At 32.1% G+C, this 276,857-nt stretch overlaps 41 protein-coding genes, 5 long non-coding RNA genes, 2 other non-coding genes and 3 pseudogenes across 65 annotated transcripts; 25 read left to right on the top strand and 26 right to left on the bottom strand.

Moving 5' to 3' along the window:
* Window positions 1-12,987: 12,987 nt before the first annotated feature.
* Window positions 12,988-14,224, bottom strand: LOC149094415 (uncharacterized). The gene has a single exon (XM_089266408.1). The coding sequence runs from the start codon at window positions 14,077-14,079 to the stop codon at window positions 13,396-13,398; it is 684 nt and encodes a 227-aa protein (XP_089122534.1). The 5' UTR covers window positions 14,080-14,224; the 3' UTR covers window positions 12,988-13,395.
* A 697-nt stretch (window positions 14,225-14,921) lies between these two features.
* Window positions 14,922-17,435, top strand: DCTN4-p62 (dynactin subunit 4). The gene is made up of 6 exons (XM_015936250.3): window positions 14,922-15,124; window positions 15,315-15,385; window positions 15,614-15,792; window positions 15,909-16,446; window positions 16,526-16,786; window positions 17,056-17,435. The coding sequence occupies exons 1-6, from the start codon at window positions 14,987-14,989 to the stop codon at window positions 17,279-17,281; spliced, it is 1,413 nt and encodes a 470-aa protein (XP_015791736.2). The 5' UTR covers window positions 14,922-14,986; the 3' UTR covers window positions 17,282-17,435.
* A 100-nt stretch (window positions 17,436-17,535) lies between these two features.
* LOC107367563 (uncharacterized) lies at window positions 17,536-25,838 on the bottom strand. 6 transcript variants are annotated; one of them, XM_089266407.1, is made up of 11 exons: window positions 25,345-25,737; window positions 22,671-22,748; window positions 22,420-22,589; window positions 21,240-22,316; window positions 21,040-21,172; window positions 20,498-20,868; window positions 19,720-20,102; window positions 18,947-19,630; window positions 18,494-18,881; window positions 18,163-18,417; window positions 17,536-17,855 (listed from the first exon to the last, which is right to left on the bottom strand). In XM_089266407.1, exons 1-11 carry the CDS (start codon window positions 25,354-25,356, stop codon window positions 17,651-17,653), a joined length of 3,756 nt encoding a protein of 1,251 aa, XP_089122533.1. In that variant the 5' UTR covers window positions 25,357-25,737; the 3' UTR covers window positions 17,536-17,650. The 6 variants fall into 6 exon arrangements, with proteins under 6 accessions (XP_089122533.1, XP_089122532.1, XP_025016412.2 ...); XM_089266406.1 differs by lacking the exon at window positions 25,345-25,737 and adding an exon at window positions 23,101-23,311; XM_025160644.2 differs by lacking the exon at window positions 25,345-25,737 and adding an exon at window positions 23,096-23,298.
* Window positions 25,839-37,802: 11,964 nt separating this feature from the next.
* LOC107367577 (uncharacterized) lies at window positions 37,803-44,246 on the top strand. The gene is made up of 2 exons (XM_015935312.3): window positions 37,803-37,899; window positions 43,041-44,246. Exons 1-2 carry the CDS (start codon window positions 37,874-37,876, stop codon window positions 44,143-44,145), a joined length of 1,131 nt encoding a protein of 376 aa, XP_015790798.2. The 5' UTR covers window positions 37,803-37,873; the 3' UTR covers window positions 44,146-44,246.
* Window positions 44,247-44,513: 267 nt separating this feature from the next.
* Window positions 44,514-46,762, bottom strand: LOC107367588 (uncharacterized). Its single transcript, XM_015935321.2, has 4 exons — window positions 46,248-46,762; window positions 45,127-45,303; window positions 44,939-45,043; window positions 44,514-44,835 (listed from the first exon to the last, which is right to left on the bottom strand). The coding sequence occupies exons 1-4, from the start codon at window positions 46,362-46,364 to the stop codon at window positions 44,761-44,763; spliced, it is 474 nt and encodes a 157-aa protein (XP_015790807.1). The 5' UTR covers window positions 46,365-46,762; the 3' UTR covers window positions 44,514-44,760.
* Window positions 46,763-50,846: 4,084 nt separating this feature from the next.
* Window positions 50,847-50,965, bottom strand: LOC112539842 (5S ribosomal RNA). The gene has a single exon (XR_003083816.1). It is a non-coding gene; the product is annotated as a 5S ribosomal RNA (ribosomal RNA).
* A 2,571-nt stretch (window positions 50,966-53,536) lies between these two features.
* On the bottom strand, window positions 53,537-54,260 carry LOC149094414 (uncharacterized). Its single transcript, XR_016199620.1, has 2 exons — window positions 54,120-54,260; window positions 53,537-54,021 (listed from the first exon to the last, which is right to left on the bottom strand). It is a non-coding gene; the product is annotated as an uncharacterized LOC149094414 (long non-coding RNA).
* A 116-nt stretch (window positions 54,261-54,376) lies between these two features.
* On the bottom strand, window positions 54,377-55,718 carry LOC107363574 (uncharacterized). 2 transcript variants are annotated; one of them, XR_016199616.1, is made up of 5 exons: window positions 55,588-55,718; window positions 55,432-55,521; window positions 55,069-55,242; window positions 54,750-54,843; window positions 54,377-54,578 (listed from the first exon to the last, which is right to left on the bottom strand). It is a non-coding gene; the product is annotated as an uncharacterized LOC107363574 (long non-coding RNA). The 2 variants fall into 2 exon arrangements; XR_016199617.1 differs by having other exon boundaries at window positions 55,069-55,231.
* Window positions 55,411-60,266, top strand: LOC107363485 (uncharacterized). 3 transcript variants are annotated; one of them, XM_025162324.2, is made up of 5 exons: window positions 55,411-55,552; window positions 55,766-55,818; window positions 55,912-56,292; window positions 56,633-59,600; window positions 59,913-60,266. In XM_025162324.2, exons 4-5 carry the CDS (start codon window positions 58,810-58,812, stop codon window positions 60,079-60,081), a joined length of 960 nt encoding a protein of 319 aa, XP_025018092.1. In that variant the 5' UTR covers window positions 55,411-55,552; window positions 55,766-55,818; window positions 55,912-56,292; window positions 56,633-58,809; the 3' UTR covers window positions 60,082-60,266. The 3 variants fall into 3 exon arrangements, with proteins under 3 accessions (XP_025018092.1, XP_089124916.1, XP_025018090.1); XM_089268790.1 differs by lacking the exons at window positions 55,411-55,552; window positions 55,766-55,818 and having other exon boundaries at window positions 56,153-56,292; window positions 58,553-58,610; window positions 58,682-59,600; XM_025162322.2 differs by lacking the exons at window positions 55,411-55,552; window positions 55,766-55,818; window positions 55,912-56,292 and having other exon boundaries at window positions 58,471-58,610; window positions 58,682-59,600.
* Window positions 60,267-60,690: 424 nt separating this feature from the next.
* Window positions 60,691-61,662, bottom strand: Grx5 (Glutaredoxin 5). Its single transcript, XM_015930767.3, has 2 exons — window positions 61,398-61,662; window positions 60,691-61,322 (listed from the first exon to the last, which is right to left on the bottom strand). The coding sequence occupies exons 1-2, from the start codon at window positions 61,590-61,592 to the stop codon at window positions 61,089-61,091; spliced, it is 429 nt and encodes a 142-aa protein (XP_015786253.1). The 5' UTR covers window positions 61,593-61,662; the 3' UTR covers window positions 60,691-61,088.
* A 181-nt stretch (window positions 61,663-61,843) lies between these two features.
* LOC107363538 (uncharacterized) lies at window positions 61,844-62,572 on the top strand. The gene is made up of 2 exons (XM_015930778.3): window positions 61,844-62,022; window positions 62,103-62,572. The coding sequence occupies exons 1-2, from the start codon at window positions 61,915-61,917 to the stop codon at window positions 62,355-62,357; spliced, it is 363 nt and encodes a 120-aa protein (XP_015786264.1). The 5' UTR covers window positions 61,844-61,914; the 3' UTR covers window positions 62,358-62,572.
* A 132-nt stretch (window positions 62,573-62,704) lies between these two features.
* LOC107363548 (uncharacterized) lies at window positions 62,705-63,313 on the bottom strand. Its single transcript, XR_001568919.3, has 2 exons — window positions 63,253-63,313; window positions 62,705-63,120 (listed from the first exon to the last, which is right to left on the bottom strand). It is a non-coding gene; the product is annotated as an uncharacterized LOC107363548 (long non-coding RNA).
* Window positions 63,314-64,275: 962 nt separating this feature from the next.
* Window positions 64,276-67,149, bottom strand: LOC107363555 (uncharacterized). Of its 4 annotated transcripts, XR_003083510.2 has the most exons (7): window positions 67,007-67,149; window positions 66,697-66,917; window positions 66,252-66,333; window positions 65,295-65,534; window positions 65,163-65,208; window positions 64,954-65,019; window positions 64,276-64,819 (listed from the first exon to the last, which is right to left on the bottom strand). It is a non-coding gene; the product is annotated as an uncharacterized LOC107363555 (long non-coding RNA). The 4 variants fall into 4 exon arrangements; XR_016199614.1 differs by lacking the exon at window positions 65,163-65,208; XR_016199613.1 differs by lacking the exons at window positions 65,163-65,208; window positions 66,252-66,333 and adding an exon at window positions 65,749-65,924.
* On the top strand, window positions 66,848-99,239 carry LOC107363459 (uncharacterized). 3 transcript variants are annotated; one of them, XM_015930691.3, is made up of 13 exons: window positions 66,872-67,535; window positions 67,656-67,812; window positions 76,397-76,558; window positions 76,633-77,094; window positions 78,512-78,604; window positions 78,725-79,633; window positions 81,670-81,827; window positions 95,339-95,428; window positions 95,758-95,816; window positions 95,879-96,045; window positions 97,420-97,531; window positions 97,767-97,989; window positions 98,410-99,239. In XM_015930691.3, exons 3-13 carry the CDS (start codon window positions 76,477-76,479, stop codon window positions 98,488-98,490), a joined length of 2,436 nt encoding a protein of 811 aa, XP_015786177.2. In that variant the 5' UTR covers window positions 66,872-67,535; window positions 67,656-67,812; window positions 76,397-76,476; the 3' UTR covers window positions 98,491-99,239. The 3 variants fall into 3 exon arrangements, with proteins under 3 accessions (XP_015786175.2, XP_015786177.2, XP_015786195.2); XM_015930689.3 differs by having other exon boundaries at window positions 66,848-67,812; XM_015930709.3 differs by lacking the exons at window positions 66,872-67,535; window positions 67,656-67,812; window positions 76,397-76,558; window positions 76,633-77,094 and adding an exon at window positions 78,260-78,436.
* LOC149094413 (uncharacterized) lies at window positions 94,334-95,223 on the top strand. Its single transcript, XR_016199618.1, has 2 exons — window positions 94,334-94,660; window positions 94,750-95,223. It is a non-coding gene; the product is annotated as an uncharacterized LOC149094413 (long non-coding RNA).
* A 6,524-nt stretch (window positions 99,240-105,763) lies between the features above and the next one.
* sona (sol narae metalloprotease) lies at window positions 105,764-113,066 on the top strand. The gene is made up of 8 exons (XM_015935409.3): window positions 105,764-106,278; window positions 107,411-107,500; window positions 107,745-108,236; window positions 109,749-110,083; window positions 110,153-110,317; window positions 110,655-110,781; window positions 110,940-111,044; window positions 112,084-113,066. The coding sequence occupies exons 1-8, from the start codon at window positions 105,820-105,822 to the stop codon at window positions 112,465-112,467; spliced, it is 2,157 nt and encodes a 718-aa protein (XP_015790895.2). The 5' UTR covers window positions 105,764-105,819; the 3' UTR covers window positions 112,468-113,066.
* Window positions 113,067-123,187: 10,121 nt separating this feature from the next.
* On the top strand, window positions 123,188-124,992 carry LOC107363402 (TAR DNA-binding protein 43). The gene is made up of 2 exons (XM_015930656.3): window positions 123,188-123,567; window positions 123,653-124,992. Exons 1-2 carry the CDS (start codon window positions 123,327-123,329, stop codon window positions 124,399-124,401), a joined length of 990 nt encoding a protein of 329 aa, XP_015786142.1. The 5' UTR covers window positions 123,188-123,326; the 3' UTR covers window positions 124,402-124,992.
* A 3,481-nt stretch (window positions 124,993-128,473) lies between these two features.
* ZnT49B (solute carrier family 30 member 9) lies at window positions 128,474-130,989 on the top strand. The gene is made up of 6 exons (XM_015934068.3): window positions 128,474-128,896; window positions 128,997-129,694; window positions 129,762-129,873; window positions 129,958-130,361; window positions 130,603-130,716; window positions 130,793-130,989. Exons 1-6 carry the CDS (start codon window positions 128,569-128,571, stop codon window positions 130,835-130,837), a joined length of 1,701 nt encoding a protein of 566 aa, XP_015789554.2. The 5' UTR covers window positions 128,474-128,568; the 3' UTR covers window positions 130,838-130,989.
* A 693-nt stretch (window positions 130,990-131,682) lies between these two features.
* Ubc6 (ubiquitin conjugating enzyme 6) lies at window positions 131,683-134,299 on the bottom strand. Its single transcript, XM_015936675.3, has 4 exons — window positions 134,160-134,299; window positions 133,587-133,667; window positions 133,271-133,386; window positions 131,683-132,660 (listed from the first exon to the last, which is right to left on the bottom strand). Exons 1-4 carry the CDS (start codon window positions 134,201-134,203, stop codon window positions 132,380-132,382), a joined length of 522 nt encoding a protein of 173 aa, XP_015792161.1. The 5' UTR covers window positions 134,204-134,299; the 3' UTR covers window positions 131,683-132,379.
* A 1,354-nt stretch (window positions 134,300-135,653) lies between these two features.
* LOC107369390 (small ribosomal subunit protein eS1) lies at window positions 135,654-136,716 on the bottom strand. Its single transcript, XM_015937343.3, has 2 exons — window positions 136,322-136,716; window positions 135,654-136,227 (listed from the first exon to the last, which is right to left on the bottom strand). The coding sequence occupies exons 1-2, from the start codon at window positions 136,641-136,643 to the stop codon at window positions 135,713-135,715; spliced, it is 837 nt and encodes a 278-aa protein (XP_015792829.2). The 5' UTR covers window positions 136,644-136,716; the 3' UTR covers window positions 135,654-135,712.
* A 546-nt stretch (window positions 136,717-137,262) lies between these two features.
* LOC107369532 (small ribosomal subunit protein eS1) lies at window positions 137,263-138,320 on the top strand. The gene is made up of 2 exons (XM_015937498.3): window positions 137,263-137,659; window positions 137,753-138,320. Exons 1-2 carry the CDS (start codon window positions 137,338-137,340, stop codon window positions 138,265-138,267), a joined length of 837 nt encoding a protein of 278 aa, XP_015792984.2. The 5' UTR covers window positions 137,263-137,337; the 3' UTR covers window positions 138,268-138,320.
* Window positions 138,321-140,324: 2,004 nt separating this feature from the next.
* On the top strand, window positions 140,325-143,413 carry LOC107360152 (alkylglycerol monooxygenase-like). Its single transcript, XM_015926778.3, has 5 exons — window positions 140,325-140,810; window positions 141,202-141,350; window positions 142,047-142,150; window positions 142,217-142,379; window positions 142,455-143,413. The coding sequence occupies exons 1-5, from the start codon at window positions 140,572-140,574 to the stop codon at window positions 143,138-143,140; spliced, it is 1,341 nt and encodes a 446-aa protein (XP_015782264.2). The 5' UTR covers window positions 140,325-140,571; the 3' UTR covers window positions 143,141-143,413.
* Window positions 143,414-144,547: 1,134 nt separating this feature from the next.
* On the top strand, window positions 144,548-146,734 carry LOC107365635 (hatching enzyme 1.2). Its single transcript, XM_015933179.3, has 5 exons — window positions 144,548-144,938; window positions 145,154-145,250; window positions 145,330-145,450; window positions 145,520-146,372; window positions 146,442-146,734. The coding sequence occupies exons 1-5, from the start codon at window positions 144,744-144,746 to the stop codon at window positions 146,484-146,486; spliced, it is 1,311 nt and encodes a 436-aa protein (XP_015788665.1). The 5' UTR covers window positions 144,548-144,743; the 3' UTR covers window positions 146,487-146,734.
* Window positions 146,735-146,914: 180 nt separating this feature from the next.
* On the bottom strand, window positions 146,915-150,478 carry LOC107365628 (putative lipid scramblase CLPTM1). The gene is made up of 8 exons (XM_015933167.3): window positions 150,305-150,478; window positions 149,959-150,174; window positions 148,954-149,112; window positions 148,467-148,891; window positions 148,125-148,363; window positions 147,759-148,045; window positions 147,554-147,689; window positions 146,915-147,477 (listed from the first exon to the last, which is right to left on the bottom strand). Exons 1-8 carry the CDS (start codon window positions 150,341-150,343, stop codon window positions 147,125-147,127), a joined length of 1,854 nt encoding a protein of 617 aa, XP_015788653.1. The 5' UTR covers window positions 150,344-150,478; the 3' UTR covers window positions 146,915-147,124.
* Window positions 150,479-150,558: 80 nt separating this feature from the next.
* Window positions 150,559-152,273, top strand: LOC107365645 (uncharacterized). Of its 2 annotated transcripts, XM_015933191.3 has the most exons (3): window positions 150,559-150,788; window positions 150,867-150,910; window positions 151,016-152,273. In XM_015933191.3, the coding sequence occupies exons 1-3, from the start codon at window positions 150,653-150,655 to the stop codon at window positions 151,802-151,804; spliced, it is 969 nt and encodes a 322-aa protein (XP_015788677.2). In that variant the 5' UTR covers window positions 150,559-150,652; the 3' UTR covers window positions 151,805-152,273. The 2 variants fall into 2 exon arrangements, with proteins under 2 accessions (XP_015788677.2, XP_089122211.1); XM_089266085.1 differs by lacking the exon at window positions 150,867-150,910.
* A 489-nt stretch (window positions 152,274-152,762) lies between these two features.
* On the top strand, window positions 152,763-165,452 carry LOC107365654 (uncharacterized). The gene is made up of 6 exons (XM_015933202.3): window positions 152,763-152,986; window positions 153,115-153,199; window positions 153,727-153,790; window positions 153,951-154,083; window positions 154,395-154,513; window positions 164,715-165,452. Exons 1-6 carry the CDS (start codon window positions 152,800-152,802, stop codon window positions 164,865-164,867), a joined length of 741 nt encoding a protein of 246 aa, XP_015788688.1. The 5' UTR covers window positions 152,763-152,799; the 3' UTR covers window positions 164,868-165,452.
* Window positions 165,453-166,317: 865 nt separating this feature from the next.
* LOC107370192 (torsin-1A) lies at window positions 166,318-167,976 on the bottom strand. Its single transcript, XM_015938182.3, has 4 exons — window positions 167,392-167,976; window positions 167,129-167,298; window positions 166,757-167,039; window positions 166,318-166,687 (listed from the first exon to the last, which is right to left on the bottom strand). Exons 1-4 carry the CDS (start codon window positions 167,872-167,874, stop codon window positions 166,589-166,591), a joined length of 1,035 nt encoding a protein of 344 aa, XP_015793668.2. The 5' UTR covers window positions 167,875-167,976; the 3' UTR covers window positions 166,318-166,588.
* A 696-nt stretch (window positions 167,977-168,672) lies between these two features.
* Window positions 168,673-168,791, top strand: LOC112539845 (5S ribosomal RNA). Its single transcript, XR_003083819.2, has one exon. It is a non-coding gene; the product is annotated as a 5S ribosomal RNA (ribosomal RNA).
* A 2,626-nt stretch (window positions 168,792-171,417) lies between these two features.
* Window positions 171,418-172,669, bottom strand: LOC107360081 (uncharacterized). Its single transcript, XM_015926705.3, has 3 exons — window positions 172,245-172,669; window positions 171,987-172,047; window positions 171,418-171,873 (listed from the first exon to the last, which is right to left on the bottom strand). Exons 1-3 carry the CDS (start codon window positions 172,350-172,352, stop codon window positions 171,686-171,688), a joined length of 357 nt encoding a protein of 118 aa, XP_015782191.1. The 5' UTR covers window positions 172,353-172,669; the 3' UTR covers window positions 171,418-171,685.
* Window positions 172,670-174,256: 1,587 nt separating this feature from the next.
* Window positions 174,257-178,162, bottom strand: LOC107370612 (uncharacterized). Of its 2 annotated transcripts, XM_015938588.3 has the most exons (3): window positions 177,535-178,158; window positions 175,195-175,338; window positions 174,257-175,104 (listed from the first exon to the last, which is right to left on the bottom strand). In XM_015938588.3, the coding sequence occupies exons 1-3, from the start codon at window positions 177,720-177,722 to the stop codon at window positions 174,366-174,368; spliced, it is 1,071 nt and encodes a 356-aa protein (XP_015794074.1). In that variant the 5' UTR covers window positions 177,723-178,158; the 3' UTR covers window positions 174,257-174,365. The 2 variants fall into 2 exon arrangements, with proteins under 2 accessions (XP_015794074.1, XP_015794080.1); XM_015938594.3 differs by lacking the exon at window positions 175,195-175,338 and having other exon boundaries at window positions 177,535-178,162.
* A 10,686-nt stretch (window positions 178,163-188,848) lies between these two features.
* Window positions 188,849-190,526, bottom strand: LOC107359946 (ornithine decarboxylase 2-like). Its single transcript, XM_015926553.3, has 2 exons — window positions 190,079-190,526; window positions 188,849-190,022 (listed from the first exon to the last, which is right to left on the bottom strand). The coding sequence occupies exons 1-2, from the start codon at window positions 190,385-190,387 to the stop codon at window positions 188,967-188,969; spliced, it is 1,365 nt and encodes a 454-aa protein (XP_015782039.2). The 5' UTR covers window positions 190,388-190,526; the 3' UTR covers window positions 188,849-188,966.
* Window positions 190,527-192,509: 1,983 nt separating this feature from the next.
* Usp14 (ubiquitin specific protease 14) lies at window positions 192,510-194,788 on the top strand. Its single transcript, XM_015929787.3, has 7 exons — window positions 192,510-192,635; window positions 192,807-192,985; window positions 193,076-193,284; window positions 193,350-193,696; window positions 193,760-194,332; window positions 194,433-194,507; window positions 194,609-194,788. The coding sequence occupies exons 1-7, from the start codon at window positions 192,620-192,622 to the stop codon at window positions 194,689-194,691; spliced, it is 1,482 nt and encodes a 493-aa protein (XP_015785273.2). The 5' UTR covers window positions 192,510-192,619; the 3' UTR covers window positions 194,692-194,788.
* Window positions 194,789-194,843: 55 nt separating this feature from the next.
* Window positions 194,844-195,677, bottom strand: LOC107362718 (receptor expression-enhancing protein 5 pseudogene; annotated as a pseudogene).
* A 562-nt stretch (window positions 195,678-196,239) lies between these two features.
* LOC107362708 (4-hydroxyphenylpyruvate dioxygenase pseudogene) lies at window positions 196,240-197,406 on the bottom strand (annotated as a pseudogene).
* Window positions 197,407-198,446: 1,040 nt separating this feature from the next.
* Window positions 198,447-200,802, top strand: LOC107362693 (prostatic acid phosphatase). The gene is made up of 3 exons (XM_015929816.3): window positions 198,447-198,579; window positions 198,725-200,309; window positions 200,472-200,802. Exons 2-3 carry the CDS (start codon window positions 199,055-199,057, stop codon window positions 200,483-200,485), a joined length of 1,269 nt encoding a protein of 422 aa, XP_015785302.2. The 5' UTR covers window positions 198,447-198,579; window positions 198,725-199,054; the 3' UTR covers window positions 200,486-200,802.
* A 160-nt stretch (window positions 200,803-200,962) lies between these two features.
* On the top strand, window positions 200,963-204,412 carry vtd (RAD21 cohesin complex component verthandi). Its single transcript, XM_015929775.3, has 4 exons — window positions 200,963-202,376; window positions 202,463-203,002; window positions 203,115-203,267; window positions 203,337-204,412. Exons 1-4 carry the CDS (start codon window positions 201,096-201,098, stop codon window positions 203,478-203,480), a joined length of 2,118 nt encoding a protein of 705 aa, XP_015785261.1. The 5' UTR covers window positions 200,963-201,095; the 3' UTR covers window positions 203,481-204,412.
* A 1,034-nt stretch (window positions 204,413-205,446) lies between these two features.
* On the top strand, window positions 205,447-208,035 carry LOC107362684 (equilibrative nucleoside transporter 3). The gene is made up of 6 exons (XM_015929798.3): window positions 205,447-205,744; window positions 205,824-205,905; window positions 206,005-206,147; window positions 206,220-206,314; window positions 206,515-206,798; window positions 206,892-208,035. Exons 1-6 carry the CDS (start codon window positions 205,584-205,586, stop codon window positions 207,507-207,509), a joined length of 1,383 nt encoding a protein of 460 aa, XP_015785284.1. The 5' UTR covers window positions 205,447-205,583; the 3' UTR covers window positions 207,510-208,035.
* A 1,256-nt stretch (window positions 208,036-209,291) lies between these two features.
* Window positions 209,292-209,720, top strand: LOC149094412 (uncharacterized; annotated as a pseudogene).
* Window positions 209,721-210,238: 518 nt separating this feature from the next.
* Window positions 210,239-213,422, bottom strand: LOC107369366 (MPN domain-containing protein). The gene is made up of 4 exons (XM_015937336.3): window positions 213,293-213,422; window positions 212,584-213,025; window positions 211,209-212,507; window positions 210,239-210,826 (listed from the first exon to the last, which is right to left on the bottom strand). Exons 3-4 carry the CDS (start codon window positions 212,415-212,417, stop codon window positions 210,605-210,607), a joined length of 1,431 nt encoding a protein of 476 aa, XP_015792822.1. The 5' UTR covers window positions 212,418-212,507; window positions 212,584-213,025; window positions 213,293-213,422; the 3' UTR covers window positions 210,239-210,604.
* A 164-nt stretch (window positions 213,423-213,586) lies between these two features.
* Window positions 213,587-214,324, bottom strand: LOC107362428 (uncharacterized). The gene is made up of 3 exons (XM_089266278.1): window positions 214,303-214,324; window positions 213,958-214,137; window positions 213,587-213,881 (listed from the first exon to the last, which is right to left on the bottom strand). Exons 1-3 carry the CDS (start codon window positions 214,322-214,324, stop codon window positions 213,730-213,732), a joined length of 354 nt encoding a protein of 117 aa, XP_089122404.1. The 3' UTR covers window positions 213,587-213,729.
* Window positions 214,325-214,623: 299 nt separating this feature from the next.
* Shc (SHC-adaptor protein) lies at window positions 214,624-216,856 on the top strand. 2 transcript variants are annotated; one of them, XR_016199562.1, is made up of 3 exons: window positions 214,624-216,094; window positions 216,182-216,391; window positions 216,488-216,856. XR_016199562.1 is itself a non-coding variant. In XM_015929408.3 (2 exons), the coding sequence occupies exons 1-2, from the start codon at window positions 214,709-214,711 to the stop codon at window positions 216,317-216,319; spliced, it is 1,524 nt and encodes a 507-aa protein (XP_015784894.2). In that variant the 5' UTR covers window positions 214,624-214,708; the 3' UTR covers window positions 216,320-216,431. The 2 variants fall into 2 exon arrangements, 1 of the variants encoding a protein (XP_015784894.2); XM_015929408.3 differs by lacking the exon at window positions 216,488-216,856 and having other exon boundaries at window positions 216,182-216,431.
* An 867-nt stretch (window positions 216,857-217,723) lies between these two features.
* On the bottom strand, window positions 217,724-219,324 carry LOC107362403 (vesicle trafficking 1). Its single transcript, XM_015929466.2, has 4 exons — window positions 219,017-219,324; window positions 218,789-218,916; window positions 218,187-218,650; window positions 217,724-218,110 (listed from the first exon to the last, which is right to left on the bottom strand). The coding sequence occupies exons 1-4, from the start codon at window positions 219,224-219,226 to the stop codon at window positions 217,962-217,964; spliced, it is 951 nt and encodes a 316-aa protein (XP_015784952.2). The 5' UTR covers window positions 219,227-219,324; the 3' UTR covers window positions 217,724-217,961.
* Window positions 219,325-219,814: 490 nt separating this feature from the next.
* On the bottom strand, window positions 219,815-221,214 carry LOC107362412 (proteasome subunit alpha type-7-like). Its single transcript, XM_015929478.3, has 4 exons — window positions 221,075-221,214; window positions 220,807-220,933; window positions 220,404-220,631; window positions 219,815-220,169 (listed from the first exon to the last, which is right to left on the bottom strand). The coding sequence occupies exons 1-4, from the start codon at window positions 221,177-221,179 to the stop codon at window positions 219,880-219,882; spliced, it is 750 nt and encodes a 249-aa protein (XP_015784964.1). The 5' UTR covers window positions 221,180-221,214; the 3' UTR covers window positions 219,815-219,879.
* A 77-nt stretch (window positions 221,215-221,291) lies between these two features.
* On the top strand, window positions 221,292-222,685 carry LOC107362419 (transcription initiation factor TFIID subunit 10). Its single transcript, XM_015929491.3, has 3 exons — window positions 221,292-221,439; window positions 221,849-222,283; window positions 222,356-222,685. The coding sequence occupies exons 2-3, from the start codon at window positions 221,870-221,872 to the stop codon at window positions 222,611-222,613; spliced, it is 672 nt and encodes a 223-aa protein (XP_015784977.2). The 5' UTR covers window positions 221,292-221,439; window positions 221,849-221,869; the 3' UTR covers window positions 222,614-222,685.
* Window positions 222,686-222,752: 67 nt separating this feature from the next.
* Window positions 222,753-225,220, bottom strand: LOC107362354 (uncharacterized). Its single transcript, XM_015929397.3, has 4 exons — window positions 224,388-225,220; window positions 224,071-224,316; window positions 223,324-223,973; window positions 222,753-223,223 (listed from the first exon to the last, which is right to left on the bottom strand). Exons 1-4 carry the CDS (start codon window positions 225,206-225,208, stop codon window positions 223,057-223,059), a joined length of 1,884 nt encoding a protein of 627 aa, XP_015784883.2. The 5' UTR covers window positions 225,209-225,220; the 3' UTR covers window positions 222,753-223,056.
* A 1,264-nt stretch (window positions 225,221-226,484) lies between these two features.
* On the top strand, window positions 226,485-228,183 carry LOC107362389 (NAD(P)H oxidoreductase RTN4IP1, mitochondrial). The gene is made up of 3 exons (XM_015929442.3): window positions 226,485-226,975; window positions 227,247-227,371; window positions 227,467-228,183. The coding sequence occupies exons 1-3, from the start codon at window positions 226,502-226,504 to the stop codon at window positions 228,041-228,043; spliced, it is 1,176 nt and encodes a 391-aa protein (XP_015784928.2). The 5' UTR covers window positions 226,485-226,501; the 3' UTR covers window positions 228,044-228,183.
* Window positions 228,184-229,200: 1,017 nt separating this feature from the next.
* On the bottom strand, window positions 229,201-231,719 carry LOC107362395 (protein FAM76A). Its single transcript, XM_025161795.2, has 5 exons — window positions 231,286-231,719; window positions 230,934-231,053; window positions 230,506-230,810; window positions 230,126-230,426; window positions 229,201-230,050 (listed from the first exon to the last, which is right to left on the bottom strand). Exons 1-5 carry the CDS (start codon window positions 231,376-231,378, stop codon window positions 229,847-229,849), a joined length of 1,023 nt encoding a protein of 340 aa, XP_025017563.1. The 5' UTR covers window positions 231,379-231,719; the 3' UTR covers window positions 229,201-229,846.
* Window positions 231,720-231,853: 134 nt separating this feature from the next.
* Window positions 231,854-233,806, top strand: LOC107362380 (uncharacterized). The gene is made up of 2 exons (XM_015929432.3): window positions 231,854-232,050; window positions 232,126-233,806. Exons 1-2 carry the CDS (start codon window positions 231,947-231,949, stop codon window positions 233,483-233,485), a joined length of 1,464 nt encoding a protein of 487 aa, XP_015784918.3. The 5' UTR covers window positions 231,854-231,946; the 3' UTR covers window positions 233,486-233,806.
* Window positions 233,807-234,364: 558 nt separating this feature from the next.
* LOC149094411 (uncharacterized) lies at window positions 234,365-235,162 on the top strand. The gene is made up of 3 exons (XM_089268751.1): window positions 234,365-234,451; window positions 234,577-234,783; window positions 234,852-235,162. Exons 1-3 carry the CDS (start codon window positions 234,441-234,443, stop codon window positions 235,099-235,101), a joined length of 468 nt encoding a protein of 155 aa, XP_089124877.1. The 5' UTR covers window positions 234,365-234,440; the 3' UTR covers window positions 235,102-235,162.
* A 102-nt stretch (window positions 235,163-235,264) lies between these two features.
* Window positions 235,265-237,298, bottom strand: CSN3 (COP9 signalosome subunit 3). Its single transcript, XM_015937245.3, has 7 exons — window positions 237,115-237,298; window positions 236,890-237,019; window positions 236,668-236,780; window positions 236,004-236,569; window positions 235,784-235,942; window positions 235,600-235,713; window positions 235,265-235,517 (listed from the first exon to the last, which is right to left on the bottom strand). Exons 1-7 carry the CDS (start codon window positions 237,167-237,169, stop codon window positions 235,416-235,418), a joined length of 1,239 nt encoding a protein of 412 aa, XP_015792731.1. The 5' UTR covers window positions 237,170-237,298; the 3' UTR covers window positions 235,265-235,415.
* A 1,368-nt stretch (window positions 237,299-238,666) lies between these two features.
* LOC107361825 (uncharacterized) lies at window positions 238,667-274,124 on the bottom strand. Of its 2 annotated transcripts, XM_089268716.1 has the most exons (7): window positions 273,830-274,123; window positions 273,354-273,489; window positions 269,519-269,652; window positions 265,835-266,353; window positions 241,217-241,366; window positions 240,128-240,263; window positions 238,667-239,361 (listed from the first exon to the last, which is right to left on the bottom strand). In XM_089268716.1, exons 1-7 carry the CDS (start codon window positions 273,854-273,856, stop codon window positions 239,291-239,293), a joined length of 1,173 nt encoding a protein of 390 aa, XP_089124842.1. In that variant the 5' UTR covers window positions 273,857-274,123; the 3' UTR covers window positions 238,667-239,290. The 2 variants fall into 2 exon arrangements, with proteins under 2 accessions (XP_089124842.1, XP_089124845.1); XM_089268719.1 differs by lacking the exon at window positions 241,217-241,366 and having other exon boundaries at window positions 273,830-274,124.
* Between the last annotated feature and the right edge of the window lie 2,733 nt (window positions 274,125-276,857).

Below are 276,857 nucleotides of genomic sequence, written 5' to 3'. Positions count from 1 at the left end.
CCAAAGTCGTTTAAAACTTCTATTAGTCTATAATTCAACTCGGATAAAATTGAATTGTTTAAGGAGCTCTAGGTTTGTTTTATCAAATCAATAAGTGTATTGAAACGTAAAATATAAAAAGTCAAAATGACCAAAATGTAAGCACCTGTACACATTGAATTGATTACAAACACGAAGAAGGTAAAGATTTCGATAATAATGAAAATTAAATGAAATATGTAGTGCAACAAAGTTCGAGGAATAATGAACTTAGAACCATTTAAATACATAAGAGGAAATCGTGAATATATGATGAAAAGTAATGCGATGATTTGCAAACTGATTATAGCAAAAAAGATCCCAATCAAGATGGTGTCACACCATTTCCGAAACTGTGCACAGCGACGATTGTTCATATTTAATGTTTCAGGATTGAAACCTCTTTTCTCTAACAGGTGGAGTATTCGAAATACTTTCAATCGGCCGGTTTCTTCTAACCGTAAAGTGTAATCACGAAGACAATAGGCGAACACTGTCACAAGAATGATGAACAGCATCAGGGCATTTTTCTTGGCCCCTTTGGTTCCACCAAAAGGGTTTGCCAAATATAAATCGCAATTATAGTTGTCAATCAAGATGAATAAAATGAAACGAGAGATTATGATAACAACATTAAAACGAAAGAACCAATTATAAATATGAAATTTAATGCTTATCGGTTTATCCAAGGTTTGCTGTAGTCCCCCTCGACAACTCGACCAACGTCCAAAAATTTTATCAAACTTATGAATTGCTTTAATTGTTTCAATTTCAGAATTGTTTTGTAAATTTAGCAGTCGCAATAGATTTGCCCACACATTCACAATAAAAAGTTTTTTAAGGTTGCCTGCCACCATTCTGTCTATGCTAGCTTTCAGCCGTCTTTTGAAAGCGGTTAACATTTCGCCTTTCAATGCGTTATGAATTGATTTTGCCAATTTTATTATTATGAACGTTTGAGACGACTCTATGTGCAAATTTTATGACGATTTTCATCTTGTTTTGTTTATGGATTCATAAAATTTGAAATAAAATAAATTTTACATTGCACATTGTTATTTGAAGCATTCAAAATTAATAATATAATAATAATTTGTCAATAATTTATTATAATACTTGCTTCAAAAGTCTTCTTAATCGTTCAAACTATTGACTTTATCGATTTATACATTATCTATGAGTTGAATAATACACATCACCTTTTCAATTACTAAAGACATTGCCTGTGATATATTTCTTAAAAAATAAAGAAATAAGAAATTAAGAAAATTACGGCTATTCTGTAACTAAACTTTAACTTGCAACCAAAACTATGAACAAAAGACAATTCTATTAATTCTAGGTATTTGGAAGTGAATAAACGAAATGTCAGACGAAATGCGCCAAGAATCAAACAATTTACAGAAGAACGCCTTTGAAGCTCCGTATCGACGAAAGCTCATTCTCAATGCTTTGGTATTGTACAGGGCTATTCAGCTATTTTTACCGATGTTAAGAGGCTATATCTTGGCCTGTGATTGACCTTGAGGGGTCAGATTTTTTATAATTAAATTTCGCCGATACTTATCTGTTATATTTCAAGGTCAAGGTCATTCAAGGTAATTTGACGTAAATCGCTCCTAATGCTATTAGAGGTCAAATGAGGGTGCATAATAATTTTCAAGGTCAAATAATTGTATTGGTCAAGTTTGCTTGCTCTTTTATAAGCGCAACCTTATTTATTGGCATTTTTATTCATAAACAAGTCTGAAGTCATTATGCTGTGGATATTGCAGAGCTTCGTTGGAGTTACCCAGTCATTACCGCGTGGAGGTGAAGTTGCAATTTAATGACCTTTGGGCAGTTTTGATGACTCGGGTGCCCATGCCTACCGGTAAAATCCCTCTAACTGTAATCTTTGTGCAGCTTCAGTTGCTTTCCTTCCAAAGCAACACACGCTGCACATCTAACAGCAACTGATATAGCCTCTTAACATCGGTAAAAATAGCTGAATAGCCCTGTTAATTTCTTTCTTTAACATGCAAAGTATTCATTAACTATATTCAAAGTTAACTCATGAAAAAGTACAAAAAAAGCAACATAGCCTTCTTCTTGTCACTTTGGAGCCAATGAAACGAATTGCTTAATATAATACAATATGAGCCGCGATATGGTTTTCAATAAATATGAATACAGCAAAAAAGGCATTGAGATTGGGATCTAAGATGATTTAAGATGAAACGTTACATGGTTTTTGATGATTAATTTAAAAAATTGAGTCAGTTAATGGATTTGCCTTTTATAAAAGGTTGATATATGTGGTATATTATATCATTTGAAATTATCATTTGAATCAACAACAGAGAATTGTGCCAATTCAATGAGACCAGTAATCCATATGAATGAAAGGGCATTGACGGATAAAAGTATGATGAAACTTGCATTTACCAATAGTAACTGCAATGAAAAGCCCATAATAATAATTTTAAAATTTTAACATTGAGGCGCACATTGAACTTACCAAAGGCAATTGAAAAAAGTGACTCTTTAGCATATCATCAATAATTATTGATTTTTTGAATTGACTCGTATTGATTATTTAAGTTAGTACATTGCTTTATTTGGGCTGGGCACCATTTCTCAACTTAATATAATTAATTGAAAACTGTTCAAATCGAACAGTTTTTTGGTACACTATGCATCACTTACTTTCAATTTAGATTCAGCCGTTGTCTTCGTCGTCAGTTTGAAAAAGTACCGAATGTAGTTGCGAATGCTATGTTGCTGGAGCGAAAAATTTTGTCCAATTTATTGAAGATGAGCAGAGGATCGCGTCAAAGTCGGACTTACCTCATAATCAAACAACGATCAACCAATAAATACTAATATAAATATGTGTACAAAGATATCAACTATAGACATGGTCATAGTTGCAGCGTCCGGGTCAAGGTCGTGCAGAAAGCCAAAGAAACAAATAAAATTAGCAATGGTAGAGCAAGCTATGATAACATATTGAAACAAACACTTTGAATTGTCGTTCCATTGACCAAAGTCGTTTAAAACTTCCAGTAGTCTACAGGGTGTAAATCTCAAATACGCGGTTTCGAATCGCTAATAACTTTTTTGTCCTTTGTCCGATTTCGAAGTTTTTTTCGATTATATGTAGTCAAATAGTTGAAATTTTGTTCATAATAGTTCGTGCATTTATATGATTACCTTTAGGGCGAGAAATTTTGCTCCAAAGTCAAAAAAGTTCGAAAATTGTCGAATTAGAAATTTTTTATGCTAGGATTCAAGATATAAATTAATTTTAATCAATATTTCGTGAAATATCCATCATTTGTGATAAGATGAGAAAGTCTCTTGGGTAAAGAATCAATTATTGGTTTACAAAAATCTCTATTCAGTTTTTTGGTGTTCCAATTTTCAAATACATAATTTTTCATTCCAATTCTTGATTGAGGTTCATAGGAACAGTTCAACATATCAAATTTAAGAGAACCCCATACATTTTCAATAGCATTTAAATCAGGTGAATAAGGAGGCAATCTGAGTAGTTTTACGTTGATTCCGTAAATGAAGTTACAACAATTGAACCACTCAGAAGACAATAATGATGTGTCAGAAGGACAATTATCATCGACCCAATAGCATTCATCAGTTCCAAAAGTATTTTTGATAAACTCAACACCATAAGTACTGAGAATTTTAACAAATGTCTGACTATTCAGTCTTGAATCTAATTCAACTAGAGGTCCTAAACCATCATAAGAAATTGCTCCCCAAACTGAAACTACTTGTCGATGACAATGATCATTTTGTTTACAATAGATTGGGTCGTATCTCTTACCACGGGGTCTCTTAACAAATCTGATTCCTTGCTTCTCAGAACTGAAACAACACTCATCACTAAAAATACATTTTCTCCAATCAATATCTTCATACAAATTAGCAAAAGTCAATCTTCTCTGTCCATCAATTTCTTTTAATTTTGGCTTGCTACAAGCATGGTAAGACTTTAACCCTTCTGATCTTAAAAAACGATTCACAGTTTCTGGGGTACAATCAAGGTCCAATTCCTTCAGAATCTTCGTACCATGTTTGAATGGATCCTCGATACTTTTCAATAAAATTGATTCCTTATCCTTTTCAGTCAAAACAGTTTTACCTTTACAGTTGGAGTAATTAGTTTCAATGTTACCACTTACCTCAAACCTTAGTCTCCATCGTCTGACTGTGTCGTATCGTAGACCTAATTCAATGGCAATATCGTTATCATTGTATCCCTGGCCAACATAAGAGATGATAGCTGTTCTTAGCTCATGATTGATTGCTCGAGGCATCCTGAGATCACTGAATTAATTACAGAAAACTGAGTAAAGAAACCACAAGAAACAAAACAAACTCAACTACATCAACAAAAATGTGCTTTTGATTTGCCTTTGATTTGTCTTAAATCTTATTTTAAATCATCTCACTTTTGACTTAATCTTTGCAAAAATTCATTGTTGATAAATTTATCTAACCTGCTCAAATGATACAAAAATGTTTGCAAACTCAATTTCTGAAGCTGTATAATGAAAGACTGAGATGATGCTGAAATTGATTATATCCATAAAGATGATCATCAAGACTATATGGCACCATTTTTGAAACTGTTTACACCGATGATCGTTCACATTCAGTGCACTACTACTGAAACCTCGTTCCTCTAACGTAAAAAGAGTTCTGATTATCTTCATTTGACCAGTTTCTTCTAACGGCAAAGTGTAATCACGAACACCATAGATGAATATCACCAGAAAAATGAGGAACTTACCACCCTTGCTTCTCCTAAAAGGACTCGCCAAATATAAGTATAAAGCAGATAGAAGATATGGAAAAATAATATTGTAACATATGCTTATATTACAATTTTTATGATTTAAAATATAAAAGTGAGTGGCAAATAAAACTGTGCAGGTTTAGGGATATTTTTTGTAGGTTTCATGATAGTTCCGAGGGTGGTGAACAATATGCTCTAGGTTTGATTTGATCCTCAGAGGGTCAGAAAGAAATGCCATGGCTTTGAATGTAATTTCCCATAGAAAAAAGTTTCAAATTTTTTTTCACAAAATATCGCAGGTTGAGAGCATCCTACTTACCATCATTGAATTCAGCTTGAAAAGTTCTATTTAAAAAATTGGGTCTGATATGGTCCTCATGAGGTCCCAAGGGAGTTGATGAATAACTCCCCAGGGGATTCGATTTTCGACCTGATTTTAACGAGGTATACTCTACTCGTCATAAGCTTTCGATTGATGTTTGGTTCGAAATCATATGAATCATGGGCCGAAAATCCAACATTTTGGCTATCCTCCTTTAGGAATCAACAAAAAGCATTTGTGTCAATTTTATGAGAAAAGCAGTTCAAATGAATGAACGTGCATTGACGTATAAAAGCATGATGAAACTTGCATTTTCCAATAGTAACTGTAAATAAAAGATCATTATAATAATTTTAAATATTTGGTATCGGTGCGCATAGATGTAATAGATGCAGTTCAAGAAAGAGACTTTCAGCATATTTACTTTCGATTTTTACATTAATTTGTATTTATGGTTTAAGTTAGTAAATTGCTTTATTCGAGCATTATAAGTGTATCAGAAGATCTCCATAAGTACTTACAATGATGCAAGTAGATCGATGAAATATACCGAAATCTCCCATGTGGGCTCCAACATATTGACTGTCAAGTCTGTCCACTATTTCCATCGACTAATCAATATAATTTTAGAAAAGATTATACCTTCATTTTTAAACCAAACTGTCTTTGTACACTTTTCCATCACTTACTTTCAATTTAACTTCAGATGTTGTCTTTGTCGTCAGTTTGCAAATGTATGTGCGAATCTTAATAGACTAGTGTTCAAGAAAATGATTCAAGATGAGAAAATGATTGAATTGAAAGATTAACTGTACACTAATATGTGTACAAAGATACCAACAATAGAGATACTCATAGTTGTAGCGTCCGGTTCGAGGTCGTAAAGAAAACCAACTAAACAGCAAAAGTTAGCAAGAGCAGAGGAAGCTATAATACAGTATTGAAACAAATACTTTGAATCATAGTTCCATTGACCAAAGTCGTTGAGAAGCTCAATTAGTCGATAATTCATCTCAGATAAAATTGGATTGTTTAAGGAGCTTTTCAAACTGCGTTTTTTTATCGAATCAGTAAATGTATTGAAACGTACAGTGTAAAAAATAAGAAAGATTAAAATGTAAGCAACTGTACACAGCACATTGATTATGAGCACGGAAAGGGTAAAGAATTCGGTAAGCATTGAAACAATGTGAAATATTATGTGAGTTAAAGTTGGAAGTACAATTAACCGAGAAGTTCGTAAATATATAATGATGAATAACGCGATGCTACTAAAACTGAGCATATTTATAAAGATGACAATCAATATTATAAAACACCATTTTTGAAACTGTTTACAACGATGATTGGTCATCCCCAATACTGTAGTATTGAAACCTCTTTTCTCTAACATGTAAAGTACGGGGTGATTGATAATGTACTCCGGACGTTTGAACGATAATCAATTCGAAATTACTGGGTCAATATTTTTGTTTTTGGTATCATTAGAAAGCTGAAAGTTTAACTTAAAAGTTATGTATATATTTATAGTGAAAAATTCCAGGCTGAATTATCAATCTCATAAAATGCACAAAATTGGCGTAATTTAAGCTGTAATTTTGAGGCATTTTTTGGTCAATTTTCAATGGGATAGAAAAGGGGTGAAAATTCAAGAATAGGGAAGAATTTTAACTAGATAATTGATTGGAATGAAAAGTTCCCAATATTTTTGAAAACCATTCAAGATTCGTTTGACACTGAAAAGCCAGAAAAACTGAAATCTAGAACCTGTAGAAAATTCGAAAAACCAAAACAGAAAAAAATGCAGTTTTTGTTCGTTTTTGAGAGTAAAAGTTATGTGAAAGTTCTTTTTTTATTTTAAAATGTTCTCTGGTCAAAGACGATTCTATTGATATATCACAAGTCTGTTTACTCTACTTAGTTCGAAAAATATTTGGGCGCAAAAATCCGGAGTCAATTATCAATCACCTTGTATTTTTATTATTTTCAGTCGACCAGTTTCTTCCAAACGTAAAGTGTAATCACGAACCCCATAAAGAAACATTGTTAGAAAAACGGCAAACAATTTCACGGCATTCTTCTTGTCTCCTTTGATTCCACTGCAGGGATTTGCCAAATATAAGTCGCAATAATAGTTGTCGACAAAAATGAATATGGTGAAACGAGAGATTAATAAAACAACATGAAAACGGACGAACCAATTATAAATATGAAATTTGAAGTTTATTGGTTTATCCAAGGTTTGCTGTAGTCCACCTCGACGACTCAACCAGAGTCCAAACACTTTATCAAACGTTTTTATTGCTTTGGCTGTTTCAAAACTGTTTTGTAGGTCAATCAACTTTGATACATTTTTCTTTATATGAACAAAAAAGAAGCGTTTAATAGTAGTAGCTGCCGCCATTGTGTAAACAGTAGCTTTCATCTTTCACTTAAAATTTCGTTGCAAGATTGATAAATTATTGTTTCAAGATTTGATTCGTCTCACTGTTTAAATATCAATTGAGAAAATGATTATCATTATGATTAATTATAAACTATCAGCTTTATTCGATATTGTTTTTCAATAGTTGCTTTGCCTGAAAATTATTTGCAAATGATGAAGAATCATTGATTTTCATTTTTTTAAACTCGATCTTTTCACTTTACAGATAATCAATAAGTATCCTTAATTCAATGCAAGGAAATCAAGGACTAAAAAATTAAATGTATTAAGCAATTGATTCTATCCATCGAATGCATCGCACATTGATGCAGATGGTTAATTTGAATCTTAAATCTTGTTATCGCTTCTCTGCAAAAGGTTCGTCTTCACTGTCTTGAACTTTTCGCTTTACTTTTGCCCCAGTAATAGGCCCAGAGAAGACCAAACAATATGTCGTACGTATTTATGGCTCTAAGTGTCTCGTGCTTAGAGTAATTCGGTGGAGCCAGCATTCTCAATAGATTGGCCTTTACATTCACACTGAAAAAGCGTTTGATATCGTTGCTTTGCATGTTGAACGCTGTTAACATTTAATCTGTAAACTTAGAAATGAATTGATCTTGCCACCCTGTTTCAATATTATTAGCATTTGAGACGTATGGCCTCTATGATTAAATGATTATGATGATTGTTATGGTTTTTCATTTATGCAGTTATCAATTTTATTCTATTATAAATTATCACTTGAATTATTGAAAATCATCTGTCGACAATCGAAATTCATTTCTAAGTTCTCTTAATCGTCCAAAATATTAACTTTGATCGATTTGGTATTGCCTTGCACGATAGGCTCACAGAAAAAGACAATTAAAGTACAGGGCCTTTCAGCTAATTTTCCTGTTGTAAAGCGACTACTTCTCTGCACTCTCTCATATTCTGAAAATTTTCAGCTTGGTTGATGTTTGCTACAAGTTAGTATCTTACACCGTTGACAAGATAATTGAATTTTTCTTAAAATTTCTTAAAACCAATTGATCAACATAACAATGTGTAAACACTCATATATTTGGGCCGGCATAAGTTATAAACACGTCACTAGTATCAATCAAGCTGAAAACTTTCGCGCTCTCAGAATATGACCTCTAAATACCTCTAAATAAATAGAGGTCAATAACGAAATGACCTTAAATGGACTCGCCCTTGAAATATGACAATTAAGTATCGGATAAATTTCCATAAACAAAATATCTAGCCTCAAGGTCACTCCAGTGCAGAGAAGTAGCCGTTTTACAACAGGGAAATTAGCTGAAAGGCCCTGTACTTTTATTGTCAGTCGAAATCAAGTGCTCAAGTTTATTAATTAGGCTTTCTGACAAGATCTCAGACCACTTCAATTTCAATCAACCACAAAATTTTGCCATTTGTTGCATAAATTCATTAAGAGAATTAAGAATTCGAAATGAAAATAAATGTATTGGTAAAGTGGTCGGAGGCAGGTTTATTTCCATTATTTTATGCATTCAAAGTAAATATAATGGTAAATTAGATTGAAAAGGCAAATGAAATAGGCAAGCAACTGAATGTTGACGATTTTTGTTTCAATTTATAAGCATTTAAGCTAATACATGAGTGATAACTGCAAATCTTGATCAACCGTTGAGAGGCGTAAAGAAATTATGAGCATGACTTTTATTCTCAAATTCAATTAACTTGTATTTGTACCCAAAGCTGGTAGCGAAAACCAATTCTTCCTGTCAAAGTTCTGAAACATTCACAACATTCAAATTCTCTAACATATGAGTTCATGTTGTTATTAAACTTTAATCAGTCAATATTTCAATTCGCTATAAATTGATTTTGCCAAATTTTTTCGATATTGGCATTTGAGATATCTCTACTATAATTGAATATCATGATGATGTTTTCGTTATGTATCGTTTATGGATGCATAAACTTTATTCTAAAAAGACTTATCATCTGAAATATTCAAAATTATTTGCCAGCGAAATACAATGTATATTACAATTGAATGCATTGAGTTTGCAGTTACTTTTAATTTACATTACATTTATACCGTCAAACTGAATGCATTCAACTGTGTTATATATTCATTTTTTTGCAAATTATGATACTCTTCTTGATGCAAAATCAATGTGATCCAAGTTGGACATCCAACAGAGTTCGTTGTGCGATCGTTAGGAAACTATCAAATGTTGCTTCTTGATAAATTTTTACATTTTTACTGATTTTCTAATAAGTAATCAAGTAATCTTTATAAAATACTGAAATTAGTTGTAAAAATTCATTAAGAGAATTTTAAACTCTGAAAGAAAAGAAATAAATTGGGAAAGTCTTTGTAGGCTGATTTCTTTCCATTAATATATCTTTTCATCCATTTACAATAACTGGTCATAATAACTCCATAAGCAAATGGAGTAACTAGAGATAACTAGAAAATCAGAAATTAAATGCTGACAATCTATTGTCTTTCAATTCATAAGCAGTAAAATCAAATAGAGAAATTTTGGTAAAATGATGAAGATTATTCTGAAACTTAATCAACTTTACCTGAACCTGAAACTAACAGCAGACAATTCCTGTTGTCGTAATTAGAAGTGAATAATGATTTTTGACAAATGAAATGAACTGAGCAATTAAACAATACGAAAAGTGACCAAATTAAACGAGATTCTTGATTAGATTCCCAAGAAACTCAATCAGAATAATTACTTTATTGTAACTTTGATTTACTTGTTTATGTTCTGACAATCAACCGACTTCAACATTTTCTCGTTGTAATTATTATCTCAGGAAATGGTGAATTGCTATTGGAAGCAACAAAATGATTTCAAGTTGAAACAGGAAACAGTCATTGATATTGTTCATTGGTTCATTTATGATGTTGTTACAAGTTATGACCAGAAAAAGACCAAAAGAACAGGGAAAAAGACAAAAAACTAAACACTCAGAAAAGGAAAATAACATTAGAATTTTTTTCATTGCGAACCTCGATTATATTGTTTTGTTTTCTATCATTGTTGTTATTGTTATTGTTAGTCGAGATCAATATTATGGTGAAAATGGTAAGAGAAGAAGAAAAAAACTGAAAGAGCAAACATTTTCATCAATCATGATAATCATGGAAATGATGGGAAAGAATAAAGAGAAAGAAAAAAATCAGTTTGGAATGAAAATGAGGAGAAAATACATGATATAATAAGAAGAAGCATGGATTGAGTTGAAGTTGAATGAGCATTAAGTTATTAACCATTTTGATAACAGCAATCATTTGTTTCACCTTAACATGTTGACATAAACACTGGTTGATATAAAAGGTTAGTTATTCAGCTCATGTCGATTCATGATCATCATGTTGTCGAGTGTAAACAATTCTCCAAGCACATCAAGTTAAAACGTTGAACTTGTTTACGTCTCTTTATCGTTAGAAAGTAAACTTTTCTCATAAACATTTCTTTTCAAGTTCAACACTGAATGCAAATTTTTACTTCTTTTCATTGGGTATTCATCTTTTATTCAGAGTTTGTCCATTTGATAAACTAAGTGGTACTTTTCTTGAGTCCATTTCAAATTGCATTATCTTGATTTACAAATTGAATTGCTATTTCAACTGAATATTTACGTTCAATTTGTTTGTAAAACTAGTACAATATATCTTCAATGTCAACAGCTTAATTCTCGTTGGAATTGACAGAGTAAAGAGATTTTCATTTCTTTTTGTATTCTTTCAACTCAACGAATTGTGAGCTTCAAAATGTAACAAATTTGATGAAATTGGGACACTTTGTTCTTACTAATGAACAATTATTGTTCGCCTTGAGCAAAAATGAATAAAAAGATTGAAGTTCTGGAAGAATAAATGATAACTTTCTAATGACTGTTAGCAATGAATGTGAAGATGAAAAAATTTCAAGGCAAAAGTTTTCAGTTTCTAAATGATTCGATAAATCCATCTTCAGTTTCAATGGCATGGACAATTTAAAAGGAAATTATCCAACAAATTGAACCGTTTTTTTTCTTGTTTATCTTTCAATTGAAATTGATATTTCAAGTACTGGTAGCTGCACAGTCAAAGTATGAAGTTTTAATCATCAATTGGATTCGATATCGCTTGCATGTTTACCATGATCCTCAGGCTCTCAGAGTAGAATGGAACATCTCATGGGATATTGACCGAAACTCTAATAACTCTTGTAGCTCTATTGTAAAGTTATCTTACGATTCTATTCACATTTAGAAATAGCCTCGTGAAAAATAGTCACCGACTGGAAAATCAAAGTTCCATGAAAGTCATTCATCAGATCCGGCAACCATTAAATTTCAGGGAATCGATGGTCTTTTGGATGATTAAGAATCTAAGTCTTGTTTGGAATGACCATGACTCTTGAAATGACTCTTTTTTTACTGCATAAAGAGACCATTCTCAAGAGATTCACTGCTCGTGTATTTGACCATAAAATTCGTGGAAAATTATTCTATCAATCACATTTGTTGGGTGAAAACAATGTCTGACTTCTTTAACCGTTATAAAGATGTGAGTTTGGTACAAAATATCTTATACTTGAGTATTGCATTTAAAGGCTGATAAAAGTTTCGATTGCAATTTCATGTAGCATTTTTATTTGCTCATCATTATGAACAGGAAAAGGCAGTAAACTTGTGTTCAAATGATAAAATGAATATCATGTTTGACGTCAAATTGTTCATTCAAAAGGATTAACAATAAACACAAAAAAGTAACCATTCCGAATGGATGGTCAAACCGGAAATAATGAACCAGAATCACAAGTTAATCTAAAGGTTCAATAAAACAATTGTCAAGTGATTAACAAAAATTCATTGAATGCCTAAGTTGAACAAGTTTACGTAAAGACCCAACAAGTATGGTTGAGTTGATCCTAAACAGTGAAAGCAAATAGCACCAGAAAAGAGTCATTAAGAGACTCATGTTACAGCCTTCAAAGCTTGTTTATTCAATTGAACCTGAATCAATTCATCAATTCAAAGCAATACTTATTTACATATTCATTTGAAACACTCAAGTCTTATGTTTTATGTTCTTTACGGTAAATACAGATTAATTAAGAGACTTAATTAATCATTTCTTGTCTCAAATCAACCGATTAAAACATTTTCTTTGCCTTTCAATCCTATTGCTTAGTTGAATCATTATTTGACTTTCCTTTTCTCTTGTAAATTGATTGATACAGTTAATTGGTGCAATTAGTGAATTAGAAGCCAAAAAAAGGCTGTTTTAATTACAATTAATTCTCGAATTGATTGAGTCTTAAGAGTTTACAAAATGGGTTTTGCTTGGTAAACTTAATGTTTCACTTAATCGCTTTTATTCAGAGTATTTTCCATTTTCACATTTGATTACAATTTTGAACAAAAAAAGGGTTTGATTAAGTTTAAAAGCAATTTTATTCAGGTAAATTAATGTTTAATAACATTTCAATATCATTCAATTTGAATGAATTGGCAAAAAAATATATTGAAGTGCAAAAAGAATCAATATAATTTGGTTTCAACTAATGTATAATTGTTAATAAGTTTAGCATTAAAAAAACAACATTCCATAGCAGTTTTGTTAAAGCAGGTCAATAAGGCTACTTGATAAGGTTTCACCTTGATCATCAATCGATTTGAACTTTAAATTTGATTGTGTGTTAATAGTGTTGATAGTTTTTTTGTTTTTCATATTAAATTGATGGTTATTTTTGTGCGTCTTTTGATAATTTGCTATTTTTTTGTTTCAATTTTTTGTCATTTTTCTTTTTTTGGTCTTTTGGGTTAAATATTAAATTATCAAAGACAAGCTGCACCACATTCAAAGAAAGTTTCACGAAATTGAACGGTCGAGTTTAACACTTCCATCCATAAAATGTTGATCTGATTAAAGATGTTGGTTGGAAAAGGTGGAATTGAACATGAATCGATAACTAGATAATTTATTCGATGTCCCTTGAATGCTTTCATACTTTCCATCAGCTGTTCCCTTGAATAAATGTGTTTACAGAAGACGACAGTTTCAATGATATCTGGGTGAGGTTCACTGTTAATGTTTGCATTTATTTCATCACCAGAAAGTTGACCACCTTCTGTATCATTGGTACTTGTATCGTTGGTTAAACCCAAAGATGTAACTTCATTGAATTCACTATCACCACCTTTTTCAATCTCAACACAGTCACATGGTTGTATTAGATGTGGTAAAGGACATCGAACACTAAAGGTAGATGGAGGAGAAGATGAAGGAGAAGAAGCACTAGAGAGTAAAGATGGTTGTGATGATGATAATGACGATGGTGAAGATGATGGTGATGATGAGGTTGATGGTGAGGGTGATGATGAGGGTGATGATAATGGAGATGATTTATTGATGGTTGAGGCAGCAGCTAAAACAATTAAATCAAACCAAATACAGATAAATACAAGTTGAACAATAATCACCATCAGTAGACTGGTTATTGTTGGTGAAGCACAAGACATGTTTAACTTGTGTGTTGTTATGGACGGATAAGGTTTCCTATTTGGTTGTTGCCAAAATATGGACTCAACTCCTCCTCGCCTCTTTTTCCCTTCTCACAGTCTCACTCATTAAAATACTTAGCTTTCCGACTTCTCACCCTCTTTCTCCCTTATTCCCCTCTTTACCAGCTTACCTGATGAGCCAAAAAGACGATACAAGTGATATAATAAATACTGGTGGAATCACTGGCAAAGACACTGGCAAAGACACTGGTAAAACACTGGTAAAAACACTGGTAAAGACTTTGGTTAAGTCAAGAGTAAAATTTACTCTATCGTCGGTAATCCAATGGAAAAATACTTTAACTCAAGTTAATTATGGATGAGAAAGGTTAACCCACTCGAGGCTTTGTTTCCATTAACCCATCTAATCAATCAAATTGAGAGAAAAGTTGAGCACTTTTAAAACTGTTGGTGTTGCTTTGGTCCATGTTGAAGTTGAAGAGGAAAGGTTTGGGTTGAAAAAAAGGTTTTTTTTTTCTTGTTTGTTGGTTAAAAAGATGATACATTATGAATAAATAAGGCTAATGGTTTCAACAAAAACTAGAGTCACATGATCTATCATGTGATGAAACTATTTACCTGTAACCAAGTTAAATAAAAAAATACACCTTATTTACTTGAAGAAAAAATGAACTTCTTTTACCAACAAGAATAATTAGGCTTTTAGAGAAACGTTTACTTAAACTTTTACCATTACTACCTTCAAATTTACCGCCACTCTTTATTTTCTTGACATAACTCCACCTTTTGTTTGGGTTATGCACTCGGTTAAACACTTGGTTTTCATTTGAACCTGGTTATTTAGTCTGTGTTAATCTTATTGTGATTAATTTTCTCACCTAATTGCTGGCTCGTTAAATCCAATATGGATGTAATTAATGAAATTTTTGCCACCAACAAAGTTTTGTATCAATGTGCTTGTGGTCATTGTAAACCTTTAACACATATTTATTTTTGTCGTTACTGTCTTAAAATGAGATGTAAGGATTGTGTTTATCATGAGGTTTGTTTATATTTTTTTTTCTCATCACACTTGATTAATCTAACTATGACTGTAAATTTATTATTTACCTATTTTTGATTGTTTCTCCATGGTGCCAGGTTATTCTATTTTTCTGTGAAGTTATTGTTTCCTAGTGATATTAATCTATTTACTCGGATAAACTAATTGTTTCATTTCCTCTTTTTTTCAGGTTGACTCCCAGTATTGTCAACACTGTTTAGAATATATTCCAACGATTGATGCCAAATTAAAGAAAAATAAGTAAGCGAATTATTGATGATTTACATGATTGATTTCATTTAATATCATTTCTATGTCTTACGTAGTTTACTCCCTTTCCTTTTTACCTTATTGTATTCATTTGTTATTCTCTCATTATTCCAAAAATATCTTGTTTGAGGGTCTTTTTTGCTCTTGAAACATTTTACATAATAATGTTGTTTATATTTAATTTTTCAATCATTTCCGTCATTATAATTAACCCATTAGATGTGCATCATGCTTTCAATGTCCCAATTGTATGCATACACTGACTCCGAGAACCTTTTTAGCATCGGTTCCAAGTGAAACCGATCCAAATGGGATGACCACCAGGAAAGCACAATTTTTGCTGTGTTCATACTGTAAATGGAGCTCTAAAGATGTTGGTATTCCTGATCAATTTATAGGTTTGTGTTCAACTTTTAATCTAAAACTGATGTTAAATTATGATTAGCAACCGTGTCTTACGAATAATATTTGTTTTGATTTGCTCTCTTTTTGTGTTTGTTCATCCATATACCAGGTTCTGGGGGATGGCCTGAAATTGAGGCTCCAAATAGAAAGCGTGTTGAGGGCCTTGTTGACCACTACCGGGTGATTGCTCAACGGGAAAGAATGGAGAAGGAGAAGAAACGAATTAACCCAAGACCAGGTCATGCTATCCATTTACTTGATAAATACGGAATTTCAGCCTCTCTTTCAGCTAAATTGACCGAAAGTTTACGAACCAAAGCTTATTCTGGTCGAATTAGTTCCAATTATCTTTCGGCTTCCAAGTCATTGACTGATATTAAATTGGAACCATCTTTAGCATCTGATGATGTGGAACCACTTGACGTCGATACATTTTATAATAAAGATCTCAATGAATCAGAAATCAGTAGTATTGAACAGAGATTAATGCAAGTTGAAATGCAACCAAATACAGTCTCTCAATTTTATCCAATAAGTAAAATGCTCTATGTCAAGAGATCTCTTCGGTGCAAAGAATGTGATCACAATATAATCAAGCCAGAGTACAACTCATCATCAATTAAATTCAAAATTCAACTTTCTGCTTTGTGAGTAGGAAAAACATTGACTTTTCTCAAATTTTCTGGTTCGTAAAAATAACTATTGCTCTTTATAACTTTCTTACAGTTACGATATCCCAGAAGTGAAAATTGCGTCAACACCAAAGCTGATACCACATAAAGAATCAATGGTAGAATTGACTTTCAAAAATCCTTATCAATATGGAATGCATGTATGCCTGCAGCCCCTGAAAGATGAAGAAATGGACGAAAGCATTACTGGTAAAATAATCCTTCCAAAGGCGGAATTCATCTTAGAGTGTAAAGATGATACGCTTGAACCTGAATTGGACTCTACACAGAAAAATCGTTATAATGATGATCCCCAGTAAGTGCACACAATTACTCTCAGCCATATCGGAACCATTTTTTTCATTTGAAAAGCTAATTTTCGGCAATTTCCTCTTCAAAGAAGATTAAAATTTGCCAAAAACACTTTTCCTTTCAGTTAAACTCCGAAAAGAAACTTGACTGCAGTTAATCTTCCGGATTTTCAAAAAGCTTCTAAATCCTAAATCATTTGCTGAAAATTTGTTTTAAAATGTGTGCAATACTTAAAGTTTCTTTTTTCCCTTTATTCTCATTTTTTTACTTCAGGCTAATTACTTTCCGTCGTGGCAATAAAATTGGTCTCCGTTTAACTGTTATTCCTGAAATCGATTCTGGTAGATGCCGGGTTTGTTTCAGACTCAGGCATGATTTTGTTAACAGTGTTGTGCAAAATAAGTCAACCGGAGGCTCAGAACCTCAAGTTTCATGGATTTCTCACAAGATTTATGTTGATTTAGGACCTGTTATTGAATCTAAGGAAAGTATAGCTTAATCAAAATTCAAATTAACACATTAAATTGTAAATTATAGTCATTTATAGTCAATTTACATTTTCACACAAAGAAAGATTGTTATAAAATATATTTTGTATCTATGGTTCACCTGCCCCAGCAATTAAATTATAATAAAATCAAATTACACTCAAAGTGACTGGTACTGTATGTTTTACTACCTTAATTGTAATATTAATGATTTACGGAATTTCTCTTGTGCTTTTTACAATTTTTATCAAAAAAAGTAAACATCTTACCATGAAGAATTGATTTTTTTAATTAATTATCAATTGCATTGCAACAAGCTAATTTACAAAATGGAAATGATTTGATTCAATTTAATTTTACGTTTTATTATTTTGATGATTCTACCGCGAAGTTATCTCTCCTGTTTGAGGGATTCGTACTGGATGAACACGGCAAGAGCATCCAGCAGGAAATTTGAATAAAGCAACAACAGGACTTTTACCCGGATCATGGGGATCAACAGCAATTAACCGATGAAGACTGAATCTTTGTTGGCAAGTTGATTCATAATAAGGAGCCACAAAAGAGCAAGGTTGATTTGGACGCCTGAGGATGAAAAAAAGAAATTTTCAATTACAAACTGAATTAAGAGATTCAACATCTTGATTGATATTATCTGTTTAACAATATAACACACTTGGTTCAATGATACGATAATTATGGTTGTTTCAATGAGCTAAGCAATTGACTGACTCTTACATAAAAACATATAATTTGTGTTGACAATACAAATTTAGTGTAAGTATAAGCATGAATTTAATACAAATTTAGTATTAGGAATAATTTATTCTATTGATTCAAGTGATAATTAATGAATTATTGAAAAATTTAGTAAATTTTGATGAATACTTACTTGCAACTTTCTGTTCGTACTTGTTGAGGGAAAATATCAGTGTTTACAATAATCATCCATTCTTTTGTTATTTCATCTTTAGCCCAACCTGGCTTCATCATATGAGATTCAGTTTCACAGGCAAATTGTCCTTTAGAAGCTAGTGAGTCACCAACATGGCTTTTGAATAAATCAGGATCACCAACAGTTTGTAATTCTTCATACATTAATTTAATTCTGGAATAACTTCGATTGACGACTTCTTTAATACCATCCCTGTGTATTAGAAAGATTTCAAAATAAGTTAATTGTTGTATTAGAAAAGATAATTAAACTTGCAAAGTTTACTTACATTGGGTAATCGTTTGTTAAAATACAATAGTTAGCGCCTAAAAGGGTACAGTCAGGCATTGATCCATCTGCTTTAGGTCTATCTGGTCGTTCAACACTAATTGCTGGTCCAAGAGGAGGATTATAAATTGCTGCGCTAGTGTTTGGTGTTTTTCCTGTAGGTTGTTTACCAATAGGAGCTTGAGGACTAGTAGGTCTTCTAGTAGAATCTGGAAGAGCGGGAAGTCGAGGACGTGGTCGAGGCTCAGGCTCATCACGTGGTTGTTGTGGTCGACTAGGGACAGGAAGTTGAGGTCTTGTCGTTACTGGAAATTGTGGTTGTGGTTGCTGTGGCTGTGGCTGTGGCTGTTGTGGTTGAGGTTGTGGTTGTGGTTGGACTTGTGGAGCATCTGTTTAATGAAAATGAATAATTAGTTAACAATTTATTATGAATTTAGAGTTTTCGACTTCTTACCTGGTCTAGTAGTTATTTGAGTATCTGGTAAACTTGGAATTCGAGGTGATGATGGACGACGAGTTGGTTGGAAATCAGGTACAGTTATCTCTTGTTCATTTTGTTCATCTTCATAATCAGTAGATTGATCGATTGGTGCAACTGGTTGTGGTCGGTCAGTAGTTATTCTTACAGGTACTACGGGTACTAGGGATGGCCTTGGTGTTGTTGTGGGTAATGATGGCCGAGATGGGGGGTTGGTGAACCCTGTTTGTTGAGGACGAGGACTATTGGTAGCAATTTCTTGAGGTCTACGACTTGGTTCAGCTGGAGCTTGCGTATCTTCATAATCTTCATCGAATGTCTGTGGTGTAATTGAACTAACTGTAGTTGTTGGTGCCAATGTTGTTGCAAAAGTTGGTCGGGGTCTGAATGTTGGAGGGAACGGCCTAAATGTTTGACTTGGTGCAGGGCGAGTTGGTGTTTTAATTGGTGGCCTAGATGTTGTGACAAATTCGGTTGTAGGCTGTTGTGGTCTAAATGTGACTGGGCCCTGGGTTGGTTGTGGACGGAATGGTCTTGATGTTTGAGTTTGTTGTACTGGTCTTTCAGTTTCCTCTTCTGGTTCAGTTTCATCATCTTGAGTAAATGAAATTGATGGTTGAGTTGTCGTCTGAATTGGACGTGGTCTGAATGGAATTGGTTCTAGATTGAATGATTAAAAGACAATAGATGATTTAAAGATTAATAAATGATTCTTATACAATTTGCCTAATTACGTTTAAACTCTTTACCTCTGAACGAAGTTTGACTGCCTGGCTGTGGTCTAGCTGGTATTTTAACTCCATCGGGTTGTCTTGGGGCCTTTGTTGTGGTTGTTGGCGTAAATGATGGCCTTGGTCTTGGTATTCTTTGTCCAAAAGATTGAGGTTCATCAGTTTGTTCGGGTTGTTCGGGCTGTTCTGGTTGTTCATCTTCTTCAGATGGAGTTGTTGTACTTGGTCTGAATGTTGGTTGGAAGAATGGTCTTGCTGGAGTTGATGGTCTTGACGGGATGCTAGGTCGAGTAGGAATGTTCACTGGTCGAGCTGTTGTTACTTGTTCTTGATCAATTTGTTCGTCTTCCTGATCTTCCTCTATCTGTGGTGCTCGTGTTGAAACAGGTTGAGGTGATGGCCTAATAGGAGTAATTAGTAAGTTAAATTATTAAATTCGTATTAATCTCAATCTATTGATTGATATAGCTAAAGAAAAATGTAGAAGCTATTGTTGACAATATTGATTGACAGTACTTTCAATATAAATCATGACTTCGCAGTTCATATAACAATATCCTGTCAATGAGAAGATATTCACTTCAAGGATTAATTTCTTAACCGTGCTTAACGTTTATTAGTGATCTAATCGGCCTGATCAATCAACAAGATTCAATACAATATTCATGATAATAGGCTATAGTAATCAAGACTACAAAACTTTCCTCAAATGAATAGCACAAAGTAATAGTTGATTGACTTCAATGAATAAGCCGGTAATCTAATTTCAAATGTTAACTACAAACTGATCTCATACCTTTGAGCTGGAGAAGGTCTTGGGGCGAAAGTTGATTGTGGTCTTCTTGGTGGTAAAGTAGGTCTTACTGGGACAGGTGGAAGTGTTAAAGGAGTCTCTTGATCAACTTCTTCTTCCGGTGCTTCGGTGTCAAAGACATCTTCAATTGGTCTTGAGGATGTAGGACGAGGTCTAATTGTTTGTGAATCACGGAATGGAGCGGGAGTAGTAGGAGCTGGTCGTGGTTGGAAGGATACAGATGGTTGTTGCGGCCTTCTTCCTCCTTTAGTAGGTGGCCTTTCAGTTGGTTGCCTAAATGTTGGTCCTGGACTTGGTTTGGCTTCTGGCAACTGAGGTCTTGGTTGAAATGTTGGTCGGGCTGTATCAATTACCTGAGGACGAGGTGCAAAAGTTACAGTTGGTCGAGGTTCAAAAGTATTTACTGGTCGAGGAGCAAAAGTTACTGCTGGACGTGGGGCAAAGGTAACTGTGGGTCTTGGTGCAAAGGTTACTGCAGGACGAGGTGCGAATGTGACTGCAGGACGAGGGGCAAAAGTATTTACCGGTCGAGGAGCAAAAGTCACTGCAGGGCGAGGTCGGAAAGTTTGAACAGATAAAGGAGCAACTGTTGTTGTGACTTCGGGGGCTGGTCGCACAGTTGGACGGAATGTAGGTTGAGGCACATTGTTTCTTCCGCTAAAAAAGAAAGTCATAGATAAGCTAGTGATATCATTTATATTCAAAGTTAATCTAAAAGACTTACCCATCAACAAATGTCGGTCTTCCCTTAACTGGTGGTGGTAAAGTTGGTCTAGGCTGTTGGGGTAAAGGTCTTGATGGTCTAGGATTTGGGGCTGATGGACGGATTGTTGGTCTAATGGTTGAAATTTGTTCATTCAACTCTGGCTCTTCAGAATCAACTTCTGGTTCAATATCGGTTTGAGCTGGACTTGGTCGGGCTGAGGGTGGGCGAGCTTCAAAACCGGGCACAGGTCTAAAAGAAGGTCTTGATGAAGATGGAGGAGAAGGAAGTGCTGGTGAGATAGGTTGAGGTCTTACTGAACTTGGAGTTTGATTAAAAGTAGGAAGAGGGGCGAAGGTTGGTCTTGCACTTGTCCCTGGTTGAGGGAATCGTGCTGATGGAGTAGGACGAGGTCTTGGACCTCCTTTTACCCCACCAGGAGATATTGGACCAGGTCGAGGACCAAGCTCTTGACTTTGAGTTGGTCTCAACGTAGGTCGTTGGCGATTATCTGATGGCCGATTGAATGTTTGAGAAGGAGGTTGAGAAGGATTAAATCCATTCTGATTAATTGGTCTTAAAGTTGGCACTGGCTGTTGTTGCTGAGGGCGTTGAGTTTGGAACTGGGACTGTGGTTGTTGGGGTTGGAACTGGGGTTGGGGCTGCTGTGGCTGGGGTTGGAATTGAGATTGTGGTTGTTGTGGTTGGAACTGGGATTGGGGTTGGGGCTGGAATTGGGGTTGTGGTTGGAATTGAGGACGAAGGTTACCTCCAGGTCTACTAGGTGTAGGGCTTGGTCGAGTTCGAGGAGGTGATGGAGGAGGGGAAGAAGGGGGACGAGAAGGTGGTGATGGAGGGAATGATGGTATTGATACTGGCTTTTCCGATTGTTCAAAAGGAGGATTTACAGTTGTATCATCGGGTCTTGGGAATACCACTGGTCTTTGTTGTGGCCCTAAGGGTTGACGAGATGGTTGTCTCGGTGAAGGCAATACTGGTTCACGAAAACGGGAATCTTCTACCTGACCTGGACCTTGTTGGTCAATTGATTGAGAAAAAGTTGGTCGAGGTCCTGGCAATTGTGGTCTATTAGTTGGTCTGTAAAAGTTTGTCGAGAAAAATTAATGTTTGATAAAATTTGCTTAACGAAATGAGGCAATCAGAACTATTATAAATCAAGATCTGTCTGAATGATACTAACCTTTGTAATTGACGAAACTCTTCATCAGTTTCAGGCCTTTGAACATCGTAGTCTAAGCTATTAGAAGCAGGCAGAAGAGGCCTAACAGTCGGATCAATGGCTTCTCTTATGTATTTACCCCACCATTCATTCCACCATTCTGGTGCTCTTACATTTACTCTGGCACGACGCTATTAAATCAATAATTCAAATTAAGTATAATGATTTCCGAGAAACTTAGTCGTAATTGAAAATAAATTGAATAAACTTACCTTGACTATAACATGTTTTGAATCACAGTTTATAAGATTTAACACCAAAAGGAAAGTCAACAATCTCGCTATGAGTTCCTAAATTGAAACAAATAAAAAAAATAAATCGAAATTAATGCATCTCAATTGATTAAATTGATAAACCATTCAACAATTAATTAAAAATATTCAAAAATGTTGATGAAAAAACCGTTGAAAGTGTTATGCTAATCAGCTGTTGAAAACCGTTGCACAAAGTTTATAAATTTTGATTGGTTGTATGAAAACGAAGAGTCATATTAATTCAATTTTGAACTTTAAAATTGCTTAAACACGGTTTATGAATTAAATTTATCAATTCACAGCATTACAATTAACATATAATAATCAAATGAATTTGGTAAAGGTCAACTTTGATAATTTAAAATGATAAAACAAAATAATACAATACAATAAAAGGTATAATGAAGATGGATAACATTACTCATGTAAATGACCATACAAATTAACATCTTTCACTTTTATTGCAATCAAATTTCACCAACTTGACAAGTGAATAACAATTACAATTAACACGATAATTGTAAAAAAAACAAAACAAAACAATGATACATTCATAAACACATAGAAAAGAGTTGAACCAGAAAACCTAAACTGGTAACAAGTCTTGATCTCGAGTCTTGATCTCAAGTCTTGATCTTATAACAGGTGACAATCCTTTAAAATGTTATAACAATATTCCCATCCATCACTTGTCATCTTAATTAACTTGTTAAGCTCATTATTAGCAAATTAACTGTCCAATAAGTTTACAATTTGCCATTAATTATGATTTAATTTGTTGATAGTCAAATGAAGGTAATATTAAATTATTAACTAATTTATCAAACATTTCAAAGCTAATTCCAAGTCTCTTCTTGTGTTGATTGGAAATGATTGATAACCCAACCAAATTGCCTGGAAATAGATTTACTTTAAATGTGAAATCTCTCGCCTTTAGCTGATTCCTGACAATAAGATGATGATGATGATGATGAAAAGATGAAAATGAGACAAAGAATGATGAAGAAGAGGAAAAAGATTGATCAATATTATTGTGTGTGTTATTTGAAAGGTAACAAGCTTTTTCCTTCCTAACCCATTCACCCTTATTTAAAGTGTTATCTTGATTATTATTAAATTGTTATCCTCGTCTATTCACCCAACATCTTTACCATCAAACCTCATCACCATCTTAATCAACATGTTGATGATAAATTGTGGCTAAAAAGCATCATCTTTTTTATATTTAAAAATAAGGTGAAGAAGGAAAGAAAAGGTGAACAAAATTAGATTGTTTAATGTTACTTGTGTATGCTTTCACTTGTGGCAACAATTGACTCAATTATTATTATTTAATTTTGATTGAATGAACGTTAATGATGATGATCATGAACATGATTACATCAATTTATAAATATAAAAAAAGGCTGTCTGACAACGACAATTGTTAATATCATTATAATAACAACATCAACAAACAGCGTTTCTTTGTCCATCTCAAGTCAACAATTCATTGATAATTAAACAATTAACAATCTTCCGGTTATTCAACATTTTACCATTAACACACCGTAACAATTAATAGATTCAAAGCTAAATTGTAAGAAACAAAATGTTTGATATTCAAAGAAAATTTCAATTTTTCATCGATTTTTCACCATTTTGTTCAAAGATTCATCCCAAGTGTTAATGACCAACCTGACCATTTTAGCAGTAAAATGTTTGACCATTTAAACACCTTTTTAGATAAAAATAATTGACTCAATTTACTTTTAATTGTCGAGAAATGACAAAAATTTTAAATGCTATTCTTGAGACATGTTTGGCTCAGGCCTAACTCTTTGTATCAACCTTTTGATTAACCTTTCCATTCCTTGATTAAAATTAGCTAATTGTTGTTATTACCGTTATTATACAATTTAATGATGAAGCATGATCAGATGTTTGAATATAAATATTCATAAAAAGTAAAGTTGCTCTTTAATTCACTTTTTTTTACATCTTGATATTTAACTTCAACTAACAGCAACCATCAAGAGTAACAATGAAACTAACTTTTTGATTGTAACACGCAATCATCATTATGCTTTTGTAATCATCAACATCTTTTCATCATCTTTTTAACCAATTTAATATCCACAGTTAATTGCTCTTCCCTTTTCATTGCGACTCACTGTTAACTACTCATCAGTTTAACTGATTTAATTTTAATATTACATTCAACTTCATCAATTTTCATCCTTTTATGTTTCTTTCCTCATTGTTGTTGATAGTATTTTTGTCCCTTCATTTTGTATCATTTATGGTTAACTTTAATCAACTCTAATTTATGCTTCAATTTTCAATCAGAAAAATAATTCCCTGACCAAAGTTGAAAAATCAATTTGAAAACCTTTCTCAAGTTTAACCAATTTATTGAAATCTTTTATTTAAAATCACTTTTCAATCAACTCTTCTCATCTCAACGCCACCTAACGTTGAAAAAAGTAAAATGACGAAAACTTTTGATAAACTTTTCGATTCTCAATCAACTTTTTTCATCAATTTTGTTTCTATTGCATTTTGATTTTGATTTGGATATTTTGGTTAAACTTTTTTCGATTAAATTTTGTTTCTACTGAGATTGAATTTGTGATATTAAATGTTTACTTACAAAGAAATTCATTATCCATTCGATGTAAACAGAATGATGATCAGAAAAAAATGGTAATCCTTTTACAAGAAATGAAAATTAAGTCCAATTCAGTGAGTTTCACCAGATTCACAGAAACACCAGATTGGCACGTTAGATTGTCAAAGTTGATCACACTGATTGATCAAGTTGCTATTGTTGAGCGCAAACTTTCATTTGCTTTGATTTAGTTTCGTTGACGATGAACACAATTCGAGTGAGAAAAAAAAGCAACTCTGATTAAACAGAGTTTCTGGGCACTTTGAAAGGTCCACTCGTTGGTAGAGTTGATTGTTGCAGTGATGAGGATGAGGATGGTAGTGAATGAATGATGAGATGAGGAAGCAAAGTGTTAAGAAAGTAACATAAAAGTGAAAAGAAGATGAAAAATGCGCGTGTTTTTAAGACTTTTTTTGAGGTCGAATGAAAGTGACAGGGAAAAAATGTTAACACAAGAAAGGAAAAGTGAAAGAGAAGAGAAGAAGAAAGATAGAGAGAGAAGCGAAAGAGGTAAAGATGAAGATGAGACTAATGATGATGGTGAGATGAGAAAAGGTGGGCTTGGATTAAGCAGAAAAAAGGTTGTTTCTTAACAATATTGGTCAAACAAGATTGTTACAACTCTTTACTTTCAAAATGAATTGCAATTTGATTCACGATTTTTGTTTGCCCATTATCATTATTAACATAAACACTGACCATTCCTTATCAATTAACCCTCTCTATTGATCAAGTGTATCAATAACCAAAGTAAAGTAAAAACACAAAAATAGATTCAATTGAGATTCAATCAAATTCAATGCTAATTTTGTCCAATGATTATCATTCCGATTCCAATTTATATCGAGATTTAAATTCAGATTACGATTTAGACTACGATTTACAATCAACTATGAATTTGATAATTTGATTGTTTCAATTGTTTGACCGTTAATATCGCTAAACCCATCAATTGATTTTATTTGCATTTCTTTTTGTGGTTACTTTGAATCAATTTCTGTTGTTTCAAATTCGCATTTATAACTTTTCTCAATTTTTTAGAGTTTACTTTAAATTGTTGGTTTCACCTTATTCATTATTCAATTATCTAAATGTGTATTGAATTTGCATGATTGTTCATCTTTAAACTGTTAACCAGATTTAATCAAACTCTGAAAATACAAAGTGAGTGAAAGGTGAACAGCAATTTTGCCTAAATTGCTATTTATTCCTACAATTGATGATAATGTTTAACAGAATAATTTTTTACTCTTATTTATAACTAAATTGCAAATGAATCAACCTTGATTAACCTGACAATAATCGCAATCAAAGGTTAATTGCGAGTAATAAAAGTGTCTCTAAAGTGTGGATTAACAATTGCTTGGACAATCCAAGGATAATGAAGACAAATTAAAGTACAATTTGATTCTTTATGGGTTCCTTTAATTGTAATGAAACGCAAGAAAATGAAATGTTATCAATAACAGATTCTTGCTGTTAATTTCAATTCTCATTGACAGTCAAATGTTTCCTAATGATCATCATTTAATCAATTAATTGTCAATTGAAAACCTTGAGTTTGATTAGGAAAAAGGGAAAAGGCAAAAATTACACAAAAAAAGAGTTCAATTTTGATGTTATTAACAAGGCTTTGGATTATGTTGAATGGATACAAACTAATGTGAAAAACAAAGAAGTGTAATAATTGTAATTAAATGTAATGAGAAAATTGTTCTCTTGTTGATTAAATTTAATTACACTTGAGATTTTTCCCTTTTCACTGAATTAACTTGCGCTTTAACGATTATCGTTTTCACCTTCATCACAATCATCTCGGAACATCTTAACATTATCATTACAATAATCGGACAAAATTCATTAGTTGATTAACATTTTCACTTTCTCTTGGAACTTTTTCATCAATTTTCTTCTAGTCAACAATTAGCTAATTAAGAGGTTGCTTCCGTTACAATTAAAATGACAAAACAATTAAATATTTCCAATCAAACATTTATAAATTGTTAACAAGATTTCAGTGAAAAATGTTTTTCTTTAAATTTCTTGTTCGTTTGGGTTGAGGAGTTTAATGATTTCTGGTTCATTTTTCTGGTTAATTTCATTGTAAATTAACATTATGTTTATATGTTGTGTTAATCAGTTTAACCAGTTAATGTAAATGTAATTCAACTCATCACTTACCTTAAGGCAAGTTTGTGTATTCACTTGATTTACATTTGCAATATTTGATTTTGATTATTTTCCTATTAAATTGTTATTAATTTTTGCTGCTTGTCCAACCAGAAACAATTATTCATTTCCGTATCTTGTAACAACAATTAATATGTAACTGAGATTTGGTTAGAGAGACAATCTAACAAGAATAATAGTAATTAATTAACATCTAATTGAGTTCACATTGAACGAGTAATTGTTGGTTAAGATAATAATTAACTTGAACAACAATGAATATTCAATTTGATCTTGTTTGATTGTTTGACCATCTAACACTGAAGATTCAACTCTTCTTTTGATTCATTCGATTCATGATAACTTCAACTCTCATCAATCCTTATTAAAGAAACCTTTGATCAGATAAAGGTTGACAAATGAACTTTTAAAGACTACTGTCATCAATCAATTTAACAAGTTTATCATCACATTGTAAATGATCAATGAATTGTTGATTGTTGACAAAAGTTGGTTAAACTCGTTAGTTTCTTTAATGATTACAAGATTAAATTGATAAACTTTGGTATAGAAAGGTGAAGAGAAGCTTATTAATAGCTTTTTAATATTGACAGTAAATTCACAAAATGCTGAATAAGATGGATGATGAAAGGTTGATTACTTTAAGAAAGAGATTTAAAGGTTTCTAATGTAAAGCAATGATCAAACTGAGTTAATCACATTCTATCTGGCTTATACTCTGATCCGGAAATTTCAGATTTAAATAGCAATCAGTACAATTGGTTAAACATTGGAAAGGAAATCTTGTCTAAATCTCTTGTTATTAGCGTCAATCAGTGTTGATCAACTTGGAATACTAAAGTCACTTTGGGTTCATCTTTGAGTTCGTTTGGGTTTGTCTTTTCTCTGGTTTTTACCAAATTTCCACGCATTTTTGGCTCTTCAGGTTTGTGAAAACATGTCATTCCATGTAATCTGCTTATCAGTTTAATCAGAAACCATGAATCTAATTTATTCATCTTTACAAGTTAATCAACGTGAGAATGACTTGTTTTCACTTTTTAATTGTATTAATGTAAAGCTTTCTCAGACTCGAGGCCAGGTTGCTCTGGTTAACACTTGTTGGACTCTTGAAGGTTAATTTACTAGCGATTGGTACAGATGCTACTGGATTTTTGGTTGACCTGTTGATCTAAATAGTTGATTATCAATTAATGAAGCTTTTTATAAAGAGTATCATCAGTTGTAATTAGCTTATTACATTGTTTGGTTAATATGATTATTTGATTAATATAATTTAACATCATTTACTTTACAACCAATTTAATGTTATCATCAAAGTAAAATTAAGTTGTAGACACACGAACAAATGTATTGATGTACAAACTGGAAGCTCATTTGTCAATTATGCCAATTTTTTGAATACATAATTGAATCTAAATTTCATTATATGTCGGACTCTGATACCAGTAGCAATTGAAAGGATAAAAACGCAATCCTTCAACTGTCAATAACATCAAGTATCATGTAAAACAAATTGTATAAAGCTAATCATTAGTTTCATCAATGGATCCAAAGTAAACAATCAGTGATAATTACATGACAAAGTTTGGCTTTCAAAATAAACGACAATCAAAAGCTTGCAATTGTCCAAATTGAAAAGCTTTACAATCGCATTGAAACATTAAAGCTTTTGCTTCTTTTCATCAGAAATCTTAGGTTTCGAAAAAATCGAAAGTCGAAGAAAAATGTTCAAAAAGTTGACAAACTGAGAAATGCAATGTTATTGCAATATCTTTGAACATTTCTTTTGGTTTTTCGCAAAATAATCAATTCTGGTTGGTTTTTGGGTTAAATTTTGTTCACAGTTAAACTGTTATACTTTAAGACGATTGTTTCGATTGATTGAAGATCATTAAAGATGAATTAAATTGTAAAACTTTTGTACTGATCGTTTAAAATTGTATTTAAAGCTTGATTGAATGGATTAATGTCAACTTGTAATCTTTGGTGTTAATCATCTCGTTTTAAATGATTCCATGTCTACAATTGTTCTCATTTCGTTTGAGATTTAATTGTCTCAATTTGAGGACGATTGAATTAATTATAAAACATTGAGAATACATTGCATATCTTTGGTAAAACAAAATGTTTGTTCTCTTGATGAAATCATGATCAATCAAAATTAAAAGTTCAATTGGATGAGTTTAAAATTTAAATTGAATGTAATTAAAGTGAAATCTAAAAAGTGATGAATTAACCGCTAATCATTAAGGGAAAGATCAAGCAATAAATCACTACAAACGCAAGGAGTGCACTAAATGGAAAACAAATAAACACAGAAATTAATGTTGATTTAATGGATTAGTCAATGATTTGATAACAAATTGGTGTTTCCAGCGATTGATTAGCTCAATTAACTTGTCTTGAGTTGTATGAAAATGAGCCTCAATTGAATCCATATTAATTGAATGTGATTGAGTTGAAATGAAGATTTAAGTTGTATCGATTCAAAATCATGATATTACAAGCTGTGCTCGAGTCAACTTTAAATTGAATTTCATCTTATAAGGAAATATAAGAGCTTCAAAATTTCAATCATTACACTAATTCAGCCCTTAATTTTGTAAAGGTTTGGATGAAGAGTGAAGGATTTCATCTGGAGTCGACTTTACAATATTTCTCAATTTCATCGAAAACGAACACAATTAGTAAATCAAAATTAGTCAATCTTAGAGTAAAGTCAATTTAATGAGATAATACGATATGTGACTAGACCAAACCTCTAAATTCTGTTCTAAACTGGAATTATTCTTTGCAAAGAGGAAGACTTGAGCAAAATCGTAGAAGAAACTTTGAAGTGCTCAAGGTTCAGTAACTCTTTCTGGACATTTTTTCTTGGAAATGCTTACAGACACAGACGTGAAAATTGATCTTCAAAACTCATCGCAAATGATATACAAATAAATGTATTTTAAAACAAATATGTGACTGTATTTCACTTTTTATTTTGCTCACTCAAGTTTCAACTTTTAGTTGAAATAAACTCAAAGATGAGGAGTTCAAAAGCTTGTCGTACGAAGACTCAATGATTCAGTTCCACAGGCATCTGATTTCTGCTTAAAAAGGTTTACAAAAAATGAATTCCTTTCAGCTTTCTTTTATTTCTAGTATTTTCTGAAGAAATACATGTCAAAGTAAACTTTAAAACTGTAAGCCTTATAAAGCAAACACGATTTGACTCAAGAAAAAAACGACTTTCATTCTTGGACTTCGCAATGGATTTTCTGAGCTCCAATTTTTACATATTTTTAGTGAGCATTCAAAATTATTCGGTTGATTCTGTGGATAATTAAGAGTAAAATATTACAGCAAAGTGAAAGAGTGATAATTGAATCAATGGAAGAGTCGAGTCGTCACAAAATTTAGAAGCAATAATAAACACTGTTCGACTGGTACAAGCATTTGAATAAAATCTATGGCTATGTGACCTGAAATAGACTCGAATATTGTACACTTTGAACTTGGAATTTGGAAAATCTAGATTCTTAGAAACAAACTGAAGATTTTCACAATTCTAATGCTCTAGCTATCATAATGATAAACATGTCTGAATGTTAAACTGGATTGAATGTACAACATTGATCGAGATTGGTGAAATTGGTTCAAAATTTTCAAACAATGATCGACTGTTGAATGATTATCCTGATAATTTAAATAATAATTTGGTACGGAAACAAATTAACCTTCTTATTGCCATCCCTGGTCTTGATTTTTGAAAGATTTGGTAAAACAAATAATTGCAAAATGTTGATATTGGCAGTCAAAACAGTCAATTTCAATAACCTTTTTAGTTCATCTAAATTGGTTATTATTTAGTGGTAAGACAATTGGCTACACTTGACTTATCATTAAACATTTCAACATGAAAAATCATTTCATCTTCATTATCATCATCATTCCTCAACAACCGATGAAACTTTTCAGGGCAAAATATTAATAAAATTGGATCAAAATTGTCGATTATAATGAAATAGGAAGAAAACAATTGGTTAAAATGCCATTCTGTTTGTTTGTTTTGTTCATCATTTTTGTACTTCTTCCAGTTTAAGTTACCTTCAATGATAAACTCTTCAGCTTGTAATCATGGTTAAAGAATTGATTTACTTCTTTTCTTCTTCTACTGTTACTTGAAATTTTAAATAATGATGATAATTATAACATGATAATCTCTTGCAAGAAAAGGTAATAATAATAATAATCAAAAGTAACTTCCGTGGTCAAATTGTGTATTGAAATGGTTAACCTAAAGCCTTGAGTCTTCACTCAACCAGAATGTTACTCTTAATTTTAACCATTTGCTCTTCATCTTCATCTCAATCATGAGCAAACATGATATGTTAATTAATGAATATCATTTGGTTAAGTTGATCAATTTGATTAAACCATAAAAAGAAAGGAACCACAAAAAAAGTGTTTAAAGATTTAATTATACAAAACCACAAGATTGAAAGAAAAGGCATTTTTGTCATTTTGGGTTCACTTTTTGAGTCGAGTTACCAGTTTTTATGGCATCAAGTGAATCTACAATAATTATAAGTAAATTTCAATTTCATCAAGAGCACATGCAGAGAAGATCAGATGGGAAAACAGGTGATGAGGATGAATCAAGTAAACTGCAATTGAACTGATTAGCTGAAGTTGAGCCCCGAAAATTGAGTAAAGTAACAAATTTGTTACTTAAACATTTGCCACTTGATATCGTGGTTTGAATCAACATCAATCCAAATGGTTAATCAATTGATTTACTTTCCCACTGTGAGTGTCACTTAGGAGACAATTTTGTACGCTCATTTGTTTCTTTAATGAAGACTCAATTGATGGAAATTCAGAGTTGCTGTGAAACAAATTGAAAAATAAAGGTAAACTCATTTCAATTTATCAAGTAAACAGCACTTCAATTGAGATACTTTTCAAGGCTTTTGCCCAACTTGCTTCTTCATTTTTAAAGGTTTTGTCTTTAGTCAATTTTTTGCTTTTGGGTTTCACTGGTTTCTGGTTCAAATCTTTGGTTTGCATTTCAATTATTAAACAAAACTCGGGTTAAACTTGACTACAGTTTAATCAATCATCATTTGTGTTGAGGAAAAATTGAAGTCAATGAAATGAATTCTAAGTTTACTTCAATCTTTCAATTTCCTTCTGACATTTCCATTTCAATTCCTTGAACATGATAGATTTTAAACCATTTTTGGATATGAACTTCAACATCAACAATCACTTGACCCAACAACAAAAGGCAGACAATTATTGGACTTCATCTCGAGATGACAATATTAGCCATTTGTCAATGATTTGTATTTTTATGGATGAAACAATTTAGTCAAAGATGTTAATTTGTTTTAAGGTAAAAAGATGCATTTGTTTGCCTTTTTCTGATGAAAACATGAACATGATTTCATCTTCAATGTATTCATAAAAGGTTTGAAAATGAAAAATTGTCATCTAATTGACAGTTAGTAAATTTTAAAAAAAGGAAGCTTCAAACATTTAAATCCATTTATACTATTAATATGCGGTTTAAGAAGCAAAAAGTGCGTCTTTTGCGTCTTGGCTAAAGATGGTGCGTTTAGGAAAATGATTAACATGATCCGAGTTGATCATCAAAAACAATCAACAATCTTTTTCCCTTTCAATTTGAATTCATCATTCTTCGCTGTTGGTTTATTTGCGTGATTTATGCGTTAAAATTGAGAGGCTTAACTAAACCAACAACATTTGACCTGAACCATTCAAGAAAAGAGCAAAACTATCATCGAATCATCATTTTTCTTCTTCTTTTCAGGTTTTTCTAGCTTTCATTTCAATCCTAAAATGGTGTAAGGTGAAAGAGCCGAGAGATGAGAGATAATGAAAGTTGATTTGATTCACTTGAATAAAATCAAATTGACTTTTGTTATTGACTGAAAAATGATTGAGAAAAACAATGAATTGAAATAACATGAAACATTTAACCTTGCAATAATGATAACAATCATCGGCATCACTTTATAATTCGACCTCCAGGTCAATTCAGCTGTAGTAACTTTAAGCAAGCCAGGTAAAGCAAAGAAAAAGGTTAATTTTAAATTTCCATTGGTTTACTTCAACCATCCAAATGAACCAGTCATGAAGTGTTTGCATGTTTTAAACCTTGAATATTTCAATTTTAATATTGAAACTGTTGATGATCCAAAAATCATTATTAACCGACAATATTGTTTCAAAATTAAGTGATGAACCATTTCATGGTAACAGATAATCTCACGATTTCCTCAGCTTTACCCTTATCAAGACAATATACAGCTATTGTTTGCTTAAACTGTGTAATTAACTCTTTCAGTCCAAGGATAAATATCCAAGTTTATGCAAAATGCTGATAATTTTGTCGATCAGTTGCAAATCATCAGATCACTTGCGATTCACCTTGCAATCTAAAGATCAACAAATTTTCAAATTGTTTCAAATGCGATAAGAAGTCAGAGTCACTCAGAGGCTCAATTTTTCCATCACATTCTAGTTCATTGGAATTCATCAAAAATCGAAATCGAATATGAAAATTTCTGTTTATCTCTCAAAAACATGAAAATGAAAAAATTGTTGAATGACTTTAAATTTGAGAGTTGATTAGATCGAGCTTTGGATTGAATGTTTAGTTTGACTTGAAGACTCGATTTCAGTTTCGATTTGCTCATTCCATGTTAGTTCATAGAATCGAGCATTAAAATTGAATATAAAAATTTCTGTTGTTCTTTGAAAAAACAATGAAAATTGAAATAACTGTAAAGAACCAGATTTAACATGAAATATTGAAATGAGCAGAAAAGTACAAAATTGAATGAAACAAATGCATTATTGAACATTAACTGTTTTAAAGTGCGTAAAGTTGATCCAACTGTTGGTTGAGATTAATTGTTTAATGAAAATTCTTTGGTAAATTAAATTTTTCATGGGAAATCTTTTGTTTGATTCACTGATGTACACTGCGAAACAGTTTAATAGCAATTGAATAGCGCGAGATATACGGAAGTTACCTTTTAGCTTAACAGGTATTAGATGAGGGTAAACAACAAGTAGATGTCAATTTGTTTTGAGCCGACATAATAAGTAGATGATAATGGTAACAGAATATATAAATATAATGATAATTTGGTTAAGATAATCAATAATGGAAGCTGATGAAGAAAACAAAATGGCCAAAAGTAAAGTAGCAATACAATAATGATAACAATAATGACAATAATCACTATTATGGTCAGCGAAATTGGTTGATAATTTTCAATTTTTGTGTTTAAATTGAAATCACTTTCAACGTTTCTCCTTTCATTTCATCCAATTTATGATTACAATCATTATCATTCGCATATTAGAAGTCCAAAAATGATGTAAAAAAACGTAAATTAACTGTTAACTTCTTTTCTCTACTTTTCGCTATTCATTAACCTTATCATCACAATGTATGTTAACCTAATGTCACGAAGTTGATATTTACCTGATTATCATGGTAAATGATAGTCAAAGAGTGACCATTGGCCCTCATTCCTGATTAACATGGTTTACATCTTGATTTGGGTTCACAATTGAAGTCACACAAAAGCAATATCAATAACGCGCACTTGTCATTCAATGTGTTTTCATTTTTCAAGCTTTTTTCTGGTTTTCTGGTTTTGCTTTCATTTCATTGATTTTAACGGGTTGAGAGAAAAACCAATTTTCCTTTTTTTTGTATCATCTTCATGACTTATCACTGTTAATGTTAACAATCAATTCTAGTTGAATCACGATAATTGTTTACATTCGTTAATCTGGTTTCTCCTTCAGGCAATCTACCCTTGAAAGGTCACATTAGCTGATTGTTTTTACCGTTGTTGCTGGTTTTGTATTTAAAATTGTCTTTATCATTGTTTTAACATGAATCTGGTTATTATGAATTTTAATAATTAACTCAATCTCATCAGTCAAAATGTGCAATTATTTTAATTCATAATTTTTCAGGATTAACCTTTGATTAATTATCTATTGGATTGTGTTTTTCCTTGATAAATTGTTGACAAGTTGTTCATCGTTTTACAGTTTGCCAATTTGAATATTTTAAAATGGGTTTTCTGGTTGTGAGATGAGAAAATGAAATTTTAATGAATAAAAAGTACGATTTCATGTTTCATTTCAATTTAGTTACATTTTCTTGCTAATAAATTAGACTCTATTTGGTGTTGCAATTAGCTTAATTAGACAATAAATTATTGATAGTTTCGGGTTGTATTGTTATTCAGATTGTTATTCATTCTCAACTCTGAATTGTTAAGTTAAACACTTTTATTTTTTTCTTTTGCTGTTTTTGTTCAGTTGTTTCAACTCTTCTTTTCAATCTCTCGATCAAGATAATTTTGTTGCTGCTATTATCATGCAAGATATTTACCACTTCTAGCATCTTAATTGTTATGTTAATTTATTTAAGCTTAATTTTAACATATTTCTGTTAAAATATTGAGTCAGTTTTTTGAGGTCAAACAATATAAACCTGTTGTTAAATACAATTGATTGCTGTTTATTGTTAATAATTTGAAGATGTTTAAGGATAGCTTGGAAGATGATTAAAACCAGTGAATAAACATTTACTAATGCAAGTAACTAACCAAAATGATTTAACAAAAAAGGTTAATTCAATTCTAATTGTTTTCCATTGAAATTGAAATTTAGTGTAAAATGGACAGTAAAGAGCAACAACCCAAAAATATGGTTCACTTTAAGGGATAAATGAAAGCTGATTAATCAGCCGATATTGCCATTGAATGGCCGATTTTGTCATTTGTATTATGTTGAGACAGAAACGGTATTTTTACAGCAAGAGCATTTATCAGATGCGTTCATTGGTAAGCAATGGGCTTTAGACACTTTTTGGCACTCCAAACTTAGTGCTCGAAGGTGGCAGCTATGAATGTCATATTTGTCATTTTTAGCTCAATTGTAACAGAACAGAATCACACGCAATTATGGATTATCAGTTCGTGAGGTCCCTTCTGAGAAATCAGGGGAATCACAATTATAGTCCAATATTCAACTGATTATTGAAATGTGTTTTCTCTCTTCAAATCAAGTTACAACTGGATTTAGTGATTCAGTTTACTTGGGAGGCCTCTTCAAATGAAATAGCTTATATTCCGAGGCACATGTGAATCGAAAGAAAAGAACAAAAGATTATCAAGATTGAACATGCACATGAACAGTTTAATCACTCTTGCATCTCTTCAAAATTATCGACAATTTTATGTGATTGTATCGAAGTGATGATCAATCAATTGGGCTTTTCTGGTGCTAATCAAGTAAGATTTAAAAATACAAAAAATTAGTAATTCAAAGCTAATGATTGATTGTGATACTTGAAAGTAAATTGAAATGATGAAAAATGGCAACAAATGGCAATTCAATCAAATTTACATGGAAAAAGCTTTTAATTGAAGTCTCGTTTCATAATCAATAGTCAATTAGTCGATTCAGTTTACATTTGTTCATGAAGGCTGGAAAATTTCATTCAATTTGTTTACTCTTTGGGTAAAACAGGTAAAGATAAGAGTCGGCAACACATTGAGATTGAAGATTTTATTTTGAAATTCTGTTGTTATTCCAAATGTTCATATCTAGCATTGAGTTACTAAAAAGAGGTGTTTTTTCATCAATCTCGTGTTGTAAGATATTATGCAAACCCGTGAGTTGAGGTTATTGAAGAGATCCTAGAAACAAGCTATAAATTGATACAATTGATATAACAGTCTCCAGCAAAAGAAAAGGTTTTTCCTAGATAACAGATTGTTTTGTTTTTCAAGGTGATTTTGAGTGCCTAGAACCAGAAATTGAGTTGAAGAGAACTGCCTGATAACCAGAGAGTAAAGTAAGAAGAAGAGACTGCGATTTGTTTCAGATGCAATAGCACTGAATCTGAGCCTAATCTCTCTCTTTTTTCAATCAAAATTTGATAATAATTTAAGTTACAAAGAGCCTCTTATTGCTAGCAATACAAGTGCCATTACGCAGCAAACAAATCTATTTTTCATTAATCGCAGTCTCTTCTTCTTTACTCTTTGCTGATAACCTGAGCTGATTGTTATCAAGTTAAAGTTAATTTAGTTATCACGTTAAAGCTAACTTGGTTATCATGTTAAGGGCAAAACGCTGAGTGAGACCAAAAATGAGGTATAAAAAGAAGCCTAAAACACTGGATGTCATTAGTGACTTCGAGTTTACAAGTTATTAAATAAACTGTCCAGCTTTTTAGCAATTTATTAACTCTTTACTTTACTACAAAATGTCTCACGATGCACAATATGTAAGGTAAGATAACCCAAGTAATGCTTTCATTATTTGTAATTTGAAAATAGAGCGGTTAAATCAAAGAGTAAGAAGAGTGTTCACTTCAATGGGAGCATTTTTATCACAAAAAGTTAAAAAAGTCACCACACGATGCCTCTGGTAATGGTCAACCACGTTGATTTGTTTACAATTAATTGTAAACAAATCAACGTTGTTGACCGCTACAGTGTAAAAGTTGAAAAAAGTGATTTATAATTAAATTTTCTTTAAGAAATTAGTAATTTTTGTTAATTAGATTAATTTTTTTGGTTTTTTTGCACTCCCAACATCTCTGTTGATCAAAAAAAGTAAGTTTTTTTTGTTAATTTATACATTAATTTAAATTAATTTTTTGGACATGTCGCTACATTATCATATTATATTGTAACTCATCATTTTTATGAATTTTTATGAACTTTTAAGCTATTTATAATATGTTTAATGTTTAATTAACAAGAATGAAACTTTTTTGATTTGAACTTTTTTTATATTTCTGACGAAATATAAAAAAGTTCATTGTTGATCAAAAAAGTTTCATTCGTGTTAATTAAACATTAAACATATAATAAATAACTTAAAAGTTCATAAAAATTCATAAAAATAATGAGTTATAATATAATATAATAATAAATTAAGAATCTTATTTAATAAGGTATTGCATTTATTGTGAAGAATAAATTTTTCGGAGATTTTGTTATGATTTACAATTTTTACATAAATCTAAACATGGACTCTAATCGATTTTTATCTCAATTTTCAGTGTCTTCTAGGTGCTTGGTTCCGGACTGCCAGTCAGGTAGGAATATCTTTGTATCTCTTTTTAAATTTCCTTTGAATGATGAAGAAAGATGTAAGAAATGGTTAGATGCGGTGAATATGAGACTTCGAATTCGAGCAAATAATTCTGAAATAAAGAAATTAGAGATTTGTAGTGAGCATTTTCATTCAGATTTTCTTTCATCAACTCGAAGAGGTTATAAATTAGTCGTTACTGCCATACCTACACTAAACTTAGAAAGTTGTTTTGATCAAAATCGACAGTCAGAAGTGGAAAATGGAAACGATAATTTAGTGCTCGCTGAAGAAGCGTGTATTACAAATGAAGAAGATAACAACAATTTTATGCTCGCTGAAGAAGCGTGTATTACAAATGACGAAGATGACAATTTTATGCTCGCTGAAGAAGCGTGTATTACAAATGAAGAAGATAACAACAATTTTATGCGCGCTGAAGAAGCGTGTATTATAAATGAAGAAGTGAATAATGAAGTATATCTAGTAAATGAGACAGGTGATTGTGAACGAATGAGCCTTGAGGCTGCAAAAGCAAAACATGAAGATGGAGTATTCATAGAATTAGATACTGAAACAGCAAAAGCTATTCATGGAATGATTGATCAGATAAAGAAAGAGCATGTGATACAAGTTGATAAGCTGAAATTGCAGATCGAAGAATTGGAAACTAAATATGAATATGAAAATAGAAAACTCAAGAATGATATTACAAAATTAGAAACAAATTTGAAAAAAATTAGATCTGATCCACCTTCGAGACTGATTCTTCAACATTATAAGAAGCTCAAAACTTATTTAAATGATGATGCATTTACATTAGTTGATTGTGCTCTAAGAAATGCGGATAAATCTATGAATGGGAGAAGACATACCCCAGAAAGTAAGAAACTAGCTAATTTCATCCATAGTAAATCTCCAGTAGCTTATAAAATAATCAGATCCATGTTTTCAATGCCTCATCGAATCACTTTAGCTAGGTTTAATAAAGATTTATTTTCTACAACTGGTATAACAAGCGAAATGAAATTTATGCTTAAAAAATGGGCAGATAAAATTGATTTGAAAGATAGATATTGTATATTGAGTTTTGATGAAACAGACATACAACCTGAATACACATATATTGCTAACAGAGATATAGTAGACGGTTTTGTAGACATGGGGGTTCATGGAAGAAAACCAGAAAAGGCCAAAAAAGTTCTAGTTTTCGGTTTGCGTGGGATTTCAGGACAGTGGAAAGAAATCGTTTCATACTATCTGACTCAAGGTAAATTGGATGCTGAAGCCCTTTTACCAATAGTTAAAGAGCATGTTGATGCTTGTTATGAAGTTGGACTTCCTGTTTTGGCTATTGTATGCGATGGCGCTGGACCAAATCGTGGACTTTTGAACCATTTAGGCTGTGACAAATTGAATCCAACTTTTGAAATGCATGGAGAAAAAATTCAGTTCCTTTTTGATGTTCCTCATTGTATAAAACTTATCAGAAATAATCTTATTAACAACAAATTAAAATGGGTTATGGATGAAGAAAATAATGGAATGATAGACTGGGAATACATATCATCGCATCTCAAACGTATGCTTGCGTCAAAAAATATATTGAAAGAGTGTCCAAGGATAACAAAAGACCATTTGATAGGAAATGAATACCTGAAAATGAGAGTAAAGTTAGCAACACAAGTTTTCAGTGCGTCTGTTAGTGCGTCAATGTTGTATGCTATAGTGAACCAGAAATTGCCTCCAGAAGCTTTGCCAACTGCGAAATTCGTCAAAGAGTTAGATAAATTGTTTGATATGCTGAATTCATCCACGAATGGTATGCAAGATAAAAAACCTTGGAAGATAGGTATAACTAGAGAAAATTCAATAATTGAAGAGCTCCGTAAATGGAAAAACTCATTGACTTTGTCGAAATTCATTAACAAGAATGGAAACATAAACAATAAGGTTGCTTGTCTTGATATGTTACAGCAGACTATAGAAGGGGTGATAAGATTGAGTGAGAGATGTTTTGAATTAGGAGTAAATGTGATTCATACTAGAAGGCTTAATCAAGATATATTGGAAAATTTCTTCGGACAGATGAAAGGAAACTGTAAAAGACTTACGACGCGAAACTTCAGAGCCAAGTTCAGAAATAGGTTATTAGCTAAATCAGATATTCAAATTATGAATTGTGAATTAGATGAGCAAGATGATTCAATAGTAGATTCGCTCAGTGAAATGACAGAAACTGAATCAGACTCAAACTGGATTGCAAGGGCAGGAGAGTATATAGCAAACTTTAATCCTTTTAACGATGCTAGTCCGAATGCGAACTTAGCAGAGTATATAGCAAACTTCAATCCTTATTATGATGATAGTCAGAATGAGTCGTTAGAAGAATTTATCAGAATTAATGAAAGTTTAGACATTGGTGAAGATCAAGCGGCGTTAGACTCACAAGATAATCAAGATGGACTTGGGCTAATTTCATATGTAGCAGGCTATCTATTAAGAAAGATATCTAACACTAGCGTGTCAGATTGTGATGAATGTCGATCATTGTTGCGGTCTGAATCACTTGAAGAATATCATAGATTCACATCTTTTAAGGAGTATGCACAGGAAACGGGAGCATGTTTGAACTATCCATGTTATCAATTTGTTTCTTACGTTGAAGAATGTTGTAAGATTTTAGATGAAAAGGTCCCTTCAGTAATCACTATCGTTGGTGTGAAATTCACTCTTAGCCAAATATTGAATCTTGTAAAGTTTGATTTTATCCCTGATTGTCATAACTATCTTATCAAGACAGAATGTATAAAGCGTTTGTCATCTATGTTTCTCGGAAAGTATTTGAAGCACATGAGATTGAAAGAGGCAGAAAACTTATCATTGAATGAAATTCTCAAGCGTAAAAGAAGCCGAAAAGCTTAAAACTGGTGAAAGTTGAGGTTTATCATTGAAGATTTATCATTTATTCAGGAGGTGTCAGGGGTGGTGGAGGGTGACACCTATAAAAATAAGCGTTATTATCAAAGATCTTAATTCATTAATCATTTCTTTTCTCGAAATATACGATTTATTAATGATTTTTTTTTCGTTTCAGTGGATCAAAATGGAGTTCAGCCATCTCGACGACGAGGTTCGGATGATGAGTAAGTATAATTTCATATTTTGGAATACATGTAGATAAGATAGCATCATACTTAGCATCATTGGAGTATATTGAGTCTAATCACAAGTTTTTTTATTTTTCAGGGTTCAAATTGTTGGCGAGCACCTCAGAAGGTGCCATATTAGGGAAAGCAATGAAGCTTTCCCTCATTTCAATGCCGGTGTACGGCCACCAGCACCAGCTAGGCCACCTCCAAGGCCGGCTCAACCAGCCCAAGCTCCCCAAAGGGCACCAGGGCCACAAGCTGGTTTCAGGCCTCAGTTTATGCCTGAGGCCCAGATAAGGATGGCGAGGCCTCAGCCTCGATTTGCTGGTGACCATCCTCATCGGCGCCATCACCCTTATGGGATTGCCAACAGGCATAGAATAATGTAAGTATATCTGAGGTATCAATTGTTGATTATCTTCCAGATTTAAATCAGTTATTTCACTCAGTCTAATGATTTTCTTGTTTTTCAACAGGGATCCAGGTTACACTCCACCTCCAAGTGGATTTAACCGCCGGCAAAGGCGGTATTTGGAGAGACTGGTCGAAAGACCAGTCATCAATAATATAATGTAAGTATTATATCGATGTAAACATGGTTGAATATGATTAAAATATGATTGTTTTGATATATCTAATCAATATCTTTTTTTCACAGGAATGTTCAGAACCAACATGTTGGTGTGCTCCAATTCGGAGCACCCGAGCAGCCAAATGTTGATGCTGCTCGGGATCGAGGATTTGGCCTCCGAGGTCATTTTGGTGGGGTTAGACCCCAAAATCATCGTTATTATTGATTTTTTTCTTTTTCTTATTTATTTCTTTTTGTTTCTTTTTTTGGTTTTTTGTTTCTTTTTGTTTTCTGTTTCTTTTTTTGTTTGAAAATGTTAATTAAATTTTGTTATTCAATTTAATTGCAGTTATTTCATTAATATTAGTCTTTAGTTTATTTTGTGCTAATTGATTTTTTCTTTCAGCGCCATCTTGTGGTGACTTTTTTAACAATTTACTGATAAAATTGGTTAACATTAAGTGTACTCTCTTGTTATACTCTTTGGGTTAAATTAACTCTTTGATGTCAGCTGGATGTCAATGGCTATTTTCACTAATAGCTTCTTATTTTCTTAGCACCTTTTATTTCATTCTTAATGTTTATTTTTTTTCGTGATTTATCATCAGATATGAAAAACAATTGGTTGAATGGAAAAACTTCAAACCAGGATCAGACGACGATAAACCCATTCGAGTTGCTCTTTTTGGACTTGGTAGAATTGGATTGATTCATTTGGGTAAGATCTTTTCCAACCCAAGAGTTAAATTGGTTTACTGTGTTGAGCCAAGCGCTGAAAGATGTGCCTATGTTCAATCTAAATGGAACTTGACTGATGTCAAATTCATCGTATCTGAAAGCGGTGAAGTTGTATTCAAAGATCCAAATGTTGAAGCTGTTATCATTGGAACTCCAACTCCAACTCATTTTAATTTGCTGATCAGTGCCCTTCAAGCTGGTAAACATGTTCTCTGTGAAAAACCACTGGCCTCCGACTATCAAGGTATGGAAAAGTGTTATCGTCTAGCCAAGGAAAAGGGAGTTGTTCTGTTGACAGCTTTTAACCGTCGCTTTGATCCAAGTTTTGCCGATATCCGAGACCGAGTCGCCAATGGAGAGATCGGACCCATTCACGTTATCAAAAGCTGTGCAAGAGACTCGCCACGACCAACCATTGAATATCTAGCCAGTTCTGGAGGAATTTATCACGATTGTGCTGTTCATGATATCGACATGTTACTTTGGGTTACAGGCGAATTCCCTACTCGAGTAAGTGCTCATGGTGTTGCATTCCACGATGATATCAGAGCAATAAATGACCATGACTCAGTTGGAATTATGTTGACTTTTCCTTCTGGCGCTGTTGGTATGATTGATCTTGATCGAAACTCACCTTATGGTTATGACCAGCGAGTTGAAGTATTTGGCCCTAAAGGTATGCTTTCTGCATCTAATTTACGACCCAAGGGTGTCGTTTCTGAGTCTTCTTCGGGTACTTCCCAAACACCCATTTACTACTCGTTTGTTTCTCGATATGCTGAGTCTTATGCTACTGAATGGGAACATTTCATTGACTGTGTCAAAGGAAAGACAGAATGTACCATCAGAGAGTATCAATCTTTGGCTAGCTTCATAGTCGCTGACGCCGCTGAAAAATCAGCTCGAACCGGTCAACAGATTAACTTAACATGGGACGAGAAAAAGTTCCTGGTACGAGGAATAAAAGGTAACTAAGAAATCACAAAATTCCTCTTATGTTTGTAACCATTTCAACTTCTATTAATAACTCTTGTTGGATTTAAATTAAAATGCTATTAGCCCTTGTTAACCTTAAACCTTTGTGTTCATTTAGTTCGAGATCAACTTAAAAATTATAGCCTTTAGTATAGCAAAGAAATTAATCGATCGGCCCAATTTTAAAGCATGTTGCGGTAAAGAATTTATTTCGGGTATGATTGAATTGAATAAGATGGAAATGCCCAATGGAAATCTTGACCTTTACCACTAGCTGGTGATTTTCATCTCTAACAATTTTTTTAATTGTTGAGATAAGATAATTGCAATTTCTTTCACGCAACAAATTAACTGATTGAATCCAATAATTGAAATATGTATAATTGTCCTTTAATTTTATTTCGAGCATAAAAGCGTTTTTACAAAGAAACAGGTTAAATTTATTAAGATGAGTTTCGGTGAAAGTCGTTGATTGTAGCCAAGAAAAAAAGCTCAAATATGCAAGAAAGTTCAATGATGATTGACAGACATGATTTTTTTAAAGTTGATTGTTGTCTTAATCAAGTTGGAGTATAATGTCAGATCTTTTAATTTACGTAAAGCTGTTTACCGCCTTTAGTGAAGTTTGCAAGTTGCGTAGGAAAAGTAACCATGAAGAGCATGAAGAAGAGCAATAATGAACGCAAGTACCTGTAAGTAAAAGTAAAAATTGAATTAAAATGCAATTTAAAAGATAAAATTAAATTGTCCTTGAATAACAAAAGTTGAATTTTGAGGCTACAAAAACACTTACCGAAGCAGTTTTGTATGTTGCATAGTATGAATCAATTGCGATTGAGATTGACCAAAGGCCGGCCAAAAGGAAGAGTATCGTTGCAGTAAAATGGAAAACAAAGTCCTGAAATTAAAATCAAAATCAAGAATGAAATTTTTATCGTAAGTCTAATTAAATTTTACAGCATAATTGTAACCAATACTTACAAAGGTCATTTTAGGCATCAGTGAAGCAGTACTTAATGAAAATAGGCAAGTTAACAGCATTAGGAAAATGGCATACAAGTGGCACCAATTGATCAGGTAAAGAAATAAGAAATCATTGTAACTAATTAAATTACGATGTCTCACAGACATCAAAATGAACGAGATCAATGTTAAGACCTGAAATGGAAAGAGAAAAATTTTAGATTAGTTCAATATTCACTGATTTAATTCATCCTTTTTGGTTAATTCATCTTTCAATCTCCATCATGATTGACCGAATGTCAGTTAATTGTTTTGATACAAGAAATTATCTAATTTACTTTCCATCCGATCCAAAGTTGTACAATATTAAGATTAAATCAAATGCTTGCTGTATTTAGCGGTGAATTTGGTGGGAATGAGTCAGCTGATTGCAAAACAATAATTATCAGACATTTAGTGATATGATGCTCAATTGATTTGATTGTTTCAATCCGGTTAGAAGAATCGACATTGTAATCTCTCTCTAAATAACATAACCTTAATTAGTGTTCTTGGTGGTGAACTAATTCAGACAACTTGACAGTTTCTGTTGAAAGTCTAAACATTGAAAATTAGAGTAAAAAACTGAGCTTGGTTGAATGAATTAATAAATGGAAGTATAAATAACAATCATGAAGTTTAAATGTTCATTAGCTGGCTTAGATCAACAGTAACTTCAGAGTAGACGGAGAATTGGCAAAAACTCAAATTATTTTGTAGTCTATTATTTTTGTACAGCAACCAAAGCAATTTTAAAGGAAAACAAAATTTTTGGTACAAATGTCAAGCAGATGAATGGCCAACAACCGATGTAATTTTTGTGTTGAATAAAAATTGATCATAACTAAGCAAGTCAGATAACTGGTTGCTGAATTGAGCTAGAGAGTTTCACATATTGATTCAACAAGGGTGTGGTAGCCAAGGCAATATACATCTCAAAAGCAAATCATAAACTTGATGGTTTTAGGAGGAAGAGAACACAATAAATGAACACAGTGAGACAGATGAAAATGAGAGATGAACAACAGATGAAGTTTTGAATTGATAAATGTTGGTAATTGGTTTGGTTAATGTAATTTAAATTAGAACCCAAAACTTACAAAAATAAGAGACTTAAGAAGACCAAATTTTGTTTTTAGGTAACCAGTGTTGATAACCAAAATAGAGGCTGTTGTTGTAGTTGTTGTAGTTTGGGTGATTCGAACATTAGAAGACATTTTTTGATTCTTTTAATTTGTATGACTATTTTAGAGTCAGATACTTAATTAAAACACAATTGTAGCTATTGATTTAGTCAATGATGATTGATTAATACAACACAAAATATCTATTTACTTTAAATTGAATCACTAGAAGAGAGAAAATGCAAAGCAAATCATGAAACTGGTAAGTCGATAAACCGGTAAAAAAAGGAAACTGAGTCAACAGGTTATTGGTATGAAGGGCACAAAAGAAGTAAACTTGGGTAAAAACAACCCAAAAATTGAATTACTGACGTTTTCTCTGTTAATTATGGACGGTTATAACAATTATAAAGATTTTAATGATGAAAATTAAACAAAATCCTTTTCTGGTTTCAAGCTGTAATCAACATTTGGTAAACAGAAAATCATTTCATATGTGATTTTGCGCGAACACTAAAACTCTAATGTTGACATATATGGCTAAGTATATCTCTCTTTTTTCTGTCTGTTTATCTTCCATTTTCATCAATCTATTTCTCTTTCTTTGGGTTTTTATAATCTCTTTCTACCTCTCTTTCTAACTTTCCTACGCTTTCAGTTTTTATCGCAATTTTAACTGAAAAGTAAAGAAATGAAGATTCATAGTTGAACCTTTTCTACCTACTGAGAGATTTGGCCATTATCAGTTCGTAACATTAAAAGATTTATATTGTTGATATATTTTTTTAAAGCTAATCACACAATGTTTTGTCGAACCTTGTGTTTGTTTTAAATTGAACTACATTTCATGATCAACAATGATTCATCTTGAGTATTTACACCATCTGTTACTTGCCATACCTTTTGTTTACATGTCTACCTGTTTAAGTAATTCAACTTTTACCAAATCTTAAGCTATTATAAGATTTCATCTTTTATTGTGAGTTTATGTTTATTTGATTATAAAAACAAATCTTTCCTTGGCCAAGACTGTTGAGTGTTTCACAGCTTTTCAGGATTCATTAAGTCTATTTGAGGTTGACTGTTTAAACCATGACAGCGTTAAGTTAATTGATTAACCAGCCATTTGAAACATTTACCGATGTAAGTCATTAGACGGAGACGAGTGAACAAATAAACTTCGAGTGTGAGTTGAGTAGAGTTTGGTTTTTTAACAAAACTGTTTAGTCTATTGTAGTCTACCCAACAACTGGGAATACCTTTGTCAAAGTTGCTAAATACTTGAGTTTTGTCAGACTAAAAATATCAAGGTAAATCAACCAGAAAACTGGTTATCACATGTCATATGAGCATTCCGATGAATAGTGTCCACTTTTGGAGCGGGATTCTCATATATGCTTTAGTCGCTTGTCAAGTTCATGATACGGAAAATGGTAACATTTTTAGCTCATAAAATCCACTTAAATCATTGGTCAGCAAAGTGAAAATTCTGATTCATAGCGACAACTCAGGAGATTTTAGCCTGTTACAATCGTACCAACAATTACTGGTTAATGGTGCATTTCAATTTCACTTTCCTTTTTTACAGTTTCATAATTTTGCACATCTCGATGTATCAGTTAACCAAATCAATCGGTTTCCCTGTCGATCAATAACATGACCTTGACAATCGACTAAATGGTCGCTGAGACATGAGCTTTTAGGTGGACATTATTCACTGGAATGCCCAGTAGTTGGTAAATTATAATTGGAAATTTATAATTATCAACAAAATGAATACAGACAAACATGTAATGGGGTGCGAGATTCACACTGTGAAAGATAACTTCCTTAAAATTAAAATTAGAGTTGAATTAGAATAAATAGTTTCTGTTTGTTGCCATTCCAATTGATGATGGGACAGCCATGAATACTTTAATGACGATAAGAAACACCTACACGGATTCACTATTTCTCTTAATTAATTAATGTGACCAACCGAAGTGTACGATTCGAAGCCAATCCCAATCATGAAATTAAACCATAAGCCTTGAGTGGTAACATCCTTTATCATGATGATGGTTGGCTAAAACAAGAGACAAAAGAGGAGAGTTAATAATTGCAATTATGTTCAAAAGGTTTACCAAAACTAATGATAATAATATAATGATAATTATCATTAGTTTCAAAATTAATATTTGGATTAAAACTAACCTCTCATTAATCAAAACATAATCCGATTTTAAAACGGCAAGTCACAAATGAATCGCTAAATGTAACTACATGTATTGACATGCAACTTCAAACTGTAGTAGAGCAAATTAAATCATATCAAAAGGATAAATGCTAATTTTTTTGTTGAATTTTGGCCATTTGACTAACAAGTAAAATGATTTGCGACCATCGTTGATCAAAATCGGTTTCCAGTCGGTGCATTGTCATCGATAGTTTTGCTACTATTGAAATACAACTCCATCAAATTGTTGTAAACTAGCTCAAATTGTGTTGTTTTTGCAGATTATAGCCAATCCTAAGTTGTATGACAAGACTTGCTTTATGAATCCAATCTATTAGTGTTCATTAAAATAAGGTTACTTCATTGTGCGATCAGACGGTCACTTGATTAATCCTTAACAATTGTTTGCCGCAATGAAGTTACACAATGCTTCTATAAAATGGAAGCCGATTTAACTTAATTAAATGATGATTTTGAATTCCGGAAGTATAATAGGTAATAGCTCAACTTTGCCAATAGATTAAGATGAAATCACATCATTTAGTTGTTTTGTGTTTAATGATGATTGCGCCAGCGAAAGTTGACTCTGATTTGGACGATTTCCTATCACAGTTAATTAGGATATCATGACTTTTTTTCACCGATTCAAGGTTCAGGCCTTTCATAATTTGATTCATTCCATGTTTGAATATTGATGTTGTTTGATTTAAATGTTTGTTTATGGTTTGCAGAAGGATAATATTTGACTTTCTTCATTATTAAAGTGTTAGAGATGAAATAATAAGATGGCAAACCAGAAATCAACAGGTTATCCGTTAAAAATCGATGCCATGGTCCATTGAATATTGGGGAATCTTATACCAATCTTTTCATTTTACTGTGATTGTTTAAACCGTCTCTAAAGCCAACAATTGAAAATTATAAATAGGGAAGCAAGATAAATACTGTTAGTGAAAGTTGGTTGATCAATGAAGATGGATAAGAACGGGAATGGTAAAGGATAGAGTATAAAGTAACGGGATAAAAAAACGAAAAGCAAAAGAAATAAAAAGTTAAAAAAAATAAAAGTGTTAATGCAAAAAAGTCAATTGTTATTTTAACATAACCTGTTGGAGTCCAGTAAACAAGCATTTAGACAAGTCTGGTTCGAAGAGAATACAAATTGTTTCTCAATCATTATTACCATTTGATAGTCTTTTTCCATCAATTTCATCGTTAATCTGATAACTCAAGACAGTTGATAATATGATAACAATATTTCAATCACAAATGAATATTTAACAAAACAATTTACAATTGTAATCAGCTTTTGAAACGATGAAAAGACTAGACTCCGAAGTCAGTCGATTGAGCCGCTGAGTCAGTTGATGAAGATTCGACTGAGCGCCAGTTGATTGAGGTATCGACTGAGTCGACTTAGTCGACTCTAATTTGAGACGACTAAGTCGACTCAGTTCACTCAAAATTTGAGTTCAAGCGCCAAACACGTCATTTTTTCAACAATTTTTTTTAAATAAGTTTATACATAGCAACTTCGAACATGTAACGTAGATCTGCGTTGATTTTGATATTAAATAAAAAAGCTAATATATTAACTAAAAAGATCATTTTAAGGCAGAAGATGTACTTTCTTGTTTGTTTCTAGATCGTCTCTTAAAAACCCCCTCTTACCCCCTCAAAAATTGGGCTTTGAGTCGAAATGAGTCAACCGCCAGTCGTTTGAGTGAAAGTCGACTGATTCGACTCGAGTCGACCGCCAGTCGATAAAACCCCCAGTCAGTCAGTCGTTGAAAAAACGACTGACTTCGGAGTCTAGAAAAGACTACATTTATTTAGATATTATCCAGATAGACTAGTGGCACCTCCTCTCTGATTTTTATGTAACTCTCAAGGGTGAAATTATCAATTGAAAATGTAACCGAAGGGTAACCAATGATAATCAATTTACTAGATCGTTGTTACTCCACCAAATTGTTGACCACTGTATCAAGTCAAAACATCAAATTTTTGATGTAAATATTGTGGCTAGACTAAAAGTATACCCAGTAAAACTTTTACGCAAACTGAAAGCCATGGTTGAACAACATGACCGAAAACTGTCAAAGCTTAATCAGAATCCAGGTTACCAAGAAATGAATTTGCATAAAAACTTTTGAATTTTGAGTTAAGAATTGGGTCTTTGTAGGTTTGTAGGGAAATGCAAACAGAGTCCATTAAAAAATGCTATTCTCTACATTGTTGTTTGTATTAACATGAAAAACGATGCTCATCAATTTGCAAGATTAAAGATTTTTGAGCGTCTATCCATAGACATTCAATTTGGATTAATTTCGGTATTTTGATATCAAAATGAAACAAAAAGTCTACAACACCGGGGGTTCCCAAGTGGTCTCCCTCCCAAGTACTAACCCGGCCCGAAACTGCTTAACTTCGGAGATCGGACGGGATCCGGTGCTTTCAGTCTGGTATGGTCGTAGACACAAGAAATGTTCAATACTGAAATATTAACATAAAGTCTTAATATAAATATAAATATTAAGATTTTATGTTAATATTTTTCTCTTTAGGCTCAGATTCTAAATTCTTTAGCCAGAAAAGGTGCATAGAAAATTTTCAATCAAATGCCTCGAATGAACGAATTTCTAGTTTTTGCGATTAAATTCTTTGTTTAACTTTTGTTTCACTTGATTTACAATTGAATAGTTTAACAAAATTTATGACTTTAGGTATGCTAACTAAAACCGTTATATTTAGGCAAACTGTTCATTCTTGATTTGTTCCCATGCAAGTTTTATTGGTTTTAAGGTGGATAATCATCATGGCAACCTTGATGATTCAAGGATCCGATTTGATATGCTATTGTGCATTATTGATAATTTTTTTATACCTTAATTAAACTGGTAAGTACCATGTTAATTAAAAATTCCCAATATTTAAAAACAAATAGATTTCAAACACAAGTATTACAAACACATAATCTTAGCCTTCGTAATATTGATTTTAACCTTTTGTTTATCCCATTGTTCATTGAATTTCCTGCCTTTTATTAGTGGTAAACAAAATATTTTGGTTCCTATTTAAGATTTTTGATTTTGACAACAGTTTCAATATCAAAGGTATTCCTCACACAAGTGAATGAACAACTGACTGTTGATGATTTACCTGATGAAAATCTAGAGTTTTTTGCATGAATTTAAATGAAAATTAGTATTCCATTGACTATGATTGCTCTTTGAAATCATAAATTGTGAAGTTGATATGCACGATTATAGCTTAGATTTCCCAATTAATGCAGAAATTTTGGAAAAAAGTGCAATTTAAAAGTAAAGATCAGTAAATTGTATGATAATGGTACGACTTTAATTTTAATTCACGCTTCTTTATATCAATACAACAGATAAATTAACATAATACTAATTATCTTAAATGTTTGTTGCTCTATAAATGAACTCTCAATACTAAATTATAAGATTGTTTTTCCTCATTTCCCTCTCTCTTGTTTCAAGAATGAAATATTATCATCGTATATTATTCATCATGATTCTCAGTTTGCTCAATCTAATGTGTATTATTTCTTGGTTTTTTAGGATTATTGTGGTTTATTCAATGGCCAACTTGAATGAGCATTGCGCTGGAGAAGATGGTTTCATCCATTCAATTGGCTATTTGGTATCAATTATTCAACATTAAAAATAATTTTCACTGGAAAAAGTACAAATGGAGAATAAAGAAGAGCTTCCATGTTCATGGTGGAAACGATAATTGGTGCAATAGCAAAGTTCCCGATGATAATGATGGAAATGAAGAGCAACTGTAGCAATATACTTTTATTATTTTCCGCTTTTTATCAAGATAAAAGGTAAAAGTGAAGGTGAAAAAAATACTGATGAGTATAAGCGGAAAGTATTCAATAATTTCTTAAATTGAATTGAGTCACGTTTGAGATTCTTTTTTACGTTTTGTTGAGATGAAATTTTCATCTCATCTAATATTCAAAGTTAATCAGTTGATGGAAGATAAAGTGCTAGACGGTAACTTGCAGCAAATTGCCTCATTTTTTGCTTTCACTTTTCGCAGTCCATCAATTGAAATGTTATCATGGTTTCAACTCATGTTTACTGTTTTCTTTCTTTTCTTCCAGTTTCTTGATTAACTACTCATGGACAGAACCATTAACATCATCATCATCAATTTTCCATCAATAATCGACTTCTTAGGTTGAAAGAAATGGATGCAAAGTGGACTCGATCATTCTGGTTCATACAAATGAACATCTCGATGAGTCTCTGGCGTTAAAGTCCAATGTCAATGGTAGCAATATACATTTATGTTCATAAACATTCACTATTAAATAGTGATAAACTTCCTGATCAAATTTGACAAACTTATCATTAGTCAATAGTTTTCCTGTTTCCGTTTTTTGCTGTTAGGATGGTGATGATAAATATCCAGGAACCATGATAAAAGTGGTTGTTGCTTATTAATGCAAACCTTTTGTTCTAGAAAATTGAACTTTTCTTCTTCTTTTCTAGCTTTCACCAATCATGCTGGTATTCACATTTCTTACCATGATGATGAATATGGTAAATATTATCATAAAATGTTTCAACTGCAATCTTGTTCATCATCTACAACAGTTTGAAAGCGCAGTCTTTAATTATATGGAAATCTCATTTTCTTGAAAATCTTTTATTACTCCATCAACCGATACAAAATTAGACCCATCTTAATCTTGAGTTAATAATTGCGATTAAATTTAAACTACTGTCATGGGTACTAATTATCATTTCAAGATGGAGATGTTATTTTTCAAATTATCGTTAAAGTTTGAACAAAATGTTGAAATCAAATTGACTATTGGAATCAGACAATAATGGGTAATCAAACATGACATCTTATAAACAATACTAATTGAAATTTTCAATTGTTGAGGTGTGATTAGATTATTCCAAAATCAATTGGACAGCATATGGTTTACAAGATGAATATGAAGTGTGAACCAATCAATTTTTAAAGAAATGAAAAAACATTGTTCAACTTTGCCATCAAATCTTGCTTTAGACTTAATTGTATGGTATTAATGATGTAGCCTTTGATATTGAAAACAACACGGTTAATAAAAAAAAATATAATAATAATAAGCATGATAAAATGGTAAAGAAAAGGGAAAACAAAATATCAATCAGTTTAAATGAATTGAGTACAGGCAAAGCTCAGACAAAAGGCTCAGGGAAACGAGTAAATTAGTGATTAAGACGGACACAAGAGTCGTAATCATAATTAATGTCGTGACCATTCCGTCTTAAGGCAATCAAAATGGATAAGATGATTATGTTTATGATGGTGATGGTGATAGAGAGAAGAACGTTGTTGTTGGTCAGTAGAATGATATGTATTAGAGGAACAATCATGATGTTGATGATGATCGGTTTAATGTAAGATCATCTTTTCATTGACCCAACACTTTCCTAATTCAACATCAAAATGGATTAATCACTTTCAATTGTTGAGCTTGATTTGTGATGCTTTAGAAAGCTGGAAAGGGTAAAAATTCAGAGTTAATTTAACGTGTTACTCCGACGTAGCATTTTAATTAGATGGTAAAGTTTCCAGTTTCCACGAGTCACGCTTACTTCGTTCAACTTTCTTCTTAACCTCCGTCCAATTGCTGTTTGTACATTTCCCGTTGAATATGGTTATTAATTGGTTTGCACGAAATTGTTCAACTTGTAATCCATATTGGTATTTGCTTGGATAATCAAAGGTAAAATCTTCAAGTTTAACTTTTCTGCAGGAAAATGAAGAAGAAATCAGATGGAAAATGATTAAGTACCATATTGTTACATTTGGCTTGATAGCGATTCTAATCTCGACTTTTAACTCTACTTACCTGATTGTGTAGTTAATCTTGTCCTGGTATTTGGATATAGTTTGGTTTAAATTGTAACTAGTTGAGTCCAATGACAATCAAATGTAACCATCGTGATAAATGGCGACCTTTCTTTGAATCTTTCATGTACTCCTATTTGACCATCCAAATGTGGGTTACCGATGATATTTTATGATAAGTTGCTTGGATTCAACTGATTAAGCTTGAAAGAAGAAGATGAAAATGGAAAAAACAATCAATCGTTTTTGGAGTAATCATGATTATCTTTGTATCAATTCTTGGTAAATGAATGTTTTCACTCAACAATCATTGTACAGAAACAATTGTAATCTATGAACTCTTCTAGGTCAGGTTAACTGAAACCTTGACTTACCTTTTTAATTTGAGACGATGATAAATTAATATCAGTATATTTAAATGCATCAGATCCTCCGGTGATAATAATCAATCTTAATTTTACTATTAATCTGGCGAGAAGAGAGTAATTATTAATAAAACAAAATAAATCATGTGCATCTCATTGAGCTGTATACAATACACAAACAGCTGAAGTGAATTAACTTGTACAAAAAAGCTTTACCAATCATCATTTTGTTTTTGTCTTCATGATTGATTATTATAAAATTTCAAGATTTCATGGTTTCCTCAGATTATTAAGTCCATTAAGGGTTAAAGGATAAATTAATACTTACAATTATCCATCAGATTAAAGGACATTTGCATGGCCAAGACAAGATTAATCCTTTGAGATTTTATGTTGCTATTGAGTTTGTTATGCTTAGCTACCATTTTGCTTTGGGTGGTTTCGCCAGACGGATGTGAATATTGACAAGTCCATCATTAATTGTGACCAACCTGTTAATTAACTTGTGAAGTCAACACCAATAGACAAGCTTGTTTACTCAACAATTTGTTAATTAACATGCTTTTGATTTTCACTGATTCTCACACAAAACAAGTTGACCGACAAAATCTATGCTTGTTATAGTCTAATGAGATTTAAAGCAGTTCAAAGAGACTCTAAAAGCTTCTGACTTTTTTCACACTGTACTTACAATTGGCGACACATCTTTTGCTTCTCACTTGTTCAACAGTAATCATTATCCAGTGTCCTCAGCTTCATTTATTAGATGAAATCAAATGACCTGGAATCAAAATTTAACCATGATGATTAATGTAAGTATTAACAACAAGATTAACAAAATTCTCACCTCTCAACGTGTGTGTGTGTGACCATCCATTTCTTCACCTTGTATTGCGTCTTATTAATCAGCTGTAACTCTTTCTTTTTTCTCTTAACCACTTCTCATCATCATCTAAAACACGATGAATATCATTTAATATTTAACCTCTTATTTGTGCTCGTAATTGTCCACCATTATGTTTTAGCTTTTGTATCTTTCCTTATCGCTTCATGGTTGACATATCCACTCATTAACAAGGTAAGCCATTCTGTTCATCGTTAATCTTGTTGATCCTCGCCTTTTTTTCATTTCTTCCGATACTGATTATCTTTTTCATTTCAATTTTCTCAGGTCAAATAATGGGCTGTGATATCTCCGTTGAAAAGACCATTTGGATGATGTCTGTATGCCAAAGATTAAAGTAGGACTTGCTCTTTACACGGAATCCTATCAACATTATTGGACACCATTGGACATGAATTTATAGCCATATTTGTTAACTTTCAATTTCATTATTACAAGCATACATATTTGGTTAACCGTGTTGTGTTTATGTAATGATGTTCACGAAATGGATGGTTCCGTGCTCAATACGTGTTTAATTAACCTACTTGTAGTGAAGATGAATCTTTCTCCACTTGAAGCTAATTTCTTTTACAATCAAAACTCCTTCAATGGTCATCATGAAAGATCAATCAAGACGATCACTGTAAAGTACAAACTAATCATCAGGTAACAAAAATCAACGAAATAGAGAGAGAAAGAAATAAAACAAATCAAGAAACAAGGTTTACAATTGATCATTTTTGTTTGCTTTAGCTTTATTGTATGTGTTTTGAAGGTTTAACAACATCATTAACATTCTCATCCTAATTAACTTACAAATTTCATGTTACAATGCTAATTAGTCTGATCAATGATTATCAATCATTCTCACAACTATAATCAGATTGATTATCAGATTGTTGTTAGCTCATATTTTCAATACTAAACTAAATGGTAAACTATTAGCTGTGCTAATATCAATTTAAATCAACTTCACTCTGATTAATTATCCTCGTTTTGCTAACAGATAACACTTCAAAGGACGTTTCAATTGTTAATTATCCTATTGTATTGTAATCATTATCACTCTGGTTACACTTTGTCATCTCTTGACCACCTTGACTATGATTAAGAAGCTGTAAAAGCTGATTTTAATCAGGATTCATCAAATCTGCTTCAATACATTTTTCAATTTACAAGTTCTCATGTCAAAGACATTCATTTTCAAGCCTTGATCTAAATTGAGAAATTTCTCATCATTTATGATCAAGTCTAATCAAATCAAAGCATCTGGTTGCTCAGTGTCAACTTTCATTGACTCTAACAAAATGTCAATGTCGTTTTTTCAATTGTTTCAAATATCTATTGTACGGTTACGAATCAACTCATGGAGCAGATAATCATCAATAGCCATCGTTTTCACAAATATTGCTTTATATCCATTTTGCATCAGTTTCATGAAATAATATCAAATGGATTGACAATTTGGTTGCAATATACTTGGATTACATGGAATAGCTCATCAAGGCTGGTGTCATTAAATTATCTTGTTAATTGTAACCACAACATGAAACTACTCGATCATCTTTACAATACACTTTGCAATCAATTTTCTGAGACAGACATTGGCTCAATGTAGACTAAAAATTTTGACCAACCGATTTAGCAAATTCAATGATCAATTGCAATTATACTTGACTGTTGATGGCTGATTTTCCGATGGACATCATTTTAACAATCAGTTGATCAAACATAGTGTTATGCTAAAGAAGTATCACAAGGAACTCTGTCTCTGCCTGTAAATTGAATTGATGATACACGTAACTGTAGTCAACTGCTTGGACTGTAATTTTTGAGGTTATAACATGATTTGAATAGATGGCAAAACAATCTGCAAGGAGATAAATCAAGGTGTTAAAGTTGACCATTTTCATCTAATAACAATGGCCAACTATTGAGATTGTTTGATCATTATGTTAAAATTAATGAGTCCACAAGCCAAACTTTAGACTAATTCAATAATCAAGATTAATACATTCGGGTGAGTGGCCATTAGATTAAGTAGAAGAAACAAATTGAATAATTGAGATTGAAAACATTAAGGATTTTATTCTCATTAAAGCAAAAGGAAAAAATTAGATGAAAAAAAGTTACAAAGATATCCAGCAATCATTACATGGATGAAGGTTACATGAAAAAGAGCAAAGAGTTGACCAAAATTTCATTCAACTTCATCCATGAAAACCTTTATTTCATTGACATTTCAATTGAGTGGAACAATTATTTCACTAATGACAATTAATAACAAATAATGGTTGACTTAATGTAAAACAATATTTTTTTTCTGGTAAAATGTGTTGGTTTTATTGGTGGTAAAGTCACCCATATTAACATTAATTAAATTGTTGATAAACACAACATTTTCCCCCATTTTGGATTGATAAAAAAGACATGACCAGATTAACCAATGGATATAACGAGTGTTATACAATCAAGTTGATTGATAGTCAGGTTATAAGCTTGCTTTTATTTCTAGAAACTCAAATCGACTGTAAGAGCAATGGCGGAAAATAGAAACTCGGAGCAATCTCTTTTCAGATTTATTTACCTCTCAGTCTTTTTACTCACTCTTTTTCCAGTTATCTTCTCGATTCTTCGATATTTTTGAACATTTTTCTAGCCACTAGTCTTGAGTAAAGTCTAGTGTTCATCTCGAAAAGCCAGATGAAAGCCTAACATTCACAATTGATCAACAAGTTGAAAAATTTACAAATATCGCCAGTTGAGATAAAGTCAACTTTGTAATGTGATCTTAACAGATACTCATCGATATCCAAGCTTAACCGATATTTTTAAAACAGTCACAAGACAATGTCTCTCTATTAAGTTTTTAATTTAAACCCAATTTTAACCGGTTAACCAAAATATCATCTATATCATCTTCGAGGTTAACCAAGGGACCAGTTGCCGATTGAAACCATCTCTCACCTGTCGATATTACATTTGTAAGAGCAAAACTTACCATTTATTGCCTGTTTTAGTTATTTTGGTATTTTATAAGATTTGGTTTCTCCAGTTGAAATTATTTTTTTAGTCTTTTATCCTGTTTCGATACCTTCTTGGACCAAAATCAACGATATTTAGGATTCTATTTTTGTTGTCAACTCAGATATTTTATTTAAACTGACAAAAATTGAATTAACAATGAATGCTGATCAACCAGAAGACGATCAGGAAAACCAATGTGATAACTTTGGAGGTAAACTCAAAGGAGGTGATGATTTGAATACAGACCAACTGATCAAATTTGTTCATGGTGAAGATAAAGTAAAGGTTAACAAGTTACTCTTGTTACCTTGGGATGATGTCTTGTTTCCATATATTTTGGACCATTTGACTTGGAAAGACTTGTATCTTTTGCGATCAGTTTCGCGGTCAATGATGGATCTGGTTCATTGTTATTTGTCCTCATTATTGGTTGTTGATTTAGCTAAGATTGGTAAACGTTTTACTCTTCAAGCATTTGGTGTTCTGTCTGCGAACTGTTACAACTTGAGGATTCTCAATTTATATAAATGTAAATGGATTTCAAATGATTTACTACAAAATATCATTGAACAAAATCCACACTTGACTCATTTGAATATTTCTTGCTGTTTATCTGTAAACAATAATTGCCTTCAAAGACTTGCAATCAACTGCAAAGGCCTTAAATCTATTCAATTAAAGGAGTGTTGTTGGACGAATGCCATAGCTGTTGCCCATCTAGCGTTGAATTGCCCATTATTGGAAGAGGTTGACCTAACGAGTTGTTGGGAGATTACAGACGATTCAGCAATTGCTTTGGTAATCAGATGTCCAAATCTGAGAAGATTATCTCTATCAAACATCTACGGAATCACCGACAGTGTTCTGATGAATGTTGCTGCTCAATCTAAAAATCTTGAATATCTCAACATTTCTGGTTGCTGGCATATAACAGATTATGGTGTTAGGTGAGCGATTTAATTATATTTTATAAATGAATAATTTCGTAAAAATATCAATACATTTAACAATCCTGATTTCTCATAATATTTTATACAATATTTTGGATTTGTAAGCATTATTTACAAGTCTAGTCTTAACTATGAGCTTGAATTTTAAAAAATGTTTATAGTTACTGTTTTTTTCCCAGAGTTAGATTAACTGAGCTCTGAGACTAATCACTGTAAAGTTCAGAAGTAATGTGAAATGAAGCTTGTCTACATCTCTTAAAAGTCGAAATCATTCATGTTTATGACTTTTTTCTTCTATCTTTATCACAGATTGATCGGTGAAAATTGTAAAAAGCTAGAGCGATTGGAAGTTTTTGGTTGCAGCGAGGTTACGGAAAGAAGCTTGGCATTTTTGAGGCTCAGAGGAGTTAAAATCGATATACAACCGCCTCAAAGACCTCGATTGACTTTGTTCTTGAGACACGCGATGGGCCATTAGGCTTCCGGCGATGAGCGAGATTGTACTTCAAAAAAGCTTTCAAATGACTGATGATAACAATTATTATAAACTTGACTTAGAAAGATTTATTTATAAGTTTCATCTCTTTAATGATCATTGTGGACCAAACATCGCTTTTAACATTTTCTATGTGATATTTATATTAAAAATGATTATTAATTCCATTTGCATCGCAATTCTTATTCCATCACAGTTAAAGCTTGTAATTTACTGTAATACATTCGTGCCAATCACTCATTATTCAGTAAAATTTTCTATAAATGGAAATACAAAATAATGAAAAATGAAACCTGATTGATTTTATGTCAAAACACAATCGAAAGGATGAAATCAGACTAACCAATTTTAAATTACCTACCATACTGATCATTTGTAAGAGTGTTTAAGGCAAAGCGCAGTTTCACATAATTCTAGTTCAATAACTTCAATTTATTGAACCCAAAAAATAATCGACGAATCGTCATTACAGATGGGTAAAGATCCATTATAACAGACGTTGAAAAACTTGAAATACTAATGAATTCAGTCATTATTGCTCCACCAAAATAGTTTTAACTTATCCTAGCAATGAGTAAAATTTTCAAAAGATAATATTTTAATTCTATTTTATTGAAAATATTCATAAAATTCATTTTCATTCTCCTTAAACTCTTCTTGTGAAAAATATTTTACAGCTATTTTCAACAAACAAATTGATTTTCAATTTAAATCTTTTCTTGGTCTAACCCATTGCAGTAACCAATTTCGTCATTGGTTGCGAATTAAACGAGCTTAGACCTTAAACAGCTTGAAGAGTTCAACATTTAAAAATGATTGAATGTTTTGTGGTTTACTGAATTAATATAGTAGTATAATACATATGCTATTTCCAAGTTTGAACTGTTATAAAAAATCATCAGCGACTCTTTATGAAATATTTTTATTTTGATTATTTCCTATATTTGGTCGGTCTGAGCTATTCTAATTAAATATAATTCAACTAAAACCTACTGGCTCTCCGTTTCACTCAGAGCTGATTTTATACCAATCTGTTTGAGCATCTCGATTAATTCACCAGTCTTGTGCATTTGAAGAATAATATCACATCCACCAACAAATTGTCCATTGATGTAAATTTGAGGTATGGTGGGCCAATTGGTATAATCTTTTACCGCTTGTCTTAAATCTTCATCACTTAGAACATCATATGCATCATAGTCGACTCCATGCATACGCAAAACCTATAGAAACAAAACATGAAAGGTTAATGATAAAATTTCGAAGTAGTTTAAATTAGATGAACATTTGAAACTAACCTGAGTAACAGCGTTGCTGAAACCACATCTAGGAGCATTAGGGACTCCTTTCATAAAAACAACAACCTTATTAGATGAAACCATTTTGTCAAGCTTATCTTTCCATTCTGGACTAGTAGAAAATAAAGCAGCGAATTGGGTTCGAGCAACAGGAACACGACCAATTGTCCTAACAAGAGATGAGAGTAAAGACATGATGAACCTTTACGAGACAAACAGAAATTGGAAAACTATTGAATGAAAACACAAAATCCAAACGTGAACTCAACTCCAATATTTAACCTTAACAACCAAAGTTACTCTTTGTTAACAACATCCAGGCAAAGGCGCTCAATTCAAATTTTTTTGACTCAAAATAAGCAACATTTGAATTGAGCGCCTTATATATTTTGGAAGTTTTGAAGGTAACATTGGAGCTGCGGTCGTGTTTTGCTTATTATTTTGTTTTTATTAATCAATTGTGTTACACTTACTGTTATTTTTTTCTCGTATTTAATTAAATTTTAAACCCTTGATCATGTCCCTACTGCCGTATCTTCTTAAGGCAGCTGGTCGTGTTCCTGCGACTCGCATGAGTAGGGTTCTATACGCTCAAAGATGTGGTTTCAGTAAGCCTACTTCTCAGGTTAGTATCATTTTTATTATCACTTTAAATAGCATTTCAGAAGAGTTCACATTTTTAATTTGTTTGTTTTTTATTTCTAGGATTCTTCTATGCCTGGAGCTAGCAGTTCTACCTATGATTTCAATAGAACTACAGGATTCGACCGGATGACTTACCCAGCGATAGAAAACTTACGCAAATTCAAAGATTCTCCAGAAATTGAGAAAAGACGATTCTTCTGGGTTGTACGAAGTGTTGCTTTGTATGCAGGACTGTTTGGAATCTTTTCGATAATTTATTGGGGCATTCTTTATCCCCGTTTAATTTTCCAAATTTATGATCCATATCCTGGCTAAAAGACTTGAAACATCAGTGAAATCCTAGTTTGATTATTAGAATGTCTAAGCTATTAATATTGTTATTCAACATTATATTATCAACTATTGTCGATTCAAGCAATTAGTAATCTTTGAAATTGACACTAGCCTACACAGTAAGTGTTACAAATGATTACAGTGTTTGAAAAGCATTTGCATATAAGTTCTTAATAATAAAACATGTATGCAGAAAACTGTTTCCAAACTTGATGTTAAACCGCGTTCTAACAAATTGATTCACATTCAAATGTCATTTTGATCATAAAAGCTGCGGCCAGAGCCAGTCAAGGATTACAATATATAAAAATTAAAACAGATGTATCGAATAATCATCAAGTTCAATTTTAATTCTATAATTAAGCAACATTCTCAATACTCTCGCCAATGAAATTAAATGACAATTATTAACCAACTAAACTGATTGGCAAAAGACAAATTGAGGTGAAAAGTGGGGAGGAAGATAAGAATTGAAGAAAATGATTCATATTCAATCAAATTTTTTGTTTTTGAGGTTAGAAATTTTCTCAATCTCTGATCGATAATCTTCCAGAATTTCGGAAGGCCTAATGAACCACATGTTATAAAGCAGTAAACCAACAACTGGGATAGCAGGCCAGAGCCATTTTTCACTAATGATTGGCAGTAAACGTTTCTTTCCTCGGACTTGTTGACGAGAAACCACTGTAGCTAAGTTGAGTCCACGGCGAACCATTTCTCTATTTAACAATGACATTGTGATAACCTAGACCAAAACACAAAGTGTAAGGATGCAAAAAGACAATATGAATAGTAAATCAATCAAAAATGAGAAAAAGGTATTGAAATTAGGGTTCAACACGAAACCTGGTTTATTAATCAAAACAAATTAACTTACTTTTGCACAGGTTTTTTCCTTGTTAACACACAATTAATTTAATTTCAACTTGAGTTGAACCGATTTTTCTGAAAACAGTGAATTTAAGGGACCGTTAACACATAACAAACTGTAAGAGTAGAGCCAAATGTTTGCTTTTCCCTTAACATTCATTGCAATAGAATTATATTTTCTTTATTATTAATCACTTTAATAGCGAAATTATCAATCACCAAATTATTACAAACAATTAGAATATTTATAGATGTAATTCATTGAAATACCTAACAAGATAAAGCATCTAAATAGATGCTAAATAAACTGAAACTGAAACTTTTGTTGAAATATTGAAATCAAATCAGTTGATTAAGTAAAGCTAAATTAAAACTAAGAAATGATAGCAAAGATAATTATCACGAGAAAATGCAAATTGCTTATTTAAATAGTGGGTGGGTTGTGAATAAAGGGTTAGAAAACTTGAAGACAATTAAGAGCTTCTCAATAATTTGTTTGTTTGGGTTATTGGATCAAGTGAAAGTGCTAGACAAATTAAACTGGTTGTGAGATATTAAGAGTTAATTAAACTTTTAAAACGGCTGTAATTATAATTGAAGCCATGTGTTTCAATATTCATGTCTTTGTGTTTGGTTTGACGATGAGAAATGATGTTAGATTAATAATAAGATTTCAAAAATTGAGATGATTAGAAATACTTCACACGATCGTTTAATAAAACTTATCAAAGCCCTGGTCGTTTACTTAGGTGGTAATATAATTAATACAGTATGTAGGATTAATTTGAGACCCTAAAGTGGTAAATTGAGCTTTCATTAATTTAAGATTTGGTTTCTAAATCATCATAAAGAAAGATTATGTGTTTAGATATAAGCAATTAAATTCACTAATAATAATATTGAATGTGAATCAACTCACTCAATAAAAATTTAAATTAATAGTCATTAATCATTATTATTTCAGTCAGATTCTTAGATTTGCATCTGACTAAGCATAGATGGAGAAATTATTATCATTGAAATATGTGGATTGCAGTGAACATCATAAGCAGCTGTTATTTAATCAACAATTTACATGAGTTAATATAAACAATTGGTATTTGAAAGTTCTGATAAAGAGATATGTGGAAGCAAAAATATCTCTACTATTGATTGATGATGATACAACTTTAAACTATGTTGAAGTTGAAATAATGGATGAGATGCTTAAGTGATGATGGCTCATTTTTTAGATTCATCTTCATCATGTCTTTACATTTATTTAGTTACCACAAAAGATAAAAAAATACGGCAATATGATCTAAAGATCTATCTTTTTATCTTAAGAAATGCAAATGAATGATGATTTAGAAAACGAAAAGTCAGATTGAAATGGACAAAAGTCAACGTAGGTAATCAGTTGTCATCACATTAACAACCAAATTTGAGGTTAATTTGCAGATAATAAAGTCATTAGTATGGAGGATAAATCTATAAGCACTTGTTTGTTTCCCAAGGGCTTCAAGTGGATAGTTTGTATGTGGTGACCATTGGCGTTTCCGTTTGCTCAAAGTATAATCAGCATCTCAATTTTCCTGAAGAAAAAAAGAAAAAGTCCAAAGAAAGAATAGAAAATTAGAGAAAATATCATGAGAAGAAATCATGTCAGTGTTGAGATAATGTAAGGTCACTATCCCAGGATGATAGAAGCAGAATAAATTTCATTTACCTTTTGAAATCCTAACCCTGTGCATGGTTCATTGTCAAAGTCCTCTTGTCAATCGAATCAAATTTTCTGGAAAGAAAGAAAGAGATTGAGAGATAGAAAATTAATAAAAAATTCAAGATTGATTCAGATTGATAAACAATAGGAAAGGATGTTCACTTGATTCGTTTTCTTGGCTAATTGATACCAAGATCAGTCAAAACGTTATTTACCTGTGAGCAGTTGGGTTGTTGATTTAACATGTTTTAAACATGAGAACTGTCAGCAAACAATAAAAGGTGAACACAGTAATGCAAGAGACAGGACAGAGAGAGAGAGAGAAACAAAACAAAAAACAAACTCACCGGCTTAACATAATTTACACTGCTATTAAGGTAATCTTAATTCACCCGTTGACAAGAGTGAGAGAGAAATAAAGAAGGTAATCACTGAGAAAAAGTTAATTCATTCAAAGAAATGAAATGTGATATCAAAAAGAGACAACAGCAACCAAACAACGACAAAAGAGTAAACATGATTAGGCGGGAGCGAAAATCTCATTGAGCGGAAAATTTAAATTCATTCCTTGGTTTCCAATTTCGAGTCTGAAATATGGTAATAATAAGAAGAAAACAAAATTTAAAGTAAAAAAGGTAAAAGATATTGACGAGAAAAAAAGAAAAGTCTAAAACATTAACTCCTTGTCTTCATTTTTGTTTGAAGAGGAGAGTTTAAAAAATCATCCTCATCATCACCTTCCTCTTCTTAGCTGTCTTCACCTATCATTATAACCATTGTTCATTCAATCTTCCTGTTTACCTTCTGTCTTCTTCTTCTTTGTTTTCATCTTCTCGTTCCTTTGGCTCCTGTCATCACCATTTTTCATCTCTCATTTTAAATGTATCTTCTTCGTCTTCTTCAACAATTTTAATCCTGTTCTTTTATTCCATTGTCATTTTATTTCTCCTTCCTGAGTCTCCTATTTAAAGGTCAATCTGTAAGAAAATCAATATCTAAGATTTACTTCTCATCTTCACCAACATCCTTTCCATCCTCCTCCTTCATTATCATTATCATCCCTAAAACAAAGTCCCTCCCAAGTAACCTCCCTGTCATCAATTCCTTCACCTTTCTCTCCATATTACATTACTATGGACAAACCTTTACATTTCAATCTTAATCGTCATCTTAAGCCTACCTGACTCATCTACTAATCACCTTTATAACCAGAAATCCAATTAATAAAACAAACAGTAATGTTTTACAAATTACAGCTCCACTAATCAGTCAATTGGTAATAGTAAACAAAAACGTTTGATTACATCAAACATTGTCAACTGTTTTCCAGAAGCTATTCAAAAATGAACCCATATGATCGGATAAATGAACATCAAACCACCAAACCTAGAAATACAATTAATAGATGATCAATAATGAATAAATGATGATTGCCATAGTCAATAACAAAGTTATAATGCGGTTGAATATAAAAAAATTTAACTGTGCCATTAGTAAATCAAATTGGGTCCAAGTCAATTGAAATTGAGATGATATAGAGAAAAGGGAGGAGAAGAGAAAGAGAGAGAAAAAAAAGACGATCAAGAAGATGATGATGATGATGATAAGATTGATGATGAAGGGAAAGAAGAAAATGAAGATAGAAGGATGAAAGCAATTCAATTCGTTGTTGACGAATGAATGATAACATTATGTCTACTCCCAGAAAGCAGCTAATATTTCCTCTGATTGGCCAATAGGCGTGTTTACCTGTACATTGTGAACCCTCCGCTCCATGAAATTGTCTAAGATTGAGACGCAAACTCCTCTAATCTGATGATAATAATAATCTCCACCTCTCCAAGTTACAGGATAATCTCCTCCTTCTTCCTTGGGTGAAGAAAAAAACATTCACAAAAACAATGTAATGTTATTATTTATCCTTGTGAGTATGTTAAACTGGCTACCAAAAAAAAGGTTGAAAGCAGAGACTAGAAGAAAGCAAGAAATAACAGAAAAAACGATATAAACAACGAAAATTAATTATTATCAACAGCATTTCTATTAATGTGGAACTTACCTCGTCACAATCATCACTTCAGTTGTTTCCTTATACATTAGTGGATTCACAATAATTAATCAATTTTATATTAATTCAATAAAAAAGGACCAGTTTAACAACACAAACGTACATTTAACCGTTTTTTTTGTAATCGCTTCTGGTTAGGCTTTTGTTTTCTTGCAGCTCTCCTTTGCTGCCATCTTTATTTTACAATTAGCTTTTTTCCTTTCCCGTCCTCTTTTTTTCCCCCTTTCAAAGTGTTGTTGTCATTTTGTTATTTTCATTTCTGGTTATTCAATTGTTTATTATGGTTCAACTTGTCAACTTGTTTTTGTGTCTAATTGTGATTACAGTGAAAATTAATCCTCAACTAAAGTGTTAACTTGAATGCAATAATCATCGTCTAAACCATCATCATCAACATAACCATCAAACCTGATCGCCATTACAATCATCTCAATCATTACACTTTTACATTTGTTTTCCTTCTCGACACATTTTCAACTATTTCAACCTTGTTTTTAATAGTGAGGTTAATCAACAAATGGTATTTGCATTAATTTACCTTGTGATTTAGCATTTTCTTTCTCCTTTTCCTTTTTTCTTTACTGGTTTCTAATCAATCAATCATTCGTTTATTACCATCATCATCTTAACATCATTTAAGGATATTTGCTACCAACAAGTGTAATAATTTGTTCAACTCTTGAAACTCAATCAACATTTTTTACACTCATCATCAAATTATGGACAGCAATTGACCCACCAGGAATTAGAAAGTCCTTTTTTTCATTTGGTTTGCAATCACACTTTATACTTGTAATGTAAGTATCAAATCAAAGTAGCCATTTTTGTCCAAATTACAAAAGTAAATACAAGAAGTAAAATTCATGTGAAAACAAACATTGATTTTTCCTGTTTTAACCTTTGATATTCACATTGAATTGATTTGATTTGACTTGTTAACCAAACTAATGTGGTCAAATAATCAGATTGATTTGATAAATAGAAGCATGTAATGCAGTAAAAGAGTCATCAAAACACACACACCAACAAACATCAGTTAAATTGATTACAATCAGCATTTTACGCGTAATACAAAAGTCACTGTCCATCACAATAACAGTTAGCTAATAAATCTTGCCTTGCATCCTAAGATTACCGATAAATGTAAAAGATATTTACCAGATAATTCCCAGTATAATGTAGTCTTAAATTGATTTCCAGTTGGATAGTAGAGAAGACAGAAAATGTAATAAATTGTTCGCTTATTATTCGCATGTTTCATTGTCCATTCAAGTGTCAAACCCAAACAAACACATTGACATAACCCTGAAAAAAAGGTAACCATAATGCCACCCTCAAAAAAAAACACACCACAACATGACAAGAGAGAAGTGAATGAAAATTGCTTGTTTTATTGAACACTAACAAAGTCATAATGAAATGGCCATCATCTTAAGAAAGTAAAAACATTTTTCACCAAAATATATCCACTTTCAATTACCCTCTGCTCAAACCCACTCTCACCTTATCACCCTCAATCTCCTCTCCTCCTCTAAGTATATCAGTTAGTATATAATGTATGGCCAAAAAACTGTTACAACAATAAACTAGCATTTCCTAAGTCAATCAATCTTTATCATTTTGCTACTTCAAAAGTAAAAAATGTAGATATTAAAAAAAAAGTAGACCAAAAAAGTTGATTTGAATACATTTCACACTCTCAGCCTTTTTCCTCTCCCTCTTCATCATCTGTGTTAGCCAGGCAATCCATGATAATGGATCCTCTTGGAGGTTGACCTCTAAACATAACTTTAAGTTGTTAAGGGTTCCTATTATTATCATTATAACACAAAGAGCAATCCGCATTGAAGCTTTATCGTCATCTTTTCCCTTCGCTGTTTTTTTGTGTGTGTGGTTCAAACAACAAAAAAAGGTTCACTTTGAAGTACGTGAAAAAAAACGTGTGTTAACATTTACTTGGTACATTAGTCTAGCTTCTCACGGCTTTTCACCGCAATCATCTTTATCCTCCTTCAATGATTTTCTTGGTGTATCAAAGTGACAATCATTTAAAAGTTGATTCATTATTTGAAGGAAAACATTTTAATTAGTCTTTAAAACTGTGTAATTGCAACTGTCACAACTAATCTGTCCTTTTGTCCTCAATTTTACGATTTACAATTGCAACCATAAACTTGTTTGTTTTTGGCTTCTTGTCACATTTTTGGCTATTTTTTTATTTATTTGATAAAGTGTTCTCGTGGCGTTTACAAGGCAATACATTGAATGAGATGATAAAAGGAGGCTGAGAGGAAGATGAGTTTATTGAAGATGGATGAGGAAGGTGGTGTGTTTTGTTTAACAGGAGGAGGGTAAATGTGTCCATCAGTGTTTTGATATATAACACAATATGAAAAAGCATTTCAATTGAAAACTGGTAACTGATGGCTTGTTATACTTTGAGGCGTTTTTACACACTTTTTAATCCATTACAATGCATTGAAATACTTTTATCGTCGTTGTGTGGCTCTTTTTGTGACTGTCTGAATAGCCTTTTTAAGGACAGGATTAAGTTTAGAGTACCATTTCTGGTCCATTGAGAGACAAAAAGCCGTTTTTTTGGTTCGCCTTCATTTTGTCAGTTGTTCACACTTACAGATTGTACAAATTCAACAATTTATTATCAACAAATTGTTCTAATTATTTTATCAAATGTTGTACTTATGTGATTGATGGACTAACAGTAAGTTTGAAAGATTTGATGTCTATGATGACTCGAGATTTTAGTGACTTTCTGGTTCATTCGATGTCGGAAATTGGTGTTTCAGGTTGAGTTTATTTACTAAAATATTTTAAAACTCACGAACATTGTCAGACAATTTTGCTCAAAGAGTCTCAATGACTTTTCTGTTTTTTCATCAGATTTTCGGTTGTTCACACTTCTTGCTGAAGATCAATTTCATGAATATTTTTTCAGATTGCAATCTAATTTACAAAATTGACAAAAATTCGAATCGTGATTTGAATCGCGATTCACTTTTCGCTGTCAATCCTTTCAACACAAAAAGCTGATAGAACTTTGAATTTCCATTTTTATCAGGTTGAATGATTGAATGCAGATTCAATTTCTTCATCATTTTTGCACTTTGAAAGTAAATATTTAGACATTTTTAGACTGTTTCAGGTGATTTTTGATTATTTTTCAAATCTCGTCTTTTCTCGCTGATAATATCATTGTGTTTAAAGCTCATCAAATGGGACGGAAATAATGTCATGTTGAAGAGATAATTTTAGTTTTTAATAAGATTTACTAAGAATGATTGGAATGTTTTGACGAGTAAAATGATTATGAGCAGAAGCTTCAGTTAATCTTGATAATAATCTTAATCATCTTTTTAACTTCATCATCATTACCATTATCATCATCATCTTCATCGTCGTCGTCGTCGTCGTCGTCTTCGTTGTTGTGTTTTTTCTTCAAACTTATCTATTTAAATATCAAGCTAAAATTGTTGTTGGCAAGATTAGTTTTGATTTTTTTAGATTCAACTCATATTCAGTTATTATTGTTGTTTCTGTCAACAGATGACAAGAGGAAGAAACTGTAATCATCTGAAAGATTATGGTAAACAGATTTGATTGTTTCCCCTGATTGTGCAGTTGTTAAATAGCCTGAGCTTGTTACATGTTCAATTGTATAATATTGAGCCATTTGTTTCAGTCTTTTCATGTCAAAGTTGAAGTTTCCCTTCAAAAGTAACCTTTCAAATCTCACAACTTTCAATGTTAATCCAATGAGTTTCAATTTAACCCAAACCAATGCAAACTCAATCACAACAATCCTGACAATTAGCATAATCATGATTTATAAACCAATTTATTGATGAAACTAGCAATATTACACTTTCAATGTTAACCAACTGTTGAAGCGGCATTTCAATTGATTAACAAGCTTTTCACATTTGTTTACATCAACAATTAACTCGATTGTTTCCAATGTTTTCATTATTAATTAACTTACTTCAATGATTTGTTTAGCTGAAAGCAAAAATAAGCAAACTTATGTTGAGTAAATAACATTAACTTGTTTGCCTGTTTATTATTGAACTAAATGATTTAACCATTATTAATGTTTAAATGTCTTGTTTGATTTTCAATGTAAATTGATTAGCTACTATTGATTTGAAATGATCGTTTTTTTGGCCTTTTTTTCTTGTTAGTTTTCTCGATTGTTTCCTCTCTGTTAACAGCAATTTTCAACAACAGTTGTATTTGTAAATGCTTATTGTGTTGAAGATGATTTACCTTTAATATTTTGACGATGCAGTTAAGTGGCCTCATCTTAACCCCACATCTTGACTCTTAACACGGTCAAGTGATTTGCGTTTTTGTCATTGTTTAACTTGTCTTTGTATTAAAATCTTGAACAAGAAAGGCAAAGAGGCGAAAAAAAGGCAAAACAAAATGTCTATTTTTTGTGGGAAAAAAGGTAAAAATTTGGTTTTACCTTTTCACTTAAATGACCATTTACTCTGTTTGTTCATTAGTTTGACCAAAGTCAAACATTGAGGCTTATTTACAGCCATTAGGTTAAGTAGGCAAAATAACCTGAAAAAAATAAGCAAAGAGTTCAATGGATTACAATAATCAAAAAGCAAAAATCAATAACCAGAAAAAAAATGTTACAACTTCATCTCTTCATCAGTTTTTCATCTTTTTTTTGATATAATTTGTTCATCATTTTCTTGGCATTAATACACATTTTTACCAAGCAAACTAAGACAGATGAAGAAAGAGCAATGTTGATGAAAAGAGGCAAAAAACGGAAGCATTAGAGAGCCTTTTTATCCCTCACAGAGTGTTATTTACTCCCTGATGTGAGACCTGAAAAGGCATCAAGACCAAAGTACAAAGCGAGTCTCAGTAAACATGGAAAGTAATGTTGAACCATTGATATAAACAATAAGCGAAGAGTAAAGCTTTTCGTTGAATGTTTGATGCTCTTTTGTCGATCCTCTTGATGCTCTTGTTGATGCCCAATATGAAGGCACACGAAGACATAAGACATTGACAAAGAAGCTCGAGAAAGCTCGTAAGAAGTTGAAAAAAAAGGAAAAGCTAAAAGACCAACAATAATATTTGAAAATACAATGTAAAAAGTGAATAAAAAGTACGATGTAATGGTAAAGATGAGCCTATAAAAACTCACCTCGAGCAACGTTTGAATGCATTTTTTGTTGTCATCTTCATTTCAAAGGCAACTTTTGGCGATATGTAACAATTGAAAGTGAACCTTGAGAACCCAAACCATTGGCTTCATCCTATTATTAACAAATGATTATTGATAATAATAATGAACAATAATAAGAACGGAAAAGTTGAACATGTTGACTAAAGGGAGAAATAAATTGATATTAGTTTTTATCATTAGTATTCATAGATTTTCCTCTTTTTGCTTTGTATTATTCCTTCACCTGATTATTTACCTGGACTACTTGGTTAACATGTTGTGGGAGTTTTGCTACTTTTATAATGGCTTGAGAGGAGGAAACATATGAGTTGATCAGCAATCAAAAGAAGAAGGAAAAAGAAGAAAAATTTCAAATTCTCTTTTCATTTTCATCTTTTCATCCTTTTTGTCTTCCTTTCACAGCATTTTATAGGTTAACCTTAATGTGTCTTTTTCACCATCTTTTCATCTTCACCATCTTCTTCATCATCTTAAACTTGATCTTCTTCTTTCCTGTATTATTCCTATACCATGTTGACGATCAACTTTATCATTCCTTTTGCTGTTACCTTTAGCGTCTTAATTGATATTAAATGATTAAATTTTCATCATTCCATGTTTATCATTCATTAAGTGGGTTCATTGAGAGCATGAAAAGTGTTGAAGAAAAGTTTGAAATGCTTTTTCTTTCCTCTTCTCTCGCGATAACGTTTTAAAAGGTTATTGTTGTCGCTGTTGTTTTTGTCAAGATGAATAGATGTTAACCATGATAATATTATGATGCTGATGATGATGATAAAAAGATTATTAAAAGATTGATGTGAATGACAAAAAAAGAGACGATTTCTTTTGATTTTGTCTTCTTTTCTTTCTTCTGTTGATGGTCAAAAATCTGTTGACACTATCAACTGATATTATCAATGGATGTCACCTTTAAGTAAAAATGTTATTCTTCATGATATACTCACTATATTTATGCTTATTTAGATGCTTTTGTTTCTTACAGAATATTAGTCTCTATTAACATTGTTGAGAAAATGTTCATTCAAATGTCCACCTTGTTGTTGTTATTTTTGCTCAATTGTCACAATGGTCAACAAAGGTTAACTCAGCGAGTTAACCTTTAAAATGAACCTTTTTCTTGTCCAGTGCAGCAGTAGCAGCAGCAAAAAAAGAGGACCAACAATAAGAAGAAAAAAAAGCATGAAAAAGGCAAGATAAGGTGATAACCATCAGCAAGTGAAGCAAAGACATTTCTCGATTCATGTTATTCAATTGTTGGTGATGCTGATCAACAAAAAGGGTTTTACTTGCACATTTTCAAGTCAAATCTTTGGGTGAAACCTTTACCGTTTACTTGGTACAAAAGGTTCCTTTTGCTTCCTCTTTTCATCTTACCTTTAATAGTCTTCTAACCCTTGAAAACTAAATGGTAATATAAACTAATTGGTAGGCTCATTTTGACCCTTCATCCTCCTCCTCCTCCTCCTCCTCCTTTCCTCTTTTATCAAAAATATATATTCCCTTATCCCTTGGACAAATGATGATAATGATGGCGATAAGGGAAACCATTGAAATAAACCTTTACATTGTGTTGACCCTTTACCTAAATTTTGATCATTTCCAAGATAAATATCTTTCTCTTGGCAGCCCATCGTTATCAACATTATTAACATTATTATTGCAGCTCTTATCACTCCCTGTTTATTCAATCAATAATATCAATATTTATCCATATTTATTCATTTCTTCCCTCACAATGTTTATCAACCTTTTTACCCTTAACTACTGTTTAACCTCACTTTAACCCAACTTTGTTGACCCATTTGATGACAGCCTTTTTCATCGGACTCGCCAATCCTCTTTTAATTAGCAATTGTTGCCAAAAATTTTACTCTTGCTTTTTTTCCAGTTTTCAATTGAGAATCACTTTTCAAGTTATTGATTTCATCTTGTTGTAATCCAATCAGCCTGTAGTTTGATTAATTGATCTTGTTGATTAGCATTGTATAAATGGTGATTCAGTTAATCAGTTTGATAATTTTTCTCATTTCCAGTTTTCTTTCTCTCTCTTTCACTTTTTCAACTTTTAACAAAAAGCTAAATTACGTTTGAATGCTGATTAATGATATAATATGAATATCTGTTACTTTCCATTGCATTGTTATATAAAACCATTGATGAGTAATTCATTGATGAGAATTGATAATTTGATGGTTTCCGGTGTCATTTGTTGATAACCTGTAGATAATGTTAAAGATCACATTTCATTTCATCTTAGCTTGATTCATCTTCCCAACCATCCTCATCAGCATCTTCATTTACATCATTTTTTGATGAATGTAAGAAACAATTTTTTCTTCCATCTTAACTTACACAATCACAATGAGCAATTGTTTTCAAACGGGCAAAAAACTGAAATCATTAAAAATATCATGAACTATAAAAATTATTGTCAACTTTGATCATGAAATTTCAATAACTTTCCTCCAATCATTCATTGTACTTGACTTACAGTTTGTGTTAAACTTTACCCTCAACGTTCAACTTTTGCCCAGAATTACATTTCAAAAGGTGTTTCTTGTTCAACTGCAGTTTCCATCTTTAATTATTATAATCAATATAATAACAATCAATCATCTTTTCAACATCATAATCAGCAATCTCTTCCGAAAGGTTAACCTTGAAAGCCCAGTAAAAACACCAAAATGACTTGACATTGTTCTTGGAAACAAAATGAGTGAAAACAAACTGAAACCCAAAAATGGTTGAAAACGCATTTACCTTACATTATTCAACAATTTTAACTCACTACAAGAATCTTTAATTTTCACACTTTTTTTATTAGTCTGTTGCTAATCAAACCGTTAAACTAAAGGTTAACCAACAATTGGAGCTTAATTGTTTCTCAAACACACGAGCATTTTAAATACGGAAGCAAATGATTATGTTTAACTTTGATTAGTTTAATTGCCATTGACCTGAAACTTGATAAATAATAACAAAGGTTAACCTTTCAATTTCATTGATTTTCAAAGAGTCTTTCTGTTTGAATTGAAATTTTAAATTGACCAAATTATCATCATCAACATTACCATCAATTTTGATCCTCATCTTCATCATTACACTATAAATCAAAAGTTAATATTATTAGCTTAATTTACTTCCTTAATGTGTTCAAATTTACTCTCATGGGAAACAAGTAAATACAAATAGAAGCCAAAAAGTAAAAAGATTTCTTGATTATATATAAATATTTTCATATTCAACATAAGCTTTTTGTTTGCATTCACTGTTCATGTAATCATTGTTATAACATTATTATCATCGATTATTACTCTTTTTTATTATTGATGATGACGAGGACGATGGTAATGATGATGATGATGATCAGAATGATGATCCAATTTCAATTCTTTCACATGATTAACTTGATTTACTCTCTTGAGATACTCGCTTTACTTTTTCCTCCTCCTATTCAACATCTCTGAGTATATTTTGTTTTTAAAACATTACACAAAACTGGTTCACTTGATTTACTGTTATTTTATGGCCATCTACCAGATTAAAGCTTATTATTAATCCAAAGTGTTGATAATAGTGTTGATTGATTGAGGGGCTGGAATTGATTGTTTGAGCTGCACTATTAATCGCTTTTAAATGCAATAAATCAAAGTGTTTCCACAAGTCAACATCTAACTCTGAAAATTAGTGAGTTTTTTTGTCTCTATTTTAAATTGAAATTTATCACTTTTAATGTCACCAGAAGTTTATCCAGCAATTGATTCAGTTTTTTATTTCACTTCTTGTTTGCCTTCTTTATGTTTATTTTCACCTTTTAACTGTAATCATTATGATAATGCAATTAATTGTGATTGTTGCATTTCATTTGAAAACATTTACAACGGGAAGTCAAGTCAATGAGAGGTTAAAGGTTGAAAAGGATCAAATGAAAATGAAAACCAGAAAAATCATGTTTATCTGGTTCTTTTCATGCGTTTACTCATTTTCATTCATCAATAACATTCAACTTCATTCACTTGTAGTTTTTTATCATTATATTTGTAATCATAACTGCCTTACGTTGGTTGAGTGTTTTGGTTAATTGTTTTAAACTAACCTTTGATTCCTTGCATTCCTTAATTTTTGTGTTTTGTTTCTCATTTTTCCAGATTTGTATTGATAGAGAGCTAAAATTATTAGCATTATTATTATATAACTTGTGCTGAGTAAAACCTTGAATTAACATTCAATGGCAAGCACAACAACAACTTCACAAGGAGCAGCAAATTTCAACTGTTATTGGGGAATGATTGGTTCAGAAGATAATTCAGGTAAATCTCTAGCATTTTTGCTCGTTAATTTTGATTCACCTAATTCAATATTTGTATCACTTTAAACTCTAAAGGATTTAACACAAGTGTAAACAGTAACAGTGTAAATCAAAGTTTAACAAACTGTCAACAAGCAGCCAGTCTTGACTATAGTCACAGTGCATACTCAACGGGATCAACAGGTTATCCTGCCTCTTATTATGCAGTCAGCTCGGGATCGGCTTATGGTTCGGCTGCTGCTGCCACTGCTTCAGCAGCAGCAGCTTCAGCAACCCTTTATCAACAGTTGGCTGCTACATCGGCCTCAACCATGGCACAGTTAATCAATTGGGATCAAACAGCAGACGAAGAAAACAAATCAAAGTTAACCGCATCCTCATCCAGTTCATCTTCATCGAAGAAAAGTTGCCACTATTCATTCAGTGAATCCAATTCTCATTATGTTCACCATCCTCATCATCCCTTTGATACAACCTCATCTAAATCAACATTTGACCTTCTCTCTGCTCATCACACCTCATCATCATCTAAAAAGGGTAAGTTGATTACAAGTTTAATCCCAATAATCCAACCAATCAACTTTGAAACCATTCAACAGCAAATGTGTTCATCAAACTTGAAGGTGATTGAATGATTTAATTTTTACTTTATCATCCTCATCATCATCACTACTGTTAATTTACAGCTCAAGTGGTTTGCATGAAAAAAGGCAAGAGAAGAGAAAAATATTTTTTTCTCTTCATCTTCCTCTCCTCCTTTTACACTCTTTTTCATCATCTTAATCAAATCAAGTGAACTGATAAGTTATTGGCTTGATTAATAGCTTATGGTTAAAAAAAAGATGAAAGCTTATTGGTAAATAAGATTGTTTGAAATTTGATATGAAAACAACTTGAAAATGAACATGAATAACATGAAGGAAACAGCATAATTCAAAAAGTAAAACAAAGAGCAAAGTGAAAACTGTTGAAACCTATTAAGAAATTAATATCAACAATTTACAATAAACGCTTTAAGTGCATTTAATTAACCCAAAAAGCCATTCACCAATTGCTCAACAAGTTTCATTACAAGTTATTAATCAACTTTCATGCAATTACAGGTGAATATTGAAAAACACGTCTGTGAAACATTAATCATTCAGTCACCAAGAAGGTTTTCATGAACAATCAACATTTGCTTTTAAATGTATTAATGATGATTTCTCGATGTAAAGAGTAATGAATGAATGAAGACAGTAAAGGCAAAAATCATTTAGTTGCTTTAAATGCTGTTAATTTGGTATTTTGGTCAAATGCAAAAAGGTCACTTGTTTAGGTCAGAATGGACAAAATGCATTTTTAGCTTTTCTTTCTGAGTCTCTTTGCCAATCTATTAGCATTTGGTTTCCGGTCAACCATTGAAAATATTCATTTATCCTGTTCATTTGTTAAATGTTGAAGAAGATGAAGAGCTTTTCGCCATCCCAATGACCACAGAAACAAAAAAATCTCCTTGGAAACATTCATTTTCTTGAAAAAAAATTCTTTTCCCTTCAGTCAAAGGTCATTTTCTTGGGCCTTATTTTTCCTTGCAAAGAAACAACCTCTCTTTTTGCATCAATCACTTGTTTCAAACTCTCTCCTCCTCCTCTTCATCATCATCATCTTTGCATCTTTGAACTTGAAAAAAGAAGAGAAATGTTTTACTAAATAAAAAGTATCCATACATTACCAGTGGTTAGTGTTTTGTGTAGTCAACTTTTACCATCTTTCGTTTGTGCCTTTTTGCTCTTTACTTGAAATTCATTTTAATTGTAAATTCCGATTAAAATGGATTGGTGTTCGTTACAAATAGATCGAGGTCCAATGAGAAATCGTCATTACCAACCTGGTTATCGTAAGTGATGAACAGAGTTGACCCTTTAATAAACCAACTGTCAAACAACCTCAACTAACCTTTCAACTTATGCAGGTTCAATAGCTTCAATGGCAAATAACAGTACAACAGCACAAGCACCCAATTTCAACTACTATTGGGGAATGTGTGGATCAGACGATAATTCAGGTAAGAAATTCTTTATCCAGACAATTCCATTCAAACACCAAAAACCCCATTCAAAGTCTAATCCAATAACCTAAAATGAATTTACATTTCCTTTAACCTGATATCATTTGTTTCACACAGGCTTTGTAAGTGGATCATCAAATACTTCAGTTAATCCAATGGCTAATTGTGCTCAGGGGAGTCTTGATTATCCTTATAATCCTTACAATCAAACCAACCCTTGGTATCCCTACTATACCAACCAGGGTTATGGTACAACGGCTTCACCTCTGTACCAGTTGGCTGCTCATATACCAACGGCAACTTCATCGACCCCAATGGGTTCACTTTTAACGGCATCTTCTTGGGATGGAATCGATCAAGATGAAAGCAAATCCCTGATAACTTCAAGTAAACATCAAACTTCATCAAGCAATGGTACCAATAGTAATGATAGTAATAATAATACCAATACCAATAACAATAATAGCACTTCTAATAATGCTAATAACAATAGTTCTAGTAATGTTAATAATGCCAATAGTAATAATAGTGATAATTGTAATAATAATAATGCTACTTCCAATAATAGTTCAGGAAGCAAAAGTAGTAACCTTAATGCATCAACAAGCATTTCCAATCAGAGTAATGAGTCAAACAATACAAATGTTAATACAAGCAATGCAAGCGCCGCAAACAGTGTTAATGGCAATGTAAACAACAGTTCAACATCAACAACAATCAACACCAACAACAGTGGAAACAGTTTTAGTGCAAATTCAAACAGTACTAACAGCAACTCCACTAACAATACAAGTAACAGTAACTCTAGTAATAATACTAATTGTGTTAATAGCAATTCAAATAGTAACAGTTCCAATGCAACCAATTCAACTTCAATTGGTAATAGCAGTAAAAAACATTGCGCTTACTATTTAAATGAAAATCCAACTCATCATTATTCAAATGTTCACCATCCTTTGGATACAAATCAAACAATTACACCCAAACTTGAACTCATCACAAATCATCCCAATCCATCAAAAAAAGGTAAATACATTTCGAACCTTTTTTTCAGGATAAAATTTCAATTGCAATCATTGAATCTGCTTTGTCAATTTGTCTCAACCTCAGTTAAAGATTTCTGTAAAAGTTGAAAGTTTAAGTTGAAAGTTTATCCAAAAGTGAACATTTATCCACATTTGCTCGGATAAAGGGAATCCGGATTTCCGTTGTCAATTGTTAGTGGAATCAATGGATTAAGAAGGTTAAACTAAGTTGAAAAGCTATGCTTTAATCTACTTTAAGCTACTTTACTTGATAATCATGTCAAGTCAATAGGTTTGATGAAAATGTTAACAGATTAACAGTTGACAAAAGGCAACAAATTTACGAATAGATTAACTCACTAACAGAAGAAAACTGTTTTTATAAGAAGATGATTATGATGATCAGCGTCACCATCAGGATCATCATCATGATGAGGATAAGTGAGGGAAAGTGAATGTAATAACTGAATATAGACAGAAGTAAAAAAAAGAAGAGAGAAAAATCTTTCGAGTCTTTTCTTCTTCTTCTTCTTCTTCCTCCTGAGTTTGTCTATTCATTGAAACCATTGTCTACCTTTTGCTCCTCTGTCTTTTCATCCCTATGAAACCTGAGATTTTCAATGTCGAGCATCTCTTTGACAGGATGAGACAAGAAGGATGACTAGAGAAAGAAGAGGAGAAAGAGAGTCAGGATGAGAGGAACGTTAAGGAGCAAAAACCACTTTTGCTCTCAACTTGATTATAACAATATTTGCTTTATAATGGTTTGTCATTTTATTTATTTTTTTCTCCTTCTTTCTCCATCCATTTTGATTCTTCTCTCTCTCTCTCACTCTCATTCACTATCATCCTTCCTTATCTCATCTTATCATCATCTCACTCATTTCTATCTCTTCATCTTATTGTGATTCTTTGTGTGCTCTTTTGCTTATTGTTAATACATTGACAGAAGAAGAAGATGAAAGATGTTTGGGTTGGTAAAAAAAAGTAAAGTAAAATTGCATTAAACTTGTAACTTTGTATTGTTTTTTTTTTCATAGTTTATAGTTTTTTGCCTTCAATTTTATCAATATTTGCTTTTGATCCAGTTCAATTTTATAACCCATTTACCTTGATAGCAAAATTTTGAAATTTCCTTCGATTTTGAGTTTCTGGTTGTCGCTATTTTAAGTATTAGAGCATCGATACAAAGCTTGAAGTTTTTTCAGATCAGTTTTTGAATCTTTCTATCTTTCTTTCTTTTGAATCTTACATGTATCTAGTTTTTTGTACTTTTTTTGGAATGAGAAATTGCTTTTTCCAAGTATTTTTGATTGGAGTTGAGGTTATGATGAAGTTGCTAGCATTTGCTTTTTATCGTAAAATGTTATGAGATTTGGAAAGGTTTGCAGCTTTGATCCATTTATTTAGATACTTTTGTAGTTGGTTTACTGAAAACTCAGCCTATCGCTACAAATTACTGGGATGAACCAATCAGCAAGAGTGAAGGTAAATGAAATAAACTATTCCAGATGATTATTCACACTTGAGTTGCTCTTGTATTATCTTGGTTATTCAAAACATAGGACATTTTATCTTGTTCTTGTTTCTTTGTTTCATACTGAAACATCAGGATTTGTTTATAGGTGAAAACAGGAGAATCGAAATTCAGAGTAAAAACAAAGTTACTTTTCATGTGCAAACCAAGAATAGAATTACTAAATCGAGTGAAAACTCAGAATGCAGGTCAAGTTCAAGCTAAAAAAGTAAAGTAAAAATGAAAAAAACATTTGAATATTTGCTATCAAAATACAATAATTTACTGGATAATCTGTTTGGCATTCATTTTTCTCTATTCATTGATTCCAATATCGTTCTTGTAATGAGATAATTTACCAATAAACTAACGGATTGTTTCAAATTGACATTTGCTTCTCAAATATCTCTAAAATCATTTAATACAACATGAAGTCTAATAAAGATTCAGTTTAGACAAAAAAGAATTGAAATTTCACAACATTCTGAATTCCACTCTAACTGTCCACTTTACTTGAACAGGCACAACCAAGGCTGGAAGAGGTCGAGGTCGCCGTCAACCAACCCAATCACCCGATCTTGAAAATCACTTGGAAAGGGTTTTCATTTGGGATTTAGATGAAACTTTAATCATTTTCACAAGCCTTTTAAACGGTACTTTTGCATCTAAAACTGGAAAGGTAAGTGAACATTTATCTTTATTGTTCAAGTGAAATTCAAATGCACAATTAATATCTTTAATCTCTCATCAACAACAAAAATCTGTAAAGTTACACAAAAAGTTGCCTGTGTGTTCACCCAGCATTTCCCATGTTTTCAGCTTTTCGGCCCATTTCTTTGGATAACTTTACTTTTCTCATCATTACTTGACATCCTTTCCGCATCTTTTTTAGTGTGTTATAATGAACCTGAGAAGATGATGAAGATGTAATTTTATTTTAACTTTATTTTCTTGGGTTCAAGCCCAACTCACAAATTGCAAATGAAAAGATTTCATTGAATAACAATCAACTCATCAACAGCAACTTGATGAACATGAATTTATTGTGAGAAATATTTTTATGTCAACATTACATTCCTAAGTGATAACATTAAACTAACCTTTAATTTTCAATTTTGCCAATTAATTATTCAAAATTGTGTTTCTAATTAACAATCAATCCAATCGTAATCGGATAAATGAATCAAATTTAAAGATTCAACTTTTGTTCACATTTTACTTTTCATCCAATGACCTGCAAAGCTTCAGCTATTATCAACATTGAGATGATCAAAACTCATGATCATGATAATTTACAATTTTCTTGGAATCAATCATAATAATGTTAACAATAATAATGATAATTATGTTTTTGTTGATAATAATAAAATGTTTACTTTCCCAAACTCAAAGGTCAACTGATTGTTAACAGGAAAAAGGATTGAATTACAATTTAGCAAATTTTTTCATTCACTTTCAACTCAATTGATGAACACTTTTCAAACACATTTTTAACTTTTTAAATCAATCTCAAAGTTTAATTTCGTTCAATATCAGAGTAAAGGAAACTTCATTTCAACAATTATTCACGGTTTGGACCATTTGACTCTTCGTCTTGCACTGACCATTAGCTTACCATTAATGACATTGACAGATATTTCATATGCGCTCTTTGATTGATGATCATTTTGTGTGTTTGCGTCCTTTGCGTTCAACCTTTTCAACTGATGTTTCCTTCAAGCTCTACATTTGAAAACTCACAAGTTATTGCGATTTTAGTCTGTCAATTAATAGTTAATTATCATCTGTTTCAATCACTTTTTTACCACATTAATACAGAATTTTTTTCTTCTATGAAACAGTTTTTTATCATCATCATGATTGAACAAAACAAATGATTGACATGAGTTGAAATGTTTAAGGTTATCTTAGAGTTGAACTTTTTTTGGGCAAAAATATTGATGATGATGAGGATGATTTTGAAGGATGACAAAAAGATGGCTGAGATAGAGAAGGTAAAAGGATGAAAGATAGGATAAAAGGTTAGAGGAGCTTTTTGGTGGTGATTTTTTTGCATGATAACAACCATTGTGACAATAAAATAATAAATATTGTGGTAAATAGCGACTGGGAATTGTTAGTGACACTTGACTGATTCATGATTTAACTTGTTTGCTTTGCCTTTCATTTCATTATTTTGGGTTGTTGTTAAAAAGCAACCAATTTAATGACATTGAATCAAATCAAATTTGAACACTTATTATTGTTTCCATTTGTATGTCAATACCAATTGGCTTCATACATATTCCTATGAGACTTTATTATTGAGGTTACCTTTTCCTATTGTGCTAATCAAATCATTGACAAATGTAAAAACCATTTACATTTTATTTGCCTTTATTGTTGTTTATTAACAATATTGGCAACAATTAGATTTTAAGATAAAGCCAATCATGAGCTTGTTGTCAAATGTAAATTCAATTTGACCAACAATCATTTCAATTTCAATGAAAACACATTTTAAAATCATCTTTTCAACACTCAAATGATTACATTTCATTTAATCATTTGTCTTGACTTTTACAGATGTTTTTATTGCTCTTTCAGTTTTCACCAAGCATGAGCATTCAGTCTTTGTTTGCATTCGTCTATTTCATGGTTACTCTGAGTCGATTCAGTATTTAATTGCAAGATTTATCGTTAAAACGATCAACTGTTCATCGACTGGTTTAGTTAATTTGAATTTCAATTAATACGCCAACCACTGCATTGATTTACAAACGTTAGATGGCGACTCGGATTGCGTGTAAATGACAATTCGTTTTAGTTTCAAATTGAAAATTTCAAATTGTGATTGTGATTTTTTTATTGATTTAGTTTTATTTAATTTCAGTTTTCGCTATTTATGATTAATTTTATTGCTGCCATTTTGATGTTTAACATTCCCTAGTCTGTCAGTATTCATCAGTTTCTTAAACGTCTCAATATGTTTCTTTTTAGTCTATCAACATTAATCTTACACTGGTCTATATTTCTTGCCAACTTATAAGTTTACACAGCTTTTTTGCTTGATGTCTCGATCAACTGGGCCAACATTATGGAGCAATTAACAATAATTTTGTAACTTTTATCATCTCAATCACAGTAATTTAATTGTGATTAAAATTCCATGACAAGTTTTCTTGCCTGATAAAAATCTATTCACTTTACAAGCTATGTTACAAGCTTACTCTTTTTCCCCCTATCTCTTGTTGATTGGTGAACTATTAACTTCCTTTCCTTAACTTTATTTTTCTTACACGTTACTCAGCTAACTTGATTACTTCCGTTTGTATTTCGGTAATAATTAGTATTATGATTATTAGGTCAGCGCTCAAGCGTTGAAAAGTAAGTTAAGCAATGATCTTTGCGTTTAATTTTTTGTTGTTAAACAGCTTACGCTGATATCTTTTTTTAATGTGTAATTACACCAAGAAGTAAATATTAAAACAACGACGCCATCAAAGATCAACTGCTACTTTCAGTGTTTACCTAACTATGCCCATAAAATAGCTGAATATTTAACATTCTTTAAATTTTTACGCTCAATAGTTACCTTACTGTGTGTGTTTCGCCTGCTGGAGCTGCCATTGGGATAGAACAGGAAACAAGCCAAAGACAAAGGTCTTCTTGCATCAAATTAAAGCAAACAAGCAATGGAAAGGTCAACAATCAAAGAAGCCGTAACACAAGATAAACTGCGCCAATTAACACAATCAGCTTCGATTCACACTCGCAACCGTATCCTCAGCCACTTACAGACCAACTTGTTCACAATCGAAGCATTGTCTTTTTTTACATTATTATTACCAATTTATTGCACTGTGGCCAAGAAATTAATATTAATAATGAAAAAAACGATTGACGAACTTTCCAATAGATTTGCATTCGATTGCAAAGTTATATCAGATTTGATCAGGTTAAGAGTTTTTCAATAGTTACTCAGCCAATAATCAATTGACCTCGATTCTTATTAATCAAATAGCAATTTTTCAATTCACTTTCATTTCTCTCCATCTCGATTTGATGAATTATAATATTAATCATCAAGAAAAGTAAAACTTGCAGCATAAATTATAATAACAACAATCAAGAGTAATTTAAAGTTTCTTTTTTGTACTCAACTAAGAAAGCGAAAGTTGATTGTAAATTAAAACTTGTTATATTAATAATATCTGAAGGAAAGTAAAAAAATTGTAGGAGTAATTGAGAATCAATTGTTCAATTGATGACGATAATCATGATTATTGCCGATGGGAATCATCATGATTCGTCTTCACATTTGTGGTTTACATTTTCATGCTTTATAACTGAATTATTTGAATTACCTTAAGGAAATGGTTCAATTCAGTTTCTCTTTTCTTCAACTTTGAGATTGATGATTAAATATGATTGGCAAGTTACATTCATCATTAAACTAATCACAATTTAAATGTTGACTTTAAGTCAATCCAATTGTATGGCCAAAAAAGCTATTGAAAATAGTGACTTTACTCTTGAAAAATCAAATTATCCTTGTTAACCTTATTTCATCTACAATTAATAGTCACAATTAGATTGGACAATTTACATTGGATCAACCTTTTAACCAGTTAACACTTGATCAACAATATTACCTTGAATTGCTGACAATAACATTTAACTATTATTAACTATCCTTGATTATCATTGTTTTAAAATCATTACTCACAGTTAAATCGCTAATCAAAATTCATAAAAATGATTAATTCAAGGTTTGAAAGCCATTAAATTGTCCATCAATTGTTTACAATTGAAAACACTTTTCTCATAAATTAACCAAAATCTTTCCAATCTTTTTCAACCAACAATATCAACTTGGATCAACCACAATTTGATTGTTTTACCATCAAAAGGTTATTCAAATTTCAACATTAATTGTGAATATCTTTAGCTTTTTAATTGTTTCAATCAACCCTGTAATTTGGATTCTTTTTCAATCTCAACTCTTTCAGTTTGCCAACAATCAAATAATTTGAATGAACAATTCTTCCGTCAGTTTGAAGTTGCAAAATGATAAACATTATGATTAAATTAACACCATAAAAGGTTTAATAATTGAACTAATTATAGTTACTCATTGATTAATTTGGTGAAAGTAAATTGTTACTTTTCAAGTTACCATACAAAAGGCGAAAAGTGAATGGCAAGAAAAATTGAAAAAATGATTTGTTCACTGAAAAAAGACCTTTTTTTAAACCATTAAAACACCGTTATTTATCAATCAAGTTAATTGCATGAGATAAAGGTGAAAACCTCAGAATAGAATTGTAATTGTCATGTTATCATTGAACAAGAAAACTTTGATTCTCACAAGCAATTGATAAGCTTCAATTTTCAAATTTAAATACAACATTTCCCAACATTTAATCATTTAACAATTTCCTCTACTTTACCTTACAATTAACCAAGGTAATTTAATTTCTTTACCTTCACACAGCAATTGTCATTAAAATGCGTAAAAATGTCTATTCACTTGAAATGGCCAAATAATATTCAATTTTATCGTCGATTCAAAGTCAATAATGAAAATGGGTTTCATTTGAAAAGCTTCATCAATTGTTCAACTTTAAGTAATTAACTTATTAATTATTGATTGGGTTAACATTGAAATTAATCAAAAGTAGACTCTGAACCTTTGACCTTAACTTTGTCGATGAAAATGATTCCAAATTGTTGGCTAATTGTATTGAACAGTGAACCTGGCTAATTGCTTGTAACCAAGTTTCATCCATTGAACCATCAATTTATGTTTTCAATTTGATTTGTAATTTGATTCATTTGATTAGTTAAATTGTAAATGGCAATCGAAGCATAAGTTGATGGAAAAGTGAAAGTTGATTAAAGATTGAAGTTGAACATTGACTTTGTGAACTAAACATTTAGATCCATTGTTAACCAAAATTATTGTTAAACATTGTTATGAAAGGAAATGAAATATTGATATCAACCTTGCTATGTATTATCACAGGGAGGTAAAAATATCTTGATCACTCCAAGTGATTGTTGATTGTTGAGTGTAACCTCGATTCCCTGCTTACCCTTTAATAATGATCAACGAATCGACTATTTTTGGGTTCCGTTTATTAAAGCTTGCTTTCAATTGGTGAACAATTTCCGATTCATTCAAACATGTTTGCTCTTGAATGTATTTTGCTTTTGATTTCATGGTGAGGATGAAATGAAATTTGCTACTTTTAATGAGAAAAAAGCAAAACAAATCATCTTCTAATCACAAGTTTCCCTTTAATCAGTTAATCATTTGACGATTTAAAGGTTAATAAATGTTAAAATCGTATTCAACTGTTACTATCAAAATAAACAATCAAATAAATTAAGGAAAAAAAGTTCCTCAATCTTTAGCAATTAGTTGATTCAAGTTATCTAAATATTGATTGTGTGAAAATTGATATCATTTTCATTTTGACATTTACACTCATCATCAATTAAACCCTTTTAATGGTTTAATGGTAAACAATTCAAAGGGTTTAATCATTGTCAATTGTCCATTGCGATCTCAAGGTTTATTGTGGGCATAAATTTTGATAACTTGAATCGGTTAAATGTGATTAAATAGCAAATGATAAATAACATTTGACCAAGTCAAGTGATTTTCAAGTTATTTTTACAATTTGTAATGTTAACCCAACTTGTCTATGTAATTAAATAATGTCATAAATTGTTGACTATTTAAAAGACTATATTTATAAACCAAAAGCTATTAGTTAATTGAAGTTGAACAAAAATTGTTTAATTCGTTTTTATTACACACTGAAGATGATTAAGATGATTGTGATTGAATCACATTAAGGCTTCAACTGGACTCTTTACTATCTCTATGTGTGTTCAACTTTTTAATTGGGTTTTGGGTTAAGTTGATGGTTGCCTGAAGCGCTTTTGATTCCCCTTTTTTTATCTCAATATTAATGGATTAGATTTGAGATAAAAACTGTCAACAAAAAATTGAAATGAGATGAATATGATATTAACATGGGAAAAGGTAAGGTTGGGTGAGAAAAAGGATTGAACCAGAGGAGAAAGCTTTTTGGTTAATTGGGTTTGTTGGTTGAAAGTTATTGAATCTGGTTAATCACGCCATCAATGGTAATTAAATGAAACGAGTTAACCTTTTACAATCAACCTTTTCGCCATCAACTGATTATCACTTTTAATTGTAAAACCTTTTCAAATTTTTCTCACAGATTTAAAACTCAATTAGTTTCCAATCAACTTGTGAATCCATTTTTTGTCTCCCTGTTTACATTGATCTTTAACGTTAAACTAGTTTTTTTTAATTGCTCAAGAATCATCAGTTACTAAGCAGCTTTTGATCATTCATTTCAGGTTAATCAAGTAAATCATATTTACCTTGATTATTTTATTGTCTTGTAATCAGATTATTATTGATGATAAATTATTTCACGTTTTTTACTTCATCATAAAGTTAGTGTTAATTTGCTTGCATTTAAAAAAATGTCGTTTTAACCATTTTTCATTTCATTTTTCTTCTTCTTCTTCCTAAATTTAGTTCTGAATCAACTTTTTTCTGTCCAATTGTTGAATGTTTCATTTAAAAGTTCATGTTTCAAAGACTTCGATCGATAAGTTGAAGTCGATTAATCATGTTTGAAATTCACGAAAACAGTGAAAAAAATTAACAAAAGTTCAATGATGATTAATTGATTATGAATTATGTTGTTAAGCTGACATTTTCAATTAACTCTCAATGAATATTGATTTTGCATGGAAATATCCAAATTTGATTAAATGATAACCTTGATTAGTTGACGAATCAAAGCAAATCTTGATTAATGGATTAATTGTGAAATCAATAAATTGCCTTGAAATGAGATCAACAACATTTGCGAGTAAAAGTGTCAATCGATTGAAGAAATGTTGATTTAAATAAAGTTTCACTCAATTTTCAGCCAACACTAATGTCACTTTTCAATTGTTCATTTATTATTAGCGTTTTTTCAGGCTCTCATTGTTGATTCACAGATTATTTGAAAGATGATTAAGCTTCAGATGATAATGATGATTGAATAGTGACGCGGAAGTTAAATATAAGATGTTAAAATTGATGCGGAAATTTGCTTTTTTTCTTATTCCTTTCATTAGTCAGTCACAAACAAAGATGATCATGTTGTTAACTTATCCTGCTTCATGATAATCCACCTGATCATCATTGATGACATTTTTTTCGCCATTTTTTATCCTTTCTTTACTTTCACTTAAAGCTTTTAGCTTAACCTTTTTTTGCCTCTCATTATTTCAAAGTTAACTGATTGTATTGAAATTTTGCTTGAATTTGTGACTTCGGTCACAATCAAATTTATCAAAACAGATTGTAATCAGTGGATCAAATGAATTACAATTAACAACCTTAAGGGTAAACTTTCAACTTGTAATTCATCATAAACTGTTCAATGCAACTTAAGTGCTCATCATGATTGACATTTATCATAATTTAAACCAATAATTACATATTAATTCAAAGGTAGATTGTGATTAAACTGTTTAAGCGAAAAGATTTTCTGGTTCATTTTTTTCTTCTTCTCTCTTTTTTTCTGGTTTCACCAGTTTTACTGTCCATTGATTGTTGGTAATCTAGTTGTTAATGATTACCATTTGTACCTTGACCTTCATTTTAATCTTAATTTTGATTTGAAACCATGTTGGATGGACTTTAAATTGTAATCATTTCCGGAACCAAAATGATTTTTTTCAATGAGATTCTCTTTAAGAATAGTTCATTTCAATTTACAATTGAGGTCATCAGATTAAGATGAAAGGGAAAAGATGAAGCAAAAAGAAAAGGTAAAACAACTTGAAAAGGAAAGTAAAAAGGTAATGATGAAGATTACACTCAATTTTTTAAACATTTTGTGTTTCCCTTGCAATTTGATTGACTTTTCATGTTTGCTTTTAACAATAAAGTGTAACATCTTAAAATTGAATTAACTGAAGAGCAAAAAGCTCAGTAAAAATGAACAATTGAACAAGTAACAAAATTAACTGGTTCAATTGATCATCTTAATCAATTGAATGGAAGCTTATTTTTTCGCCTTTTCAAACATCAATCTTTCACTGATTAACATGATGATCATCACACCAAAATAGACACTTTTCAATTGTATTTTTACAGCAACAATCTACTTTAATCTTTCCTTATTACCATCATCGGCGTCATCAACTTTTGTCTAAATTGTTCAAATGATTGGGTAAAATAATTAATTGGTCATCCAGTGAATGGTCAACAATGTTTCACTTTTTTCTTCTTCAATTGAAGTTAATAAAAATCTCATCAATTGAACCAATTGTAACCTTTATTCATTATCATTTTAATAGTGAATTAATGATAATAATTTGAACAACTTTTCATTCTCAATGTTCCACTTTGATAACAATACAAGGACAGTTAATTGTAATCACACTGTTGCTCTTTAAATCAACTGCAATTCCTTTACCAGTAAAATAACCTTTTTGTTGGCGTTTTGCTTGAAAAAAAGAGCGTGTTATAGCTCGAAAAAACGGAAATGACCTTCTTTCGGGTTCTACTCTTACCTTTGATTGCAACCAGACTCAAGATCATTGCTTTTCCGTTTTAAATCTTTTTTTCTTATGACACTAAATGGTTATTGGGTAAAGATGATTACGATTAAATTGAACGTAAAGTGAATTTAGTCAATTGAAATTAATAGCTTGTTCAACAAGAGCTGAACAATACAAGACGCTTTCATGTTTAATACCGAGGTAAAAGGTAAATCAGTCTGACAATGGGAAAAACAATTACAATTTTCAATTGTAGACTTACAACAATTTGAATCGGTCAACCTTCAAAGCATCGTTAATTTAAACATTAATGCTCTACAATACAACAACATTTAATTCACAGTTTAATCGTTATTATCGTACAAATCAGTTTACATGTAACTTGACGCATTTTTGTTTCATTTTCAACGTTTTTTTTTATATTCATATTCATCGCCATTATCATCTTCTGTCAACCATTTTACTTTCTTTCCTTTCATGCTTTTGTGTATTAACCCGAAATTCAGGTCATTGGGTCAAGGACGGATGACCACTGATTTCCATTTCAATTTCGTTTAACAAAACGTTTTGTTTTAAATTTTTTTTCTTTCGCTTTACGCCAATATCGCTGCCTGATTCTTACCTTTATATTGAATATTTTTATATTTTTTATCATTACTTTGATTACATCGCATCTCTTTGTCTTTAATATCACAATTTAGAGATTTACCTTTTTTCCCATTCTTTGTTTTATTATCATTTCAATTTTTCATTGTTTCCATTATTTTTTAATTTAAACGCTGTTTGCCTTTTTTTCATATTTCGCTCGCTTTTTAACCGTTGCTGTGGCTATTGGCGTTGCTAGCTATTGTTGGTTTTTGTTAGCTTTTTTTGTGCTTTGTTTTTACTCTGTTTTGTATCTTTAAGGTCATTTTGTATTAAATTCATTCATCTAATTACAGTTAGATGCGCTAACAATTAACTCATCATCATAATGTGACCTCTAAATTGTATTTAAACTGTGTACTAAACTTGCAATTGGCAATCATTTTGTCTTTTAAAATTAACGGTCACCAGTTTACAGTTGCCTTTCAATGAGTTGAGACTCTGTTTGACTTTTTCTTTCTCTTTTTTTTACTTTCGTTTTTATCGCAATTAACTAATTGGTCTTTTTTTATGTTTATCAATTGATTGGGATCGTCTTTCTAACTTTTAATCCATGATAAGCTATAAACAGGAGGAGTGGATGTTTGGCGTCTTAACAACAAGGCAAGGTAAAGTCGATTAAAAATTAGGAGAATCGTTGAATCTTTTACTTTAGGCTGTATTTAACCTGATAATTGTCTGATTTGACATTTGTCTGAATTACTGCCATTCCACAAGAATTATGCGATTTCTCATAATTTACAATCGAGTGCCTTGCTTTGCCTAACAAGTGACAGCTTGAGAAATGGTCATTGTATAATGCAGTTAACAAGTTGGATTAACCAGACGATTTACCAAGCCATTTCGGTTCAACCGGTTTTTAAATTTAAAGACAATAAGTTTCAATTAGCCGAGAATCTCTCAAACAACTTTACCAGAAAATGAATTGCAACAGGAAAAAAGTGGTTAATTTACGTGTTGTTTGGAAATGGTCATTTTAGGATTCATTAGCTTCTTTCCAGAAAACATTTGATTTTGGAAATTATTTACAAGCCCAAAGATGATGTAAATTTTTGGCAATTGTCTTTAAACTGGAAAACTGATTGAATCTAAATAGATTGACTGTGATTGAGCTTCAGGATTTAGATGTTAATTTGGTCCAGAAAGGTTCAAAAATTGGTTTCATTGTTATCAAGCGAAGGCAGACTTTGAGCAATTGATCGTAAATTGAACCACAATTAGCATTCTTTCTGATGGTTGGAATCAAGAATATTAATTTCAATTCTAATGCTAGTCATTTTGATGGAATAATGGACTAAAGATTTTCTTGAAGCACTCCATGACAAACTTGAATCTATTTTCTGATTCACTTTGTCAAACCTATTTTTGTATATTGATTTTAGCCTGAAAACTGATATTTTTGTTTCTTGTTTATACAATTTGCATTATCATCTAGATTCCTGATGATGAAGATGAAAGAGTGTAATAAAAATAACATGTGAGGTGAATTAATAATCAAGATAAACTATTTTAAATTGTAATGTTTTTTTCCTTCTTTTGTTTCAATTCAATTTTTGCTTTTTATCTCCAACAATCATGTTTTTATATCATCCTCATCATTATTATTCAAATGAATTGAATTGCACCCATGCTCTTATTTAATCAACTAAATCTTTCCTCCAAAATATCAGCAACAATTGAACACATTTCACGAAAAATGTAGCAAATCTTTAGTTGAAATCAAATCAGATCAATTGAAATCAAGTAAATCTCGTAATTTACGGGTTACCTTTTTATGGTTACCTCTTAATTGATACCAATTTGTCAAAAGTAAATTACAATTGTCAAGGAAATGGTTAAATTTAATTATGATAAGGAATACCTAAATTGCCTTCTCTTACCAACAGGTTTGCCTCAATGTAATTAAACTCCACCTAGATAATTAATAAGCTTAAATTTGGCGATTTAGTATCCAAATGTTTAAGATCTACAATCAAGACTTTCTAATTGTTGCCAATTCATTTGCATTTCATTCATTTTTGCCAGCAAAATCCTTGAGATTTATATGGATATTTTTGCTAGAAGGTTAATCCATTGTATTTACATTAATTTTTATGGGTTTTATTAGGATTGATTACCTTGTCTTTTTGTAAACAATTGACGAGATTCATTGTAAATCATTAAATTTGTTGATCTATTAATAGCGATAGAGATTAACCATTTCTCTGGCTTTCTGTTGTTGCTTTTGTTGTTGTTGTTGCATCTCGAATGTTGATTGTCTAATGTGAAGATTATTAAGAAATCAGTAAATCATCTTTCTTCTTGCTTACCTGTTTCAAATGACTTTTAATAATATTAATAATAATTATTAAATATGCTGATGAAAAATGATAAATGATGATGAAAATAATAGAAAATTGTAAATAATAATTTATGCGATGATGAATGGAAACAAAGGAAATTTTTTAATGGATTGAACAAGATAAAGTAGAGAGGTTCAAGTGGGTTTAATCATGATGATCATGATGATCATGATTAAAGGGTAATGATGTTAATAATGATGATGATATCACTGAATTGTTTATGAGTTGGTTGATTATGAAGAAAAAAAATCAAGAAACACACAAAATGTACACAAAAAATCACATTAGCTTAACCCATTGAAAGTATGGAGCCATTTTTGAAAATTTTAATGTAGTGAAAGTGAAAAGATAATTCAAATGATTTCACTTTCTTTATCAACACCATTTATTAATACATTTCAACAATTAACTGAGATTATCAGATATTTGGATAGTTGATTAAAATTTAGCATTAACTTGATTAACTGAATATTGGGAAATTGTAAGTAAAGTTGATTAAAATTGGTTAAACTGAAAAGCGCGGTCAAAATGGACAAGAAGGGGAAAGGAGGGGAAAAAATTAAAAATGTCTCGACTTTATTTTAACGGTTTCTTCAAAAGCTATTGTTTTGTGGTTAAGAGACTAAATCAATGGAAAAGATTTAGATAATCTGTGATTAAGACCAACTGATTTTTAATCTTTTAATCAACTGTAATCGTAATTACTTAGTTCTATGTGAAGTCGATCGTTTTTACCTGCAAATTATATCAATTTTGATGGCTTGGTTAGCTTTTCAACTTGATTTGAAAATGCAACACGTTTATTGCGTCTTGTGCTCATTGGTTGCTGATTGTTGCTTCATTGATGCAATTAATTTTAATTGTAGGTCACCCTTGTTTCACAAGGTTACACCGGAAATAACTGACAACCTTACTGAATAAGCAACAATTTCCGGTAAGTAATAGTTTCACTTTCTTCTTTATCTCTACTTTTGCTGTTTACCAACATGAGCAAAAGTAAAAGTAAAAGTTAATTGCTTTCAGCAATCAGCAGGTTGGTTTTGATTTGCTTCTTGGATGGTGGATTGTTGAAATGATAATTCAGATAAATCAATAAACCCTCAGGTTGTCATCAACATCAACATCGTCTTCATCTTTTTTTCTTCATCCTCATCTTCATCCTTCGTCTTCTTCATCTTCAACTTATCATCATTTCCTTATCTTTTTTTAAATGCAATTCCACTTTCACTTCAATTGACCTCAAAATGGCCGTCAACTAAACTTGCTATTACCTTAACCATTAATTCTTATTCAATGTTGAACGAAGAGAATTGACTTTAACATTATTATTTACCCCTTTTTTTCAGGTCAATTTTTATTGGTACTCATTAATAATTGTTGTTATTATTATTAGAAAACGAAGAAGAATTGAAATAATGTCATTAATGAACTGATTACCGGAAATTTGATACTCCATTATAATGTTAAAAAGATTATTAAATTTAATTTAATTGTGCATTGTTTTTCACTTTTCAAACTATTTGTTTACCTGTATACAGTTGACAATTTTCACTCATTTTTCTTTTCCTTCTTTTTTTGTGGTAACAATTTATTTTAATTGTTATCTCAATAGGATGGCGAGGCTTTAACACAATTGGGATTATTGATTGACGCAATGATGTTGAACATGGCAGATCTACATTTCTTTGCAAATGATTTACTGGTAATTGCGTTGTTTTTTTACCGACAACTGATAATCAATCTTTACTCAATTATAACTCGACTTCTCTTCCTCTATTATTGTCGTTCGTAATTAAATTAAATCATCAATTGTTTCAAATCAAGTCAGCCAGTTTTAAAGTTAATTTAATTTATTTACCATCTTTTTTTCATCCATTCCATGCTTAGTTTATCATCAGCTATTATTGTTCAGTTAATTTAATTTTAGCGTTTAGCGAAATTTAGCAAAGTTTTTTTCAAAGAATTGATTAAAGAAAGAAAAAGTGTTTAATTGATTGTTCCTCATTGTTTTAATTTATTTTTTTCTTTCAGCATTGCGATCAAATCCATATTGATGATGTATCATCTGATGATAATGGACAAGATTTAAGGTGAGTTGCAATTACCTCTGCTTGTAATATGTCGACTAATCAAGTGTTTTTTTATATTCCAGTTCATACGATTTTAGTAAAGATGGTTTTAACGAAGCAACTCGAAGTAACAATATGGGTTGTCTACCTTCAGCTGGAACAAGAAGTGGAATAGATTGGATGAGAAAGTTAGCTTTCAGATATCGAAGGATTAAAGAGATTTACGATCAGTATCGTAACAATGTTTCAAGTAAGCATCAATCTCTGGACGCAAGCACAAGACTATCAGCATGATTGTTGAAATTACTCATTTCCAAGGATAAAGATGATACAAATCATGATTTACTAGGGAAAATTTGCAGCACACTGGCGAGAAATGCTTAGTTTGTTAATATTAATAGTGAATTAATTCACTGTCTACCAATTTTAGATTATAAATAATGTCTAATGAATCAATTATTACCTAGACATTGTTTAAATTTGCTTTTGCAAATGTTTATTTCTAGTTAAGGTTACGATTACCTTGAGCTAACCTTAAATTAATTTGTTGAGCTGTTATGTTATACGCTTTGAACGTTTTTATTGCCACTCTAACGGTTTGAAAGTGTGTATTACAGCAAGTTTTGTTCATCATATCTTATTGTGATCACTTTCCTTTTAATTATAGCCTTAATATCATGTAACTATTTATTAAAGTGACAAGACCTATTAGTTGATTGTAAAGATTAATCCAGATTACTGACAGGCTTGAGCCAAGATTAAAAAATGTGTTGAAAAGTTAAGTTAAAACTAAATTAAGACGCTCAAAGATAAACTAAATTTAATTTGCTTGAGGGTGTAATATGTGAGTGTGTGTGTGTTTGCAAGCTACAATATAACAGAAAGAATAGATGATAATTTAATCAAGAGAAAAAATCAACGATGAAAGTGATTAGTGAAAAGGAAAGTTGTTCAGATATTATCTGGAATCCATTAAACAAATGATGGCAACTATGTCAGGTTAAACGTTACCTAAAATGCAAATACACTGATGTAGTGATGAACAAAATATATAATAACTGTTGAAATAATAGTTTTTAAAGAAATTAGATGAAAACAAGAAAAAATAGAGGAAAAATTGATCTAAATCACAGCAGGAATCAACATGGAATTAAATCAGATGTAAATAGACCAAACCTAAATTGCTAGTTGAAAATAATAAGGAGAGTCATTAATGCATTTCAATGAAAAGTGTATAATGAAGATGATTACTATTGAAATTGTTCACCAACGGAGAGGAGAGAGAACCTTTAAATTTTGGTCAATTTTGTTCACCTAAGGGACTATCAATTATAATGATCCAGAATAATGATTAAAGGCCTAAGGCATTGTTGTTATTGCCGTTATTTGTTTGTCGTTAATACTAATCAAATTACAGTTTGAGGTTCATTGCAATTTGATGCCAATATCAGTCATGATCATCGTTTTTGTATCTTCCTTTTCCTACTCCTTCTCATCACTCCCTTATGAATTAATAGTAACAAGCAAATGGAAAGTAACCTTAATAATGATATTTGTCTAATTTTCCTTTTCTTTTCATCTTCTCTCCCCACCGATCATCTCGATCATCTTCAATCATCTTTAGGTCTCTTAGGGAACAAAGCAAATGAATGGATGCATATTCGCAGTGAAATTGAAAATTTAACCGACAATTGGTTGACTTTTGCTATTAAATGTTTAACAATAATCAATGAAAGGTAAGGTTGACTTTCTGGGTCCAATTTAAAAGTTAAAATTGATCAACCCAAATGATTTTAATGCAAATTCATCATCTATTCAAGCATTGGCTACATGATTACATGTGCTGAGAAGTAAATATTTTGCGTTAATTTCATTCAGTTGAGTTAATTGTGACTCCGTTTGTTTATGTTTGCATTTCTAATTGTTGACTTTTCCCTCTTTTTTTGTTTCTCTCTCTCTCCACTCAATCAGACCTAATTGTGTTAACGTTCTTGTAACCGATTCAAACCTGGTTCCTGCTTTGGTAAAATTACTGTTACATGGATTAGGACCATTCTTTCCGATTGATAATATTTACTCAGCAGCTAAAGTTGGTAAAGATCCGTGTTTCAATAAAATAAAAGATCGTTTTGGTTCTAAATGTACTTATGTTGTTATCGGTGATGGTCAATTTGAAGAATCAGCAGCAAAATCAGTAAGTAATTAACCTGAATACTCATTAACCCTTTCAAAATGAGCTTAAGTTTTTGAAAGCGAAAAAAAAGAGAGCTTAACAAATTCATCATCCTACGAAGTTAACTAAATATATTGATACTGTATTTCTTGAATTTGTTATTTTAAAAAGGCTGTTGTCTCATTTTATGTATTTAATGTTTTTAATCAGAACGCACAGAAATCGCAAACCAAAATCAGGAAGAACATTATGATTATCTCTCTTTCTGTACAAATTAAATTAATACATTAAACAGTTATTTGGTTGAACAATTTATTCAACTTTTCTTGAAATCTCACAATTAAGAATACATATATTTATATATTTGGTTACGTTAAATAATGATTAATATTAATATTAACTTTCACCTCTTCTTCATTCTTCTCTTCAAACAATTACCAGCTTGGAATGCCTTTTTGGAAAGTTGATAATCATGCTGCTTTGATTAATTTACACCATGCTTTGGAGCAGGATATCCTTTAACCAGCGGATAAATATTGGTATCAATGTAAATCAATGGAAAGGAAGGCAGCCAAAAGGACAAAAGGAAAAAAAACGTTAATCAAACGATAATTCATTGAGCAAGAAAAAAAACTGTTTTATCAAATCATGAGATGAAAAGCTTACACCAAATTTTCAAGCAACAACCTTTCCTTTACCCAGCTAAGGTTACCAAGAACAGGAAAACCAGAAAATCATTCAACAATTTAAAGACACACACAATACATTATACATACAATCTACACTTCAAACCAATTTTACCTTTCACCCAACCAAATCATCTTATTTATATTTGTAATGAACACTCGACAATTGTTAATTACTAAGAAAATGCTTATTAATTACCAATTGTAAGGTTAACCTTTTCAGGCTCGCAAGCTTTTCCCTTTTATCATCATTGTCAATTATTCCCCTTTCCTTTCATCTTTCTTCGCTTTCTATTGAAACAAAAAATTAATGTTTACCATGAACTCAGAATGCGTTTTTTTAATAGATCAATCGAAAGCAAATCCTTTTAAAAATTCTGAATTCATCATGAAAAAACAAGAGAGACAACAAAATGAAGTATTGACAATATTATAATTAATTATATATATATAACTGGTTGTATTAACAAAACTTAAACAGTATCGTTTTTTTATTATCACTCTTATTATAATTATGATTATTAAAAAGCAATTCTCGGTGTCATTAAAATTTTATTTAAATGGTTATATCAATCATTATATTATCCTGGCGTTTACAACAACCAAATTGATCAGCAATATTAAGAAGTCAGATTAAGATTGAGAAGAGATTATTATCAATTCTTTATTTATTAATACAGATTACTATTAAAATTGTTTCGTTAATCGTTTTGTATCGATAACATGATTAATAGAAAAGCAGAAAATGAGAAAATCTGAAAAGACTGAATAACTGGCTTGAAAGATTGAACAATAATGGCCGGAATAAGAAGAAAAGTGAACTTAATAACAATTTTACAATTTAGAGTAATCAAAATAATTGAAATACATATTAAATGAATATCAATCATTTTTAATGTTGAATCTGTTTTAATTGTTGGGTTTGGTTGAGCAGTTTGAAGTGCAGCAAACAGATGAAAGTATCAAATAATGGTTGGAAATGTTCAATGTTAATTGATTGTTAACAAGCCAGTTGATTGTTTGCCCAAGTTGAATCAATTAAAAGACTGTTAATTGAATCAAAATTGTTGACCCAAACCAATTAAACTTGTGGTAAAAGTCATTGACTAACTCTTTGTGGTCAACAGTGTAAGGTTAATGTACAATAAGGAATCATGAATAAATCATTTTCTGATTGCCATTTAAATTAGATGACAACAACTATGAGATTTGATTAAGAAGATAATCACGATTGATGGTAATCATGATAATTCAGGCGAGAGTTGTCATCATTTTTAGATATTCAAAGAGTAACCCTGAAAAGAAAAAGGAAAAGGTGAAAGTTTTCAACTTGAATGGTTCATTCAATTTTCAATTTAACCCAAAATCTAATATTAATCAAATGGAATCACTTTCACTTTTCCAATTAATCTGTCAATGTTAATTCATTAATTGGTGTTGAAAAATGATTCCAATAATAGCTGTTAACCAACAAGTTGTTAAATTGAATGTTACTGATTGTAAAGCTGATAATGTACATGAAAAGGTTTATTATTGATCTGTGAAACTCAGTTGGAAACAATCAACTTCAATTGTAACTGATTAATATTAATAGGTAAACATTTTTCATTAAATTTTTGCTCATTTCCAATGGTTTTTGCCAGATTTAAATCAGAGTTGAATTAACTCTTTCAATGTTTCATATTGGATTCAATTTTGTTCAACCTGTTCACTTTACTCAGCTATCAAACCCAAAGGGTTGAACCAGGTAAAGATGAACTTGATAATCTTTATCATCATAAGATTCGTTGGCCTTAACGTGATTAAAGACTTCAACATTTGCTTCTTCTTTATGCATTAAAACCATCTTTTTCAACCGTCAACTCATTTTTGATTAAAATCAATCTTGGAAACTCTGGAAATCACTTTTACCCTTTTGGCTCTTGCTTTGCTCTAGCAATTATTACACTGATTTTATGATGAGATTAAACCTCTTTTAATCATAATTCAATCTCATTTTTAATTAACTTTTACGCTCATTAAATTGGACTTTAATTAAATTGGCTTTCATTGTGATCATTGCCCAACAAAACCTTGTATTGACATTTTCTGGTTACTAGCCATTTGAAAAGCAAATTAACCAGTTTTTTTTGGGTTTCACTTTTTTTTGCTTCTTCTAAATATCAAAATGTCTAACCAATTGTCAAGGTTAGTAATTACATAATCAACGTTAAATTGTTGTATCATGGCGATGGTGTGACTCCAATCACACCGAGATGACAATTAGCTTTACCATTGTTTAATGGTCAATACAGGTTTGCCATTAATTATCAATCATCATTGATTTGTTTTAAACATTTGAAGGATATTCATTTCACAGTTGATTGTGAAAAATGTTGAAGACATTGGAAGTTTAAAGGCTTTTCAAACACTTTCACAGACAAGTTTGACCATTTTTGGACTCTATATTTGTACCTTTGAAATTTATCTGATTCACCTTTTTGTAATACTTCTATGATTACATTAATTGTTAACAGAATACAGACAAAAGAAAAAACAATATCTTAATTTTACAACTTGATCTACAATAAATGCACACTTTAATCAGTAACAAACCTAAATTTTTTATTTTGAATGGCCATTATTTAACTCGCTCATTTCTTAACAAGTTAATAAGTGATGTATAAATATAAGTGTTATATGTGTATATATAAATATATATCTGTTGGTTTAATCAGTTTTTAAGTGTATCACTACAATCAGTTGAACATGAAAAGCTGTCCAGATAATAACTTCTTCTTTGTAATCATTGGCCTAAATTAACTTTTTTAATTCACTTTAAATTACTGTTACAAGGCACTTCTCTTGTAACTCTTTTTATGAGCCAAAGTATGCAATTGTTCTTCAAGTGTGTGGCGTTAATCAATAAACAACAGCCAATCGAATTGTGCTTCAAAATAATCACCAACAATATGAATAATGTGATTACTGTAATGGTGATAATTTACACAATTAATTGTAATAAAACGGAATGGAAAATATAATATGGCGAGAGAAAAAAAAGAGAAGAGAAAACACAAAATCTCAAGTTGACTCCTACAAGGTTCAAGACAAAGACACTTAAACACAAGAAATTAATAGAATCATTATTAAAGTAAACAACGTTGATGATGGAAATTATGATAATTACAATTTAAATAATAATATTAACATGGATTTAGAAATAAATTTCAATTGTTGTCTGAGCTTAAGCGAAGACTATGGTATGAAAAATGTGGGGAAATTACCCACTCTAGAGCCAAAACTACTGGGCCAATCTCAACCAAATTTAATATCTAACATCCGTATGGCATAAGGCATTGCAGACGAAAATTTGGTTGAGATTGGCCCACTTTTACGAAATTAGTTAGTTTTGATAAAAACAGATGGCACTTTTCAAAAATTAATAGGACAAACTATGGGCAAAAACTTTCGGGACTTTGTAGGTTTGTAGGGACATAAAAGCTGAGTCCGTTAGAGTTATTACAAAATTTATCGATCTACAGTTTTCGATAAAATCTAACAAGGGAAGTGAGGCAAGTGGTACGGTTAGAAACGGATAAAAATGTATAATTCTTTTGATCATGATGAAAAAAGTTGGTTACCATACAAAGTTGAGAACGCAATTGACCTTTTCTATCTCGAAATCCGATCATTACTTTTCAAAGCGCATAAATCCATAGTGAATATAATCATAACTTTTGACTTTTTAACAAATTAAAAGTTTACCTCTGTGGTAAGTTACACAATTTCAACTTATCACTATGGCTTTATGCGCTTTAAAAGTAATGATCGGATTTCAAGGTAGAAAAGGACAATTGCGTTCTCAACTTTGTATGGTAACCAATTCGACTGCTTTCTGTGACCATGAGAGTTAGAGAACTGAAACTTTACATTAATCGATATAAATTGAAGTAACACGTTTTAGATTCAACGACAGTTCTCTTGTGGCTATTGCCCGTAAAAAATTATTACTTATTACTAAAATCTTTAGTCATATGTCAAGCTCAGACTTCACTGTTATCAACAGTAGTCTAGTTTAAAATGTGGTCAATGTTACGCTGAAATTCTTAACCCAATCTGTTGCCATCAGTTACCAAGGTAAAGAAAACAGCTGATATTATCTGGTTAATCTGGTTTTCTGGTTACTTTTAGTTACCGAATTGATTGTTGCCTTAAGGTCAAGGTATAGTCAACGAAATCAAATCTATTAAACATTTAAAATCTAATTTTAATTGGTATTATAATCTAATTGCACTTTGAATAGCTTTTCAATTTTTAATTGTAATCTTTATTTTTTACCCAATTGTTTGGCAATCCGGTAAATCCACGGTTACTCTAACCGGATCTCAATCTTTGCTATAATTAATAGCTTTTGGTTAATAATTAGTAATTAGTAACAACTTCCTTTCTCGACAATCAAATTGAATTGATTATTGTCAACTGTAGCACTAAGATAATCAAGATAATCATAATAACATTACTTTTTAAAGGTAAGATTGAGATTGTCAAATTAACACAATATTTCCTGTTGTTCAGTTAATTGTTAATTTATTGTTCACTCATTGTCACGCCATTATAGCCCTTTGCTCAATGCAGAAACACTGAACAATCAGTAAACCAACGTTAATCAAGCTTACCAATAATGTTAATAATAACAAGCGTTACTCAGCTAATTACTATTTACTAAAATTAATAAACAATTAGATTTACCTTTACATTTAAATAAACTTTCACTTTTTTTGTTCAAATTGTCTTTAGGCTTAAACAATAATACAATTGTTGCTACTTTAGTTATTGTTGTTAATCAGTTTTAACCTTTTAATTATGAAATAAATATCAATTATATATTATTATTATAATAAAATTATACAATGGGTGAAGTTAAATGGTTATGTATTAGTTAATATAATTAGATCAACTCTTTTGTCTGTTATTGAGATATAAATTGTTTCTATCAAATGTAAAATTAAATTGTCTTTTAATTACCTTCTTTCAATTGTTTTAAATTTAATTAATTTCTTGATACAATTACCGATGAGTTGAGATGAACAATGAATGTTGATAAACACTTCAATCTTAATATCGAGCTACAACTTGATTCGCAATTTCGCATTTCTGTGGACATTTCATTTCTAATTTGGGTTTTATTCAACCAGAATTTGGGTTAAACTGAGTCTGTTTTTTCTGGTCATTTGTTGCATTTATTTTAACCTAAAAGCTGGTTTAAGATCTTTGTTTAACTTCAATTGATTGTCAGCGATTTTTACGATTACTTTTTTTACGTCAATTGATTAATTGTTTCAATCAGTTGCTTTGTTGTTGCTTAATTTGTTTAATTTAAACAATTGTTTAAAGTTAAACTGTAGACTTGTAAGTCATTGATATTGATCAGAAAAGGAAAGGTTGGATAATTAAAACCACAGGTTAAATTGATTGAGTTGACTGGCTTTTATTAAGTTTCATTTTCAATTGAATTCGGAATGATTTTTAAGGACTGTAATTATTAGAGTTGTAAGGTAAAGCAAGAAGGAAAGGAAGAAAAGGTAAATGTAAAATCACTTTCGAAGTTACGGTTTGTTCAAATTTTCAAGTGAATCGTAAAAACAAGTTAAGCAATAACTTTACACGTCGAAACAATCGACTTTGAGTACTTTGAGACAATAATGACTAACAGATGGCGTTGTAGCCAGAAATGATTTGGTTTAGTGATTTTGTTTTGTGATTGCCATTAAAGGCAATACTGGTTAGCTTTCTCGATCACCTTATTCAGGCTTCATTATCTTCATCAGCTCAGAGAATCGACTCAGCTAGCTGCACTTTCAAGATGAAAAAGTGAGCTGACGGGTTCTCGTTTACCCCTTACCTGAAAATCAAATTACAATCGAGTAAATTGTCAGTCTGATGTTTCAGGCGCAAAATTTGTAAACACTAATTTCAAATTAAATTTTGGGGAAAAATTGTTGATTAACGCTATTTTGTTGGATCGCTTCTTACTCATGGCGTAGTTTTTGGTACTTTTAATCAAGACAATCAAAATTTAGCATTAGACGCATTGTTACTAGTTTTTTAATTGAATTCCAAGGTACATCAATTGTCCGAGTTTGTCTAAAATGTGTAAATTCAGGGAAAATTAAAAATCTTAAAGCTTCTTATCTGATAGATTCGCCCAAATAGATTGAAAAAACGCCTTTTAATGAAGAAGAGAAGAAATGAGCTGATTTTTGCTGTAATTTCAATTGATATGAGATTGGGGAAACCATCAAATGGACAATTTTAGTTGCTCGACTAAAAGAAATTTTTCTGGGTTTCAATTTTTTCTCTTTTTCCGCTGCAACCTCACCTGTATAATGCTCCTTGCCTCTTCTCATTAAAGAGTGATTCTCAAAGATTAACGTATTCGCGAATTTAATCCGCGATAGATTGAAATCTATCTTGAGGTTAGGCCGCACGTCATGTTAGTCCAATGAGATTGAAATCTCAGAACGAGTTTTGAACACGAGATACTTTAAGCCAACGGCTTATCCATCTTACACACTGATCGAAGCCTTAATCTAATTATTGTGTGACTCATATTGTAACACTGGTTAGCTTTTTAATTAACCTCAAAGAGTAAAAAGAAAGAGACTTCTCTCATTTTTCGCATTTTCGTCACAATGGTCAAGTCTAGACCTCTAATGGCAGACATCTAACCAAGAGTTACCCAGATGAAACACCTCGGTACTTACAATCCAGATTTGTATCATTTCAATTCATGTGTTGAACTTTCACATTACTGGTTAGCTTTCACCTCGATATTCATCTAAACTCATCAGTCAATGGATTAAATTCTGTATGAATTATATAAAAATAACCATTAAAATCATTATTAAATATAATAAACAATTATTTCAACTTAAAAACTTAATAAAAATTGGTTAAAAAAGTGTGAGAGAAGAAAGAGAAAAAGAAAGAGGAGAAAATGGTAAAAGAAAGAGACTAACAGCAGCGCCCTCAACTGGAGGTTTACCATTAAATTTGGCTCCCTTTCTGGGTATCGTGAGCTCTCTCTTCTGACTTTACTCTTTAATTCATCTTATTCAGACTTCAGTGTAGGTTTGCAAAGATTAAAGCATGCTTTAATCTTTGATTGTAGGTAATGTAATAAATGGTTAAATATTTTTTTTTCCTTTGTTGTACCATAGGATTAGCCCAATGCTTGGGTTCACCTGAAAACAACGATAATCGATGGATTCACAATTCAATGGATGTAAGTGACCTTCGAAGGATATTTCAAGTTGAATCACCTCAACAAGTGCCCGAGTATGATCTCGTCCATGTTCGAGTTATCTCCAAGAGAGAAGCTCCATCACCATCATTGTCACCTAAACTATCGACATTCTCATCAAATTCATCATTACCCTCTTCATCAAAACCATCAACCACAACAAAAACTTCAAAATACAGTGAAGACTCCAAAAGGATACATCTACAGGTATTTGGTAAAGATTATGATTTACACCTGCATCCAAATAGTGATTTTAGTGAAAGGATAAAAGACATGAAAGTTTTCATCGCTGAAACCAATCCTAATGGGAAGTTAAGTTATCATGAAGAACCAATTCAGGTAAATTTAATGTTCATTGATAATCACTCGTTTTTTATAAGCATTTTATTAAACATTTAAATGTTGAACAATTGTAAATCATTGATACGTTGAAACCATCAACAAAAGTCGAGTGAAACAAAATTCAGTTTACTGGGTTTTTAGATGTTAACCTCTTTAATTACCTTTTAAATAAGTTAACAAAGTGCTATCTTTATGAATTCAAGATTTACTGTGAATCAATGTTTTATCTTCATGGTTGAAAAAATATTTAGATGATGATGATTTTGTATGTGATAGAGAGAGAGTATCTTTTGTTCAGGTCACATGGTTATGGTAAGATTGATTGAGAAAGAATAGTTGAAGGAGAGAAGAAGAAGAGAAAAAAAAACTTTCAAAGTAACGTCATGTTGATGTAACGTTATGTCAAGATGGATGAAAAACAAGTAGTAAAGTGGTGCTGAGCATCTTTTTTTTTGTATCGAAAGGGATACAACTTGCAGAAAAAAAAGATGAGAAAAGTTAACGTTAATATGAGATGTTAATGAGGGATGATAAATAGTAAGAGAGGAAGAAAGTGTACGAAGTGCCGATTGAAATCGTTTCCGCCGTCTCCTTTCTCCCTCCATCTTTTTACCTCTCTATTTACCTCTCTTCTCACCATCACTATCATTATCATCATATTGAAAGTTGCTACCAAGCAAGTTTGAATGACAAAAAATATCGGATAAATCGGGTAGCTGAACCATTCCTTAAGTAGATTAACCAGAAAAAGTTGATTCAAAGACGTTATTGGTCTCAATATATTCAACATCGACTCTTGGTTCTAATCGTGGAGTGTCTCTCTCTCTTTCTCTCTCTCTTTTCCCCTTTTTCCCTCTTCTCTTCATATCTTTCGGCTCTTTCTTTTCTTCTCTTGTTTCGTCTCTTTACCTGTTCGATTCCGGTTTCTACTTTTATTGCTCTTCATGCAAACAAACGAACCTCGTTTTCATTTATTAAAAAAATCTATTTACAGACTTTTCTGTTCTTTTCTTAAACATTTGCATAAACATTTCATTATTTTCCAATTTTTTTCTCCTTCCTTTTCATTTTTCTTTATACCTACGATTAACCTGGACATTGATTTATATTTCGATGCTTCGATTATCAGGAACAACCTGAACTTGGAAAACCTTACCATGATCATTTGAATATGGCTGCTGTACTAGTGAGTCATGACCCGGAAGGAAGACTTCAAATGGTACAGTTTTTACTCTCTTTTCTGTCTAAAAATATTTTCTCCATCTCTCCCACTTTATCCAGCCTCTTTCACCTCCTCCTGTCTACTTTATGTCTCTTACTAACACGCACTTTTTTAATCATTTATTTTACTGATTGACTTCAATTGACACTTTTTCACTATTCCCCAACACTGGCTTATAATTGGAACCAAATTGAAACAATAAACGGACAAATGATCGACTTTAAACTGATGGTTTACACAGGATGGGACTTTGGGCAACAGTTTGGTGATTAAACCCTTGAATGCCCACAAGAATGCCCATGTCGTGTATAAAAAGGAATTTAATTATATTGATTCGGATTACCTTGAATTGGAACCGGGTTTAAATTTATACAGTTTAAATGCTTCTCAAGCTCGGTCATCTTACTCTTTGCCATACAATTCAGCGTCTTCCATGAATACCTCCAACCAACATCATGCTAATCAACCTAATGCAACCAATTATGGCGATGAAAATAATAATAATAATAATAATAATAATAATAAGCATCATCGATCGAAACGCCAAGCTCCTGATACAGTGTGGCCTGAGGTACTTCTAGTGGTTGATTATGATTCATACATATTACATGGAGCTAATAGTCGAGATGTTAAACGTTACTTCATCAGCTTCTGGAACGGAGTTGATCTACGATATAAATTATTGTCTCATCCAACAATTCGTGTTAGCCTGGCTGGTATGATTGTTGCTAAGGTAATGTAAATTGTCGTTGATTATTGTCTTACAAAAAGTTAACCCAAAAATGAGGCCAAAACACAGTCAAAAAAGTCAACCAGGATTGTTATTGGATCAGGCTTCGACCCATTAATCATGTCCAATTTACTTCCTATCTTTGATTCTCTCTCTTTTTTTTGGGTTAATTTGCTTTCCAATTAAACCCATTTTTTAACGTAACTTTCGATGATAATTTAAATGTAGATGCTTTGATTTTCTTCTCACCATTTAGCCCATCAAATGGACCTTAAATAGTCATCAGAACACTATGATTTCAAAAAGGGTCATTTGTTTTCTAATCAATTAATTAGCCAGGTTCAGGGGAAAGAGTTGAACACTGAACATTGCCTGGATATTTAAGGCAAAATTAATCTTGCAAGACATTAATTTGTGTGACACTTTTATGCTTGTTTTAACTATTCATTGTTCCACTAACTTGATAATTCAACTCTTGTCAATACTTTAAACCTTATTACCATCAACATGATGATTATCAACTAATGACACTATTTAAAGGCGATTTTACTGTTAACTCTCGATTAACTCTGATGATGGAGAGTAAGGACAATCATTTTGATACTTTCAAATGCATAATGAAAGACGGTTATAAGGTTAGCCAATGAGGATATAATAGTGTCAATGATAATGATGATGATGATGGTGTTGCTGATGATTATGTCTATTATGGAGGTTTTAAAGGTCCGTTAATTATTACATGTTGATCAAACAATGAAAAATGGCAACCAATTGAATCGTTGTTTAGTTTACTTTGACATTTAATAGCTCCATTCCCACCTCATTTCTTGAACATGAGTTTTTCGTCACCCAATTTTTACCAGGAAGATTGAAAATTAAATTTATTGTCATCTATAAGAATAAAAATAACATGAATATCAACACAAAAAAAGAGGTAATTCAAAGTGTTGGCAGGGAAAAGCAAAAGTTGCGTTAAAAAAAAGGGAAAATCAATTAACAAAGCAACCGATCATTTTTTAAAATTAGAACCAATTGGGAGACAATCAAAATTTTTGCTTTAATTAGCGAAAAAAAAGAGCAATACTTCAATGATCATATTTAATTACAATTTAACTGCAATTAAATTGTAATCTGCATTTTTTTATTTCTTTCTAATCTTAGTCAGTTGAAAGATAATCCATTTGCAATTGAATATGTTTCACCCCAAAAATGCGTTTATATTGGATGAATAATCATTGAAATTGCAGTTAAATATTGGATTATTTTCAATCAGCTATCATCTCGTTTAATTAAAAACCAATCAAAATGATAATTGAATGTCAATAATTGCTTAAATCACTAGATGGTTAAACAGCTGGAAATGTTGCAAATTTACAGCTTGAAAAATATAAAACTGTTGGTCTGACAAAATTTAAATCTAATCCAATGAATGAGATTTTGGTTTAATTGGTTTGATTTTCAATCTTTTATCCTTTAATGATTTAATCTAATTTTACTTTATTCATTTGAACACAGGATCGCGATGCAACTCCATACTTGGAACGTAATCGTCTTCGTCCTCCTAATGCTGATGCTGTTGATGCCGCTGGTGCCTTAACTGATATGGGTAAATACCTTTACCGTGAGGATAGATTGCCGACTTATGATTTAGCTGTGGTGATAACTAAACTTGATATGTGTCGCCGACGTTACGAAGGAGGTCGATGTAATCGTGGTACAGCTGGTTTTGCCTATGTTGGTGGAGCTTGTGTTGTCAATAAACGACTAGAAAAGGTTAACTCAGTTGCAATTATTGAAGACAGCGGAGGATTTTCTGGTATCATTGTTGCTGCCCATGAAGTTGGTCATTTGTAAGTTACAATTTCTACTTTCATTTTTTTCAAATTTTAATTTCTTTTTCATTTTGTTTTTCTCTCAAGACTGGGATGTGTCCATGATGGATCTCCACCACCAAGTTATTTGGGTGGACCTGGAGCTACACGATGTCCATGGGAAGATGGCTTCATTATGAGTGATCTTAGGCACACTGAACGTGGATTCCGTTGGTCGTCTTGCAGTGTTGAACAGTTTAAACATTTCCTTAAGTAAGGATATAATCTTTCAATAATGTCAATACTTGGCTAAATTAGATTACATCTGTTTCTGACGAATTGATTGAATGATAATTATTTATAATTAATATATGGTATTATTATTGAGATGAATGGTGAAATTACAGTAATACGAGTAGTTGGGAAAGAAAGGAAAACAGGGGATGAAAATTGTTGGTAGGAATGAAAGAGAGAGTACACTTTATGTGTTAAAAGAGTTCAATAGATTTGTTGTTGCGTTTCATATTATATTATAAATACGTGATGAAAACAAACTACTAAACGTTATTGTGTTATTTACTGTTGTCCAATTGTTTATTCCCTTAAATAGCGGTGAAACAGCGACCTGTTTGTACAATTATCCGCACGAAAACCAGCTCCTTCCAAGAGTCCTGCCTGGCACCATGCTCACGCTTGATGAACAATGCAAACGAGATAGAGGAACCAATGCTTGCTTTGTAAGTATAATAATAATAATGATAATATTTAACAACATTTACGAGTTGAAAACAAAGTTAGCCTTTTAGTTATTCATCATTCAACGATTATTGATGATTATGATTATACTAATGATGTTGACCTTTTTTGATCTCTTTTTTTCCTTACAAACTTACAGAAAGATGCTCGTGTTTGTGCTCAACTTTTCTGCTTCGATTCAGCCTCTGGTTACTGTGTATCTTATCGGCCAGCTGCAGAAGGATCTCCGTGTGGTGATGGACAGGTACGAGTCAATAAGATCAGGAAATCAAAAAATAAAATGAAGAATCAGAGAAAAGTGAACAAAGTGGAAAATCTTTTGATGGATCATTTTTGCCTTTTGGATTAGGGAAAGAAATGTTTTTTTTTCGGTGAAAGTGACCAAGTTTCGTTATGTATTTAGTAAGGTCATTGTTCGGTAGAGATCTTTCTCATCAACTTGATCATTCTTTTGTATTGACAATCGCTGTTCATGATTGTAAGATGAAAGAGCAAGTTAAGAGAGAGAGAGAAGGAGATGCTTATTGAGCTGATCACTTGGAATGAAAATAACGGGAATAATACGTGTAGGAAGGAGCGGAAAATTGCTCGAATCATGTCAAACTGTAGATGAATTATAATCATATTTGATGGTGAAAAAAAGAAGAGAAACAGCAACTAAGTTAAAAATGATTCTTTTTATTTTCTTCCTCCTTTCTCTTTCATTGATCGTCGTCAGCTTTTTACTCTTTCTTTCAATCATCATTGCAGTTTTTCCCTTCTAACCTTACTCTCATCTGTACACACACCACACATAAAATAATAGTAAGGATAGCACGGTTCTTGCAGTAGATCGAAAAAATGTTTCTCTTTCTATTTTAAAAGTTATTCACCAAAACATTGACACCGATCCAAGGAATTGAGTTTCTTTCCCTTCTTCTCAAACACATCTCTTTTTGCCTTCTCTTCAATCATCATTTTCATATCTTTCGGTATCTTCTTCTATTCTCTCGCCATCTTCACCTTTTTCAGATACATCAACTTGTTCCCTTCTTTTTGCTACTCACTTCTCTTCATCTCTTCATCTTATTTTTGATTCTTTTACCTTCCTTTTCGCATTGTTCTTACCTTTTTCACTTTCCCTTTTCTTTTGCCATCTTTTTTTACTTTTTTCCTGAAAACTGGACACTTTGAATCAACTTTTGTCTCTATTCTCATTTTTACTTTTTCTTCTTCTTCTTCTCTTTCCCTACCTTTTACAATCCATTTCTAATTCTTGATTATTTTTCTCATTCTATTCTTAGGTTTGTCGAAATGGTAAATGTCAAGCTGAATTGGAAAATATTATTCCCGATTATACCCATGTAACTCAGACAATCAGTCGATCACCAAACTCTCGATCAAATGAAAATGTTAACAATGACAACTCGGTTCCAGCAAGCATTTCCCGTAGAAGCTCAGCTGCTCGTCCAAAATCGCGGTCTTCTTCCGTTAGACCAAATTTAAAATCGTCTCCCGGTGATAGCCTTTCATCGGTATCATCTGATTGCCAGGATAATGTTGAAAAAATAGGTGGCTCTATGAGCTGTGCACAGTTTCTTGAAAAATATAGTTATCGTTATTGTAATCATAACTACGTTAAACGCCATTGCTGTGCATCTCATGCACTTCTCTGCAGCTCAGAGTGATTATGGGTTCAAGAGAAGCATTTAGACAATCAGATAATTATTGGATAAACTGGCCAAATTTGTCCTTGTTAATTGTGCTGCCTTTAAAAATCTCTCTATCTTTCAATCCCTTCTTCCCTTTCCTTGCTCTTTTACTATCTGCCTCCAATTTTGTTGATATTTTTTTCCCAAAAACAAATTTCAATTCAATCTCTGTCCATGTTTATGATGTCCAAAAAACACCAATCAACAAAACAATCAATCTGTAAATAACTACTTTTTGGCACGATCGACTTTTTATATACATATACATAACATTATTTATGAAATTGAAAGAAAACAAGAACAAAACAAAAATTCAAACTTAGTCATCAATTTTTCATTCACTTTCAAATCGTAATGTATCTTCTTCTTCCTCTTCTTCCTCTTCTTCTTCTTCTTCCTAATCTATTTATTTTTCTTCCTCTCTCACTGTTAGATTATTTCAAATGAATTTTTCCTCTTTTTTAATCAATCACAATCTTTCCTCAATTTATATTCAAAGTTTTTGTTTAATATTTGTATTATTATTATTACCTTTTTTTCAATTGAATTTTACCAAATTTTCTTACAAAATTTTACCTTTTTCTTGTAGTTAAGCTTTTTTTTTCTTGTCATGAAATGAAATGAAATGCCAGTTTTACATCAACCCAAATAGATGAGGGTTAGAATGAAGATGATGGTGATGATGATGGGATTGAAGGAGGCAGAACGGATGGTTTGGATGATCATTTTTACTATGATGATGAACCTGATGTATTTGTAACGATCCAATGATTGGTGTTACGGTGGAAAAGACAAATGAAGATGAAAATGAGTATTTACTTTTCTTCTTCTTCTTCCATTTAAAAGGCCGGAGGATCCGTTTTGAATTATTCTGATGCATGATTAGCCAACGATGACCTTGCCTGATTGTGATTGAGTGTAAAGCGAACAATACTGAATTAGTTGATTTGGTTGTGTTTTTGCTAGAAAACTGGATTTACTCTGATGACATCCATTTTCATCATCATTTTCATCATCGTCGCCATCATCTTTGTCTTTCTTCATCGCCACCGTATTAGAAATGTTGATCATTCACTTGCAATGGATTAACATTCAACCACAATTACAATAATACAATTAATCTTTTCACACAATTGAGAACCATCAAGAGTATACTTTTACCTCTTTTCAAGTTACAACAAAAATTGTTCAACATTCATTTCTTATTGTCTTTCAATTGTTTCATTTTCATTCCCAATTTAATTAGATAATTACTAACAATTGTTAATGATATTTAAATCTAATTGTCCTTTTTTTTGTCAAGCAAAATTGTCCTTTTAGATCAAAAACAACAACAAAATTGAAACTTGTAATGTTTTTACAAATAAGTCAACCTTTCTTGCATGTAAACATCCTTGTCCATACAGATTGATCCATTGAACAGTTAATACAATTTAGTGATTACAATCAATTCAAAACCTTTTATTTTATTATCTTGATTGCAAACATGATTACCTTTCATACCTTGAAGTAGATATAAAAGTGAATATTTTAATGTCAATACGGTATAAAAATGTATTGATTAACCTGCAATTTTTTATGGACCACACCAAACGTTCATTCAATGAGATGCCTTTTTTCAGATCACAACAATATCAAACATAATCATCAGTTTTGCTTCGTGCTGATTTTTTTTTTCTTCAACTGTTGTTAAAGTTAGCACTTGAACAAAAAGCAGCAACCTTCCTTCAACTGCTACTGTTATACCAAACTACACTAATGCTCATACATTTGCTTACCTTTTTTGGTGTCTTTTTTTCAAACTGTTGCTGCTTTTTGTTGTTGATTGTCTTAAAAAGATTCCTTTACTTGATTATGATAAAGATGAGAATAATGTTGTTGTTGTTGTTGTTGTTGATGATGATGATGGATGAAATTGTTCATTTCAATCTTGCTGTAGGTTTGGTTCTTTTCAGGTAAATTTGGTCTAAAGATATTGCTGCTTTGTTCAACTTTGGTTTGCTGTCCTTTTTTTGCTGCTGCTTTACACATTAAGGGTAACATATTGAAGTGTATATAAATACAATAATAATGATACACAATCATTTTGTTAACTTGTTGTATAATAGCAATGAGATAATGATGATCAAATGTGAACAATTGAATGACATTGTCTTTGTTTACCTCTTTTCCTTCATTATTGATTTTATTACCTTTCTTTTTCATCCAAAAATTCAGAACAATTTATTATCCTTGAGATAATCAACTAATTGATTGGTTGAAAAGTAAGGTTGATATTATTTCAACGACGCCAACTTGATTGCGCTCATTGCCATTTTACTCTCACTTAATACCATTGACTTGTTATTGGTTAGGCCTTATTATTATTCACAATTAGCTCATCATTTGTATTTGCACCTTTTTGCTCAGATTGCGCCTTGCTTTTGTTGATATGGGTTAATATACTTTACATGAACGGTCCATCGATGAAAATTTTGATGCGTGATATTTGACTTTAATTTTTACATTTATGCACAATCAGTTGCTGCTTATTGTTGTCCGATGTCAGTGAATAATATTACATTATATAAATGATTTACTAATCAAGTTTGGGTGCATGAATGAGCATTACTTTTGGTTCTGTTGAATTGTTAATGTGACAAAAAATGATTGGTAAACATTGAAAGGTTAACCTGATGATTTAATTTCCTCTCCTTAACATCTGATGCTATTTTCACTCTAATTTTTATCGATATTATTTATAAGGCATTTCAAGGGCAAGTAACAAGTCATCAATAAGTGTTTAGGAGTAACAATTAGGTGTAAATTGGGAAAAAGTTGGCCTTTCGCAATACGATAATTACTTTAAATTTGGTTTGTTTAATCAGCATTTATTTTTGTCAAAAATTCTCATTTACGTAGGTTATTGAATAATCAAATTGTGATTGATTCAGTGCGGGATGATCACAATTAAAAAGCGCGCTTCAAATACTATCCATACGAACCTTACCAAATGATTTAAGATCAAATTAATTGAAAAAACAATAGGCTGCTTCGATCATGGCTGATCATTCTTTTGACTGATTACGATTGTTAAATTGTCACAAACGTCGGTTTAAATTTACCCAAATCTCTTTGCATATTTGGATTTATTGTTGACAAAATCGAAGTGGCCTGTTGTACAACATCAGAAAATTACATTGAAATAAGTAGATTGGTCATGATAATTTCATATTGGTCATAGATACATTAATTGGTGCATTCATTCAATTTTTGTAGCGAATGCAGCAAGTTTTGTCCTGCACTTGTAACTAAACGAAAAGGGTTCTGTGAAAATTTTTCGATCAAACGATGGCATGATTTGATTACTGGGACGAAAAATAGGTTTAGCATTCATGGAATTCAAGTTCCAGAGAAAAGCGTATTCAGATACTTGATGCGACTATTTTCGGCCACTTTATCTACCACTTTTTCAATTTCCTTTTTTCATAAGATTTTCCACCACCCAAATTCAACAAATTGTTCATTGCTTTCGGATATGATCAATATGATGGTGTTGGATAGGAAATGCATCAAATCTGTGGGCAATATCGGGAAAATCGGTAAATAAAGGGCTGGATGCGTTGAAAAAACCAGTCCCCTTGATGGACTTTTAGAGACATGAAAGCTGAGCCAATTTGTGTAAACAAGCAGTATGTGAGAAAAATTCATTTAGAGTTAAGAGTTGGACTTTGTTAGTTTGTAGGGGTATAAGAACTGAGTCCATTAGTGCTTTGAAAAAAATTTTATGATCGAAAATCGAGGTCAGAGTTGAAACTTTCATGCTTTTTTGTATAGTTATTGAACCAGGTTTTTCCATAAAATTCAATTTCCTGGTGTAACTTTTAATGACCAATCAAAAAATACATTTATTTTGGCAATTAAAATTTTTGTTATCACAGATCACTTCGATTTTAGGTTAAACCTGACGCTGCGAGCCATTGTAAGAGTTAAAGAGATGAAACTTATTTTTCGTTGGTAAAATTGGTGAACATCAACCTCCGAACAATTTTCAATTGATCAACAGTTCTTTTGATTTTGCCCATTGGTCTTAAAATTTTGAGCCTCATCGCTTAGCGAACCTTCATAATCTCTCATCAATTATTATATTTTCCTATGAGCTTTATTTTAATATGACTAAATGTCAGAGAAAGTTATCAAAGTGTTCAATCTTTGATGAACACCAACTATTAACAGGGCATACAGTGCCATCTATTGGCTATTTTACCTAACTTTCAGTTTGACACGAAGTGACTGTAAATGTTGAACAATAGATGGCATACTGTTAGCCTCTTTTTCATCTGTCCAGATTAAATTGATCTACGCTTTGTGACGGTCAACATCAAAATTTTCCTCTCCCATAGAAATCAACCAAAAAGCCTAGAAATCAAGCTTTTTAAGTGAAAATCTTTATAATTAAGTGAAACAACTCATATATCTTAGTGAAAAAGCGTCATAATTCAAGTGAAAACGAGTAAAATTCACCAATCTGGACTCATCAGTCTCGGAACAAATCAACAAAATGAACCAAGAAAACAGGACCAAGTTAACCAAACTTATGGTAAGTCAATTAAACGAAACATAACAACTAAAACACAACGTAATAAAAATTACAAACCATAAAACACAAACCTCTTAACACACCTTTTCTCTTTCCTTAACCAAGGCAAAGAAGAACGATATAACACATGATGAATTCACAACAATCAAGACAATCCTAACAGAATATGGCGAAGTTTCAGACAACAACTCTCACAATCTCATAGACATACTACAAGACACAAGATTTCTCAAAATAACAACTCAAATCATCAACAATCAAACATGGTGCGAAGGTCTTAATGTCGATGAAATCAGGATCCTGACATCTTACCACAAACAATGTCAAATCATGGTAGCCAACAACACAATACAGGTCTCTGAACCAAGTCAGATAAACACCTCATCGCTCAGCAACAACAGTATCAAAAAGACAGTGAACCAATACATGACTATGGATGAGACTAGACCCAAAACCTGGTTCAAAATCGATCCGGTCATTACTTGCTTCACTGTGATCATCAAAATTAGAGGTTTGAAAAATAAGGGAAATCTCACAGTTGCCGCTCAAATCCAGAGTGAAATAGAGAGTCTTTTAATGCAACATGATAAGCCATCCATTAAAGTTAGGAAAATTGTGCCAAGTTTTGAGTGTTGTAAAGTACAATGCGAAACCTCTCAACTTCGTAAAAATTTGATGGAACTTATCAAAACAGAGAAACCAGAATGGTATTGTGAGACAATGATGATCAGACCCCCTCAGATCAAACTTATTAGTGTCAGACATTATGATCCAACCAAAGATACTGATAACAAATTTATTAGATTTCTAGAAAAGAAAAACCAATGGCCAGTTGACAAAGAAGATAACAAAGTTATTGCATATAGTCAAACAATATGCGGTCACGATCTAATTGTCCAAATTTCCTCTGCGATAAGAGAGAAAATTGAACAAAACAATGGCTGGGTCAACTTAGGATACAGTGATATCAGGGCCATAGATTACTTTAATATAAAGTTGTGCAGAAAATGCGCTGGTTTTGGTCATACAATCAAAGATTGTAAACATATGACCAGGTGCGGCTACTGTACAAAAAGACACTCAGGAACTTGTCAATTCCAATCAAATCAAAATGATTGGACTTGCCCAAACTGTAGAAAGAAAGGTCATAACGCTTTCCAGATTATTTGTCCAGTCTTTACTCAAAGGCTTAGAATGGAAATTGAAAGAGTTAATTTCCCATATGAACAGATAATGTATTAGAAAATACAAACGCTGCTCTAAGCTTTAAACCGAAATAAATCCTCTTCTCTCAGCTTAACAAAATTTCAATTCTCCCAAATTGTTCGCAACTTTCTCGTAAAACCCGCTCGTAAAATCAACCGTCTAAATACCATTCTTCGAAGCTCTCTAAACTATTCCGCTAATTGACTTTCTCTACTTAAAACCCCTTTCAAAAACAATAAAATCTAATCCTCCACTCTAAAATGTACTTTCAAAATATTGCTAATAAAGATCCGCCAGAACTGATTCGTCGTTATCCTCTTAAGATTTTCTTTTGCACCTGAAGTCAATAAAAACACTAAATAAAGCCAATTCAACGTAAAACAACAAACAAACAAAAACAAATACTTAACACAATCTCCTTTCTCACGACAATAAAACTAACTAATAGGATTTTAACACAGGAACCCTCTTCTTCTCCTCACACCTAATCCATAACCAGCTGAAAAATCCCTTCTTCATAGCCTGAAGCCAACTCCGTTAACTTGCTAAACAGAATATATAACACCTCGTTCCTAAAGATAACAACTCATTACTCTATTCACATCCCATTTATTAACATCTCCTCCTGTCCTACAAATCCATCTCACCGTCCTGTGTTAAAATTCACAACTCTTAACGAACACCATCTCAAATAAAACCATAAAACAACAAAACACACTCAAATTATGTCTAATTTAGTATCTCTCAAAAGAGAGTTTCAAGCTCAACGAAACAACTGGGTATGTGTCAGTGGTCACTCAAAACAGGTTGATCTCATCGTCACTCCTCCTGAATCACCAGAATATAGTGATCCCGACAACATCAAGATTCAATTCGAAAGATCGCTAGAATCCTTGCCAAACGTTGAAGATAAAATTGCTTATGTCATCTACAAGCAAAGATCGATAGGAATTGGTCTCTTCGGTACTGGACGACAAGCTGAAATTGCCAATCATCTAAACTGTGACCTCAAAAACTGGAAAATCGACAAACCAATCTTTCAACAAGCAAGAATCTACTTCTTTACAAATGTGTCAGCAACAGGATACTCCCTCGAATTTCTTTCTAACAATATGATTCGTGCCAACAACTGGGTAGCAGACTTAGTCACCAAAGTTCACTCAGTGGAGACTTACTCCAACCATCAAATAAGAGTCACCGTCAACATAAGCAAGCAAAACCGAAACAAGCTTCTAAACAACGAAGGTAGAGTCCAAATCCTAGACAAGAGCTGTCAAGCATATGACGACATTGGTCTGCGAAATTGCTACAGGTGCCAATCCTTGGATCATCAAACATCTCACTGCAACAACTCACCCAAGTGCTTCATCTGCTGCCTACAACACCAAGGTATCTGCAAACAAGTCAACATCGTTCAAACTCTCAAGTGTGCTACCTGTCCTGAGGAACACTCGATTGGTCATCACACCTACAGTGTACAATGTCCCTCTCTGGTGAATCGAGTCAGGAAACTATCACAATGCTTCAACATCAAGTACAGATGGATAATGATCCCGAAGACACACAAACTCTTTTAAGTATCTGTCTCCTCAACACAAACAAGATTCTCCATAACACCAAATACATCATCGAAACCATGTTAAAAGAAGATTTCGTTGTGTTTGGGTTGCTGGAAGCAAACAGATCCGCATCTCTAGCGTACGCTAGAAACAGAAAAGTAATCATCAACGATCAAACAGTCCTCATCATTGGTAAGAAACTCCAAATAATTGCAACAGATACTCAACACTCCAACCTTTCAATCGTTCTACTTGAAAGTGATGACCGTCAAATTATTGTTATGTGTTGTTACATAAACCCAACGAACAAAGCTCTTGTGAAGGAGCAACTCGACAACTTACATCATAAAATCAACGCTTATAAACATCTTCCACTAGTAATCATCATGGACTCCAATTGCCACTCACTTCTATGGTCACTGCAAAAGGCAAAATATCCGAAAGACAAACAAATGGAAAATATCATTCAAGAGTGTAATCTAAAGATCGAAAACGAAGCGCCGACAAATGAGAACTTTACTTTTCGAAGGGGTAAGGACTACATCTCCTGGATTGACCTTGTCTTGACCAAAAATTTAACCTACTCAGAGATAGAATACCATGATATAATAGGGGATCACAGACTCATTGAACTCAGAACAGAAATGGGACAGATAACATACATCAAACCAGAAATAGCCCGCCTCAGAAAAATACATAACTTTAACTTAGAGATAGACACAACCGTAAATGAACCCAGAGAACTTGACGATCAATTCAGATTAATAATAAACTATCCTCTTAATAGTAAGAAAAGCTTTTCATTACAAACGAGAACAATTAGAACCAGTGAAAAGATAAACAGAATTAATACTAAAATTAATAAATTACGTAGAAACAGTACAGACAACGAATTAGAAATCAGACAATTAAAAGACAAATTAAATGAGTTACACATCAAACACACAAACAACTTCTACAAATTCCTATGGAAAGCAAAAAACAAACCCGCCATATATTGGCATGTCCTTAACAGACTTATTAGAAATAAATACACGAATGAGATTGACAAGGTAATCACAGGAGATGATCCTATCCTCGAAGAACTGAAAAACTTCTCCTCATCAAAACCATACTTTGGTCCGTGTGGAGCTACTGGCCCCTGTCCACTAAATAAGGATGAAATATGTGTCATCAACAACCAACGATTCAAGAAAACTAGTGGATATGCGGATGAGTTTTTAAAATCTGATTGGAACCTGTTTTGGTCAAAAAACAAAACTGATATAATCAAGCTCATCACAACATGCTTCAACATCGGTTATGTACCACAAACCATTAAGATCTATGGTGCCAGTTTTATTCCAAAACCAAACAAACAACTCAGAACAATAAGAATCCCTAACTTTGTAGTGAAGATCTTCGACCGTATACTCAGTAAAAGACTTCACGAGGTAACTCACCGCATTCTACTACATAACACTCAATATGCATACCAACATAACAACAACAATGAAGATATGCACACGAGACTAGCTGAGAAGTTTAGAGAACAACGAATACTACTTCAACTTGACGTTTCGAAAGCTTTTGATAATGTGCTCCTCGATCACCTATGGACTATCTTAAACAATCACTTAGGACCTGGAACAACTGGTATGGTTAAACAAATGGTACACAATAGGTGGTTACGAACGAAATACAATAATAAAGTGTATTTCAGGAGAGATGAAAAAGGCGTCCCTCAAGGTTCTTCCCTTGGTCCCATCGTCTTTATTCTTGCACTGGATCGCGCAATTAGGATCATAAGTAGCTACAAATCGATCTATCACGTGTTCTCCTTCGCAGATGACATCAACATTCTCTGTGACCTCGAGAACGTCGATGAAATCTTGGAAATGACAAAATACACTCTTAGTTTACTAAATCTCCAACTCAACACAACCAAAACAAAAATATGTGTTGGTCTTGACAACTCCCAAGGAAAAAACACAGTGACCGGGAAACTCATCGACAAAAGTCTCAGTGAAGCGAGGATTAAAACTCTAATCGGAAACTCAACTGAACAACTAATGAGATACAACAAAGTAATATCAAAACTACCAGTATTTTATCGAAGAATCATCTTAAATGCGTTCACTAGCCAAATGTGCTACAAAATATCATCACGATGTCTTCACAAAAACGTGAACTACAAAGACCTGATCATGCGAATTGACAAATGTGTAAACTGGAAGCTCAAATATCTATGCGACCTCAGAATCTTTAGTTCAACATTAATTCCAACACTTGTATTTGGCCTAAAAAATCCAATAACAACCTGGTTATCCAATATCATTCAGTCAATTCTGAAAACTTCTGAATCCCTAGATGACTGGCCAGTACTAAACATAGTACAACCTCTTCCAACATTCCCCAAGAGGATGATCTCAACTGAGGACTTCTTCAAAAGAAAGATCACAACTACAATTGGAATGACAATAAAGGTGTATATATGGAAAAGCTCGATCTCAATTCATTACAATAATGAAGAAATGAGATACAAGACCAGTGATGAAATGCCGGCAAACGAAAAAATCCTCTTGGCCTACCTCATATCAACGCAAACTAACAATGGCTTGGTGACCTTCCTAATACACAATCGTTTCATCAAGCACCCACAATCCAACACAGTAAAAGATATCAGCTCCATTTTAAATAACTACAAAGGCAAATGGCTGTGGATGGAAACATCTGAAACATACATCAAACGTAGTGATAAAGAACTGCTACAAACAAATCAAGAATTCATATCAACGATGAGCTTCACAAAAACACTACATGAAAAAATAAGCAACTATCTAAGAAGCAACAACACTCAAGCAAATACCCTTCATCTATTTTTCGACTTCGATACCCATATCAAACTATACAACAAGATTGGAAAGACAAACATAACGCAAGCAATCAACCTCATTAATGACTTAACAACCAAAGTACGGATGTTAGCAGCATTAAAAAAGAAACCGAATGCAACCACCAGACACTACCTTATGGCATGCGAGAAAACGCAGATTATCACTAACGGGAGAACAGACTGGAAGTTCATTGGCGATACAAAACATGATCAAGATATACTGGAAGAAATATCATGCATACACGCAATAATTGACCAAAACATCACTTACCAAAGAAATAAGAAAATTTGATTAAAACAAATAAACCGCTCTTTCCTCAAAATACCACAAATACATTTTCCCCTCCACAATCCCCTCCCAAATATCTGTATTCAGATACTAAATGCTGTAGTTCACAGCATACTGAGTCTGTAGCAAGTCTCTCCCACCCTAAGTGTAAAACAAACCAGTGCTCAATAAAATTGTGGATATTGTTTAAACTGACATTCACTATCAACCATTTCTTTGGCCATTTTTGATAATTTATTTAATTTAATTTTGTCGACATCTAATTTTTTGTGTGTATTATTTTGATTGACTGTTCTACTGACGCAAGTAAAACTTAATTTAAACAAAATGGCATGCTATGTTCAGGTTTGTGAGAATGAAACTTCTGAGCCTATTGAATTACCTATTCAAGAAGATGGAACCATGCTGTTGACAACTCTAACTTCTCAATTTCCCGGTGCCTCCGGGTTGAGATATCGTAATGAGGAGACTGGGACGATGAGAGCTGTGAGTTTGGTTGAAAATAAATTTCAAGCTCCAGATAAGGGATGGTCAAAGATTTCAGTATACTATGTTGTGTTTCCTAAAGGTAGCCTTCCCCCCTTTTCTGCCGGTTTCCCATAGAGAACTGTTGGTTATCATTTTGCTCTATTCTCCTTTCCTTTCTTTCCTAGGTGATAACAAAAGAAAGAGTGATGATGTATCTGATGAAGAGTCAAGTGTGAGGAAAAAGCCTACCAAATGTACTGATCTGATTGTGCTTGGTTTGCCGTGGAAGACAACTGAAACTGAGTTGAGAGAGTATTTTGAGCAATTTGGTGAGCTTTTAATGGCTCAGGTTAAAAAAGATCCTGAGACTGGTCTTTCCAAAGGATTTGGCTTTATTAGATTTGGTGACTATGATACCCAGAAGCAGGTTATTCAGAAACGTCACAATATCGGTGGACGTTGGTGTGATGTGCGTATTCCGTTGTCGAAGGGTGATGCTTACAGTACAGAGTATGATCGCAAGATTTTTGTTGGGCGTTTGACTGAGGACATTACAACTGAAGATTTGCGTGAATATTTCTCCAAGTTTGGTGATATAACTGATGTGTTTATTCCAAGACCATTCCGGGCTTTTGCTTTTGTTACGTATGAGTCGGAAGTTTCTCAGAATATCTGTGGTGATCACATTGTGAAAGGAGTTTCTCTGCATGTCAGTAACGCTGTGCCAAAAAGTGAGATGAGCTCTAACAGATTTTCTGTAAACAATCATTTCAGCCCTTATGGCCCTGGTAATCAGATGAGTAAAATTTCTCACGGTGGAATGCCACCAATGAGTAATCCTACTTCTAGGTACTCCCATCAGCCCTACTACTCATCTTATGCCGCTCGTCGAGCTACTTATGGATCCCAACCTTTGCCCCGAAGACTTGACTAATGCTTGGTCATGCATACACAGAAAGCCATTTCATAATCAATATGCTCACCAATAACACAGATTTTTCTATTCTGTCCTTTTCTCTACCAATTAGCCCACTCTCATCAATCTTTACACTTATATGTCTGATGATTTTTCCTATACATCTCATTACTAATATTCCCATACTCTTTAAATCTTGTCCTAAATCATTTAGCTTTCACTTTTCCTCCCTAATCATCCTTTTTTATTAACTTCTCATCATTACTTTGGAGCAATTGTCCACCGTGACTCTGACTGTTCCCCTTTCCTCGTCATCTATGTTTATCAATCCTTCTTTAATTGTAATAATGTGCAAGATCAAATATTGATCTTGTCGGTCAGATTCCCTTCAAATTATGAAAAGCTGTTCCATCAATGAATTCAATGTATTTATGGGACTTAATAACTTTAATGCGATCCAATCTACAATTTTGATTGTTAAAATTTTCATGATAAATTCGAGGACAGTAAAAGATTGAAAAATGTGGATAAAAAATACTCAGTTTCCCATTCGTAATGTCAGCTGAAAATTAAATTGCTATTGAATGATAAAATCAATTGTTTACACAATTTGAAGATAGTCAAAATTGAATCCAATGACAGAGCTAACTAGATCAAGTTGATTGTGGTAAAAGAATCTTCACTATATTTATTATCCTATTAAGACTTTCCAATACAAGAGCTTACACAATTTGATACATAACAAAATTCAATGATAATTAATACAATTGAAGATGAGTTACACACTAATCATATACATGTATTTGTCAATTTAAATGTACCAAGGTAAGAACAATACTGATCAACCGAAAATTGATCAAATTTATGAAAGCTTTTGATAATAAAATAATTATGCGCTCGTAAAAATAATTTACTAAAATTTAGCCAAACGAATTAACCATTCTTGCTTTACACCTGAAATGAAACACTTTGAGTCAATGACTTACAATTTCATGTTGCATTGCTACCAGAATTTTAATTTTTAATTTTCAAGATTCAATATTCAATTTTATTTTTTACAATCTAAGAAATTTCAAAGTTCTGATTAAACCTAACAAATTAAATCGCCAATTTTCATCACAGATTGTGAATTTTATACACAAACAGCATGAAAATACTACTCAGAGAGTGCTTTACGCCCTGAACATAAGCCTCTGATTAATCAGTGAATAATACATTAATATTATGATAAGATGGATTGGTGTGAGAGGCATTGGTTGATAAGCTAACATATGATTGATGTTCTGACAGTAAATGTTTATTTTTAAGCTTTAAATTTTAATTGTATTCAAGATTTCCCATTTTTCGTCCCTATTATTGATAAATTGTTACTTGTATTAATGTAAATAATGGATTTGGATGTTAGATTAGAAAGTTTATGAATTGATTTAATACAAAGATTGTGTGTACCCGAAAAGGCGATCAAAATTTACATTCAAATGAAATGGTCAATTAAAATCTTTTTTCTCGGTTTTCACTTTGATATAAACTTGGATCAAGTTGATTGTTAAATTACACATACATAGTCCAGATGTGTTTAATACAAGCAACATCAGGATCATAAGTCATGGCCATGGTTTGAACTCGATATCCTAAAAGTTGAAACCAGTCAAGAACACAGATATCTGGATATTCAAATTTATAATTGTAATAATTGAAATTGGTAAACTTGAGAGGTTCATCAATAATCCTTAAAGCTCTCAACTTTTGAATTATATTGGCATCTCGAGTTGTTACATATGTTGGACCATCCGTTCGACTCTCATAACTGGAAACAAGCAAATACATTCTTCCAATACTGGCCACAGGTCCACCTCCACCTCCACCAAGAACACCAAGATTCGCTGGTCCACCAACAATTCCAATTCGTTTAACCTGACTGTTTATGGGTGCCGAGACACTTGAAATTAATTGATGAGGATGCTGGGAACGGATCAATGTTGATGCTGAAGGTGGACCTCCACCAGCACCTCTACCTACACCCCCAGCTTGATGGCCGTAATGGTGCAAGTGATGATGTTGATATAAATGGGAATGCTGCAAATGATGATGTGCACCAGTTGATGAATGTGGATGTGCACCAGTTGGTAATCTTGGTTGATTGTGATACTGAATTGTCGATGAGCCAGATGAAGATGAGGGTTGGATTGGAAGGCGAGTTTGAAATGTTCCCACTCCTCCTGATCCAGTACCAATAGAGGAAGAAGAGGAGGAAATAATATTGGTCGTGGATGTGGAGGAGGGGGAGGAATTGGAGATTGATTGGCGCGGAATTGTGAAGATGGTTATTTGGGACACTGATGATGGATTTAAGGTAGACAGTTTGATTGATTGGGTGAGTTTCCGTTCATTCAACACAAAACCAAATAAATATTATGAAACAAGCTTCATTTGACCAAATTTACTTCTTCATAGGTTTGGTTAGACTTCTTCTTTCTGTCTATTTTCCTTTCTATCAATCTTTCGCTTCACTCTCCTCCTTCATCTTATCATTTCCCTCTCTTTACATCTTCAGCTTGAACACATTGGTTACTTCATAGAGCATCTCATCAACTAATCGATTGAATTTCAAATAACAATCCTGATGCTTAACCATCTCTTCACTAGGTTTGCGCTTTTCATCTAAAGATACTTACCAAATCGTCTCAGGAGCTGATTCAATCATTTATTAATATTTATTTTATTTTCATTCTTGATCAAACCAACAATCAGTTCAAAGATGGAAAACATGGGATCGTTTAGAGTCTCAAATGAAATGAACATTTTTAACATAATGGCTAAATTAAATTACATGCTCACCATTACATACATTATGTATTATCTTGCCAGGTTAACTTGAATGATTTTTAGAAATAACAATTTCTTATATTTGTTATCTTTTAGGTTTAAACTTGAAACATTGACTGGGCATCATGAAGGAATTATTAGGCAATGGTTGAAGCAATTTAATACAGATTAACAGGTAATCTGCAATCTTTATTAATGTAAACAAGGTTGTTTATTTGTTACCACAAGATTTGCTCGCAAGGTTGGTTTAAGAGAGTTGAAAGCGAAATCAATTGTTTCAATGAAAATTATTCCAAAGTTTTACGGTAAATCCCAATTTGCTTTCTCAGATAATGGCTTATCTGAAACGTGAACTCTGTCATCGTCAAAATTATAATCCTTCTCGGAGTAAATTTTTTATCAATTAATTGATAAAAGCCTTAGTTTAAATATGACCCAGTTTGCTAACAACTATTGTACAATAGTTTGTTTACACTATTTGAGGTGATGAATTAGCATAGTTATCGCTTCAAAAAGCAAAAATGATCTCTACATTTTGATTCGATTCAAGGTAAACAAGAATATTGAGATTTCCAACTGAACAATTATTCTTCTTTTGATTTTTTGCAGTTAGTCGATGGGCTTAAAAATTGTAATATCTCATCATCTCATCTTATTCATTCCGATCTTTCAGGACTTCATTTTCTGCTGGAGAGGACATTCCTACGAAATCACTGCTAACACAATATCACGAAATAATCGGCATTAAATGATGATTGAACTTTAACCATTACTGTGTAACTGTGTTTGCTTCAAAGAGTAATATAACAAGAGGCCTCGCTTAATGTATTTCATTGATAAGGGAGATAAGTAGGGAAAGACAGCAGGGCGCGATGGCGCCACTAGTAAATTACAGTCAATCAACGGGAAAATACATGTTTTTGACTGTATTACAGTTGACTCTATGGGTTTTCCATTATAAAGGCTGTAATACAGTCAACTATATGCATTTACCCATTGAGTCAACTGTAATACAGTCAAAAACATGTATTTTCCCGTTGATTGACTGTAATTTACTAGTGGCGCCATCGCGCCCTGCTGTCTTTCCCTCCTTATCGATGGCTACATAGCAGTGGTCTCTCTTGTTGTTTTACTCTTTGGTTTGCTTGTTTATTGACAAATCTGGAGAAAGGTTTAAGCTGCTCCATCTACAAGTTATTATTAAAGTTACAGTTGAAGGAAGAAAAACAAGTTGTGTACAACTGTAACCTTCCCTATTTAGGTTTACATTTTATGTGTACTTCTCTGAATTCAATGTATATTTTTATTTATTTATGAATTGTTAACCCTTTCAAATATTTATTTGACCCTTTGGTCATTATGTCAACGGTATGTTTAACCAATAAATTGAGTTTAATTGGTAAAGCCGTAAGACATGTTAATAGGTTAAAGTGTGATAAAAAGTTTCTGAGAATCATCAGCTGTTCACCTTGTATTTTATGTGAAAAAATTCAATATTGTAATTTTAGTGATTATAAAAAAGATGATTCATCGAAAAAAGATAAGTTATCCTCACCCAACTCATCAGATACACCAACTTCATCTTCAGCAAGTAACATAACAAAATTATCTGAGAAAAAATCATCAGAATCATCAGAGGAAACCAAAGATGAGAAGACAAATTTCGCCCAAGAGTCAGTTATAAAAGGTATTGTCAATTTGATAACTATCAAATCACAATCATTAATTATAATAGCATAAAATAATTTCCTAACATAGATATTAACTATGAATTATTTCATCAATAGTTGTACATAGATCAAAGGAACGTAAAAAATTGGATCTAACTCAAGCAACAACAGAACGAAATTTTGTAACACCAGTTAGAGCCATGAATGATTATTTATTGAAACCATCGGATTTGCAAGATTTGAGGAAATTTATCCGTCGAAGTCCATTTGATGATACGCCACCGATAACAGTTTATTTGAGACGCGATGTTGAAGCTCGAGCTCTACAAGTCTGGGGCAGTTTTGAGGTTCTTGAAAAGGAAAGAAAAAAACGTAAACAAATCGAAGCTGATGCTAGAGAATCGATTTTAAATGTCAAACGTATTCTTAAGGATTATCGTCGACTTAATGATCCAGTAGCAATTGAACGCGATATTAGTTTACGTGAAAGTGGACATGTTGTTTGGACAGCAGTTGTAATAAATTCAATGAATTTTCTGTTAAAATCAATGGCTTGGTTTCATACAGGATCACATTCGCTTTTTGCTGAAGCAATTCATTCCTTAGCTGATACAATTAATCAGCTGATACTTTACTTTGGTATACGTAAATCAATTCAACGTCCTAATGCTGAACATCCATATGGCTATCATTCAGCGCAATATATTGCATCATTAATTTCCGGTGTTGGTATATTTTGTGTCGGTAGCGGTCTTTCATTTTATCATGGGATGCAAGGAATACTTCACCCAGAGAGTTTTCAGTCATTCTATTGGGTATTTTTGTATTTATTTTCCACCAAATCATCATAATTAATATTGCTTTTGCTGCTGCTATTTTTAGGCATATGTTATCCTTGCTGGTTCACTTATTTCTGAAGGAGGAACTCTTACGGTAGCCCTCAAAGGACTTTATAAAGGAGCCAAAAGAGCTGGAACAACTATGAAAGAATACAGTTAATTTCGTTTCATTACACATATTACTTTTATTGATTTATTTGATATATTCTGCTAACTTATCAATCATTTTATTTTTATAGTTCTAAGAAGTCAAGATCCAAGCATAAATGTTGTACTATTGGAAGATACCGCTGCTGTTTTAGGTGTTGGTATTGCTGCAACTATGATGGGCTTAACTGCATATACTGGGAATCCTCTTTATGATGCTGCTGGGTCTCTTCTAGTCAGTGGACTGCTTGCTTCAGTTGCTTCATTTATTATTTACACCAATAGTGGTGCATTAGTTGGTCGATCTATTCCCGTTTATAAATTAGATGATATAAACAAATTGATGGAAAATGATGTTATGATTCGAGCGATTCATGATGTTAAAGCAACTGATTTGGGCAATGGAATGGTTCGTTATAAAGCAGAAGTAGATATCGATGGCCGACAACTCACTCGACACTATTTAGATGCAATTGATTTGGAGGTGGTACTTCAAGTAAGTTGCCTTCACTCTCTTTATTACATTGCACCTCCTTTGACATTGACTTCAGGGTACTTTCATGCAAATTACTCTAATTTTCGTGACTCACGATTTAACTTACAATTCTACTGATTTACAGCCATCTGTTATAGCTATAGAATAATCAAATATTCAAGACTTTACTATCAGATTAACCTGGAATCATTTCTCTCTGCGATAACTTTTTTTCATTACATTTGTTTTTCATTTTTTTCAGGAAATGAAAGAGCTAAAAACCATTGATGAAGTTGAAACATTTTTCCTTAAACATGGTGAAAACATCGTCGACCTTCTTGGAGCTGAAATAGACAGAGTCGAAAAAGAGCTTAAGGTAATCCACTTTTTTTAAATCAAATGCAATTTAGATTATTAACTTATTTTTTTCTTCTCCATTTTTTGTCTAACAGAAAAAACACCCTCAACTTCGACACGTTGATCTGGAAGTCCTGTAAATATTAGGATTTGAATCGGAAATTCCAAAAAAAGAAATTGTGGGAAAATTATGGTTTAAAAATAGCCTCATAATTTAATTTTTATGTTTTATCAGAAATATCAGCTTTGAATCAAAAATTTAAATCCAAAATAAATCTTTGCTATAACCAAATACGTGGTGACAAATTTTATTGAAAATTACGCTAAGCGCTACCAGTAAAGCTTACACGTATCGGAACTTTTAAAACTAATTTATCCTCAATTGTTTATACTTGATTTTCACAAAATATAGTCTTTCTAAACGCGTAAAATATTAATATTTTTAGATATTGCCTCCCCTTTTATACATAGCAAAGATTATTGATTCACTATTGTTATCAAGTATCAAGTTGACATGGATTTAAGAAGTTATTTTTAAAAGAATGACGAATAACCTGGGCTTCAATTGTAGTCTCGCAAAATAAATATTATGCTATTTATTTTGAGCTGCAATCTTAGTTTATCTCTCGGTCTTTACTTTATCTAGTTTATATCGATTTAATATTGTAATTAGCTATTTCCGTTCATATTTTAAAGTTCACGATATCTGACCGATGTAATTGGATGAAAATATCTCTCCATAAAGCTAGTTTACTAGCTAAGCATTCATAAACAATATCTATCCATAAATGTGTTTTTAAAAAAAACAGTCTAGTGGTAGAAATGAGGAAATCAGATAGAAATTAAATAATTTGCTCTTCTCTCTGGATGAATGATGCATTGATGAATCTCCAAGGCTATTTGTCAGCTTCTTTTCAATCTTTCATTTTTCTTAGTTATTTCTAGCAATTAACGATTTTCATAAATCAAATTAGTAGTCAAGATATACATTAGCATATATTTATATAACTGCAACTTGCGTTTGACCAATTAACATTCTCAACGGAACCAAGTAAATTAATTCCATTCGATTTTGTTTTATGATAATCTTTTAAGAATTTCTCTCATTTTCGTTATTTTTACATGAAAGAAAAAAAAATGATCATGATGCAGGAAGAAGATACCTGAGCAGATCAGGAACATATGGGAGAGATTAGAAGGGAAGCAATTCGAACAGTTCAAAGAACAGAAAGGAAAAAAGTTTAGCAGATTAGATGAAATAAAGTGAAGGTGAAGGTTTAGGAGAGAAAAGGTAAGGTCAAGGAAAAAAAATGAAAGATGAAGAGAAGGAAAAGAAGGAGAGAACAAAATAGTCAATCTTTGTTTGGTTGGTAGTTGATTAATAATTCCCTTCGATTGATGCTGCTTTTAAGATGAGAGTAGATGGTGAATCTCCGTTTTGGATGATTGCTGGCTGTTTATTTGGTAAGTTTTTTTCGTTTTTTGTTTTCAAATCAACGCTTGATTTGATGGGTTGTTTGATTTACATTTTATTTTCGGTGTTTTTTGTATGAATTTGGTAGGGTATGCGTAGTGTGATGTATTATATGTGTTTTTTAATATTTTATCTTTTTGTTTGCCTCACTCCATCGTTATGTTGTATTTGATAATTCAAAACTAGCAGCTTTATTCTATGGTATTTCCTAAGAATTATCAGGCGATGATGGCGATGGGTTTGCCTTTTTTGACTCTTTCTCTTCCTCCTCATTGAAATTAAGCCAACTTTGTTCAACTATGGCCGCTACTCTTTTCTCATATTCCCTACGGTTCTCTTGATACAATTGGGCTGCCAATGAGTTTGCAGGTGAGTTAGGATTAGGTTCATCTAAGAGCGATTGAATAGAGGTCAAAATGGCTGAAACGTCATAAGTTGGTGACCATCGATTTTGTAGAATATCTAAACATATACTTCCATCAGCATAGACTGTAAAATTAAAGAAAAACAAATAAAAATCAGTATCAGATACAAGGACGATGAGATACAAAATAAACAGAATAAATAATGACAACAAGATAGTAAAAACACAACCCATCACAATTTCTTCAAAAAAAGAACAATAATTTTGAATTCAACCGAAATTCAGACATTTTAAACTAACGGTTTTCAAGGCCATCCCTGCGTCATTACAATATAGTTTAAGATGCTATTGGCAAAAGAAAGTGAAACATGGTAGCAACACAATGCAAAAAGACGTAACTAAAGCTGTCGTTAGTGGGAATTTCTATTTCTAGTAAGCTTGCAATCTGATGAGCACAAAGTAGGAATAGGTTTGTTACTGATTGGCTAATTATACAGACTTCCGAATTGAAATAAGGAAAGGTTGCATCAGCAGTGATAGAAAAAATTTGATGCAACCAATGGTTAATACGATTTGCGACAACTGTAGGAACTTTGGAGATGCGGCCTTGACTAAAATTAGGAGATGGAGTAGAAACGTGTAGGAAGTCGCTTTATGCTTGAAGAAATCGTGGATGGATGGTGGTCACTATTAAAAAACAAAGGTCCAACAAATTTGCTATAAAATGATCCCTACCATTAGGATGAAACATTTTGGACACAAAGCGCACAGTTGGTGGCTTATTGGGATACTCTTCCGTGAATTCAAGGGTCAGCTTGAAAGTTCCATCTTCAAATGGGGTGTCATGAGGCCTGGAGAATGTATTGAAAAAGAAATCGTTAGAAAATATTCAAATAAATAAATGACTCTCATAGGAATAAGATTGGTTGGAAGGCCTGATGTATTGTAAGAAAGCATTGTCCGTTGCAGACATAAAAGGTTGTTGATGTTGCCTTCGCTTATCGGATGATCTCGATATATCTTGGAAAAGGTAATCAACGAGAAACATTACCCGAATATAACAGCATTCCAGATCATAATATTATTGTCTGTGGGTGCACCAGAAACACCAGCAGGAGGATCTTCCTGGAGCCTGACAAGAGAAAGATCATAAGAAAACGAGGGTTATAATTACAATTTTAATCATGAGACTCAGGTAAATAGGAAAGCAGTAAATAACAGACAGGTTATTAAGGATATTTTTGCTGCTGGAGGATAAGAGGTGATCAATAAATGATTCATTCATAGCCAAAAAATAGAAAAATGGATGATTATCACTGAATAACTGTGAAATAATAGAATGGCACCTTTTACGTTATCCTATCAAAAAAATGCTAAATTGAAACGAGAAAAAACCCATCAGATAGGGAAACACGACTACCTAGGCATTGAAAGTCCTTCATAATAAAAGGATAAAGTATGTAGAAAATACGTATGGATATGGGCTTATAGCAAGGTTGAGGGTTAATTTGTGTATTTCATCTGCTGATTTGGTCAAGGATGAATCGATGAAAAATTGTTATGGTGAGGAAAGGATGAGGACCTAAGAATTTTTATTAGAAACGGTAATTAAGATCAACTGTACCTTTTAAAATCTCTCATTAATCTTCTTCTGGCTGGAGTTGACATCACTGAAGGTTGATTAGACTTTTGATGATTGGCCTTTAACTTACACCACCACAAAACAAAAACAGGAGAGAAAATATAACAAGGAGAGGATAAAAAAAGAGAGAATGATGAAGATAGTTAAAGAGGGAGACAGTTGACTGTATCAATGACGATGCAGTTGAGCTTAAAAAAGAGTGGCTTCTGAAAGATGTGTTTTTTATTTCTTTAGAACCGAATTTCCTTTTTTGTTGTTCCTGTGTTTAATACACTTTAATTATGTTGATCAAATCAACCTTACTTGATTTGAGAGCTTTAAGGACTAATTTATTTTAATAAAAACACCAAAATCAAATGAACACAAACACAAGAATAAAAAAATATTACATGTATGTTCTCACTATATTATGTGTTGAAAATGTATTTTGTTTTTTTTGTTGTGATTAGCTTCAATTAAATATTTCTACTGTCTTCCTCTTTCTTTCTCTTTCTCTCTATCTCTGTCTTTCTCTTTCTCTCTTTCTCTCCCTCCCTCTCTTTTTTAGCAACAAATTCTACTGTTATTTTGAATTGTAAGCTTTATTTCAGGTTCCTCCAGAAATGAAGGTATTAACAGTCAAAAAACTAAGATGGTGAAGAATACAGGTCTAAGAGATTTGAAACACACAGACAGTGAGTACAACGGAAAGAGGAAAAATAAGGTAACAAATAGCAGAAAGAAAGAACTGGAAGATAAATAGTTTGACAGACGTAGATAAAGAGCTGCAAAGCAGTGAGCCTAGAAAAGGTAAAATGCCCAAAATGATGAAATTTTATTAGCTCAGCCGGTTTCGTTAAGGTTCGCTCTAAGTGCAAATAAGTCAACTTTTGCCTTTTTTTTATAAAACTCAAACTACTGTCCAAGGAAGAGATCGAAGCTTCATTTGATCATGCTTAATATTCACATATTTATCACCGAAATATTTCAAATTAATTTCAAATTTTGAAGTGACCGATATTTGAATTGTATTGATTTAAAGCTAAATAACGTAGATGGATGATCTGCAGAGCGGATAATTTAACTATGCAGAAAATTCGCGTTAAATTGGCAGCAGTTGATTGAACTTGAAATAGGATAAATTGCAATCTGAAAGATAGTCAAAGATAAAGGTCATACTTCTTTATCAATTCAAGAAATACTGATTAATAGATTGTCGATTGTTAACTTTATAAGCCAATTATCAAATTCACTGAAATACATCAAGATTGTTAATAGAGAATGAAAAATAGGCTATAAATTATGATTTTACTTTCTACAAACACAAAGTATGCTTGCAAGATGAAATTATTTTATGATGATAAACTCTTCACCGATCTTTGCATACATTCCCACTAGCTGATCGATGATAAGAAAATGTAATAAAGACGGATTTTCATATAAAATTAGCGATAATGATTTTAAGTTAAAGAACCGATAATGAAAGACACAGAAACATGAGGTGTAGAACCAATAGATTGTTATTTATCTTTTAGGTCGAATTGACAAATTTAAGTTTAAACAGAACTTAAAACTGGGGGTTCATATTTTTCATCAGGACGATCTACAGCCATTGGTTCAGCTCCAGAACCTGCACCAGCAGCTCCTGATCCACCAGCAGTAGCACCAGCACCAGTACCGCTTCCTTTGCCATGTCCATGCAACTCTAATAATTTAGTTAAATCAAACTTAGGCCTCTTTAGTACCTTCACCTTTCGAATACAAACATCGTGTAATGGGTAAATACGATGACAATTCTTTTCTATATCTTTTGCCATAGAATCAGGAATTAATTTATTAACAACATCTTTAAGGTCAGATTGAGTAACCTCTTTAGTTATTATATCCATCATCTTTTTACGAATTGCTCGTACTTGAGTGTGTTGTGCATATGATGTTTTCCTATTTTGATTAGGTGGTTTACGGGTAAATCCTATACAGAAAACTCGTAACAGATAACCATCAGTAGTCTTAACGTCGATACTAGCTTCAATTAGGGTTTGCCATTTTCGTACCATTGATCGAAGTTTGTCTGAATAGGAAAGCAAAAAATGATATATTAGAATCAAGTGGATAACATGAAACAATCAAAATAGATGAGAAAACAAGACGAAACAAATGCATACCTGTTGTTAAATTCATTCCATGGAAATTAGTTAGTACGTTTTTTCCTTGGACTTCTTCAGCAACAAGACGAAATTTACGGAAGGCAACTTCATCATTTTGAAGATCAGCAAGGGAACATTCAAACACTCGTCCCTTTAATCCTTCACTGGCAATTTTGGTACCTTGTGTCCGATTAACAATTGTCTTGCCGATATGTGGAACCGAAAACATGGATGGTGCTTTAACATCATACCATTCTTTCCTGGTAAATGGATCAACAATCTTTTTCTTGGCTCCTTTCTTACCACCCTTAGCTAATCCTTTATTCTTTCCAACGGCCATTTTAATTACTTCTAATTACAATTAAATTTAACAAAACTAAATATAAACTGATTAATTTAAACGAGATACATTGATCTTACAACACACACGGTAAGATGCAAAAGTAGAAAGGAAACGGAAGCGTGAATGGTGGGGATTTTATCCTCATCACACACTGTAAAAGACCGCAAAAATTTCAATTCAATTTATAAATAAATTCATTTGCTTTTAAAATAAAATAAACTTGCGATTATCATATTTTCATACATTAATTTTAATATTTTAACAACACTTTAATGCTTCTTTAATTACCAATATGATCTAAAATAAATACAATACTCAATGAATGAAAATCAAAATTAAAACGATTTCAAAGTTGCACTGAATTTGCATCTTTTATCTTTGCAGTCTTTCAATTAATAATGCATAAGGCTTGTCAATTAGAATTGTATTTTATTCGTGATTTTGCTTGTTTAATGAATTTTGGTTGTATCTGATGAATGATAAAAAATAAAAAGTTAATTAAAGAAATTGAATTGAAATTTTTGCGGTTTTTTACAATACGTAATGAGCATAAAATCCCTACCAATCACTCTTCCGTTTCCTTTTACTCATGTTTGCCGTGTTTTTACATTTTGTCAACCAATGTAACTCGATTAATTAATCAGTTTATATTTAGTTTTGTTAAATTTAATTGTAATTAGAAGTAATTAAAATGGCCGTTGGAAAGAATAAAGGATTAGCTAAGGGTGGTAAGAAAGGAGCCAAGAAAAAGATTGTTGATCCATTTACCAGGAAAGAATGGTATGATGTTAAAGCACCATCCATGTTTTCGGTTCCACATATCGGCAAGACAATTGTTAATCGGACACAAGGTACCAAAATTGCCAGTGAAGGATTAAAGGGACGAGTGTTTGAATGTTCCCTTGCTGATCTTCAAAATGATGAAGTTGCCTTCCGTAAATTTCGTCTTGTTGCTGAAGAAGTCCAAGGAAAAAACGTCCTCACTAATTTCCATGGAATGAATTTAACAACAGGTATGCATTTCTTTTAATTGTTTTCCCATCTATTTGGATTGTTTCATGTTGTCCACTTGATTCTAATATATCATTTTTTGCTCTCTTATTCAGACAAACTTCGATCAATGGTACGAAAATGGCAAACCTTAATTGAAGCTAGTATCGATGTTAAGACTACTGATGGTTATTTGTTACGAGTTTTCTGTATAGGATTTACCCGTAAACCACCTAATCAAAATAGGAAAACATCATATGCACAACACACTCAAGTACGAGCAATTCGGAAAAAGATGATGGATATAATAACTAAAGAGGTTACTCAATCTGACCTTAAAGATGTTGTTAATAAATTAATTCCTGATTCTATGGCAAAAGATATAGAAAAGAATTGTCATCGTATTTACCCATTACACGATGTTTGTATTCGAAAGGTGAAGGTACTAAAGAGGCCTAAGTTTGATTTAACTAAATTATTAGAGTTGCATGGACATGGCAAAGTAAGCGGTACTGGTGCTGGTGCTACTGCTGGTGGATCAGGAGCTGCTGGTGCAGGTTCTGGAGCAGAACCAATGGCTGTAGATCGTCCTGATGAAAAATATGAACCACCAGTTTTAAGCTCTGTTTAAACTTATATTTGTCAAATGGATCTAATGTAAATTAAAAATAATTGGACTCATTACACGTTGCCTTTTTTTCTTCATAATTTTGTTCTTTTTCTCAACTTGAATATTTCAAATCACATCCCGTATTTCTTGCATAGCTACGATACATGCCTCAATTCGCGTTAGAGCACAATTTAGCTATCAACTTTATCTAGTTTTTTTAGTATTACACTACAGTAATTGTAGTACTCTTACACATCATCAATTCAACTTTTATCTTCGTTTTATATTGCTCATAATCAATAAAGTGACTTGGTGTACAAGTTGGGTACTCTTAACAACTGTTAAAGGTTTCCTTGTCTATTACCAAAGAAAGCAACTGTTTCGTGAATTAATTTTGATTCTCAATCTCAAGTAATTTACTTTAACATTATTCAAATTATTCAAAAGTAGATGAAATTATTAAAATTATATTTAGTAGATATTTGAAATAACTTATGTCACTTTATGCCAGAATCAGTAGCACAAGTTTTTTGAAAGTTTTTTATAAAGTCTCGAAAAATGAGTTCTTAATTTAGCTTACTAAAGCCTTTTTTATTTAACAATAACTTGTAAGTATTAACTTAAGATGTGATTTAGGATACAGCTCGCAACAAATTGTTTACGTAACGTTATTTTTTTTAGATTGAGTTTTGACTCGAAGCATGAGTTATGAAAAAATGAGCGAAGCATCAGAAGAGTCCAAAGTTTACGGTAAAAGTTGTAAAAATAATTCTCATTTTAGCTAAAACAATTTAGCTCGACTTTCAGATCTACAACTATTGTAAATAAACATCGAATTTCAAACTTCCTTAACTGTGGCTGGGCCAATCGATTGAATCAGAAACGGTTCCTCAGTTCGGGTAAATGATTTTGTACCAGTTTTTAAAGGGATATGACTTATCCTGAGTATTCCTAATAAGACTCTTAGATTAGCATCTAAAACATGAATATCCTCTCTTCAGCGATCTAACCCACAAGAGTACAATTCAAAACTTAAAACTCATTGAAAAATAACGCAAACAAAACAATATTATCGATGTTAGTAACAGATGCTACGATCTTATTATCTATTATAAGTTATGTTCAATTTTAAAAATTGGTCAAGTGAGTTGAAGTATTCAACAAAATAAGTCAACTCGAAAATAAAACCACGTTCCCAGACTAGTAGAAATGGATAGCTTCGATAAAAATATTTTGATTAAATTAGCTCTTTTGAATCTCAGCTTAGATTATTTTCGGGACTTTAGTGAGTTCATCTGTTTCGGGCCAAAACCGGGAATGAGCACAGCCTCACGAATACTTTATCTACGTGCTCGAATCGCCCATAATGATGATCAGTTAATTCCCAGTTTATCAATCCTATGTGATGAGGTTTATTCAATTTCTAGAAATGCTATAAAATGAATTTCTAGATTAAACTTGAACCCAATGCAAATGATTATTCATAAATCAGGAAACATTTGCAAAACACAAACGCACTTCTCATCCAGTTGTCTGAATATTCATTAAATTGAATAAGAGAGATTTAAAATGTCATTGTCTGATTACTGATTGCTTACCTCAAAAAATTACCATAATCTGCTGGTAACATGAGACAAAATATTTAATAAGTCATAATCTTTTAGTCTACCAAATTAAAAGGCCTCTGAAAAGAGACAACCTTCATTTATTAATTGTATTTATGAGATTTCGATGATATTTATTCAAATTATTCATCCGGCAGAATATTTGTAATCACTTTTGTTTAATTAATGACAATGCAGATGATTTACAAACAAAGTGATGCTTCAATTAATACCAAGAAATGAATAACCATGAAAAATCAACTGAGAGCATTGAAATCAATCCAAATCGCTAAAATACCAATCGATCCAAATACAAATAAACCAAAATTTAATTTGATTAAACTAAACAATCATAATCACAATTGAACATCATTATCTGTAAAAGCAAATTGGCCTTTTATAATTGACAATAGATGGCCTTCTTTGACCTGAACCAGAAGGATTTGGCGTCTAAAAATAACGGTTGAAAGTAAAAATTGAGTCTTCATCTAAACGGGTTTTAAAGTCTGAAAATGAGAACAGAACGTTACAGATAGAATTCAAATCTTCAATAAGATTCAGATTTCTTAAGATGTTATTTAAGAAAGTGTTTTCAATAATAGCCAAAAAGTAAACCCAAAATATTAGCATTAGTAAAGTGATTATCCTTTCATCCGATCAATAGATTGGTTATCCTTTCTTTGATATTTGTGTCACCAGTAACAGTGAAAGATAATTCAAAATGGATTTAATTTACACAACAATTGAACAGATTGGGTACTTATTTTACATAGTTGACCCTCGCAAACATATTTACCATAGGGTTGAAGACGTGCCTGATTATGTTTCCCAAGTGATTCCATATTTTTCCTGCTTCATGGCATTGGAGCAAATCGTGGCCGCCGTCAGAGGATACAAATTGGCCAGAATCACCGACAGTTTTACATCGATTGCTGCCGGTATTCTTATGGAACAATCAAAGTAAGTAATTAAACATGAATCAACCCTTAAACAACCTAGATTTTAACCTAAAACCAGATAAAAATTTGAAAACCTTTATTCAACTCTTTCTCAAAACCAGATTTGTTTTGATTTTCATTTCCTAAACAACTTTCACTTCCCAATATTAATCAATATCTTGAATTACTCAATAGTGTGACAATAATCTATAAATACAGATTAATTGAGGAACTTAATGAGAGGCCAGAACTGGTAATTTTAGCCTAAAGAGGTTAACATTATCTCGTTTGTCCAAATAATTTAACCAAACATGTAAATCAGAGCAATATATGGCTTTGATCCTTCCAATGATAACATCAATTTTTACTTCTTCATTATCCTAACCAGAATTTTTTTTCATCTTCGTCTTTAGGATTGTCATGAGAAGCCTTTTAATCGTATTTTACATTTTCGTTCATCAAAATTTCGCTCTTTGCTCATTAAATGGCGATGTAACTTCTTGGTTGATTGCACTGGTTGCTCTTGATTTCACCTATTACTGGTTTCATCGAGCAAGTCATGGTATGCTTATTTTACACAAATATGTCCAACTGATTATTGTTATTATTAACTTTCAATTGGTGTTGTTTTTTTCGACATTTCATCTTAACATCATCCCGCTATCATTACATGTTAAGTCCAAGAATTATCATCCAGGAAAAGAGAAGAGAAAGAGAGAAAGAGAGAGACAGATTATATTTCTATAAATATTATATGAATAACCTGAAAAAAGATGAGGTCAAAGCTTATTATTGTATACACATCTTGTTTGTGTTTTGTGTGTTAAATATATATAAGTTTACCATCAACATGTGAGTCTCAAGCCTTAACGTCTTTCCGTTCATTTAATCACAATTACAATCTTTTTTTTCACAGAACCAATTAGGCTACTTGTTTAACTTCAACTGACAATTCGATTCAGTTATTTTGGTTATTCAGCTTACGCCTGTTGATTTAACCGATAATAACTTATCTGAATTAGCCAGCATGAAAGCGAAGACTAAATTGGCCAATAAAATGATCAACAGAAATATGAAAACATTGAAATCAATCAGTTAATCGAGCATATCATTAGTAGGATTGCAATTGAAAGCTTCATGAGTAAACACACAAATTTTTGAGATTCAATGAGATTCTTCCTTCTAATGATAGCATTTTTAGATGATGATTGAGTCCAATTTTCATTTTCATTAATCTTTTTTTCTTCATTTCTTGTAGAAGTGAATTTTCTTTGGGCAATCCATCAAACTCATCACAGCTCTGAAGATTACAATTTGTCAACAGCTTCTCGTCAATCAATTTTACAAGTTTATTTTCATGCGGTAAATAATATCAATCAGTTTGATTAATCAATGACAATAACTCAATTCTCACTGTCTTTTAAACAGTTTTGGTTCATTCCAATGGCACTATTTTTTCCAGCTCCAATGTTTCTCGTACATTTACAACTCAATGTACTCTATCAGTTTTGGCTTCATACAGAACTGATCCCAAGCTTAGGGCCGATTGAATGGGTTTTCAACACTCCAAGTGTACATCGTGTCCATCATGGTAATCACTTTCAATATTTACATAATCAATAAACTAATGAAGCGACTATAACTAAATCTTGTTTTGTTTTAACAGGTCGAAATCGATATTGTATTGACAAAAATTATGCTGGTTTCTTGACCATTTGGGATCGCATGTTTGGTACTTTTGAGTCTGAAAAGGATCCAATTGTTTATGGTCTTGTTCACCCAATCAATACATTTGATGCCTGGACTGTCCAAAACTCTGGTTTCATCGATATCTGGAATCGATTGAAAACGTCTAAGGGATTAGTTCATAGTTTGTCCATTATATTTAAAGGTCCAGGTTGGGATGTTGGTAAACCCAGATTGGGTGACCCTAACGATATACCTGAAGTTGATTACAAAACAGCTACCAAATATGATCCAAAGCATTCAATTTTCATGAATTTATATTTTGTACTCCATATCGGTGCAATTTTAGTCTTCCATATGAATATGGTTCAAACTGCTACCATTGATAATCCGTTGACTTATCTATTCCTTGGTTATCTTACCTTTTCAATCGTCTGTGTTTCCAAGCTAATGAATGGTAAAGACTGGAGTAAACAAGAGTTAGCTCGATGTTTAATCTTTTTCGCTCTGGAATCAACTTTCAACGCTAACTTCATGGATAAATTGTCCATCCAGGTTGGAATACCAGATTTAGGAAGGTTGATCTTTTTCCTGTCAACACTCTACTGGACCACTAAATTGGTCAAAATTAATGATGGATTTGGTAAACGTTGTAAAGTAAATTGATGATCAAATTGACCGAGAAAGTGATCATTGGTTAAACAGCAATATTTAAAGACGCACTTTCATGAAATGAAAATATATTGAGCTGATTAACTGATTAACTTATTGTTTTAATACATTGTATAGCGAGGTTTTTTTAAATACAAACAAATTGTATTCCTTTTTTACTGATAAATTATATTTTTGTATTATTTACTGGAGGTAAACTGTTAACCACTCCATAACCCAGTGAAACCTTGATCTACAATTAAATATCTTGATTCCTGGTAAACTTAACCTTTAAAATGATTGAATCTTTCGCTATTAATCGCTATTAATTACCTTCTAGGTAAATATATGATTTAGTCTATGATAAGGTCTAGACTTAAATTAGGTTATAAATGATTGAAGGGCAAAAATTTAAAAGCTAAACCAAAATATCAGGATAAACCTTGATCAAGAAAAAAAGGTTTACTTTGGTTGAGTCTAACGAAGGTTTGCTGTTAAGTTTAAACAAATTGAAATTGATTATTAATCATGATGACTATTGCGATGTTTTTTGAGGTTAAAGTGCGTTAAGAATTAATTAATCAAGTGACTTGGAGTTGATCACAAGGTGTAGGAAATAAGGTAAATCAAATGGATGGAATGAAAGAGTAAACAAGTGAATTGGATATCTGATGAGTAGATAAAATAATAGTGAACCAGTCAAAATTGATTAACCGAATTTATTGGTTTAGGTAAAAGTAAAAAGACTAAATTGTTTTAATAGGTCAGCCTGACAATCAGTTAAAATATAAAAATCAAGGTTTCCTTGTGACTCAATTGTTTATGAGAGCAACTGAGTAAATTGTTACAATTTATGGCAATATTTAGATTCCTAATGATGACTTTTAAGAAGGACCTTAACCTAACTAAAAAGTATTACAGTTATGTCCCATTAAAATAGACGGATAATAAGCGTATAAGGTTTAAATACAATATTCAATGTAAGATACAAGTTCATCTAGAGTTACGGATATTAGGCTTAACATATGATTTCTTTGGTTATAATTATGATTATGTTCATGTATTATGTTATATTGGGATGATTATGATAATGGTTTAATGTTGATTCAGGGACAACTCGATGGTTCAATATGTGAGACGATTCGGTTTTGATTGAGATGACTGGAAAAGGTAATTTCATGGAGAAGGTAAAATCATCCCGTGATTTGTTCATTTAATTATATTCATAGCGGGTTTACCTCATCACCAATGATTCAATAATGACCCGCTTCTCTCAATCTAATTAACTCTCTACCATCATGGTTTCTCTCTCTTCTTCTCCCGATAATCTGTCAAGGAGCTGAATTGATTGTAATAAAGCATTTAATAATAAAACTAAAGATATATAAATAACTAAATAAACTGTGAACCCATTGGTGTATCAATAGTACAACCAAAAAGATAACAATTTATAAAAAGACAAAGAAAAGAGCAACCGATTTTAACAAAACAATAAGAAATCAATTTGGTTGCTTTTGTAGATCGAAAAGCTTCTTTGTTTTTTAACCTCTTAATCATCACCTTTTAGTCATCTTGTTTTCTGTTGACAACAAAAGGCTATTTTGAAGAAACAAAGAAAATGCTTTTATTGTCTAATATGATTGCATTAGTTTCTTGCTTATTATTAAGCATTTTTAATAATTTCTCCGTAGGAGCACCAATCAATCAAGGAGAATCAACAGCTAGAGTTGACAGTACTATTGGTTTCTATGATCCTAAAGCTTTCTACAGTTATGATAAATTTGAAGGAGACATCTTGGGATCCTATCCAACGGTGAGTTTGATTCCATCATTGATCTTGATAACTGTTAATCATCAACATCAATCCTTTTGTTTCTAATTTCTTCCACCACTTACTCGTTATTCGTAAATTTTGACTATGTGCTTGATACGAGAAGATTATTATAAAAACATCATGAAATGGACTTCCGTTTGTTCGCTTGATTCCACATTAATCTCTATTTATTCCTCAACTCCATGTGCTTACAGACAAACAACTCAGAAGCTTCACCCTATCATGCCATTGTCGATACTGGTTATCTGTGGCCTAATGGAGAAGTGGTCTACACAATCGACTCCAGCCTTCGTAAGTTTTTGTCCAATTATCTCTATTTGCTTGGTTTTTTTGAATATCTGGTAAAAATACTTTCACCTTTCGATAATAGAGAATCAACGGTCGCTTATCAAACAATCAATGGACCATATCACGCAAATGACTGGAGGATGCATTAAATTTAAGGAGAGAACCTATGAATCTGATTATGTTTACATGTATCAAGCTCAGGGGTAAGTATAACTGTCAAACATTATGAATATTTTCTTATTCATATTTCTGAAAAATATTTTATGCTGTAGATGTTACTCTCAAGTTGGACGTCAAGGAGGCTCCCAAGAATTATCATTAGGAAGAGGTTGCCATGTTGCTGGTGTTGTTATTCACGAATTGCTTCATGCTCTAGGTTTCTTCCATCATCACAGCAGATCAGACCGTGATCGTTACTTACGAATTAATTACCAAAACATTGATCCACAAGCTTATCCACAATTTCAAAAGTTAAATGATTGGGAAAATCAATTGTTTACTGATTTCGATTATAATTCAATAATGATTTATGGATCAACAGCATTTTCACGTGATGGTTACTCACAGACAATGACTACGATAAATCCATCAGGAGCAACTATTCAAGATCCTGGTTATAAGCATGCTATGACTCCAAGTGATGTTTCATCCCTTAAAAAGCTCTACAAGTGTGACGCAAATACAATCGACACAGGCAAGGATAAGAAGGAGAAAAAGATCGGTATTGGAGGTATTTGGCCTTTTGACCAAACAACAACAACAGTTCCAGATGCTGACGATGAAGATGAAGGAACTACAATGAAACCAGTAACCGGGCAACCAAGCACTCAACAACCAATTATTCAATGGACAACTCAACCAGTTGACCCAAGTGGTACCTCAGATTACTCAACTCGTCAACCAATTGTACCAACAATTTTTCCAAATGTTGTTCCCTCTATTCCTAGTATTGTTGATTTTTCCACTTCACAACCAAATGAATTTTCCACCCAGTTTCCTTTCACTATAGTGACAATTCCTGGCTTGGGTAAAATAGTGACCCCACCACCACCGGGAGCTGAGTTACCTGAACCAGAGATACCTCATCCAGTTCCACCTTTTCAACCTGTCGATAAACACGTTTGGGTAAGTTAATCAAAAGTATTAGAAATATTGATTATATTTTGAACATTTTTCTTTATCTTTCTTTAACAGGCAAACGAAGTGCCTCAAGATGAAATAATGAGCGACAAAGCATAAAAATTACTCCTGAAAATTGTGTAAATAAATTAAAATGATCAGGAATAATGATGCATCATTATCTCACAGTGTTGGGTGATTATACCTTTTACTCTATTTTTGACACAAATTCTTCTGGACCATTGAATGGACAAAATATCTGTCTATCTTGTGCCGTTTCTACTTGGGATCTTTTCGTACCAAAACATTATCATTAATTTATTTTGAACATTTATAATTGGATTAAACGATTGAAATTACTCTGCAAACTAATACATGTAACTCATTATCGCGATTAACACTAATTTCGATTCTAATTCATGCAATCAAAATATAGTTTTGTAAACAATCATAATATCAATATTAAGATTTATTATATTGAAGTGGTAAATGAACTCAAAATTAATTTTCTTAGCGATAGATAGCAATGAATAGTTTCGAGAAAACCCTTTAAGATGTACGATACAAACTGACTAGTTCAGTTGTTTTATTTTATTAATTCAAGATTTTCACAATTTAGATCAATCTTTGTTGCAGATGACAATCTTTTTAACAGAGCAGAATTGATTTCATGACTATCACCTAGAAATTATGATAAAATGATTTTAAGATTAAATGGTGGACTTGAAATAAATTAAGCTTAGTTTTTTTTCACATTATCATTGGTCCTTTTTGGTTTCTTCATTGCTGGCACGATCGTCTTTATCTTTTATTGCTGCCATGGGTTTATCTTTTTCGTCTTTGGATTTGTCCAATACTTCTCCAGAGACACCAAACTCATTAACACGTTTAGGATCAACACGATAGATCCAACGTTGGTACAAATAAATTAAGAAAATGATATCATCTCGGAAACAACCGATTCGATACATTGTGGGCATCTTAATGACGAAGGCAAAAATATCATCGATAAATGTATTGAGAAACTTGTAGGTTAACATTCTCCAAGGAAGATGAGCGACTGATTTCAACTTATAGTTGATAAAAAGCTGTGGAGTCATACTTATAAAGCCTATTCGAAAGAAAAAAAGAGAAAAGCCAAATTAAATTTTTGTCTCTGATGGTATTGTGATTATTAAATAACTTACCGAATGTTAATAAGAAACCATAAACCATGCCCAAGACCCATGAATACCATCCTTTGTGTTCCTCATACAACAATGAGTACACAGAGTAACCGACAAATAGAGGGAAAACAATCCAAGAAAGATATTTAAACGCCAACTGTAAGAAAATAATTGAAGTTTACTTAAATGATTCATTTTTTCTGAATGAAATGAAACGATAACTTACCACATCATATTGCCGAGTTGAAGATTCGACATATGATCCTTTGTCAGCTATCTTTATTCTTGGAATGATGTTGAATATTTTATTTTGATAATCTATCTCAATATTTGTTACTTTTGGAATTTTCCATATTTCAATGAGTAAGCCTATTCCAATAGAGATTCGAACAACGGTATTTGTATCGTTGTCCAATACGTAAAGAAATACAACAACGGATTGGAAAACATTGAAAAATACAGATCTAACAGAAAGACCTTCCAAAGATTCACGGTTACGCCAAAATTGAATATCTGAATTGAGATGAAAATGATTTAATCAATAAACAGTTTGACTTCATAAGCTAGAGTTTGAAAGGTGAAAGATGCTTACCATTTTTGAAAGCTAAAAATTCAAAAATACTGTGAGTTATGGAAACAATTATGGTTAAAGCTAAAAGGATAGGTGAAGTCTCAAGAAGAGCTTCTTTGACACTATCTTGACTACTGTCAGATTCTTCCATCATATCAGCGCCAAGAATGCTGTTCCATTGAGATCTCATATTTTGAGTAATATAGAGTTGCCATCTGAACATTGATAAAGGTTGGAAAGTGAGATGAAGAGGAATTGACCTTTGAATGAAAAAAAATGATATGGTTGAAATAATTTTGATTTTGAAATACTGAGTCAATGTTTGATTTGAAAGGTTTGCCGGACCGATTTATAGTTACTTACTCTAAAGTAGAATTGATGGGCTGGTAATCTCTTTGAAGATTCCAATAATCATTAAGATAAATAACCGGGAAATATTTGCCAGTAGTTATATCGAATCTGATATATTGATCGAAAGGTGAGGGAACACGACCTTGTACCCAAGGAGTTTGATCATAAATTATATTAATTGTTAGATTAGGATGCCAATGAGAAATTATTTCCTCTTTAATGTTTTGTGCAACCTTTTCAATGGACTCTTTGGAAGCTGATGTTTGGCCAGTTAAAAGGTTGTGCGTACTTGAGTATCGACGCTTTTTATACTTATTTAATTGCTGTCGCTGATGAACAGTAAAAAATTCAGAATAAGTGGGATTTTTAGGGTCTGGATGATGTCCACTTTTAGTGACATAAACATGAATATAGATGGACCCGTTATTCTGAACTCTCTATAAAAAAGAAAAAATCAAAATTAAAATACTAATAAAGCAAAGAAGTCTCACAAAATTACCTTAGAAATAGGAATAGTTGTATCAAACTCGACGAAACCCTCTTGATTAGGACCAATGTTCCAATCACCAAAAATTAGTTCTTTTTGGGTCCATTTTAACTCATTCGGACTATTAAAATCCACTTTTGATGGATTCTCATTAATATATACGTAAAGGTCCTGTAATTGAGAAAAACAAAGATAAATGTTGAAATGGGTGAGATTTAAAAATTAAAATCAGTATACAATATCTACAATGAATATAGCTATTATTTGCAACAAAAGTCAAAGATTAATATGAATTAGTTTTCTAAATGAAATCATTTTTTTGTAAAAATGGACAGACATCAAAATAATTGAAAAACATAAAATGTCCAACAAAGCATGAAAAACGAGACACTTCGCTTGAGATCTTGCAAGTTTGATGGTTTAATGATCATCGTTCTTCGGGGCTTTCTATTATGAGCTTTTTTGAACTTGCCGTGGATGAAAGAAACACATTGATCAATGGAAAGGTCTGATGGTTTCAAAAGATTTCCAGGTTAAATCAGTAAAGAAAAGTAACTTCTCCTGGTGAGTGATATCATCCTATCTTTGCCATTATCCCACAGAATAAGAGCAACAAGTAAAGACAATAAAAAAGAATTATTCCTCTCAAGAAATACATAATCATGTAAAATATGTATATCAGATTGAAACCAAGACAATTAAGCTCAACTGTCTAATCACATAAGCTGTAAATATAGAGAAATGAAGGTCCAGATAATTAGCAAGAATTGAAAGTGAAACTCATTCAATTAGATGTGGGAATGAAATAAAAAGGAAAGATACATGCTGTTTCTAGATCATTGATTACAATAAAATGCAAGCTGAAGCTATAATATTGCTCTTAAATACTCATTTAGCATTAATATGTTTACTTTAACTTAGCTAAGCTAAATTTGCATGACTAGACGTTAAATAAGATGATATACTGCTAATTCATTTAGGTACACTCATTTCATCAAGAAAACTGTCGTGACTGACCATTATGGTTCCATTGTGAAACAAATTCGTCGATGGTTCAATGGTTACTCCTGGACTGGATGGTGCAGTTTTAGGTTGGTTCATCTTTGTGAAAAAGTTTACGACAAAATACATAATGACACATCTCACAACAATATCACGAGCAATGCTCCAAAAAGAGGTACCTTGTTGCCTCTGATCACCTTCAGCTGGACCATCAGTGGCCACATTACCAGGCTAAGAAAAATGGGCGATCAATAAAGGTGGAAAATGATACAATGATATAATAGATAGTATGATGATAAAAATATTAAAAAATCAATGGAAGAAATAAAAAGCTTCAAATAAATGAATTGTGAGAACATACCTGTTGCTGGTTTGCGACCTCTGATCGTTGATTACACATAATTTGAACCTAATCAATCTATTGGATAAGACTAAGTACAAAAATAATCAAAAAAAGGAACAATTAATGAGCTCAACATAAATTTGCACCTTAAAAATGTGAACAGAATCAGATTATTACACACTCTATGACATAGAGTTTTTAAAGATACTCTTCCTCCTTAGGTTTCCAGGATCCATTTGGACTCGCTTGGGATCAATTGATAGCAGATATCGAGTCCTTGTTTATTTTTTTTCTTGTCTACTTCGATGAGAGTTTCCATTAATTCACTGATTATCATTACTTTTGAGAATTTATAGCTGTGAAAAAATGTCATTCTGGCCTGGCAAAGGTCTTTTTTCAATCCGAAACAAGCGACTTCAGCGTGTTCGGGTTGTTTGGCGGCCGCCTCAAAATTATAACAATGATGAAAGTGCTGAACACAATGAAGAGCAACCTAAAAAAGGTAATTAACTTGAATTAAATAAATCGTCTTCATTAACTTTTCATTCTTCCATTTTCACTATTTTGTATGCATGATTAGGATCCGCATTAAATGAAACTCATAGTAAGGGTTTGAAACAAAAAGTAAGACATTGATAATTTACATCTTTTAACTGTCAAATAAAATAAAATTTGTTGTTATGTTTTGAGCTCTTATTTTAATCTGTTTGCAACTTTTTTTATTAACAGAGCACAGAAAGTCAAGAAAAATCTGGTAAAAAAGGTGATGGTGATTCTAAGAAAACATCAAAATACGAGAAAGTCAATAATCGTGGTAAAAAAAGGAGAAATGTTAAACCTGTAAGTGACCAGTCAAGTAATTCTGATGGTTCAGAAGGTTTAAATTGTAAATCAGGTGATGGCGGGAATGGCGATGATGATGAAACAGTCGATGAAAGAGGTTTAAGTGAGACCAGCAATGATGCTCCTGTCGTCAAAAAGAAATCCCGAAAGAAAAGATCAAATCGTCGATCAAAGAAATCTGTTGTTATTGATATTGTAAAGAAAGATGACCAGGATATCAAATTGAAAAATAACAAGTATCATGATGTTGGCAGCAATGAGGAACAATTCAAAAGATTGGAAAATAATTGGGAAGATGCTGGTGACAGTGGTGGACGAATCTCACGTTGTTCATCGTCTTCATCATTATCATCTTCTTGTTCAAACCATTCATTGATTAAGCATTATACCAATATAATGATGAACTGTTGTGATGATCAATTTGATGAGGATTGTAATGTTGTCAAAAACAAAATTGATCGTATACTGAAAAGTCAATGGAAAGACAGGTTGAATCGTTCAAAAGAGAAAACTTCTGGTACCACAGAATCTCATAGCCCAACACCGCAAACTTCTCTAAAACACACGTCCACATTTAAATTGAGACCAGCTCGATTACCTTTGAATAAGAAGACATGGTCCAAGCTAAAGAAATCAAATCAAAATACAGATTGGCTTTTCAACAACGATACCTAAATGGTTTGCAATGAAATTTTCACACCAAGGGGGCTATTCAATGTGTAATACTTCACACAAAAATCCAATGGATGTAAAAATAACATTTATATTGTTGACTATTAACCAAACGAATCTCGCAATTTAACCAAATCTGCAAGATCCTGAAAATTTAAACTGTTGTCGGGAGTTGGGAGATTTTAATGCAATTTCATAATCAAAAGTAACAATTTCATCTCTTATGTTTTATTTCAGTTTTAACTCTTTATAGTCTTTTCAAAGATTAGTTTTAATCTTTAATTAAGAATAAGCATTTCTTATAACAATCATTCATTGATTTAAATTCTTCGTCAATTGACTTACCTTAATGGGTATAAAAAAAATCTTCATCAACTATTGTATGTTAACATTCTTCTAAATCAGTATAAATTAAAATAAAGACTCATTGTTAGCATAACCAAGCGCTACAATGAAACAAAATAAATTCAAATATAATGTTTATGATCAAACCAACTTTATTCCGCTCTTTCAGTCTGTAATTTAAAACAATTGAAAGTTTGAAATGATAAACTCAAGCTAAAAATCAATAATAACCAAGCATAATAGCTGTTGATAACTAAAAAGTAACATCTCAATGATAATGATTTGCTGTAAACCATCAAATTGTAAGCAAGTTAGATTTCAATGAATTTATGAAAAGCAACGGAAAGTTATTACAAATACGATTTCAAGATTAATTTAAATTGCCATGAAAGAATTGAAATTAAAATTCCATGACGTAGATTTCAAAAAGATTTACCCAAAACGCAACCAATACAATAAATTTACCCTGAAAAATTACATCACCAGATGCAATACCAGATTATTCAGATTAACGTTTATCACAAATAGATGGCAGTGTTATAGCTAGGGTAAAGGTGGAGCCAAGTTTAAAAAGGTTTATGGAGCTAAAATCCCAACTTGCTTGTTCAGTTGAAGTAGTCAAAGTGAATAGTGTATTTGTGGTAAAGCTGAAAATGCAAAAGTTTATGATTAAAGTTTATGCCAAAGTTTTGTGCCCTGATGTTGAATACAAAACATTATCAGTATCAAAGGTGACAACATGCCGTGAAATGGTTACCATGTTATTAAACAAGTTCAGGATGAAACACACGGATCCTAATTTATTTTACTTAACCATGGAAATAACTATTCGTCGAACAGGTAAATATTTCTCATTGAGTTTTATTTTTTCACGTTCCAACTGTAATCTAGCTAAAGTGGCAATCATTTCATCAAATTGGAAGCTAATTGATATTTTACCCTGCAATCTTTCACTTTCTGTAATCTAGGAACACCTATTCGGACTGTTATTGTTTTGGATGATATGAGCTGTCCAGCCCAGATCCAGGAATCATATCCTCATCAAGATATCAAGTAATTTATCCTGCTGTTGCAAAATGTTTTCCCTCTCAAATTAACTCTTTGTAAAACACCCACAGAGAAACACCACAAGCATCTCATTAGACTCCATAGTCATCTTTATTTTCTCAGCCCATTTTAATCTCTCCAAATGAGTTATCCTCTCTAACTTGGCCAGTTTCACTTGTTATCCCTCGCCCATTGCCTTTTTGTTTCCTTCATGATCCATCGCTATTTTCGGTGATGAGCGATTCGGCCATGAGAAGAATGAGAAAAGGATAGTTAAGAATATAAAAAATGCGCTTTATCTCTTAAAAGAATCGGATGACAGGAAATAGGATCACTTCCTTTTTTTACTAATCTTGTATACATTGTTGCTTGACATACTTGATGGTCCAGTTAAAGAGATAACGTCAGGTCCACTTTGCTGTATTTTCTGACACCAAAATCTTACATTTTTTTCTTGCAACTTTTAGCCCATTTTTGTTTCGTTTGACACTAATTGCTTTTATTATTATCCCATTTTCCCTTAATTGTTGCAGATTCTCCCTGGTAACAAGACGAGGTGGATTGGTTAAAGTTTATGACAGTTGTCTGATGTCAGCGGTAGGTTAAAAGCCTTTAAATATATCCATATCCATTCAATTAACGTTAAATATGCTAAATAATTTGAAACTTGTAACACCATTTACAATTGATTACAATTTTTTCTTCTTTCACTCTTTCTAATATCTAATATTTTATGTATTTTTTATTTCTATTACAGTCCTTATATAAGAGCCTTCTCATATCGGATTACACTACAGTTTCAGAGCTAATTCAACTATTACTTCATTGTTACGATTCAGATTCATCGCCTTCCCATTTTGCCTTATACGAAGTTTGTCCCCAGAAAAAGTGTAAGTTGTCAATCCACTAATTTGCATTCCCAGTTTTGATATCACTTTAATGTAACGATTAAAGAAGCAACGAACAAACGAAACAAACAATTATCTCTAAATGTAGAGAAGATTTTTTTTCTCAAACTTAACCCAACCTCACCTAATGTTTCATTTCAAATCACCTTTTAATTGCATTATTTGCACTTAAAATTTGTCCTTTACACGGTCAACGGTATTAATGTGATGGAATCCCTTTTGTTTCTTGTCTGATGAAAACTTTCATTGATTAATCATTTACTTCATTTCTTCCTCTTTTAAATCTTGTTCAGGGGAAAGGAGGTTACATGAGAATGAATTACCCTTGATGATTCAGAAAGAATGGACAATAGGAGATTTATATTTCTTTCAATTACGACTTAATTATGATGAGCAACTTCAACGGAGAAAAGTAAGAAATTATAATCATTTATTTTCTAACACAATTAACTGTATCATCATAACATTTACCTCAGTTACTCTATCATCATTATAATACTTGTTCATCACTTGACTTTTTTTGTGTATTTACTCATTGTTGTGGTCATTTTTTTGTGAAAATTTTCATAACAACCTGAAAAATCGTCAATCGTAAGATTGTCCTTCATTTGTTTTGATAATTAGTTAAATTCCCATTCAGTTTTCCCAATTGTCGACCTTAAAACCCACTCAAGATGAAAGTTGACATTGAGATGACACTTTATATAGCAAATTCAAAAGCAAATTCAACCAAAAAAAAATAATCAACTTACCATGAACTGTATTTTTAGTAAAATCATTTGCTATTCAAATTTACCATTTTGTCCATCATTAATATTACAACCCGAAATGGCTATTGTACTAACTCAACTAATTACCATCAAAGGTCAATGCATTTTTGATAAAAAATGGACTTTTAACTCTAAACTCTTGCAATTATCATAGAGAAATAACCTGGCGAGTTAACACAATTAACCATTCAATGAATGGTGATCAGATCAACAATTACTGTCAGCTACTTTGATGATCCATTGAAAATATGCATTCACTTTGAATGGTAACAATAAACTCGATTATTGCCTTAATATTGAAAGAAGTGCAAAAAAACTTTCTTTCGTTCTTTTCATTGAAACATTTCTTGATTTACGATTCACGATTTGATCATATTGATCCTAATGAACTGCTATTGATTTATTGATTATCATTGATAGGTGTTTTCCTTTAATTTGAATTGGTTTTAGATGAAACGTGTTTAAATATGTTTTCACTTTCACTTACAAGCATTTCAAATTGTAAACCAGAACAGGTAGGAGATGCAACAAAAAATAGTTGTTTTCATGTTGATTGTTGATGTTGCCTTTGAATACAATTGCTCTTTGTATACTTTGCAGTCACTTAGGCCACTTTTATGCCGCTTTTCAATTTATCTAAAGGAGTATTTTTTCACGATTTTTGATCAACTCTCACTTTTGCATTTCATTATCTTGTTTCCGTTGTTGGTGTTTTCATGTTTTTTCATTTCTTGTTTACTTCTCTTGTAACAGTTTCACTAAATCACTGAGTCATTCTTATCAAACGGAAGTGTCACTTGACTGATAATTAGTCATATTGTGTGTTTACATGGGACAGTTGATTTATCTTAACCATCAATTATAATCTGTTAACTTGAACAATCAACAAATTGCACATTTCCTTCGTTACATCAAAATTCCTAGTCTTTTCCTTATCTAGCCAAAGATTAAACATTAAACTGTAACATTTTGTATTCAGCTAATTGTAACAACCAATTTAATCTCATTTTTCAGTTGCACTTTGAATTGTTAAACTTAATCATAAGCTTTGATATGAGGAACCAATTGCATTTAAACGGTTACTTAAATTTCAATTGTCTTGATCAATTTGATTGCACTCGATCTCCTTATCATTGTATACAATGTTACAAAAGATGAAATCGTCTGAATTTAATCTGTATTGTTGATTAGATTAATACAAATTGGGTGAACATAAGATACTTTGACTTGTTTCTTTGACCATTAATCATCACCAAACGATAGCAATTAAAGCATCTTAAGTTAATGAATAAAATGTCATGGGAAAATGTATCTTTTGTAAAATACAAAAGATGGAAAAATTTCCAATCGTTGATTTAATGATTAATCAAATTCCATTAATATCTAGAACTAACAGTCTTTTGTAACCTTTACTTAACCCTGTAACATTGGTATTAAACTGAGCAAATGATGAAAACAAATGAACAAAATGATTCAAAATGTGTATCAAAAGATACTAATTGAATGACAAGTTAACTATCGTTTAAAGATGAAAGTTTAAAATTAACTGTCAGAGAAGGCAAAATAGATGAAGAAATATTTCCATCATATTTGATGAATATCTTTGAACAATTGAATTTTTCCTTCATACTTTAGTCTAATAGATTCCAAAGACTTACATTTTCCATCATGAAATATCTCATTCTTAAACCAATGTTTTGGCCCATCAATTGATGTATATTTGTTTCTCTCATATAAATCATTATCATCATCTTTAATCATTACAATTGCCAAATTGTAAATAACAACTGCTGAGGCAAACAGGTAAAGCCACATTGTCATGTTTATGATGAATGATGATAATGATTGTGTTGATGATAATAATGGTGGCGATAACAATTTACCTTTCATTCTCTATTCTCTTTATGAATTTCAACCTTTACCTTTCTCATGATGAAAAAATTTACCGAGAGTGAAATGATTCAGATGGTTAAAAAAAGGCCAACTTTGCGATTACAATTTCTGTCCCGAAAATACACTTTGACTTTAACCATTATTCACGGCTATTAGTCAAGTGAAAAATAATACATTTAAGTCTCATGCAAGTAACTCATTGGTGATTAATTTCAGGCCATTTGATTGTTTACCAAAAGATATGAATTTTGAAAAAACAATTGTTATTGACTGTAAATGTTGAGACTGTTTCAATCATAGTTTGTCTTGAAACACTGGGAGTTGCCAGGTGAAACATTTGAACATTTTTTGCTTCATCTTCGGTTAATAACAGTTTAAAATGATCAATTTGACCAACTTGATTCTCACTGTTACAACAACAGTAACTAGTTTGGGACTATCTCTGATGCATTTTTCTGCCTGATTTTTCATCTTCATCTTCGTCTCCCTTTTCATTCTGTGATTTCTTCTTTTCTCCGCCATTTTTTACCTTTCTTTCTGATAAATTTGACAGGAAATTGGATCACACAGGTCAGGTATGAAAAAAAGATGATTTGATGCGGAGAAGATAATATTTATTATTATTTTTTGCTACCAATGAAACTGGATAACTTGAGGACTTGATTTTTCTCCTCTTCTCCTGGTAAAAACCTTGATCGAGACTTGGGAATTAGGGAATTCACTTTTATCATTTCATTTTCAAGATGCGGTGAGAGCGGGAAAAAAAGGTGAAAAGATGATGAAAAAAAAGTGTGGAATGTTGTATTTGACTTGAATTGGATGAAGATAAATCAACTGATGAAACCTTGAAATCTTGAAACTTGCTCATCTTTACCTTAAAATTGACAGATTTCTTCTTCTCTATTCAACTTTAAACCCAAATGCAATGAAATTACTCGTGACAATAATTAATGATACTTGAGCATGTTTAATGTCCAGTTTTGAGTTCGTCAACCGGATTTTGAATATTAATGTCATTATAATCCAAGTAACTCAAGTTATCATTATTGAAGACAAAAAGGACTAAAAATTTTGCAAGAATGTTAATAGATGTTGAAGCAAAAAATAGCCTTGCTTTGTCCAGTTGCTCTTTTTTTCATGCTAATTCATCAATCTTGACCCTCTCTCGCCTTGTCATACAATAATTTACATAACAACATTTTACTCTTTAATTGTCTTTATTAGTTCAAATTACTTTCAACTTTCCTTTCCTTTCATCGTCAATCAACTTTATTCTGACCAGCGAAAGTCTTATATTTACTTACATTCTTGGCATCTATTTTATAACTCGTCTCATTTGAATTTTCCTGCTTCTACTGAACTTCCTTCCTACTCTTCCTCCTTCACCATCATCACCACCAGCATCATTATCTTTATCATGTTTTACAGTTTCCAACACAATTCTCGGAATTTACAGGCAAAAATTAAAAATGCTTTTTTAAACGCACACAGAACCTTCTTTGTGTGTTTCAACAAAAAGCCAATTTAGGCTTTTTTGCCCTTAGGTTTGTGTCCCTTTTGCTTGTTCATCTTCACCATCTTCATTATCCTTCATCATTAGGGATGAACCTTGCAATTTCGCGTCTCTTTCATCTTCCCTTTTGCATGGTGCAATTGAGTAGTAAAACTGCAAAATTGAAAATCATCACCTTAACTTGAACAAAATTTGCCAAATTTCTCAGCTTCTTGTTCCTATGAAAATTATTCGTTAACATCTATTAATACCAAAACGTTAGTTGACTTTGATAATCTGTTAGCCCCTCAAGGCTCTTAAATCGCTCCTTGTTATCATCATTTTTTTGTTTCATTATTATTAACATTATCTAAATATTACTCTTAAAGTGGCCATGTTAAAGTAACGACAAAAATCACACTAATTTACTAGTTAATCAGTAAATTCAGAAACCTCAAGGGCTTGCCAATTGCTCTCAACATTTTAACTCACAGGTTCCTCTTTTAATTATTATAATAATACATATTTTATTGTTGACCCGTCCCTTCAATTGAACCTTCAATGATTCACTAACTATTGAAAATCAATTTCAAGCTTGACGTTAGTTGCAAAGTACATCAGCAAACTATTCAAACACACCTTCTGAGGTTTCCACTTGATTTTTGTCACTTTCATTTATTGCAATTTATAAAACTGGTAATCATCAACATTCAGAAACAAAAGATTAAACAAAGAATGTTAATCTCAAGATTAATGGTGACAATTAATTGTTTATCATGATTTCCATGAAATCTTATTGTAACACTTATCAACAAAACTCATTATCTTGCAAGAATCACATTTTGATTTATGTCAACATTAATCAAATGAGGAAACAATTTTCTTAGCCAATTACAAAGTCAATGATGAAAATTGTTTCAATTTTTTAATTTTTGACAAAATCTGATAAACTTAATCTTAAATTCACTTTCAAATAAGCTTGGTGAAATGCCTTGGTGCAGTTGAAGAGCAGCTTAAAATGTTCACTCAATCGGGTCTAAATTGACCACAAGTTGAGTGGGTCAGTGTTTAACAACCCTTTTTACTTGTCTTTTGACCCAAATCATCTCCAAGTAATGGACTTATCCACCAACCATTACCTACAGTTAAAGGTAATTAGTCAATTCTAAAGCTTAAAAGGTATTATTGGATTACAGTCTAACACCATAAAATTGTGGTCTACTCATAGTCTTAACTAGTCTTTACCTTGACCCGTGGCATCTTGACTTTACTGCCAAAAAAGGCAACAGAAGAGACACAAAGATGAATATGATAAGCAAGAAGAAGGAAGAAAAATGTTCTGAATTGAAAATGAATTACAAGTAAAGATGATATTACCTTTCAACAGTTGTCAACAGTTGAATTGGTTACCAGTTTGCTAATGCTATTACCTTGATTATGAGAAAAAGTGAGCAACAGAATTAACATGAAATGCTGAAAACTAAGAAGCTTTTCAAGAAATGCTAAAAAAAGTGGAAGCTTGTTGAAAGTGTTGCCAATGAAGAAGAAGCAAAAAAGTAAATAAAATTTTCAATTTTCACCTGTAATATTTGGTTACCTGAGCTTTTTTTCTGGTAATGCTTTTTACCTTTTAAAGTGTCCAATTTGAATGCAACATTAAACCAAATTGAAAACTCAAGTAACGACTTTTCATGCAAATTCAACATTACAGTTCATACTAATTACGTTAATTTTGAGCATAACAAGTTTACCAGTTTTATCAAGTTAACCTTTTCATGACCTTTTCATTTCACCTAAACCTCACTGGTTTCAATTGTTGGTTATCATTTTGGTGATAAAGACATTCCATCGTTACATGAGAATATCTTGCTTATTGAATTGTTAATAAATGGTTATTGATATCTGTTGATTAACTTTGCGATATTAAGATAAAAGTTGAGCAAAAAAACATTTCATCTCAAATCACTTTGATAATTATACATGTTTTGGTTACATCTCTTGATTATTGATATTTAAAGGATGAAAAAAGGTTCCAAGTTTCATCATGATCATGAGAAAATAGTTTGAATGAAAAGTGAAAGTCTTTCCTTTCCCATGAATCAGGATAAGAATAATGGTGAAAGAAAAGCTTGAATGTGTTTTTCAATTGAGAAGAAAAATATTTATACAGTTTCAAGATTTGCAACTTTGATTTTTTCCAGTTAATCGCTATTTTACCTTTTCTCTCATTTAATGATTTACCTTTAATCATTACCAATGGTTGATTGCTTGCTGAGAAAAATTTTGCTCTACTTGATGACACTCTTACCTGTCTTTTTTTCAAGTTGAATCTTAAGCTCATTCTCAGCAAAAATGAAACGTCTTGATCAAGTTATCATTTTTGTAGGTTTATCGGTCTATCTTTAAATTATGATGATTAAATGATAGTTAAACATAAAGCAACTATTAATTAAAAGTAATCGATACAATTGATCAAAGATCATTAATGAAAGAAAAGTAAAAAAAATCAACAATCATGATGACCATCAAAATGATGATACTTTTCAAGTTCAGGTCAATTTAATGTTGTTATTTTTGACACCATTTTTTGTTTCTTATTTTTTGTTGTTGTTCATATTGAGTTTCATGAATGAAATGATAATAATAGTCACAATTGTTGACATGAATTTCCATTCCTTTTACAACAATATTACTGTTTGCTGTTATCATGTTTATGATGATTTTTTCTTGAGGCAATTGAATACCTTGCGGCCAGTAAATGTGAAACTTTTGATGATAACTGAATCTTTTTAATTTCATTAATTGAATCAATATATAAAAGTATACATTAAACTTTGAATCTTACCAACATTGGAATTTAAAATGAATTTTGTCAGAATTGAATAAATGGCATTTTGAGACTTGCAACCCTTTCAAGGTGCGTTTGTGACAAGCTACTTGATTATAATGATTTGGATAAACAATCATTTTCCTATTGTTTAATCCCTTTGCAAAAGATTACATCTTTTCAGTGTTTACCTGGTAGTTAAGTAAACCAAGTGTTTGAGAGTGAAATGTTTCAACCTTTCATCTTTTCTTGTTCATCTTTTACTTCTCCTTACCTTTGAATTTATTACTGCTTTCTCTACATTCCTTACAATCTTTACAATCTTTGCAAGGTTACCTTTCTTACCCTGAGGCAGTCTTACCTGTGAGACTTTCTCTTACCTCAAAGTGATGATTCTTACAGGTAACTTACCCTTGTTAAACAACGAAATGCTCAACATTTTGGTTGCCCGTTCACAGCCTATGCCAACACCTAATTGATCAAAATATGCGAACCTTTTGTACCTTTGCCCAATTGATCAGCCCATGATGAGAAAAGATGAAAAGATGATTATCAAGGTAAAAGAAAAGATGATTAGATATTTTGTCTCATCACGCATCCATCTTGATGATTCTAGTTAACTAAAAACACAACGAAAATTTAGTTGGCAATATCAATTACCATTAACTAATAGTTGAACTTTTTCTCAATTTATATTATTTTTTAACAAGCTTTGTGGGTTTACATTTTTCACTGTTTCCATCATAGCAACTCTTGGCTCATCTTTTGGGTTCATCTCTGGATCCTTATTACCCCTTGTCATTCATAAATTAAGGTTTAAACAACCTTCAACAATTTATCTATTATCGTGAAAAGCATCTCATTAAAATTAAACATTTCAATGATTGGCCAATTAACTTGTTCACTATCATCAGGCCCATCATTGAAACACACACACACACAATATCAAAGCCTATTTTGCATCTCACTCTTTAATCAACCTTCATTGATCCGCTTGCGATAATCACGATTCAACTTTTAATTGTTGGTATTAATAGATGAATAAACAAAATTGTATAAACTCACTGGCTATTTAATCAAATGTTTGTTTCGTTTTTTTCACTCATTACTCTTGATCAGATTCAATTCAATTGCGAGATTTTTTACCAAAATTGAAAATTGAAACAATTTTCTCATTTTTCAAGTTGATTTGTTGATTTTGTTTCCCCGCAATTTGTTATTCAATTAACTTGATTTTTTTCAATTAAAATGTTAAACTTTACTAATCTGGTTAATTTGCTAACCGATTTGGTTTACTTAATCCACCATCAATATTTTGCTTTTCATCAATTTGAAGTTTACTTTTCATTTTTCATGCTAATCATTAACTTGCTTTAAAAGGAAAGTTGCCATTGAATTGAGTGATGATCAGCTTTGATTTTGTTTGTTAGATGTTCGGAGGAAATACAAAGCTCAAGATATTATAGCATAAACACGCAAGGTTAATCATTGACAGAATCATTCAAATAACCATTCACATAATCAAACTAATAATCAAATATACTTGTAAACTTGTTAAACATTGGTATGCAAGGCTGTTGCTTTTTTGGCTTAGCTTGAACTTAAGCGCAACTTGTTCCGTTTATCAGTTGAAGAGTTTCTTGATTTTACAGTCAAGTTAATGCCTTGATTGCGATCAAATAAAATGATCTTGAAAATAACTCTTTACCAACAATAACAAATACTGAAATTATTGAACGGAAGATGATAATGATGATAATAGTGATAACAGAAAACATAAAAGTCAAAGCAATCATGAAAATCATTGCTACCATTCAAGTTGTTTAATAAAAAGTCACTCTAAATACACAAACACATTTACTCTTAAATGACTGACCATGGTTTTGATATTTCAAATTGTTACCAATTTTGGTCTCCATTGAAGATGGTTGACCTTTATCATCTATCGTGCAAATTTGACCAGAAAAATGAAAAAGTAGTCAAATTTTAGCGCTAAAAAAGACTCGTTTCTACCATTTGATTTTCGGGAATCGTTTTGATTGTTGTTTAAAGCATTTCAAGTCTTTTTTTTTTCTTGTCATTTTACTTTACAATTTTGCTATTGCACTCTCCCAATGATGAAAAAAATATATTGTTGAAAGTAATTTCCACTTTCCATTTAAATGATGATTTGCGAGGGAAAAAAAGGAAAAGCAAGGAACCAAACTAGGAAAATAAGAATAAGTTAACCTTCCTAAATTACTTTTCTTACCTCTCTCTACCTGTGGACTAGCTTGTATCATAAAATTTTGTTTTCTACCAATTGAGCCCATGTTGATGCATACGTAAAGAGCAATGAAAAAGGCCACTCCAAGGGAAAGAGGAATCATCATTATCGATAGTAAGCAGGGAAAGTAAAAATGGTTAACAGTTTATTGATGATTTTTGTATTTTCATTTGTTTCTCCTTTCAGTTTTTTTTACCTTTTCACTTTAACTGTTTACCTTTTTTTTGTGTAAACTCATTTGTTGTGAAAATGCACAATGTACTCGCAAAAGACCCGGTAAATGTGTAACTAAATATGTTAATCTGTTTACAGTTTAACTGAAATGTTGCTGCCAATGAATGTCAAGCATGGTTGGTATGTTTGGCAAAAGTATGCTCAAGCTGTGTATACTTAGGCCATTCCTTGCATTGTCCTAAGAGAAGGGGTTAGAAGAAATACAGGATTCTCAGGCCTAACCCTTAGGAGGCAGCTTTGATTGTCATGAGAATTCAGGAAACAATGAAAGTTGAATCTTGAGGCCAACAGAGCTAATCTACAGAGCGTTAAAGAAACAAGTTTACAGTCAGTTCTAATGTCGCGTGGTTATTAACTTTAACTGTTAGCCATATTAACCCATTATTGTTATCATTATTCCTACTATCAGTCTTTGATCTTTCGTTTGTCAAATATTTACCATGAAGTACAATCAAATAACTTCTTTTTTCTTCTTCTTTTGGTTTCTTCTCTTCCCTGTAAACATATCATTATGGGAATATTTGTAATCATTTAGAAACATAACTAACCAGCGGTCAAGAGAAGCAAATTTCTTTATCTTTTTCTCTCTCCATTGTTCAACTTGAATTTCAAGACTTGTTAGATTCAAACAGCTACCTGAGTTGTCCTATTCATTGTCTTTAATTGTTACAAGAAGCTGGAAAAACATAGAAACCTTTTTCCTCTCTCACTGCCAAATTTGTTTCCCTGGGCCAAGTTTTGTTTACATGTTTTGTAAGGATAATTTAACTTGATGTTGACACTTGTTGGTCTCACTTGTTAACCATTTTTTGCGCTATTCCTACTTTGATAACATCTGAAGACATTTTTCAACTTATCTTTCACTTGGTGTGATACTATTTTCACCTTGATAATGATGAAATTGTTTCACCACATATTCAAGTATTGAATCATTTCCTTGCCATTGTTTCCCACTTTACAAATGTACCTTTAATGATGCGCTCTATTATCTCGTTTCATTAGACCCTTTTAATAACTGGTATTTGTTTTGATGATAGTTAATTATTTGAAAATTCATTAATGACATTAAATGCTCTCTTCCTTTACATCTTTTAACTGTTTTACTAATTACCTTCTTTGTCTATTTTCTAGGTGAATTGGAATCGCAGTTCAACTTCATCATCTTCTTCACGTAATTTATCTTTTTGCGACTATAAAGACGATTCTTTACCTTCATCAGTCAGTTCGAGTCCATCACTTCAAATGTACAACCAGTTTCACATTGACACTTATTTTTACGTTTAAAACAATGGACATGGACAAAGATTGGCAAATTTTGACTCTATTCAATTGGATTTAGCTTGATTGACTCTGGATCAAATGCATCTTTCAACAACGCTAATAGTTTGGGTTCAATTTTGAAGCTCATTCTTGTATCTCACTATTTCATTGAATCTGATTATCTGGAGTTAATAGGAAGGTTGATTGAAATTGCTGCTAGTCCTATTTGCAAAAATATTATGTTTCTATCAATTTGGACTCATTTGATTCTCACTTTACTTCACCTTTCATTTAATCTCCATTCAAGTTTCCACCAGAATAGACAATTTATTGAGTAGACTTTCTCATCAATTGTGTTTGTAAATCAAATGTTCATTGTGGAAATTTGAACGAAATTTGTCTCCATTTGTTCATATCTTTTTTACCTCAAAAATCACATTGATTCTGTTAATGTTTTTGTTTCTCGCTGGAGAATTTGATAATCAACTGAAATCAATCAAAATTTTCTCCATCAAAACCATTTGTACTTTTCCTGACTATTTAAATCATTCAATTTAATCTTTTTTCTTTGTAAAAATAGCAATTTAATAAAAATTTTCATTGAGCAGACATCAGATTGTAATCTTTGATTAAATATTCAAAACTCTCCAATTCCGTTGCTAAAGGCTTGGTTGATAGTTTTTGCAGTTTAATTTTAGTATGAAATGAATATTATTATCAATCTTATCATTCTGCGAATTAAATGTAAAAATGAATTAAGCAATTAAAACTATAACTGCTATGAAGGAAACGAAAAATTTATGCATATTTTTGCTCCTTTCAATGATTATGTCTATTATACGATAATCATGTTATATTTGACAATTATCACCTGGAAGAATTAGAATATCTAATTTTACTATCTTTTTTAAACAATTAGCAATAATCGAGTTATCAAGAAGCCAATCAAGCTAATAATTTCTTTGGATAATTATTTTGTTAATCATTTGAGATTAAATAGGTCAATTCAGGTTCAGCCAAGGTGGACAAGCCAAGAGAATTGCTTTAATTGTTATGTTTTTTGATTGCATATTAAAATATAAGTGAATTATAATTTATAAATATATTATCTAATGTGATTCTGATGGCTTGGGTACATTTAGTAACGAAAGAAGACAAAAAAACAAAACAAATGTTAATTAAAGCATCAATCAAACTTGATTCTAACCAAACGTGATCCTGACAAAACCAATCAATTTGATTTGAAAATGATGACAAGTTGCATTAATGATTCCAAAACTGTAATTTCCTCATTAATTATGTCACGAATAGATTCAAGATAGTGATCTTTAATGCGATTGCCGGTGTCGTTCCCGCAATTACTTTATATTAATCATGAACACGTTACCAGAAATTCAAATTAAATTCAAGATGACCGGTAGATTGAATAAATTTGAGATGTCACTTTGTGAAAATAGAAATAAGAGCATCGCGATTTTATATCATAAATGATATTTTATATTCAGAGATTAACTGGATTCCATGGACTAGATTCCAATTCCATATTATATTAACAGCCGTAATACGGGTAAACAGCAGATTAGAAAAAAATAGTAATCATATCACAGAGCCAATTTTGTCGGACGTGATCAAGACATGATCAAAAGTGTTGACAGTGATGAGAATTGGTTTAAAATAGATTAATTTGTACAAAGAGTTAAAATGGCAAACGAATTGTTGAAAAATGCTCGAGTACAGATTACTCTTCAATCCACTGCTTGATCGACTTTACGGGCTACTTTCTTGCAACCAGATTTTGAATACACTTTTGAATCCTGCGGAAAATAATCGAGCTGGTTGGCAATCTAGAGAAAGAAGAATGAAGAACGTGTTAATCAGACAATTTAAAATACCAGCTGATAAAACTAACTTACCTTAACCACAAATTTATCATTAACATCTCTTGTTATATTGTACTTTTCTTGTAGATAATCAACTATACAACTTTGTACATGTATTTTTTCCAAAGGAAGAAATGGAATAAAAAAGTCGATTAAATTTTTGTGAATTAACGAGCTTTTCTTCAATCCTCCCTCTTCATTAAATGCATGTAGATCAATAAGGGATTCAATATCTTGAAGACCAATGTCTTCACGATTCATGCCATTGTAATAAAAACTGTAGGTAACGCGGGCTATTTCGCCTCCTCCAGTGTTACTAGTGATAAAAAATAAAGAGATTTTAGTTAATGTTGATTTCTTACAGTATTTAAGGAATTGTTAGTTCTGTAGAGTATCAAGTGTTACCTTAAAAAGATAAATATAGCTTTGTTCTGTTCTTTGGAAACCACTGAATATTCTAAAAACGGTGCAAGTGCATCAATGACTCCGCCAGGTACTTTGTCTATTTCGTCGAAAATGAACAACTGTCTGCCACATTGTGATAGTTGTTCTTTAACAAATTTCATAAGTTGAATCTATTGAGTAAAAGATAGAAAAAGAATGAAAATTTTGAAATACAAATAAAACTGTTGAATCTTTTCAAGCACTGAAAAGATAGTAAAACAAACCTTATATTCATTCGATTTGGTTGGATCGGGGAATTTTTCTGTCGCGCTGATAACATGTACAAATTTACTTTTCAAACCTTCGTGGTAGAGATTACGAGCGATTAAGTAAGATACGAAGTTTTTTCCACCACCAGTCCAACCATGAAAAGAAAGCACAAGAGCTTTTCGAGGCTGCGAATCTTTCATATGCTTGGTTATAGCTTTAATCACTATAGATTCAACTAAATGTTGGCCGTGAAGTTTTTTTTTAAAATCATTTCTCAGTTTATCTTCAGCATCGTATTTAATCCAATTTTTGGCAATAATTGCTGACTTTTCCTGATTACAACATTCAGATACAACACAATACATAAAAGATGTTGCAGCATAGATAGAAGCTGAGGCAGCAGTAACTCCAAAATAGACACCTGTAGATACTGGCTCAATGCATGTACAACAACTCAAACAAAATGTAAAAAAAAGTAGAAGACGGACCCAAGTCATGATGGTAATGATTGAAAAACCGAAATCGTCATCAAATTAAATTATAAAAGACAAAATAAAACTCATTGAAAAACTAAATGCAAGATTTGGTTGGAAACATTTTGGAAACATGACCAAAACAGCAAGCAAAACAACAGAATCTAGAAGCGCCAAATACGAAAAATTTAACTTCTTAAATAAATTCAATAATTTTATTTCAACAAGAAAACACAGAAAGGGAAAAATGTTTAAGGGTCGCGATTTTTATTTAATAACTTAGATTTTTCATTTTTCAAATTAACCGAAATCGGTGAGAGAATTTCCAGTAAATTAAAGCATAAGATAACGAAAAATTAACTCGTGGAAGTTCAAGCGTCGATTGATTGTAATGCCTTAAAAATAATTGGAAAAACATTTAAAATCCATACTTTCTTACTTAAAGAACCTTGGATTATCTTGAAATTCGAAATTTTATACACTTCAATATTGAGCAGATCACAGTTAAAATATGAAGCCTTTAGCTCAACAGTTCTAAAAATATAAGCACGAATAGGCGTAAAAATGCGTTCAACAGTCTGGTATTAATATAAACCAGAATAACACTTTTTAATGGATTTTATGTTATTTTATCCAGTTTTTATGTCCATACAAACCTACAAAGTCAACCTAGAAATTCGTTAATTCGAGTCATTTTATTGAAAAGTTTTCTATGCACCTTTTCTTGCTAAAATTACGGATCTGAGCTTACTGAAAAAAAATTTGAAATTGGCTGTTGAAATAAGTCTTCATGTTTATATTGCAGTATTGAACATTGCTTGTGTCTACGACCATACCAGACTGAAAACACCGGATCCCGTCCGATCTCCGAAGTTAAGCAGTTTCGGGCCGGGTTAGTACTTGGGAGGGAGACCACTTGGGAACCCCCGGTGTTGTAGACTTTTTTGTTTCATTTTGATATCAAAATACCGAAATTAATTCAAATTGAATGTCTATGGATAGACGTTCAAAAATGTTTAGTCTTGCAAATTGATGCGCATCGTTTTTCATGTTAATACAATGTATAGAATAGCATTTTTCAAAATTCAAAGTTTTATGCAAATTCCTTTCTTAGTAACCTGAATTCTGATTAAGCTTTGATAGTTTTTCGGACATGTAGTTAAACCATAACTTTCAGATTGCGTAAAAGTTTTCCTTGCACAAAAATTTGATTTTTTGACTTCATATATGAACATATTGCGTATTCAAATGTACAACAATGTTAAGTGTCATTTTGTCTTTCTTTTTTACTGTATATTTTAGTCTCTTTTTCATCTGCTTTTCCTGAGTTTCAGGACCGGGTTCTAAAAATTTGAATATTTTTGGGGTGACATTCAGGCCCAAACCTTTCATTTGCGATTAACAGAAAATTTACCTTTTGAGTGCGGAGAAATTTTGACAGAAAGATACCAAAACGGTATTAATATTTTAGATGAAGAATATGATGAAAATTGTTAAAATTAAAGTGAAATGTCCATTTAATCTACGAATTTTTGATACCATTGAGAATAAATGGACAAAGGTTAGACATTGGCGAGTTAATGAATTGAAAGTATGAAGTCTGAAATTTCCTCATGTGCATCCAAATAGTGATAAAAATAATTTTCTCAGTACAAGGGAAAGCTGGAAGTTTCTTTTGAAAAAGAAACGTCAAAATGAATTTGAGATTGTCAGCAATTTACAAATTTATCTAATGAACAACAGTTCAGCAGAATTTTGTTAAACAAATGAATTACAAATAATAATGATATATTTGAAATCAATTATGAAATATTAAAAACTTTACAAATCATTTTGATTGACAACCCAAAAACACCTAAATTTAGCCAATTTACCAGTAAAATTTATAAGTTATTAGTCAATTCATTCAATTTGCAAATAGTCAACATTAAAATGTGTCAAACCAAATGAAATGTTAAAGTTTACTGAATCACTCATGTTAACAAGTTTACATTTAAAAAGCTTCACTTCTTATTTGGGGAATCCTGCGACAATTAAATTTTCTAGCTTCTTCGTTATCCATCAAACAATAGACTCATTAACTAATTGAGCAAATTCATTTGTGCTATTAAATATATTCCAAATCATATCAATCGAGCTAAATTTTGAAACGAACTGGTTCTTTCCCAATTCAAAGTACGATGTTTTGGAATCCTTTACAATTTTCATTCACAGAGTCCAGAGTCTAGACCAACATCAATTTGATGAATTTCAGCTGACGCAAGCTGATTTGAACTCATTAAATCGGCCTGAATTGATTCGCTTTTCAAATGTATCAGAAAAAGGCAAATGTAAACAAGTGTCCATCTAATAGAGCAATGCTTCATCAGCTATTGTTTAATTATATTGACCCGAGGCTGATTTAGATACTATCAGTTGCTGAACAGTTTGGTTCATTGATAGTGATAAATGTGTTTAATCAAAAAAAACAATCCATTGTGTGATTAATCTAACCTAAACCTAACCTAAACCCAACTAACAACCCAAAGTACCCATTTTTGAGATTTCATTTTTGTCAACATTAACTGCGTCAGAGACTTGAAGTATTTGATTCATATCTGAAGGCTTGAAAATTGAATGTAAATTTTGTAAAATGTAATTTAACCTAATCATAGGTTAACCAGGAAAGTGGTAAAAATGAGGTAAATCTAGTTTGGAGAGGAAAAATGAACAACTCTTAACGCTCTTGATGCCTTTTCAAATTTGAATCATGTTTTCATCACTTAACTGAACCTTTTATTTTTGGTTAAATTGATTACCAACTGTTTACTCAACTGTTGATTCAAGTGATATTTCAATGAATGTGAAAAAATCTAATAAAATAAGATTCCTCTAATATTTGTTTACTAATTTGGTGTTTTTTTTGTTCAACTTGTCTCACTGTCAACCAGGCTACACAATTTAAATTGCTCAAGATATATTTAGAAGACAATTGAATGATTGAGAAAAGGGTAAAAATTGAATAAGGATAATGGTTAATAGTATTCTGGTCCAAGTTAAATCTTTACATTAAACATTGAACATCAGATTGTCAAACCTCATTGAACCCATGAATTATTGATGTTATACAATTATAGAGATCATTTTTGGGTTTCAGAATATTCAAATGAACCAGGATTTACCAGTTTACTCAAGGTTTTACTTGTGTTTACTTTGAGATATTGAATTTTGAAATTTTGTTGATTGTCCTGCATATTCACAGGTAAATCCTCATTTTATGCTTGACTTTGGCAAGTTGTAAGATTAAGAGATTGTTAAATTGTTCAACGTCAATTGAAATGATTGGTAGACTTTGATTTAATCCCATTGTTTTATTTAAATGAATGAAAATGTTCAAAATAATATGTAAAATTGATGAGTTGGACAAACATTGACAAAGGATAACTTGCAAAATAATTATTTCAATGATACAATCATTTGATACAACAATAAATGAACCAATTTGCCAGAAATTTGATTAAAAACAAAATTTGAATCAGAAATGAAAGTGGAATGAAAATTATTCAAATTAAACTTTAACCAAAGGTTGGATTGAAACAAAAACCATAATTGTTTTCCCTTTATTTAGATTGCATTGATTTTTGTCTTCATTATGATCAGATTAACCCAATACAAGTGAATTGAAATGATTAAATAGTCCATTTTGATTGAGAGAGAATAACATTTTGATTAAACTGCTTGTTTGCTTAATAACTCCCTTCTTATGAGTATCCTTAATAGTGAAGATTGTCGTGATTTATGATGAAAATTGGTGGTGAGTTTTGGGTTTTGCTTGGTTGTGATGGTTATCCAAGACTTATTGTGATTGATAGTCAGCTTGATCATTTAGAGGTAATTGAACAATTGATCGTTTACCAACAGTTACTCCAAATAAAGGATCAACACCAGATCTTTTAGGTATAAATGGCCAACCAATCTCACGATCAGCATCATAATCATTATCTTGTGAACGATACAAAAATTTCCATGGTCTCATGTATCCAGCTACAATTAATGGACCAAAGGAAGCAACAGGAATAAAGGAGAAACAATAATAGACAATAAAGAAATTAAATTAACAAGCAAAATTGAGAAGAAATTAATTAATCAAGACTTACCTCTTCTTATTGGCATCCGCAAATAATTACCAAGAGGCTCTTTACCATATGATGAGTCCTCCTATTGTTACACAAAAGAGACAAAAAAGCACGTCGTCAAAACATAGGAAAAGACTAATTACCGGACAATTTAACTGAACAAGCAGATTATCCAAGGGAAATTAACAGATTTTGGTTAACAATAAACAACTTAGCAAGCAGCAATTAACAACACCAATTGTGAATTAATTGAAATGAAAAACCCAAATAAGTACCAACCTTTGCTGAAGCATCCAGAGTCAGAAGAAGTAAAATGAAAAGTGAAATAACTAAAAGCACAGCAGCAGATTGTATTGTTCCTTTAATCATCTTCAATTGTACCAACATAATTAGCTGATTGTATAATTAAACTGGTTTTTCACTTGGAATCAAAATTACAATTAATAAAACAACAATTAAAAGACAAGATAACTTGTAACCAGAAAACGCGTTACAAGCAGGTTGATAGGGAAAGTTGATAGGACTTGTTGTTGGATCAAGTATTAGACCAGCTTAACCAGATATCGTATTTGAAATGCACAAAAACCGTTGGTTTAGATTGAGATGAACAAATTGTGAGACCAAATTGTTGCTGTAAATTTAACTATATTATAGGGTTTTGCCTAGTTTATAAGGATCCAGTTTAAGTGAATCAAATGATTAAAGTGCGCAAATGAAACTTACTCAAGAGCATTGTTTACTCTCATCCTATTATGATCATCATCATCTTTTCCCATCCACTGGAATTGTTGCCTCCATCCTTCCCCATCTTAAACAAGATAAGGTTAAAAGTGAATCCCAGAAATATGAAAAAATGATAATCATTCAGATCATCGGAAGTCCGGTTACAGTTTAATAGACACTTATTTACAAAATTCAATTCCGCTGTTGAAATATCATATGATAACCAAGTCTAACATCAAACATGAAGATACGTTTCATCAAGAAATTATTCAAGTCTAAATTTATCATTTAAAAATATGTAAATATACATTTGAAAGGTTAAAAAATTCATGATCAATCTTTGACTATTAAAAGAGTTGAAAATTAATGCTCGTCTATTGCTTTACCTTAATGAAGACAATTAAAAAAGGTTGTTTAAAACGATATTATTTAAATGAGCTTCTTCATGTTATAATCATTATTTACCTTTTTTAAGGTTATTCAAGAGAAATGGGAAAAAGATGAAATTGACAATTTAAACAAACCTAATTTAATATTGAACCTTAATTGGGTAAATTAAATGTTAGCTTTCATTATATTTCGTTTTATAAAATATATTGTCTGGGAAGGCAAATAATGATAACTTTCAATGAATGTTTTCCTTGCATAATTAGATTTATAAGCAACTGAAGGAACAAAAAATTGAAATTGTCCAATTGCTATTGATTGACATTGAGATGATTAAATTTGATCATAATGTTACAATGATAAGTGTTTGAACAATCACAATTGGCTGTATTCAATTGACAAAATAATAATCCCTTTTTGATACAAGTTTGGGTTACAATTGAACGATTCATCGATCTCATCTGCTATCCAAAATTAGCAATATCAATTGAATGAAAACCTCTTGACTTGACAATAATAATGTTATCATTGAATTATGTCTATTGTAATATTCATACCTGCAATAGGTTGATATAGATGCTGACAAAATGTAGACCACTAATCATTGAGATTATTTGATGAATTTCATTTCAATGGCGACTAAAGGTTTAGCAATATTGATCAATATTGTTTTTTCATCATCATAATGGAGAAATCCTGGGAATTTCAAATCCTATCAGATTTAATCTCATATAATCTTTATTCTTATAGATGACTTTTGACCATTTTTGTTTGACCTTAACTGATAGATTGAATTGAAGATGGCTTAAGGTTTTACTTTGGGTGAGATGAAATGACACTTTTTTGGGGTTCAATCTGAAACATGCTTTTTAAAAGTCAGGTTTTAGGATTAATCGTGTTTTCATTTTCATGAAAATATAAAATATTATAAACACTTTGCTCTATTTTTAAAGTCAGAATATTCAAATTAGCTGAAATCAATAGCAAACACGATCGCATTGACACGGCAAACTAAACATACAACTGTAATTGACTTGAAACTAAAGGAGAAATGGAAATGTTAAGTCTTGAAAGAAGATAGAAATCTCAATTGAATCTTTGATTCTCTTAAATTAAGGTAATTTCATGGATTGGTGAAGATTGTTTCCTTTGATTTCAGGGAAATAACGAAAATAGAAATGAAAATATCTGAAAAAATAACATTTTAATGTCTATGGGAAAAGAGACAATTTTCTGGTTAACAATAAATGTGTTTCACCTTTTAGGTTACTTGGTTAAACTTTTAGTTTATCAATATGCAAGCAACTCTTTGGGTGTGAATGAATGCGGATCAACATCGGGATGAACTTCATCAGGATAAAGAGTGTTCATGGTTGCCGTTATCTTGGCTCTTTGCCAGGTTCTCAGGATCAACATGAATTTAAGTAAGGCTGCAAACATCCATCGGAATACTGTGTATTTAAGTAAAGTATCAGCCAGAGTTACCATTGATTTGTAGCCAAACTTGTGTTCAACTGGAACTGAAGCAGTGATTCCAAAAATTCTGTACCATTGGCGCATTAAACCTTGAAGGGAAACGATTGGAGCTAAAGGTTGAATTGCAACTGCCAATACCTTTGATACTTCAAAACCATGATCAGATGGATATTTGCGTTCCTTTGAAACTGGACGAACATCTTTAGCCAAAATCATATCACAAATGGCAAAAGTTTCATCGTAATCGGACAACATTATATTGTTTTCATCTTTAATTCCTAAAGTGTAGGCAAGAACAGCCCAAAAGTGGATTAAATCTTCCATCTGAGATCGAGTTATCTCATGGATTCCACATTTACGAGGAAACAAAACAATTGGTGCCATGATTGACCAAAGGATAAGAGCCATGTCATATTGGGTAACCCAAATTGGTTCACTCGACTCTTTAGGAACCAATCCATTCATTGATTTGACAATGTTACAGTGCAAAGTATTGATCTTACGAAGTGACTTGTTGGCTTCACTGCCTTCTTTGAAAGGGTCAGATTCGTACCTAAAATGGACAAAAAGGACATTTTTATGATTAATTATTTTCCTTAATTGTATTCAAGGCTTTGGATTAAAAAAGGGACTTGATTATTACCAAATTTTAACATGTCTAAATGTATCCAAGTAACGATTAAAAAGCTTTGCGGCTGTTGAATGGCTTTTTGTTTTAGCAACTGGTGGTATCATCGATGGCATATTGAAAACGACTAAAAGTCCGGTTAAATGACCAAGAAAAACACTGTAAAAGTAAAGACAAAATTAATATCGAAGAGAAAGCAGAGCTTTGAAATGGTTTGCTAAAGCAAAGACTTAACCCAATTGTCACATTGTCAAACTTGACAAAAATGGGTAAAAACGAAGTAAAAGTTTATTTCATTAAATATGAACTCTGTTGGTTTGAAGAGAAATGCAAACTTAATCAGTCTGTGTGGTTTGAAAGTTTCTTTGCACGACAGTTATCGAGAAAAACGAGTTCGAACTTTAAACTTTGAACGGTCTTTCTACCTTTATGGAAGAAGATTTTTTCTTGAAACTTATTTTCCTGATGTAACTTTTGATAATTTACCATAAAATGTACATGTTTTGAGAAATAAAAGTTTCTTTTTTCTGTAAAACAGGTCAATAGGATTTTCAATTAAATCGACTTCTTTATGTGGCCGTTAGTGTTAGAGAGTCCAAACTTACTATAAAATGCATGAAAATAAGTTGCCCACATCATAGATGAAATACTTCCTTCAAGTTATGAACAGTTTCCTAGATTTTGGCTTTTGGTTCGCAAACTTTGACCCTCATTATTTCAAAAATGGTATCACATACGATCACCATTCATCGCACAAACATTCGATCTTATTATGGGCTATGACATAATGCAATTTTCAACGGCTGAATTCAATTACAATTTTGTATAAACTTAATTCTAGAAGGATTGTGTATTGATTGAATGCATAGTTTGCAAGTTTAACCATTAAAGTGTTTAAAGTAAGCTAGAAAGACACAATTGTCATTTTTATGCACAAATCATTATTTTATTAGGTTAAAATAAGGTGGGAATTAATTTCATCCGAATTTAAACTCTGTTAGTTTGTGAAGAAATGCAAACTGCGTCCAATCGAGCAACTAAAAAGTTTCTCTGATGCACAGTTCTTGAGAAAATTGAGTTCGAAGTCGAAACTTTGATCGCATTTTGTGCCATTATGGAAGCAGATTTTTTCATAAAACTTATTTCCCTTGTGTAACTGGAAATGATCAACCATAAATTGTACTTATTTCGGGAAATAAACTTCTCAGTTCAACTTGAAATAGATAAGTTCGATTTTCACTTAAACCGATTTCTTTCTGTGACCGTAAGAGTAAGAGGATTGAAACTTGGTATCGGTCCATGAAAATTGGTCACACACATCATGGACTCTGTAATTTTGCAAATTTACAATCAGATCTCTAGATTACAGGTATTGAGCGGAAAAATTTGAGCCTCAGTATTTCGAGAATTAAATCACTTACAATCACCATTCTTTGACTTGACACTAGATTGCATTATGAGTTATGATATAATATGAATTCACACCGAATTAAATCTGAGCTAATTCGTTCAATAATGAAATCATTATAGCACATATGGGTTTGACTAATTATTCATTTTCATAAATAAAGTCTCAAACATGAAAACATAAGTAATAGTTTGCAATAACCTTTTTCCGTATGATCTTGCATGATCTAAGATTTCAGCAAGTCATAGCTTAGTATAATGTCTAATTTTTGGCAGAAGAATGATAATTGTAGGGAATGCCATTCTTGAAATATTGAGGGTTAAAGTTTTTAGGTTAATGGGCAAAATTAAGAGAACTATTACTAAATTGTGCAAAATATTCAGTCCATCATGCGTGCCAACAGCTTTCCTAGCGGGATAATTAGCTACAGCTCTCGGACTCTAACGGTCACAGAATAAAGTCGGTTTACTTGAAAATCGAACTAATCTATTATATTTTGAACAGAAAATTTTATTCCCCGAAAATAAGTACAATTTATGGTTGATCATTTCCAGTTACACCAGAAAAAGGAAATTTATGAAAAAATCTGCTTCCATAATGGCATAAAATGCGATCAAAGTTTTAACTTCGAACTCTAATTTCTCGAATACTATTGATCAGAGACACTTTTTAATTGAACAAATGGACGCAGTTTTTATGTCCTTACAAACTCACAGAGTTTAAATTAAATTAAAGTCCATTTTTACCTTGTTTTTGCATAATAAATATTTTACAGCAGTTGAAATCATTAAAAGGTTGAAAATGGGTTTAATTTGTAAGTCAGGTAAAAATGAAACAACTTTTAAAGGAAAAATCGAAATATTCTGTATTTTGTTAAGAAATTTTGATAGATGAAAATTTGAACTCGCCCTAAATGTAAATCGCTAAAGCAAAATCAAGAAACTCACCTTACAAAATGGTGATAAGCCCAATTTTGGGCTCGTTTGAACTTATTTTCATCATACCAAGAAGGTTTCTCTTTGAATGAAAATCCTTCAATGATAGCAGGTTCACAGACAGCTTCGGTTCGCAATCTTTTATATTTACTTGAAACTTTTTCATCAATTAAATCACTTTTCAATGGAGTAATCATCATTGGTTCACTTGGTTATCCACAAATTGAAATGTAACCAGAAAAAAGTCAACTATTGCTGGCAACAGTAGAAGAGGTTTGAAATGTTGAAAATGAATTAAACTGAACAGACCAAGATTTACCTGAACTACTGACGACTACAATTGTTGACTAGCGAGTACATTAAAGTGAGAACTTTCAGGCTCATTAAACTTAAATTACAATCAGGGAAAGAATTGAAGCAAGAAAGAAGTCAGACAAAATTATAATGATAATGAAATATAACGGGGAAAAGGTTGAAAACGCATACTAATCAAGTAGCGAAAAGTGATTCGGAGTCATCATCATTATCAACATTTTCATCATTACTATTGTTGTTGTTGATTATGCTGTTCATTATATTATTGATGCATTTTGAATTGAAAAATTTGTGTTTTTTTTAATTTTTGCTTTACTCCTTTCATGATGTAATGATAATACAAAGTAAAGGATAAAATTGAAATAATGACTCAAGTCTAATGAATCGCAAAATGTATTTCATACACTTTAACGGTTGTGATAATGTTTGCTCAAAATTGGCTGCTTAAAAAGCTATCAAGTAATTCAATTGATGTCCTATTTGATTTAAAACTGTTTTCATGTTCAACATGATTTAACCTCAGCTGATTAACATGAAAAATAAACTCGAGTGTTGACAAATGTGTCAGGCAATACAATTCCTTATAACTGAAACATGTAAAGATTCTCGTATTAACTTATCCTCATCCTGTTTCATTATCCGTGGGATTTTTTGAACGAGTAATATTGGATCATTAAAGCAGTGTTGTAAGTTTCTGTTAGTTTCGAGTCAAGTTCAGGTTAAGATCACTTCGCTTGGACCAGACGTAGTATATGGATTTATGGCGTCCATAGTCTAATGTTGACATGTTGAAAATAACTAAAAGTCCAGTTCAGTGACCAAGAAAGACAAAATTAATATCAAAGGAAAGGCGAGCTTTAAAGTAGCCAAAACAGGGTAAAAATTTATTTAATTCAAATGTGAACTCTGTTGGTTTGTATAGATATGCAAACTGAACACTTTTGTGCAATTTAAAAGTTTATCTGAAAGACAGTTTGCAAGAAAATCGAGTTCGAAGTTGAAAACTCGATCGCATTTTGTACGTATATGGAAGCAGATTATTCCTTGAAACTTATTCTGCTGGTACAACTTTTGGTGATAAACCATAAAATGTACATGTTTTGAGAAATAAAAGTTCCTATTTTCTGTAAAACTGGTCACTTCGATTTTGCGTTAAATCGACTTCTTTCTGTAACCGTTAGAGTTAGAGAGCCCAAACTTATTATAAAATGCATAAAAATTGATTGTATACATTATGGATAAAATACTAACTTCAAGTTATGAATAGTTTCCTAGATTTTGGCTTTTGTTTCGCAAACTTTGACCCTGTTGTATGACCAACGGTTCAATAGGACTTCTAACACAAGATGATCGAGCCTAAGCGTAGAAAGCCTTTTATCTAGCAAAAGCGAACACAAATTGTAGCTCAACCGAGTTGAGTTTTCCCACGATGAAACACAGTTCGTTGAACAAGTCTAATGACCGACTAGTCAAACCAAGTTTAACACTAGTAGTAATAATCAGAGATTATTCACAGCTTTAGTAATACCGAGTATTACAGGCGTATATCAACCGAGTTGATATGGCGTATTCCAAGAATACTTGAACACAGTAAGAGATTCCGAGAATCTACTTAAATGAAGGACAAACAAGATTACTATTTCACAGGTTTAATCTATCAAAGTCACTTAATTAGAAATACAATTTAGATGGCTATTTATACATGAAATTAGGAAATGTAGAAATAGGAAATAACATAAAAGAACAAGGAAATAAAGTATTTCCACAACTATCCTTGTGGCTAGCAACCCGGTTGCTACCAGCTGCACCTGACAAGGCGCGAGTATCAAATCACCCAACATTCCCCCCGACTTAAATCAAACTATCGGGCCTGTAGCACCAAGGCTTATCTCCACTGTTTGACCATCGGTCAATCTTTGTCCTGGTGGCAATCCTATCCAGAATGTAGGCTTGTGACCAATCTGATGTTGTCTCAACGTTCGATGATCACCTAACACTGTATAATCAATCCGAATAATGGAACCGAGTTCCGTATTAAAATATCTTTCGATCCTGGTTCTCAAATCACTGGCTCTCATGTTTAAGTCTAGCCCAGTAAATCTACCAGATCTTCCTCCAAAACGCACAATCACCGTTGGTGAACTTCTGTACTCGTTGCGGCAACGAATATTATTCATCATTCCTTGGGTCCGATTGTTGTTGTTATCTCGCAGAGTGATATTTTCTTGCCTTAGAGCATCGTTCTGCATCATTAAATCGATGATTTTAGCAGCCCGCTCTTCTTGTTGTGATACTAAGGCTTGAATCCGGGATTCCAAACGACTAACATATTCAGGATTGCGTTTACAGGTATCAACATGATTTCGATACTCTTCATAAGTGATGATCTTATCACAACCATCAAATTTACACCGAAGCTTTAGCTTGTTTAAAATAGATCTACTTCTTCTACCTGGTTCAGCAACCAATGGTAACTCTCCAACCGCGTTGGCCAACCGTTCTTCTGAACACCTCAATGGACAGGTCTGTACTTGTTCCATGGCCTCTTCGCCTCGTAAATAACATCGATTACAGAAAATTGCTGCACATCCAGGCCTAGTTATGTGAATCATGGGATCAATCACTATATCGAGACAATAGGTACATCCATAGCCTTCCCATTCCTCTGGATTCACGAGCTGACTGGTCTCAATAGCATAAGGTTCAGGAATTTGCCAATTCCGTGGAGCTGGAGCTGGTTGATTGTTAGGTTCAATCACCAATTCAGGTTCTTGAGCAGCAGCAGCTTGAGCTTCAATAAGGCGACCTTCTTCATATGCCTGAGCATCAAACACAATTTCCGGTAAATCATCATCGAAGGGATCTTCTAGACCAGGAATCCAATCTGCCATTCTGAGATCACTTGCGGTTGAACTCGGTTCAACAAGATAATCCAAATTAAGCAAAACAGCTAAAACCAAAACGAAACACCCAAAGTATATTCACAGAATATAACCAAACGAATGTATCAAAGATACAAAGAACAAGATGAATTACTCCGGGAGTAATCAATAACGACGTGTTCTCAGAACACAAGTATTCCACGAATACAGTTGATTAAAGCACAAAATTAATTTGCAAATCAAAAAAAAACAAATTCAAAACTGAAAAGAAAACTGAAGTCACCAGCACGAGTTCCGAGAACAAGTGAGTTAACTTCCTAATTTGCGAGGGAAACGTGAGTCTCGGTTACTAGGTAACACCAGAGCAATGGATCGATTGTTAACCTCCAAATTCAAATACAAATTAATTTACCCATTTAACCCCAAAATCGAAAATAAATTAATTTAAACAACAGCGTAATTAGCAGAAACCCAACATTTCACCCAACTCATCATTGGCTTCCTCATTCCGGGAATGAGTTTGATTGTGGTATGGCCGCAGTCTGGAAACGTGAACTATTTCCTTCTTAACTGGACCTTTCAGGTTAATCAGTTCATAATTAACAGGGTTAATTTTTCTAATTACTTTATACGGGCCTTTAAAACGGTCGATGAATTTCTTGTTTTTCCCTTTCACCAACAAAGGCTGTTTTAACAAAACTAGCGAATGCAATCCAAAATCAGCTTCTTTATGACCTTTATCATAAAGCTCTTTTGACTTATCTTGAGACTTGACAATATTCGATCTGGCCAACTCTCTAGCTTTAATCAAAGCGTCTTCTCTTGTACTGATTTGATTCCATTCAATCTTCAAGCCAATTTTCGACTCCCATGGAAGCCGGGCTTCCACTCCATGGACCAAGTAAAATGGCGAGAACTTCGTAACTCGATGAGGAGTAACATTGTATGCAAATACCACCTCTTTAAGGAACTTGTCCCATTCGCTCGGATTATTCCCAGAATAAATACACAGGGTTGTTCCTAAATACGAGTTAAATCTCTCGGTTTGTCCATCGCTTTGTGGATGATATGCTGACGTTGGTAAATGTCTTATTCCCATACTTTCCAAAAAGTTCTCGAATTCCTCAGACATAAGGTTCGTACCTCGATCAGTTAAAAGAGTTCCGGGAACTCCAAACCTCAAGATCCAATCATCAAATAATACATTAATTATCTGTTCACTTTCAATGAATTTAACAGCAGTTGCAACAGCAAACTTCGTCAATCTATCATTGATTACCACCGCATATTTGAAACCATTATTAGACACAGGCAGCTCCATGATATCAAGGCTTATATCACGGAAAACGTCTTTCGGGCATCGAATGGGAATCATCAATCCTTGACTCGATGAGGGATATGGTTTCCTCCTTTGGCACTTATCACATTTTCTGATGAAGTTGAACAAATCCTTAGACATTCCTGGCCAATATGCTCGACATTTAAGCTTTTCAAGACATTTATTCATGCCTAAATGACCTTCATCATGAGCACCTTCCATAATAAGAACTCTCAATTCTTTTGGAATAACTGGCACGAATTCTTTACCTCTTTTGAACAATAACGTTTGATTCAGAATCAAAAATTTCTTCTTGAGCCTACTTTTTGCTCTTTTTGTCAACTTATCTGAGTTCAACAAATCTCTAATTTTCAAGCAATAAGCATCTCGTTTTTGTACATCTCTGAACGTCTCAACTGGTTCAATGTAACAAATTGTAATTTCATTCTGATTCAACCTTCCGGGAAGGTTAATCTCTTCTTCATCTTCTACACCAGTATCTTTTAATGGATAGCGTGAGACACAATCAGCGTCTCCATGCAATCGTCCACTACGATATTTAACAATGAAATTAAATTCCTGCAATTTAATTGCCCATCTTGTCAATCTTGGTGTCAATCTTTTAGATGAAGTGAACCAGCATAATCCACAGTGATCGGTCACAACCGTGAAAACTCGACCAAATAAATAATGGCGTAACCTCTGCAAGGCCCAAACAATAGCCAAGCACTCTTTTTCAGTAACTCCATAATTCATCTCGGCTGGATTCAGGGTTCTGGAAATATAGCATACGGGCTTCAAATTTCCATCAAACTGGGTTTGATAAAGGACTGCTCCAATACCGTAATCACAAGCATCGGTATGGATTTCAACCTTTCCATCATTCTGAAAACATGCTAGAACAGGTTTACAAGTAATAATCTTCTTCAACTTCTCGTAAACATTTCTCTCTTTTTCTGTCCAACAGAAAGTCGCATTTTTCTTTAGCATCAATGTTAGCGGTCTCGCCAAATCACTAAACTTAGGAATAAATCTCCTAAAGTAACTGCAAAGTCCAAGAAATCGTCTAATATCCTTACAGGATGAAGGTTCCGGGAACCTTAGGACTGTAGCAATATTACTCTCACTTGGTGATATGCCATTAGCACCGATATGATAACCCAAGTAATCAATGCTTCGGCGATTGAAAGAACACTTTTCTTTTCTTAATTTAACGTTGAACTTCCTCAATCTCTCTAAGACTTTTCGTAAATTCATATCATGCTCCTCATCAGACTTACCAAATATAAGTATGTCGTCAAAATAAATATAGCAAGAAATATAATTCAAGCCAGCGAGAACCTTGTTCATCGTACGTACTGCAGTAGCAGGAGCGTTCTTTAATCCAAATGGCATCCTGGTAAATTCAAATAAACCTTGGGGAACAACAAATGCGGTCTTACATTGGTCTTCCGGCTTCATACGAATATGCCAGTACATCGCAGCAACGTCCAGGGAAGAGAACAACACACATCCTTCCAAGGAATCCAATGCATCTTCAACCTTCGGGATAGGATAAGGATCCAAAGCAGTAATCTCATTCAGCTTTCTGTAGTCGACACAAAACCGAGTTTGACCGTTCTTTTTCCCGACAAGTACAATTGGGCTTGCCCAAGAACTTTCGCTAGGAATAGCTATTCTATCCTTTAACATATCATTTAGTAATTTATCAACAGCTAACCTTTCCGAAACGGCAATCGAATAATACTTTTGGTATATCGGAGGGTGATTGCCTGTATCGATTGAATGAATTGCATCCGGGATGCAACCAACATCATTCGGCGTTTGACTGAAAACATCATCATATTCAGACAAATCAACGGCGGCAGCAGAAATACTTGAATTCATTTCTACTTCCATTGAATTCCGGGAATTCAAATCAGGATTCGCCAAAACAACACGTTTAGCAACATAATCAATTGCAAACACAGAGTTAATTCTTCGCCTCGTCTTGACCACGTCCGCATGAGGTCTAATTAACTTAACACTTCTATTCTCATAGGCTATCATAACATTATGACGGCAACAGAAGTCAGATCCAAGCAAGACTTCTTGGGTTAGTTTCTTCAAAACTATAAACTTTATCGGAATCTCATGGTAATCAGCTATCATCAGACATTCACTGTACCCAACAGGAACATCAATCTGTGTGTTAGCCATGGTTAACGCTCCGAATCTCCACGGTTTCAACTCGAGACCGCATCGAATCCGAAATGAACCCTTCATTAGTGATACCCTGGCACCAGTATCCACTAATGCTTTTGTCTTGATTCCTTTTATTTCGACTGATAACGTAGGCAGCGTAACATTTCCGGTAAAAGATGATAGAGGCAACGGAAGATCAGACGAACATACTCCGAGGTTACCGGTCAGTAATTCCCAATCATCCCTAAAGCTCTGTACAGCTTCATCTTCTTGTGGTATTCCAGGAATACCTGATGTTCTCGGAACATCATTTACATCAAAAGTTCCAAATGTGATGTTCTCACTCGATATTCCCTGAATATCGGGCGTTCTGCGAACACCTTGACCAACAGCAGCTGCATTCACAACAGCTTCTCGTTGATTTCTCAACTGTATCTGATTTGCTTTAACCTTGGCGGCATCGTAGACTTCCGGACAACGTCTCATGAAATGTCCCGTCTTCATGCAGTTATAACAAATTACAGAACTTGGATCTCTTCTTTTAAAGGTTTTAACCTTCTCAGTCTTTTCTGCTTCCTTGACTTTAGGTTTGACCTCTGATTTCGCATCAGTTTTCACCTTTGATTTATCCACCAAAGCATCATTGATTCCAATTAGATGTTCAAGGACTTCCAAAGTCCTTCTACCAAACAATGCAGACGCTATCGTGTTCCTCATGTTTGATTCCAATCCCTTTAGAACAAACGAAATGATCTCATTTTCTGGCATATCTGGATTAAAATCCATACATAATGATAATACCGAATGAAAATAAGTGGATAGTCTTTCTGTTTTCAAATGAACCCGGTTCATAAGCTTCAGAAAGATAGCGTGTCTGTCCTCTTCTTTTACATAGGTCTCAAGGAACAACTTTTTAAACTTCGACCAGTTTTGACCTTTTCCACTGACCTTCGGAGAGTAGACATACCAAAACCATGTCGATGCATCTCCTTTCATGCAGGCACCAACACCTCGAATCAATTCGACCTCTGTCCAGAAATTCAAAGCAGCAGCTTCTTCATAACTTCGAATCCATGCGCAAGCTTTTTCATGTTCTCCATGGAATGGCGGCAAAGGAACAGCCTTCATGATTGCCGATTTAGCTTTTTCACCTTCTGCTGTGAATTCTTCCAAGAATGAATGAACCTTCCGTGAAGGGCCTGGGTGAGAATCCAATTCTCTTTGAGTATCCATCGTAGGCTCCTCACCTATTCTACCATTAAAGACACTGGAACCAGAATGAGGTGTTCCGAGAACACTAGTACCAACACGGTTGGTCTCCATTCTTTCCTTCTCAGCGACCCTTAACGTACTAATCTGAGAGATATGATCCATCTGCACTTTTCTCATCTCCTTCATTTCTTCTATTTGAGTTGACAATATCTCAGCATGCGAGTTCTGGAGTTCAAGGCACTTACCAACTTGTGTCTGTAACTCGGTTATAGCTATCTTGAAATTCTTGAGAATATCGTCCAGCTTATTCGTCTTTTCTTCGGGTTTCGGCACTGCTGTCATATCGTCTACTTTAGCAGCAATAGAACCAAAATAAACTTAGGGTTGAGCAGCACACTTCAGATAATATTATCAGGCAGATAAGCAATAATTCAAAAGCTTTTAACTCTAGCAGCATGAATTCAGAATTCTAAACAGAATTTTATAGTTCAAAGTTTATAAGGGACCAATCTCCCCCACACACAGCACAAAATACACTCAAAAACAGAGCAATCCCGCAACAACGAGACAAGAGAACGAGGGCATCTCCACCAAATGTTGTATGACCAACGGTTCAATAGGACTTCTAACACAAGATGATCGAGCCTAAGCGTAGAAAGCCTTTTATCTAGCAAAAGCGAACACAAATTGTAGCTCAACCGAGTTGAGTTTTCCCACGATGAAACACAGTTCGTTGAACAAGTCTAATGACCGACTAGTCAAACCAAGTTTAACACTAGTAGTAATAATCAGAGATTATTCACAGCTTTAGTAATACCGAGTATTACAGGCGTATATCAACCGAGTTGATATGGCGTATTCCAAGAATACTTGAACACAGTAAGAGATTCCGAGAATCTACTTAAATGAAGGACAAACAAGATTACTATTTCACAGGTTTAATCTATCAAAGTCACTTAATTAGAAATACAATTTAGATGGCTATTTATACATGAAATTAGGAAATGTAGAAATAGGAAATAACATAAAAGAACAAGGAAATAAAGTATTTCCACAACTATCCTTGTGGCTAGCAACCCGGTTGCTACCAGCTGCACCTGACAAGGCGCGAGTATCAAATCACCCAACAACCCTCAATATTTCAAGAATGGCATCACCTACGGCCATCATTCATCGCACAAATATTAGATCTTATTATGGGCTATGATATAATGTAATTTTAAACAACCAAAATCAATTGTTATTTTTATAAACTGTATTCTAGAAGTATTATGTGTTGATTAAATGCATAATTTGAAAATAAACCATTAAAGTGTTTGAAGCAAGCTAGAAACACACAATTGTCATTTTTATGCAAAAATCATTATTTTATTAGGTTCAAATAAGGTGAGAATCAATTTCATTAGAATTTAATCTCTGTTAGTTTGTAGAACAATGCGAACTGCGTCCAATCGAGTAAATAAAAAGTTTCTCTGATGCACAGTTCTCGAGAAAATTGAGTTCGAAGTTGAAACTTTGATCGCATTTTGTGCCATTATGGAAGCAGATTATTTCATAAAACTCATTTTCCTTGTGTAACTGGAAATGATCAACCATAAATTGTACTTATTTCGGCAAATAAAAGTTTCTGTTTAGAATAAAATAGATCTTTTCGATTTTCAGTTAAACCTACTTTATTCTGTGACCCTAAGAGTAACAGAATTGAAACTTGGTATCGGTCCCTGAAAATTGGTCGTACACATCATGGACTGTGTAATTTTTTAAATTTACAAGCAGTTCTCTAGATTTCAGGTATTGGGCGGAAAAATTTGAGCCTCAGTATTTCGAGAATTAAACCACTTACAATCATCATTCTTTAATTTGACACTTGATTGCATTATGAGTGCTGATATAATATGACTTCATATCGAATTAAATCTGCGCTAATCCGTTTAATAATGAAATCATTAGCACATAAGATTTAGGTTTGACTAATTATTTATTTTCATAAATAGAGTCTCAAACATGAAAACATAAGTAATAGTTTGCAATAACCTTTTTCTGGATGATTTTGCATGATCTAAAATGTCAGCAAGTCATAGCTTAGTATAATGTCTAATTTTTGGCAGAAGAATGATAATTGTAGGGAATGCCATTCTTGAAATATTGAGGGTTAAAGTTTTTAGGTTAATGGGCAAAATTAAGAGAACTATTACTAAATTGTGCAAAATATTCAGTCCATCATGCGTGCCAACAGCTTTCCTAGCGGGATAATTAGCTACAGCTCTCGGACTCTAACGGTCACAGAATAAAGTAGGTTTAACTGAAAATCGAAAAGATCTATTTTATTCTAAACAGAAACTTTTATTTGCCGAAATAAGTACAATTTATGGTTGATCATTTCCAGTTACACAAGGAAAATGAGTTTTATGAAATAATCTGCTTCCATAATGGCATAAAATGCGATCAAAGTTTCAACTTCGAACTCAATTTTCTCGAGAACTGTGCATCAGAGAAACTTTTTATTTACTCGATTGGACGCAGTTCGCATTGTTCTACAAACTAACAGAGATTAAATTCTAATGAAATTGATTCTCACCTTATTTGAACCTAATAAAATAATGATTTTTGCATAAAAATGACAATTGTGTGTTTCTAGCTTGCTTCAAACACTTTAATGGTTTATTTTCAAATTATGCATTTAATCAACACATAATACTTCTAGAATACAGTTTATAAAAATAACAATTGATTTTGGTTGTTTAAAATTACATTATATCATAGCCCATAATAAGATCTAATATTTGTGCGATGAATGGTGGCCGTAGGTGATGCCATTCTTGAAATATTGAGGGTCAAAGTTCGCGAAACAGAAGCCAAAATCTAGGAAACTATTCATAACTTGAAGTTAGTATTTTATCAATGATGTGTACAACCAATTTTTATGCATTTTATAATAGGTTTGAGCTTTCTAACTCTAACGGTCACAGAAAAAAGTCGATTTAGATGAAAATCGAATCGACCTGTTTCACAGAAGATAGAAACTTTTATTTCGCAAATATTTACATTGCATGGTTGGACATTAAAAATTACACCAGCAAACTGAGTTTTATAAAAAAATCTGCTTCCATAATGGCACAAAATGCGATCAAAGTTTCAACTTCGAACTCGCTTTTCACGAAAAATATTGATAAGAGAAACTTTTTGGTTACTCGATTGGACGCAGTTTGCATTTCTCTACAAACATAAAGAGTTTTAATTCGGATGGAATTAATTCTTGACCTGTTTTCACATAATAAAATAACTATTTGTGCAAATAATGACAAATATGTCTTTCTAGCTTACTTAAAACATCTTATGATGGTTGATGGTGGTGGTGATCTGATGGTTAAACTTTGCAAAATATTCATTAAATCAATACATAGTACTTCTAGAATTCAGTTTATACAATATTTTTATTGAATTTAGTTATTTATACAACTACAGTTAACTTATTTGAGCTTAATTCATTTGTCTGATTGTCCATATATTCAGATGATCAAAGTAAATTTGGTTCATGTAAGTAAAATCTTCCTTTCCCAATCATAACTTTCCAATTTTTTCATTAAATCACTCCAAATGACTCCTTTATTTTTCAGAATCGATTGCGTTTTTTGTGAGGCAAAATATTTGCATGTTGGCTGAGAATCTTTATCGTTTGGTAAACCCGTTAAATTTGTATGAGGCAGATAGGCACCACATTGTTGAAAGGCTAAATATTCACCAATTACCAGTTCGGGTAAAAGAATGTCAGACATAATTAAATCATCTGTGGAACCATTTTTACCCCAAATGACTGTACTAACATAATTGCGTGGGGATTGTTTATCGTAAAAGGGATGAGGTGGAGGCAGTGACTCTCTATTGGCATAAACTGAAAGCAACCCAAAGATACTCTCGTTTACATGGTAATGGCAATATTGATCACCGTTGATGCTTTCAATCACTCTTTTACCAATTATGCGAACCATAAGCCAAACAGAAGACTCAACGAAATACCTTCCCGGTTCAGCAATAATCTTGATCTTTTCCCTTCGCTGCGCCTTTTCAATGACACGAGACATTTTTGAAAAGTAATCGTTTTCGGATTGACTGATAAAAGTGCTCGGAAAACCACCACCGATGTTCAATAGCCACATATCAACTTGCTTTGCCAACCCAATATCAAACAGTTTAATTGCCTCATCTACTGCCAAATCAAATAGCTCAGGGTCTTGACAGTTTGTACCAACATTGAATGTAACTCCAGTAATTTCAATGCTGGACTCTTTCGCGATATGAAACATTCTGTCAATTTGTGCTCGACTAAATAGTCCATACTTTAGATCTTTGGTGGTTGGTAGACTTTCAAGGCCCATTTTTTCACTTCGTTTTCTAGGCATTTGAAGTCGAAGCAACACATTTGCTTTAGGAGCCATTGATTTAATTTTGAGAAGCTCAAAGTCACAATCAGCTGCTAGAAACTCGATGTTGTATTTGCTTGAGCTTTTCAAAAGATCTTGAGTTTTGTGTAAACTAGAAATGATGATTCGCGATTTTTCTGAAATGGACAAAACTCGTTCAATTTCAGCCTGTAAAGACAAAATTGGTTTACTATTTAGTCGAGTATTCTGGTTAAAGTACTTACAACTGATGAACAGCTAAAGGATATGTTGAACGCTGACATGATTGATATGACCAATGGATGAGGGTTACATTGGACGAAGTAGAAAGGGTCTATTTCAGCCATTTTTTCGGACCAACGCACAATTTTTTTCACTATTTCGTCTACATTGATGATGATTGTTGTTGAATCAATGTTACTTGCTGCGACATCAACCAAAAAATCTGCAAACTCTTTATCCATATTGGATTTGATTTTACTTTTTGAATGATATTTCCAAAATTTTAGGGGAATCAGTAATTTAGGACATATTGATTTACTCAGTTTAGGCATTTAGTTAAGATTGAAAAAATTAAAAACATCAACTCTAAAACTAATCAGGAAATTGATCTACAGTTAATTTAATATCAAATTACAGTTGCATGCTGGTTAGGACTTTATTCACTACCAGAGAGATTAATTGTCTCATTCATTGTGTATTGACTCTATTGTTTTCAATATAATCTCTCTTCAGATGCTATTTTATCATTCCAGTTTTCCTTCTCCATTAATTAAAATTAATGATGAAAATCATGGCAACATTAAGCTGTTTTGACACATATGATGTATCAACAGACAATTGACAACAATTAAAACTGACAGCAGTTTGTCATGTTTTCATGAAGACAAATTTTTTGTTTTTTTTGTGCTCAACCAAGATTCACCTTCAACAAGTCAGGTTATTCAACAGATTTTTAATTAACCAATAATATTGACCTTATTTTCAGTTCCAAATAAACCAAAATTATCTTTAATTCAGCTGCATTTACAACAAAATTCATTGTATCTGTAAGTATATTACAAATCTGTTGAGTTACTTTCATGCCAAATATTTTATACTTCTCATTGTATTGAAATGAAAATGAGGAATCAATGTAATTCGTTTATTTTGAATTTATTTGGTTGAACCAAAATTTTTCTTCTATTGCATTTGTTTTGTGCTTGTATCAAAAATTCGGAAATAGAAACGTTTTGTTATGAATTATTCACAGTAATTGAAATTTTAAGATGTAAGAGGATTTGGAAATTTATTGTGGATCAGTCCACATCATTGCCCAGCCTTCAAGTGTCCTAGCTTGACCAAGATGTTTCAAAGGTGAGCCTTTCCAGATAGCATCGTATGTCAGCCAAATTGTCCTCTGTTTACCTCGATTGTAAGACTGGGCTAATGCCAATCTGATAATCTTCCTACCAATTGGAGCTTTCTTTTGGACATTTAGCGAGGCCAAAATCTTTTTCTCCTTATCTTGACCAATCAACCTCTCGATTTGATAATTGTTAAATTCACGATCGCGAGAAACTTTACGGCCATTGTAAGTCAATAGATACTTGGATAGATCAGCTGTTGAATAACGTCTCCTAAGGCTTCCTATGTATTTAGCATTGGCAAGAGTTCTTGGTCGCTCTTCATCAACCGAATCAAATTTAACTGTATCAATCAAATATAAAACAATTGTTGACTCTTGGTTAAATTCACTATCTGAACCAATTGATGAGGATTCACTTCCATTTGTTTGTTTGTTGTTGTTGAATAAAGGTGATGAATAAAAAGACAATGAATTTGAGACTGGATAATACTCTATGTCGGAAAAATCAAGGTTAAGAAGTGTCCCATTGTCATCCGTGAGGGTAACATTACTAGATGAACTATCAGATAGCACAAATGAAATAAAAATCAAATTAAGGGTTAAAACACAACTGCTAAAGAAATAGCCGTTAACATTTTTGAAACACATTTCCACTCTGACTGTGAGCCGATATCTTCAACCTTAAACTCTAATTGTTGAGCTTAAATAAACTTCGACGGCTCAGGAAATGATCTGCAATTTTGGGACTATCCAGTGATGTGCATGATGACAAATATGATGATGACCACTCAACAGGTTTCATGGGTCAATGTTCTTATAATTAGCAAGTCGTGAGTAGGAATAAAAATTATGTGGAACCCGGTGACTTAATAATCAAGCTAGTCATTCATATTTTGTCTCTTTTGACTACCGTCTCAACTTCCTCAATTGACCTGAATCATGATAAGCAAAATAATTGATAAAACTGCCATAACTGTCATGTTTTAACCATGACTTTAAATCTGATGAGCATATTTAAATTTGCTGGGATAATCATAACTATAATCATAACTATGGGTGACTATTATTTTGCCTTGTGTTGAGCTTCATCCACATAAAGCTTAATATTTGTCCAAAACAGAATATATTAGACCCAGCATTGTTTTGATTTACTAATTACTTGATAATTAATTTATTTCTTGTCTAGTTATATGATTTAAAGTCAATGTCAATATTTAATTGTCTAAAATAATATTTTATTTGCAGAAATATAATTATAAAATTCGCGCTCTATTAGAATAACCACTGCGCAATAACCACAAAGGATAAATAAACCTTACCCAATAAATAAAGTTCTTACACATTTGTTATTTAATTTTATCATTTCACTTAGGATTAGTTTAATTAAGTTGATTTGCTTGTGATTTTACACGACATTCATTAATATTAGTTGAGAAAGATGCCTGTTTACAAAGGTAAGCGTTTCAAGCTTTTCCTTGGGTTAACTCCATGGTTTAAATCCATTTTATTTTGACCAATTTTTCATTTCAAGCTAATCACCATTTGTGTCTATGAATATCTTTTTCATCATTTACATATTTTATCTCTTTGAATATTATATAATCTGTTTTTTTCTCCAAATAAAGTTAAAGTGAAATGGGGTAAAGAAGTTTACGATGCAATTGATTTGGACACCGATTTGGAAACTGCTGTCTTTAAGGCTCAAGTGTTTGCGCTCACCTCGGTGCCGATTGAAAGGCAAAAACTCATGTTCAAGGGAAAAGTAATTTCAGGTGCATCATGGGATGCATATCAAATAAAGGATGTATGTTCAAATTTAAAACAAGATTTACTTTGATATTTTCATAAATGTACCTTGTTATAATTTGTTTAATCGTATTTTGTTTATTATAAGGGAATCACTCTCTTGATGATGGGAACCGCTGACAAAATTCCTGAGGAACCGATTGAAAAACCCAAATTTATTGAAGATATGAGCGAAAATGAACTAACCACGGCTCTTGATCTTCCTTCTGGTTTGACCAATTTAGGTAATACTTGTTATCTAAATGCCACAGTCCAATGTTTGAAGACCATACCCGAGCTTAGGGAAGCAATAACTAAGTAAGTTCTGTTCAAGAATTGAGTCTCATAAATTGCTTACTTAATGTTTATCGTAATTTTTTCAGGTTTGTCAATAGCCATGATAGTGGCAGCTTTGCTCCAAATGTCACCGCTTCCTTGCGTGATCTCTTTGGTACCATGGAATCAAGATCAGTTGTTGCTCCCATGGTTTTCTTGACCGTATTCCACATGGCATTTCCGAGGTTTGCTGAGAAATCTCCTGATGGTAATCTCATTCAACATGACGCAGCAGAATGCTGGACAAGTCTGATGAGGTCTTTACAACAAGATCTTAAAACATCTGATAAACAAGGAACTGGTGATAATATAACCGAAGCTAGAGCCAACAAAAATCAAAACTTCATTGAACAATATTTTGAAGGAAATTTTGCGGTCACTATGAAAAATACAGGTAATATTTTTCTAGCACCTTTATATTGAAAAATTTTCTCATGCTTTATTTTATATTTTGCAGAATCTGAGATTGAAGAGGAAACCAAAACGGTGGAAAAGTTCTTACACCTTAGTTGTTTTATTTCTAACCACGAAGTCAAATACCTACAATCTGGCTTAAAATATTCCATTCTAGAAGAAACATTAACTAAATTTTCTCCTACCCTCCAGAGAGATTGTCTTTTTACTAAAAAAAGTCTTTTGGCTCGTCTACCTGCTTATCTTACCATTCAAATTATGAGATTTGAATACAAAGGACGAGAGGCCAAAATCTTAAAAGAAATCAAATTTGGTTTAACTTTGGATGTTTTTGAAATGTGTACTCCTGAATTGCAAGAAAAGTTACTTCCAATGAGAAATAAATTCAAAGCACAAGAAGATAAATTACTTGCTGAAAGCCAGAACGCTGATAGAAAAAAGGATGACAAAAAAGGAGATAAAAAGGATGAAAAGCCAAAATATCAATATCCATATTATTTCAAAGATGATATTGGTTCCAATAATAGTGGTTATTATGAACTCCAGGCTGTGCTAACTCATAAAGGAAGAAACATTGCCAGTGGTCATTATTTAGCTTGGATAAAGCGCAATAAAGGTGATATGACTTTTATATAGAATTTTATATTTCAAAACTTGAAACTGTCTATTTGCAGTAACTTGAATGAAATTGATGTATTTTATTTTTTTTTATGTAGACGAATGGTTCCAATGTGATGATGATAATGTTACTCAAGTAACTACTGATGATATTTTGAGACTCTCAGGTGGAGGTAAGAATCTTTCAGATTTTTCTAAATCACTGAATCAGCTTTGTGTTCATATTTCGATAATTTACAACATTTATATTTATTTTTGATCAATTAATTTTCAGGTGATTGGCATTGTGCTTATCTACTTTTATATGGTCCACGAGTTTTGGAAGTCGATGACAAACCCGACAATCCAGATATTTGAAAACTCTCTAATTTGTAAAACTAAAATTGATTTTGTTTAACAAACTCTGAATGGATCCAATAGGAATTAAAATAAAATTATCTTTTTAATATCCTTAGTAACAATTTTCCATATTTACAAGTGTAAAATCATCTGATGAGTCTGATTTCCAGTTAGACTTGATCTTCGTTTTCATCATCCTCGTTCTCAACTTGAACTTTATCTAAATCACTTTTACTTTGCACTGACAATTGTGAATCTTTGCTTCTCTTTTTGAATAATGTAAGTGACCTTTTCTTCCCAATAATTGCATTCTTATCGTCCTTTTGGGTTGATTTTGATGCAACTTGTAGACTTGTTGTTTTTAGATCCATAATATTGGTCGCTACTGATGAAATGAAAAAATGTTTCAAGCTGTTTTCTTGATGGCTACTAATACTAATACTGATAATGAACAACAAAACTTACCTGGACTCCTTTTCTTCAGATAAAAGGGTCGAATGAATTTATTATAAATCTGAATTGAACCATTATTCGGAGATGGCCAAAAAGCCCATACTAGGAAAATAAGCTTGGCCAAAAAGTAGACTGGAAACACGTGAAATATTTTATCCGAATAAAATTCAATGACTGAAAAGGCGGCAAAAACGACCCAATATGTTAACCATTTACGGTCGTCTTCATTTCCTGGCGTTTCTAAAGCTTCTAAAGATTCTATTGCTGGATAAACATAACCAACAACGTTGCAAATTAATTGAGCAAAGGCACCAAAAGTCATATACAAAGCAAAAGCAAATAGTAAACCCTTGGCAAGTTTATGTTTATCGATATGGCTGAATCTTTCACAGTTGTTAAATATGTCACTGATTTTTGGGTTAGAAGTGAATATCGAATCTAACCAATCATCTAGGTCTGTTAAGAACGGAAACATTTTTCTTATGAACAATTTTATTCTTCGTTGATTAATTTATTATCACAGTCTAGCTAAGTATTAAACAGTTCAAATTGCATTGTTGAACTACGCATTGTTGTGTATCTCATATCAAATAATGCTGTTTGACTCATTTAATCAGCAAAAGTAAAAATGTTAAAACTAAATCTTACTAGCCACAGATGAGTGTCATGAGGTGTCATATTAGTGAACAGATAATTCAGAAATTGAAACATTCATTTATAAGTTTCAGGTCAACTTCAGGTGTATCTGGTAGCAAACCAAATATCGAATTCGATACTGATCTAAGAAATGAGCCTGAAAAGCCTTAACAGCCTGAGATCGTTTGGAAGTCATTCTATAATAATAGTGACTAATAATGTTATTAAATTATCCAGGGTTTATGAAACACACAATTCTGTTCGATCGAAGAATCGAGAAATAAATTAACGCATAAATGAATTTTCAAAGAAATTAATTTAGTTTTATTTCGTCTTCTTTAACTCCATAGTTTAAAATTAATTATTTAGCAAATAAAAAACTTGATCTAAGTACTGGTTGCTCCATTTATAAAAACAAATACAAGAGTTATCAAAAATTAATTGTTGATAAATTAATCAAAGATGGTTCGAGTTGATTCACAAGTTGCCTCGCTGCTTTTGTAACCTTTCAACTGCCTCATACAAAGCTTGTACATTTCCAGCTCCAAAGCCAGAATGGTTATTTCTCTGAATTATCTCTAGATAGGTCGTAGGTCGATCAAACAATGGTTTGGTGAATAATTGAAGAATATAGCCATTTTCATTGAAATCACACAAAATGTGCAGTTTTTCCAAAGTATCAATAGATTCCTTGATTGTAATTTTAGACGATTCCAGTCTTTTCCGAAGTTTCACATAATAATCAGCCGGAATGTCAAGAAATTGAATACCTCGAGCTCTTAAGCCTGTTACTGTTGCTACAATATTATCTGTTCGTAAGGCAATATGTTGAATACCAGATCCGTTATTGTATTTGAGAAACTCGTGTAACTGAGAAACTTTGTCGTCAGCTGATGGCTCAACCAGATTGATGATAACATCTTTTGATTCATTGGCAACAACCACCATTTTCAATCTACTAGTTTCAGTTTTGACGTCAAAGTCATCCACAGAATAAAATGTTTTCAGACCCAATTTGGAATAGAAATCAAAAGTCTCATCTAATTGTCCAATCTCCAGCACAGGAACAAAATGGTCAATCACTTCAAAGGAAACATTAAATTCCGGAGCAACCTCGTGGAATCCATTGAAACTCTCTGACTCTAATGGTGCAGAATAGGAAGGCAGGAAAGATCCCGAATAACGGCTTCTTTCAACCAAAGTGTGAGTAATTGATCCAAATGGTGATATAACTGCCATCCTAATTGATCCATGTTGATCGCTTTCTGTCCAAGGGCCTTTGACAGCATTTATCCCTTTTGAAGCTAGTTTGGCCAAATAACAGTCCAAGTTATCAACAGTGAAAGCTATATCTTTAACCAAATCACCTCGTGATGATACAATAGTCCACAATTCACCAGAACCATATTCGTAAGTTGAACTTAAAACCAAAATGATATCTCCTTGGGTGACAACATAGGAACATATGGATCGACTTCCAGTTTCCAAGCCTTTGTATCCAATCAGCCTAAAGCCGAGGAAACGCACAAAATAAGCGGCTGTGTATTTGGCGTTCGAAACATAAAAGGTAACATGATCTAGGCCAATTATCTCTGATTGTTTAATTAAATCCGATTGAATTTTGGTAACTTGTTGAAGAACCATTTTTAATATTTTTTCAAATATTCACTTGCACAATAAATGAAGAGTTAAAAGATGAACTGTTGATTATTTTCTGAGTTTGGATAAAAAGCATAAAAAATATTCATTGTATGGCTTAAAGCTTACTCATTGAAATGATTGAAACAAGATTCGTTGTGTTTATTTATTCATTAATTTTATTGTTTATGCTAATTAAATGACAGTTTCACTGATCCAGTTTTTGGTAAACATCTCAAATTCTTATCAGATTGTTTGTCTGATCAAGTGCATGTCACCCTGACCTGTTCATCTTTATCTGATTTGGTTTACGGTCAGTTAGCACTTGGAATCAAAATATTAAACTCTGCTTATTTGTTTTGAGCCTCTTGCTATTTTAACTTGAATTTGTAACAATCAACCAAAATATTATCATCAATATTGATTATTCAGCATGAATTAAGAGTAAATTTCTTTAACGTTTTCCTTCTAATCAACAAATTGCGCCTGTTAGCATCTAATGATTTCAACTTTCTCAATGCTTGATAAAAGTGATCGGTTGAAAATTTAACTTTAAAAAATTGGGTGATTTAAAAATTATGTAGTCAGCTTGAAATGTAAAAGACAACCTTCATCAATACAATGCTGGTTGATGTCTCAAAACTAACTGCTTTCAGGCTCATTTAGATCAATGTTAAACAGAATGACGCAGCTATTTTAATTTAGTGACAACCTGTTGAAATTCATGAGCTAAGAAATCTGATTTCAATAAACCAGCAGAGGGTTGAACTTCAAAATTTCAGGGAAAAATTTTTATTGTATAGATTTTTGTATTGATACAGTAGTCAAGTATTTTGACACAGAGTCAAATATTTTTCAATTGTGTAAGATTTACAAATCAATGTTAGTATCGATCATCAAATGAAATCAAATCGAGATTCAATTTGTTAATTAATCTTCAAATATTATATTCAGTTAATTTTGGTCAGTTGAGGTTCGATTATCGATGATTCAGTAACTGTAACAAGATCGATTGAAGAGAGTGATTGAACAGCTGAAATGGTTTTTCAAGACTCTTTGTTAATGTCTTTCTTGTTACTTTTTTTGTTAATTATAGTTGATTCACTTCTTTTTGGTGAAACATCGATCTGAAGACGTGGACACGTTCTTAGAATTGAATACCTTCAGAATATTAATATGGTATGTTTTTTTAAATTATCATAAATCTTATATCTTCTTAAATATTCTTACCATAAGGTTATTTACCATCTTCATTAATAACATTGTTGCCAACGTCGCTAATGCTCTGACTGTATTTCTCTCTGTCTCTTTATCTTATTTACAGTTTATTTATGATTTCATCCAGTTGATAATTTAATACAACATATTCTGTGATCTAAGTGTTCACATTAATCTTGCATTTTGATATTGAGTCGCATCCAAAACCATTACCTGTCTATTTAATCCGTGTTTCTCCTTGATTGGTCGATGATCATTGCATTTATTTGTTCTACCGATGAGATCTGTCTAAATCAATTATTATTTAATAAGTTAATCTGTGATGGCTTAACTTCAGCATTTTGGTGACTGTTTTAATCATTCATTCAACATTTGAAGCACATCAACTACAATCTTCAAATTGTAAATTTAATTCTATTGTATTTTTTATGTAATCATGAAACCAAATTTTGCATTTATGTTAATCATTTTTATAGTGGATGGTTTTGGGTCAGTTTCTCATCAAGTAAATGCTGACCTAGTCCTCAAAAGTGTTGCGATTGTTCACAGACATGGGGATCGAACTCCACTTTCTAGTTTTCCAGCTGATAAGTATGCAAATGCGTCTTTTTGGCCTGATGGATGGGGTGAATTAACCACTGCTGGTAAAGCCAGAATGTTTGCTTTGGGCCAGTATTTTAAAGAACGTTATGGTAAATTTTGGCCATCAAATCTTCGTGAAGTTGATGTACGTAGTTCAGATGCTGAGCGATGTTTGGAAAGTGCTGCTCTTGTACTCGCTGGTGCTTTTCCTCCCTCTGGACGATGGATCTGGAATAATAAATTGAATTGGCTGCCATTTCCCATTCACACTGCACCTAGAGTGTATGACAACATGCTCAACCCATCATGTACCTGTCCTGTTTCAGAGAAGGAAGAAGAAAGAGTAAAAAAATCTCCAGAATACAGGAAACACGAAGTTGAATTTCTCGATTTATTTGATTATCTCGCCAAGAACACTCAAAGCAACATAACTGATTTAATCTCAGCTCAAAGGGTCCATGATACACTGAAAATTCAAGCGGAGAACAATTATCTCATTCCTTCTTGGGCAACACCCGAAGTTATGTTGCGGCTGCAAAAAATTTCTGATCTTACTTTTACATTAGATTATTCAACTTATTTAATTCAACGACTTCGAGCTGGTGAACTATTGAAAGACTTGAAATCTCGTTTTACTACAACCATGAAGCTATCGATCAAACCTTACGATACATCTTTACTTGATAATGGTGTTGCTAAGAAGATTTTCTTTTATTCTACTCACGATTCTCAATTAGCTATTCTATTGAGCACTCTGAAAGTTTTTGACAAACTAAGTCCACCATATGGATCAAGTGTACTTTTCGAGTTGTATCAAGAAACTAGCACCAATCGCTTCAAACTTTCCCTTCTTTACCTCAATGATACCTATTCTAAAAATCCTCATTATCTAAATTTATCAGCTTGTGATGATAAAAAATTCTGTGATATTGACCAGTTTTTCAAACAAATTGCTATTTACCTGCCTGAAAATTGGAGAAGTGAATGTGGCCTTGAAGGCATTCATTGTGAAGAAGATCTAATTACACTTTCATTGAATCTATTAACTTTTATTGTCATCTCTGTTCTTGTTTCCCTCAGTCTAATTTATTTGGCTATCAAAAAGAAAGGTAAAGATGCATATGTCTACCAAATGTTACCAGTTCTGTGAAATTCTTTAAGAAATTATTTCTCCATGAATTGGGATAAAAATCAACTTGTAAATGCATTTGATTAGCTATTAAAATTTAATGTTTTAACCTTTTAATTTTTTCGCTCTTGTCAATCCACAGTTCACACCAGATAACCATATAAGAAACAAAACAAAGATATTCACCGATATTTTCCACAAAATTGGATCAATCTTTATTTATCCAAACGTTGAAGTGGCTTTGGAAACTTGAAACAAAGAAAATTAATTAATTTATCAGACTGAACAATAAAAAAATATCAAAAATAATCAAACTCGATCAAATAAATAATATTGTTATGTAATGAAGTGATTGCCCTGAAGATTTACTGAGTTATTCTGAGAAAGGTAACCAAATTAACCTATTTAGGTCAAATGGTTTTTGAATCAATCAATAAAAAATCTGGCGCCAGATTGTTTGTCAGAACAGTTAATAGCATTCGCTTGGAAAAATTGGCGCGGTTCAAAGAGTAAACATCGTTTGTAGATTATCGCGGGTTTTTTGCCGCCTTTAGACATTTAGACTGTATAGATGGCGCTTTTTTGGAGCGCCCTGATTGGTTAGATTAAGAAGATTGTACTGTAAGTTATAACAGAAACCTATCATGACAAGATTGTTAACTGTTTGTATTTATTAATTTTTCTGTGGAATCTTTTTTCATTATTTATTATTGTTTTGTTTTTATTTAACCGGAGTGATTGTGTTCAACCTGAGTGTTGAGTGAAAATGTTTTATTCAGTTTTTGTGCTCGGTAAAAAGGGTCCCCTTGCTCGGGTTTGGTTGGCTGCTCATTGGGACAAAAAGATAACCAAAGCACAAATATTGGAGACTAATATTGTTGAATCAGTTGATTCTATCCTTCAACCTCGTGTCAAATTATCTCTCCGTACTTCATCACATCTTCTGCTTGGTATTGTGCGTATTTATGCTAGAAAAACATTATATCTTTTACAAGATTGTCAAGATGCAGCTTTCAAGATCAAGTCTGCTTTCAGGCCTGGAGCTGTTGACTTACCTGATGGTAAAACAGAGGCTGCAATTTCTGCTATTACTCTTCCTGAAATGTTAGACTTTGTCAATGATTTCGATTTACTTGCTGAACCTCCTGTTCAAATTGAACCTTTGCAAACTAATACTAATATTCGTAGTATTACCTTAGTTGAAGATATTGCTAGTATGCCTGTTGACGTCCCTCTCTTTGGTGAGGGAAAAGAATGGAATGAGTTTAGTTCTATTCAAGTGGCTAGTACTTCTAAGATCAGCGATACTTCTACACAAGAGATAAGTCAAAAACAAACATCACATCCCCTAGATATATTTGATCGACCTACTGTCGATGATGGTTTTGGTGGTCCTGTAGGCTTGACTGATGTCGACGATATGTTTGCCTTACCTGTCCCTCCTGAAGCCCAACAACAGATGCAAGCAGAGGCTGATGCTGCTGAAGAAAGGGAAAAGGGAGAAGAACCAGAAAGACCTTTATCCAGAATGAGTGATAGAAGTGATAGATCTAGTATGTCATATGGAGCACCACCATCCATCGCTCCATCTGGCCCTTCTTCCCCTGGTTCACCACCTCCAATGATGAATCAAGATCAAGAAATGCAGGATATTCCTCCCATAATCGATGAAAATCCTGTTCCTAATGAAGATAAACAAGGAATTGACGATCTACAAGGACCTGAAGATCTTGAGGCAATTAGAGCTGAACAAAATATATTCCGAAGACCCGAAACACAACAAGAGTCGATGGTTTTGGAACCATTAGAAGGTTCAGGTTTTGAGAGAAAACGCAAAAGACGAAAGAAGCTTGGAATTATTATTGACGAAGTTAAAACTTTATCTGGTGAGGAGATGAAATCTCAACTTTCTGATACATCTGATATTGTTACAACTCTTGACATTGCCCCTCCGACCAAGAAATTAATGCACTGGAAGAGAACTGGTGGTAGTGAAAAACTATTCGCTCTTTCAGAAAAACCCATTCCATCAAAAGTTTTATTAGTCGTAAGTTTTACAAATTTTTATCATTTATTTATGTTCATTTGACATCGTTCTTTCTTATTCAAATTTGACATTATTTTCTTTTATAGTACTATACTCGACATCTTGTTACTACTCGCATCTCCGTTGAAGAAGAATTACCTGAAGATATGATCCCAGAGCATATGGAGGAACCACAACCCCAAGAAGAGATCAGAGAAATGCATGAGCAAATTCAACAAAATCAACCTGAGGAAATTTATGAACCTATTGTTCCTCCAATTTCTCCTCTTAAAGAAATTCAACCACCAAAAACCCCACGAACTCCTCGACGAGAACCACCAGAACACAAATCTCCTGTCAAGAAGAAGCGAAAAACTGCTGACGAACGAGAAACAGAGAAAAAAGAGCGAAGATCAAAAGCTGTATCACATGAGCCTCCCCCCGAAAAAGTACCAAATAACATTTCTGATCATATCAACGATACAGGCCTCTCTGAGCTGAGAGAAGGTTCCATCCAAAGTCCGGACAGAGCAATGAGTGCACCTAGTATTTCTCTTGCTCGGTCAAGTAATTTTTCAATCCCTCAACACGATTTCGATGAAGATGAACCTTTCGATCAATACGAGCAACCTATGTCTGTAGGACCGGTAAGTTTATCTTTTATTCTTAAGCTGCACTAATTTCAATGATTCTAGCAGCGGTTAAAACTATAAAAAATTATTTTTGTTTACTACAACTCAACATTAATTTCAATTTCAGCCTGAAGAAATGATGCCTGATGAAACTGCTGAGCAATATGAAGAACGAATGAGAAATAAGCGAACAAATGTTCTTTTGCGTTTAATGTCCAAACAACTTGAGGATGGTGATGTTACATTTGGTAGACTAGTGTCTCATAATCGACGTAAACAAGTAAGTAATCAAATTAACCACCAAAAATGCAAGAATGCTAAATTTTCGTTTTCAATTTTCTTTCTCCAGGTTGCACAGAAATTCTTCTCCCTTCTCGTTCTTAAAAAGCAACAAGCAGTTGAACTGACGCAAGACATATCGGTTCCATATGGAGAGATTTTAATAACAAAAGGTTATCGTTATGATGAGGCTTTAGCGGCTTGTGCCATGTAAATATTATTTCCAAAAACCGAACCATTTTCATCCTGTTCGTTTCCATTGGCCCTCTTTCCTTTTTCGCCGGAGATTCCCTTATTCAGCATGAATTTTATTACGTATATTGCATGGAAAATCTACAAAAAACAGACGAAATGGATGAATATAAATATATATATATTTAAGTTTTGACCTTAAATACGTCATAAAATCGGCAAAAAGTATTCATGACAGAGGATGTATGGAGAATAAGAAAACAAAATAATTCAAAATCTATGACCGAGTTATTGTTTGGTTTTTCATTTTTTGATGAATTAATCAATCAATTTTGTTGGAAAATCTTTGTCGTAAGAGAAAATTGTTGAACTGTTTATTGCGGACCTTTTCTCTGCTCCAATGATTTATCTTTAACACCGACCCGGTCTAATCAAGTGTCAACAATCTGATGTTTGCTGATGCCGCTCATTCAAAAATGCACAATTGCAATAGAACGTAACATATTATATTGTTACATTAATTTTTCCACTTATTCCAACTTCGTTCTGCTATTATGGCACGATTATTATTTCCTTATTCTTCCTTACAAACTCAGTTAAATTGGCCAAAGCAAATCGCAATGTTTATGTAGAGATGCTTTTATGTGTAAAATACTAATCTATAACAAACTAACATCATCCAATTTTTTAACTTTTAATCAAACCTTGTCTTCTCATCACCATTTTCATGTCTCATACAATTTCAACACCATCTCTCATTAACTCTCTCATAACATTAAGCATACTAAAATCACTCACTAAAATCACTCACCGAAATCATTAAATGAAATTATGATAAAAAATTATTGTAAACATTTTCTCCATGCAAATCAGAATCATTTTCACTTTATATGTCTATTATTTTATCAATTTCCTGAAAAATAATTAATAAAGAAATACAAAAAAGCGAACAAACTGGATCTAAATTGATTTTTCTTTTTTCATTTAATCACAACTCTTGATGGGATTTATGTACAAAATTTTTTAGCAATATGAGAACAAAAGATCCTATAGATTTGTTTAATTAATATTTGAAAGACATCCTTCCAAAGCGCAAGTTTTCAATTATCTCGAAGCTTTCTTCTATCACATAATTGTCTTCACCTCGACTCTCGAACTTTGCATCACCAATCTCGACATCATTAGCTTCTCCTTCATTCTTTATTTTTGTTCGTTGCATGAATTTCATAGCCATCAGATTTTTCGATAGATTTCGATTTCTTCTAATTGAACTTTTCATGAGTGTCTTGTCTTTGACCATCTAAGTGAAGGGAGAATCAAAAATAAAACCCAAAAGTAGAGATTAATACAATAAAATCAATACATAAAAACATAATCAAATAAACAATATTTACTGAATGTGAGCATGGGGTTAATAAGACAGAATAAGCTCATATTTACCTTTAAATTAATATCAGGACTTCAGCTATTCCAAAGTGGTTAACAATTGATAGGACGTAAATAGAAATGGCAGAATAATCACATTAATATAAAATTAGATGAAGCGATTATGGGAAAACAAAAAGAAAGCAAAGAAATAGCCAAAATAATTTTAAAAATAAAGTAAATAATGTTTACTAAACATCATGAATGAGTTGATGTGCTTCCTTTTCAATGGTCCCTAATAAGGGGAACGTTCAATAAATATTGTCGATGACAGTTTTGTCCAATTCATATTGTTCATTAAGTTATGCCTCATTTTTGGTAACATTGCATATTGAAAGCAACTTTAAGTTAATAATACAGTCACTCATTCAAGTTTATGAAAGACATTACAATCAAATTGACCAAGATTATTAACAATCTAAGATTTTGTAGCCTCTAATACCAATTACTTTGCGATACTTTTTGTATGCAATGATACTATAGTTGAAGATAAAAGATGGAGCTCCGTGCACATAGAGCTACACTTGAAATCCATTAAGCAGTTTTACAATGCACTGTGTTGAAATCGTTATAATGTTTATAAACACTTTGTTTTTTATGAGATTATCTTTATTGGGTAATCATTAAGCTTTGACTAATTTCTGCATTTTCGTAATGTTCTACACTTCTATTGATCACCAGTCATTTAGTAATCAACAATATGTTAGCTGGAGAAGGTTACAATCGTTTACCTGTTGACGAGACAGATGCTATTGAAGAAGACAATACTTTACAAACAGAAAATGATGAGTCCAATTCTGATTCCAGTGATGATTCTCTTATTGACTCACAAGCTCCTCAAAATCCTATCCTCCATGACAAGTAAGTAAATTTTTAGTAATAACTCATGATCTATTCAGTGTATAAATATGTAATCTCAACTCAAATGTTCCTTTTTTAGGTACCGGATGATTGAAATAATCTCTGGACTTCTTGGATTAATTTGTTGTATACCTTGGAATATTTTCATTACTGCAACTGATGTGAGTTACTTCTATATTTTATTCAATTGTTTTGGCAAATATTGCGATTCGTGTGTCAACTCATTTACTTATTCTATAACTCTTTTAATTATTTCTTAGTGTTGGAAATACAAGTTTCGTAATGTTAATGACTCATCTTCAGGTTCCACCCAACTTCAAGTTTATTTTAACAGCTATTTATCAATGGCTAATAATGTTCCAAATATTTTGGTTGTTCTATTCATGATATTCTATGGTCATAAGTTAGTATTGAACTTTAAACCTTTTATTTATCTGCTGTCTATCTCTTATTAATTTTTTCATCTATCTTATAGGATTACAGCTACCATTAGAAGTGTGACTTCTATGCTGATTATAATGATTCTTATGATCCTTTCAACGGTTCTAGTTAAAGTTGACAGTGATAATTGTAAGTATTTACCCGTGACAGTCGTTTGATTTCCCAATGATAATGCTTTTCTAAATATCAAATGACATTCAGGGTAATAATAAATTACTCTAAGTCAATTAAATATAAAATTACAGCATTTTGTTTTTTTCAAGAACAATGCATTATAACCATGTAGTAACAGGATGTTCCTTTCTCTCCCATCCACTCTTCTTTAACAGGGCAAAATGCATTTTTCTGGATAATCATTGTCAGTGTTTTGATTCTCGGTTTATGCACTGGTATTCTTGCTTCTAGCATTTCTGGGGTAGTTTCTTCCTTCCCGTCTAATTGCATTCAAGCCGTTGTATTGGGCCAAGCTATAGCTGGCATTTTCGCTGTAATCTGTCAAATTATTTCATTGAGGGCACATGCTGATCCTCGATCTTCAGCCATGTACTATTTTATTTGTGCTGATATGTTATTAATAATTGCATTTGTTGCTTATCTCATCGCCCGTAAAACGGTTAGTAGTAATTGCGCTTCATTCCTATCAAAAGTTCAAGATTTACAATTTTATTCGAAGTTTAACTATTTCTTTGTTTTAACTTTTCTACAGCCTTATTATAGATTCTATCGTAAACGAGGAATGTTTACATTATCTATTGATAATATTTCTGAACGATCAATTGCTCGACGATCAGATCTAATTGCAATTTGTCGTGCTATTTGGCCTCATCTACTGGCTGTTTTTCTGATCTTGAGTATAACTCTTATCGTTTATCCACCGCTTTTGGTCCTGGTTGCTCCAAAGAATAAAGACTCAGTCATAGTATCAGAGGAACTATTTTTACCCATTTTTTGTTTTCTTCTGTTCAATATAAATGATCTACTTGGGCGTCTAATCGGTAAATGGTTCCCCTTCCCTCAGTCAAAGCCAATTTTTTTGATTATATTGGCTGTTAGTCGCTTAATCCTCGTTTTTGGACTTATGGTTTGCAACATTCATCCAAGAAATCATCTTCCTGTTTTATTTGAATCTGAATATATCTATGCCATATTGGTTATGCTTCTGGGTCTCTCTAATGGTTATGGACTAACTGTAAGCATGTTCCAAGCGCCTTTGGCAGTTAAACCTGAATTACAAGAAAAGACCGGATTTATCATATCTGCTGCTCTGGGTCTGGGAGTGTTTTCTGGTTCGATTGCATCTAATGTAGTTCTTCGACTTATCTAGACTTTTTTACCAAGACAAATAAGTGCTGAAGTTATTTCAATTGACCAAAAAGGAATGGGTCATTTATTTAAAAGCAATAGAGATGTTATTTTTCTTCCTCTTTCTTACGATTATTTATTTATCCAATCGATAATTCCATTTGTCATTGTAGTGATGACGACCGATCTTAACGAAATGCTACTATTTTTGAATCCTGTTTAATCGATGACACTTTATCCAAAGGTTTATCATTTTTGTGTAAAAGTGTATTTGTAATCATGCAAGTGACTAAAAATCTTTTACATCCAATCGAACCTCTTTAAATGAGATCCGACCAAGGTAACAGTCGAGCCCCTCATCGCTTTTAGCCCTTTCGAAACTGAGTTCCACTTAATCTCCGTATAGGAATAATTTTAAAGTTATCTCCTCGAATCGCATTTTGAGAGAGTTCACTCTAATTGGTAACTGATAACAATAACGGAAAACAATATAAAAACATGTAATGGAATGTAATAAGATCTAATAAATTGACTTTTTATTTTTAAAATTTGATAGCAATTCATACCATCAAGACTATATTTAATTTATATATTCAAAAAATTGATCAATGAACTATCATTTTTCAAGTATTGAATCAATTTACTTGATTTTATCAAGTTTATGTACATTTACGCAACTGAAATTAGTGTCCATGGCATGTGTCTGATAAATTGAGCCTGTAAGCTCAAGTTGAACATTTCAACTTTCACAAAATGTGACATATATCGAGTAACATAGACTCTAAAAACAATTTTAATTTGCTTTTCCAAATAATATTGATCAGGTTATTAACTAAGGAGATTACAGTAATTAATAATCTTGATAAATTTGAAATCGGCATTATAAAGCAAAGAAAATTAAGTTACCTCATTAAATGAGTGACTTTAATATTATAACTTGAAATTGTTTCAATGCACAAAGATTCCAAAAATTGGGTATAATTTAATTTTCTGATGAATTGTATTTTTAGCCAGACTTGCTTCATGATCTTCGTAGGGCGATAAAAATGGATATGATGAATACAAGTGTAATAAGATACTAATGATCTTAAATGCACTTCTTATCTGTTACTTTCTCAAACTTTTATTTAAATGTTAAATGAATATGTTTTCTGATTGCTAACTTTAAAAGACGAGCCTACAATTTATTATCTAAAATGACGATTAAAAATACATTATTCGAGTTCGTTTATTTTGTTGACATTGTGTTTGGACAACTGGGCGAAATAAAAGCCGATTTAATAATTAGTGATTATAGTCATCTCAATGATCATAACTGGGCGGTTGTTAAGATTGTAGGACAATAAACGCTGTTCTTTACATGTTACTTTTTCTTTACTTTGTATGTTTTACTGAATTGGTAAACAGTTAGAAGGTGTAACTCGTGATTTTGAAACTTATTAAGACATTTTTCAAAGATTGGTTCAAAATTAATCACATCATCATCATCATTTCTTCTTCTTTTCATCCTATCCGACCTCATCTTCGCAGGAATTGAGAACTGAGTTGGGATGTAAAAATAACCAGATCCCGTTTTATAAATCTTCTCTATCTTTTTGGTCATTACTTTTCTTTGTTGGATCACTAAAATAAGACCAGTTTCTAGGTTACAAATAGGCAGTTCCATTAGCTCAATGTCATCATTCTTGAATTTCGGTCTTTCTACATAAAAAGAATGTATTAAAATGATCAAAATCAAATGCTAACAGTGAATCCACCAATATGTTATCCGAAATCTCACAGCAAAATTTTTATTAGTTTTTAAATGCTTGGAAGAATTGCTTTTTGTTCCCTAGTTCTTTGTAGCCTCCAATGGTCTCAATTAGCGGACTTAATATTTTGTGATGTTGTTTCCAAGACAATCAAAAATTTTGTTTACTTTGCTGACAGAGGACATAATGGCTACGGTTACAGAGGATTCAGATTCCATCGAATAATTGCCAACTTTATGTTCCAAGGAGGAGATGTTATCAATCATGATGGAACCGGAGGGTTTTCTATCTATGGAAGAGCGTTCCCAGATGAAAATTTTCTTGTTCAACACAAGGAACCAGGTATGTTACCATGGGCAAAGCTGGTAAAGACACCAATGGAAGTCAATCCTTTATCACCGATACCTGCTCGATGTTTGGATAATAAACATACAGTCTTCGGTAAAGTAATTGCTGGTATGAACATTGTTAAAGCCATTTAGAGAATCCAAAAAAAACCGAATCTGATGCTCCTCTTCGGCTCGTTATCATTGAAAATTCAGTAGTTGAAGAAGTCAATCAGTTCATTAACCTAAAACAGAGAAAAGAGGGAAATAATATTTATCAAAATCGATAAATCACAAGAATAAATAAGCTTCAATATTCATAAGTGATAAAGTTAAATATGATGTAAAGGAGCAAAAGTAAACTCTACTTACAAATCATCGAGTTCATAGCATTCTTATTTTTGCTAAACTGTTAAAATTTGTTTATAATCCATTTTAAACATTTTCAAATGTAAATTGTCATTTTTAATCGAAGAATTGATTTTTTCTTAAATGCTTTTATTGTAAAATTTTGAATTATTCAGCTAAAGTAAAGTTACGAAAGCTAGGAGCCAAACCATCAATAGTGATGATGAATGATCAAAATTTTAAACTATCTAAACATGAATAAATGTAAACCTTTTTTGAGATCATTTCAGATTTAATGAAGAAATATTAATTGGTGAAAAAAATGATTTCGATGTAAACTTTCATGGTTTTATTATCGATTTTGGTAAAAAGACATGTTTTCCAGTACAACTTATACAATGTCAGATACCGCGATGGAGATTGCAATTCTGATACTTGGAGCCAATGATAATTGGAAAGTGTCATGTTTAAATATTGAAAAAGATGTGTTACTGTGCGTTTACATTTGTAAGATCTAGTTGAGTGTCAAAATATACATATTATAGTTTGTTCACCTTATATGTATAAGATTTTCCTTCAGGTTTGTTATTGCTGAGATCAAGAATCTTTAAATTGGTTAATGCTTATATGAATAAATATATTTAGAGAGTTTTTTGAATGGATAGATTCAATTTTTTTCACTTTCAGAGAGTTCAAGGGATTATGAGTCCTTTTAAAAAAGCCCAAAAATGAGACAATGCTTGTTGTTGGACTTGAGTCTGAGCTTGAGTTTGGTTCACAGTCGTGGTAAGATCTCTTGGTAAGAAAGGTTTCAAGGATGACTGAAGTTTATGCCAATACGTTTTATCTTTACGATAGTCTTCTTCGAATTTAATAGCATCAGGACCTTCGATGTAATAATGAGCTAATAAACGCTGAAAAAAAGTATCAAAATAATGAATTAATATTAAAAAATGACGATTTTTAGAGCACAAATCAAAAACTTGAAAAAATAAGCAAAAATATAATGAACAATTGAAACTCGGCATTCAGCATTTCAGGAAAGATTCTTGATTACCTGAAATACAATCATTAAATTTCTGATATCTAAAAAATTTTGAAATAATTGAGGATCAATCAAAAACCATCAAGATTTAAAGTCAAACAAATAATTAACGAACTAGGGCTGTACCTTCACCGTTCTAACAAGTGATTAAAATAAATCAGATTTAATAGATTTAACCTGGTAGTTTTGAGATGAAATTTTTGATTGATTCAGATAGATTTTGATACGTGGGTTCGAAAATTGCCACTTACCATGTCCAATAATAAGTCTTGAGTTAAAAATGAGTCTCTGGTTATACTGTAGGTCATCTGCATAGGTCTTCCATACTCAAGGGGTTTGAATTCATTTGGAGGCATCACCCAAAAAGCTTGATACCTTGAAGTTAACCTAGGATTATCATCATCATAAGGTGAACAAATAAGACCAATGCAGGGAATATAAGTAGAATCATTCTCTCCTTTCATGGCTATTTGATACTCCATTTGAGCTTCAATATCCCGAATGGTTGGTTGAGGAGCTGTCTTTGGATGACTATGGTACCAACCAACAATACTAAGCTTTTTTTGTTCTAAATTTTTTCTTATTTCTTCTGTAACTTTTAATGATCTTTCTTTATCACCTAGTCTCGTTTTACATGGAAATGCTTGAAGAATAGATAAGTTATGGCTAGTGATGTCCCAAGAGCCACCAAGGTAGCCAACAACTTCACCAGTAGTTAAATGACAGTGGAAATCAATAGTGAGAAGAGCATTGGTAGATAAAGTTAAAGCAAACGGCTGAATTCTTTCCAGGGCACTAAATGGGATACATTTAACCATGACACTAGTATCTTGTCGAATAAGTTTACTGGCAAGAGTATGATGTTCAACAACATTTTTCTCCTTAATGGGATAGTTTTCAGGTAAAAAAGTTAAAGGTGTGGACGAGGAATCAGGCGAAATGGACTGTGAATGAGTTAAGTAATCTGATGCTGCCTTTGAGTAAGCCATGGCTGAGTCGTATATGTTGGCCGAGGTGACAATCTTTTTCTGCTTCCGATACCATCGAAGTTTGTATGAATCGAGTCTCTTTCTTCTATACCTAATGGATGACCAAGCAGACCCAGGTTTACTGTTGGTACTCTCTGGGTTAACAAGTTTTTTACAATGGTTAAACCAGGCACTAGGTGTTGAAAATATTTGTTCCGATTGAGACCATCTAATATTTCCATTAGGTAATAGATCAGCGTCAAATTTGGCCCCGAAATAGTCCATTGTGAGCACATTATTACCGGGATCAAGGATTTGATCGTCTATTAATGTTTTAAGTGAGCAAATTTGACCTGATAAGGATTTTCTTCCTACTTGGCTTTTTTGCGATGTTGATGGAACGGAATCTTCAGTTGCAATACCATTATCATCTGAGTCATCAGCTCTCTCTAAGTCTGCTCCGTTGGTGTGTTCATCACCACTCGTATCCATGATACTATGTTAATTGTAAATGTCTATTAAAAGTAATTAAAACGAATGCTAAAAGGCTTTGAGGTTCCAAAATAGAAATTGAAATATTATCTATGAGAGAAAAAAGAAGCGAAATGTTCAGAGATTAGTATATGATTTTTTTGACAAGCATAAAAGTAAATCTTACATTTTTAATTAACAGATGTAAATAATGTTGATTGCGACTCGTTTTTGCAAAAGTTCAAGTCCGTTTGAAGAGTAAGATAATTTCAATTATTTGTAGGTATGAGTATTATCGTATAATAAATTTGTATCAAACTCTATTAAGGCAAAGCCCATTAAGAAGCGTTTAAATCACACAATCCAACATCAGCAACAATGAGCATAACAAAGAGACCGGTAACCAAACTACATACAAACGATGTATCCTCCATAGTATTTCACCTCGGCCAAACAATAAGAGTTTAAAGATAACTCATAATGTTGACTTCAAATCACAAAAAGAAATATCAACAAAAAAAGGTAGAAATCGATACCAAGAAAATGAAAAACAGAACAGCGATGTTATTTTTTTATAAGATTCTTTCCTTGTATCTTTCCTTATTGTAACTTGAAATCGTAAAATTTCACTAAAAGGGAATGACCAACAAGATTAGCATGACAAAAGATTAGTAAAATTACCACAATTAATTATAAAATTGTTATCATTGATAGAATATGCTGAGAATCGGAAAATCATCAAAATATTTAAATCAAATAAACACAAAACAACATTGATAAACAAAAAGAAATTACAATTGCTTGATGCAATACAATGAAATCTTGGTTCTAAAAAACAATAGCAGTCAAAAAAAACTCAAATGAAATTATGTCAACATAATATTAACCAATCTTACCTTGCAATAATTCAATCACTTTGCCTCTATAGGTGTACAATATTACGATTGTTTGCTATTTAAACTGATAGGCATTATTCCCTGTAATTTGACAATTATAGATGATTTAAATTTTGCATCACAATTTTGATGGGATTGAAAGAAAAGAGAGGGAAAGAGGGACCATATACTAAAAATTAATAACATTCTGTTTTTTTTTTGAGAAATATTCAAAAAATGATTTATTCTGAAATTTTATCAGAATAATGCAATAAGTCATTTACTTGCCAGAATGAAATTTAAAATTTTATAACATTGAACAACAGACAAAACTTTATTAGATGAAATTTTTTATTGAATCCCAGAATATTTATTCGCTTTCCGCCAATTTTTTAATGCAGTACTAGATTTGCAGGAAAATACTCAAATTTTCAGGAAATTTTATTGACATCTTTTGTTTAAATATTACTGTGTGATATCAACGAATCTGAATTGCTTTCTAAATTCATCACAGCAGTGTTTACATCTTCGAACTGGAGAGCACTTCCAGCATATTTGCAATACTTCTGAGCTTTCATTAAAGCTTCTGGATCTAAATTACGAGATGCACCTAAAAGATAATGAAACATAGAACAATTTTAGTATTCATAATTTTTGTATTCTCTTCCAATTTTGTTTATACAAACCAGTTGCTGTGGATGAAGGTTGAGCAGTTGGTGCAGGTCCTGGTAAACCGTATGAAAATGCCGATGGTCCTTGAGGAGGAATAGGTTGAGTTGGAGGTGTGTATGGAGGTTGAGAAGGCGTTCCAGGTGGAGGATAATAGCCAGGATATGGACTCGGATAATTTGAAGAAACATTAGGAACTTGAGGAGAAAAGTCAAGATTGTTAGGTTTTAAATCTTGAACTGTGCTGTTCTTTGAGTAGATAGATCAGAATTTTCTCCATAAGCTTTACTATTGCCTTCTTCTTCTAGCGGCAATGAAGCTTTTCCAATCTTGATGCAATAAGTTATAAAAGCAAATAATACTCAAAACATTAACAAACAACATGACTAATGACTTCCTCGGATTTCACATCCAGTCAGAAATTCCATGTAAATGAATAAAATAAACAATATTTACATTGAAATTATGCCCGGTGCATTTGTGAAATCCCGATTTATAATCTTATCTAAGGACAAAAAGACATTTTAGCTTTAATAATTTCCATGGAATTGGCTGCTTACTCAATTTGACAGTTGCAGCAATTGTAAACAATAAATAAACGAAACTTGTTTCATCTCTCAATCACATGTAAAATTGTTGCTGTGAAAATAGCAAGGTTTACTATTCCTAAAGCAGTTTTGCTCTACAAAATTGATTTTTGTTTAGTAACATTAAAGGTTCTGTATTTGTTATTTATATTTGTGTTTTTGTTTTAATTTATATCTTTTAATGATGACAAGTACTAGTGGTGTGCATGATTGGAGGTTTTTTTCCTTGAAATATGTTGGTTGTTTGGAAATTTATACACCGATGAAAAGCTTAGATTTTGATACTCGAAGTAAAGTGGCTAAAGAATGCATCAATCGAGTCTGTGAAGCAAGTGGCCTTAAAACAGTTGACAAGAAACGTCGTCCAGATAAAAGGATATTCAAAATGTTAGCTGAACGTCCGAATATGGATAATGCTGGATCGAATGTAAATTTGGAGATTACCAGCTCTTATTTAAAACTATCTGTGATGGAAACGGGAGAGGTCATCGCTAAACATGACATGCCAAATATATCTTTTGCATCCGGCGGAGATGCTGATACACTTGACTTTGTAGCTTATGTTGCAAAGGATCATGAATTTGTGCGTGCTTGTTTCGTGTTAGAATGTGGTGGAGGAAAAGCACAAGATGTCATATCAACTATTGGACACGCTTTTGAGCTAAGATTCAAAGAGTTTCTTGCAAAACAACCGCATAAAAGTATCCAAGAAAGATTTGAACATAGAACGCAATTCAATAGTTTAATCAATCATGGTACCTTGGAAGGAGCAATAGGAGGAGATGACCGTGATTATTACAATGATATGCCAGGAAAGGTGCCTCCAGACTTACCTGAAAGGAAAAATGATCGCCGAATTGATGATAAATTCATGAGAGTTCACTCTTTAGGGAGAAGCTCTGTAGGTAAATTCAATGCACAACAACCCTCAACATCTGATCCAACACCGAATTTAATAGACTTGACTTCTGACCTCCAAGTGCTGCCAAGTGAAGCTTTAACATTAAATAATGCCATCGCATCATCTTTTTCATCTCCATTACCGAAGCTTAAAACAACATCAGCCAATCCTAGCCCTTGTTCTCGAACATCATCATTTAATCGTAAAACTGAACCAGAATATGTGAATTGCAATCCTGAAGAGCTATCTAAACTTAATTCGTCAATAAAAGAATCGTCATCGTCATCACTTCCATTTGCGATAAAAGATCCATTTGACATGCAACCTTTTTGTGGAGCGCTGGAAAATTTATCAACTGACCTCGAGCCTAGCTCATTATTATCATCAACCTCGCCCATTAATGGTTCAAGCTCCTCAAAGCTTGAAACAGGTGATTCAATCAATGATCTCAAATCTTCAATATCCTCTACTACGAATACAAATGAGGATCTAGCACAAGCTGTCTGGTTTCATGGGGCCATCGGCAGAAGAGAAAGTGAAATGCTTGTTGTTAATGATGGTGATTTTCTTGTTCGTGAATCGCTTCACTCTCCGGGTAAATATGTTTTGACTGGAATGCAGGGAGGATTAAGGAAACATTTCACTCTAGTTGATCCGGAAGGCGTGGTGAGTTATAAAAACTAACTGTTTTTTATATTTGAAAAGGTATTCTCTTCAGAGCAAATTTTATTGTTTTCTTTTCTTTTTTTACAGGTTCGGACTAAAGCATGTACTTTTGATAGTGTCACTCATCTGATCAATTATTATCGAGACAATCAACTTCCCTTGATGACTGCAGACAGCGAATTAGTGCTTCTTAACCCAATAATCCGACGTTCACAAGCCAGCTAAATTTGTAGATGTAACCAGCAATCTTTCGCTTTCTCAATTTCATTTTTGCTCTCTTTCATTAACAGGTCCCATGTATGTAATTCTCTAATAAAATTGGATTCTTTAAAGATGATTCAATTATACTGCTACCATACAGATAATAATATCAAGTTCTTTACACTGGTTTAGATCTGACCAGTATTTAATAAAGCGTAAGTCTTTTCTGAATTCCTCACAGCAGTTACGTCATAGGATAAAAGCCAGGATATGGACTCGGATAATTTGAAGAAACATTAGGAACTTGAGGAGAAGAGTCAAGATTGTTGGGTTATGTGTATTTTGAACTGCGGTGTTATTTTGAGTAGATGGTTCAGAATTTTCTCAAGCAGCAGCTTTACTATTACCATCACTTCCTTCTTCCGTTAGTAATGAAGTTTCTCCATTTATGGTTGACAGTCAATTGAAAAGTTTTATTATTAATTTTACATACAATTAGACTTCAAAGATATGATAATGTCTATTTTCCAATACAATAATTTGCCATGAATTTATTACGACGATCTTTTGACCGCATTGAAACTATGATAAATAGTAAACAAATACAAAACTAATCCTCTGGAAGCTGAAAGTATCAGAGTAACACCTCCATTTGTAATTACACTTACAAAAAAATCTGAATCAAATATGACAGTTTGATTTTCCATCGAATCGTGATCCGGCATGAATGATATAAAGCATAATGACAAAAAGAAGAGACAATTAATAAAAACTGACATTTTAGATTATCTACCTTATCCGTGCTGGATTAAGTCTAGTTAAGATCTTTTTTTTGCGATAACCACGAATAAAAATCAAGGTGGGAATAAGAAAAGAAAGTGATCATAATGTTCGAGATGGAGATTCGGTATATAACATAATTATTACTTATTTGACAGGTTCTTGGATTATTATTAACCGTTGAATTCGCCGCCAAAAAGGATTGAAGATAAATCTAACTTTAAAAGAAGGGAAAATATTGTTTAAAAATTGAATTCAATTGTAAAAAACCTTTTTTTGCTTTATTGTGGCTTTGTTTTGAACAACATGGAAGGATCATCATCTGATTACATCGACTTCTCATTGTCAAGCGCTTCAAATTTTCGAGATCGGTGTTATCTTTTTAGATTCTTGATCCTTATCGTTTTTCATAATTGCATATTAATCCCAGGTCGAACCCCGATGGAGGGTCGTACCGCAAAAAAATAAATTTAATTCATGTTAACTTTGTTGCTAACCAATTTAATGCTCGACGCTCGATAAAATGCTGGAAATGAATTTTGCACACTTTAGTGTGGAATGATTACCAATTGCAATGAATTTACAAGAATGTGGCTGAACTCTTAACTGACAAAACGAATTATAAATTATAATAAAACTGAAGCGTAATTGAGGTTGTAAAAGCTTATATTTTTAATCAACTTCTCCAACTCACGATTATGACAAGTCGGCTAGCTGAAGATTTAACCAGCAATCTTTCGCTTTCTCAATTTCATTTTGCTCTTTTTCATTAACAGTTCCCATGGATGTAATTCTCTAATAAAATTGGATTCTTTGAAGCTGATTCAGTTTTATCGTTAACAAATCGTTATCAGTCGGATACAAATATCGAGTTCTTCACACTGGTTTAGTTCTGAGTAGTTTTTAATAAAGCTAAAGCCTTTTCTAAATTCATCACAGCAGTGTTTACATCTTCGAACTGGAGAGCACTTCCAGCATATTTGCAATACTTCTGGGCTTTCATTAAAGCTTCTGGATCTAAATTACGAGATGGACCTGGAAGATAATGAAACATGAAACAATTTTAGTATTCATAATTTTTGGATACTCTTTTAATTTTGTTTATACAAACCAGTTGCTGTGGATGAAGGTTGAGCAGTTGGTGCAGGTCCTGGTAAACCGTATGAAGATGCCGATGGTCCTTGAGGAGGAATAGGTTGAGTTGGAGGTGTGTATGGAGGTTGAGAAGGCGTTCCAGGCGGAGGATAATAGCCAGGATATGGACTCGGATAATTTGAAGAAACATTAGGAACTTGAGGGGAAAAGTCAAGATTGTTAGGTTTTATATCTTGAACTGTGCTGTTATTTTGAGTAGATGGATCAGGATTTTCTCCAGTGTAAGCTTTACTACTGCCATCACCGTCACCTTCTTCTTCCGGTGGTAATGGAGTTTCTCCGTTTCTGATACAACGAGTTATATAAGCAGCTCTCCATTTAGCATATTTTGACTTTTGAGAAACTTCTTCGCTCACTTCACCAAAAACATTCAAAGTATCAAATAACTGAGAAGCGGTGAAATAAAGTTTGACAGTATTTCTAAAATAGAGAAAATTAAAATTTTGTTTAGCTCAGCTAATCACCAGATAAACAGAGAACTGGGTGAACTACCTTTCTTATGAGCTATTGCATTTACAAAAGAGACAAAATGATAATAAATCTCAATTTCAATCCTACCTTCCAGCTTTTGAAGACCTGTCTTCTGCATCAGCTCGAGTGAATAAATTCATTGCATGGTTCTCAATATGTGCCTGAGCCACGAGCTCGTTACTCATAGCTTCATTATCCTTGTGAACAAGCTTCTCCTATAAGATAAAGAATAGGACATTTTGTATAACAATTATTTTAACAGGTTTTATTGGCTAGGTGAACAGCTGTCAAATAGGGTTTTAGTTAGATACAAACCTTTTCCAACCAGGCCATAATTGTGGTTAAAAAATTGAGACATTCTGGAGATTTTTTATCGATGGAAAGACCCAATTGGAAAGCATAAAGACGGCACCAATAAGTCACAATCGGATCAACCTTTTCATGATCACCGGCTGATTTAAGAATTCCCAATAAAGGTTTTAAAACGGGAGGTATTTCTGGGAGATTCAAAGGTGTTGACGCCATATTCAGTTATGATCAGAAATAACTAATGAAGTAAAAAATAATTGAAATACAAATTAAAATGAAATGAGCTGAAAACAAATAACTAAAGTGGCTAAAATAAATGAAAACAAAATTTGACAAAACTAAGAGACATAAAACATCTGATATCTTTAAAAAGCAATACTTTATCTTCGCATAGGAGCAAAGAAGGAGACAGCCAGAGACTCTCATTTATGCATTACTCGTTCTAATGAAATATATAAACTATAAAATTCATATAAATTGTATAAATTGAATTAAAATTGATAGCTTTTTGAGCCTAGTTGTGCATAAATTTTTTAAATTATTAATCAATAGAATTGTTCAAAACATTCAAAATGAAAAAGTTGCCAGATCCTACTTCTGTTCATTACTCTTTAAGTATACGAAGAAAATGTCGAAAATGATAATATGCTCGAGTTGTAAGTTCAAACTTTAGCATCAAATTATCCTCTAATTTTAGAACTGTTATTTAATCTAATGAACAATCTTATTAACTTGTATTTTATCACAAGTTTATGACCTCACAGTACGTTGATAGTAAGACAAAGAAGTTGACATCGAATAGTATAAGATTACATATGACCAAGTCAGCTTTTATTAAGAAAATTTTCTCATTTAAGTAATTTACAAAATCATTTCTTTATCTTCTTTTTGCTTTCAACCTCTTCGGCCTTTTCTTTATCGATTTCAACAATGTATTTATTAAGAGTTTCCTCATCTAGGGTCATGAGGGGTTGATTTCGCCTTAGAATGGCCACTTCCAAATTTTTACCTTGAACAACTTCCATAAGAGCACGTAAGGCCAACTTGATTGTTTTATCATCATCAGCAGAAATTTCTTTACTATAATTTTTTTCCAAATATTCTTTCACAGTTTTTCCATTTCTACCAGTTGCGTTAGCTTTCCATTCATGATAAACACCTAAAATGCAGAAAGAATGAATAGAAAATTAGAATTGCATAAAGAAAACTGAAGATTGGGGATCAGAAGTCTAAGGGTTCAAAGTCTCAGAGATTGAATTTTTATCATTGTGTGACTCATTACAGGTCTGTATTTCTCATCATAGAAATTAAACCAAAGATTCTGATACTAGATTTACAAAACACAATGATGCAGCAGAAAGGATATTCCAAGCAACATGTGACCGAAACTTACCAGACGGGTCTGTTTGGAACAAACGAGGAGAGCCATCATCATCGAAACCAGCAATTAAACATGATATACCAAAAGGTCGACGACCATTAGATTGGGTATACTTTTGTTTAAGCTGAGCAATGAAACGAGTGATGTATTCAATGGTCACCGGATCTTCAACAGTCAATTTGTGAGATTGACATTCAATCCTCGCTCGATCTATTAAAATTCTGGCATCTGCAGTTAAACCTGTTAAATAAAAAAAACATACAGAGGTGAGAAAACAAAACCAAAAACCAATTCACAAGACAAGAAAGGAAAAGTTTCAGGGTTGGATTTCATTGGTAATCACTAAATCATTTAAGCTCAATGTATCATCATTGATTTTATCAAGATGGGTCAAATAAAAAGAAAATGGACTTACCGGCAAATGCCATAACGCAATGGCTGTCTATCAGACATATTTTACGAACAGTTCTTTCTTCCTGGAGTTTAGCAACAGATTTCTTCTCTACCGCAAGCACAACAACGTTGTCGCCTCTGACACCAACCTGCAAATGAAGGAAACGGAAATGTTGGATTAAAATCGAGCCATAGATTAAGAAAAAGGGAGAGAAAACGGGAGAAAAGAGAGAGAAGGAGAAGAAAATGTATGAGTAAAGACAAAAAGAATGATGAAAAGAAAAACTTACCGCTGTTGAACCTTTTTTCACAGCTTCTTGGGCATATTCGACTTGAAAAAGATGACCATCGGGTGAAAAGACGGTGATAGCTCGGTCATATCTTGCTGAGCCCATAATTAAACTTAATAACAGCTAAAATGTCAATTAATTAAAGAAAAATCTAACCAATAAGTTTAAATTTGCAGAGAGACAAGAAACAATTTTGATCTCATGCAAGTTGCAAGTCATTCCAGGTGGAAGTAGTGTCATCTATCGCTTCTAGCTTTAAATTTATTTATTTACAAATGAAGTTCAGTAATTTGAGTCCAACAAGATAGGTTGTGAAGTTGTTTTTAATCTTTTCCAACTGGTTTTAATTCATCAACGATTAAAAGGTACGTACATTGTTTTAATTTTCAATAGAAGTAGTAATCGTTAAAGATTTCCAAGCTCAATATTTTGTTCGGTTAGTTTTACTATAGCTTACTGCATCACTGTAGTCTGGAATTACTCTCACCATTATATTTAGCTATTTCAGAATTGCTAGTGATTTTTCAAACAATTTTGCTTCTTAATTTAGCTTTGATTATTTCACGATCTTATTTAATTTGCTGTTTGGCACTTCAGCTTGAGGTTATGATTCGAATTTGCTCTTCTTGAGCGCCTTTTTAACTTGCTATCTTAACTAAAGAAGCATGAATATATGGTAACCAAGTAACAATGTTTATTTTGTCTTCATCTTTCAACTTGAAAGCATCAAATTGAAGTTTTGTTTTTCTAATTTTACCTTTTTATCTTTAATAGTTGATTATTTCGTATTTTACCATGGCTTCTACCAATGAAGAACAAATGATTGTTGAGGCAAATGAAACTAATCCTGTTGTGGCGGAGAACAATAACGAAAACAATGAAAACAATGTAAATGTCAACACAAACACCAATCCTACTGCAGCTACTACAGCTTCTTCCTCTAATAGTAATGGAGGTGAAAATAACGATACAAATAGTAATGATCACATTAATACCAATGAGAGTTCAAACAATGTGAATTCTGAGAACATAGAGGACAACACAAATTCTAATTTAATCACCAATAACAGTTTAAATAATGAAGATATGGATGATAATGGTGATGATGATGGTCCACAAGAGGAGATAGAAGAAGATCCTAAATCGCCTGAACGTGAATTTAAATCTTTAGCGGATTTCCTTCTCCAACTTGAAGACTATACTCCTACTGTGAGTTATAATCTCAATTAACTAAGAAATTAAATAAATCTAACTATAATCATATGTTTTATTCTTTGACAGATTCCTGATGCAGTTACGACCCATTATTTGAACACTGCTGGTTTTGAAACGTCAGACAAGCGCATTATTAGACTGATTTCCCTGTCAGCCCAAAAATTTATTTCAGATATTGTTAACGATGCCTTACAACATTGTAAAATGCGGTCAGCATCTAAGAAAAACACTAAAGACAAGCGCTATACACTAACCATGGAAGATTTAATACCTGCTGTATCTGATTATGGTATCAACATTAAGAAACCCTATTATTTCAATTGATTTTCTCCTTTTCTTCTCATTTCTTGTCTAATTGTCTAAAATATAAATAAAAAGCTCATTTGTTCACCTTTATCTGATGCACATATTTTTCAATGAAAATGATCATGTCGTTAGAGCTACTTATTTTAAGAACATGAACTTGAGAAAAAAATCTTTTTAATTTATTGATCACAATCGTGAGACAGTACAAATACTATTGTAAAAGTTGTATTATTTGTTAAAGTTAACCATAGGTATTTTAATACAGTCAGACTTAGATTTGTACATTTAAAATTAACAGAAAATCTTTTTGAGGATAGATGAAGAAAAATAGGGTTCCTTTTTGGGGCAGAAAGTAAGTAAAATGAAAATTTTGTAGAAAAAGAGTGAAAAATTTAACAAACATTAAATGAGAAAGTGAATCTTGAAGAGAATAGAAAATTAGCATTTGTAGCAAGAGAGCATCACGTATTAAGCATTTTTTCCATTGGCACAGGTTCAGCTGATTCTTCAATAACAGTTTGCACATCCTTTATATTTTTTGATGGAGAGTCTCCGTCATGAGATGGTTGAGCAGATTCGTGAATGGCAACGTAAATTGCTTGTCCTTTTTCATCGTAAACTGGTAGACCTAAATTATTATAGTGGACGAATTATGATTAATATAAGATTAAACTATCTTGAATAATTTAAATTTTTTCTTGCTATTTAGATATAAATATCGCACATACCTTGTAAATACAACTGACCAGTCTCTGGATCTACCGAAAGGATGCCCTCAGATGGTATTGGAACTTGAGGTTGATTAACAGCTGAGTCAAATGCCATTCCAAGAGGGTCGCAACATGGATGAACAGTGATACTAGTCTGAGGATCAGAATGGTCTTCATCATCTTCTTCCTCTGCTTGTTCTGAGCTAATCGTGTGATTTTGTTCTTTCGACAGATCTTGCAATATAAAACTACTATTTGCGTGATGCAGTGATTCGTTAATTTCAGCCTCATTAGCTGAGCTACTAAAAGAAATCATAGGATCTAAAGGCGCAGCAAAACCACCTAAGAATGGGTCTTGATCAGCCATTACTCCTTGAATATTAAGAACACTGCTTTCCATAGGAATAACTTTGACTGGCGAATCAATTATAGGATCAAGACCCATAAAGCCACTGGAGTTCAAGCCAGCAATTGCCATATTAGTTTCAGTAAAGGTAGGTTTAGTCCTTGCACTTTTTTTGTTCGATGCAGTTCCAAAATGTGCATCTAAAGACCCCTTTATGGCTTTGTTCAAGATATTCAAATCAATTAGCTGAGCGAAAGCATCGAGATCCTGTGTACCATGAAAATCTAAACCATGGTTTCTCATCAGCTGAAAAGAGTTGCACCTGTTTAGAAAAAAGAGACGAAAGAGGAGAAGTTAACTCTTTAGCTTGTAATGAAAAGATTCACCGAATCGATTGCAATACTCAAATTGAAACTTACATGAAATCACAACTAGTACATGATATTAGACAACAATCTACATGACTTATGAGATGTTCTAATATAGCTTCTCGATCTGGCTCAATCAAAATATAGCACAACCGGCACCTTTCACCTTGTGGATCGGCTAATAGAGCATGATTCGTTTTACGGTGGAGCCCTAACGCACCAAAGTTAGAACTGCGAAAATCACAAAGACTACATGGATAGGGTTTACCATAGGCAGCATGTGTATTAAGAGAATGTCTGTAAACCAGGATAGAGAAGATAAAAAATTAGTTAGATAAAGGGATTTTCTATGATAAAAACTAACTTACCTTTCCAAAATATCAAAAGAAGAGCCAAGAAATTCACAAAAAGTACACTTATAAAATATATGCTTACTAGACAGGTGAGTGGTCAAACTGTTTTCTTTGGCATAAGTTGCTCTGCATAAAGCACATGCATATTTACCACCTTCAACAATATCTGCATGAGAGGCAAGGTGATTGTGAGCATCTTCTTCAATATCAAAAAAATGTTGACATACTTTACACCCATAAACAATGTGATTTTTAAGCTCAACAGGCGGGTTATGGGTTTCATAGACATGGAGTTGATATTTAAACTTATTTTCGAATGTTAAATTACATTCTTCACAATTGCTTTTATGGGCAGCTGAATGTAGGAGTAGATTATCTGGCTCGGCTGTGGTGAAATTACAATCTTTGCATTTAAGTAGTTTTTTTGGTTTTCTTACTCTCAATTGTCTAACAGGAGTAGTGTATTCCTCGTCATCGTCACCATCACATATTGTCCCATCATTGGAGTGCTCCGAATCTTCTGGGGATGGCTCTGGGGATGGTTTTCTTATCTCATAGCTATTTCCCTTTGCAGCAAGTTTCTTTCTAACATAGGATTCCAAATCAAGTTGGTTTTTGGCTCCTCTGCCTTTGAACAATCCTTTCCACTTGATTCTGCCATTCAAAGCATCAGAAATAAACTCAGATGATAACTTGTGAAGAGTCACTGAACACGGTTTAGTACAATATGGATTATTCATGGTCAAAAGCGGTGTCTCCTTGGACTGTTTGTTAAATGATGATGATAGTGATGATGATCTAGTTGATAATCGCGAATTCCGATAATCATAAGCCATCTTTTTAAGCCAGTCCATAAATGCTGGAAGACTGAATAAACAACCACAACAAGCAAATAAAAGGGAGCTCAACAAATAGCGCGACTTTTCAAAAGTAGAGAAATTCTTCTCAAAATCTTAGTAACTTTATTCTACTTAACTTGTGACAAAATGATGCATGTAACCCCACCAACAACTAGCAGAAATTAGATTATCGGCTGTAATTAATCGTTCAATTTAAAATCTAATTTTTAAAATCGTAATTCATCATTTATAAATTTAATCCTTAAGGAATTGATAAGGGCGGATATTTTAAAATTTTCCTTTTTTTGCAAATTCCTTTTATCATAGTAATAATTAAAAAAGGCCATAATAATTACAATTCTTCTTTCTCATCTTTTTAATTTACGTTAAATTTGTTGACAGGTTAATTAAGGGAACAAGTTAATCAAAAGATAGTCTATATCCTTGAAAGAAAATGTCTTCTAGTCTCGATTGTTTGAGCTGAAATGACACAAATTCAATCAAATACGTTTACCAAACCGATTTGAATATTTTGATGGTAAAATTGTTGATCTTGGACGATAATTGCCAATCACAGATGCATTAAAAGGCCTTAAATCAGCAACAACTGATTCAGATGATGAAAATGAATGCACTTTTTCGCTTTGAAATGTGGGCTGCTCTTGATCGACTGACTTTTCCTCACTCTTTTGTGTCTCTTCAATTTCACTGGTTAATGGTGCTGGTTGAACAGCCAGTGTTGTTGGAAATTTAGTCTCTAAAATATGAAAATAATAAATATAAACGGCCGTCAATGCAATTGTATCCAAACTGGCAACTACTAATAAAAAAATAGCTAATGGACTAAAATTTTGTTCATTTTGACTGGTTGGCATTTGTAATGACTCTGATGGATAGGAAGTTGAATAATTTTGAGCATAATTGAAAAATGATTCAGAGTCGGGAATCATTATCATGGTTAAATCACTGGAGTCATAAAAATTGTTTTATTTAAAGAGTCAATTCGTACGCGAGGATTCTATTCATGGCTGATTTACTAAGCATGTGTTAGACTCCTCGAACATCAGACACGAACCGTTGATAGTTGAATCCATCAAAATTAATACTTAATTGCGCTGTAATAATAATTTTGAATAAGTTTTGCCAAAACGGTCTTTTAAAAAGTCCGCTTGATTCCATAATTAAATATTAGATCGATGAGATGTCTACACAATCGCAGTAAGATTTACCTTTGTTGTTAGGCAATGAAATGAAATCTTTCCTTAATAAATAATCCTTTACGGAGAAAAAATGGCGTTTGTTTTCAACAAAACATTGCTTCCTAATTTACTGTCTACCCAATCAATTCGAAACAATTTATTTAAATGTTATCTTTCAACTCATTGTGTTTGGCAAATTGATGGTTTTTCCAATGATTTGTCGGATTGTCTTAAATTTCGATCTAATGTTACTACACCAACCATTCGATCCCCAGATGAAGTGTTGGTCTCTGTTAAAGCTTCCAGTGTAAACCCTTTAGATGTCTTAATGTGTAAAGGATATGGTAATGAGTTATTGGAAAAGATTGATTTTGCCACTCAATGCAAGGCTCCTGTCATTTCTTATGACCGCTTCCCATTGACATTAGGTCGTGATTTTAGTGGTATTGTGGTCGATAAAGGATCTCAGGTTACATCAGTTGATATTGGTGATGAAGTTTGGGGAGCAATTCCTCCCTACAGTCAAGGAACTCATGGCCAATATGCAATTGCTAAGGATTCACAGGTTTGTTTTTTATTCATTTGTCTCGATCCCATTGATACACCTTGTATCTTCATTTTACTTGAATGTAGAATCAAAAAATTAATCCATGGATCATCTAACTGAGTATTTGTGATTGATTAAACTGTTGTTAATTTTTCATTGAATGCAATAATGAATATCTACTCATGAAACTTCAACCTATAGTTCTCCTCTTAACCAATACCTTACTCCTGATGATTAAATTAGGCCAATATTCTCTTCATATATCAGGTAATTTCTTGTGTCTCCTTAGATGACGAAGAAACCTAGAAACTTGGACTTTGTTGAGGCCGCGTCTGTGCCGTATGCTGCACTAACTGCTCTTGCTGCTATAAAAACTTTCGGAGGCTTAAGTGAATCAAACTGTGTTGGTAAAAGGTGATACACATAACTTTTTTCTTCTGTTAAGTTGTGTGTTTATATGTGTGGTTACATTGTTTTTTATTTATTTTAACTCATTATCAACACTCCAGAATATTAGTCCTTGGAGGATCTGGCGGTGTTGGAACCATTGCCATTCAGATATTGAAACATTGGGGAGCCTATGTAGCAACAACATGCTCTTCAGATGCCGTCCCTTGGATTCAAGAGCTTTTCGATGTTGACCAAACCATAGACTATCGATCAAATGAATTATCTGGATCTGCGCAATCGTTTGATTATGTTTTTGACTTTGCTAAACGGAGTGATCGCTCGTCTATCGATCCTGATGCATTTAAATGTTTAAAAAAAAAGTTAACATGTTCTTATGTCACCGTATCATCTCCATTACTTCGAACCATTGACGAGAAAGGTCTTCTTCTGGGTCTGACGTACAATTTACTCCAAGCATCTCGTGATACAATCAATGGAATAACCGAAGGACGAACTGTCAGATGGGCTTTCTACCATCCTAGTCTAAGTGGCCTTCTAATTTTAAAGAAATTGGTCGAGGAAGAAAAAATTAAACCAATCGTCCAAAAAACTTTCAACTTTGATCAATTACCCAAAGCTTATATTAATGTTCAAGATGGTCATTTAAGAGGTAAAACAGTTATTCAAATTCAATGATCCAAAATAATTTGATTCAGGTATTAAATACAAAAAATTTCCAATTTAATACAAATACATGTTAAAATTTTGTTCTCCGGGTTTTCTTGTCATGTAAACTTTTAATTAAAAGAATAATTAAATTGTTTCATACTCAGGAAGTCTTAGGAGTTTCATATTCAGCTTCATTTCAATTCAGATATTAGATCAAGTTGGTTTGTAAAATATAGTCCAACCTTTATCGAGTTGATTAATCTATGATTGTCTGTTTTGATTTACGTTCAACTAAAAAATCTATTCAAGTCATTTGTAGACAAAAATCTTAACATTTAGAGCAGACTCGTTGATATATAATTTCCATAAACCTGATTTTATTTTTACAAGCTGAGCCACGATCATGACTGATCGTAAATTTCTTTTTACTGAATACAAAAAATCCAATCCACATTTAAAAATTCAAATTATTGATGAAAAACCATGGTCAATGAGAAAAAATAAAATAAAATTTGGTTCAATAGTTGAGGCAACATATTTTTTACCTAACTCTTTACTCGAAAAATGATTTTACTTATCCTCTTAATTTAAAAATAAACAATCAACCTAAATCAAAAAATTTTTCCCCCAAAGTCAATGGTAAAAGATACGGATTCTGCATTTTTTCCCCTACCCTGTTTAAACGCTAATTTCTCAGGTACCTGAATTCCGATGAAGTTCAGACTATTTTTCGTGGATGTAGTTTAATCATGACTTTCAGGCTGTGAAAAAATTTTCTTTAGAATCCTTTTAGTTTGGCCACAATCTTTACGCAAAAATTTCATGTTTTGACTTTATATATGGTATAGATTGATTCTGTCACTTCTGCCAGAGTTGTCACTGTTGATCGTCAGTCATATCAATATCAAGTATAATCAAATTTGATTTCACAATTTCTACGTTCTTTTTCCAATACTTTCACAATTGATTGAAATATGCTGAACCAACGAATAATTCATCGATTCTATAAAGTAAATAGATAGTCAGTCTAATTGTGTTCTCATGATCATAGCTTCACTATTTTTTGCATTGATTTAATCATTACTAAATTATGATGAAATTATTTTACTGTTCAGAATTCCGATTCAATTAGTTAAAATTTATTTCTTTGCGATTTTCCCGAGATATTTTGAAACAGGTTATTATTCATTAAAAGTTCAATTTTTAATCAATCAAGGATGTTGTTGTAAAGATTATTTACATATTTACTCTTGTTTTCCGTTTCAATGAAAGCGTTTGCTGAGTTTGGTTCTCACAACTTTTGCAACATTTCACTGAATCGATCTGATAGAGCGTCATTTTGATTTTAAGTGAATCTTTCTCACCAAGTTTTAATGAACTATGAATAATTTATATTTCCTAATAGGTAGTGATTTTTTGTTACATCGATTAATGAATATTCAAAATAATTTTAATCAGTCAAAAGATTAACTTGTCTCTGATGGTGATGATAACGCGTTCATCTTGCTTAGTGATAACCAAATTATGTTCGCCTTATCGGAGAGTTAATTTTTCAACAATGTTTGTTCCAGACAATAAGAAACAGAAACAAGTCAAGCTGTTCTTTTGGTTTGTGTATACACCAATCGAAATATTTTGAGACGAAAAATCCATACCAATTAGGTTTGTTCAATCATTTGTCGCCGCTTGGAAAGGGAATGATGTTGACGCAAAGAAAGTAAAGAAAGAGATAATTAAGAGACCTCAACTTCAACCTTAACCACAACTAGTTATTTTTTTTGTCAATTTTCCTATGCATTTAGAAATGTCTAAATCATTTATATATTATTCTCATAGAAGAGGACTGTCACTAGGTGTATTATTGTTGGTTATAGTTTTCTTGGTAGCCTTAGATAACGAAGCATTCTGTTTCAAAAGCTGCGAAATCTTTTGTTGAAGTTGTGTGGTCTTCTCAGAGCTTCCTTTTTGGCATTGTGTTAATTTTTCTCTCCATTCACGTTCCTCTCTACTCAGTTGAGATCTTAATTCTGCAATCTGAAAAGTAAATCAATGCGATAATTTATGATTAAGATGATACAATATTTGTTAATCTTTGTTTAAATTACTCACTTTTTTATCCTTTTCTAAGAGTTCTTGATCTTTTTTGGATAATTGTTTTTGCAAAGAGGCCATTTGCTCTCTTAATTGCGTAACTGCAACGACATGATCGCTATTAGTTAAATCCATCATAGTGCTTTCGGCGACTGTAGTTGTAGTTGTCATTGATGGTATCTTTAAACTTCCATTTGATGTTTTTACTCCTATTTCTAGACGAGGTTTTTTACTCGAAGACGATGAACCAGGAGGAACCATTAGATTCGAAGAACTATTATGATGTGATCTATGATGATGATGTGATCGGGATTCACCTCTGATAAAAGAGTAATTTAAAACAGGATTTAGTATCAAATTAACATTCCTATCATGTAACATAAATGTAAATAGCTTACTTTTGTCTACTTGATGACGATGATCGGCTACCACTTTTGTGAACAGATATGGAAGTGTGACGGATTGAAGTGTCATTCTGCTTGGCTTTGGCAAGAGCTCTTTTGTAGGATAAAGTACATAGCCAGCATAATAATTTACCATCTACTTTTTTTCTGCTTTCAGGATCTTTACGATCAAAAGCACATCTTTGTTTACATTGCTCACAGGCTAAAGGTTGGCCATATTTTTTCTCTGAGTTCGTACATCGTTGGCACTTATTACCAATGAAAGCAGCTATAATATTACAATATTCACACGCAGAGGGCTGAACAGTTTGATTTTTAAAGACGCAGAAAAAAAAGAAAATATCATCAATTGTTGTAGATGTAATATGAAGGCTTCAAAAAAATCACTGGTTAGCTGAATTTAAATGAAAACATTGACATACCTTTCCATATAATTTAACATTTTGTTCACATTTTTTGCAAATGGTGTTTAAATTCGATTTACTTTCTTGTTGAAATTCTGTTCGACAGTAGGTACACTTAACCAAGGCTCCACGGCATTCCTAGAATCATTGATATAAATTAAAGAGACATTTGTTTATGAAATTTCAGAGGATCAAAATTATCGGGAATCTCTTTCATTATATGATTGATATCAAAATGAAAGAAAAGAAAAATTATAATTTAAAATCATATTCACAAGCAACAGCTTATTGTTGTACCGAATCATTCATGTAATTCAGATTATTGCTGACATAAGATAGAGATTTATCCGGTTGAAGAGATGTTACCTACCTTACACAGTTGTTGACCGGATGATAACTCTTCAAATGGATGCCGTGAGTTGCACCGAGTACATGCAAATAGAGGTCCAGTACTTGCTGACATAATAAATTTTGTTTTCTTTTTGATGTAAGACACTGGTAATACTTGTTAATCGGTTAATGAATAAAAAAATTAGTAAAAGAGCAAATAAGATGAACAATAAAATGAAGAACAAATGATACAAAATCAGACTAGGGAAATGAATAGGAGAGCAGAAAATACAATATCAGAGGAGACAATATTTATAAACAGTTTTAAAAATAATAGGTGAACACGATGTCTTACAATAATAAACCGGTCAAAAAAGGTTGACTCGTAAACAGAATAGTGCAACTAATTCCAAATAATCATGACGGTGACTCACCCAAAATTAAGATGAAACAAGCTCAAATAAAAAACAAGATCGTTCAAAATAAAAAAATTTCTTAGTGCAGTTGGTTACCTACAGATGCCAGCAACATCACCCGCTCTATTCTTAGGTAATTTTATCTGTAAATAAGCTTTGTTTACGTGAGGCGGGAATCTCTTTAAATCAACAACGGAAGTTTAAGTGTTGGGTTTATCTTCTTCTGTGTTAATTTTTTATTATTTATTAGTTTAAAACTTACCTAATCAATTTTATTCGGAAAGTATGGCTAATCTTGATGAAGAATGGGTTGCTTGTGATCCTGTTATACCGTTAGAAAGGATTAAACCACCTTCACCGTGTGTGACCCCTGAAGCTAATAAATCTGAGTAAGTAAATTTATTTTCTTGTTATCCGTGAATGTTAAAATTTGTTTCTAAAACTTCATTGATTTCATCTACTAGGGATCAAGATTCTCCTGATTCTGGTGATGGAGAAAACCGGTCTGGTCGTAGATCTGCAAGGAAAGCGACTGATGAAGAAAGGCGTAAAAGAGAAGAGGAGCGCAAGAAGCGACTAGAAGCCAAAGAAGAGGAGAAACGTAAAAAAGAGGAAGAAAGAAAACGCAGAGAAGAAGAACGAAAGAAACGCGAAGAAGAGAAGAAAAAGCTAGAAGAAAAAAAGGAAGAAGAGAAAAGACGTCGCGAAGAGGAACGCAAAAAACGCGAGGAAGAAAAGAAAAAGAAAGAAGAGGAGAAAGAAGAAGAGAAGAGACGTAGAGAAGAAGAGCGCAAAAAACGCGAAGAAGAAAAAGAAGAAGAACGAAAACGAAAGGAGGAGGATAAACGCAAAAAAGAAGAAGAGCGTAAAAAGAAAGAGGAGGAAAAAGAGGAAGAAAAACGCAAAAGAGAAGAAGAAAGGAAAAAGAAAGAAGAAGAACGTCTGAAAGCGTTGGAAGAAAAAAGAAAACAAACTGAAGCCGAAGAACGAAAAAAGGCTCGTGTTTCTGAATCTTTTCTCAATTTCTTCAAACGAGTGTCAACTGGATCAGAAAATACTCCAAAAAAATTTTCTGAGCAAGAATCACTCAATAATTCGATATTCAAGCCATTCCAGTTACAGCCTAATCAAGCGCTCGCTGATTATGTTCCCAGTGTTGCAAAAGAACGTTTTGATCCTGAATATTTCGAGGATTCAATTGCTCTTCAAGATTATAATTGTGAAGAACTTTACATTAATCAACTTAAAACGGGTCAAGTTCAACCTCACAGATTCCTCGCAGAAGCAAAAAAAGAAGAGAAAATGTCATCTGCTTGTATCATCGACGAACCTTCTCCAAAAGCTACTTATAAAGCCAAATACTTCGATCTATCTGATATAAGGCCACCATATTATGGAACATGGCGGAAGCGGAGTAAGGTTATTTGTGGACGTAAACCTTGGGCTAGGGATACGCAATTTCTCGATTATGATGTAGATAGTGAAGAAGAATGGGACGGAGAAGAAGAAGGAGAATCAATTGTTTCCTCCGGTTCAGATACTTCGAGAAATGGTGCCGATGATTTTGAAATGGATGATTTCCTTGTGCCTCACGGTCATTTATCCGGTGATGAAGAAGTATTGGAAGAAGAAGATGAAGACGAAGAAGAAGTTCCTAAGAAACATGTAACCTTAATTAAAGAAGAAGATCTTCTTAAAGCTCGTAGCAAAAAAGTTTCCAAGTTAAACCCTATTACTGTCGGACCATTTTGGATGACAAAAGAAAACATGAATTCTGACACTGCCAAACTTTTAGAACCTTATAAACGTATTTTCAATTTTTGATTTATACAGTTCATCGCCTTTTCTCAACATCGTCTCATGTATCAAGTACCTTTATTATTTTTGGGACCAAGTTGAGATACTTTCAAGTAATATTCATGTACAGCATCTTGAGCATGTCTTAGTTAATTTCTAATCTTATTTTCTTTTAATCGAATGATCCCTTTAATTTTATTGCAAATTAATGCATGTATATTCGTTTGATGTTAACATCTCAATATTTAGCCCCACCTTTCAATTCACCAATTGTAGTCATTTGTTGATTTTAAAAAGAAATTTCTCTTTTGAAATAAAAAGGTTATTAATGTTCTTATTTGTTCTGAACTCTATGTATTTTTGTTTAATTATTTTCTTCAGAAAATTTCATGTTCTGAAGATGTATTTATTACAATATTATGAAAATCCATGACAGAACAACTTTACATCGTGAGTAATAACTGCAATGCTTTTTCAAATTTTTGTCATCCTTCTGATGAAATGTTTCAAGCGAAAGAAAATATTTGAATGTGAATAATGAAACATCAAAAAAGTGACCATAACGTAAGTGTAGTCTTAATATCGTATGATATCTTGATAACAGCAAGTTAATTAGCTAATTAAGTTTAACAATTCCCTCACTCTTTAGTGGATTTTCCAATTCTAGGCTGCAGCATTGATAACAATTGAATTGCAGTAACTCATTTTGAAGAGAATCGGGAATCGGTTATGATACACTAGCTAAGTACCAAAGGAACAGGATTGAATGACTTATTGATTAATTGTCACTGAGAAACAATTAAAGATTCTAGAGTCTAGACTATTAGATTTAGTTATCGATTGTATTGGAATACGTATCGATAAATTGATTTAAAAGTCCTGATGTTTACCTTCATTGCGTCACTCTATTTTGTTTTGAAAACAACTCGTCAATTAAAACGGATTCGTGGTCCTTAATGTCCAGCTACTGACAAATGATAAAATGAACAGAAGGTTAGTTATGATATTTAAATCCTTTAAACTTGCTTATGCATTGAAACTAAGCAGATCAAATGACTTACTAATCTTCCTAATTTACTCTTTCACCGACTAAATATCATTTTTATTTTATATTCTAGGCCAGGATTACTCTCGCTAATTTGGAAACAGCTGACCAAAAAAAGTGAACGATACGAAGAGAAAATAGTAGGTAAAGATGTTTATGGAAACCTCTTCTATGAAAGCAATAAGCGCAATTTCAGAGGACAACCATCAAGGTTTCATATGCCTTATGGCGCTCAAGACTTTCTTAATAAAATATCACCAGAATGGGATGCATGGTTAAGGTTAATTGAAAAATTTACGGTAAATTACTTTCATGTAACCAATAATGATTTTATTTTGAAAACTATAGATATAGACGGATGGATCCACCAAGCGAAGATGAAGTCATGAAAAACGTGAAATTGAGTCAACTCAAAAAGAAGAATGCCGCTGAAAAGAACCAACAATTAATTGATAAACATGCTGAAATCTTAATGAGAAGAAGAGAGGAAGAGGCTAGAAATAAATTTAATGAATTTAACTCTAGTTATCCTAAATATTCAAGTGTGGAGACAAATCCAGGTCAAAGTGATAAGTCATCCAAAGGCGATAATAAATAATTGTTAAATAATTTCTTTACTTTCTAGAAACTCATCAACTAAATGCCCAATTTTCCCATTACTTATACATATTGTTGACTTTTCATTACATACAAATTGTGTTTGTTTCAATTTTAGCTGAAATTAATATACACTTAAGAAATAGGTGATTCATACAATAATATGCAATGTATTTGCTCACAGAGCATGAAGATGCTTTATTCTCAGAAGATAAACAGAAGAGTTAAAGTAAACGAAGGAATTCTTTTATTACAGTTGTTCATAAAGAATATAGAAAAAAAACTTATTTATTTTTCAAAATTAATTTTTCATCTTCATTCGGGCTCGACACGGATTTTGTGAAGATATTTAGGATTAATTGCAATCTCATGGTTCATTTTACGGAGATTTTCATCCAGTGCTATACAAGTTTTCATCTGGATAAAATAAGAAAATATGAAAACAAATTGTTAGTTGAGATAAAGTTGAATAAATAATTTAAGTAATCATTTGAATTACCTCATCTTCCAGCTTACGGAAGACTTTAGCAGAGTTGAATTTCTCAGGATTGTCCAGGAAAACAACCATGCCATCTTTTTGGTTAATAGAAGCAAATATTTCGCCATCTTCGATCTGTAAATAAATATATAAAAATAGGATAATGTAAATAGAAATGTCGGTTAACGCAGCTAAGTTTACCTACCATTTTGAGAACATAAAATTCAGCTTCCTTGGCACTAGAGAGTTGGACCCGATCAGCCATATCATTGAGAGAAAGAGTCAGAAATGTTTTCGTCAGTTTCTGAATATTTTTCTTGTGCAAAGAAACTAAACATTGTTTAACTAGACCCATATTGTTATCCTAATAAAAAATAAAATTCAGGTATTAGTCAAGTTTTTGAGATGAAATAGTCAGAACTTACAGCATTGAAAGTTGCAGAATATTTTTGAATAACATTCGAAACTTCATTCGAGTCATGCGTTGCATAAGCTGTTGCTAAATTTTTATACGGCGAACTGAAATTTTTACTGAAACGGGTGATAATGCTTGATGTGTATTTAGGAAGACTTGGAAATTTTCCATCCAATATGAGAGATACCAAGATGTATTTTTTATATGCTTCGACCATTATCATACTGATAGCCATACTTGGTGTGGTTAGTGCTACTTCGAAAAAGTACAACGACCTGTCCCAGTTTTTGAGAGAAGCGTATATCATACCGCCATAGTAATAATAGAGTAAAAAGTATTTCACCTCCGATGGTCCCGCATCTTTGGCAATACTGTTAATTTCAACATCGAGAAATTTTAAGGCTGGCTTGAAGCACTTAGCCAATATACACAGTTGGCAAAGATCGGCATGAATAAAAGTTAGTTGGCTTTGATGAAGTCGAATTTTGGTTATAGCTTTCTGTAGGTGGATGATTCCTCTAATGGCTTGCTTTTTAAGGACCAGAAAATTAGTGTAAGAATGAATCAAAGAGTTATCTGTGAAGAGAAAAGATTTAAGTTAATATTAAGAGGAAGCATGAAATCACGATAAAATTGCAGTGGCAATTAATTTTGTTAATAGTCGAATAACTAACAATTATCAAGAGCAGATTTAACTTGTTCAGAAGAACAGCCAGCAATGAAATCTTCAATCAAATGCAGAAGTGCTTCATCATCTTTGGCCCCATCTAAAGCAGCTTTACAAACCCTATAAAATCAAATATAAAGTTTTCATTATTAACAGGATTAAAGACGCTAAATCAAATGAAAGAATCATGGCATAATGCATATTATAATAGATAATGCATGAAACTTACAAAATTGTTAATATTCCGAGAGAATGTTCTTGCAGATCAAATGTTTGTAAAATATCGTCCAACTGGCCATAATTTTTGCTTAATAAATCTTTACTTTTATTACATAGTTCATTCAATTTTTCAAAATTACCTGAACAAAGATAAAAATAATACAATTAAAAGGTTGCCCATCTTTAAATAAGCAGAACACAATGAAACAAAAGAATGGAGTATCAAAATACTGACCGGTTGCCGAGAGATTACGAACACTACTAGCAAATTGATCCAGTGATGTTGACATCTTGCTGATCACTTATTGAATTTTGGCAAGTAACTATTGAAACAGGCTTTCACCAGTAAACAGATAAATCACTTAACTAAAATTAGTTATTCTCTGTGAAAAAAATGATTACAATTATGTACAACAACTAAACATATGTAGAGATACGTTGGTTACACGCTAGTTTGGTTAGTTTAACCAGTAACTGCGGTTCCTTCACCCCCAGTTACCAATAACCGGTTTCCAGTAACCAACCAGTCTCTAAACAGACCCCAACTCAGTTTTCTTTCATCCTGATAGCGAATACCAATATTTAGACACTTAACGAAAAAATAGTGAAAAATCGAATTCTTACATTCAGGTTAAATCTTCGCAAGGCCAAAGATGCTTCGCTCACCCGTCAAAATGGTTATTTAATCAGTAACCGTGGCTAGTTACAAATTACCGGATATTTTGAGATCACATAATTTAAAGCGCCAAGATTTGAAAATGAACAATTATAATGAATTACATAAAATAAAAGTTTCAGATTTTGATTTTGCAATTAGTTCTTTATTAATCTATTATGCTATCGAAATGTTCAATATTTTTATTTTTGAAGAGGTTTGTTTAATGTAGCATCTGTTTCTACTTCTAACCTGGTTCTGGAAGTGTGACAAAACAGTCTAAACAAAGTCAATTTTGTGAAATATCTTCCTTGATTGAGACTAATTGATGACCATCGTTCTAGGGTCAAGTCAACATCAAATCGAGCTGGATAACTGACATCAAGAACTTAATGAGCTTATCATATAATGTGAAATCATATTCATTCCTCTCGATTGTACCTTTTTTACTTAAAAATTGAATTAAATTGCAGCAAAAAATCTCAAACACTTGTCGCTGAAGCTCTTATTGACCAGAAGTATTAATATATTTATAAATTATCGGCTATTTTTCAGTCATTAAACCGACTTTTTCCAAAATTACCAAACAATTTTTCAATAAAAGTCAAATATACTAGCTGCTAAATTTCCTCGGAATTGAGTCCATCTCTCGTTGATCCAATTTCAATAACCAATCTTTTCCCATTTTTGAAGTCTTTTCATCAGAAATTTCGATAATTATTTCTAGCCTTTATTTAGCCAGCCTTTTCAAGTGTTTAAACACAGCTTTAAAGTGAGGTTAATATGATATTTCACGAAGACGAAACAAGTCATAACAAGCCTTTGATACATTTGTCTATTTTGGACCATAAATTCACGAATCCATATAAAAAAATCTTGACTTTTCCTAATTCCTATTAAGAAGTGTATCTTCATTTTGAAGGTTCAATGCTGTTTGTAAGTCATGTTTGCCTACATTTATTTTAAGTGAATACATTCGCTTGCAAAAAGTCCCGGTCATTCCTAATACAGTGCCATGTCTGTGAATTTTAAACTGCAATTAACCAGAAGCAGACATGCTAAATACAAGGAATGAAAATTTGATTCACAAATGATGGTCAATGCAAAGAAAGCAGTTAGGAGAGTAAATCAATTGATCAGGAATAAATAGTTTATTTTATTGTATTCATTTCAATATAAAAATATAACAATGCAAGGTTTAACTTTTCACCTCGTTTATCACCAATGTATTTACAATTGAGAAAGGAAGTCTATCTGGAAACGTTAAATTACATTATATTACATGAACATTATGATTACAATTAGCTTATAACTGAGAAACAAACGATGGCGACAGATAATCTTGAGTTTGACAATGTTTCCTTCAACAAATGTGATTACCGTCATCATGTTTTAGTCTTTACATTACAATGTTTTCAATAGTAACTACATGGTTAATTAATTTTATGCTTCCCTAATTAACAAAGTGAACAATAAAGGTTGGACCATTGTGATAACAATAATCAATAATTAATAGTATGTACACCAATCATAATGATTACCATCAAATCTAAACTCAAGTTACTAAAAATTTACATCTTAATTACATAGCAAATGAGCTGAATGTGTGTGTTTATGTGTGATCAATGGGATAATCATCAAGGCAACATTAACACTCAGCAAGTCAATTAATTAATTTACATTGTTTTTGGGCGGATTTAAATAATAATATAAAAGACAAGAAGAAGAAAAAATGAGCTGAAAAAGATGCAAATAATCAAGATGAAAGGCTTAATGACACAGCTAGTAGTATGGACAATAACCAAGAAGAAATGATTTCCAGTGAATCTGAAAAAGATGAAAAGAAAAGTGTTAAAATGATTAAAAATGAAGATTTAACTATTATTATGATTACAATAGAGGTTAATATTAACACAATTTAATGTTCAAGTTTAATGTTGAAGTAGAGTTGCGATTAAACCAGAATTTTCAGAGTGGCTTTCATTACCAGTTGAGAGATGAACACAAGAGCAACATTGAAAATAATATCTTGGCTAACACTGATTGTGAGTTAATTTTGTTAAACATGGTTTACCATTTAAACTGAATTAAGCCTCAAGGCCTAAGATGATTAACAAAGGAATTATAAATTGTCTTTTAACAACAAAATCTAGTGAAAGGTAAATAAGATTAATTATAAGGTGAATCTAACAACGAAACAAAAGGATTGAGAAAATGGGTGAAATGAAATTAACCAGAGAGTTTCAAGTGAACCAACAAAATCAACTTATTGTCTGAGTATCAAATTATAATCTAGATTATCATCACAATCGATTAATTTTATCTTCAATTGACTTGAAATCATTTGTTTAATTGAGATAAATGTATAAACATTAGATATCAAAGAGAAGAAGCAGAAACACCAAAAAAAACATTGACAAAACTAATACAATCCTAAAGCCTATCATCATCATCATTATCATTCCCAGTGATTCCCAGTGATTTATTATTATTTAATGTTAATACAAAGGTGAAAGGCACACTTGAAAAGTTGAAATGCTTTTAATCATTTCAAGATTAAACATTGAACTCAACAGTTAACCCAATATCTTACCTGATGTAACTGGATGTGAAGCATACAATTGTGAGCTTTGTTTACCATTACTGGATATAACTAATTGTGACTTTTCCCAGCTAATTATCTTGGCATGAGTCGCCTTACACCGAATCCTGAGGAACCCATCAGAAGTCTGGTAACAATTAAGAGATAAAAAATGATTATGAAAAGGTAACACACAAAAATGGGAAAAGATAATGTAAAAAATATTGAGTGTAAATCAATTGTTTTCATTAAATGTATTAACCAGTTGAAAACATTAACGTGATTCAAGTCATTTTTTATCCCAAAAAATGGCAACTTTCCCGTTAATAAAAAGACGATGCTAACAATACAACAATAATAATAATGATAATAATTCCACCCAATGGATTACTTTGAATGAATAGGTAAAGAACAATGAAATTACTTGCAATAATTTTGATATGAAGTAAAGTTAAATCGATGTTTATATCAATATGAAGAGTGAGAGAAATAATCTTTCAAAGCTTTTCTCGAAACAATTGTTATCTCAAGAATAATGGCAACAATCAGGTAAACAGATTTGCATTTTCACCCAAAAATCATGTTCACCTCAATCAAACCACACCCTGAATCACATTCAAATCACTTTCACTGATTACAATTTCAATTTTCATTTTTCCCTTTATTTACATTTCCATTGAAAAAAACAACAACAACAACTGAAGCTACAGAAAAAAGAGTAAAATATTTCATTCCATTTATCATGTTTATCATGTTTATCAATGGTTGATCAGCTAATATCATATCAACAAGTAAATTAATTTGTCAAACTATTGAAAAATGGCAATTCAATTGAAATATGGAAATGAAAGGAACAGAAAAGATGAAAACATTGAATAATCAAATTCATTAACTCTTTGAGCTACTCTTTTTTACCCATTACAATGAAACTCAACTCATCTGAGAGTTTCATGTTAATTAAAATTAATGTTAAGGGTGAGATTAAAAACATTTTATTCAACTGTTAAGGTTAATTTCAATATCAAACAATTTGCCAGCTTTACATGATTCCTGGGAGATTGTGAGAAATATTGAAAAATATGGAAAAGTCAAAATTCTTACTTGATAATGTTCTTTGGCAATTTTTAATTGTAATCCTAATTGTGATGCTTTTGGCTGGGAATCTCCAAAGACACCGAAATTATCATAAATGGATGAAGTCAGTTTAATTGTTTCAGGTTGATTGAAATGAACCAATTCCTCTTTTAAAGCCTGTAAATGAAATTAAAAAATGTTGAACAAAATTGTTATGATTACTCCAAGGAGATTGGAGTTGTCACTTTAAATGTTGTTGACAATTGAATTGGCTTTTAAAAAATGATCAGTTTTTTTACCTAATTGATGTTTAAAGCAATTATGAATGTCTATTAGAAGTGAAAATGATTAACTATTTATGATTACTCGATTCATCCATTGATTAATTCATTTTGTTGCTTCTCTCTCCTGATATTATCAAGAATGTTGAAGATGAAAGATTGAGATTGAGAGCCAGTGAAACCCAAAACCATATTATATTCACAATTAGACTTATCATTATTATAAACTAGCGGAGCCCGCGATCATAGCTGATCGCAATTACAAATTTGCAGTAGAATCTTTAAATTCATATTACTGTAAAAATAATGTTGGAATATATTGCCAATCAATGAATAGCAATGAGTAACCCATTAACAGCGCTTACACTTTGGTACTTTTTTGAATGAGTTTGATAAGAAAAGGTAATTTTATTCAATATTTTAATCATAAAATTTCTTTATAAACGATGTTAACTGTCTTGTTGTAAGTATGCTGATTTCGATTTGGTAGTTGAATATGTAAATTTTGATCGGATGAAACACGGGATAGTGCAACATAGAGTTGACCGTGAGAAAAAACAGGCTCTGGTAAATATAAGCCAACTTTCTCTAAAGTCTGGCCTTGAGATTTATTGATTGTGATTGCAAAGGCTAACTTGATTGGAAATTGTCTCCGCTTCATTTTAAATGGAAGTTTCGTGTCCGATGGTGTTAAGTCAATCCTTGGTAAATGGACAATAGACCCACTGTTTGTTCCGGTTATTATCTTGAGTTTAATTGTGTTCTGGTGCATTTCTTCAACTGAAAGTCGAATGCCATTTGTTAGGCCAGTTTTTAGGTTGACATTACGCAGTAACATCACTATTGCTCCCTTTTTGAGTTTCAGTTTATGTGGAGGAAGTCCAGAAAAATTTTGTGATTCTAAAAATTCAGTTGGGTAACGTAAAGCAGACTCTAATTGTTCATCAACTATGGAGTTTGTGCTGAAATAAATCCTTTCCTCTCCTTCAAGGATGTCAATTATCTTCGCATTGATTTCGTCGCAATGGATATTTTTTGGACATAAAATGGCTGTATTAGCAAAAAATTGTGGATTACGTGAAAGTGAATTCGTATCTGCACCAAAAATTTTGGCAATGATGTCCGAATCAGACTCAATCATGTACTGCTGCGGGATTGCGATAATATTAGTAAGTGGCAAAACAGGATAAGTTCCATTGCCTATTTGCAATAAAAAATTTTTAAACTCTTGGCTTGCTCGATTAGATCGCATATTCGTTGTAAGCTTTAGAATTTTAAAGTATTTCCACAACGAAGAACGTTTTATGCAGTTATTTATTGTCTCAACTTTTCCACCATGGCTTACAACGGGTAAAGTTTGACGGAAATCACCTCCAAATACAAAAACCTTTCCTCCAAAAGGCTGATTCACCTGAGTTATATCTCTTAACAATGAATCAACGATTCTTAAAGCGTTGTTGGGAATCATTGATGCTTCATCCCAAATGAACAGACATGTTTTTTTCAGTAAATCAGCCTCCACACTTTGTACCGTGATCGAGGAAACAGAACACTCTGTAAAACCTAATGGCAATCCGAATCGTGAGTGTGCTGTTCTTCCGTTTCGCAAAAGAATAGCAGCCATACCAGTCCATGCTACTGGTAAAACTATTTGATCTTGACTTATGAGCAAATTAATCAGGCAGTTATAAATAAATGTTTTTCCAGTTCCTCCAGGACCATCGATGAAAAAAACATTATTGAAGGGTTCAGTATTATGCAGAGCTGTTCGGATTGTATCAATAATATATTTTTGCTCAGCTGTTGCTTGTTCATATGCATTTCGGAAAAGCTGTTCGCATTCCCTTCGTTGTGGTGTATCAATATTAGGATAAATCGGAACTTGGAAATCTACATTTGGTAAACCAAAGTCAGCTAGTCTTTTCGAGTGTTCATTTAATATCTTCTGCAAATCTATGAGTGTTAAACGATACGCATCCTCTGGCTGATATTCACGGAGAAAATCTTCAGAGAGGTTATCTTTGAACATGTCAAATAACTGCGAAGCATTTGCTGGACTCGCAAATATTAAAATATATGCGAAAGTGTCTCGAATTTGAGATGGGAAAGCAACTTGTGAAAGTTCAGACAAACAATTGGTCCATTCCAAATCATCAGTTATCAATCCTCTGGCTCGTGCGGCTTCAGTGAACGTATTGTAAGTAATATTATTGTGCTTGCGTAGATCATCAAAGCATTTGGCATCAGGAATCCGCAACAAAAGTAGCCGCAAAGAGAATCTTTCTTGTTGTCGTGGTGAAACAATTTGCAATCGCCCGATTGTTTTACTTTTGATCAACCTGCGTGACCAAGATGATGTGCTTTTTTTAAAGCAGCAATAGATTGGCATTTGGTGGTAGGGATGAAATTCATCAGTCGTCTTATTGTACTCGAAATATGCTGTCAACTTAGTAGATTGAAGAAGAGAGACAGCAGTAGCATCAAGCTCACTATCTGCTGGGTATTGTACATAGTTTTGAAAAGGAAGATGTACTGGTAAATTTTCAACTGGGTGCAAATTATAATGCATTGGTAGTGAAAATAATCTGTGGGCTGCTTCAGTAGGTCCAACATATCTACTTTGGATATAATTTGTAACCTCATCATAATCAAGCTCCTCCTCGTTCGACCTTTCTACTACTTTTAAGTTTGCCTGATCGTATCCTTTGAACAAATATTTGTGAAGATATTTCAATGCTTTGACCGTGCAGCAAATTTCTACGTTTATGTGACAGCGAAAATATTTGAGCAAGAATATATTATATGGAACAACAAAACGATTATCAGCTTCTATGCTACCATTTCGCAAAGAAACTGTGTGACCGTTATTGCGTCTTTGATAAAGTGGAAAACCAGCTTCATGCATCATCGTGTGTTCTTGAAATGGTTTGGGAAACGCTTTTGAACATTTATTGTTAAGCATACATGGGCTATTTAAATTTTGCTCACCGCAAGGCCCATGAATCATGTGAGAAGAAACCAGTGAATACAATAATTCATCATGCAGTTTATCTGGTATTTCAGCACAAACAACTTTATCAATAATCTCGGAGGTCCTTGGTTTGTGTTCATCCCCGACTTTTAATAGAATGTGAGTATGTGGTAGTCCTCTCTTTTGGAACTCGATAACATAGATGAATGTAACAACTTTGCCGAAAACTTCTTTTTTGACCAAAAGATCTTTGAGTTCTTGCACTTTACCTTCAAAAACTCTAACTACAATATCAGGTCTGTATTCAACCTTATCATAAGGTGCCAATGATTCTTTGATTTCGGGCCAGTTTGGATTGCAAGTCATGGTGATAAAATAATCGGGTTTACCAAAATGTCGAACAACAGCCATTGCATCTTGATACTTCATATTCATGTTTCTGGGGCTACCGGAGAAAGAACTCGGTAAAATTACCAATTTTCCTGCCCTTAGACCTTCGTTTTCAGCTCTCGCATTTAAAACATCGAGCAGACCTGCATATGTATCAGCTCGAAGTTTAGCTTGATTATCGCGTACCCACTTTAACCGTGCTGATTCAACTCTTGTATAAGACTCAACAATATATTGTTGTGTAAGTTTCCCGGCGTGAATAGCAGGATTGAAATAGTTATCCCGGTCAAAGAGTCTATAGCAAGCGAATTGTCTAACTGAAATTGATTTCAATACATTTGTTGCTGCTTCAGATTCATGAAGCATATTTGGTCTCCAACCTTGATCACCATTCGGCCACAAAATGGGGTAAGCCATTGGTTCCAGATGAGGACTTGCATAAGAAATCGTATTAATGTTGTTCGTTTGTTTGGGATAAACTCTGCAGCTTACATTAGCTGGTGGAGTGCCATCTTCAGTTTCAAACACAGCAGCTATTTCTGATACAACAGGGATGTTTGATCTATTGGAATGAGGTATAGGATTGTTGAAAAACTGTAGACCATATTCAATAACGGGTCTATGATCTAATCTGGCTTGATTTTGCTCTTGAATTTGAATTTGGCGCATGTTTTTATAACTTATGGCATAAATATTATGATTTTGAAGATAATCGGATATTTGATTCATTAATGATGGGCTCAATTGGAAATTAGCATCATGTAATAGGCGTATTCTATTAGCTTCATTTTGCTCTAACAAATAAAGTTGACCACCAATATTTGATGCGTTTAAAGGGTTGATATGATGATAAATATTTCCACAAATCTTGAAAAAGTACGCTCCAGCACCTATTGGCATTTCTATTCGCGCTCCAAAAGTTACAAATGAGAAAGCACAATTGTATTGGCGTATAAACCTTCTAAAATGCTTTGAATGTCGATCATTACCAGTAAGAAGTTCGTGCAGAAATTGAGGATACGTAGATTGTTGGATTTTAACTTTGCCTTTTTGACAACAAATACTGAATTTTTTGTCTTTTCGCCTTTCATGTTCAAATACGTTAGCATTACAGTATTGGCAAACCAAATATGATGACTGTAAATATGACTTGAGTGTATCAGCAATGTTTGACTGATACGCGATTCCGACACATAATCTATCAATGAAGAGCTCTTCATTAGTATGACAACTGCGTCTATTACCATCATAATGTCTCAACCTAACTCTGGAATAAGGAGTTCGTCTAGCTACCGTTGCTCTTCTACTTGGTCTGCCTCTATTACGGATTTCCTATGGAGTAAAGATAAAATTTATGAATTTCTAACATGGATTTCGTGATTTAATGAGAGTTGAAACTCAAATTTTTACAGTGTTTTCAATATTTTCAATGGTAAAATGAGGCGAAAATTCTTTTTTGAGTGAGACTAACTTTCAAGGCATCCACGCAAAGAACTCATCAAGCTGAATCTCCTGTTACTAAACTTTTAATTTTCAGACAATTATTTCATGAGTAAATTAGGGTTAAAATGTGAAATTTTGCTATTTTTCAAAGTTTTCAACTATAAATTCATCAAGAAATTTTTCCAAAGTCAAAGTTAGGTGTCATCGCAAAGACCTTGTTGAGTTGAATCTGCTGATATAAAATTTATGAATTTCTAACATGGATTTCGTGATTTAATGAGAGTTGAAACTCAAATTTTTACAGTGTTTTCAATATTTTCAATGGTAAAATGAGGCGAAAATTCTTTTTTGAGTGAGACTAACTTTCAAGGCATCCACGCAAAGAACTCATCAAGCTGAATCTCCTGTTACTAAACTTTTAATTTTCAGACAATTATTTCATGAGTAAATTAGGGTTAAAATGTGAAATTTTGCTATTTTTCAAAGTTTTCAACTATAAATTCATCAAGAAATTTTTCCAAAGTCAAAGTTAGGTGTCATCGCAAAGACCTTGTTGAGTTGAATCTGCTGATATAAAATTTATGAATTTCTAACATGGATTTCGTGATTTAATGAGAGTTGAAACTCAAATTTTTACAGTGTTTTCAATATTTTCAATGGTAAAATGAGGCGAAAATTCTTTTTTGAGTGAGACTAACTTTCAAGGCATCCACGCAAAGAACTCATCAAGCTGAATCTCCTGTTACTAAACTTTTAATTTTCAGACAATTATTTCATGAGTAAATTAGGGTTAAAATGTGAAATTTTGCTATTTTTCAAAGTTTTCAACTATAAATTCATCAAGAAATTTTTCCAAAGTCAAAGTTAGGTGTCATCGCAAAGACCTTGTTGAGTTGAATCTGCTGATATAAAATTTATGAATTTCTAACATGGATTTCGTGATTTAATGAGAGTTGAAACTCAAATTTTTACAGTGTTTTCAATATTTTCAATGGTAAAATGAGGCGAAAATTCTTTTTTGAGTGAGACTAACTTTCAAGGCATCCACGCAAAGAACTCATCAAGCTGAATCTCCTGTTACTAAACTTTTAATTTTCAGACAATTATTTCATGAGTAAATTAGGGTTAAAATGTGAAATTTTGCTATTTTTCAAAGTTTTCAACTATAAATTCATCAAGAAATTTTTCCAAAGTCAAAGTTAGGTGTCATCGCAAAGACCTTGTTGAGTTGAATCTGCTGATATAAAATTTATGAATTTCTAACATGGATTTCGTGATTTAATGAGAGTTGAAACTCAAATTTTTACAGTGTTTTCAATATTTTCAATGGTAAAATGAGGCGAAAATTCTTTTTTGAGTGAGACTAACTTTCAAGGCATCCACGCAAAGAACTCATCAAGCTGAATCTCCTGTTACTAAACTTTTAATTTTCAGACAATTATTTCATGAGTAAATTAGGGTTAAAATGTGAAATGTTGCTATTTTTCAAAGTTTTCAACTATAAATTCATCAAGAAATTTTTCCAAAGTCAAAGTTAGGTGTCATCGCAAAGACCTTGTTGAGTTGAATCTGCTGATATAAAATTTATGAATTTCTAACATGGATTTCGTGATTTAATGAGAGTTGAAACTCAAATTTTTACAGTGTTTTCAATATTTTCAATGGTAAAATGAGGCGAAAATTCTTTTTTGAGTGAGACTAACTTTCAAGGCATCCACGCAAAGAACTCATCAAGCTGAATCTCCTGTTACTAAACTTTTAATTTTCAGACAATTATTTCATGAGTAAATTAGGGTTAAAATGTGAAATTTTGCTATTTTTCAAAGTTTTCAACTATAAATTCATCAAGAAATTTTTCCAAAGTCAAAGTTAGGTATCATCGCAAAGACCTTGTTGAGTTGAATCTGCTGATATAAAATTTATGAATTTCTAACATGGATTTCGTGATTTAATGAGAGTTGAAACTCAAATTTTTACAGTGTTTTCAATATTTTCAATGGTAAAATGAGGCGAAAATTCTTTTTTGAGTGAGACTAACTTTCAAGGCATCCACGCAAAGAACTCATCAAGCTGAATCTCCTGTTACTAAACTTTTAATTTTCAGACAATTATTTCATGAGTAAATTAGGGTTAAAATGTGAAATGTTGCTATTTTTCAAAGTTTTCAACTATAAATTCATCAAGAAATTTTTCCAAAGTCAAAGTTAGGTGTCATCGCAAAGACCTTGTTGAGTTGAATCTGCTGATATAAAATTTATGAATTTCTAACATGGATTTCGTGATTTAATGAGAGTTGAAACTCAAATTTTTACAGTGTTTTCAATATTTTCAATGGTAAAATGAGGCGAAAATTCTTTTTTGAGTGAGACTAACTTTCAAGGCATCCACGCAAAGAACTCATCAAGCTGAATCTCCTGTTACTAAACTTTTAATTTTCAGACAATTATTTCATGAGTAAATTAGGGTTAAAATGTGAAATGTTGCTATTTTTCAAAGTTTTCAACTATAAATTCATCAAGAAATTTTTCCAAAGTCAAAGTTAGGTGTCATCGCAAAGACCTTGTTGAGTTGAATCTGCTGATATAAAATTTATGAATTTCTAACATGGATTTCGTGATTTAATGAGAGTTGAAACTCAAATTTTTACAGTGTTTTCAATATTTTCAATGGTAAAATGAGGCGAAAATTCTTTTTTGAGTGAGACTAACTTTCAAGGCATCCACGCAAAGAACTCATCAAGCTGAATCTCCTGTTACTAAACTTTTAATTTTCAGACAATTATTTCATGAGTAAATTAGGGTTAAAATGTGAAATGTTGCTATTTTTCAAAGTTTTCAACTATAAATTCATCAAGAAATTTTTCCAAAGTCAAAGTTAGGTGTCATCGCAAAGACCTTGTTGAGTTGAATCTGCTGATATAAAATTTATGAATTTCTAACATGGATTTCGTGATTTAATGAGAGTTGAAACTCAAATTTTTACAGTGTTTTCAATATTTTCAATGGTAAAATGAGGCGAAAATTCTTTTTTGAGTGAGACTAACTTTCAAGGCATCCACGCAAAGAACTCATCAAGCTGAATCTCCTGTTACTAAACTTTTAATTTTCAGACAATTATTTCATGAGTAAATTAGGGTTAAAATGTGAAATTTTGCTATTTTTCAAAGTTTTCAACTATAAATTCATCAAGAAATTTTTCCAAAGTCAAAGTTAGGTATCATCGCAAAGACCTTGTTGAGTTGAATCTGCTGATATAAAATTTATGAATTTCTAACATGGATTTCGTGATTTAATGAGAGTTGAAACTCAAATTTTTACAGTGTTTTCAATATTTTCAATGGTAAAATGAGGCGAAAATTCTTTTTTGAGTGAGACTAACTTTCAAGGCATCCACGCAAAGAACTCATCAAGCTGAATCTCCTGTTACTAAACTTTTAATTTTCAGACAATTATTTCATGAGTAAATTAGGGTTAAAATGTGAAATGTTGCTATTTTTCAAAGTTTTCAACTATAAATTCATCAAGAAATTTTTCCAAAGTCAAAGTTAGGTGTCATCGCAAAGACCTTGTTGAGTTGAATCTGCTGATATAAAATTTATGAATTTCTAACATGGATTTCGTGATTTAATGAGAGTTGAAACTCAAATTTTTACAGTGTTTTCAATATTTTCAATGGTAAAATGAGGCGAAAATTCTTTTTTGAGTGAGACTAACTTTCAAGGCATCCACGCAAAGAACTCATCAAGCTGAATCTCCTGTTACTAAACTTTTAATTTTCAGACAATTATTTCATGAGTAAATTAGGGTTAAAATGTGAAATTTTGCTATTTTTCAAAGTTTTCAACTATAAATTCATCAAGAAATTTTTCCAAAGTCAAAGTTAGGTGTCATCGCAAAGACCTTGTTGAGTTGAATCTGCTGATATAAAATTTATGAATTTCTAACATGGATTTCGTGATTTAATGAGAGTTGAAACTCAAATTTTTACAGTGTTTTCAATATTTTCAATGGTAAAATGAGGCGAAAATTCTTTTTTGAGTGAGACTAACTTTCAAGGCATCCTCGCAAAGAACTCATCAAGCTGAATCTCCTGTTACTAAACTTTTAATTTTCAGACAATTATTTCATGAGTAAATTAGGGTTAAAATGTGAAATTTTGCTATTTTTCAAAGTTTTCAACTATAAATTCATCAAGAAATTTTTCCAAAGTCAAAGTTAGGTATCATCGCAAAGACCTTGTTGAGTTGAATCTGCTGATATAAAATTTATGAATTTCTAACATGGATTTCGTGATTTAATGAGAGTTGAAACTCAAATTTTTACAGTGTTTTCAATATTTTCAATGGTAAAATGAGGCGAAAATTCTTTTTTGAGTGAGACTAACTTTCAAGGCATCCACGCAAAGAACTCATCAAGCTGAATCTCCTGTTACTAAACTTTTAATTTTCAGACAATTATTTCATGAGTAAATTAGGGTTAAAATGTGAAATTTTGCTATTTTTCAAAGTTTTCAACTATAAATTCATCAAGAAATTTTTCCAAAGTCAAAGTTAGGTGTCATCGCAAAGACCTTGTTGAGTTGAATCTGCTGATATAAAATTTATGAATTTCTAACATGGATTTCGTGATTTAATGAGAGTTGAAACTCAAATTTTTACAGTGTTTTCAATATTTTCAATGGTAAAATGAGGCGAAAATTCTTTTTTGAGTGAGACTAACTTTCAAGGCATCCACGCAAAGAACTCATCAAGCTGAATCTCCTGTTACTAAACTTTTAATTTTCAGACAATTATTTCATGAGTAAATTAGGGTTAAAATGTGAAATGTTGCTATTTTTCAAAGTTTTCAACTATAAATTCATCAAGAAATTTTTCCAAAGTCAAAGTTAGGTGTCATCGCAAAGACCTTGTTGAGTTGAATCTGCTGATATAAAATTTATGAATTTCTAACATGGATTTCGTGATTTAATGAGAGTTGAAACTCAAATTTTTACAGTGTTTTCAATATTTTCAATGGTAAAATGAGGCGAAAATTCTTTTTTGAGTGAGACTAACTTTCAAGGCATCCACGCAAAGAACTCATCAAGCTGAATCTCCTGTTACTAAACTTTTAATTTTCAGACAATTATTTCATGAGTAAATTAGGGTTAAAATGTGAAATTTTGCTATTTTTCAAAGTTTTCAACTATAAATTCATCAAGAAATTTTTCCAAAGTCAAAGTTAGGTGTCATCGCAAAGACCTTGTTGAGTTGAATCTGCTGATATAAAATTTATGAATTTCTAACATGGATTTCGTGATTTAATGAGAGTTGAAACTCAAATTTTTACAGTGTTTTCAATATTTTCAATGGTAAAATGAGGCGAAAATTCTTTTTTGAGTGAGACTAACTTTCAAGGCATCCTCGCAAAGAACTCATCAAGCTGAATCTCCTGTTACTAAACTTTTAATTTTCAGACAATTATTTCATGAGTAAATTAGGGTTAAAATGTGAAATTTTGCTATTTTTCAAAGTTTTCAACTATAAATTCATCAAGAAATTTTTCCAAAGTCAAAGTTAGGTATCATCGCAAAGACCTTGTTGAGTTGAATCTGCTGATATAAAATTTATGAATTTCTAACATGGATTTCGTGATTTAATGAGAGTTGAAACTCAAATTTTTACAGTGTTTTCAATATTTTCAATGGTAAAATGAGGCGAAAATTCTTTTTTGAGTGAGACTAACTTTCAAGGCATCCACGCAAAGAACTCATCAAGCTGAATCTCCTGTTACTAAACTTTTAATTTTCAGACAATTATTTCATGAGTAAATTAGGGTTAAAATGTGAAATTTTGCTATTTTTCAAAGTTTTCAACTATAAATTCATCAAGAAATTTTTCCAAAGTCAAAGTTAGGTGTCATCGCAAAGACCTTGTTGAGTTGAATCTGCTGATATAAAATTTATGAATTTCTAACATGGATTTCGTGATTTAATGAGAGTTGAAACTCAAATTTTTACAGTGTTTTCAATATTTTCAATGGTAAAATGAGGCGAAAATTCTTTTTTGAGTGAGACTAACTTTCAAGGCATCCACGCAAAGAACTCATCAAGCTGAATCTCCTGTTACTAAACTTTTAATTTTCAGACAATTATTTCATGAGTAAATTAGGGTTAAAATGTGAAATTTTGCTATTTTTCAAAGTTTTCAACTATAAATTCATCAAGAAATTTTTCCAAAGTCAAAGTTAGGTATCATCGCAAAGACCTTGTTGAGTTGAATCTGCTGATATAAAATTTATGAATTTCTAACATGGATTTCGTGATTTAATGAGAGTTGAAACTCAAATTTTTACAGTGTTTTCAATATTTTCAATGGTAAAATGAGGCGAAAATTCTTTTTTGAGTGAGACTAACTTTCAAGGCATCCACGCAAAGAACTCATCAAGCTGAATCTCCTGTTACTAAACTTTTAATTTTCAGACAATTATTTCATGAGTAAATTAGGGTTAAAATGTGAAATTTTGCTATTTTTCAAAGTTTTCAACTATAAATTCATCAAGAAATTTTTCCAAAGTCAAAGTTAGGTGTCATCGCAAAGACCTTGTTGAGTTGAATCTGCTGATATAAAATTTATGAATTTCTAACATGGATTTCGTGATTTAATGAGAGTTGAAACTCAAATTTTTACAGTGTTTTCAATATTTTCAATGGTAAAATGAGGCGAAAATTCTTTTTTGAGTGAGACTAACTTTCAAGGCATCCACGCAAAGAACTCATCAAGCTGAATCTCCTGTTACTAAACTTTTAATTTTCAGACAATTATTTCATGAGTAAATTAGGGTTAAAATGTGAAATGTTGCTATTTTTCAAAGTTTTCAACTATAAATTCATCAAGAAATTTTTCCAAAGTCAAAGTTAGGTGTCATCGCAAAGACCTTGTTGAGTTGAATCTGCTGATATAAAATTTATGAATTTCTAACATGGATTTCGTGATTTAATGAGAGTTGAAACTCAAATTTTTACAGTGTTTTCAATATTTTCAATGGTAAAATGAGGCGAAAATTCTTTTTTGAGTGAGACTAACTTTCAAGGCATCCACGCAAAGAACTCATCAAGCTGAATCTCCTGTTACTAAACTTTTAATTTTCAGACAATTATTTCATGAGTAAATTAGGGTTAAAATGTGAAATTTTGCTATTTTTCAAAGTTTTCAACTATAAATTCATCAAGAAATTTTTCCAAAGTCAAAGTTAGGTATCATCGCAAAGACCTTGTTGAGTTGAATCTGCTGATATAAAATTTATGAATTTCTAACATGGATTTCGTGATTTAATGAGAGTTGAAACTCAAATTTTTACAGTGTTTTCAATATTTTCAATGGTAAAATGAGGCGAAAATTCTTTTTTGAGTGAGACTAACTTTCAAGGCATCCACGCAAAGAACTCATCAAGCTGAATCTCCTGTTACTAAACTTTTAATTTTCAGACAATTATTTCATGAGTAAATTAGGGTTAAAATGTGAAATTTTGCTATTTTTCAAAGTTTTCAACTATAAATTCATCAAGAAATTTTTCCAAAGTCAAAGTTAGGTATCATCGCAAAGACCTTGTTGAGTTGAATCTGCTGATATAAAATTTATGAATTTCTAACATGGATTTCGTGATTTAATGAGAGTTGAAACTCAAATTTTTACAGTGTTTTCAATATTTTCAATGGTAAAATGAGGCGAAAATTCTTTTTTGAGTGAGACTAACTTTCAAGGCATCCACGCAAAGAACTCATCAAGCTGAATCTCCTGTTACTAAACTTTTAATTTTCAGACAATTATTTCATGAGTAAATTAGGGTTAAAATGTGAAATTTTGCTATTTTTCAAAGTTTTCAACTATAAATTCATCAAGAAATTTTTCCAAAGTCAAAGTTAGGTGTCATCGCAAAGACCTTGTTGAGTTGAATCTGCTGATATAAAATTTATGAATTTCTAACATGGATTTCGTGATTTAATGAGAGTTGAAACTCAAATTTTTACAGTGTTTTCAATATTTTCAATGGTAAAATGAGGCGAAAATTCTTTTTTGAGTGAGACTAACTTTCAAGGCATCCACGCAAAGAACTCATCAAGCTGAATCTCCTGTTACTAAACTTTTAATTTTCAGACAATTATTTCATGAGTAAATTAGGGTTAAAATGTGAAATTTTGCTATTTTTCAAAGTTTTCAACTATAAATTCATCAAGAAATTTTTCCAAAGTCAAAGTTAGGTGTCATCGCAAAGACCTTGTTGAGTTGAATCTGCTGATATAAAATTTATGAATTTCTAACATGGATTTCGTGATTTAATGAGAGTTGAAACTCAAATTTTTACAGTGTTTTCAATATTTTCAATGGTAAAATGAGGCGAAAATTCTTTTTTGAGTGAGACTAACTTTCAAGGCATCCACGCAAAGAACTCATCAAGCTGAATCTCCTGTTACTAAACTTTTAATTTTCAGACAATTATTTCATGAGTAAATTAGGGTTAAAATGTGAAATTTTGCTATTTTTCAAAGTTTTCAACTATAAATTCATCAAGAAATTTTTCCAAAGTCAAAGTTAGGTGTCATCGCAAAGACCTTGTTGAGTTGAATCTGCTGATATAAAATTTATGAATTTCTAACATGGATTTCGTGATTTAATGAGAGTTGAAACTCAAATTTTTACAGTGTTTTCAATATTTTCAATGGTAAAATGAGGCGAAAATTCTTTTTTGAGTGAGACTAACTTTCAAGGCATCCACGCAAAGAACTCATCAAGCTGAATCTCCTGTTACTAAACTTTTAATTTTCAGACAATTATTTCATGAGTAAATTAGGGTTAAAATGTGAAATTTTGCTATTTTTCAAAGTTTTCAACTATAAATTCATCAAGAAATTTTTCCAAAGTCAAAGTTAGGTGTCATCGCAAAGACCTTGTTGAGTTGAATCTGCTGATATAAAATTTATGAATTTCTAACATGGATTTCGTGATTTAATGAGAGTTGAAACTCAAATTTTTACAGTGTTTTCAATATTTTCAATGGTAAAATGAGGCGAAAATTCTTTTTTGAGTGAGACTAACTTTCAAGGCATCCACGCAAAGAACTCATCAAGCTGAATCTCCTGTTACTAAACTTTTAATTTTCAGACAATTATTTCATGAGTAAATTAGGGTTAAAATGTGAAATTTTGCTATTTTTCAAAGTTTTCAACTATAAATTCATCAAGAAATTTTTCCAAAGTCAAAGTTAGGTGTCATCGCAAAGACCTTGTTGAGTTGAATCTGCTGATATAAAATTTATGAATTTCTAACATGGATTTCGTGATTTAATGAGAGTTGAAACTCAAATTTTTACAGTGTTTTCAATATTTTCAATGGTAAAATGAGGCGAAAATTCTTTTTTGAGTGAGACTAACTTTCAAGGCATCCACGCAAAGAACTCATCAAGCTGAATCTCCTGTTACTAAACTTTTAATTTTCAGACAATTATTTCATGAGTAAATTAGGGTTAAAATGTGAAATTTTGCTATTTTTCAAAGTTTTCAACTATAAATTCATCAAGAAATTTTTCCAAAGTCAAAGTTAGGTATCATCGCAAAGACCTTGTTGAGTTGAATCTGCTGATATAAAATTTATGAATTTCTAACATGGATTTCGTGATTTAATGAGAGTTGAAACTCAAATTTTTACAGTGTTTTCAATATTTTCAATGGTAAAATGAGGCGAAAATTCTTTTTTGAGTGAGACTAACTTTCAAGGCATCCACGCAAAGAACTCATCAAGCTGAATCTCCTGTTACTAAACTTTTAATTTTCAGACAATTATTTCATGAGTAAATTAGGGTTAAAATGTGAAATTTTGCTATTTTTCAAAGTTTTCAACTATAAATTCATCAAGAAATTTTTCCAAAGTCAAAGTTAGGTGTCATCGCAAAGACCTTGTTGAGTTGAATCTGCTGATATAAAATTTATGAATTTCTAACATGGATTTCGTGATTTAATGAGAGTTGAAACTCAAATTTTTACAGTGTTTTCAATATTTTCAATGGTAAAATGAGGCGAAAATTCTTTTTTGAGTGAGACTAACTTTCAAGGCATCCACGCAAAGAACTCATCAAGCTGAATCTCCTGTTACTAAACTTTTAATTTTCAGACAATTATTTCATGAGTAAATTAGGGTTAAAATGTGAAATTTTGCTATTTTTCAAAGTTTTCAACTATAAATTCATCAAGAAATTTTTCCAAAGTCAAAGTTAGGTGTCATCGCAAAGACCTTGTTGAGTTGAATCTGCTGATATAAAATTTATGAATTTCTAACATGGATTTCGTGATTTAATGAGAGTTGAAACTCAAATTTTTACAGTGTTTTCAATATTTTCAATGGTAAAATGAGGCGAAAATTCTTTTTTGAGTGAGACTAACTTTCAAGGCATCCACGCAAAGAACTCATCAAGCTGAATCTCCTGTTACTAAACTTTTAATTTTCAGACAATTATTTCATGAGTAAATTAGGGTTAAAATGTGAAATTTTGCTATTTTTCAAAGTTTTCAACTATAAATTCATCAAGAAATTTTTCCAAAGTCAAAGTTAGGTGTCATCGCAAAGACCTTGTTGAGTTGAATCTGCTGATATAAAATTTATGAATTTCTAACATGGATTTCGTGATTTAATGAGAGTTGAAACTCAAATTTTTACAGTGTTTTCAATATTTTCAATGGTAAAATGAGGCGAAAATTCTTTTTTGAGTGAGACTAACTTTCAAGGCATCCACGCAAAGAACTCATCAAGCTGAATCTCCTGTTACTAAACTTTTAATTTTCAGACAATTATTTCATGAGTAAATTAGGGTTAAAATGTGAAATTTTGCTATTTTTCAAAGTTTTCAACTATAAATTCATCAAGAAATTTTTCCAAAGTCAAAGTTAGGTGTCATCGCAAAGACCTTGTTGAGTTGAATCTGCTGATATAAAATTTATGAATTTCTAACATGGATTTCGTGATTTAATGAGAGTTGAAACTCAAATTTTTACAGTGTTTTCAATATTTTCAATGGTAAAATGAGGCGAAAATTCTTTTTTGAGTGAGACTAACTTTCAAGGCATCCACGCAAAGAACTCATCAAGCTGAATCTCCTGTTACTAAACTTTTAATTTTCAGACAATTATTTCATGAGTAAATTAGGGTTAAAATGTGAAATTTTGCTATTTTTCAAAGTTTTCAACTATAAATTCATCAAGAAATTTTTCCAAAGTCAAAGTTAGGTATCATCGCAAAGACCTTGTTGAGTTGAATCTGCTGATATAAAATTTATGAATTTCTAACATGGATTTCGTGATTTAATGAGAGTTTTTAATGCAATAAATTAAATAATTATTTTTAATGTATTTAATATATTGATTAAATAAAAATTTTTAATGGAAACGCAGATGAAAGGATAAATTCAGATCAATGCAGTCTATTCAAAATCATCGTATTCAACCATTAAGTCAGTATAGATGTTCTCTAATTCTTTGGCAATATAACAGGCAAAAGCATAGACATCAATATTGATTAAAACGATATTGCGCTGCATAAAAATTGCCTGATTGTAAAGAAAATGGAAATAATTAATAACTCGATCAATATGCCAAATTACTTCCCCTTGGTTATATTCAAATAAATGGAAAAGTGATGATGTGTTATCATTAACGGGACGATAAATTTCGTAAATATAAGTAATTCTATAATTTTCATCCATCCCTATTCTCTCCAGATCATTTCTATACGATGAAAACATGCGTTCGAATACCGTGTAAAAGCAACGAAATTCCGGCAGAACCTGTATTTCAATGAAAAAATATTTGAAAATTACTATTTGATCTAAAGGGCAAAAAGAACAGAAATATTGCTCAGTACATGAGCTGTTTATTAGAAAGTAACTATTTTAGATAAATTGAAACAAACAAAAGTGAGTGGAATGAAATCGGATATGAAAATGTAAATTAGATAACAATTTTCGTTAATCAGGGTTAAAAATTAAATTTTGACTTTTTTGAATGTTTTCTAACAATGTTTAACTCTTAACTCTCAATTGGAAAATTTGCATCAGAATCAAAAAATCAAATATAGAAAATTTAATGAAATTCAAATGAAACAACGAATAACTATTCAAAATCATCAACATCATCCATCAACTCCTCGAAGAGGTTTCGCATGTCTTTTGCTATTTCTGCTACAAATTCGTAGACATGCGAATTGATGGAAACAATATCCTCATCCTTTAAAAGTGCCTGTTGATAGAGCAAATAAAGATAATCCAAAACTCGACGAAAATGCCAAGTTACCTCGCCATGTCTGTATCGGAATAAATGGAATTCAGCTGTCAATTCATCATGGATGGGTTGGTTGAATTCATAAATAATGGTTATGAGAGAATTCTCATCCATGCCTATGTCCTGCAACTCCTCTTTGTGAAAGACAAAAATACAATTCATGACTAAATAAAACGAACGATACAAATTAATGCCCTGTAATAAAATGAAAGAAACAAATGAAAATTACTATCTATTCATGTACTAATGATGTTGATTGGAGGACTTTATTTAATGGTCTGTCAAACTATTCAATCATTACTAAACGAAATGCAAATCAAATCTGGTTTTTATTGGACTTTTTCAAGTAACTGAAATTAGATTTATATATCTCGACGTCGACGTCGTTTTGGCTTTGGAATGGGTTTTTCTTTTTCAACAACATTTTTTGCTTGAATATTTTGTTTCTTTGTATCTTCGGATGATGGTTCACCAATATCGATTCGAACCTCATCATCATATTCTTTGCATGAATGCATGAAAAGTGCGATCTCATCATCGGCTGCATATTGACAATATTTGCATGTCTTTATCAGCAGCAAATAAGAAGAAAAAAATTTAGAACATCTAGTGAAAGTAATTTATCAAAGACAAATGACATAATAAACGAAGCTGATTGAAGCTCAAATGCTGGATTAAATACGAAAAGAAAGTTTTGAAAACTTTCATTGAGAAACCTCGAAGTTGACTTCAATTACTGACCGACTGACTCAACTTACTCAACAGATTTGGTTGATGTGTTAGATTGATTGTGGAAAATACGGTAAAAAGAAGGTAAAAAAGTAGAGGATAAAGTGTTAGACAAATTTGTTGAGAAAAGCTTCTTTAAAAAGTAATGTTTAATTTTAAACCTCGAAGTTGATCTCAATTACTGACTGACTAACTCAACTGACTCGACTAAATCGACTAACTCGACTAACTTTAACTGTTTTCAGTCTTTCTGAAATTTTCAGATTGAGTAGTTGACAATATATTGAAAAGACGATAAAAAAGTAGTGCATAAAGTGTTGGATAATTTTGTTGACAAAAGTCTCTTTAAAAAGTAATGTTTGATTTGGGTGATGTGTTAGATTGTTTGTTGGCAATACGGTAAAAAGAAGGTAAAAAAGTAGTGGATAAAGGGAATGACTATAAGTCGACTAAGTCTATTTTCATTAATTATTAACCAACTGACTCGACTAACTCGACTAACGAATTTTTTTTCAGATATTTTCAACTCTCTAACTATGTCTGTTAGTGCAGATAATTTTAAAAAGATGAAAAAGATCCAAGCAAGCACTGAATTTGAATGTCTGGACAAATTATCAAAATCTCAAGATACAATCACGTATATATCTCTGAAGCTGGTTAGTTTGATTCACATGATAACTAATAATTTTGCTTTCTTTTTCTTATTCAGTGTAATAATTTATAGACGATCAGATTTTTCTTGTGGATATTGACAAATTTTGATGATCTCAAGAAGATACAGAAATAGGAGAACCATGAAGCATCTATCACTTTCCTTTATATAATTTGTATTGCATTGATCAAGAAATACCACTCGATAAAATGCAAAATACTTTTTTGAGAAACGTAGGAAAACTTTACCCTATGAATAGTGAATATAATGGTAAGTGCTTCTCCACCTTTAGCTATAATGAGCCTACCGAGATAATTCCACTTTTGAGCGCTGATAGCTTTTGAATCCTTCACAAAATTTTAATCAAGTACCATTTAGCAATATCAGTTGTTTTTGAAACAAAACAAAATTTTCTGATCGCAGAATCCATAGGTATGCAACCATTATCTTAAGACTATCATTATTCCACGACCAACTCGACTAACTCAACTAACTGGCCTGACTTGCACTGTTTTCAGTCTTTCTCATGAAATTTTTAGATTGTGTGGTTGACAATAAGGTGAAAAGACGATAAAAAAGTAGTGGATAAAGTGTTGGACAATTTTGTTGAGAAAAGTCTATTTAAAAAGTAATGTTTAATTTAGACCCCGAAGTTGGCTTACCGACTGACTCGACTAACTCGACTAACTTTAACTGTTTTCAGTCTTTCTGAAATTTTCAAATTGAGTGGTTGACAATATATTGAAAAGACGATAAAAAAGTAGTGGATAAAGTATTTGATAATTTTGTTGACAAAAGTCTCTTTAAAAAGTAATGTTTGATTTGGGTGATTTGGTTGATGTGTTAGATTGTGTGTGGACAATACGGTAAAAAGAAAGTAAAAAAGTAGTGGATAAAGTGAATGACTTTAAGTCGACTTAGTCTATTTTAATTATTGACCAACTGACTCGACTTAATCGCCTAACGAATTTTTTTCAGATATTTTCAACTCTCTAACTATGTCTGTTAGTGCAGATAAATTCAAAAAGATGAAAAAGATCTAAGCAAGCACTGAATTTGAATGTCTTGACAAATTAACAAAATCTCAAGATACAATCACGTATATATCTCTGAAGCTGGTTATTATGATTCAAATGATAACTAACAATTTTGCTTTTCTTTTCTTATTCAGTGTAGTAATTTATAGACGATCAGATTGTTCACATTGTTCATTGTAATTGAAAAATTTTGATGATCGTAAGAAAGATACAGAAATAGGAGAACCATGCAGCATCTATCACTTTCCTTTACATAATTTGCATCGCATTAATCAAGAAATACCACTCGATAAAAAGCAAATACATTTTTGAAAAACGTAGGAAAACTTTACCCTATGAATAGTGAATATAATGGTAAGTGATTGAGTGGTTGACAATACGATGAAAAGACGATAAAAAAGTAGTGGATAAAGTGTTGGACAATTTTGTTGAGAAAAGTCTATTTAAAAAGTTATGATTTATTTTAGAGACTAAAGTTGACTTAGATTACTGATCGAACTGACCGACTAACTTTTACTGTTTTCAATCTTTCTATTCAAATCTAATTGAAATTTGAAGGTATCTTCAATTACTCCATATTTTCGTTCTTATGTCTCTAAAAGTTCATCAAGTCACAACTCTCAGCGAAAAAATGACTTAAACTTACCATGTTTACTGGCATGTTTGTTGTTGGGTAAGTTTGGCTGAGTTGATAATCAAAGGTGAACCAAGTGATGGTAATATGAAAAATTGTTGAGAGATGAACTCTTGATAATTGGCGCCGACAACCAAAATAAATGAATTCTCCCTGATTCAAGTGGTGGATGAAAGTGATGGACGATCTAGTTGACAATTTTGTTGAGAAAGTCTCTTTAAAAAGTGATGATGTTTGATTTGGTTGATTTAGATATGGAAACTCGTAAATTTATTTTTGAAGTGAATCGTAAATTAATGACAAATTAATGACAAATTAATGATTTCTCAAATCAATTTCAAGATAGCTCAATTGTTGGCAACAATGAAAAACAATTTTTAATTAAATTAGATTGCTAACAATGTTTGAGCTAAATTACTGGTCCAACAATGAAACATCAACCAAAATCTACATTTTTCCCAGTCTGAATTTTCATGAGATTCATTCTCAGAGGTCATGAGATTCTGAGGTTAGGTTTCCTATTTTTCGTCGTTGTAGTTGAATCAGGGCTTTGAGACGGTGTAATTTTTTTTCTTAGAACCCGCTCAGTTTGGCCACAATTTTGACGCAAAAATTTGATACTTTGACTTTATATATTGTATAGATTAACATTAATATGTAGATATAAATGAATATAAAACGAAAGGTACAATTTAATGTATTAACTGAACAAGTCCAATGCTAATCAAAATTCAAAACATGTCAAAGCAAAAGGCAGAGAAAAAAAGGTTTGGAGAAACAAGCAAATTGTATTAAAAAGGTTTCCACTCTTCATCTAATTTTCATCTTGATCCAGCCATTAATTTAAAGTAAATTAGATTGTATGTTGATTAGTTAGTTAGTTAGTTGAGTTAGGAAAAACATTAAGTATCGTCCTGATCATCTTCATGGGAAAGCATGATGATGATGATGGCAATGAAAATGAAAACAGCAATTATAAATCTACTTCTAACCAGAAGATAACATGGAAAGATTGATTGTATTAAGACTCACAATGTAAATGATAAGTGGTTGACTGTTATTTTTTGGCTCTTCATTAAAACACACACACACAGTGATAGTGAAGAGACACACAATTAATCAATTTACATTTCATTGGACGGTAGAGCAAAAAATCGAACCCAAAACCTGAACCTTTAACAATCAACTCAATGATATATTGATTGTCTTTTTACAGGTTACAATCATTAAAATTGTTATAAATGAAAGGGCAATTTAAAAGGTTAAACTTGTCAATTAGATATTTTTGTTTTCCTATCAAATATGATTAAAACAGTGAAAGCAATTGCATTTTGTCCATCATTTATTACCTTTCAACTTTAACCAACTTTCATCAACCTTAATCAACTTTTATCATTACAATGTTCAACTTGACAGAGTTGTTAATTAACTTGGTCAATCCATTTATCAATGTTTCGGCGCAAAGCATTCAGTAAGATTTGAAAGGAAAAGGTTTCAATATTTTTGTTAACTTGATAGCAATCGCTCAAATTTTTTAGTCGAATTTTGTTGCCTTTATTAACAACAGTATTTAACAAGTCCGGGTCTGGGTCACAACCTTTTCAAGTTTGGGACATTTGTTCGGGTCTGAGACAAATCAATTTAGAACAATTTTTCTTATGAAGAAATAAACTTTCAATGGTATTTTTGCTTTTCCAAATTGATAATTTGCACTAATCATAAGGTTCGTTTTTGATTTTGTTGCTGATTGGCCTAAGTCCATCTTGTGTATCTAACAATGAATTCATCTTGAGAAGTTCCAAAATACCTTCACACCGTAAATCAATATACATGTATTGTAGACAAGAATTAATTCCTTGAGAAGTATAAAAAAATCCTATTCTTGATAACTTGTCCACTCTGGGCTATCTGCGAGTCAAAGCCAACATGGCTTTTTTTAATCAAGATTAAGATAGCTATTTCTAGCTTTTTAGGATAAAATATTAGGTATCCAAGAAAGTTCGTTCGTTTTTTTCAAAGCTCGAGTACAGTCGATGATTTTTAGGCGAAAAATTCAGTTTTTGTGGATATTTTTTTCACTAATGATAGAGAATTTTGCAAGCTTCAATCCGGTATAATTTTCAAAATGATCAGCATTGCAATAAATTATGAATTAACAATTTAAATTGATCAACTTTTTACTGATTTTATTGTGATCGGATTAAATCATAATAAGAATAATTTCTTTAATTGCAATTCAGAAAAAATCAACTGTATCAGATAGCTGATAGTCTATTGCATATTTTTTCAAAATTTCGAGGCTTCAAATAAACTAATTAAGCAATTAATAAAATTTGAACACAGAAAATTTCAATTTTTCTGCAAAACTCAATGTTAAAATTACATTGAAAAGCTCAATTTAATGGTGAAAAATTAGATTTACATCAAAAATTGTGCTTCTATGGAATTTCAACGTTAAATTAACTTTTGCTGTTATTTGATTAATTAATTAATTAGTTTATCTGAGGCCTTGAAATTTTGTACAAATATTCTATAAACTATCAGCTATCTGATGCAGTTGATTTTTTCTGAATCGCGATTAAAGAAATTATTTGAATCATGATTTATTCCGACCCAAAAAATTTGTTAAAAAGTTGATTAAATTGAATTGTTAATTCACAATTTATTTTAATGCTGACCGATTTGAAAATTATACTGGATTAAAGCTAAATAAATTTTCTATCATTTGGTAAAAAAATAATTCCAAAAAAGTAATTTTCTGCCTAAAAATTATCGACTGTACTCAAGCTTTGAAAAAAACGATTGAACTTTCTTGGTTACCTAATATTTCTTTCTTAATTTCTTATGAAAGTTTTTATTGACTTTAGGTCAAAAATATTAGAAACCTGAATTTAACTTTTGATTTTGATATGAAAATAACGGGACCGGCTTTTTCCATCACTTTTCAATCTCTCTCTCATGGATACAGTATTTAGTACTGGCCAACGGAACCTTAATATTTTTGTAAATGTAACGGTGGCGAAAAGCCTTTTAAAAGTGGTGGAAAAAGTGTCTCAAGATAACAAATTAATAAAGAAATGAAATCGGAAGAAAAAACAAAAATAATTGCTGATTATCAACGCTTTTTTTCAAGATTGTCGATGAATTGTTCGATAAACTCTTCCTGTGGAAAGACCACTTTTTTCATTCGTTTGTTAACATACTCAAAGTATCGAGATTTTTCTTCGATCAGTTCTCTTTTTACTTTTATATTTTCCAATTCTTTATCGTTCAATTTCAATTTCGTTATTGAGAATTCCTATTCTGTTGTTGGGTTCGGTAAATTTGCAGTAAGCTTTTATCATTAACTTGACGGAGCTGTTAATTAACTTGGTCAATCAATTTATCAATGTATTCTGTGTGATTTGAAAGGAAAAGTTTCGAATATTTTTGTTAACTTAATCGCAATCAATCAAAATTTTGAGTAATTTTTGTGTTTAAATTGTTAACTTGACTTACTTGTATTACATTGTAAGTTGATTAAAGTTTTAAAAGCTCATCATTCACAGTTTGGTGATCAAGTTAATCCAATAAAAAGACACCATTTTCAATATTAAACTCATCATTGTATTTTTGTAATTATTGGCAATTGCAAGTTATCAATTGTTGAGACTCATGCTGAGACACATTTTGTACGGATATTGAAAGAGATAAATAATAAAGAGACACAAAAAAATAATCAAAAGGTAAATGTTTACCTTTTCAGTCAGGAAATTGGTTCATCAGAAGGAATTGAAACGCAGACTAAATCAAGATTAATTGTTTCAATTTGATATTTTCATTTTCATTATCAAACCTTTATTAATTTTGATTCTCATATTGGATAAACTTTGATTACTTTTCGTCATAAGTGTTTTCATATGCAAATGCTTGCCTTCAATCAGTTTAAAAGTTGGTCAAAACACATTCATTACTGGACCGTTATCATAATGGTTAGTGAATATAAATCATTAAGGAAACTCAATATCATTATTGAAAATGAATGGGAAATGATTAAATTGAAAGACAATAAGTGATCAGGAAGTTGCTTTAAAGACTATTTTCAATCTCAAATCCGGTTCACTCAAAATTGAAAGTTTAATCAACAATCGAGTAATTAATTAGAATGTGAAAGAAAATTTTCTGGTTCATTTTTGGGTTAATGATGATTTGCATAATTAGCTCACCTCTCTATCATTGATGAACCATTCAAGGTAGGCCGGTGGGTGCGAGGGTTCAGTTGAACAATTAACTTGTAAAATGGTTCCAATTGAATAAATGGATGAGAAACCAGTGATTGAAGGTGATCTCAAGATTGAGTGTGAATCTGAATCAGGGAAACTCTCTGAGGTAACTGGATAATCAGTGTCAAGTGAATGATGATGAGGTGTCTGTGATGATGGGGAAGGGTGAAGATGATGTCCATGATGATGTTCATTTTCATGTTCACTTTGTTCATTGGTTGAATCAAAGGTTGAGTAGGAAGATGAGGATGAAGAAGAAGATGGACTTTTCTCTTCGATAATCAGTTCCTTGTAGGTTACACCATAAATGGTTGTGAACAAAGCTTCACAACTGATAATAAGATCACCGTTGGATATTGAAGTGGACTTGAGGGGAAAGGTCAAAGTGGTTAAAGAAAGGTAAAGTCCATCAATATCTCGGGTTGAACTAATGGATTGTATAAGACGAGATGAAGGGTCAACCTAAAGGTGAGAGAAGAGACAAAAAGATAAATTAAATAACTTGATAAACAATTGAGATTTGGGTTTCACTTGATCATGATTTATTATTAATAATAAAGGTTACAAAAACGCGGAAACAATGATGATGATTAGAGACACTCTTTTGATTAATAAATCAATAGATAAATACAAAATGAACAATCAAGAAAGCTTTCAATGAGGAATAAAAATCAACACAATTGTAATAATTAACCTTTCACTTGTGATTTTACTCTACTAATGTTGACTTTCACTTAATTTTATTTCAACCATTGCAAGTTAATTTTATTGCTATTGATTCATTGGGTTGATTGATTAAATCTTTCAACGTTTACGGTCCAAACTGTAAATAAAATTATCCAACAACAAACAATTACCATCATTATTTACCTGACCAATCATTATTGTTGTTTAACTGTCGCAAGTTTGACACAAAATGAGTTAATTGAGTTGATAAAAAAAGCGAATAATCAAAATGATCAATAAACTGGTCAATAGCTGGAAACTGGTTAAAGAAATGACCAGAAAAAAATGATTCTGAAGAATCAATCCCAAAATTAGGATTCCCTTGAAAAAATATTTCAACTCCCAGCATTCAATGTTGCTTTCATAATTGGTTAAGATGAGTTAGTAGACTGGAACAGTCTCACGTAATTTGAATAAATTAAGCTGAAATTTAACCTTTTTTTAATGTTAACCTAAATCAATTTTAATTGTGGTTAAGGGTTGACAATCAAAGCTCATTGTAACTTTTCTTATTTTCTGTTGTTTTTTCTGTTGTTCCCTGGACTTATCAATCTTTTTGTTTAACTTGATTAATATTTCAATTGAATTAATGTTTCCCCTGAAATGGAGTACAAATTAACCGTTAAATGATTATCATTATAAAAGTTACAAAATAAATTATCATTTTTACTCCAATTTTGTAAAAGGCAAGTTTCGGTTAATATTGTAAATTATTTAGACTCAAGAGAAATGGTAAATTATAAATTCATGGAATCATATTAATGTCTTTTTTTCCTCCTCATCTCAGCTTCCAATCATCAATAATATTAACTGTTAATTCATGATTATTATTGTTATCAGAATCTTTGAACAAGCAAATTGTTGTTCCTGTAGCTGGAAGTTTGAAAAAACCAGAGTAAATTGAAAGGTTAATCAAATGAACCTTTCCTATCAACATTAAGATAACTTTTAAATTCTGGTTTTTTTTCTAGCTTCTTCTTCTTCATCTGCTTTTAACTGAATTTACCTGTTTAAATTAAATGAATCGATGCTTTTATGCAAATTGATTTTCACTATTTACCAACAATTACCAATGAAATTAAACAGTAAAGTTGAGTGAAAAATGTTGAGTAAAAACAATAACAGAAATCAAAATAACTCCAAATGATAAATGTTGATTTAAAACACAGGTTTGAAGAAATGTTAATATCAAGATGTTAACATTGTTAAGTCAATTTGAAATGAACGAATCTGAAAATGCTCAAAATGATAATCGACTTTGAAATTGCTTTAATCATCGGTAAACATGATTGGACTTAATTATGCAAAGTTTGATGTCAAAGGCAAGATTGCCATTTCCATCAAATGTTGCTTTGAAGCCAGAAAATTGTGAATCAATAAAGTCAAGAAGTCTCAAAATCTGATGAAAATGTTAAATATTGAATCAACTTTTGAGATTTTGGTATCATTTCGAGAAACGTGAAAACTATTCAAATTTAAGCACAAAATCAATATCGACAGGTAATAATAATGATAACAGAATCATTAATGAACAAGATTGATTAAAATTGTAATGATTTGTTGAGATTGCATGGGTATAAGGTGAGCTTGACAGACAAATAATACAAAAGAAGAAGAAGAAGAAGAAGATGAAGAAGAAAGATAGAGAATCAAGATTAAGGTTCCTGGCTAAATAAGGCCTGAAATAAGGTCCAATTAGGTAACTCAATGAGCCAACAAGATGACCATTGAAGGGAGGGAAGAAAAGATTTACGGTTCAAAGTTTTACTTTTCCTACTAACCTTTTCCCAAAGGTAACATAAGCAAGAAAAAAAAGTACGAGAAAAAAGTGTTTCCAAATCACTAACATTTTCCCTTTAATATATGTACAACTAACTCGTACTTTAATGTAGCTTTCCATCAAAATGTATGTTTAATTTGTATTTTGTCAGCTTTTTACGGTTTCTTAACAAATAATACAATCAATGGGTTGAAACAAATGATCTATCACAACCTTTCCTGCATTTGGTTCAACATGTAAATCTCATGCAGAACCGTTTCAATAGCATTTGTCTGGGAAGTTATTTAGTAAATTTTTGGGGTTTGCTTGAGATTTCAGATTTTGTATCAATTTTTGTCTTTCATTCAATCGTTTAAACCTTTAAGGTAGCTTAGCTTTGTAATTACATTTCATCTAGTTTGGCTGTAAACCTGATCTTTATTCCTGGCTATTTGGTTAATTGTTACTTAAATTAACGTAATTAGATGAGGAATAATTGAGTGAAAAATGTGTCATAAGCTGTAACAAGAGTTAACTTGATAATGATTAATTTTATGTTATGCTTGACTAAAAGGATGAACGAATAATTATGTTAAGTTACATTTGAAAAACTAGCTTTGGGCAAGAATCGTTATTAACTTTCATGTAATATTTTAAGAAACAGATTTTGTTACAGAATCAGGGTGAAAATGTGATTCTATGTAACTCATTTCAAACATTTCAATAGCTCAGGTGAGGGAGAAAAATGTAACAAAAAATATTTGATTGATTTTTGATGTTGATTGGGAAAAACAATTCAAGTACCAGATCGGTTGATGTCTAGATTGATGCTCCAATTGAGATACCAAATAAAACCAGAAAACTCTTTGCTGTTTATGCACAGCCAGTCATTAACCGATCACATTAATTGACTTTAGCTTTGGATACAAATGACTGTCGATGAATTTTTACAGCCAATTCATATGATCTTATCTGAAATGTCTGATCCTAACTGTGTGAGTGTTTAAGGCTGAAAGGTTTCATTGTCTTCATCTAGATATTCATTAACCAGCTTATGCAAGTTTAGGTAATCAAATTTTACCTCATCACTGCATAACTAAACAAGTCAATCACTGTTTATCCTCATAAATCGCTAGGCTTACCTTTTTATCATTGATAAACCAAGCTATTAACATGGGAGGCTTTGATGGTCCACCAATACAAGTCAAGTTGATTGTATCATGAATATTATAATGCTCTTGAAGTCCAAATACTTTTAAATGCGATGTCGGTGAAACTGTGAGAAAAGATTTAAAAAGGAATCAAAATTTTTGGTCAATTTTAAAATACTTTCAGTAAAATGACTGAACGGAGTTGAAAAGTGTGAAAAGGCAAGAGCTAAATGTTTTCTTAGCTAAATTTTCAGGTTTCTTGACAATTAGATGTCATTTAATGTGCTGATGAATTTAAAAGCATATTTTGTTGAGTTTATCTGTAAACTGAAAGTTTGGATCAGGAAAACCTGCTGGGAATCAATTTGAATGTAAAATGAATGTAAGGGAATAAAATTGTTTCTTATTCTTGATCTTTCCTTGGGTTGATCAGTAGTACAATATTTATTATTATCAGTTTACTCTATCAGATCAATTGCTGTTTATGAATTCTGAACATGCAAGGTTAGAGATGATTCTTGTAAGTTGAAATGTTTGATTATATCAGCAACAATTTTTACATTCAACCCAACAATTCAAACTGACCATTCAATCTCTAATTTGGTTAAAAAAATAGAAACCAAATTTAAACCTTAACTCTAAATTGGATTGAAGTCAACATGTTGGTAATGGACTTGTAACTTTGCTTTGTTTCTGGTTATTATTGGTTACAAATGTTTCCTTTTCTGGTTCAATCTTAATATTGATTAACCATTTAATGGTCAACTTTTTAATGATAAATGATTGTTAACGGATCGTCTTTTAATTGAAAATCTTGTACAGCTTTTAATGGATAAACTCATTGGACTAATTATGACAAAAAAACCATCAAAATTAAGCTCAACTTGAAGTAGTCGGAATAATAATTATCATCACAGATCAAGTACATAATTAATTCCATAATTATTTCAAAATGATTCTCAATATCAATTGTTCCAGATTGATAATTATCAAGATTAATTACAACTCAATGATAGTAACAATAGGTGGTTGAACCAGTCACTATTGAATCACAGGCTAAAAGATCAGTTTCAATGAGAATCAATGGCAAAATTGAAATAAGATCAAGATTTTTTATAATTTTGTGATCGGTTCAGAGTAAAAACATTGACAATTATTGACTGACGATTGAGTTTGGGTTGAATTTGCAAAGCTAAACAAGTTTCCAAAAATGTTGAATTCATATTGGCTGATAACATTTGTTTTTGTTGTAAAATAAACAATTTGATTGAAACAAAATGAAACAAATTGTTTGCTGATTGTTTGACAATTCAATGCACACATGAGGTAAACATAAAAAAGGAACCCAAAAGCACCAATTGAAAAGATCAACTGAAATCAACGAGAAAATAGTCAATTTTTTTCTTCTCCTTTGCACCAAAAAAAAGCCATTTCAGGCTGAGAGTGAATCATTATCATTAACTTGTACAATTATATTGTGAATTGAACCGTTATTGAAGTCAAATTGATTACCAAACAATTAAATGGTAAGAAGAGAGAAAGAAAAAAATGGTTTAGAAAAGGAAGAAAAAAGAAACTCAATTTTGCAGATTTTTATCATTTTTCCCTCTTCTCTTATTCCTTGGATGATAATAATCATAATGCCTTTGGGTTATCAACTATCATGTTAACCAGGGAGGGAATAACAGCATTTGCAGGTAATAAACAGATATTAGATTCAATCAATCAATTGAACAATTTAAATTGGAGTCAAGATCACTTGTTCAAGAGTTGTTCAGGATTAGGTTGGATTGCTTCAGGTAAAATTGTGAACAAAATTAACAAACAATTTAATCTAAAAAAATTTAAATTGAGCTCAACAACCAATATAAGATGATTGGCAAAATTAACTCTTGCCATTGTTTGCCAATGTAACAAAGCATTTCAATAAACTGATGATTTGTCAATTGTTTCATCTGTTTTAAAAGGTATCAATGATTAGCAAATAACGGTGGCAATTAACTCCAATTGAACAATCAAATGTAACAATTGAAATTGTAAACTAAAAAACTGAAAACGTCAATCTAATTGAGTCGACGAGTAAACATTGAAAAAATGAAAACACTTGTAATAATAGTAAAATCTGATTCTTTAAATTGAGATTAAATTGAAACAAAATCAATTGATTGATTTGATGAATGAAAATTGATGAAAAGTGGGAATCTTTTCTGGTTAACCTTTTGCTCAGCAAAATAGTTGAATCTTTACATTAACAATCCATTTTCACCAGTTTCTCATCATTACCAGTTTCAACGTTTTCACTGGATTGGTTGGTGATAACAATCATGTTACTCAAGATGATAATCATGAGAATGGAAAGTTAAATTGATTGAAGGTCAAATTAATGATTGGAGCGACCACTTGTCAATTAACGGGTAAAAACAACGAAAACAATAGCCAGTAGAACCTTTGAGGGGAAAAATGATGTTGAAGATGAAATAATTTTTGCGAGTTTACCCTTCAAATGGAAACACTATTTTTGGGTTCTTCTGTTTTTATCGATCAGATCAAGGTTAATTCAGGGAAGGACATGAAGGTTGCCAAAAAGTGGGCCAAAAAAAGAGGAAAATTTGGGGAGAAAAAAGAGAATGGATGAAATGAAAAGTATTGGAATGAGAAAAAGAAACCCTTTTTTCTTTGGGTTACTTTTATCCTTTTGGGTTTCCTTTTTCTTGTACCTGACAGTTAAACAGTTGGTAAACAGTTTTACTTGATTCTGATACAAAAACTTTTCTCTCATCCAGTTTTAATCATCCCTTATCATCCTTAATTCACTCACCAATATAATATCAGTTTTGACTTGGAGGACAGTTAATCCTATTAGCTAATCTGGTTCCTGTTAAATCAGATGATTTGCTTTTTCCGTCTCAATTTCTGTTTTAAAATTGTAATCTTTACAATTGCACAGCTAAGGTAAATTGAATGGTGAAATAGTTCAATCAGAATTATCAGATAACTTATTATCAATTGTATTTTGTTGTAAAGATCAGTGTAAACAGTTTGATGGGAAAACAAATTGCATTTGAAATCGATTGATAGAGAGAGATAGAAATTTCAAATTCTAGTCTTGAGTTTGTTTTTGGTGGGTAATGCTGATGATACTTTAATGGTGCAGTGTTTAATACACTGATAATATATGATGTGACAATTAACTATCACCAAATGAATGATCATAGTTAATCAAGTTGATTGAGAGGAAAGTAAAAAGCAACAAAACTGGATAAAGCTAGGCAACTCTTTAGGCTGTCAAATCTTATTAGAATCTTGGGTGTCTTACTCAATCTTGCAGGATTAAATTAACATGTCCAAAGCATTTGGTTACCTGTAAATGAAAGCTAGACAACATTTATCATCTCAACTAATGAGTACAACAAATAATAGGCTATACATCATGATTAACAATTAAAAATGATAACTTGCGCCACATTAGTAAACAATTTGCTTCCATTGGACTATTGACAACAAATTTCATTCCGGGCTCAATTTTGGCTGATATTTGCAATTCAATAGCTGGAAAGATATTTCTTGAATGATTAAATATCATTGATTTTGTTGTATTATCCAAGTTACCAGTGAAAAGGTATAACAATCGGTATAATCATCGATAATAACGATTCATCTGGTAAATGTAAATTCTTTCCATCTATAAATAAATTTTGTTCCTTTCAATGTTTACTTTTGTCTTTTTACAAGTCTTCAAATGGCGTTGAACAAATGGTTATTCATATATTGTCCAGTTAATAATGGTCAACTCCATCCTGGTTGTTATGGCTGAGTGTAAACTCACCGTAAATACGAAGATCTTTTTCAGCTTTAACTGTCCTGAAAACTGGAGCTTCCGTTGAAACTTCACAACCAAATGTACCTTCAGTATTTAAGTCAATACTTTCCAAGCAAACATGAGTTGAATTTGATTTAAGCAACTGTAACATGATAAGAAAAGAAGAAAAAAATTAATTAGAATCCGTTTGACTAGTTATCTCAAAAATTTGGAGTGAAAGCAATAGATTTGGTAAATCTATTTGCAAAAATATGATCTTTCCAATAAGTTTCCTCCTTTATGTGCTAACAACAATTATCAACAAGACAATTTATCAGTTAATTGAAAATATTGATAACTGAGCAAGTGAGAAAATATGTTATGTTGATGAGCATGATGGAGCTGAGTAATAATGAAAATATTTCCAAGTCTAATGTTGGTAATATTCATGTTACATTATGTTTACCCAAAGTGAATTGATTGGGAACGTTTTTCTTGCTTACGAAAGACAATGTTATTGACATTGACATGTACTATGAGAGATGTAAGATGAGAAGGCTTTAAGAAGAAGAAAAGAAGAAGAGGTAAAAGGATTGATAATGATAAAGATGATAATTCTTGATGATAAGATTCTGATTAGGAACACGTAAAACAAATATAAGATGATGATGATACTACTACTGAATGAAAACAGGAAGGATATAAAAAAAGGAGGCAATGTGAATAAACAATATTATGGAAGACAACGGCTGGTTGAGAAAGAAAGAAGATGACGATGGATGATAAATGGATGGGACATTGTCATTATCAAAAAATAATGTTGATGAAAAAAGCATACAAAGTATTTATAATGCTATTATAATCTCTCCTTTTATTTCTCATCTTCTTGTCTTCACCTTTTACTTTTCTCTTCATTCACTTCTATCACCGTATTTGTTACATGTTTTGTACTTTTTTTGTCTCTTTCTCACTTGTAAAGTGTCTTGTTGTCTTAATTGATTGTTGACCATAATAGTTAACATCGTATAATATAAATAAATATGTATGTAAAATGATTAAACTTACATCAATATTGATTCCTCGTTGAGGAAAGACTTTATGTTGAATCCCGTTTGAGCTTGGCAAATAACCATAAAACTCTTCATAATTTTTATACCATTTAACGGAATATAACGAATCGTTTTCCAAATCATAATCACAGTGTAACCAGACAGATGAACCATTAGCTACAGCACCAGGAACTCCAAATCGCCGTAATTTAATTGATTCAATTGTTCCTAATAAAATTGAAATAAACCGTTAATGAAAAGACGTTAACTCCAAGGCAAATCAGACGTTAATTTAAAAGCAAAAGCAAATTTTGAAAATTTTAAAGTCGCCATCTTTGGATTGTTTTTGTATCTATTAATTAAAACAATTGTTTTAGCCGCGTCTTTACCCTTAAGCCTTGACTTTTTTTACCTTCTCTATGTAATGAGTCTTCTTTATTTTTTAAATTAATTGTCAACAATTTATCACATTATTGTTTTATAAAGTAAACTGTGATGAGAGTATAATACCAATTAAAATGTGTATCAAGCTTTTTTATCAGTTTAATTATTAAATCTAATTTACTAGGTTAATTAAGTGTCACCAGAAAAGCAAAAGTGATTTTTTTGTCTAATTCAACCCTGTTTCACCACTAAAAAAATTGATTACAACTCAAACTGATCGTCTCTTCACCCTTAAACTATTGATTGTGATCTTATTGAAATTAAATATTTAAATTAATCGTGATTATTCAAACTAATCAACCAATCTATTTGGATAAACATCAAAAATCTTGCCGCTTTAATATTAACCTAAACGTGCAACCTTTATACTTATACCGGTGGTTGAAATTTTGGTATCATTTTTCAGGTTTCATCAACATTATACATTAACATAGATACTGTGTGGTTATGATTGTGGTAATAACATAATCATAGGTTTTTCTAGGTTGTTACTGTTTAATCGTCTTCCCTCATTTTCATTTTTAATGAGTCAACTAAATTATGAATAGAACTGGTAAAAATTTTAATTGTCAGTGTTGACATGACACCATTAAATGATGACAATTATTCACAGAAAAAGCTACAACCGTAATAATAATACCAGTAATAATCCTAATACCAACAATAATACAATTAACCAACCCTAACCAGTGCCACTGACGAGAATGAAAATGGTAAAGTAAAAAATTGATATCAATCACGCAAACGACATAATCTTCATTAACTCTACATCAAAGGTGAAACGACTTATGGTAAGTAAAGAGTCAATCTTTCCCTAATTAAAGTTAGATTTACAATTAACTTTAATTGTAAATAATCAGCCATCATCAAACATAAACTAAATAGATTAAAAGTGAACCTTAAAGCAAACAAGTCCAATGGAGGAACAATGAAGCCAAGTCCAAGAAAAAAAAGCCTCACAAATTGGATGCAAGACACATAATAATACTTATCCAAAAATTGAATCAATTGGTGTTTAACTTGATTGTCATTGTTGAATTATTGATCGCAAGTGATTGACTATGGTCTAAAATTAACGCAGCCCATTGTTGCAGCAATTGTATTAATCACATTTCTTTCATAATAACCTGTAAGTCTTGAAAGGTTGAAAGGTAACAAACAAAAAACCCAGGTAACCAGGAAAAAACCTTGGGACACTTTCACTATCACACCCAATCTAAACAGTGTATTAAGATTATCATTATCTTTATTATTATCAAGATCGATTATTACACTTTTAATCAATTGAGTTACAACCATCAACATTCAACTCTTATTATTCCCATTAACAATGAATATCTTTTCATCAACATTCATTTCAACAATTAGTTGATAGTTGTTCGTTAAACATTTTTTTTAATAATCATTTTCCATTCTCATTTAGGTTTATGTTGACTGTTACTAAATCTGGTTTTCTGGTTTTTGCATTCAACTGATGTCCGCTTATAAAGCACAATAATGAATGTACAATAATTAAGTATTAATTTGAATGTTCAAAGGTAAGATTATAATTATAACGATGATGATCATGATCATGATGACTATTGCATGTTGAAAAGTAGGGAAAATAACCAGAATAATCAACATTCAACGGTTAGATATTTTGCTTTTTCTCGATACAATCAGTAAATCCAATGTGATGGTTCAGCATTATTTGGATTTTTTTTTGATTTTGCTGGTTCAGCCAAAATTGATGAACCTTTTCACTTCAAACCTCACTCTCTACCTTGTAATACCTTTGTCACTGCATTGGTGTTCATTGAGTTATAATAAAAATAATAATAACATGTGATTGGGAGTGAATTAAAATTTGCGTGTTATCCATTGAATAACATGCTACTTTAATTGACGAGGCAATCAGAAGCAAAAAGAACAGTCTTAACCTGAAATAAACATTGTCCTGAAATAAGATTTGTTTTGAAAATACCTAAATAACATTGAATTTTTCATCCAAATGAGTTAAAATTCATAAAGAATTTTATTTCTATTTCATCAACAT

The sequence above is a fragment of the Tetranychus urticae genome, chromosome 1, assembly GCF_039701765.1.
Source record: "Tetranychus urticae isolate SD_2017Ah chromosome 1, NJAU_TeUrti_SD_1.0, whole genome shotgun sequence".
NCBI classification, from domain to species: Eukaryota; Metazoa; Arthropoda; class Arachnida; order Trombidiformes; family Tetranychidae; genus Tetranychus; species Tetranychus urticae.
This window is presented reverse-complemented; position numbering and strand designations above follow the sequence as displayed.

What these genes read in the sequence shown, in the direction of transcription:
- LOC107365635 (XM_015933179.3), top strand. Translation starts at nt 144,744, where the DNA reads ATGCTTTTATTGTCTAATATGATTGCATTAGTTTCTTGCTTATTATTA. An exon ending in TACATGTATCAAGCTCAGGG is followed by an intron (nt 145,451 to 145,519) that starts GTAAGTATAACT and finishes TTTATGCTGTAG; the next exon opens with ATGTTACTCTCAAGTTGGAC. An exon ending in CTGTCGATAAACACGTTTGG is followed by an intron (nt 146,373 to 146,441) that starts GTAAGTTAATCA and finishes TTTCTTTAACAG; the next exon opens with GCAAACGAAGTGCCTCAAGA.
- Shc (XM_015929408.3), top strand. Translation starts at nt 214,709, where the DNA reads ATGATGACAAGTACTAGTGGTGTGCATGATTGGAGGTTTTTTTCCTTG. An exon ending in TAGTTGATCCGGAAGGCGTG is followed by an intron (nt 216,095 to 216,181) that starts GTGAGTTATAAA and finishes CTTTTTTTACAG; the next exon opens with GTTCGGACTAAAGCATGTAC.
- LOC107362412 (XM_015929478.3), bottom strand. Translation starts at nt 221,179, where the DNA reads ATGGGCTCAGCAAGATATGACCGAGCTATCACCGTCTTTTCACCCGAT. An exon ending in TGAAAAAAGGTTCAACAGCG is followed by an intron (nt 220,934 to 221,074) that starts GTAAGTTTTTCT and finishes CTTCATTTGCAG; the next exon opens with GTTGGTGTCAGAGGCGACAA. An exon ending in TTGCGTTATGGCATTTGCCG is followed by an intron (nt 220,632 to 220,806) that starts GTAAGTCCATTT and finishes TTTATTTAACAG; the next exon opens with GTTTAACTGCAGATGCCAGA.
- LOC107360152 (XM_015926778.3), top strand. Translation starts at nt 140,572, where the DNA reads ATGGATTTAATTTACACAACAATTGAACAGATTGGGTACTTATTTTAC. An exon ending in TACAAGTTTATTTTCATGCG is followed by an intron (nt 142,151 to 142,216) that starts GTAAATAATATC and finishes TCTTTTAAACAG; the next exon opens with TTTTGGTTCATTCCAATGGC. An exon ending in TGTACATCGTGTCCATCATG is followed by an intron (nt 142,380 to 142,454) that starts GTAATCACTTTC and finishes TTGTTTTAACAG; the next exon opens with GTCGAAATCGATATTGTATT.
- LOC107362380 (XM_015929432.3), top strand. Translation starts at nt 231,947, where the DNA reads ATGGCTAATCTTGATGAAGAATGGGTTGCTTGTGATCCTGTTATACCG. An exon ending in CCTGAAGCTAATAAATCTGA is followed by an intron (nt 232,051 to 232,125) that starts GTAAGTAAATTT and finishes TTCATCTACTAG; the next exon opens with GGATCAAGATTCTCCTGATT.
- LOC107362395 (XM_025161795.2), bottom strand. Translation starts at nt 231,378, where the DNA reads ATGTCAGCAAGTACTGGACCTCTATTTGCATGTACTCGGTGCAACTCA. An exon ending in CCGGTCAACAACTGTGTAAG is followed by an intron (nt 231,054 to 231,285) that starts GTAGGTAACATC and finishes CAATGATTCTAG; the next exon opens with GAATGCCGTGGAGCCTTGGT. An exon ending in TCTTAGAAAAGGATAAAAAA is followed by an intron (nt 230,051 to 230,125) that starts GTGAGTAATTTA and finishes TTTACTTTTCAG; the next exon opens with ATTGCAGAATTAAGATCTCA.
- LOC149094411 (XM_089268751.1), top strand. An exon ending in GAATGGGATGCATGGTTAAG is followed by an intron (nt 234,784 to 234,851) that starts GTTAATTGAAAA and finishes TGAAAACTATAG; the next exon opens with ATATAGACGGATGGATCCAC.
- LOC107367588 (XM_015935321.2), bottom strand. Translation starts at nt 46,364, where the DNA reads ATGTCTTCTAATGTTCGAATCACCCAAACTACAACAACTACAACAACA. An exon ending in TTCTTAAGTCTCTTATTTTT is followed by an intron (nt 45,304 to 46,247) that starts GTAAGTTTTGGG and finishes TTTCCATTTCAG; the next exon opens with GTCTTAACATTGATCTCGTT. An exon ending in CAACATACAAAACTGCTTCG is followed by an intron (nt 44,836 to 44,938) that starts GTAAGTGTTTTT and finishes TTTTACTTACAG; the next exon opens with GTACTTGCGTTCATTATTGC.
- LOC107362684 (XM_015929798.3), top strand. Translation starts at nt 205,584, where the DNA reads ATGTTAGCTGGAGAAGGTTACAATCGTTTACCTGTTGACGAGACAGAT. An exon ending in AATCCTATCCTCCATGACAA is followed by an intron (nt 205,745 to 205,823) that starts GTAAGTAAATTT and finishes TTCCTTTTTTAG; the next exon opens with GTACCGGATGATTGAAATAA. An exon ending in ATGATATTCTATGGTCATAA is followed by an intron (nt 206,148 to 206,219) that starts GTTAGTATTGAA and finishes TCTATCTTATAG; the next exon opens with GATTACAGCTACCATTAGAA.
- LOC107370192 (XM_015938182.3), bottom strand. Translation starts at nt 167,874, where the DNA reads ATGACTTGGGTCCGTCTTCTACTTTTTTTTACATTTTGTTTGAGTTGT. An exon ending in CCAAATCGAATGAATATAAG is followed by an intron (nt 167,299 to 167,391) that starts GTTTGTTTTACT and finishes TTTACTCAATAG; the next exon opens with ATTCAACTTATGAAATTTGT. An exon ending in ATGATAAATTTGTGGTTAAG is followed by an intron (nt 166,688 to 166,756) that starts GTAAGTTAGTTT and finishes TTCTTTCTCTAG; the next exon opens with ATTGCCAACCAGCTCGATTA.
- Usp14 (XM_015929787.3), top strand. An exon ending in GGTCACTATGAAAAATACAG is followed by an intron (nt 193,697 to 193,759) that starts GTAATATTTTTC and finishes TATATTTTGCAG; the next exon opens with AATCTGAGATTGAAGAGGAA. An exon ending in TTGGATAAAGCGCAATAAAG is followed by an intron (nt 194,333 to 194,432) that starts GTGATATGACTT and finishes TTTTTTATGTAG; the next exon opens with ACGAATGGTTCCAATGTGAT.
- LOC107362693 (XM_015929816.3), top strand. Translation starts at nt 199,055, where the DNA reads ATGAAACCAAATTTTGCATTTATGTTAATCATTTTTATAGTGGATGGT.
- LOC107369390 (XM_015937343.3), bottom strand. Translation starts at nt 136,643, where the DNA reads ATGGCCGTTGGAAAGAATAAAGGATTAGCTAAGGGTGGTAAGAAAGGA. An exon ending in TGGAATGAATTTAACAACAG is followed by an intron (nt 136,228 to 136,321) that starts GTATGCATTTGT and finishes TTTCCTATTCAG; the next exon opens with ACAAACTTCGATCAATGGTA.
- DCTN4-p62 (XM_015936250.3), top strand. Translation starts at nt 14,987, where the DNA reads ATGGATGTAATTAATGAAATTTTTGCCACCAACAAAGTTTTGTATCAA. An exon ending in AGGATTGTGTTTATCATGAG is followed by an intron (nt 15,125 to 15,314) that starts GTTTGTTTATAT and finishes TCTTTTTTTCAG; the next exon opens with GTTGACTCCCAGTATTGTCA. An exon ending in CGTTATAATGATGATCCCCA is followed by an intron (nt 16,787 to 17,055) that starts GTAAGTGCACAC and finishes TTTTTACTTCAG; the next exon opens with GCTAATTACTTTCCGTCGTG.
- LOC107363538 (XM_015930778.3), top strand. Translation starts at nt 61,915, where the DNA reads ATGTCCCTACTGCCGTATCTTCTTAAGGCAGCTGGTCGTGTTCCTGCG. An exon ending in TCAGTAAGCCTACTTCTCAG is followed by an intron (nt 62,023 to 62,102) that starts GTTAGTATCATT and finishes TTTTATTTCTAG; the next exon opens with GATTCTTCTATGCCTGGAGC.
- Ubc6 (XM_015936675.3), bottom strand. Translation starts at nt 134,203, where the DNA reads ATGTCAACTCCAGCCAGAAGAAGATTAATGAGAGATTTTAAAAG. An exon ending in TGGAATGCTGTTATATTCGG is followed by an intron (nt 133,387 to 133,586) that starts GTAATGTTTCTC and finishes TACATTCTCCAG; the next exon opens with GCCTCATGACACCCCATTTG. An exon ending in CAAAATGTTTCATCCTAATG is followed by an intron (nt 132,661 to 133,270) that starts GTAGGGATCATT and finishes TTAATTTTACAG; the next exon opens with TCTATGCTGATGGAAGTATA.
- LOC107365654 (XM_015933202.3), top strand. Translation starts at nt 152,800, where the DNA reads ATGCAAAAGTTTATGATTAAAGTTTATGCCAAAGTTTTGTGCCCTGAT. An exon ending in TATCCTCATCAAGATATCAA is followed by an intron (nt 153,200 to 153,726) that starts GTAATTTATCCT and finishes TAATTGTTGCAG; the next exon opens with ATTCTCCCTGGTAACAAGAC. An exon ending in AGTTTGTCCCCAGAAAAAGT is followed by an intron (nt 154,084 to 154,394) that starts GTAAGTTGTCAA and finishes AATCTTGTTCAG; the next exon opens with GGGAAAGGAGGTTACATGAG.
- LOC107365645 (XM_015933191.3), top strand. Translation starts at nt 150,653, where the DNA reads ATGTCATTCTGGCCTGGCAAAGGTCTTTTTTCAATCCGAAACAAGCGA. An exon ending in TGAAGAGCAACCTAAAAAAG is followed by an intron (nt 150,789 to 150,866) that starts GTAATTAACTTG and finishes ATGCATGATTAG; the next exon opens with GATCCGCATTAAATGAAACT. An exon ending in GTAAGGGTTTGAAACAAAAA is followed by an intron (nt 150,911 to 151,015) that starts GTAAGACATTGA and finishes TTTTATTAACAG; the next exon opens with AGCACAGAAAGTCAAGAAAA.
- LOC149094415 (XM_089266408.1), bottom strand. Translation starts at nt 14,079, where the DNA reads ATGTCTTGTGCTTCACCAACAATAACCAGTCTACTGATGGTGATTATT.
- LOC107361825 (XM_089268716.1), bottom strand. Translation starts at nt 273,856, where the DNA reads ATGTCAATGTCAATAACATTGTCTTTC. An exon ending in GGTTCATCAATGATAGAGAG is followed by an intron (nt 241,367 to 265,834) that starts GTGAGCTAATTA and finishes TTTCATTTACAG; the next exon opens with GCTTTAAAAGAGGAATTGGT. An exon ending in TTGCCAAAGAACATTATCAA is followed by an intron (nt 240,264 to 241,216) that starts GTAAGAATTTTG and finishes AATTGTTACCAG; the next exon opens with ACTTCTGATGGGTTCCTCAG.
- LOC107367563 (XM_025160642.2), bottom strand. Translation starts at nt 23,161, where the DNA reads ATGTTAATTTGTATGGTCATTTACATGAGTAATGTTATCCATCTTCAT. An exon ending in CAAAACATGTTATAGTCAAG is followed by an intron (nt 22,590 to 22,670) that starts GTAAGTTTATTC and finishes TTGATTTAATAG; the next exon opens with CGTCGTGCCAGAGTAAATGT. An exon ending in AGACCGACATTTGTTGATGG is followed by an intron (nt 21,173 to 21,239) that starts GTAAGTCTTTTA and finishes TTTCTTTTTTAG; the next exon opens with CGGAAGAAACAATGTGCCTC.
- ZnT49B (XM_015934068.3), top strand. Translation starts at nt 128,569, where the DNA reads ATGTCAACGGTATGTTTAACCAATAAATTGAGTTTAATTGGTAAAGCC. An exon ending in AACAACTATGAAAGAATACA is followed by an intron (nt 129,874 to 129,957) that starts GTTAATTTCGTT and finishes TTATTTTTATAG; the next exon opens with TTCTAAGAAGTCAAGATCCA. An exon ending in ATTTGGAGGTGGTACTTCAA is followed by an intron (nt 130,362 to 130,602) that starts GTAAGTTGCCTT and finishes CATTTTTTTCAG; the next exon opens with GAAATGAAAGAGCTAAAAAC.
- LOC107363402 (XM_015930656.3), top strand. Translation starts at nt 123,327, where the DNA reads ATGGCATGCTATGTTCAGGTTTGTGAGAATGAAACTTCTGAGCCTATT. An exon ending in CTATGTTGTGTTTCCTAAAG is followed by an intron (nt 123,568 to 123,652) that starts GTAGCCTTCCCC and finishes TTTCTTTCCTAG; the next exon opens with GTGATAACAAAAGAAAGAGT.
- vtd (XM_015929775.3), top strand. Translation starts at nt 201,096, where the DNA reads ATGTTTTATTCAGTTTTTGTGCTCGGTAAAAAGGGTCCCCTTGCTCGG. An exon ending in AACCTATGTCTGTAGGACCG is followed by an intron (nt 203,003 to 203,114) that starts GTAAGTTTATCT and finishes TTTCAATTTCAG; the next exon opens with CCTGAAGAAATGATGCCTGA. An exon ending in CTCATAATCGACGTAAACAA is followed by an intron (nt 203,268 to 203,336) that starts GTAAGTAATCAA and finishes TTCTTTCTCCAG; the next exon opens with GTTGCACAGAAATTCTTCTC.
- LOC107360081 (XM_015926705.3), bottom strand. Translation starts at nt 172,352, where the DNA reads ATGTTGGTACAATTGAAGATGATTAAAGGAACAATACAATCTGCTGCT. An exon ending in CTCTGGATGCTTCAGCAAAG is followed by an intron (nt 172,048 to 172,244) that starts GTTGGTACTTAT and finishes GTGTAACAATAG; the next exon opens with GAGGACTCATCATATGGTAA. An exon ending in GCGGATGCCAATAAGAAGAG is followed by an intron (nt 171,874 to 171,986) that starts GTAAGTCTTGAT and finishes CATTAATTGTAG; the next exon opens with CTGGATACATGAGACCATGG.
- LOC107362428 (XM_089266278.1), bottom strand. Translation starts at nt 214,324, where the DNA reads ATGTTGTTTGTTAATGTTTTGA. An exon ending in GTTGTTTGTTAATGTTTTGA is followed by an intron (nt 214,138 to 214,302) that starts GTATTATTTGCT and finishes TTTCTCCTCAAG; the next exon opens with TTCCTAATGTTTCTTCAAAT. An exon ending in ACCTTCATCCACAGCAACTG is followed by an intron (nt 213,882 to 213,957) that starts GTTTGTATAAAC and finishes ATTATCTTTTAG; the next exon opens with GTGCATCTCGTAATTTAGAT.
- LOC107367577 (XM_015935312.3), top strand. Translation starts at nt 37,874, where the DNA reads ATGTCTCACGATGCACAATATGTAAG. An exon ending in CACGATGCACAATATGTAAG is followed by an intron (nt 37,900 to 43,040) that starts GTAAGATAACCC and finishes ATTTATCATCAG; the next exon opens with ATATGAAAAACAATTGGTTG.
- LOC107370612 (XM_015938588.3), bottom strand. Translation starts at nt 177,722, where the DNA reads ATGATGATTACTCCATTGAAAAGTGATTTAATTGATGAAAAAGTTTCA. An exon ending in GCTTATCACCATTTTGTAAG is followed by an intron (nt 175,339 to 177,534) that starts GTGAGTTTCTTG and finishes TTACTTTTACAG; the next exon opens with TGTTTTTCTTGGTCATTTAA. An exon ending in TTTAGACATGTTAAAATTTG is followed by an intron (nt 175,105 to 175,194) that starts GTAATAATCAAG and finishes TGTCCATTTTAG; the next exon opens with GTACGAATCTGACCCTTTCA.
- LOC107362419 (XM_015929491.3), top strand. Translation starts at nt 221,870, where the DNA reads ATGGCTTCTACCAATGAAGAACAAATGATTGTTGAGGCAAATGAAACT. An exon ending in TTGAAGACTATACTCCTACT is followed by an intron (nt 222,284 to 222,355) that starts GTGAGTTATAAT and finishes ATTCTTTGACAG; the next exon opens with ATTCCTGATGCAGTTACGAC.
- LOC107362403 (XM_015929466.2), bottom strand. Translation starts at nt 219,226, where the DNA reads ATGGCGTCAACACCTTTGAATCTCCCAGAAATACCTCCCGTTTTAAAA. An exon ending in TTATGGCCTGGTTGGAAAAG is followed by an intron (nt 218,917 to 219,016) that starts GTTTGTATCTAA and finishes TTTATCTTATAG; the next exon opens with GAGAAGCTTGTTCACAAGGA. An exon ending in AGGTCTTCAAAAGCTGGAAG is followed by an intron (nt 218,651 to 218,788) that starts GTAGGATTGAAA and finishes TCTCTATTTTAG; the next exon opens with AAATACTGTCAAACTTTATT.
- LOC107363485 (XM_025162324.2), top strand. Translation starts at nt 58,810, where the DNA reads ATGAATGCTGATCAACCAGAAGACGATCAGGAAAACCAATGTGATAAC. An exon ending in ATAACAGATTATGGTGTTAG is followed by an intron (nt 59,601 to 59,912) that starts GTGAGCGATTTA and finishes TCTTTATCACAG; the next exon opens with ATTGATCGGTGAAAATTGTA.
- LOC107365628 (XM_015933167.3), bottom strand. Translation starts at nt 150,343, where the DNA reads ATGTGTAATCAACGATCAGAGGTCGCAAACCAGCAACAG. An exon ending in CAACTCGGCAATATGATGTG is followed by an intron (nt 147,690 to 147,758) that starts GTAAGTTATCGT and finishes ATTTTCTTACAG; the next exon opens with TTGGCGTTTAAATATCTTTC. An exon ending in TGGTTTCTTATTAACATTCG is followed by an intron (nt 147,478 to 147,553) that starts GTAAGTTATTTA and finishes TCTTTCGAATAG; the next exon opens with GCTTTATAAGTATGACTCCA.
- LOC107369366 (XM_015937336.3), bottom strand. Translation starts at nt 212,417, where the DNA reads ATGGATACGAGTGGTGATGAACACACCAACGGAGCAGACTTAGAGAGA. An exon ending in AAGACTTATTATTGGACATG is followed by an intron (nt 210,827 to 211,208) that starts GTAAGTGGCAAT and finishes ACTTTTTTTCAG; the next exon opens with CGTTTATTAGCTCATTATTA.
- LOC107363459 (XM_015930689.3), top strand. Translation starts at nt 76,477, where the DNA reads ATGGCAAGCACAACAACAACTTCACAAGGAGCAGCAAATTTCAACTGT. An exon ending in TCTTTGCAAATGATTTACTG is followed by an intron (nt 95,429 to 95,757) that starts GTAATTGCGTTG and finishes TTTTTCTTTCAG; the next exon opens with CATTGCGATCAAATCCATAT. An exon ending in TTAACAATAATCAATGAAAG is followed by an intron (nt 97,532 to 97,766) that starts GTAAGGTTGACT and finishes CCACTCAATCAG; the next exon opens with ACCTAATTGTGTTAACGTTC.
- Grx5 (XM_015930767.3), bottom strand. Translation starts at nt 61,592, where the DNA reads ATGTCTTTACTCTCATCTCTTGTTAGGACAATTGGTCGTGTTCCTGTT. An exon ending in TCAGCAACGCTGTTACTCAG is followed by an intron (nt 61,323 to 61,397) that starts GTTAGTTTCAAA and finishes TTGTTTCTATAG; the next exon opens with GTTTTGCGTATGCATGGAGT.
- LOC107359946 (XM_015926553.3), bottom strand. Translation starts at nt 190,387, where the DNA reads ATGCCTAAACTGAGTAAATCAATATGTCCTAAATTACTGATTCCCCTA. An exon ending in CCTTTAGCTGTTCATCAGTT is followed by an intron (nt 190,023 to 190,078) that starts GTAAGTACTTTA and finishes TTGTCTTTACAG; the next exon opens with GCTGAAATTGAACGAGTTTT.
- sona (XM_015935409.3), top strand. Translation starts at nt 105,820, where the DNA reads ATGGTTAAATATTTTTTTTTCCTTTGTTGTACCATAGGATTAGCCCAA. An exon ending in ATCATGAAGAACCAATTCAG is followed by an intron (nt 106,279 to 107,410) that starts GTAAATTTAATG and finishes TTCGATTATCAG; the next exon opens with GAACAACCTGAACTTGGAAA. An exon ending in GAGGAACCAATGCTTGCTTT is followed by an intron (nt 110,782 to 110,939) that starts GTAAGTATAATA and finishes ACAAACTTACAG; the next exon opens with AAAGATGCTCGTGTTTGTGC.
- LOC107362389 (XM_015929442.3), top strand. Translation starts at nt 226,502, where the DNA reads ATGGCGTTTGTTTTCAACAAAACATTGCTTCCTAATTTACTGTCTACC. An exon ending in CAATTGCTAAGGATTCACAG is followed by an intron (nt 226,976 to 227,246) that starts GTTTGTTTTTTA and finishes GTGTCTCCTTAG; the next exon opens with ATGACGAAGAAACCTAGAAA. An exon ending in TCAAACTGTGTTGGTAAAAG is followed by an intron (nt 227,372 to 227,466) that starts GTGATACACATA and finishes TCAACACTCCAG; the next exon opens with AATATTAGTCCTTGGAGGAT.
- CSN3 (XM_015937245.3), bottom strand. Translation starts at nt 237,169, where the DNA reads ATGTCAACATCACTGGATCAATTTGCTAGTAGTGTTCGTAATCTCTCG. An exon ending in TCGTAATCTCTCGGCAACCG is followed by an intron (nt 237,020 to 237,114) that starts GTCAGTATTTTG and finishes ATCTTTGTTCAG; the next exon opens with GTAATTTTGAAAAATTGAAT. An exon ending in TCCGTAAGCTGGAAGATGAG is followed by an intron (nt 235,518 to 235,599) that starts GTAATTCAAATG and finishes TATTTTATCCAG; the next exon opens with ATGAAAACTTGTATAGCACT.
- LOC107362354 (XM_015929397.3), bottom strand. Translation starts at nt 225,208, where the DNA reads ATGGCTTATGATTATCGGAATTCGCGATTATCAACTAGATCATCATCA. An exon ending in TGTACTAGTTGTGATTTCAT is followed by an intron (nt 223,974 to 224,070) that starts GTAAGTTTCAAT and finishes TTTTCTAAACAG; the next exon opens with GTGCAACTCTTTTCAGCTGA. An exon ending in TGGTCAGTTGTATTTACAAG is followed by an intron (nt 223,224 to 223,323) that starts GTATGTGCGATA and finishes ATAATAATTTAG; the next exon opens with GTCTACCAGTTTACGATGAA.
- LOC107369532 (XM_015937498.3), top strand. Translation starts at nt 137,338, where the DNA reads ATGGCCGTTGGAAAGAATAAAGGATTAGCTAAGGGTGGTAAGAAAGGA. An exon ending in TGGAATGAATTTAACAACAG is followed by an intron (nt 137,660 to 137,752) that starts GTATGCATTTCT and finishes TCTCTTATTCAG; the next exon opens with ACAAACTTCGATCAATGGTA.